Genomic DNA, 234,487 nt, shown 5'->3' with positions numbered 1-234,487 from the left:
CAAGATTCATTTTAAAAAAATAACCAATTAGCTAATTAATTATTGTTATCAATTATTTTGTTTGGTATCTCAAACAAGGGAAAGAATGTGTATTTGACTGAAGTGGTGGTATAAGCTGAATTAGTCCCCTTTATACATCGTCGTCTGAGTCTTAGTGAACACATGAAATAAAAGATGAGACTATAGAAACAATAGATAACTATACAATCTTCCATGTTCTTAGGCTTTCCACTACAGAGTAGTTTATGTTAGCTTGGGAAGGCTTGACCCATGAGTTCTAATTCAAGTCATTTTGGCCTTTTTTTTTTAAATTTTATGAATGCTTTTTTATTGTTAGTCTAGATCTATTACAAATTTAATTACATGACTGATCCAAACTAATTGATACAAGTAGGCTTAATATAAGCTTTTTTTTTTTTTTTTGTGTTTTTTTTTTTTAAGAAATCTGTTTTTTCTTGTTCTTGTTCCTTGTCTTCTATTTTGATGTGTGCTGAGAGTAGTCTGAGATCTGCTAGAGAACTGTTTCTTTACTGTGGTTGTTGAGGCATGGATGGTTGAGGTTTACAAGAGCTGTATTGAGCTGTTTTATACCGGTACCGCAAGTATCAGTAACAGAGTTTTTCAGGTCTTGCAGGAAGACAATGTTTGACATGCTTGTGTGGTTTATTAGCATGTAAAGTGCTAGTTCTTGTCGCTATGAAGTCCTATTTTGGAGAGACATTTTCGCGCGTTCTGCCTGTGCATAAGAAAGCCATTCTTTTTTTTTTTTTTTTTTTTTTTACATTTCTCTTGCTGAGATCATAGCTACTTTGCTTGCTGCCCTTGATTGTCTTGTTACCTCCTCTCTCCACATAGTACAGTCTAGAGCTTTGTCTTCCTAAGAATTTATTTCTATGTTCATCACATTAAGATAGGCCTACCTTGTAATTTATTCACATGGCAGAGGTGGGGGCAACAAGTTTTCCTCATATCAGTCACAAGTTGCCCATAAAGGATAACTTTTGCATAATAGTAACACAGATAAATGTTCCATTCTATCCTGAATTTAAATTTTGAAGAGTCATTGCTAGAAAAATCTATAATATTGCATTCAGTGACGTGTAGCTAGGGATTTGCCATCATTTGGGGGCCTGTGGGGGGGGGGGGGGGGGCTTGACCTCCTTTGAGGCCCTAGCATTTTGACATTCGACGTCATGACATGAGATAATGAGATAATTTAATGTAAAAAAAATTTGAACATTCATTTGGGGGATCGTGGTGATTTTCAAATTCTCCCCCATCCCCCCACCCTAGCTACGCCACTGATTGCAATACATGAAAATGTTGTGTGTGTGTGTTTTTTTGTGTGTTTTTGTCCGTTTTGGTAGGTTTGGATTTTAGTTGTCCTGATCCTGTTCTTCTTGTGGCAGCTTCATGCCTAAAATGTATAGCCTACATATTGACAACGGATGTTATTTATCTATGAATTTTTTAAAATGCTCCGCTTCAAAATAATGTTTCTAAATTAGAAAAAAAAGACACACTTTAACAAAGTAAAGTGTTGAGTTAAGATTAGCTAAATTATTATTAACGTGATGGGTCTGCATTGCAAATAGTATTCTACTTTTCAAAAAAAATAATTCTGATTCAAAGGATAAGATATACTGAAGGTGCTTCAGCATCATGGATTAACCTGAAGCTCTATGACCACACGTGTGTAGGCCTAATTAGCCTAATAGTCTTTAAAATATATAGATAAACTAATATAAAGTCATAAAGTGTCTAAAATAGACTTAAATTTATATAGATCATGGATCCATTTAATATTAGCATAATAATAGGCTAATAATAATAAATGCTCTAGTTGACCTTTTCATTTTTTTTTAAATTTTATTTATTTTTGTGTGTTCAAGTTCTCTTCGAAACCAGGGAAAACAACTAGAAATCTATAATATATCTAGATCAGTGATTCCCAAAGTGGTTTATATAGACCCCCAGGGGTCTACGAAGACTTCTACGGGTCTACGAAAGTAAAAAAATAAATTGGGGGTCTATGAGATGTCCTCCGGGGGTCTACGATAATAGATTTCATTTAAACAGGTCGTGGCTTAAAATAATTTTTAAAACCCATTAATGTAATTCTTTCATACACTAATATATGATTTGTACCTTAAATAATCCTTTAAATGTTTATCCTGCTATTCAAACAAAAAATTGTTGTATTAAATCTCTTATTCGAATCCTAAAGAAAAAATTTTTTCCTTAAATAATTTCTATAACTTAATATGTAGCTTTAAAAAACCTCATGTGTTTTTGCATTGCTAAAAGTAAAAGTATGAATAATGAAAGTGTGGAAAATTAATTGTTTTGTTAATTCGTATTTATTAATATTAAAAAACAATTAGGTAATTTCCGCTTTTAGCTGGCGTATTTAAGTCTCTAGGCAGCACCTGGCAACCACTGGCCAGATTTTTGCGATACTTAATTACGATAGGTACGATAATTAAATGTAAAAAATAAACCTGTGGGCTTTTTAGATGTTTACATAATTACATTAAATTATTACTTCATAAAAATACGCGACCTACGTTTTTAGTGATTTTTGTTTTAATTATAATTTGTCTCCTTTTTCATAAACACAGGAAGAGAAAAACAACGCGAAGTTAATTTAAACATAGTTGCCAATTTAGATACTTTATAGGCCAGGCATTCGGGCAAATGTTCTAGCCTGGTAATGCGTTTTGTGCGCTGGACTGTCGTTCGGACTTATCGATGGTCCCGGAATCAAACTCTGCCCTCTCCCATCCCCCGTCGTCTTGCCGGAGGTTTGGACTAGGAAGTAAATTATCTTCAACTCTGAAGGAACATCCGGAACATGTAAAACATTTTACAAACAAATGTCATCAACATCAAAAGCAGCACAATTCGCATTGGCTAATCAATGGATGGCTTCCTGGTTATAGATTTATAAATTATAGATATAGATAATATTTGCATCCCTGACTCTGGATTTTCGTGTTCCTGTCCGCCACGATCTGCGCTGTCCTGTGGGAAGTTAATGGGCTAGGATGTAGATCTCTATTGCTATGGCCTCCTTCAGTCACAAAGCGACTATAATATGGATCATCTCATAGAAATCCAATTACATGATTACCTTCAGCTATATGGTCCCCCCTCTCCACGCAGCTGATGTATCATAATTTAAGAAACGGCAAGTGTCAATAAAGTTTGGGATAAATAGGCCTAATAAATATGGCTTATCTGAAATGTAAAACAAAACAAATGACAGCAATAATTTAGATCTATATTTCCAGCAACATTGTTTGGCTAAAGGTATTCGCAGTATCATCAGATACTTGAATAGAATTAAGATGGCTTACCAATAGAAGAACCATAGAAGACAATAAATTAAATACCATTGGAAAGAACAGAAACACGCATTAAATTGGAACTTGAAGCAACTTTTTTTTTCTTATTACCCAAACTCAATTAACATTAAACTAATCTCCAACACCATGTCTATTAATATCACTCCATTTATATAATGGTAGATCGCTTTTTTTTTTTTTTTTTTTTTTTTTTTTTTTGTTCTGTTAGCAGAACAGAAAAAAAGTGATAGTAATGGAATAAATCTAATACACAGGTTTGACGGTGGTCTATTCAATTAGGGGTCTATTGGGCTGTTAACCTCCCCACCTTGCACTATGCCTCAGAGACATAGACGGTATACAGAAATGACATTGAAAAAAAAAAAGGAACAGGAAAAACTTCCACATGATCTGCCTCAGAAAAATTCTGAAAGTTTTATGGCAAGATAAAATGCCTGACAATGAAGTCCTCCAAAGAGCGGGTCTGCGGAGCATCCACACAATCCTGATGCAGTCTCACTAGCGTTGGGCAGGCCAGGTCTGCAGGATGAAAGACTCCCGTACCTATAAAGACCTTTTTGTGGTCAATTAAAAAAAAGAGTGAAGCAATTACAAGGTGTACAAGAAAATGCTTCAGCTCCACCCTCAAAGCATCTCTGAAAGCCTTCAGCACTGAATCTGCCACTTAGAAGACGGGAAGCACATGACGTAAACTTCAACTGCAATAACCTGCACAGTGTGCAGCCGAACATTCGGCTAAATGGGTCTCACCAGCCACACGAAGAGGCACAAAAACAGCCCCCCTGGATGGTCATGATCGAACCACGATGGACTAAATATTTAGAGAGTTAGCAACACTACAAGAAAATATCATTTCCGGAAGTTATGAATACATTTAGAATATCTAGACGTCTTAGTCTAGATCGTCTAGACTTCAATAATTTTTTACGAGTACTAGATTTAGATTAGATCTAGACTCTAGATCTATTCTAGTATAGCACTAGGTCCATGTTCTGAACTTCTATGTCTAGTTGTAGATTTGTGGTCTAGCTCTACTTAATAGTAGATCTACGCTCTCCGGTGGAGTCTGGAGTCTATACTCAACTTTGTTTGACAAGCCTGACAAGGAATAGGAATCATTCATTATTATTTATTCTTCTTGAAGTTGTCCAGTTGTTGACGTTTTAGATTTGTTAAGTAAGACTTGACTTCACCGTTCACGTCCACAACTTTAAGTATTCACAAGACTCAAGAGTGAGACTCTAGATCTAGGCCGACTAGGTCTAGTCTAGGTCATATCTTAACTTGATTCTTGATTTTATTAACTGACTAGGCTAGGTAGGTTGGAATAGCTTTAACTTAAATTGACTTAATAATTATGGCATTATGGTAGCTTCTTATAATATTAAATGAACACAGACTTTCGGGAGCTAGGTCAAATTTTTATTTGGTGAAGGTTTAATTACTTTAATTTACAAAAAAAAACTGAAAGCAGATTCTTATTTTGCAACTAAAGTAAAGGACAATAAAAATAGCTGTGTTCCTTTGTATTTAAGTTAACCACCCATAGTCAAGATTTTATTTTAAAATAAATTGGGTCACTTCATGCTCCTATTTTGAACGCAGTTTTTGGGCTTTCTCCTTTAGTTGAACAGTGAGCACCGTCATTGAACACCACTATTGGGCCAATTGGGCCACTATGTAATTGCTAATAAATTATGTCTGTGTTAATTAAAAATTATTTAGATTGTAGTAAAAGAAGTAGATTCACTTTTGCAATATATGTATTTATAGTCTATATCCTCATATATATATATATATATAGATATATATATAATAATATATATCGTATATAGTTTATTTATTTAAATACCTATATATAATCTATGTGTAGAAACAGAAATAAATTTATATAGATTATAGAGCTATAAATTAATTATTTTAATTTTATAAACATGATATTTTCAACTAGGCTACTTAATTGTATTTTCTCTCTGTCTTTCTTTTAATTCCCATCCAAGGACCCTCTTCTTGTTTTCATAATTAACATCCCCTCCCTCCCATAGATGCTTATAATTCTTTTCATGACTCTCTCCCCCTTCCCTCCACTGCCTGTTTGATAGTTTGTGACACTATACGCTTAGCATACCTCTCCTCACCGCCAGCTCATCTCGCGTGATCACCTGCAGTGGGCATGGTCTCTGGCTTCAAATTAGCAGCCCGCACTTTTTCTTTCATTCATAAATAATATATTCTAGATATCTCGATCTAGGTCATGTTTTATTCATTGAAAAAATCATTGATTTATTAATCCCAATATTTCTTATTACGATTTTGCTGTGTTCAAGGAAGGAGAATGAGCTGAATTCATTATTATTTGTTTGGACACCCCCTTTTTAAATTTTATTTAACAGCTAACGGTATAAATGTGAAAAGTAGAAAGTGCATTGTGTGATATGCAGAGAAGTTGATTAAAAGTTTATATTATGTGTATTGAAAAAAATAGATTATACATACATACACACATTCACTTGTGATACCTACATTACAGTGACAGCAATCCTAATATGTTCTTGTTAATCTGCTGGTGACATGGTGGCTTAGTGATTAAGCGCTTGGCTTCCAAACTTAGGGGTCTCAGGTTGAAATATCAGTAAAGATTTTGAATTTCATGATTTTTAGGATGCCTCTGAGTCCACCCCACACTGATGGGTACATTAGTTGGTTAGGGAAAGTAAAGGTGGTTGGTCACTGGCCATTGAAACTGATGACTTCTATGTTAGAGTTTGAAAATAAAATTCCTTTCTCCATTAAAAACTCCTTTTCATCAAAACAGTCAACCATGAGTTCTTCACCATGTCCGTGTCAGCCTAGTTAAGTCTTGTAGGAATGCTGGTAGTTTAGCAGCTCGACGTTTAATGTTTACAGAACCAACATCTATTTTCAGGTATATTCAGCCATGTCAGATAGTGAGGAAAGTAACTATTCGGGCAATGAGAGCGATGGAGGAGACGAAAAGAGCAATAAGGATGATGGGAGCGACCACGAGGAGAGTGACAAAGAAGGGAGTGACAAGCCCGCTGACAGTGACGATGAGCAAGATGTGTCTAAAGGAAAAGATGATGAAGCAGAAGAGAGTGAAGGTGATGGCGAGGAAAAAGATGGAGACGAGGAAGAACCCGAAGGAGAAGATCTAGATGAAGATGTAAGATTCATCATAGTCTTAATAAGATTATTTCTGCTATATATATTTCTATTTCATGTATATTCCTGTGTTCTATTTATGCAATAGTTGTTTTTTTTTAATGATATTAATCTTGTATGTGTAATAACTGAAGTTTTATAAAGCGGGTTTATTAGAGTCTACCCACTCCCTTTTTTTTTCTGTATCTTTAAGAACTAGTTCCTAGACTAAGGTGGACTTTGTATCCTCTTAGTTTTGACCTCTTTAAAAAATAAGATGTATCAGGGGATGTAATTAAATGTAATAAAAAAAAAAAAAAAATAAAGAAAAGATTTAATTACGTTAGAATTTAATTATTTTTGTTTGCTTTGAAGGAGTACGATGAAGAGGAAGATGAGGAAGAAGAGACTCGAGTGAGAAAAAAAAAGAGAAAGGGAGCTTTAGGCTTTATCATTGATGAGGCCGGTGAGTAATTTTATCTTCAGATCATCTTTGTCTGACCAAAATTCACGCTAAAGCAATTAAGCACTTTCCAGTAACATTGTAGCGTTATTATAGGACATTTTTCATTTCTTAAAAAAAGATTACTACAGAAAAATTTCTATATAATAATTGTACACAATTTTTGTTTCCTTGAAAGAGTGCTTTTATTTAACAACCTTCATTAAACAGAATAGTTGTAGTTTTGATTTTCCCTCACAGAGTGTTATTTCTTCCTTTTGTTCCAAGTTATATCAACAGATAGGTGATTGACATAAATTCTCTTATTCGGTCCTGTGTAAATGATACTGAAACTAGTCTTAGTAACAAGCACATCTTTTGATATGTGCATTGTGTTAGACTGCTTGCATGGTGAGAGAACCTAATTGACTTCTAATAATCATTTGGTGTCACATCTTGTGCTGGTTGTCTTCTTCTCAGATGTTGATGATGAGGATGATGAAGACGACGGTGAGTGGGAGGACGGCGCTGAGGAGATCATTGACCGTAAGTCAACATACGATGTTACAGAGCGTGAGATTGAAAGCCATCAAAGACTGAGACATATTTGGGAGTAAGTCTAGAAAACTTGACACTTTCGGCTAGGAAAATATTTGAATGGTGTTGTCAATAATTTTTAAATATATCTGTGGATCAAATGATTCAATTCAAGACATGATTTACAGGAGTCAACGAGAAGATGAAATTGAGAATTACTATCGACAAAAGTTTGGGAATGTGACAACTGCTGAACGTTATGGAGATGGAGAGGAAATGACAGATGAAATCACTCAGCAAGGACGGTTGCCTGGTGTCAAGTAAGAAACTTAATCTCAGTATTTGTGCAAACTGACTTGGATTGTAATGTATAGAAAAACATTGTAATTGTAACTCAATTACAGAACATAATGTATAGTGATTTTTTTTTCTTTAATAAACAGAGATCCTAATTTGTGGGTGGTCAAATGTAGAATGGGTGAAGAAAAGGCAACAGTCATTCATGTTTTGAGGAAGATGATTGCCTACCAGTTCACAGAAGAGGTTTGTTCTGACGAATTCCTTTTAATTCAATACTAGCAAGTATACAAATACAAAGTGTACAAAATATTATATGTTGGATCATTTAATTTGAATAACAAAAATAAATATTAAAAGAAATATGTTATACTGCTTATGAGTGAACATTTGAATTAGAAACACAAATTAAAAAATAACAACCCAACTTTCAGTTCCTTATGTGTGTGTTTTCTTCCTAGCCTCTTCAAATCAAGTCAGTTGTTGCTAAAGAAGGATTAAAAGGATACATTTACATAGAAGCTTTCAAACAAACTCACGTGAAACAAGCCATTGAAGGCATTGGAAATCTGAGGATGGGCTTTTACAAACAGCAGGTTTGGTTCTTATGTAGTTTACAGTGTTAGAGTATTGAATTGAATTGTCAATATTCCCATAACTAGTATGCACTATTTTTCACTTTTACCACTATTCACACACACATATAAATCTTATCTAGATGGTTCCCATTCGAGAGATGACAGATGTATTAAAAGTTGTGAAGGAAACAGCCAGCTTGAAACCTAAAGCCTGGGTCAGACTGAAGAGAGGCATATTCAAAGATGATTTGGCACAGGTATGTCTTGAATTACTTGATCTTTCGATAGTTATAAATGTTGATCTTTCGATAGTTATAAATGACAAATCTTTAAAAAAATATATATTCAGATCTAAATTTGAAGGCTAACAGCTTGAAGGTTAAGTAACTTTGAGGCTTGTCTTTCTCTTTTTTTTTTAAATAAGTCTATCTCTTAGTTATATGTTAATGATAATTTATTTCAAAACTTTAATTATTATGTTTTGTTTCCCTGTCATGTTTAGACAAAAACAATACCAACCGTGTTAGATATTGAACTTAAGTTTCTGAACAAGTTATTCTATGAGTTCAGATAGTTCTCTTCCATTAATCATGGCGAAGGTCATTATTCTGCTGGTGTTTATGTGCCTTCTGTCTAATTACAGGTTGATATTGTATATCCGTCTCAAAATGAAGTCGAACTGAAACTGATTCCTCGTATAGACTACTCAAGGGCTAGGGGCATTATGAGAAACTCTGCCAATCAGGATTCTAAGAAGAGGAAACGGCGGCCACCACAAAAACTGTTTGATGTTGATGCTATTAGGTAACATTGTCTTGAGCGATACAAGAGACCCTCTAGAGTCATAACATTGTTACTCAGAATAATGGTTGATTACCCAGTCCTATTCTTATTGTCCAATAAAAGAAGATAAAATCAAATTGAGTGCATCTAGCTGTAATAGTTTTATAATTATTTCTTTCTTTGCTCACTACAGGAGTATTGGTGGTGAGGTCACATCTGATGGTGATTTCCTCATGTTTGAAGGCAACAGATATAACCGTAAAGGTTTTCTCTTCAAAATTTTTGCCATGTCTGCAATTGTAAGTAGTTTGAATTTTTCAACATTAAAAAAAATATCAAAGCAACTCTCTAAGTATATCATGTTGGAATTTTTGGCTGAATACTTATGGTGTTTTAAACATGTGTTTTAGGTATGTGTATGTGTACATTTGAATTTCATTTGAAAAAAAAAAAGTGAATGTCCACAATTATGGAGTAACTTATTCATTTAAAATGAGATTCCTGTATCTTACTTATTCAGATCGCTGAAGGTGTTAAGCCAACATTAGCAGAGCTAGAAAAGTTTGAGGACCAGCCTGAGGGAATGCAAGTAGAGTGTATCCTTTGATTAACCTATCTGATTTCCTTGTGAGTTTGCTAGAGACTTTTATAATGTAAATGCTTATTATGACACTGTGACCTATAATGAAACGATTGTATGAATTTAAAAAATGGCATTATTTTCATTTAAATACAATTTTAATTAAAATTAGGTAACCAAATTTCTAGTTACATTTTTAAATAACTTTTTAATATTTTAAAGTAATAGTCTAGACTTAGGAATTCCAAACAACTTTGTGCTTTTGCACATGTAGATGAGGAAAAAAGCACATCAGAAAACTCTGTGAAACTCTGTAAGGAAGATGACATACCTTATAGGAAACATGTCTTTGGGAGATATTTTAAAAGTCTAACACCACTTTCTAGGCAGAGTTAATCCTCAAACAATGTGGTGGCCGCACCATTTTCTAGGCAGAGTTAATCCTCAAACAATGTGGTGTCTGCTGGTTCACTTGAAAATGTTTTGATATCATGAAGAAAACTCTTTTTCCTTAACTGTGCAATAGTGGTTCCAGAGAAGCAGGAGAGTGAAATTGCTCACACTATGGCGCCTGGGGATGTGGTGGTAGTGGCTGAAGGTGAGTTGCAGCACCTTCAGGGCAAGGTCATCAAAGTTGATGGGAACAAGATCACAATACTACCAAAGCATGAGGACCTCAAGGTGAGTCAAGAAATGTTGGTTAAATGTTATTTTACATACAGATTTTTACTAATAGAAGTATGTCTACCATTAGCTCATTGAGTTAACAGGTTGGCAGTCATTGTACTATTTACACAAGCATACTGTTAACACAATATTCAAGGTTTTTGTGCTGGAAGTATTATCAAAACTAATAGATGCTTTTTATGTAGGCCCAGAGTCTTAAGCTCTTAAGCAATGAATGGCACCTTAACACATTTAAAAATTGTTGCTGAAAATAGAAACTGCCAGGGTTTGTATCAGTCATGTGTGACTATAAGGTCATTTTGGGCAGGTTTCAATGTTTTGTTGACTAATATTTAGCATGGATATTGCGACCAGCAATGTGACCAAATTTCCTGCCTCTGTTGGTATCCAAACTCAGAGTCTTAGCTGCTTCACCATCATTTTCCTAGCATCTGAAATTCTTTCAATTGGTCACTATCTTTTATGTTATAAACTTCATTTCTTTATTTATTTCTCCTTTAAGTTGCAGAGTCTCTTGTCTTTTAACTTACAAGCTTCATTTATTGTTTCAATATCTTATTATTAGAATGCACGTATATCATTATATTTATCACAGTGAGATGATATTTGTATTTTCTCCTTGTTAGGATCCACTGGAGTTTCCCTACAATGAGCTGAAGAAGTATTTCAAGATGGGAGACCATGTCAAAGTAATAGCTGGACGTTACGAGGGAGATACAGGACTAATTGTCAGGGTGGAGGACAATGTGGTGGTTCTTTTCTCTGATCTCACCATGCATGAGGTAAGCCATTAGAACTGTAGGAGTCATAGGAGGTTGTCAGTTATAGAGTTGGTATAAAAAATGTATATAATATGATCTAGTGTTGGGATCCTGCATTCTTCTTGACTTCCACTTGAATATTTATTTTATTTGTTCTCTATTTCTCTTGTAGCTCAAAGTTCTGCCAAAAGACATTCAGTTATGTGCTGACATGGCAACTGGTGTGGACTCACTTGGACAGTATCAGTTTGGTGATCTAGTTATGTTAGAGTAAGTAACTTTTGTATCTGGGTTGACTATTGATTCCAGTAAAGACCTACCATATCTATCTCCTTGGGTTTTTTTAGCAGAATTTTTTTTTTTTAAATTGGAGAAGTTTATCCTTGTGAAATACATCTAAAATGTATTTCACAATATGATTGAAAAAAATTTAAAAACTGATAAAATGTTTTAAAAATCTCTTCTTCTCAAAATAGTGGAAAAGAATATTTCTTATTAAATAAAAGTATTCAAGATCTAGTAAGTACTCAGAAAGTCCCTACAATGCTATGATAATAAAGTGCATCAATTTTATTTTGTGCCATAGAAGGCATAAGTAATCTATCACAAGATTATCAGAGTTGAATTTTTACTAATTCTGGAAAAAATGAACAATGTATTCATTAGTAATGCTTTTTTGTTCACAAAAAAATTATGGTGCTTACCCAAAGAATGCACTCTAAATAGTCAGTATCATGTGTAAGAGATGGCAGTGGCAGGCAGGATTAACAAATAGATCTGTAACAAAAAAAAGTCAAAGATGAATACTATTGAAGATTGGGAAACTGTAACAAAGAATTCAACCAGATGTAACTGTGCCCTTGAATCCTAATGGTGGTGTATCTTTCAAGGACAGTGTTGGAAATTCTTTGAATGAAAGATAGATGGAACACTTTAAAACGTTAAATCATCCCAATACTGTTTTAATGGTTGAAACTAAATGGATTAAATTACCAGACCTGCCTACCGTTACGCAAAATGCGTATTCGTTACGCAAAATCTCCCAAAAATGACAGTCATCAGTATGCAAATACGCATTTAACCCGTCGCGTTACGCATTTTGTATCCTTTTTTTCCCCCTCTCTTGACAAGCTTACGAGCGGTCACGGAGGTCACGCTAAGCCATCCTGTTGGGGGGGGGGGGACAGAAAAGGGGGGGGGGACACATTGTGTCCAGATCTATACGTTGATTTGTTCTTAAAAGCAATTAATAGATTTAGTCAAGAAATGAAGAACGCGAGAGTGAGGGAGTGGATGGTTGGTACCGTCAGTTAGCTGATACACCAACGTGACTTTTATTTTGTAACTTCATTAGTAGAAATTAATTATGTTGAATCGCTGATTCCCGTATTCATTTGTATAGAAAAAAATATCGAAGTGCTATCGATTCAAAACACATTGAGTGACAGTGTAGATATCTAATCTAGATCTGGATTCTAGATCTAGAATCTAGATAAATTGTAATACAGGAATAGATCTAGCTAGTTATGTCATGATTCTCTACATTACTCTACAATCTAGAATCTAGATCCAATTTAGTTGTATGATTTAGATTGACTAGATCGATCTAGATCGATAACATCTACTACCATCTAGTCTAGATCTAGACTAGATTCGTAGTATAGAATAGATATAGGATGAAGGTAGGCCTACGAAAGTTTTGTAGCTGATCCACGGCATCAGTAACACTCTTGAGTCCTTGGGCCCAGATCTAGAGTAGATTATATTCATTATAATTTTTATATAGACATAGATCCAGATCTAGGCTAGATATCATCTCTATTGTCGTATTGATCTAGATTTAGATTGTAGATCTAATCATGACATCTAGATCTAATAGTGGATCGCGTAAGTGTTACGCATTCTGGTGCCAAAATACGCAATTTGACCATCAGCGTTACGCATTTGGACTTTTTTTGGTAGGCAGGTCTGAATTACTAATTTTTTATATTGTTCCAAACTTTGATCAAAATACAAAGCTGTTACAATTTCTTGTTTCCTTTCTCAGTGCCCAAACTGTTGGGGTTATCGTTCGCTTAGAGAAAGAAAATTTCCAAGTTCTCAGCATGCACAACAAGGTAAGTTTTTAAGAAAAACTCTCTTGAATTATCTCTATTAGTCCATAGGCTTTTTTCCAGCTCAAAATTGAATCAGTATTTAATTTAAAAATGGTTTACATGTGTTTGTTTGTCTTCTTGAAACTTTTGTAGGTAATCAATGTCAAGCCCCAGTCTATCACAAGAAAGAAAGATACAAGAAATGCAGTTTCTTTAGATTCAGAAAACAATAACGTTCAAGTTCGAGACATTGTTAATGTGATTGATGGACCACACTCGGTAACATTCTGTCACTTAATATCATTCCTGGAAAACATACTTAATGCATGATAGTTTGTTGTTGTTTTGGGGTTTTTGTTCAATTAAATTTTCACCCAACTGTAATTGTCTAGGGTCGAAGTGGTGAAATCAAGCATTTGTACAGAAACTTTGCGTTCTTAAACTCAAGGCTGATGACAGAAAATGGAGGCTATTTTGTGTGTAGGACTAGACACTTGACCCTTGCTGGAGGAGGAAAGGTTTGCCGTCCCTTTTTATTTTAAATCAAAGTTGACAATATTTTTTTTTATTTGGAAAAAAAAAATCTGATTTCACTATCACTTTCATTTGCCCTATATAGATGCAATAGTATTTTGTGGGGTTTTCTGAAAGAGGTACTTTGTGTTATCCGTTGAATGGATTTAGATAGACTTTTTAACTCCACAAATACTTTAATTGTTCTCCTAACAAAGTCTTAATAATAATGATCTTTATGATATTAGTTTATTCAATATCACTGTTGTAAATGTAGGTATTAGTTTTCTACCTAGGAGTTAGTGGAATACAAACTCTCTTTGTCACCTTGTTTAAAGAAGTATTCAGGCAGAATGATTTTAGTTTCCTAATTTAACAAATATTTTGGTGAAGCTATTTTACATATTTTTTGTCTCCAGCAAAATACCAGCCAAAACTTTAGTGGCTTTGCTCCCATGTCTCCTAGAATATCAAGTCCTGCGCATCCAAGTGGTGGAGGAGGAGGTGAGAGAGGAAGGGGTCGAGGTGGCGGAGCTGGTGCCGGCAGAGGTGGACTTTCCAAGAGAGATAGAGAAATCATTGGTCAGACAGTACGCATCATTCAGGGACCATTCAAGGGTAAATTGACTATTTAAAACTAAATTTAATTCAGACCATGTGTTTAGCTTCTGTTGATCTCCCTTGTTAGGTGCTTCCGCGCTGTCTTGTGCAGATAAGTAAAATGTAGGTAGCTTTCAAATAGCGAACTCAAATAACATAGGCAAAGCCCAACAATATATGTTAGTATACACTGATATTGAATATTGAACAAGACATTTAATAATAATGAAGGGAACCGTCGAATGCCGTTAAGCTAAATCTCTATGTTTATAAAAAAAAAAAAAAAAGCTCCTCTTTCTAAAGCCGTCCAAAGTAGTCTTTTTACATATGTTTATCTTTCGCTATTTTTTCTCAAAACATCCTCTAGTTTTTACTAGTTGCTCGTTGTCTTAAGATCTAAGTCAAAACTTCTTCTATTTACAAAACAACTAATTCGTAGTAACATCACTAAAGCTTCAAATCTTCCATCTTTTGCTACTTAACATTACCAAAGAGCGCCTTCTGTTTGCTTGCTAACTGTTTAACAATATCATTAGTTTTCTCTCCTTAGTATTGAACCCACTTTTAAATGTTAACATTATGCATTTATCAAATGGAATATTTTATCTGTAATCATTTCTAAATTATTTGTTTGTGAGTACTGTGAGTCTCGTCTCACCGTGGAACATATCCTCATTGATTGCCCCAGATATTAGGATATTAGGGGAAAATTTCTTAGAGCTCACAACTTAAAAACACTGTTCAATAGTGTCGACCCTGGAAGGTACTGGGCTTTGTCCAGGTGGTGAGGTTGTCTACGAAGATTTGATTTGTGAAATTGTGAACATATAATATTTACAAAAGATTTTTACTAAATTATTAAATTTTCACTATCTTTACTATTTTAACTGTGAATAGACCTTGTTTTTAATAACTTAACAAAATAAAATTTAGCTCTTGTGGTACGAAGGGAGAGCAACCTTTTAGGGATTACAGGCACGACATGGCCTAAAGTGTGCCGATGTGCCAAAAAACTCAAACTCTTCCTTAATTACACTAAATTATTACTAGAGTATTCATAGCTTTGAATGTTAGTTTTACATTTTCATTTCAGGATACATTGGTATTGTTAAGGATGCCACAGAGTCTACAGCTCGTATTGAGTTGCATTCCTCATGTAAAACTATCTCTGTGGACAGACTGCGTCTTTCAACTCTTACGTGAGTAGAGTTTATTTTATGACCAGTGAATCAGTAGTCTTGTAGAAGTGAAACACTTGTGTTGACATCTTATGGTCATTAGGAAAATATTATTCGGAGTTCTCTGTGTCTCATGAAATGTTTTTCATAACCTCCAACTAGGTGACAATCATTATAGCATCCGATAGTTTGGTTCAAAGTTATGTTGGTCTGATTTTGATTATAAGAAACAGAATTACAAAATGATCTGGTTTGAGTTCCTTATTCAATGTTTGAATGTAACAAACATGCATCCGAATTTATTATTAGTTGAAAAAAAAAATAATTATTATGCTTGGAGCTAAAAATAGCTAGTTTACTAATTTCTGTATTGTTCTGTAGGCTATAGCCACGTTTAGATACTGTTGATCACTACATATCTGGCTCTGAAACTGCCACTTAATTTTATAATAGTATCTTTTTTTGTCTAGTTTTTATGCAGCTATATAAGCCTTATCGTAAAAATTTTTGTTTAGCAATTATAAAAAAAAATAAATTTAAAATACTTGGACTGATGTCAACCTTAGGCTGCATTTGTTGTTTCTATTTTGACACAGTGGGGCCAAACCTTCAGGTGGTCAGACATCAACATATGGTGGCCGCACTCCAAGTTATGGAGGACAGACACCCATGTATGGATCACGAACGCCAATGTATGGGGCACAGACACCACTTCACGATGGATCTCGAACACCTCATTATGGTGGAGCGACCCCATCTCACGAGTCTGGTGGGCGTACACCCAGTGGTGGAGGAGGAAGTGCTTGGGATCCATCCAATGCCAACACTCCATCTCGGTATGTAGTCATTTTGCTTGAAAACACTTTATATATTTAAAACACTCTATACACTGGCTCTATTTATTTTTTGCAATTTCATTTTGATGGCAGCATGTTTTTTTTAGAAGATCTAATAAATATGTTTTCAACAAAATAGTGTTTTAGTGTCTAGTAGTTAATACCATAACTTTTGACACAATTGTTTAATTACATTGTGTTCTAAATCGGATATCCCCCCTGTCTAGATTCAAAGTTTCATACTATTTGTGTCATTTAGAGAAAGAATCCTTTATGGCAGTGACAAGGATTGTTTGTTTAGATCTCCTTGACAACCATGACCAAATACTTGACTTTCACCATATAGAATGATGGTGGATAAGCTGATTACCTAAACCTTAAGTGTCAGACATAATCTTTACTTTTTAAAATCATATTTTTCCCTCCAAATTGACTCTTATTAAAACAAATATTTTTTAGTTGTTTATTTCGTGTATTTAAATGTAAGTAATTTTCATGTTCTCCTCTTATCTATCAAGGAATAATGATTTTGATTTTGGTTATGATGATACATCGTCACCGGCAGACTTCGGTGCAACACCAAACCCAGCTACACCTGGTTACCATGCCGATTCCCCTGGTCCTATGGGGCCATATACCCCACAGACACCTGGAAGTGCTTACTCCCCCTACCCAGCCCCATCTCCTGGAGGATTTGAAGGTCAGAGTAAAGAGTATACTTTTTGTCCCTTGTAAGGACATTTTAACAGAATATAAGTGTTGTAATTTATTAAAACTTATTTTTTTGTTGAGTGTTTATTGGTAAATGGTTTGGTTACAGTTTACATTTTTCTCAGCTATTAATGTCGTTTTCAACTGAAAATTTGCCTTAGCTCCTAAAGTGTCAGATTGACAACTCCCATTTGGCAGACTAGTTCATATTTATTTAGTTGGCTTTCTACTGTTCTAAAGTCTGGATCATACTCTAGTTTTGAGATGTCTCTGAATAGTGGTCTGGATCCATTTAGCAATTTTCTTCTGCTAGTGAAATAACTCAATGAAGTTTGAAGAATAGTGAAATCTTCTCAATATTAGTCTTATCCTACGTCAGAAAACTGTATATTATTTGAAAATAGAAATATAGACTTTCATGCTTGCTAAGATTTGTTTAAAAAGATTTGTTTGAAATTCTTTCAATTCTATAAATGTACAACTTCTAGCAAGCTAAATTTCTTTTTTAATGACTTAAATAATACATTTCTTTTTTAAGCTGAATTATCTAGGTTTTAAGGATTCCCAAGATTTTGGATAAAAAAAAATGCATTCAAATAAAGAAGGTATTTATCTGTAATTGTCACATTGTCCATCTACAGCTCAGAGTCCAGGCTATGTTGGCACACCCAGTCAATCTAGCCCCAGTCCAGCAAGTTTTGCTGGTACCCCGTCACCTATGGGGTACAGCCCTATGACACCTGGAGCCCCATTCACACCTCAGACACCTGGTGGTGGTTAGTTTCTGTTTTATGTCTGTTTGTGTGGCTTTTCAAAATTGTATTTTTTTTTACATTTTGAAACATTTTTGGGTGATTAAATATATTGCTTGTATCTTTTAATATGGATTTTTTTAAAATTTTGTTATTAATGTTTTGGCTGATTTAATCCCAAAATCTAAAATTAAATTGATAAGTCATAAATATGATTAAATTATTCCTTGTACTTTAAGCAATAGGCAGAGCCCAAATAATCGTATGTTCAATAATCATCTGCACACTGAAAACAAATATTCCTTTTTATACAATTTCCTATTATAATATCTGCATGGCTGGTGCTAAACCAATGTATATGATTAATGCATAGAGCTGTACTTTTTGTACATCTGAAATCATTTCCTTACTGTTTCTATAACAGCTATGGAGCTAAGTTTGACAGACTGGCACACTACAGATATTGTGGTGAAGATCAAAGCATCACATGAGGACTCTAAGCTGATTTATCAAACTGGAGTGATCAAAAATATATCTGTAAGTAGAACTTGTAAGTGTTTGTCATTAGAAGTGTCAGTTTCACTATGCACTCAACATAGTATTTATGGAACATCACAATTTAACCACTATAGTAGACAGTTATGTTAAGATACTGGAAAAAAAATACTAAAGCCCTATTTTTTTTAAAGTTGGACTAAGTCTTGGTCTATCACAATCCAAACTTCACTAATCTGAGAAAGAATAAACATCTATAACTATTTGAATTAACAACATTCTGATGCTCTCTCTCAAGTTTCCACACTTAGATTATATTGTTATTGAAAATATTTTTTTTTCTTTTTGTTGATATACCACATTCTACTGCAGAGACTGTTTCCATAATGAAATGTGGGTGGATAATTTCTACTTTACCCTCCTTCAAATAAAGTCAAAGTTTTTAAAATGTTTTTTTTTCTTGCTTATTTGTAATGGCAGTAGTTTTTTAAAGAATTGGTTGATATTACTTTTAACCATTTGACTTCAGGGTGGAATGTGTACTGTGTACCTGACAGATGAAGAGAAGACTGTCAACATTACCTGTGATCACCTGGAGCCAGTTTTGCCTGAGAAAGGCGACAAGGTAAATTGTATTATTTTTTCTTAGGACAAGGTTGCCCTTTCTTGTTGATTTCTAACAAATTTTTGTTTGCCATGTACCTTGTTATCATCTAGTTCAAAACAAACTGTGAAAATTTGCTTCAAATTTCATGTCAATGTACCAGAATGTTTTCTTGACTGAAATACAACACTGGGCACTGAGCTATAATAGTATGTTTAAAGTAGGGTAGCCTCCTGTAAGTCTGGCTCAGAGGCAAATCATTGATTTAACTCTTTATCTCTGTAATTATTTTCTACATTCTGTCAGAAGTGTTCATTTTTCACATTGGTACATTCAACCCTGTTACGATTAAACTTCAATAACATTTTTGTTTGCAATCAGAAAGCATTACTTGTGGTATAGAATTTTATGAGAATGCATGCTCTTTTTATATAACACTACTAGAGTTTATAAAACTGAAAATTAATTTAATCAAGTGGGGTAAAATCAACGATAGTATCATTAATTAGGACAGAAAGAGTCAGACTGTGAAATTAAATTTAATCAACATGAGTGACTAGATTAACACATTAACAGGTTGTAATAATTTTCTTTAGTGAAGGACCATCTGTTCATGTAGAAAAAACAACAGTACTTAGTAATTAGAAAGTCCATCCATTCCTTTTTCCCTTGCTGGAACTTTGGACTAGGGTTTAATAAATGTCTAAATTTATAAAAAAAAAATCAGCCTTACAGCAATCGACTTTGTCCTGTTTATTACCTAGCATTATTTATCATTTTTAATTTTTTTTTTGTTACCAGGCCAAGATCATTGCTGGTGATGACAGAGAGGCCACTGGTTCACTCATGAGTGTGGATGGGGATGAAGGAGTTTTTAAATTTGACAGAGAAGAAAAATCCAAGATCCAGATGTTACCTATTCACTTTCTGTGTAAAATGCCAGATTGATCCTTGATTTTTTCCTTGACAAGACCTATCTAGCGCTAGACTAAGGCTTGAGACTGGACATTATACTGAACTTGACTTTACTTTGACAACCATTGACAAATTGAGATGTAGGACTTTCCCAGTTTTTAAATAAATTTCATGAATATACTTTTTTTTGCTTTTTTTTAAAAATGATTGTTCTAGACATTTGAATTATATCTTTGACATTGGTTAAATGAAAAAATAACTTAGAATGCTAAAAGTTATATTTCTCAACATTTGGATAGGTTGAATTTTCAATGTAAAATTATTGTTGTTTCGATAAAAACGTACAATAAAAGTCATTTTTAAAAAGCTTTTTTTTTTTTTTTAAAAATCTTTGAAGCTAACTTATTAACTTACAAACTTTCTTTTTTTTCATTAACTAAGAACTACACACACACTTAGACACAAAGCTTCTAACACTTATTTGTAGTTGCAGTAAGAGTCTCATCTTTTCCTTCGTCTCTAGCTGTGCTATCCTGTAACCAAATTCCTCCATTATTCCCAGTCAGCAGCTGTCCTTGGTAGGATATTAAGCGAGGCTGGTCCATTCTTTTACATTGTCCATCCAGCTTTTCTTCAACCCCTGTATCAGATACCAGGCAAGAGAAATGAGTTAGTTCTGTTACAAGTCAACACTCAGGCTGGCTAAAAGAAGGAACTCCTCAATACTGTAAAGAGACAAAAGCCAAGATGGTTTGGCCACATTGTTAAACATTACTCACTTTCAAAAGTAATCCTTCAATGTACAATGGAGAATCGAAACTCTTGACCAACAGAAGCTCCCCTCTGCTGGCATGTTTGAACAATTGTTGTCTAGAAACATTCCAATCAGATGTAAACATGTTAGTGTTAACATTGTGTTTATGTGTATGTGTTTGTTATTAGTATGCAGAGCTATTCCCCTTGGTAAGAAAGTTCATATCACAGTGTTGTGTGTAACCTCGTACTGTGAGGCTGTGTAAATAAATGGACTGTTGAATATGGCGTTATAGTGTTGGTGTCGTTTATAGTTATTATATAGTGTAGCGTCTCTAGATTAACAAGTGGTAGCAGAGCGTGTAAGTAAACGTATTTACTTAGTTGATCCTATTTAAAGTGATAATGGCTACAAGAATTGAGATTCCATCCTTTTTGAAAGATATGTCTTATGAATTATATAAGAAAGAACTGCTAGCGTGGAATGAAATCACGGAGCTAAAGAAAGAGAAAAGAGCGATAGCCGTAGCCCTTTCATTACCACAAGGCAGTGAGTCAAGGATTAGAGAGAAGGTATTTGAGCAATTAGAGCTGTCGGAGCTCAAGTGTCAGGAAGGTTTCGAGAATCTGTTGAAGTTTCTAGATACAAACTTGGCCAAAGACGACCTGGCAGACAGTATTGATAAATTTGATGATTTTGAAAACTTCAGGCAAAGGGAAAATCAATCCATACATGATTTTATTTCAGAGTTTGATACAAAGTATAAGAGATTAGAACAGAAACGAATGAAGATGTTACCTGAGATTCTGGCCTTCAAGCTGCTCAGAAAGGCAAGAATTACGCAAACTGAGAAGATGCTGGTTCTGACAGGTATGAACTTTGCTAATCGGGAGATGCTTTATGAAGAAGCAAAGGCATCTCTTAGAAAGTTCAAAGGAGAAGTTAATAAACGGAAACAGTTCGATGCCTGTATCAAACTTGAGCCGAGGTGTTTGTCTGAGAATGAGGAGGCTTTATTGGCGGCTGGCTATAAGAAACATGAATCGTTTAGTAGTTTGGGAAGACTAGGTGAACAACAGTTGAACCACAGCAGACGTGAAAACTTCAAGAGCTTTGAAAGACGAGATAAAGAGCAGTTGAAATCTACCAGCAAGCCGAAAGTGGAACATCATGGAAGTAGACTAAATGAAGGTAGAAGTCACTTTAGAGGTGAAGGTCAAGTCAGACACATTGCTCGAGATCAGTTCTCTCAACCAAGAAAGAAAGGTTTAAACCCATTAGGTCGTGATGGAAATGTTTTGAGATGCTTATCTTGTGGGTCATATAGACATCTTTTGTCTAAATGTCCAGACAGCTGGGAGAACCTGACAGAAACTCTCAAAGTTGTAGAGGACGAAAAGGGAACTTGTCCGTTTACTAGAGACCTCAGAGAGAAAGATTTTACAACGAGGTTATGAGGGTAGTGCACGCTCCAGTAGAGCGATGAATTTTTATGATTGACAGTGGTGGAGAAATTCAAGGCTGACCTGCTTCTTGAATGTGCACGAATTTTGAAGTTACACATGTGTAGTAGAGTTGCTAGTATAGTTTGGACAATACTCCAAGGTCACGCTCAACGAGTTATAATCATACTGTAGCTGACTGTGTGTGTGTGGAGACTACTTTCAGTTCCTGTGACTGAAAACAACAAAGTGAACACACCTGTGTCGAAATATTAGGCAGAATATTTTGACTTGGTGACCTTTGTTCTAGCGACCAGAAGAAAACATCTGTGTGTTAGTCGGAGACAATGTGAATCTATCTGCTCTAGTCACAAGTTTGGTGTGTATAGAGACATTTGTTTTCCTTAACAACTGGCATTACTTTCTCGTATCGCCTTTGAGTCACTCTTGATTCATACGATGTACATCAAGTTTGAAAACAGCAACAGAGCAGATTGTTAACAGTCCCCCCCCTACCAGTCTTGTTACCCCACTACATTTGATCAGACTGCAGAGCATTGTCAACATTTATATACCCCACTATATTTTATCTTCTTTGTGTGGGAAGAACGTTCTTTGAAACCTGGGTGTATGAGACTGTGTGTATTTCTGGTGAATGCCTACACCACCAACAGAGAGATGCTTTATCTACACTTGCCACTGTTAACACCAACGTTACCATCAGAGAATACAGAAGCAGTGAAGAAACAAGGTGACAGTACAAGTCTTTTGGTGGGGCAGCTTACCACCATAACATCATCAGAACAATTGACTCCATTCATGGCGTCTTTTAAGCCTTACATTCTTAGGCTGTATGGCTCCATACCTAGTGTTTCACCCCCCCTATCCTCAGGACATTTTATTCTATTACAAGTCTTATCAACTCTATGTCGACAACCCATTTGACTCCATTCTATGTGCACAGTTTGACAGTCTTCAACTTACAACCAATGTTTGACCAGATACGAAGGTACACCAATCGCCGTGATGAGTGACCAAGGCCCTGCATTACCAAACACCAAATAAGAATGCTGATCAGTTGAGACGGGCACATAAAGAAGACTTGCTGAAATCTGTCTGTTTCTTATTGACAATCATTTGTAAATTGTGCCACATTATGTACCGTATTATTTTGCTCTCATTGTTATTATACTAGTTCTTGGTTTTAGTTTCGCTTCACACTAGTACTTTGCTTACGTTTCTCTGATACTTGTTCTTTTGTTTTCATTATGTTCAAATTTTGATTAAATTTCTTTAATGAACACACACTGTCAGAAGACGTAATACAATTTAATTATTGCTCTCCAGAAAACTCCTCTTACCATTTGACATATACTACTCAAATCTATCCATTTACATGTGCAGGTCTAATATCATGTCATTTTATTGTATGTCATTGATGTTCGTAGCCTACACTATTACATTATGCATACATAAAATTTATTATTTTGATTAGTTAAAATTTTGCTGTACAAGTTTTATTGAATGTAGGCCTAATGCTAAGGCAACTCTGAACATACCAGACAGTGCTACATTCCTTTTTTTTAAGTTGCCATTTTTTTTTGTTTTTCTCTATTCTCACTCTACACATTCTCCTTGATGTTTGAGAAGATTGAATTGTATATAGTAGACTAGGATATTTGCATTGTATTCTTTTATAATTTGAGGTAGTCAGAGGTACTATCATCTATTTTTGTTTCGTTATGTAGCCTATATGCTCAGTTTTACTTAGACTTCAAAATGCAATAAAAAAGAGAAAGAGAGGAAGACTTGAATGAATGAAGTAAGGAATGAAAGAAAGAATGAAAGAAATAATGAAAGAAAGAAAAAAAAAGAAATTGTAATTAATGTTAACATTGTGTTTATGTGTATGTGTTTGTTATTAGTATGCAGAGCTATTCCCCTTGGTAAGAAAGTTCATATCACAGTGTTGTGTGTAACCTCGTACTGTGAGGCTGTGTAAATAAATGGACTGTTGAATATGGCGTTATAGTGTTGGTGTCGTTTATAGTTATTATATAGTGTAGCGTCTCTAGATTAACAGTTAGACATCTCTATTATAATGGCTTATAGTAGTCGAGGCGGGATGGAGGCAAGGCCAAGCACACTGGATAAACACCAATTTCCTTCTCTGTACCACAACAGCAGTGTGGGAGACTGCCATAAAATGGTCCCATGAGGAAAGGTGTGTGGAATTTGACATGACTTTTGGGGCTCTCTAATATCCTGGCAAGTACAGTTCTTAGGCACCCCAACAGTGTCTTGTTTTGTTTGAGGCTGATAAGCGTTGCCCAGGCTAAACACCCCATTATGACTGTTTCCTACATTTATGAATGCAGTTTTTATCCTGACTTAATATAATCAAGATATGGTGTCTACATATTGTGCAAAAAAAGTTTAAAAAAAAAAAACAGAAGGAAGGAATTGTTTATATTGCTGTCTTACAAAGAAAGTTTCTTATATTGAGGCTCAAAAAAAAAACTTTGAAGAAAAGATCAGTTCCAATAGAACTGAAATCAAAAGTTTTGCAAACATGTTACATGCAATTGATCTGTTGTTTTTTTATATGCTTACTAGCCCTAAGATCAAGATACACACATTCTATTAACTAAATCTGTTTTCAAAACAAAGCATGCAAACAAATATGTAGATCTTTTTTGTATTGAAACAAGTGAGAAAGTCAAGTTCCCTTTTCAGACCTTGCGATCTATTGGACAAATGATGTAAAGTTCAACTGTTTCTGTGGCCCACAGTTAATGAGGGTGTAATGTGGACAACGCAATGACCAACCCCCTTTACTTTTACTCACCTTATGTCAGTTACCCATTAGAGCTGTGTGGACTCTAGAGGCACCCAAATATCCTGAAATTAAAAAATCCCAGGATTTGAACCTGGGACCCCTGGTTTGGAAGCCAAGTGCTACACCACTCAGCCACCACGCCTCCAAGTGTGTTTGACTAAAAGGCATTTAAAACTAACAAACATAAATTTCTTGGATGCCTATCAATGGTAGTTGAGTTGTGCTTGATGAGAACTTAAAGGCAGCATGAAACCTACTCCTAAATACCCCCCATGGGTGCATAAAAGAGATTTGACCAGAGCAAGCCTGTGCATGCTTAAAGTACAAGGAAGTTGCATTATATGAAAGCAAGTTTTTTAAAAATTAGCTCAATTCTAAAGAATGAATGAAACAAAACTGAAGTAATTAAGACTACAAACAAGATGATTTTTAAGTTTTATTGATTGATATAGTATATAAAAAAAATAAATGTACATATAAGTTCATAAATACAATAAATGCTCATTTCTGTAACAATTTAACGGGAAGACAAAAAAAAAATAAATAAAAACAATGACTTTCACAATTCTTGAAAACATTAGTTTGTTAAATTGTTAAAATTTCATGCGCCATTTTCAGAATCTTTTAAAAACAAAACAAAAAATACTTTTCAATGTATTATACCAAGCTAGTTGTGATATCCATACAAGATAAACCTTGCATTTAAACACTTGAAAGAAAAATCTAAAGCAACAATCTGCTCAAAGATTTGTTAACTTCATCAAGATCAATGAAACTAAATTGTTGTAGTCAAAACTTTCAAGACCATACAATGATGTCAAGAAATTCAGAATTATAAAAAGACACAAAGAAATAACACATTTCTTATTATACATATTAAGGCTTACTAGAACTCTACATTTACTGTTGAGCATGGAACGACTTTCCTAACTAGTCGGGAAAACCAATTAATCACCAGAAATTTTTTTGCCAAAACACTTGAGTTTTACACTGGCAAACCATGTACAAAGATTAATAAATGAAACAATAAACAATTATATAATTTTTCTTTGATCACTAATTAATTTTAAATTTACATTTTTTCCTAAAATTTCTATGTAACTGATAGAAAGATTAAAATGCAGTTGATTATTTTTGTAATTAAGATAATAGTTCTGATTTTTGTTGTGACGGTGTATTTCCAAAACAAACCTCAGGGCAATAAAATATTATCATAGTAAAAACAGAAAGCCTTAAGCATCCCGATATTGTTTCTATTAGGGATGTTATGATGCAGAGAGGACTTAATCAGAGAACATAGAAAGTGCTGACAGCCATAATGAGCAAGCCAAATTCCTTATTAGAATCTATAAGAAAATTATGAAAATGTTTCTTTGTTTTAAAAAGAAGAAAACATTGATCTTCCAGAAGCTTGAGCATGCTGGGATATCATCTAAGCAAGACTAGTTGACTATTTATGTTTCTTACAAAAAAAACACAATTGTTTTTTTTACATTAAAAATGTTCAAAGCAACATTTAATTTGTTTAGGCTACATTTGTAACATTACTTTAGAGATTCAACAACAAAACATTTTGCTATTCCCAACATTTCTAATTCTCACATACACTTTTACAGTTTCATCAATATTTACACATTAACTCAAGCCATCAACGCTATTTATACAATAAAGATTGTACATACAAATGTTTGCAGCCCAACGGAAAGCTACCCTCAAAGAAAACAAACATGATAAAAGGATAAATTGGCCAACAGCATACAAACACTTTATCTGTAACAGATGTGGCTAAATATGCTTGCCTTATAGCTGGACTCACAGTCATGTAACATTATACACATCATTATAATTCAAGTCATAGTGTTGTAAAACTATTTACATAGTCACCTCAAGATAATGTAGAGATTCATAGATATTGTCTTGTTCACAAATGTCGCCAGTATCTAATGTTGTCTTAGTTCAGTGATATGTGGAGAATCCTCAACACGTACTTCCTTTCTCTCTTTCAACTTCCAAAACAACTCTCTGGGAATCTCCAATTCTTCTATATGTTCTGGCTTAACCAAAGAGCGAACTTTCTGGATGCATATATCTAGCAGCGACAGCACTAGAAAGGAATATTAAGAAAACATATTTTTAAAAAAATGTTTATAGTCTTAAAACACTATTCGAATAGCTGCTAGAGTTCTATATATAAAACCTAATACATTTTTATGTGTCTTCCAAATTTTTTGTGTGAAAATTTCTCTCTAGAGTATCCACCAGCCAGTTGCTAAGGCGGGTAGTTGATCAATGTGCCAGTTAAGCTAAACAACACCCATCAATAATTGTTGGCCACATAATGGGAAATTCAACTAGTTGCCAGCAGAAGTGAAAAAAATATATTTTAAAAATATATATTTTATTTCATACCTATTAGAGTAGAGATGACACACTCAGAAACTTAAGTGGTATGGTAAGAATCATTTCTCTGCATGCTAAAACACTTTACATTGAAAGTCAGTGTTTGAAAGTAAGCAATACATAAACATATGTGTGTACCATCCATCTCATTGTAAATCTTTTCTAATTGGCATGGTCCAATATTTGTATTTTTGGTATGTAACCTAGGCTTCTCAGGATTACAGTGATCTCTTTTAAAATGCTAGATTCAAGCAATTAGATAAAAAATGATGCTGCCTTACACCAGCTATAATCAGAGAAATGTCTTTTAAGAGAATATCTATGCAATTTTAAACAATATAAGTAGTCACAAATAACTGGGCAGAAAAAATTGTATGTATTAGAAACAAAACAAACTTAATTATTTTCATTCTATTTACTGATTTCACTATTTCTAAATATTCAGCTTACAGGGCAAATCAAGGTAGATAATTGTTCTGCGTTGCTCTCCCTGCCAAGGCTGAGGGTAAAAGACATAGCTTTTGTCAACATTGATACGGTTCTGTGTATCAGATGCCCAGGCAATCCATGGGTGTGTGACAAATGTATTCAGAGGCAGTCTTTCACCTGGCGGTAGTTTCTTATAATAGCGAACAAATTGTCCACGGTAGTCAACCCAAACCACATCAATGAAAATATTTGTTCTGTTTAAAAAACAACACAATTTTGTAAAAACTCAAAAACACACAAAAAAAAGTTCATTTTTATATCTTTAAACTAAAAATTTGACCCCTAAAGGTGATTTTATATATGTAACATATATGCATTCTTAACTAAATTAAAAGCATGAATATTTGATTACTGTAAAGTTCTCTTGTTTGACATTCCAACTTGAAATAATTATTGACATTTTAAATACAAAATATGCAGGCTGAAACTGGGTCTGCATAGTCATTTGAAATACAACACTCATCCTTAATTTTCTGTCTTGAAAACAATGCCTAATTTTTACGTCAAAAAATTTATTTCATTTTTCATTAAAAAGTAATTTGACCTTTCATAGAGGATGACATTTTTTTTTAGTGACATACATTTAAAACTGCTAATTAAAATTATACAAAGATTGATTCATGATTGATTCATTAGAGATCTGGTTAAACGTTATTGTCACTTTATAGAAACAGATGACCTCAACATCATCTACCCTATAGATCGCAAGGTCTGAAAAGGGAACTTTATAAAACCTTTCAATCAGCAAAATAACAACTTGTTCTACATTGTTCTAGAACAACCGGACAACAGAAGAAATAAAAAAGCTCAAAAAAGTCCAGGGGAAATAAGATAAGATAATTTTATTGATCCAATCTAATGGAAATTAATTTTGACTACAAGTGACAACCTCAGCGTAACTACTGTACAATAACAGTATAGATGAAAAATTCACACACGAAACACATACAAACTCATAACCAGCGCTTTATTAATTTGACTTCTGTGTACTTCTCGATGACGACAGATGATCTTGTAACACTCTGACCGAAAGTGGGATAAAGGAGTTTTAAAATCTTTCTGTTTTAGTCTTAATGGGTGCAGGTTGTCTTTAAGAATGGTGATAGAAACCATAATTAAACTATGGAAAGGAATGAAAGATCTTGGGGTCATCCAAACTAATTGCTTTTGTCAAAAATGTTTTTTTTTTTAAATTTACAATTTGGATGAGTCAAAATGACTAAAAAAAAAAAATCGCATTCATTACTATGCTGCTTAGCCTGGAAATTAGGATTGAAAATATCTTAAATACAACTGAATTCAAAATATTAAAAAAATTAAAGAAGAACTGGATTGGACACACTTAGCAAAAACCAAGTACCGATGTTGCAAGGCAGGCACTTGATTGGAATCTGCAAGGAAAGAGGACAATGGGCAGGCACAAGCAAACCTGGAAGAGGTCAGTCATCAGTGAAGCTGAGGATACTGTAATGACATGGGAGCAGATGAAGAAAGCTGCTTAGAACAGAGTTCTGTGGAGAGGCATGGTTGTGGCCCTTTACTCCCATGGGTGTAAACAGGAATAGGTCAAGTCAAAGTAATGACTTTCAGTACCCTAGTCTTATCTTTTCTACCATCATTTCTTTTTGAAAACGAAAAAAGTTACCTATTAACAAATGTGATGTATGCTGGTAAATCATGATGCAGTGACTTGAGTGGCTGAGGTTGTAATGACGGCATAGAGTGGTTCTCAAAGAGTTAGCATACCCTTATATTTATACTGTCACTAATGTCTGTAAATAGAGATTTAAAAAAAAGAATGAAACTAATGTTATGGTGATGGCCGAGTAGTAAAACAGTTGGCTTCTAAGCCAAGTTGGTACATGGGTCTCAAGCTAAAATTATAATATTAATTTAATTAAAAATTTGCATAATTTGAGACTTATTTAAGTTAACAGACTGTCAGTCAATTTAATTTTTTTACTGATAGCTGCAAGCTGCACTTTAATTTTGGACTTTCAAAATTGCAAAAAGGGTGAGCACTTTGCAAAAAGGGTGAGCACTTTTCCATGACAAAATTTTAGGAGATTTTTTAAGGATGAAATGTATGATGTACACCAGTGTGTAAATATATAAATAAATAAATAATTATATATATGTGTGTGTGTGTGTATAGATGCCTTCATGCCTTCTCTGTGGTGGAAATGTACATTTTTAGTTCCTATATGTATCTTATAGATACTAGAGTTATGATGTGCATTTGAGGTAATGTTTTATTCTTTTATTAACTGTGCTTAAATCCTCCTCATAAACAGAGCCTGTGATATCTTCACTGAATCTACCTAGACTCTAAGACTCTAACTCTAAGACACTAAAATTTGCGGGCTTTATCTTCACTAGATTCTAGTGATTTAGCATAATTCTAGAATCTATCGTATTTCTATAGTAATCTAGACATATCTATAAATTAAATTGACTAAAATTCACGGAATGAATTATCTTCATTAGATCTAACTTAGATTTAACTCTACATACTATTACTATTATATATCTAATATATATAGATGATTTAGAGACTTTCCATGCGAAGTCACTCTTACAACAAGAAGATTTTAGGTGAGGGAGGGCCCGGAGAGGTGTAGCCTAAACATTAGGCTGGTAATTGCTCTAATTATTGACAATAGTCAAAACAGACTAGATCTAGCGCGCCTTCAGCTTAAATCAGCTTAGATTTTAAAAATACATATGCCGGTATATAAATTATTTTAAAAAATATTTTAAATATCAATGTACATATACCAGTATATAAATTATTTTTTACATGTTCATTGCAGTGACATAGATCGTGTAAGTCTACACTGATGATCTAAGTATATATACACTTAAATGTAGTTCAAAACATAAATTAAGGCTACCATAAATTATACTCATACACAGAACTTAAATTTTTGTGAGTAAATGTTGAAAATGAAATATTTTGTCCCGATTCCTAAAAAAATCATAAGGTGAGTTTTTTATTTTTTTATTTTACATGTTTCAACTTTCCTTTAGATTTGAAAATGATTACATTCTAGCCAAACCTCCTGCAGGATGACAGTCCAGATCACATACATGACTACTTGGCCAAACTATAATATCTAAATATATTCTTCTTCTTCTAGCCAGCTTTATTGCTGCTGAGCTGAGAGCTCTTTTGCAGACTGTGCCAAGGAAAAAAAGTGTGCTGTTTTCTTCAGTTGTTCAGCACTGCCGTACATGTTGTTGGTTATGTTGGGCTGTAGTGGAAGTAGGGTCTGCCTAAGGTGGATTAGGGAGGGGCATTCAAAGAGGATATGGTTTACGGTTTCAAAGGGGTGGGCGCAGTGTCTGCAAAGGGGTAGTTGTGTGGAGTTTATTTTGTTCAGGTGGTAATTTAATAGTGGTGTGTGTCCTGTTCTTAGTTGGAAGATTGAAGATTGTTCTTTGCGGGGGAGGAAGTTAATACTGTGCAGTTTGTTAGGTGTAGTCATTTCTCTGTACATGGCTCTGCCTGTGTTTCTTGATGCCCATTGGTTGAGCCACTCCTCTTTGTGATTGTTGACTAACATTGACCTTAGGGTGAGGTAGTTAACAGGTCTATCTGGTTGTTCCATAGATGAACCTGCCTTTGATAGCTTATCTGCCTTTTCATTTCCCATGATGCCAATGTGTCCAGGGATCCACTGTAGTGTGATATTGATATTTAATTTTGATTTCATCTGATGGATTATCACAATGAGTGTTGTCAACTCTCTTGGGCTGTTTGAGGTGCTGCTGTTTTATGTCAGTATTGGAGAAAATTATCAAGACCGAAAACTCCCTTAAAATGCAGGGACTATATATTTATATATTTAAAAAAGCCTGAGGAAACACCCAGCCTACACTAAATATCTAAATATATATATAGAATCTGGAGATCTGCACCTTGATATTGGCCAGTCTGATAGCCGGAAATGGTATTTTCTCTGTTTTAATTTTTCTAAACTATGTATTTTGTGTTTGATAAAATGTTTATTATTTTAATGTTTTGTATAATTACTATAATTCATTAGACTATCTAATAAATTATTATAAAAATCATGCAAAACATCATGTACTAGATTCTAGAACTAGATTAGTTGACTATTATTATTATTATTAGATGATAGAGATCTATTACAAGTATTATCATCTATCAACTCAAATCTAGATTCTAGATCTAGATATCTAGATCTATAATATCATTTTAAAGATGACTGTGTTTAATGAAATATTATATTATAACAGATGATATCTTCAATGAACCCGGGCCCATGACCAATAGGGGCCTAGAAGAGAACTTTAAAAATTCAAAAACAAAAGGTGTAATTTTAAAAACTGTTTTACATTCGATGATAATTTTATCCTAGCCCAAACCTCCTGCAGGACGATGGGGAATGGCAGTAGGCGGTTTATGAGCCTGAGACATCGAGACCATCTGAACGACAGTCCAGTGCTCATACCACATGACCAGACAGCCCAGTTGACTAGAATAATTTTAATGTATCAAATTTTTAAATAGAATTTTACTTAGCACTCATTGTCTTATTATATTATTATATTTCTGACATGAATATAACAAAAATGTGAAATAAATCGATCTTAGATTCTATAGCATATTAGTATGATGCAACACCATTTCATTTGGCGGCCATGGTGTAGATGATCATTTAGCTGACAAGAATAATAAAGAAAATTTCTTAGCTTCAATGTATTTCATTTCCAAATATGATCTAGCTTTTGAAGACCTTCTTAAACAATAAAAATGTACAAAACTAATGTGGCCAGGAATGAGACTATTCTGTATATATATAGATTATTATAGATCTAGCTAGATCTATATTAAGTTAATTAAGTATATATTGTATTCAGATTCATGAGATCTCAGATTGGCTCTTCTGGATTTGGAGTGTGGAGTGGAGGCTAGAAATATTAGAATGTTACCTGCCAGAGATCTAGAAATAGATCTAATTGACTTAGATCTATGTATTACCGATTTATCTTATCTTATAAAATACAGACGTTACTTCAAAAAAGAAGATGATTACGTTCTACACCTGCTACTAGGTCAATCTAGTCATGAATGTTAACCAATGACTTAAATTCTGCCAAGTCATTGGTTTTCCTGGCTGGCTCAAGCAACCCATTCCATCCTCTAATAGCACTTGGCAGAAGAAGGAGCATGTGTACAAATTCCTTAATTTGTCCTAGCCTAGCATATCATGGAATGAGGAATGTGCCTTTATCTTTGTGTCTTTCTGAGTATTTTATTAGGTTTTGTTTTTTTGTATTTGAAGATTATGCCTATGGCTCAGTGTTTAAAGTAAAATTGGTACTTTACTTTTAAGTCTTCTTTCCTGAAGGCTTTCACTTTCTACATTGAGATCTACTAGTAATTTAGAATTTAGTGATTTTATTAGATCATCTAGACTCTAGACTAAGACTACTAAGAGGCTAAAGTTGGCTATAGACTATATAGGTATTATAGCAATATTTATATAGGCTAAAAGGCAGTAAAGGTATTTAAAATTAAAGCCAAAAAAGGCAGGTGTACTGGACCGTGTTACTGTTACTAGTGTTAGTACTTTTTCATGTTACTCTAATGCCACTATGAGACTATGACTAATTAATGGTCTCTAACACTGAGTAACAGTAACATTTTACTAACTTCTCTAACTGCTGAGTAACTCTATACACAGCCTTTACAGGCTGAGTATACTGTCTATACTTAGTTATACTACTACTAGTCTAGATCTAGTAGTAATCTAGTCTATAGTAGTATAGTATAGTAGTATAGTCTGTATAGTTAACTCTAACTCTAGTAAAATTCGTTTGTAACTTTGTTATGAATCTCACTGCTCCATTTTGTGTCCCAGTTTCTTCTTATCTTTTAAAATACAGACGTTACTTCAAAAAAGATCATTACACTGATCTAGACTCCTAGAGTCAACTGCCTCTCAACTCTCAGTCTATGTTTCTTCTCTATGTCTATGAAGTCTATGACTGTGTCTGACAGTCACAGTCTGTTTACCGTAGCGTAGTTCTGCTTGTTGACGTCATATAATAAATAATATTGACTCTAGATCTAGAGATGCTCTCTTTAGCTCTATATGATATCATATGATCTATATATAGATGGATCTATGTTATATAGGTCTGTGACAATTTAGAGTTCATAGTTTTTATCAAGCATATCAGATTAGTAAGAACCACAAAATCACTGTGACTGTCTTATAGTGTCTATGATCACTGCATTTATTGGAATACTTCAGGAATAATCTCCTTTTTTTCTCTATAAAAATAATTATTTAACACTAATTAATTAGATTAAGTAGACTCTAATTGATTAACTTAAATTTTTATTGATCCAGATAAATATTGCCATCGATATAAATAATTGTGCAAAATTTCAACAATCCTAGAATGGGAACTGGGAGAAAAAAATCGAGTAGGCCTACATGACGTAATAAGCGGAATAACTCCATATATACAGCCGTCTATGATACAGCCACATCTGCAATGAGCACGGGTAGTTATTGACTCCCCTTTTTTGATAGCAAACAATTAAAAAGTGTGCAAAGTTTCAACTTGGCCATGCAGTTCCAGCTTCGACCTAGACCTACATATCTTGCAACATCCAGCGCAGACTTAACTGTTGTCCTTCGTTAATTACACCATAAGCGTATATATCCAGGTTGTGATAATCTAGTACTGCATGTATGCCTATAATAAATAAGAGACTTAAACTCTGCCTATTTTATTTATTTTTTTTGGCTGATTCAGGCAACTCGTTCCATGCTCTATTAGCACTAGGGAAGAATTTAAAGCACTTGTAAACATATTAAGCTATAATCGAGAGACAGAGAGAATGGGAGAGAGAGAGAGAGAGACACACACACAGAGAGAATGGGAGAGAGAGAGAGAGAGTGAGCGGATGGGAGAAAGAGATCTATCTATGTTTAGGAAGATCTCAACTCTATAATCTAGATCTATTAATTAGGCCTACATGTAGTCTATAATTTAGTTTATAATTTAGGTTTTAAATCTAGATAGGCCTTATAGATAATTTTATAGAGTTGGAAACATATTTATTTATTAGAATTATTTAGAATCTATTGGCCTCACTAGAGCTACAATGTATAAATTAAACGTTTATTGTTTTATTTTATGGCTTATTAGGCCTACTTAATTATTACACAAATAGAACAACAGCTAGTTTTCAGTAATGGAAGCCTGGTCGAGTGTCTTTAAATTGGGTTTGAATCTGCTGCTTTAAAATGTGTACACTTTTTGTTTTTAAAACCAGAACGAAACTGGAGAGACGAAACCGTCAGATAATGGATTTTAAAAAAAAGTTGTATAAAACGCATTAAAACCTTGATACGCTTAAAAAAAAAAGTAGCCTATAGGCTACACGAAAAAGAATCAGACACTTATTGCACATTTCTCCACGGAGAAGATGGCAGAAGATTTGCTCCATCCTCCCCCTTTGACCGCCCGAAGGTTTAAAGAAATAGTGTTAATTATCACAGTAGGCATGTTTTTATTCTTTTACACACATTTGCAGAAAATTAATTAAAACATTAAACTATTATGTAAACCAACAAGTTACCCACAATCGATTTTGTTTTATTTGTATAGACCAGATATTCGATCTATTTCAAACTATACAGAATATGGGAACAAATACCAACTGCAAAAAGGAAATAATAAGATCTAGATCCATAGATATTTAGATTATGATCTATGATATGATAGATCTACGAGTATATAGATCTAGGCCCTAGTCCTTGAAGTTCAAATAAGACCTTGGGTTAGAACAACTTGTGTGCTATTTCTGTCCGTTACTCTACGGTACGTTGTAACTTTACTACGCAGAACAAAGTCTGGAAACGTCATGTGTCTGCGTTCTCCACGTGACTTTGTCAATAAATTGTACTTTAGAGGTGATGCACATTTGGGCGGAGACTTAGGCCTACGTGCAGTGGCGTAGCTAGGGTGGGGGAGGAGTCCTAATTCGAAAGTCCCCCATTAGAGGGGGAGGCCCAAATTATTATTATTTTTTTTACATTTAATATTAAATATTGTCATAAACTTAACTACCCCCCCCCCTTTTTTTTTTTTGGCATCAAGACAACATCTTAAGAGACTTACTTACTTAGACTTAGGTCCTCCCGCGCCGTTCGGCGCATTGGGAAGCAAGTTGTCTCCATAAAGATGTGTCATTGGCAATGTCTGAAGCCTCCTCCCACCTGTAGTCCACTGTTCTGAGGTCCTCCACGAAGGTGTGTCGCCATCTTAAGAGAACGCTCGGATATTAGGCCTACGTAACGGCTTAAGAGGGGGGGGGGATTGAGTATAGGCCTACAAATTTGTTACGATCTGTTCAAGTAGCAAGGGGGCTCTGAAGATTTGTTACGTAGCTAAAAAGAAATTCAAATGAAAACATTTTTTTAGATCATTTTGTAATTTTAACTCTCGTGTTTATGTTTGCTATGTTATCACGCGCTTTCAGACTACATTATGTTTGTTAATGTGTTTTATAGATTTGAAATATTATTATTAACATTCGTGGCTGGAAAATCAGAGTCCTCGCCCACCTCATCACACTGTCGTATGCCAGATGGGCTCCTAGGCACGTAACGTATCTTTGAGAGCATGCTTTTGGGGATTAGCGCTTTTTCACCTTTTACGATGATTCATTACTTATACTTAGCGTTTTGACAAAATCATAATAGGGCCTTAGAGCCACAGGGTGCGGCCCTCCGGAGAGCTTGTAGTGGTTTGTGGTCATTAAGAATTGTGACAGGTCTACCAAAAGTGTAATGATGGAACATCTCTTATCTTATAAAATACAGACGTTACTTCAAAAAAGAAGATTACGTCCTACGCGTTATGCATCTAGTCATGCATGTTAACCAATGACTTAAATTCAGCCAAGTCACTGGTTTTCCTGGCTGACTCAGGAAACCCATTGCATGCTCTAATAGCACTAGGGAAGAAGGAGCATTTGTACACATTTGTCCTAGCCTTTCGAGTCCGAAAATTACTGCCAATAGGCCTAGGTCTTTATCGATTTGAGCCCATCTCTTTTCCGTTGGAGTCAAGGTTCGTGATGCATACTCCAAAGGTCTCCCTTTCTGCATTAACACGGCACCAAGCCAATGTTGACAGCTGTCGACCTGAATTTCAAGGGATTTGGCCGCGTTATAGAAACATAGCACCGGTGTTGTTGCTATCATTTCCCTTAATATTCTAAAGGCGACTTCGCATTCATCATTCCAATCAAAATCCATTTCTTTCTTGGTGAGTTCCCGTAGAGGGTGTGATTTTCAAACTTAGTCGTGAATAAAGTGCTGCAGATTGATACTAAATAGAGCCATACGGGTTTCTTACTTTTCTTAGATGTTTGTTGTTCAATAACAATTTGAAAGACATCACACACCGGGTTTTAAAAAAACATTGAAGGAAAACTTTAACTTCACGGGTTATTCGGTGACCGCCCGATATATCACAGGGCGCAGGCAATCATGAGATACATATTTCGTAAGGAAGGAGCGTGGATTGTATTTGTTGGTAGTTAGTATCGTGGTTCATAGATTGATTTAACTTCCGATATTTGTGTTAAAAACATAGAAATTTGAGTTTTTATCTGCATTGCCATTGCTAATTACCGAACAGCTATTGTAAAATTCTGGTCACTAATAGATTCTATTGGGAGACTTCCGTTTTTCCGAGGTTTGTATGAAGCGGTAACCGGTATGGACTGTGTTAATAGACTGCTTATTGTTCGACTGCTACACTAGGCAGGGCCGGCACCTTTGATATGGGGTCATGGAGGTCACGACAGGGCACATATCCCGTATGAAGGACGACCGTATGCTAAAGACAATCTTTGTTGGTGACCTGAAAGGTAGTCGGCGTAACAGATGTGCCCCCTCCCCCCCGAAAACGCTTTAAATACCATAGAGATGTCCATTTATGGTTCGAGATGACAGCATCCCTTTTATGAACCATGTGACTCGGGAAAGGTTTTTACCCCGTGGCCAGGATGAGGAGTTTGCTCTTCACCGACCCCTCTGTCTGGAGTCCCCCTGCGACTAGATGATCATTTAATCACATCCGTCTGGTCGTAGGACATGGTCCCTTGAGCCGACGACACGGGTTCCCCCGTCCCGTGCGAGGGCGGAGGCCGAGCCCTAGGGGGTCCTCCATATGCCTATAATGTGCCATTGCACCCGTGGGAGGACCATCACCACCCGTATGGTCCCCGTTTGGGAACGTAGCGGTGGGTTTCGTACTGGTTAGCAAGCCTTTCTCACACCCCCACCACGTGCAAGTACACTCGCTAGAGCATACAGTGGTAGCTCACTGGGAGCCTTGTTTGCTCACGTACTTAGTCTTTCCACTTCCCACGGGCGGACGTTTCCACGGAGGTGCCACAATGAGGCGACGGGAGCATTTTCTCCGGCTTTAAATACCAGCTCAGGCGGCTGATTGCTTTAATTAACCATAGAAGCTCTATTTATAGATGTACGCTTTAACTGACCTCGAAGAAAGCGGCTGACAGCAGGAGTATTATTTTTTTTTTACAAAGATCGTCAGATACACGTTTGAGAAAAAAACTGCCGATGACACGTAGACGGCGAAAAGAGAACCTAAACAGACCACCGGCAGACAACGGTTAGGCCTATGTCTGCGCTGTCGCTGGATGTGGCTAAATATGTAGGCTATCTAGGACTGCGTAGCTAACTGGAATACTGCACTCCTCTTTTTCTAGCTAAGTTGCTAAAAAGGGGACACTGATGTTTCATTGTGTTTCAGGTTCAGACCTTTTTTTTTTCAAAAAATTATAAATAAAAACATTAAAATGAATATACAGCCTCTACAAGAAGGCCAAGACCGCTTCACAAATAGATTATATAAAATGATAGAAACATTATCACATCGGTAATCGTTCTCCACGATGATTACCTGTTAACCAGTGTTAAAACAACGCCAACTGAAACTCTCTGGCCATATCACAAAGATCTTTGAGCTTCGCAAAGACCTTCCTTCTTGGAACAGTGTCACTGCCAGTATATCTAGAAGAGGCAGATATAATATAGAAAGCGACGCGAAGACAATTTAACATAATTTAACATAAAAGAATGGACAGATATGCGTATTATAGACATATATCGGCGCAGCAGCCAGTCAATGTAATCGAACACCATAAGAGTTTTGCGGTATTTAATCTCATAATTTAATAATCGATTCTACGTTATGCGAAGTTCATTTGAGTCCACGCCAGGTTGTGTCATGTGATAGCGTTTATTTTGCCCATATAGTTTATCAGGCTAACTTTAGGTTCTCTTCACGTGACTTTGTCTCATAGCTTTTGCACATACTTCTAGGACTAGCAGAATACTAGAATCTTGATAATATTGATATAACAAACATACATATACTAGAGTCTATAGCCTAAAGATACACTACAGACAAATATACTAGATCAAATAAGTGCTCTCATTTTCAGGATGAAGGGGATAATTTTACTGTCTTTGCTTTTCTCTGTCAGTGTTCTGATAGATCTGTGCAATTCAACAGGACCAGCAAAGTTGAGAAGGTAAATAGATCTAAATTAACTGACTTATTGAGACAATTAGGAAAGTTAAGTTAAGTCAATAGAATTATAATTAAATAAATAATACTAGTAGTAACTAGATGATAGATCTAGATTTCTAGATCTAAATAACACAGGCTACTAAAATTAAGTAAAATACTAGATTCTAGATCTAAATTACTAAATAGATAGACTAGATTTGACTAGATCTAGATTTATAATTTTATTAGATCTAGAATCTAGAGTAGATCTAGATTCTAGAGTCTAATTTATTTTATAAGTTTTCTAATCTAAAAAAAAAAGAATAGATGTAGAATGTAGATCTAGATCTAGATTTAATACTCTACTAGCAATCTAATGAATCTAGTGTATTCTAATAGACTTAAATCTACATAATTTTAATTTAGATTATTATATTTTATATCAATCATCTAGATAGGTCTATCTAGAATCTATGGCTGCCTGGTCGTGCGGTTTGCGCGCTGGACTGTCATTCAGATTTATCGATGGTCCTGGGTTCAAACCCTGCCCGCTCCCATCCCCCGTCGTCCTGCGGGAGGTTTGGACTAGGAAGTAATTATCTTCAACTCTGAAGGAACATCCGAAACATGTAAAACATTTTACAAAACAAAACATTTTACAAACATCTAGATCTAATTATCCTAATCATAATAAATGATAATATTTAATACATTATATCTAGATTTTATAGCACATCTGGGGGTTCTCAACCTGTGGGTCGTGACACCTAAGCCCCTTGGACTTGGAAACTTTTTTTCGTTTCTAACGTTCTATAATAAGCATAGATGTATTTGTACCAAGTGATCTAAGTAATCTTAGTTCTAATTTTTTTAATTCTAATTTTCATACTCATCTTATCTTAGATTTCTATATATTACAGATATTACTTCAAAAAAGAAGATAAATATGTCTTACACATTTCATGTGTCAATCTAGTCATGCATGTTAATCAATGACTTAAACTCTGCTAAGTTGTTGGTTTTGCTGGCTGATTCAGGCAACCCATTCCATTCTCTAATGGCACTAGGGAAGAAGGAGCACTTGTATAAATTGGTTCTAACGTATGGAAAAAGATATGTGCCTCTATCTTTGTGTCTTTCTGAGTATTTCATTATGTTTTGTTTTTCTATTTGTAAATTATGGTTTGGTGTTATATGTATTATAGCTACTTTACTTTTTATTCTTCTGTCCAGAAGTTTAGTGATTTTACTAATGGTGTTACTCTAATCATAGTGAATGATAGTGTCATAGTCTATAGATATACCTTTTTGGAGTGGACAGAACATGTACAGTTAGATATCAAATTGATGCACTGCGCATCTGATTTCCACAATGCTTGAAAAAAGTAAAAGTATGCCTGCCATTAGACCTAGAAAGTAACATGAAACCTATGAATGCTCAAAATAAAAGTTTCAAGAACATGAATCTCCCATCTGGACCCAGACCAGATGTAGAGAACATCTAGTGTTGCAGTGAAACTGTCATATCATTCATCTCACAATATTATCTTTACACACACAATCACTCACATACACACAGACAAGTGTATAGAATTATTCAGTTTGTAGTTGTTTAATTTTTAATAAACTCTGGTATCATGATACTTTTAGAGTCAAGCTTCACAAGTTTAAAACTGCTCGACAGACTCTGAAAGAGCACCAGAATAATGTGGATTATTTGCTACAGAAGTACAAAGCTATGAACAGTGACAGACCCATTAAAGGACCTGGCTATGAACCACTGAGTAACTACTTGGATGTAGGTTCAGTATAGGGATTGGTAGTTAGTTGTTTTATTGTTTATCTGAAAGTTTTGGGTTTGATTCTTTGAGACCTTGGGATTTTGTTCTTGAGTATACACATCTGTGGCAGTAGTCAAAATTGGCCCTGGAATTACCATATGATTTGGCCCATAAATTTTTTTATGATGTTATATACGCTATGGCAGTCATCAGTTCATACCTATCGTCATAATTCAATTTGGGGTGACCCCACTGGCCCTTTTGGTTGGCAGAACACTATGTATTTGCCCACCTGGCCAGTCTGCCCCTAGCAATAATAATTTGTGCACATAATTTTACCTATAAAAGCTGTTGTGGCTTCCCTTGTCTTTTATAAAATAATTTTCTGAAATCAGGTATAATCCCTCACATTTAAAAATGTTTTTTTAATCTGGTTAGTAGGCTTAATATATGTTCATTGAGCTAGTGTTGTTGAAGTAATTAAACTTCAGGCATTCTTTGCATCTAGTGAATGATTCAGAAATGTAGACACTTTTACCATTAGTTGAAAATGCACGGAGGTTCTGCAGATAAAACAAAACTTGATTAAAAAAAACAACAAACAAACATGAAATGCTTTTCTTCAATCACAGCTTGCAAGGGAAAGAAATCTAACTTAAAAGGAGGATGTGTAACCTAATTATATTGATTCCTGTGTAGCATTGCATTGATGTTGTATGTGTTTATTTTATTTGTTGAGGCCAATGAACACTAGTGCCATTTTCAACTTCCTAAAAGTTTTGCAAAGCTTATTTGATTAAAAAAATAGAGGTTTAGCATAGAATTTCACCATGTAATACTATATTAAAAATATATCATACAACTCAGTTTTTCGTGTAAAATATTGATATAGCATAAATGTGACCTTAGAGGAATCCTGAGTTAAACATTAAAACATAAACTCGTTTGTTTCCACAGGCACAATATTATGGAGTCATAGGACTCGGCACTCCAGCACAATCTTTTAAAGTAGTTTTTGATACTGGCTCAGCTAATTTATGGGTACCTTCAAAGAAATGCAAATGGAGTGATATTGCTTGTTGTAAGTACCATAAAATATTGGTTTTATTAATTTAAGAACTGCTATTTTGGCTTGATCAATGCTAAGTAAGTATATTGGTCTAACTCGATGAGGGAGCCTGGTGGCAGATAAGTACATGGCTTCAGAATAATATGGTCTTCATCAAGCTCATTATTTTTGTTTTGGTAAAGTAAAAGCAGTTTGCTCTGTTGACAACAAAATAAATTCAAATCACAGAAACTTGTGAGCTTCAAACTACCTATCCCATAAACCTTTTCTGCATTGGATGTAGGCCTATTTGTTAATAGTATATCAAGAGGCCAAAACAAGACTCTAGCCCCAAAACCTTCCTATTGAACAAAAACTATACAGAGAATTGCCTGATCTGGAAACCACTGCACAGTTCATATCTGGAAACCACTGCACAGTTCATCTCAGATATAGGATTACTGATCTGAACCCTTTAGACATGTAAAATGAAATCGAAGAAGAAGAAGAATAGTATTCTGTTCACAGTTTATCATTCAGTGCTTCTCTGATTCAATAACTGTAGAATATATTTGTAATATATATATATTGAATATATTTGTAAAATAAATTTAAATTTTAGATTAAATTTGTATATTATATTGAAATTATTATCATTTAAATCTTGTTTCTTTTTTTTTTCCCATTGCCAGTGCTTCATAATAAGTATGATAGCACCAAATCCAGTACCTACCAGCCTAATGGAACTAGCTTTGCTATTCAGTATGGAACTGGAAGTCTTACTGGATTTCTAAGTACTGATGTTCTCTCTGTGAGTTTTGGCTGTTTCCTAATGTCACCGTTCTTTTATATGTTATGAATGTGGCCGTGGTTATCAATGTAGGCGTGGTGGTGACATTGGGTTCTTGTTACAAATCACTGAATAATGAAATGACGCTGGGTGTAGCAGACACAATAAGTTTAATATAACACCACATAGTGAATACACCATACAATTCGACCCAGGAATGGTCAGTATTAATCCAACAGTAATATACGAATATCACAACTTAGTACTTATTCTATAACCAACTACTTTAAACATCTAACTCTACTGCTTATATCTTAAGTGACTCAATACAAGTGCTTGCTACAAGATCTCTATGTGGACTGACTGCCTTTAACTCTCTGGTTCACCTAAGGTCAAAAGTGTTCACCTTAGTGCCACATGGGTTGTGAATAAGATTCACAATATGGAATTAACATACACAATGCAGAATTAGGGTTTCTACTCTATGGAACCAACTTTGAGGTGGTGACATTACCTATCACCCCCCTTTTGAAAAAAATTTTGAAGAAATTTTTTTCAACTTGACAACATAATTATCATAAGTAGGATCAATTGGAATTCTTGGGGTCTATGAAATGTACAATTGCAGAGTTCAAATAGAACTACAAACTTGCAATAAAATATATAATATGACAGTGTTACACAAAATATTTGCTGAATCCAAAAAAATTCATACAAGGGCAGCAAAATTCTCTAATTCATCATATTCTTGTAAGGCAATTCAAATAATTCTCTGAGTCAAATACTTAACATCCCAAATAATTCTTTACATGTAGTTCTAATATATACATCAATGTTCAAATGTGTTCAATATTTACAAGTCTTTTTCATAATAATATGTGCAAAGTGTGACAAAAATTTCAATGACAATCTCCTATGTCACAATGTGAAAAATCAATACAAATTTTTTTATTCACAATATCTATTTATAAAAAAATCTTTGACACTATAGCAATGTTAGAAGTCTGGTTTTTTTTTTTTTTTAACACCAATAGTACAATATGTACAAATCATGTAGAAAATGTTACAAGTAAGTCTCAATATGTAAGTGATAAGTATAGAAAAATTCAAAATATATGTGTCAAAATTCAAGATCAAATTGATTAATGATCATTGTTACAAATTCAATGTATCTGTTTACTTCAATATGAGGTTTGACATCTCCATAAAAAATTGTTGTGCATTAATATTACACAAGTAAATATGTATAATTCAAGTATCAAAATATTTGCTCAAAAGTATGAACATGAAATCAAAATAATAAGTATCCTTCATAGTGCTTGTTACATGCACCTTATGTTTCAATTAAGTATTTCTCCATATGACAGTTCAAATAATTTGTAGCTAGTAATGGCAAAAGTTTAATGTTACATTGTTTATCAAATAATTATTGAGTACAAAGTTCAAAAAAATCTTTAGTCAAAAAAGATTCAACTGAGAAAATGTGTCAGTTGTGATACAATCTTTGAGTTTACATTAATTTGTTCAAGCATATATATACAAGCATAACTTCCTACTAGTTCATTTTAATCTGTTGTGAAAAAATGTGTAAGTCCAATTTAAAAGAATAATATCAAGTGTCTCTTTCAGCACTTGAAATATCAAAAAGTTTGTACAACAATCTTCTTGTTTACATCAATGATTGTTACAAAACATATAGTCCATAAGAATAGTTTGACAAAAATGTTTTCAAAAAAATACAAGTGTATGTCAATATTTAATTACACTAATTGACATTGAATAAATAAGTTACATTATGAATCAATCTCCTTTTTCAATAGTATTGAAAAATGTGACTAAGTTATATAATTGTGATAAATGACATAGTAAAAAAAATTCAAATCTTGTTTACAATAGCTGTGGAAAAAAATTTTGTCCAAGTTGTTCTCAATACAATGAGAAAAAATAATGTTTACATTGCATGGAAAAAATTAAGCTAGGTACTGAATAAGTTTGGAAAAAATTCAATGTTTGTTTACATTGTTGAGTACAAAAATGTTATTCTTGTTGACAAAAGAATGTGAAAAAATGTAGGTTACAATGTAGTAATCAAATTTCAAAGTTTGTTTACAAATAGAGTTTTTTTTTTAAAAATGGTTTCTAGTTCAATGTTTACAAATAGTGCTCATTGTTTACAAGATAATGCTCAATGTTTACAGAATAATGCTCAATGTTTACAGAATAATGCTCATAGTTGGTTGTAAAAATAATTGTGTTTACTTTAAGGTGTGAATCTTAAATCTTTGAAATTTACAATGGTGACTTTAATTCTTTGACCTTGAATAGTTTTTTCATACATCTCATGCAAAATCTTCTTGTATTCCTCAAAATCTTTGTTATCTAACCACATAAAATAGCCATATTTTGGATGCTCTTCAATACTACTATAGGTACAATTACTAGATACATTTTCAACACTAGATAAGATATCATCCAATGAACAATTACCAGGCAATTTGTATAGACATAGATTAGTTCTAATTTGTGGCTTTTCCCAAGGTTTGACCAAATTTGGATATGCTCCAATAATTATTGAACAGATAGTGTTTTCTAGAACAACAACCTTAAATTTCCCATTTATCCATGGTGATGTAATATCTACCATAGCAGTTTTACAGTGTATGATTTTACTATTGGGCATAGTAACAATAGCTATGTCATTTAGATAATTCTCTTGCTTCACTAAATATTTATCTACAAAGGTTGTGGTAGATTCTTCATCTATTATGCACTTAACATCACGTTCATTAACTGATGCACTATAGAGTTCTAGTTGTTTACTATTTTTAAATGTTAAGGCCATTTTCTCATTAGTAGTTCTGTATTGAGGTCTGAATTCATCTCTATGAGCATTTGTATAGGAGCATACTTCCTCTGTTTGTATCTCACTAGTTACTTTTAGTGTTGTGCTAGAATCTGTTTGACATTCTACATCTACTTTATTTGTATCTGCAATTGACTGATTATGTTTAGTTGCTTCATGTATACTGACATTGTTGAAATCATGTGAACTAGTAGTTGATGCTAACTCAATGTTTTCTTGATTCACACTATTAGCCCATTTTACTAAGGCTTCTTCTGATAGTTCAACTATATTCTCTATGTTCCCTATAATTAGTTCTTCAGCTGGGTTGTTCATTACTATGGCTTTGTATTGACCAGTGAACCATGGTGATTCAATGAAAACTAATGCTGTTTCACATACTTCCCATAAGTCTTTATTCGCATAAGTCAGTGTGACCTTGTCTTCAAGTATCTGTTCAGGTTTTACTAGTGATTTCTTCACAATGATTGAGGTGCAGCCACTGTCACGTAATGCATATACCTTAATGCCATCCACATAGGCAGGATACACTTTTAATTTGGCTACCTTTGTCTGTATATATGCTACTGTTTCATATTCTATTGGTCTTTCAGTTGCTACAGCTGCCATGTTTTGTCTGGTATGATTGTTATTGTGGTAAGTATGTTGTCTATCTTGAAATTGATCTTTTCTAGACATTCTGTTGTTTTGCCATCTTCTGTTTGTTTGATGTGATCTACTGTTAGTTGGACTGTAGCTTTGCCATGTTCTTCTGTTATATTGTTGTTGATAGGATCTATTATAGTTGGGACTGAAGCTCTGGAAAGTTCTGTTATCTCTTCCATATTTATGGTTTCTATTTACATGTTGTTGTTTTTCTGATGCCATTCTCTTTCTGCACTCTGCTTTGGTGTGACCCAATATGCCACAGAAAAAACATTGTATGCTCTTGGCATATTTAAATTTATTTGTAGATCTTGGATGGTTTTCTGTCACTGTTGCAGCTACATTGTACAATTCCCTTTTGTCAATGGTGATGTTTGGGTGTGAGTCTTTGTATGTTGTTAAGTTTGATATCAATTCAGCTTCATTTTTTATTTTTCTCTCCTTCAGGAATGAGAATGCTGCATCTGTAACATTTATTAACACATTCTCAATGAGAAAGAAATCTAATATCTGTTTGGGGTCATCTAAGTTACAGTTTGCGAGTTGTAGCCACTTTGTCATGTTCTGGCGCATGTCATGTATTGTTCTTTTTAAATCTGCATTCTTGGCTAGTTTTATTTCCCTAAAAAGTTTTCGATAGTGCTCCTCCGTTTTGCCAAAATGTTCAATAAGTCTTTGTTTTACTGTGTTGTAGTCTTTTCTTTGCTCCATAGTTAGTGTGTCGATGATGTTTAGTGGTTCACCTCTTAAGTTAGCTAGCAGTTGTTGAGCCATTTGTGCACTATTCATATTTGCTGTTTGACAGATGTATTCAAATTGAATAATGAAATTTTCCAATGTGTCTTCTTTTGGGTCAAAGTTCCTAAATTTGCTGTGGTACTGATAATTGTAGGCAGATGAAGTTTGACTTGCTGAATTGTCTTTATTTTCTTTTGCTAGCTTGGCCATTTTTTCTTCATGTTCTTTTAATTTTATTTCATGCTGGCGTTCTTTTTCTTTCTCTAAGTTTTCTTGTTCTTTCTCTCTCAGTCTTCTTTCATGTAGCCTTTCTTCCCGTTGCTTGTCTTTTTCTAATCTAATTCTATCTATTTCAATTTTGATGAATGCCGCTCTATCATCTTCTTTTAACTTTAGTTTTTCCACTATCTCTATTAGTTTTTCATACTCAGCCATTTTCAAAGATTCAAATTAGTAATATAGTTTAGTAATAGATATGTGTACTAGATATTTGTAAATGAAATATTGTACAATAAATACTTATTATTGCTCAAATAGTAATTACAGGTAATAGTAGATATATATTTTGTGCGAAACAATTGAGGTTATGAGGTATCTTCAGTTATTCTTGGTACTTTGTCTAGTTCGTAATGTAATACTTTACTGATCAATTATGTGATTATGTATTTTTAGTATCTCCACTTGCAATGTAAAAATTTATTGCAACAAATAATTCACAATTATGTGAGCCTTATTAGTCTGATAAATAGTGATCAATGTATCAATAGTATCAAAACAGTTCAATGTGCTCAAAGTATATATTATATACAATCAATCTTGTCACAATTTCAAATAAAAGTATATCCCATAGTGTATCAAGTGTGTAGTGTAGTGTTGATAATAATAAAAAATAGGTTGAAATAAGAAGTAAAATAAATATCTATATTAATAAGTAATTAGACAAACATAAATACACTATAGATACTAAACAGTCTGCTTTAAAGAGACATTACAAGATAGTAGAAATAGTAGACAAAAGAATTACAATGAGAAATAACAATGACGCAAAAGAAAATTCAACAAATGTAAACAAGACAATATCAATACAAGAGTTTAACAATATGATAGATACTTGACGAAATACAAACTTGACTAATACAGCTATACGATCAAGTATTTACTTTATCTAAAGAGTCCCTACCAATACCTGGATGCTTACTTGAAAAAAAAATTTAAATGCTCAGACTCAATAGATAATTAAATTTAGTCCCTAAAGTCAAATGTATATATAAATACAAATGTAAACAATGAAAAAAATTGTGGTGTAGTTCAAAGAGAACTAATCAATACTGATAATACTAAGGGTAATTAAAGTTACTTCCCTTAAATATTCACTTGATGCTTGACTTGTACATAAAGTTCCGGTGATGCTCCACATAAAATATGTCCACAGTACAGTTCATAAGTAATCCACTTGCTAAATCCGCAGCACAACGGTACAGTTCATAAGTAATCCACTTGTTAAATCCACAGCACAATGGTACAGTTCATAAGTAATCCACTTGTTAAATCCACAGTACAATGTTAAATGATACGGTACTCAAGTTCTTGAACAATAGTAATCCAATAGATACTTCATATGTTTGACAGATAATCCATTAAACAATTCATATAGTTGACAAGTAATCCAATAAATAATTCATGTGCTTGATAGGTAATCCACTGTTTCGTACAGTTGCTGAAACAAATATAAATAACTAAAAATGACCTTAGGTAGTGACGACAAGAGAGGTCTAAGAGTGAGAGCGCTCTCTTATTAAATGTGCTGTTAGACAGCGACAATAGGAGTGTGTCATTAGAATTATGACGAGCACTCGATGTAGATGATTCTTGAATATGTCAGCTACTTCGACTGACCATATATCAGCTGTCTTCAAACGATGACTTGAATGACTTGTAGTACTAGATTTTCACCCACACCGGTTGTAGTATCACGGTTGTCTAGTTTCACCCACACAGGTTGTAAGATCAGGTTGTCTCAGCATATCATGTTTGATCTCTTTCGCTTAGGATGTTAAAGTAACTTTGAACAATGCTGTGCTCCTAAAGCTATCTCCACTGGTGTACAAAAAAAGTACAACCACATAAATCAGGCTTCCAGATAAATGACACTTAGGACAGTAGTCAACTGGAAAAGTTGAAAATACAGCTCAGACAGGAACAGTTCAAATTGTTCAGTTCATCACAGATGAAAAAATAGCTCGCTAACGGTAACTGTGTCATGGCAGGTCAACATGACATGTAGTAGTAGATCTAGATACCAAGTGTGTAGTCAAAAAAAATTAATACATTCTGGATTAGTTGCAATTCATGTAAAGTTCAATCTTGAAGTACAAGTTAAAATAGTAGGCACCGTTAACTTTCAATTTCAGCTCTGTTTTCTGTTAGTAGTGTTAGACTAGCTGAAGATAATAATAATGTCACTCTTGGATCACGTGAATCTCACTTGAAAAATTGTGTGCTGGTCTCAATAAATGTAGATCTAGGTCATCTCTATAATGTTGAATGTGTCGCTGAACGACCAAATGAGAAAAATAGTAGAGTCTATAATAATCAGGTTTTAGCTTTCTTGCTCGTTGAGTGGCGTCATGATTTGTGTAAACAAATATTTTTTAGAGTTACTTTTCCATGTGTTAACTAAATAGTTCACTTGCCAACTTCAAAAATATCCGTATAAATGTTACTGTAAGTAACTGTAGTATTAAAATACTTCTGACAGCAATAGAAAAAAATTCTTGACTTGTTCCTCTGGTGCTCATAAATCCTTTAAGTTAGCAGTTCTGACTTTTGACATCATAAAATATCGTTTGCTGACACTTCTGACACTATAAATGCTGTTTGCTGGCACTTCTGACACCATAAATGTCACCGTTCTTTTATATGTTATGAATGTGGCCGTGGTTATCAATGTAGGCGTGGTGGTGACATTGGGTTCTTGTTACAAATCACTGAATAATGAAATGACGCTGGGTGTAGCAGACACAATAAGTTTAATATAACACCACATAGTGAATACACCATACAATTCGACCCAGGAATGGTCAGTATTAATCCAACAGTAATATACGAATATCACAACTTAGTACTTATTCTATAACCAACTACTTTAAACATCTAACTCTACTGCTTATATCTTAAGTGACTCAATACAAGTGCTTGCTACAAGATCTCTATGTGGACTGACTGCCTTTAACTCTCTGGTTCACCTAAGGTCAAAAGTGTTCACCTTAGTGCCACATGGGTTGTGAATAAGATTCACAATATGGAATTAACATACACAATGCAGAATTAGGGTTTCTACTCTATGGAACCAACTTTGAGGTGGTGACACCTAAGTCATGTGCCTTCCCAATAGTTTGTAACAGTTATTTTTTTTTTAATACAAATTTTAATTTGGTCGAAAGCTTAAAAAATGCTTGAGTGGTTACATTTAACTGAGCCATACAACAAGTAGTAGAAAGGGAATAGTCTTTTAATAAAAAAAAATTTAAAAAAAAATGCAGTATTTCATGTGGATAGTAGAACCAGCTGTGACCTAAATATTTTGTTGTATCTGATGGAGATCTATTCGCTGTAGTTGTAAATAAATAGATATTTAGAAATGAGGTTTTAAAAAAAGTATTTTAAAGCTTATAAGCATAATTAGTTATAATGTTATTTTAAAATTTATTTTTTTTGGGCACATCAGCACACTTTAGACATTGTTGTGCCCTTGAACTTTTTAAAGACTATCTTTCTTTGCTCAGTGACTGCAGATGGGATGTTAAAAATTATATAATTTAAATTCAAGCTCTAAAATCAGCTATAAATGTCATTTAATTAAGGATATTGCATTTTTCTTAAAGCAATTTCAGTGCTTGAATTGGTGAAAACAATGAATTAAATAGATAAAAAAGTACAACAGCCATTATGCAAAATCTTCTACTTTTTAAAAAAAAAAAGTTTCTGAATAAAACATTTTAAAGTAATTTTGAAAAAAAAGTTTTTAAAAATAAATAGATGTTTAATTTAAATATATGAATGAAAACAATCTGGGGACACCCCCCAACTTTTTTTTTTCCTTTTTAGTTTCATTGTAAATGAAACTAGCTAGAAATTAGACTTGCCCACCTTAAATTAAAAGTATCTCATCATCAGACCTGCAGAACACAGAAATTAAACCAGATGCAGCTACAAGTCTTTGACAATAATCTAGACAATAAAAATTTAGAAATAATTATTTCGGGAAAACAGCATTTCAGTAATTAAGATTGAGTGTTGATAGCAGTAGAAAATTATTTTAATCAAGATAGGATTAAGATAAAACATGTGTATCATTTGTACTTTTTTTTTTGGTTAGATTGGCGACATTCAAGTTCAGAATCAAACTTTTGCTGAAGCAGTGACACAGCCCGGCATTACCTTTGTTGCTGCCAAGTTTGATGGTATTTTAGGCCTTGGATATGACACAATATCAGTGGACAGAGTTGTTCCTCCCTTTTATCGAATGGTTGAGCAGAAGTTGGTTGCTGATGCAGTTTTCTCATTCTTCTTGAACAGGTACATTGTAATAACTAGAAATTAGACTTGCAATTAAACGTGGGTCATCATCAGACCTGCAGAAGGCAGAAATTAAACCAGATGCAGCTACAAGTCTTTGACAGTAATCTAGAATAGTGTTTGTATTGTAATAGTCAGGCCCGAATAAGTCACTGGCCCCAAACCTCCCTATAGAAAAACTATATGGAGAGATGCCTATTCTGGAAATCGTTGCACAGTTCATTGCAGAAATAAGACTACTCATTTGAACCCTCCATCTTATAAATGATAACGAAGAAGTAATAGTTTTGAAAAAAAAATTGAAACTATGCAAATGTATTTAAGACTTTAGTACTACTCTCTCAAAAAAGTATTCATCAGCAAACATTTTCAGACATGGTATTTATGACTTATCAGTTTCCATACACTTGTTGTAGTCACAAGACATAAATAAAAGAGATCTTTATCAAATTTCTTCTGATATTTTTTGTTAGTTCAAGTTGAGTCTAAACTAAACCCACTTCTGCTCTTGTCTTGTTGAACTTTCTTTTCTTCCTTTTTTGTTTGACATGTTTTGGATGCTCCTTTAGATATACATCCTAGCCGAAACCTTGTGCAGGGTGTGAACCTAGGACCATTGATACAACTAAAACACAGTCCAGCAAATATAGGGAATGACCAGGAGATTATTATGACTACTTCCCCTTTTAATCTTCTGTTTGAAAATGGTCTTAACCTAGGTTTTTTTAAGTTGGAGGGAGTTGTAGTAATTCTCTACATTGTTTTGATTATAGAAATGCTTCTGCCAGTGAAGGTGGAGAAATAGTTTTTGGTGGCAGCGATCCAGCCTTTTATGAAGGAAACTTTACATATGTCCCTGTTACTCAAAAAGGTTACTGGGAGTTCAGAATGGATGGGTAAGAACAAAATTCCATTATTTGAAAACAGAAATAAAAATGGTTAAATATTGAATGGCTTTTAAATTTTATATGTAATGGTCATCGCTTCATTTTGATGTTTGATGTCTATCACATTAGTGAAATGATTACTAGATTTATATATAAATGTTTTAATGCTTTTTAGTTTTTAATTGAATTTATTATTATTTTTTTTTTTTTTTTCAAAGTTTGAGTGTGGCCTCAACAACTTACTGTAATGGTGGCTGCAAGGCCATTGCTGATACTGGCACTTCTTTGTTGGGTGGCCCCACTGCAGAGATAGCTAAATTGAATGCTCAGATTGGTGCGACCAAATTCATTGGTGGAGAGGTACGTTGTAATTTACATTAACTGAAAAAAAAAATCTTGCCTTTGGAATCATTTGAAACCTGCATTTTTTGCATCTACCATCTATAAAATATTAAGTGTATTAAAGCACTAATTAAATGTCTTGTAACATTTTATGAGAAAAATTAAATACATTTTTAGAGCAACACTCTCTAAAATAAAATTTTTAAAATCTTAGTACAAATTGTATTTCTTTATGAGACTTTTATTTATTTATGTCGAAAACCAAAAGCTGTCAAAATCTTTGGGACACTCAAAATGTCTTCTGTTCATTAAAATTAAATTTTGTTAATGTCATCTTTCTGCCAGTTTTAGCTTGTTGTAATATAGGTCATCATGTTGTTCTTGTATACGCAATAATCAGCTTTTTTTTTTGTTTGGAACTATTAATTTGGAACTATTAATTTTAAAGGGTCTGAAAAGTTGACAAAAGCTGCAGACATAGACCTTTCTGTTGTCTTGTATGAGAGCTTTGGTTTTACTTTATGGATCATACTATTCAAAAGCAATAGTGTAAATTGATAGGTATTGGTGGTTTATGGGTGTTTAAAGGAAGGGACATTTAGATAGGGGCAGATTAAGAAAGCAGATTAGTTTTGCATTTCTGTGCTAATATTCCCAGCAAGTTAATTGTTACTTTAACCTCATCTTATTTCAGTACTTGGTGAACTGTGCAAACATACCCAACATGCCAAATGTTACTATCACTCTTGGAGGCAAAGACTTTGTGCTGACACCTATTGAATATGTTTTGACTGTAAGTATTAATATTTTTAAAGCTCTTTGTTTTAACTTCCTTGAAAAAAAAACATAACAGAATCCAGGGTAAAATCAAATGTCTGACCTGTACTTTTTGCATGTGCTCTGACTTTTCGGTTATTCATGAAAAAAAAAATTGTTTTTTGTTTTGGTTAATAAAACTTCTGCACAAAAGTTATTCTAAATAATGTGGAAGTTTGTAGGTGGCAATTACAGCACTCAGACATAAAAAAAAAAAAAGAAAGACCACTAATGGCATTTGAACCTATTTCTAGCATGATGAAGACAATAGTGAAATTCAATGTTAATCTGTGTATATAGTTTTGGAGGAAATACTAAGCAAAACATAGACAATCTTTATCTTGTTTCAAAAATGGTTTATATTGTGCATAAGAAAAAATACAGTGGGCATGCTTTTAGGAGATGTAACTATAGATCCTTTTTTTTTTTTTTTTAAAGCGCTTTAAGCTTTTTGAGATGTAAAAACAATAGATTTTCCCGAGAAAAGAAAAGTATGTGATTGTATTAGTCTATATGGGCACCATTACAATATAGATATAATATGAACATGTTTATGGGGGGCCCCATTGAGGAAACTTAACAATCACATGGGCATTTCCAGTTTTCAAGAGCTTAGAGGAGCCTTGAGTTGCTGATCACTTATCTAGCTATAAGAAATTTTGCCAAGTAGCAGTTTCTTATCAAAGATTTATGAGCAGATTAGATTTTTGTTATTTGTACAGCAAGATTATATCTTGTTCTTGTAGGACAGCTTATTCTGTACATGAGAGTTAAGGTTATCACAAAAACATCTTATAAGACCTGCATTAAATCAACCAGAATTTTCTTTGTTTTTTAGGTTACAACCATGGGACAATCTGAATGCATTAGTGGATTTATCGGCCTGGATGTTCCTGCACCTATGGGACCTCTTTGGATCTTGGGTGATGTTTTTATTGGCCCTTATTACACAGAGTTTGATATGACCAATGGCAGAGTTGGTTTTGCCCCAACAAAGGATCCTACTCCTACCCAGAGATCTAACAGTTTGCATTTCAAAAGTTTTGCTAGCAAAGAATGGGATGAAGTGGAGGGTTACTAAGTGATTGATCTGAAAGTTGAATTTTTGTTATGAATGTTGTTGTACATCACCAATTGTTAGTTAGAAAATATGAAAGCGTTGTGTTATTTAGTTTTCAGGCTTTTTGAAAACATTACGTACCTTATTTAAAAAAACAGCAACCTAGACCTTTTTCAGTGCTTTTGTTGGTTTTTGGAAATAACAAAAATCATTTATGAAATTTTAATGTTCTGATCATTTTCATATCTATATTTGTGATAATAGTTTTAAATTATTCTTTGCTTTCGATATACACAGGAATGTAAAATTATAACTAATTTACAGAATGAAAGTGCAAAGCACCTCTGTATTTATGTTCAGTTTGCTTGCAAAAACAAATATAACTCTTTGATGCTTGTGAAAGTGTACGAATTCTTGCTCTCACAGGGACTGTACAAGCACTTATCTTCTTTATAGTTTAAGTATTGTACATTATCTTGGTGTAGATTTAGAAATATTTTATTAGCAATGTTCAAAAATACAAATTCCACACAAGGAAGGGTTAACAAATTTCACACTGGCCTGATATGTGCAACTAAAAAAATAATCTTTTGAGATTTTCATGAAAAACTAAACAATTTCAAGGACTCTAAATTGAACTTCACTGTTGCCAGCTAAATAAAAAAAGAATTAAGCAATAATCTTAACAATATCTCAATTTGTGAAGTCATATTAAATCCCCTTTATTATCACTTAACTCTTTCTCTCCTAACTGACGATACTAACGTTGATTCCACTAGAATGTGATAAATAATTATGGAGATAAAGAGTTAAATAGTTGCCTATTTGTTTTTGAATGGGCTCAACATGACCTAAATTGTGCTGATGTGCCAACAATTACAAATATAATCAAAATCTTGTTTTTTTTTTATACGAGTTTTAAGAGTGGAAGTCTACTGCTTCCTTTATATTCAAATTATTTTTGTGCTACCAACGGAAGAGCTTAGAACATTTTAGATTCGGCTGTGCTAAAAAGTGCACAAACTATAATGTACCTTAAAAAAAAACACAGCTTATTAACAGCTATTTCTAGTTTTTCCTCTGTTTAAGAAAATCTCAAAAAAAAACATTTCACTGTCCTCAAAAATCTGTTCGCCTGATTTGTATGGGGTTTGTATGTTATTTTAGCATTCCTTTATTGCTTCATGTTTTTGATTGCTTATGTTCACCTTTTTTTCTTGATTATGATTTCAAATAAAAATAGAAATAAAAAATGACTGTATTTTTTGTTTTGTTGAGCAACTAGGATATTCTGTATGCAGTTACAGTGAACTACTTTCTTATCTACACCATAGTCAAAAAGTTGGAAGATTAATTTACTTTCTATTTTTTTTTTCTATGCTATTAAAAAAACAAGCCTGCACTGCAGATTCGCAATTAAGGTTCCACTGTATAGCTTTTGTTCTATTTAGCACAATTAACACATCTAGATCAAAGACTAAAAGGAAAAATTAAACCGCACCATAATCACAAGCTGAACAGACTGTAGACTTATAAACTTCGTGCTGAAATGTGTATCCAGAGAAAATAATTTTTAGCAGAAGTTTTTTTTTATATTTCAATAGCTCAACTCCACACTATTGCTAACCCTAGTACCAACCTCTTAAAACCTGAGAATTTTTCTTTAAATGCCCAAATTATTTTGCTTCAGAAACATCCCAATAAAATTATAGGCAAACTTAGGGCCTGTGGGCGAAGTGAAATGTTCCATCCATGTTCTACAAGGGCTTGTTGAAATCTTTTAATCTGTGCAATGCTAGCATCTTTGAAACATTCGTAAGCAGCTTTTTTTTTTTTTTTTTTTTTTTTTTTTACAAAGATATGAACAAATAAGCTTACTCTTCAAGTAAAAACTTACTAGAAAAATAAAACTATTCAGAACAGAAGATTAAAAATGTTTCTTGTTCAAATGCTGGTAGAAACTCAAATGGTAATCCCTGCATGGTCAGCTTGGTATAAAGAAGGGAAAATGTCGGAAGGTTCCAGCCTTCCTCTCTTCCCACAAAGAAAAACAACTGACTTTTATTTAAAGCAATTCTAAATCCTATACTCTTAAAATCTTGTATGTTTGTATTTATATATTTAGGTTATATAAATTTTATTTCGAAAACGGTTCTAATGATTTTCTTCAAAATTTCAAGATATGTGTATATAAAGGAGAAAAAAAATTTATAACTGATTGTAAGAGTCTATGCATTATTAAAATACAAACTAAAAAGTTATGAATATTTATGAATTGCATTGTAATAATTAAATAACTTTTTTTTATAGTGCAACTTTCATGCTTATAGCATTAACAGAGAGCTACGGTCCAATCTCTATGGTGGGGGAAGGGGGTATCTGGAAGCAGGTTTCCTTGATGCCTTTATACAAGCCTTATCTTCGAGTCAGATGATTAATGAGGAGTGCAGTATTTTACGTGGCTACACTGCACCAGCATGTCTTAGATCCATATTGAAGGGTTGAGAGAACCACTTACATTGATTTTTGTAGGCAGGTGGCCAGACAGTTATCAACTTCCCTTAAAAATGATGCATTATTCGATACCATGATACCTAGATATGTGAAGTGGTCTACCATGTAAAGGGGATCTCCTTTTAAAAGGATCGTTGGGGCTTAGTAGATTTTTTTGGGTGAATTGTGGAACATGACTTCTCTTTTTTTTTCTCTAATGTTTATAGATAAAATGAAAGAAGCGGAAGCGTATGCGAATTCGTTGACTGCTTCGACTTTTTGTCCAAATATTGATTTGATGAATCCTTCTTTAGAATACTAACGCAATGTTTCCAAGTCTTTCTGCAGTTTTATTTTGTTAAAAGTAAAAAAAAAAGTCCATGTTTTAACCTAAAGATATTGCATCACTTAATGTTTTGTACTAAAGACTTAATGTATATACTAATTGCAATAGTAATGTCTAAACGTAACCAATTGAAACAAAAAAAGAAGAATTTTGAAGTAAAAGAACACAAAAGCAACTTTTCAAATTGGGAGTCTTTACCCAATGTAAATTACTAAATATATTTCTTCAACAAATTATTCAAACTTTCACCTGGTACTCTCAACTTGAATGACTAACACAGTGATATGCATTAGAATAATCCTCTAAAAATGTTCTTTAAGTTACTAAAAGAAAGTATCACAACACACAAAAATGGTTTGTTCACATTCAACAGTTTATTCATTTAAAAAAAATTGTCCTTCAACAATAACATCTTCAGTCACACACAGGAAACGCGACAATGTTAATGGCTATGTACAAATGAGAAACATGTGGCTTGGCTATTTTCTTATCATTGGTCTCATAGGACCCATCGGCATCATTCCCATTGGTGGTCCTCCCATTGGCGGGCCCATAGGTCGCATCCCTGAAAGATAAATCATGATTCAGTTGGCTACAATCTTAAGTTTTGAACTTAACAATTGTTATAAAACTCTGGAAGACAAAGTATACAAACTTAAAAACTTTGTGCTTGCTAAGATTTAGAAGAAACTAGTGATCAGTAACAGTTTAATTCATTGAAATTCTATATTTACTATCTAAAAAAGTGCATTAGAAGTTTAAAAAGAATGTAAACAATCTTAGACATTTTTTAAAATATGAATAGCTTTGCAAAATTGTATGCCACTACACAAGTAGAATATACATAGGTCATAAAGAACACATTTAGTATATTTATGCCTAAGACATATTTTAAAAAATATTTTTAAAAAAATGGGATATTAAATGATTTGAAAGCAGATTTGATTGATGAAACTTGTGGAGCAAGTTAAATTAATCAAAGAAGTGATTTCAGGCATTCTCGTTGACGCCATCAAGTAGATCTATTTTTAACTCTGAATCAGACACTGCCATTGCAACTGATGTTGTTTTCTCTATCAGATTTACAGTAGCTTTTAATTAAGACCATTCCTGCCTAACTCTTTCCTAATACCATGAACCAGTTAACATTGAAAGTAGGATGTTAAATTTTACAGGAAGATCTTTTCACCTACAGTAGGATGTCACAGATTAGCAAATATTTGTTACCCTACAGGCCTAAGAGGCATACATCATAACTCAGGCAATACAATGGAAAATTGAACTTGATTTTGCTTTGACAAAATATATAATATGATTAAGCTAGGATATAAAAAGTTTAAAGAAATGAGTAGGGCTGTACATGATTCTTCTTGCAATAAATACACCAAAAAGTACACTGAATATAGAGAAGCTACAGTACTTGTTTTGGATAGGGTATTCAACAACATTTTTGTTTGGTAAGAAAATGACAAAAGCTATCACATTTTGCATCCATGAAGGCCTTAAGTGCTGCTGAATGTGACATACATGCCTATACAACTGAGTCAAATAACAGAAACTTCATCAATCACATTCCAACCAGGCTAGATCTTTTAAGTTGGGGGGGGGGGGGGGGGGGGAGGGGGGAGAGGAGGAGGAGGAGAGGAATTTATAAACCACCAAAGTTTTCTCATTATTAAAGTAAACTCAGAAAAGTGACACTGCTTTAAATGTTACTGTACCTATTCTACCTAATTTTTGTCACTGAACTAAATATAAATGGAACCTTCATATATATCATACCTGGCATCATAGGCCCCATGGGACCTGGGCCCATCATAGGCATCATAGGACCACCAGGGGGGCCTGGCATTGGCCCTCTCATTGGTCCCATTTGTCCAGGCATACCAGGTCCACCCATCATAGGCTTTGGCATATTTGCTGAAAAATAAAAAGGAGTATTTGCATTGATGTCAGCTGTAATCATTATATGCATTGTCACAATTATCTGTTCTACAGACAAGAAGGTAAAAAGCAGGTTTTGCTATTTCCCTTTGTTGAAACAAAAACTGATTTCTAATACAATGGCTGAAAAGTATAAAACTCAATAGCCTGTCTAGGTTGAGTGATTTGAAATTGAGTTCGAAATTTGGAACCATTAAAGCCCAGGAAGTCAAACAATAGAATTACATATAAGCAGATCAGAAAAGTTTAGGCCAGTTCTCTGCTGCAAGCGTGGTTGAGAGGCCAAGTACGCTTGAACTTGGCTTGGCTATTATAAAGGGGGCTCGAGGTTCGACGCCTGACTCGGGCAGAGTTTACTGAGCGCCTAAAGGCAGCACGGAAAACCTTCTCCCAGATACTCCCTTCTCCCCACTGGTCCACAAATGAGATTGGACCATAGCACTCTGAGCATGCAATAAGCATGAAAGTAGCACTATATAAAAGCCATAATTTATTTCATTTATTTTAATAAATCTTTGCTGGAATCCTAACTTTCACACTTTAAAAAATAAGTCAAAGAACATGTTGACGGCTACTGACAACAAAAGGTTCTGGAAACCTACCCAAAAGTGTGAACTGAAGCTCCTTGGAAACAATAATTAATTTTAAATATTCATTACCTAAAAAGTAACTGATTTAAAGATAGTATAAAATGTAAATGCATAAGGGCAATATGGCGTAAATTTAAAAGGATACTGTATTTCTAATCATTAATCCATATTTCATGTGTGAATGACCAAAAAACACTTACGAGCACCAGGTGGTGGAATCATAACACCTCCGGGTCCAGGCATTCCTGGGCCAGTGAATGGATTGGCTGTTATTTTTCCTGCTTGATATGCAGCAGCTAAAGTAGAAGAGACAAAATATTATCCAATACTTTGGTAAAAATACTAAAATAGTTGACATCATGCTATTTATACTCTCAAAGAAACACACAAGTTAAGTATGTATACAACTGTCAAATAAGACTGTCACATAATGTAAAGGAGCTATTGCACTAGTTTATTTTTAGATTGAATATTTGCAGCGCAAGGTCATGGTTGTATGTTGTTGATAGTAATGGCAGGTTTATTTAAAATGATGATGGTTTTTCCGTAAGCTTTAAAAATAGTTAGGATGATGCTAGAAGTAGTATTTAAAGACTTGGATATTCAGTTTTGAGAGAGATCTGCTACTAGAGTAAATGAATTTAAACTGAATAGTTTTGAATAGATAGATCGGGTCTCAAACGAGTCAAACACTTAGTGAGGTTGTGCTCCATGTGCTCCGATAAAATGAACTACGCATTCCAAGAGTTGCGATGACAATGAGGCCAATACGAGGAAAGCGCAAACAGGGACGCCCTGAAATAACTTGGCGCCACACTTTCATGGAGGACCTCAGGACAGTGGACACCAGGTGGGAGGAGGATTCAGACATTGCTAGTGACAGACCTTTGTGGAGACACGTTGCTGCCCAATGCGCCGAACGGCGCGGGAACGCCCAAGTCTAAGTAAGTATTATACTTTTATGTGGTGTGTATATTATTAAAGTGATTCCAAGTTCCAGAATGTAAGCTTTGTATTTCAGTCTTGAGTTTATACTTTAAAGTAGTCTCTTCAGCATCATGATATTGTTGGAGAATTCAGAAATTGTCTAAAGGAGATATCTACACAAAATTATCTATACAAATCAGAAACACATTATCTGATTAACACAATCTCATCCTAACATCATGTAACACATCCTGACACTCAGCCTCAAAAGTATTGAGTCAACGACACATATATATACAATTATAGACACACAATAAATTCATGCATATAAATATGAAAATGTGATGATGTTCAGGTTAAAAAAAAAATTAAAGCTGCAGTAGGAAATAATCAAATTTAATATAGCAATAATGCGTTAATATTACTGGGAAGAGATGGGAACAAAGAAAGCAAAAAAATATTGGCACCACCTCTGGTAGAAAAGCATGCCAAACGAAAAATGACTGGTTCCTCTGCCACCAAAGCCAATGTCACCTTAACCTGTGTTATATGTGGACGAGAATGTCTCTCAAGAATATGGCTTTACAGTGACATCAAAAAGTCCTCTACGAGGTGAACTGAGGTCATCCTACAACTAAATGAGGCCATCAATGTGTAAACTAAGAACATATTTTATTAAATGAGAAAAGAATAATGTTAATGGTAGATCACTAAAAGTTATAAAGTTGTTCATGTAGTCCTACAAATTGCTTCAGAAAAAATGAATATAATTAGTAAGCCTTATTTAAAAGTAGAAGAGAGTGTATGGAAGTTGGGAGTGAGCTAGTAAAAAAAAAATATCAGCATCAAATATTGCTAGTGAGTACTGGTATTAAAAAAATGTCTAAGTATAATTCAGTAAAAAAAACTGTACAAGCCAGTAACGACATTTAAAAGGTGTATAGCTAAGTATTAGTGATCCTGGATTTTCAAATAAATTTAATAACTAAATAAAGAAACAGGTTACATTTGGCATGACACACAACGCTGTTAAATTACCATCTTATCAAAATAAATCCCACTCAACTCCCCCTTTGTAGACACTGCGCCCACCCTTATAAAACTGTAAACCATATCCTCTTTGAATGCCCATTCCTAATCCACCTTAGGCAGACACTACTACTACTACAGCCCAACATAACCAACCAGTACGGCAGTACTGAACAACTGAAGAGAACAGCACACTATATTTCCTTGGCACAGTCTGCAAAAGAGCTCACAGCTCAGCAGCAAAAAGCTGACTAGAAGAAGCCACTGGATTGGTGTATAACTAAATATATTTCAGAAGACCAACTGAAACAATGGAAACTTACTTGTGTCATCAACTAGTTTCTGTACTTGTTCTTCCAACCATTTCTGATAGTATAACCTCACATTCTCTTTGTGTTTGCGACCATTGCAGTGAGTTTTACGGACGGAAGGCTTTATAAAGAAAAAGTTGACAATTATAAGTGTAGTGTTACTTTTTAAACACATATTACATACATAAAAAATAATAAAAAAAAAATATGTTTGTCTAGTGTTAAATGTACTAATCTATACTTAATGACTTATAGTAGTGCGTGGAATTTACTTTTTAACTACTTACAGAGTCATGTGTTAAATAGGTATCGCAGTAATCACAGTAATATCTGAAATTTAAAAAAATCAAATTAATATATATATACTGAACCAAATATGATTGAAAGTTGTTGTTTTTTTTTCAAATTATTATTAAAAGTGGCCAATGGAAAAGTGTACTCTATCTAGTGGTAATGATTATCTTTTAATCAAGAATCTAGAGCTTTAGATTGATCTATTGTCTACTCATGACCATCATTAATGTCATCATTATCGTGATAATGATGCACTGATGGTATCTAATCATCATAATGATCTACTGATGTAGATCTAATGGCTTAGATGGTGTGCATCTTTATGAGTACATCATACAAATAACAATGATACATGTAACATAATACAACTACTTGGACTACTAGACCGGTCAATTGAATCCAGATCTAATACTAAATCTAAAGTAGATATCTAGATCTGTATATCTTGTCTAGTCCTAGACAATTTAGATATGCTTTGTATTCTGTTTCTAGATCTAGCTAGAAGAGTAGATTCTATCATAGATCTAGCATTAGCAAAATATTTAGACTAATTACTTTTCTATTTGTAATTAGATCTCTAGACTAATTACTTTTCCATTAGATTAGTATGCTTTACAATTGAAATTACAAATTACAACATTAAAGTTACAAGCCTTAATGTTTGAGTCTTTATATATATATATATATATATATATATATATATATATATATATATATATATATATATATATATATATATCAGTGATGGGAACAGACTTAAAAAAAAAATATTAGGAAATTTTGTAAACCCCCTCCCCCCCGGCGTTTTTTAACTGGCCTGTCACAACGACTTAAAAAGATGTTGCTGAATTTTATAAAATTATTCTCGAATCGTTTTATTTAATATTTTCTTTAAATAATGTCATATTACATAATAATTACACTGCATAAGCTTTACTGCACACATGCACACAAAATGCACGCAAGTCACTATTGTTTGTACATATAGATGAGAGGAGAAAGCTTTTTGCAGATGCTTTATATCAGGGTCCAGGCAGTCTGAGCATTCTATAATAGATAACTGCTTTACTGGTATTGTAACAACTTCTCTCTCAAACAACTTTAAAGAATAAATGTGTTTGAAAATCAAACATGCTTGAGTTTTAGAAAAGTATGAGCTACACTTCTGTTTGTTTCACTGATTATTACATTTTATACAGGAGAAACTGTTTATTAAACTTTGCACATGAAGTCCACCAAAAATGCTTTGAAAAGCAATTGAGAGAAAGCTGCTGAATCTCTGCTGAGTTCTTAAGCAAGACAAGCAAGAACAAACAGATGAGGAGCAATGCTTAGAGGAAGAGAATGTTAAGCAATAAATCTGTATATATATATATATATTGAGGCTTCCTAAATCCTTATGTGACTCTTTTTCATGCTGATACAAGTTGTTTACAAGAAGTGGATCTCTACCACACTGGGCTTTTAAAGCATTAGTAATGATTAGTTATTAGTTAGATATAGAAAAAACTCACTATATCTATAATCTAGATCTACTTAAATCTAATAATTTGGATCTACATCTCTAGTGACTCTAGATCCAATATAGATCTATTATTATTAGATTTATATTCTATCAGACTTATACTCAGTAACTCACTATACTTCACTATACAGTCATGTAAAGTAGCCATACATCTATAAAATCTATATAGATGGCCGGAAGTGGAAGGTCTATCTTACATTATAATAGTTCTAGATGTCTAAATCTAATCCCATTTGAACTCATGGAAGTCGTCAGGCAGGGTTCAAATTAGAAAAATCTAAGGACCACTGTATAAACAGAGTAAAAATTAATAGCGGCTGGGCAGGGGCATAAAACTCTTTTCTGAACTTTTCAAAAGCTGGCAAGCAGCCATTGAAGTTCTAGTAGTAAGTGTAGTACTCTTGACTCAAGACTGAGACTCTAGTTAACTACTCAGTAGACAGTACTAGAGTAGATCCACTCTCTAAAACTCTAGATTCTAGATACTCTACTGTCTAAGACTAAAGTCATACTCTAAAAAAAAAAAGTCTAAACTCTTAATTAGACTCTTACTCTTAGACTAAGTTAGACTGAGACTGTATTTTATAAGATGAGAGTTGAGAGATACGATTAAGATCATAGTTTAGAGTTAACTTAGAGATCCTAGACCTCTAGTAAATCTAAATATAGCTTCTAGAATACTAGATCTAGAGGAGGTTCTTATATTTTGAACACTCCATCGAATTCTCCTTTCTTGAACAGGTCACTTTTTTTGTTTGTAATTCATTTATTTTTATGTTTGGAGCTAAAAACGACGTTTCGGGACTGCGCATGTCCAATTTTAGATAAGTTACTGTAATTTTGTTATATATATATAATATATATATATATATATATATATAGAGAGAGAGAGAGAGAGGAAATAGACTATAAATACATATTGCAAAAGTGAATCTACTTCTTTTACTACAATCTAAATAATTTTTAAGTAACACAGATATAATTTATTAGCAATTACATAGTGGTGTTCAACAACGGTGCTCACTGTTCAACTGAAGGAGAAAGCCCAAAAACTGCGTTCAAAATAGGAGCATGAAGTGACTATTTATTTTAAAATAAAATCTTGACTATGAGTGGTAATTCAATGAAACACAGCTATTTTTATAGTCCTTTAGTTGAAGAATAAGAATCTGCTTTCAGTTTTTTTGTAAGTTAAACCTTCACCAAATAAAAAAATAAAATAACAAATTGACCTAGTTCCAGAAAGTCGGTGTTCAGTTATAAGAATCTACCATAGATCTATAGACTATAGTAGTACTATTTATATTTATATACTATATTGTTACGAATCTCACTATCCAGGCTCTCTGCAAACTGCACCATACACCACCAACTTAAAGAACTTGACAAGTCAGGGCTCCAAAATAACGTAAAGGTTTAATGTCCATAAATAACAGCCAATACTGTACAATTGGCAGCACGTAGAACAGTACAAATAGCTCTCCGTCGTATCAAGTCTTGCACTGGCCTCTCCGTCTCGTTCCGGGCTTGCACTGGGTTCAACAGTTCGGGACTGACTTCACACACTTGAGCTCGATGTGTCGGACTTGATCACAGACCAAGATCAAGACGCCGGTCGTCTCAACTGTACTTGACAGTACTCCGCACTGAACCGTCGTAATGCTCCGTACAGAACCACACCGTTGAACTGTGCTGTAGTCGACCGTGTTCTGAACTCCTGTCGTGAACCCGCTTCCTGAACCTTCTCTCGTGAACCGTCTTGACTGCGACACCTCCGCTCTTTATATAGGGTCCCTACTGGCCTTATAGAACCGGACAGAACGCCGCTCGACCTTTCTAGGTGGTCAGATGACTACAATTCTCGTGACGCTAATGAGCTCTGTTCACGACGGCGATTCTTCCCGAACCCTCTTGTTGACACTCGTCTCGGCCGATCGTCGTACTCGTCACGGTTGACCGCTCGTCTAGCGCTGGCCTGGGGCGATTTGCGTTGACTGACTACACTCACACCACTACCCCCATCTGTGCCACCACCAGGTTTATATATACTAATTACTATTATATAGATCTAGGCTCTGGCCTAGAGTGAATATTATTATTATTAGTTGAATAGATCTCACTGTCAGATTGATGATCTTAAATCTTAATTATTGAATGTCTAGTCACTAGTCTACTGACAGTCTACTGATATTCATATTGATAACTCATTATGATTATGTATATGAGTATATGATTCATTTTAGATCTAGATCTATATCATATGATTAACTGTGACTGTGTTTACTCAGTTACACTCAGTGTCTCAGTACTGATTTAAAATTCATTGTCTACACGTAACAGTAACACTAGTGTCTACTGTGTCAACAATGACTAGATCTACAATCTACAGTCTACACTTGTCTTATGACTTAATTTACACTAATTTACTCAGATTTACAGTGAATTAAATCAATTTACTCTCACTTCAAATAATCATTTTTTTATATAATTAATAATAACTTCAATCAATCATAATCAATGTCACTAATGATCACTAATGTCAGTATGTCTTCATCAACTCAGTGAGTCAGTCAGTTGACTGACTCAACTGACAACTGTCTTCAGTCTCAGACGAGTGAGTTAACAATCGTATACCGATTAGATCTAAATATCATTTGAACAAGTATACTTACTTAGGCATAGCTAAACGAATTTTAACAAACTACTAGATCTAATCACCTAGTTTAGTCTAGTTTAAATAATTCATTAATTGTTTCCAAACAAAGCAACACAGTCAAATTTAATAGACACTCGACAACATTTGTTCCTCACTTCCGGAAGCTAAATTTCATTTTGGTGTTGATCCGTAACATTAAATTGTCTATGGTGCGCTACATGTTGAAAAACATCTACTAGATCTAATAGTAGTTATAGTCTCGAGTTACATGTACAATTACATTTTTCACTCATTGTTGAACATTTTGAAACAATATATAGAAAACGACAAAAAAAATGTTAGACCTATATAGATCTATTTATAAAGTGCATAACAGCAAAAAAAAACAAACAAATAAAAAAAAACGCAGATGTTGATAAGAGAATCAGTTTATTTCTCCTTATTGCCGTAATAATAGCGGATGTTACTGATTTAGCTCTGTATTTCAATAGACCAGGAAGTTCAGTCACCTCCCCAGCCCAAGACATAAACAGAGAAAAAGTAAGGTCTAGGTCTAGATCTAGAATCTAGGTAGTGATATAGACTAGAAATTTAGATAATTTTATTAGGTCTAGATCTAGACATATATCAGACGACTATATAGATCTATATATTTTGGTATTTCTAGCTCTACAAGTAGATCTATAATCTATAGACTTAATAGACTAAAATAGTCTTTAATAAATGATATAATATTAGGTAGTTCGATAAAAAATTCAAACTCACAATATTCTAATAAAACCTATATGGTTGAATAGGGCTTGAAAAAATATTTCCAACCATACTAAATTTATAATTGTATGACAAGTGGAAGTGGAGATATTAATTTTTATTTGAGAGGGGGAAAGTCTTGATTTTTTAGATCCATGTCATTTCTGTTCACTACCGGAAGTTGAATCAAACTTTGAAATAGGTCAAGAGTATTTTTTTGTTTGTGCTGCCAATTTATCTAATTTTGTGACAAGAATGATCCTCAATTTTTTTCTAATTTTGTTTTGAGTTTCTCTTTATTGCATGTAACATTGAATCAATTTTGAATGTATTGATAGGATTAATAATTATTATTTAAAGAAATATAAGTGTACTCTTAATGAATATATAGTAAAACACTATTTGTAATTGAAAAGTACTTATGATTTATGTTTGATAAAAATTCATTTTGAAAGATTTAAATCTTGAAAGAGAATTTTTTTTTTATTTAAGTGTCTGGTATCTATTCTTTTAAAGTATGAATTAATTATTATGCTGAAAATATTATTTAAAAAATTGAAAAGTAGTGCTTTGATTTTAAGCAATTTTTGAAGAATGAAGTAAATAATTTTTCAATCTATATCAAATCTGCAACACAAGTTAATGAAGAACATAATTAATATTATGAAAAGAATAGATGCATTCTAAATATTAATACCTAATGCATGATTTTATATAAGAAAAATGTCTAGCTTTTCTATTTTATGGGTTGATTATTAATCAAAATAGATTTTTTTTATTGCAACAAATGTTTGTTGTTGTTTTTTTGGAAATAAAATAAGCATATTTACAATCATAACAGACATCAGCAAATCAATCAAATAAAATTAAAATACATTTAAGGAAATGTAAAATATTATCACAATTAAAGAATAATTATAATCTCAGCATCATCCATAATTTTTCTAATAGGCTATGGGTAATCTCACAGATTCTTAGATTATTTGCTGTTGTAAACAATATATTTTCTTTAAGAATAGGCACACCAACATCTTTCAAAGCAGCTTTTATTTCATTTGCCATTTCATTTCTTGCTCATCTGTCCACACTAAATTAATTAATCCATAATAATTTCCCCACATCTTTTTCTTGGTAAACAAAAAGAAAATTTATCTCTTGCTCATCTCTTTTTTAGTGCAATAATAATTTCCCCACATCTTTTTCTTGGTAAACAAAAAGAAAATTTATGTCTTGCTCATTTCTTTTTTAGTGCAAAGATAATGCAAGCGTTGTTGCCATTGACTTTTGTCTTACCATCTAAAAATAGCCATTTTAGCATTTGGTGCTTTTCATGATAATAAATTAAAAAACCTAAGATTCTTTCAGCCCAAGTATTGTGGTGAAGCACATTTTTTTATACATACTAATGGGCCTGATAAATCCCTTTGTAATGAGAAACTCATTAATATGCCCAGTGTAGACTGAGGTATAGTTTGATTTAAAAATTGAGTGGAGTTTACTAACAGTAGAGATATCATGATTTGATAATTAATTTAGAGGACAACTAAAAGCATTAATCTGAGAGTTAAATAGAAACTCTGGTGCATCTAGCAATTTTTAATGCAGTGTAAAGTGTCCTTGATGTTTCACCTAAATGTGAAAAACAAACCTTAGTATTGCCTTTAAAAATGTAATTCAATTTCTTATATTTTTGTATTTAACAATAATAGCTATATAATATTTTAATCAAAAAATCTTAAAATTAATAGTAATAAAATATAATAATAATAATAGTAAAAAAAAATTATAGTGAAATAATAATAACCTAACTAGAGTAGTTGATAATTATATGATGCAAACAAAGCTTAAATTCTATGAACATTACCAATGACTAGTGGTACAAACTTATTTAAAAGATGAATAAGAATTTTTTAAAATTGTATAGATTACATTAAATCATATATTGTATTGAATTGGAATAATTAGAAAATTATTTAACCTTATGTAAAAATAATTAATTTCATATTTAGATTAATCAATTGCTTTTAAAAAGAAATTATTCAAATCATAGATGGTTATAAATAGGGGGCCGATTGAGATGGATTTAAATACGTACTGACAGTGATGGATGTATATATGTTTTAGCAAAGCTCTTGTTTTCATGGATAATTTTGTTTCTGCCAACTTGTCCAAAAATATAGTGTTCAGTGCTGAAAAATGTCAACTATCGATAATTGGTCACATATTTGAGTGAATCGAGAGGACTTCACTCGAAGACGTTTTTCTAATTAAATCTGATTGAAAATATGCTTCTAAGTTATCAATTACGAATCTTTAAGTAATTACCCAGATGAGCCTCTTTTAAAAAGGATGAAACACGGATTATTTCAATTGACAAACATAAAAAAAAAATATGCAGTCATTTGATCTTCATTTTAATAAAAACAAGCCAACAATGGAATAATCGGGACATGCCATTTGAAAATATTAACATTCTAGAGCACATTGAGCACAAATTTTGTACAAAAAAAAATAAAAATGTAATTTTACTATGAAATTCAAAATACCAACGTTTATGGACCTATGCAGGTTTTATATGAAAAATGGAATACTACTTCCGGTGTTTATACGCGGATTTCGAACTCACTAAAATATAAATAAAAAAAAAAAAGATACACTACACTCAACACTGTGACTACACTGTCTACACAGATCTAAAAATAGTAAAATTAAGACTAAAACTTTAAATTAACTTAGATCTAGTAAAACTAAAGTTAAGTATTAAATAATAAAAAAGAAGATCCAAGATACTTAGTTGAGTATCATACTGATACTCATAACTCATCATAGTCATAGACTAAATTCTAAATGATAGACTGATCCTGATCACTGATAGACTCGATAGAGCCTAGAGTTCTGTTGACTGTTAGTGTTATAATGTTCACCACTTAATTTTGAGTGTTGTAGTTAATCTGTTACTGTTATAATTCCTAGAGTATATAATTAATATATTGTGTAGATCTATAATCTATTCTAAGATTATAAATATTGTTATAAACCTGGTGGTGGCACAGATGGAGGTAGTGGTGTGTGTGTAGTCAGCCGACGCAAATCGCCCCAGGCCAGCGCTAGACGAGCGGTCAACCATGACGAGCTACGACGGTCAGCCGAGACGAGTGTCAACATGACGGTTTGGGAAGGATCGCCGCTGTGAACAGAGCTCATGAGCGTCATGAGGAATGTTGTCATGTGGCGAAGCTAGAAACGTCCAGCGACATTCTGTCCGGTTCTAGAAGGCCAGTAGGGACCCTATATAAAGAGCGGAGGTGTCACAGTCAAGACGGTTCACGACAGGGGTTCAGAACACGGTCGACTACAGCACAGTTCAACGGTGTGGTTCTGTACGGAGCATTACGACGGTTCAGTGCGGAGTACTTTCAAGTACTGACTGGAGGAAAAGAAGAAGGCGGCGTTTGCGTAGTCCAACGTGCATTGTGATTCTACCAAGAAATAACTGCAGCCACATGAAGACCAACTGGCGGAGAAGAAGAAGAAGGCGACTTTTGCTGAGTGCAATATGGATGACCATGCGATCACGAGGTCGATACAACCAGATGAAGGCTAACTGGAGGAGAAGAAAACGTTTTCTGAGTTCCACGTGGATGGCGATGAAAGCACGACGGCGAGGCAACCAGGTCAAGGCAAACTGGAGGAGAAGAAGGAAGCGACCATTGCTGACTGCAACATGGATGGCCCCATTAAGCTCAAGACGCAAGCCAACTGCCACCGATCGACCCCCACCTACAGCGATGAAATTTCACAGCCAATGTCATGAGGTTGAATCTGCCCGGGACGGACAGATCTAAGGAGGGGGCAGTGTTATAAACCTGGTGGTGGCACAGATGGGGGTAGTGGTGTGAGTGTAGTCAGTCAACACAAATCGCCCCAGGCCAGCGCTAGACGAGCGGTCAACCGTGACGAGTACGACGATCGGCCGAGACGAGTGTCAACAAGAGGGTTCGGGAAGAATCGCCGTCGTGAACAGAGCTCATTAGCGTCACGAGAATTGTAGTCATCTGACCACCTAGAAAGGTCGAGCGTCGTTCTGTCCGGTTCTATAAGGCCAGTAGGGACCCTATATAAAGAGCGGAGGTGTCGCAGTCAAGACGGTTCACAAGAGAAGGTTCAGGAAGCGGGTTCACGACAGGAGTTCAGAACACGGTCGACTACAGCACAGTTCAACGGTGTGGTTCTGTACGGAGCATTACGACGGTTCAGTGCGGAGTACTGTCAAGTACAGTTGAGACGACCGGCGTCTTGATCTTGGTCTGTGATCGAGTCCGACACATCGAGCCCAAGTGTGTGAAGTCAGTCCTGAACTGTTGAACCCAGTGCAAGCCCAGAACGAGACGGAGAGGCCAGTGCAAGAGTTGATTCGGCAGTACGGTGTTATCGGAGAGATATTTGTAGTCTACGTTTTGCCCATTGTACAGTATTGGCGCAGATTTATTCAACTATTAAAGTGTTAAGTTATTTTGGAGCCCTGAGTTGTCAAGTTCTTTAAGTTGGTGGTGTAAGGTGCAGTTTGCAGAGAGCCTGAATAGTGAGATTCGTAACAATATTATATAATATACTACTAACTATAGTTATAGATCTAGAATCTAGATTATCATTATGTTATGATTATCTAGAGATTCTAGAATCTAGATTTAGAAAATAAATTTAGAACTAGGCTAGTAGTCTAGTACTAAGAAGTAGTAGATCAAGTAGTAGTAGTGTGTTTGTAGTCTCATACTCATACTGACTCACTCATACTATTGAGCAGCCTACTCATAGTTCATAGTCATACTCAAAGACATAGATGATCTTGAGACTCTTAGGTCACTCTAGTCTAGAGTCTAGATTTAGATTCTAGATCTAGATAGTAGATCTAGTAACTATTATTGTTCTAGATAATCTAGGCTCTAGGATTCTAGATCTAATCAATTCTAATCTATACATAGAATAATAGATTTTAGTTTAAGTCTAAGACTAAGTACCGTACTAGAATCTAGATCTACTAAGACTTATTCAAACTTATTGACAAATGACTAGATCTAATATGTCCAAGTCTAAGAGATCTAGACTAGAGTCTAGACTAGTACTAAGTAACTAATGATCTCATCATCTACTAATCAAGTAGATCTAGTGTCAGTGATAATAAATAATACTAGTCTAACCTTTTATATTATCTTATTATGTTTATGTCTTTTAAAATACAGACATTACTTCTAAAAAGAAGATGATTGTGTCCTACTAACTACTAATTGTATCCCTAGGTCTAATCTAGTCATGAATTTTAATCAAAAGCCTTAAATTCTGCAAGTCATTTGTTTTCCGGTTGATTCAGGAAACCCATTCCATGCTCTAACAGCACTAGGTGACATGTAACATGTCATGTTTCATTGTATGTGTGAACTTGGTTTAATCAGGCAACATAAAATAAGTTGAATTTTGTTTTCAGATCTGTTTAAAACATTGTTATGAACATGTGAATTAATTTGAGATCAGAACAGCGGAGGAAGTAACAAATTACAAAATGGAAATGACCGCTGGGACTAACAAATCATTGCCTTCTCAGCGGGTCAATACTGGCAAAAACCAACAAACAACACAGATGCACTATACACCTCACAATATGGCCACAGTGGCTGCAGATGCAGCAGCTTCGGTTCATGCCAGTGCCCATGCTGGGCCAATGAATGATGCCAAAGCCAAAACGGTTTTAAAAGAAGCAGTGGATGCTGTTGTAAACAGTTTCGCAAAGCATACGCATGGCCACGGCAGAGGTAAATATACTAGAATTAATTGAATGGTGTGATCTTTAGTCAAAAGCTGTTATCATATTGTCTCAAATCTAAGCCATGACTGAATGTAATGATAATGTACATTCACACCAGACTCACTCAAAATTTACATGTGAAAAGTTTATATCAGATTGTTTCTATTTAATGATTTGATTGCCAGGGGAACAAAAGAGTTTTTGTGTCTGTTTGTCTTTGCCATCTGTGTCTTGTATCTCTTTTGTGAAGGTAAAATCACAAAATCCTGACCCAAAGGCTGATTTGTTATTTCTAGAATCTTTTAGCCTTTTTATGGATGTTTGTCTATTCCAGCCCCTATTCCATCATGTATCACATATTTCTCTCCTTTTACCCCATTTCTAAGTTTTGCCAGTCAGTATGACTTAATGTTATTTTTTTTTATCATTAATACCTATGTTTCTGTGTTATTGGCCTTGGGGACCAGTAGTTGGAATCCATTTCAACCTACTGTCCACATAGAAATGATAGCATTGGATAAGAAAGTTTGTCAATACTAAAATATTTACTGGGTAAATAAAAGTTAGAAAAAAAAATGTATATTAAAAACCTTTTTTTTTTTCCTTTTTTTTACAAACTGCACAAAATTTATACCAGTATGTTTCATTTGAAAAAGTTAATTAGTACATTAAAAAAATTAATATAAATGAAGGAGCGGTTGCTTTGTACATATAGTACTTATAAATATAGTACTATTGCAATCAAATTAGGCCTATAACATTAAATGTATGTTCTCTTCCAGTCAATGTGGTGGAAGCATTGCAAGAGTTCTGGCAAATGAAACTTGAAAGAGGCGCAGACTTGACCAATGGTGCTCTAGTTGTCTATGAGTCCCAGCCTGCCACTACCCCACCCTTTGTATGTTATGTTAGCTTGCCTGGCGGCAGTTGTTTTGGAAGTTTCCAGGTAATATATGTCTAAATTATAATTTAATTTTTTAGCATGCTATTGTGGAATAATTGAGACATTCAAGTCTCTTTCATATCATCAGTACATTTTAAGTTGATGAAATTCACATCTTATTACATCATAACTTCATGGAACTGTGATATAATATAGGTCAAACTTAGACCTGTTCTTTCTCTTCCCTAATAATGTTCCTTCAGAAAAGTCTTTGTGAGCCCTTGGTGATCTCATTGTATAGCCCTTCTATCTTACCTTCACATGACAGTGGTCATAATGTTTTCATGGGGCCAATCATCTTTGTGATCCTGTTTCAGATTTCTGAGTTTGTAACAAGGTCTTTGTATGTGATCCGTAGGATCTTCTGTAACATCTTAATTCTATGGCTTGGATCTTCCTATTTAACTCTACATTTAGAATCCAAGATTTGCATGCATTGGAATGTTGTCATGACCAAGGAGTGTATCTTTCTGATTTTTTTGTGCTGAGGTCCATGCTTTTGTCTTTTCCAATTGTCTTGAGATTTCCAGGTGCTGCTGTCAACTGTTCAATTCTGGTCAGAAATTCAGGTCTGGTTTCTTCATCTGAGACAATAGCTCTGAAAATGCCATCAGTTTTTCACCTCCAATCCTGATGTCCATGGTAAAATGCTGTACACTGTCATTTTTTTTTCTTCATTTATTTGCATGCAATTAATGTTGTTAATTCTTTCTTTTTATTTAGATCTGTAACACTAAAGCTGAAGCCAGGCGGAGTGCAGCCAAGATAGCTTTGATGAATTCAGTTTTTAATGAGCATCCCTCCAGAAAAATTACAGATGAATTTATTGAGAAGGCCATTGCAGATGCTGTGACTTCATTTCAGGTGAGACCAAGATGAATGTGATTATTGTTCATGTTAAGCGTAAAATAATGTCTCATAAATATTCATTGACTAAATATATTTTGGCAATATTATTTTTTTTTTACAGATCATTTTTAAATTTTTTGAATCTTACATTAACCTCGGCCTGTTGAAATGCTTTCTTGCTTCAGCTTTTTTTTATCCATGTTTTCCTTAGTCTCTCTTACTTTCTTTTACCTTCTTTTTGAGAGAGAAGATTTACATTGTTCTTTTTTTTTTAGCTTTTTTGTTTGACTTTTTGTTGGGCTAGAAGATTCTAAATATTTATCACAGGCTCTTGTTTTGGAAATCTTCATGTGTATATCATTTATTCCAACTTTCAATCTCATCATTAAAAAAAAAAGTTTTCTTCAATGCTTTAAAATGTTTTTGATTATTTATTTTTTTATTTACACTTAGGGCACGACATCAGATGCAGAGAATCCAAGCACAGGAATAGGTGCCTTTAAGTTTATGCTGGAAGCCAATCGTGGGAGATCCATGCTAGAGTTCCAGGAACTCATGACAGTATTCCAACTTTTACACTGGAATGGGAGCCTGAAGGCCATGCGAGAAAGGAACTGTTCACGCCAGGAAGTGCTTGCCCATTATTCTCACAGGGCCCTTGATGATGACATGAGATCTCAGATGGCGTTAGACTGGATAGCCAGAGAACAGGAGTCCCCAGACATAATTGCTAATGAGCTGGAAGTGGCAGAAAAAGATCTGGAGGGTGCCAGGCTAGCTGGACGGGAGCTTCGCTTTTATAAAGAGAAAAGGGATATTCTGGTTCTAGCATTGAGTCAGATAAGTCCCAATGGTGAAACTATTGCCTAATAAGTTTGCCTCTAGTATTTGTTTCAAATCTGAAGAACTACATTTGTTATTGGTTGTGGCCAGTTGAAGCAGCTGTTTATTTATGCAAGTTTCTTGTTAAACTTGAGTTCATTTCATTATTCATACCTTTTTAAAATCATAAGGATGTTGTATTAATGGTTGTTCATCATGTGTTACATAAAAACTTAAAGGGAATCTCTTATTCACAATTACTGAAATTTTGTTATTTAAACTACATCACAGTAGATCATTATTGTAATGTAATATATGGAGATAAGTTCCAACAGAGAGGTCACACTTTAATTGTAAATTAAACCCTGATTAAAGGATGCTTTCAGCACACCCGACTCTTTAAAATAGCTACAATTAAATGACTGGGTAGAAAAATGTACAGCTGCATAAAAGTTGATCACTGACAATGTCAAAGACATTTCTGTCGTCTATATCAAAATTCTGATATAGACTCATTGTTGGGCCATTCAAAAAACAAACAAACGAAGAGATGGTAGACTCTAAAGTACATGTGAGGTTAACTTAAAGATGACCAGTTATCCAAAGTGTTAATGTTCTACTGTGGTTTAACCATTTATTTTCACCTGAGAGTATTCATATCCATAACAATGATAAATCAAACTCAAAGTTGTACACATGTGATCATTAATTTTGTTTTGTATATTTTCTATATGTTATGTAGACTAGATGCTTATATAATGGCAAATACTGAAAATCAATTGTGTGATATTATATCAAATATTAGCTCATAAATAATTACAGTTAGTGTTAAAAAAAACAACAACTTTCCCTAAGAACAATTATAAAAAATCAGTTTGTTCTTTAGAAAGTGTTAATTGTAGTTAAACAATAAATAGCACTATAATAATTCCTTTTTTGAATAAGAAGATTACAGGTTAATCTTTATATTAATTAGAACATTTTTTTAAAAATGTTTATGCAATTGTGTTTGCTATTTAATTGTATTAATTCTTATAAATTGTGTCCTGAACTGTATATAACAATATGGTATTATAATGACCTATGATTGCCTGTTTGAGATTCACTAAATGAATTATTTTAATCCTATATATTTTAAACAATAATTGTTACACCTACTAGCCTTTTAAAATACAATACAAATTTTTTTAAATGAACAGAAACAAATTTTTGAAACATTCATTTTGTACTTTTTAATCTCTTCACTACTTTCAGCACTCATGGATTTATGTTTAATTTTTTCATGTTGTTGAGAATGTATCTAATATTTTACAAAAAAAAATATTTTCTAAAGCACTAACTTCAAATAGTGGCAGAATCTTTTATGGCATGTTATTAATTTAACAGTTTAAAGAGAAATGCATTAAGGAAAAATAAATAAAACAACATTTTATAGTTTCAATTTGATAGATTTTGAGATATTCTGGTTGTGACCTAAATGTATTTATGTATTTCTGTTTAAAAGCAGATTTCAATGTTTTGTGTGTTTCAGAAACTTTTTCCCACCTGACAGTTTGTATCTTCTTTATCTACCAATAAATATATATATATATATTGGCTAGGCCATTCTTAAGTAGTGAAAACATTCTTTTCTACCATGGCTTTTACCTTCAATATTACCTCTCCCTTACCTCTATTGATGGGCTATTTTTTGTAACTGCTGATTTTTTTTTCACTATCTTAACATTCTTGTCTTAGGCTACATTCTGAGAAATATGAAGGATTGTTTTTATAATTGTCTCCTATTTACTTCCATTATGACTATTTTACAAGCAGAAGATTTTATATTGTTTAATATAAAAGCAAAGGATCAAAGCATACTTTCAGGTTGTGTTTTGAGTTTGAAATAGTTTTTTGTTTTTATTTTGTGCACAGTTAAATTAGAAAGTCTGTGCACTCTGAATCTGTTGTTGTATTGAACATGATTCTATGGGGCAGATGATGTTAAGGTCATCTGTTTCTACAAGCAGTGTGTCATATTGCCAGCACAACGACCAACCGCCTTTACTTTCCCCAACTAAAGTCAGGTACCCATTAGAGTTGGGTGAACTCAGGGGTGCCCTGAAAATCCCAAAATTCAAAATCCCAGTCTTCACCAAGATTTGAACCTAGGACCACAGGTTCGAAAGCCAAGTGCTTAACCACTCTGACACCACGCCCCCATTGAACATGAATGAAATAGTGAAACCATATGAAATTCTCTGTATCACTTGAATTATTTTGTTTATTATTTATTTTTAGAACAAAACTTGTTTTACCACACAAATACTTGTCAATATTATTGTTTTAAACATTTTATATGCCTTTTAATATTTTAAATATACAAAATCTTTAAAAATGAGAATTGTTTTTTTTTCTAAAGCTTGGTCATGTATTGACCAGGGTGTGCCAGACTAAAGTATGCTGAGAATGATAATGTTTTGACATATTTTGAAAATTATCACCAGAATTCAAGTTGATTCCATCAAGAACGTGATAGCCATAGTGGATGTGCCATATGATAATAGTTTTTGAACTATCTTCACATCCCTGTATCTGACACTGCTCACTGTTAACCCATGCAGTCTTGTAAGAGTTTTAGGCTAGGACATAATCGTTTTCATTTTAAATGTGTGATGTCTAAAACGTAAGGATTAAGCAACACTTTTTAATATCTATTTGATAAAGATATATGTATGTTGATAGCCATACTTAAAGCTATTAACCAAGATCAACAACACTCTTTGAAACAATGTTTTTAATGCAAGTGAGTTGAATTTAACAAGTTTTTAATGTAATGTCACATTTGAAATCTACTATTTCTTTGTCTTAATATATGTTGATATGTTATAATATAAGCTACATATATGTATTTTTTTTTCTTCTTTAGAATTTTGACATTTTTAATAAGGATTGTGACTATTTCAATTTATCTGCCTTACATTTTTTGTTCTTTTTATATGCACCTCAAGTGTTGTGACAAATGATTTTCTTTTAATAAATAAATACATTTTATATAAATATATTCTCTATATAATTTAAGATAAGTAAAAGAAATTGCTGACTTTCTGAGTTTTCTGTTTTTGTTATGATGTTTTAATGAGTGTGTTATCAACAGAAGACAATACCAATATTAGTCTAATTGGTATATCAGAGATGAACTGAATATATGCCTCCAGCATAACCATTGCCCCACACAGGTTTTTTATTTTTAAAGGATTCTATGCTTTTAAAAATAAAAATTCTTTGGTACTTCTAGACTTGTTACTTTTCAATGTGGAAAAAAAAAAATTTAGTATGAAATTAAATTTGAAGATGAATCCTGTGTAGTATTTGATTTGAATGACTGTTTATTATTTTTCATTAACACTGTTCCAATTGGAGTGGAAGTCAGTGGTTTAACAGCTACAGTCTGTTAATTCTTATAAAGATTTCATTCTTTATGGATCTGATGGCTCTTGACAAGAGTGCAGGTTTCTAGTCATTATTTTGACCATATGTCAATAATAAACCTTGACTTGAAAAGCAATACATCTTAGAACTCATACCTAAACTCAATAAGACTTTAATACTGAGGAGTAGGGGCTATGCATTTCAGCTTAACATATAAAAAGCATACAACTTCATTACATTAAAATAACAATGCTTAAACCTACAATTTTTAAAAAATTTAATGAATGAAATTCCTGACCAGGTAAATCGTTTGGAGATTGGAATGTTCTTGGGTTAGGACAGAGACAAATATATTAGAGGTACTTTAGCTATTAGACCATGGACATAGATAAGTCAATGTACTAGACATTGATCAAAACTTTGGTTATTTCCATTGTTCAACAAATTCATCGGCACATAAATTTATTGTCTAAAGGATTGCAAACGTAAACATAAATCTAGTCTCATTATTATTTATAGACAACTTTTGTTGAGTCAATGTGGATTATACAATATTTCAAACTTCGGGGGTTTAGATATTTTATGTATATAATCTACATTTAGATTAGTAAAAAGAAAAAAAAATCAAATTATACACAGCTTTTCCCTTGTTACGACAACAAATATGCTAATAAACAATATTGATAATAAATAGACCTTTTTAAATTAAAAAGATTGAAAATAAGAATGTCGAAATGGCCAAAAATTAAGATGGATATATGACTATTGGATTTTTAAGACTTGTAGTCTCCCTTTAGTTAGAAGCGGAAGTGCCACGTGTGTCGCTGTCATCAAACAAATACACAACAAAAATGGCGATCTCTTTACAGGAGAAGCAAATTAATGCTTTAAAGCGTATGCTAAATTTTAACCAGCCAATTACCAAGGCAACTAACGCAGAACCCCAGTGGAAAGTTCTTATTTATGATAGATTCGGTCAGGATATTATTTCGCCTTTATTGACTATCAAAGAACTTAGAGATATGGGTGTAACGTTGCATTTGAGTCTTCACTCAGATCGCGACCCTATTCCTGACGTTCCTGCCATTTATTTTGTGATGCCAACCGAAGATAATATCCAGCGTCTTTGTAGAGATTTCCAAAATCAACTCTACGAATCCTACTATCTTAATTTCATTTCTGCCATTTCTAGACAGAAATTAGAAGACATTGCACAGGCTGCTCTACAAGCCAATGCAGTACAACAAGTTTGCAAAGTTTTTGATCAGTATTTAAACTTTATATCACTTGAAAATGAATTGTTTACACTAAGGCACCAAGACAGAGACTCTATTTCATATTATGCCATAAACAAAGGTGATGTCAAAGACACTGAAATGGATGTAATAATGGAAAGCATTGTTGACAGTCTATTTTCTGTGTTTGTTACTATGGGAGTTGTTCCAATTATTCGTTGTCCCAAAGGGAATGCAGCAGAAATGGTTGCAGAAAAGCTAGATAAAAAACTTAGAGAGAATTTACGTGATACCAGGAATAGTTTATTTACTTCTGATGGTGTTCCAGGGCAGTTCAGTTTTCAAAGACCACTTCTAGTTATTTTAGATCGTAATCTAGATATGGCCACAATGCTTCATCATACATGGACTTATCAGGCTCTTGCTCATGATGTTTTAGACCTTAAGCTGAATCGTATTGAGATAGAGGAAATTATTGAAGATGGCTCCCATGCAAGCTCCCCTGCAAGAAAGCCCAGAACTAAAAAGAAAGTTTATGATTTATCAGCTAGGGATAAAATGTGGATGGCTCAAAAGGGCCACCCATTTCCAGAAGTTGCAGAGGCTGTTCAGGAAGAATTAAATAACTATAGGCAAGAAGAAGGTGAAGTTAAAAAGTTAAAGGCTGCTTTAGGATTAGAAGGTGAAGACGATACTGCAATAAGTATGCTTTCAGACAATACAGCAAGGCTTACATCAGCTGTTACATCTCTTCCAGAACTGTTGGAGAAAAAGCGTCTTATTGATATGCACATGAATATAGCCACTGCTCTACTGGAGCAAATAAAAGCCAGGAAGCTTGATACGTATTTTGAAACAGAAGAAAAAATGATGAGCAGAGCCTCTCTAAATAAGTCGCTTATGGATATCATTTCTGATCCTGAGGCTGGAAAACCTGAAGACAAAGTTCGTCTTTTCATCATCGCACTTATTTGTGGTCCACCAATGTCTGAAGCAGAAATAGACCAATACTGTGTCGCACTGCAGGGTGCCAATTGTGATATTTCTGCTGTTCAGTATGTTCGGCGTTGGAAATCTTATTCAAAATTGCAGGCTCCAGCTAGTCAATACACAGGAGGTGGCATCAGCTCAACTAGCATGTTTTCTGGACTGTTATCTAAAGGATCTCAATTTGTCATGGAAGGGGTTAAAAATCTTGTAGTTAAAGGCCACAATCTCCCAGCTACAAGAATTGTTGATGCCTTAATGGATTTGAAATCACTGCCAGACAGTGAAGACTTTCGTTATTTTGATCCAAAACTGTTAAGGGCAGATGCTACATCTGTGCCAAGAAACAAAACTCCATTTCAAGAAGCTTATGTTTTTATTGTTGGTGGTGGTAACTATATAGAGTTTCAAAATCTCATGGATTATGTGAAATCTAAATCAACACCTTCTATGCCGAAAAAGATTGTGTACGGTTGTAGTGACTTGGTTAATGCCTCACAATTCTTGAAGCAATTATCTCATCTTGGTCAGGAAATTTAATTATTAGGAAATTTATAATTTATAAAAAATTTAATTAGCTCTCTATTTCACCTTCTATATAAAATTGTAATGCTCTTTGATTTTAAAAAGCCATTCAGTTTTGATGATGTTAAAAATTAAAAAAAATTGTGGAGGATTAGCATGTGATATTAATATTTTATATAAATGATTTACTGTATTTGAAATATTTCTGTAAAAAGACAAATTTGACATTATAGTTGAATATAGATGGTACTTTAAGCAGATGATACTTAGCATTAAATTTTCTTTTTCATTCATTCTCAGCTAGTGCTCAGTTGTGAGAAAAGAACAAATGTGTGGGGCAATGGTATATTGTCTTTTTTTATTATATCATTAGTATACGTAACTCACAAGGGTCATGTACTGTCTACTTTGAGCATGTCTAAGATTTTATTTAAATTTCATTGGTAGAGTCCAAGTTGTGTTGCCTTCTGAAATGAAGGTGTCTGTATTATTAATTGTTGTTTATCATTCTTTGGTATGATGTTGAAGTCAAGCTACCGACCATTAATCTAAATGTTTCAGAAATTAAATCTGTGTGTGACTGGATTTTCTCACAGTGGATGATGCTTGGACATTTTAGGTAGTTTCACAAACAATTTTAAGCTTATTGTTAGATGTGCACCAAAAGAGATGGTCAAGGATATCAAGTTAATTGCCCCTTGTAGGCCCAGCTTTAAATCTAAGAGATATCTTATTTTATTTTAAGGGATATTAAAGGGTGCCATTGTTCTTGATCAGCAACCTCATTAATAATTGGTCACGGAAACAGCTAAACCAAACTGCCTTGTCCCAATAATTTCAAAGTCTTTATATATATATTAAGTCTGACAAGGTCAGTATAGTCTTACTTGATTAACTAATTTGTTAATTTACTAGCACTACCGGTACAATGTTAATGGTACTCGGTATCCTTCTTAGTACTGGGTACAATACACTTGAACTCGTATAGAAGAATATTGAGGTTTAAAGGCACCCTACAAAATATTGTTAAGGCTATGGTTGAATTTTCTTTTGTTACTTACTTTTATGCATATTTTCAGTTGTGATATATGTTGTGTTTTTTTCTTCTCTTTTATATACAGTTTGTTCTGATATTTGCCCGTCTAATGTATTGTACATTAAAAAAAAACATTTTGTGGCACTTTATAAAAAAAATAAATCTTAGTACAGCTCACTCGTCTTAATGATTGCAGATTAAATTAAATTAATTTTAGTAGGTACATTATGTTACTCCATGAAAGACTGTACTTGCTTTAGTATTTTGTTTGGACATTTTATCTCTATATTTCAGACATTAAAGATTTTCACTATGTGAAGGCTTGAATTTGACTCTGATAAAGAAAAAAATGAGTAAAAATAGTTAAAAAATTGTGTCCAGTTCAATGCAAGTAAACCTTTGAGATGATGCCCTACTTTATTAAGCACACTTTTCTAATTACCTACTTGAAACAAACAATTTATTGGCAGATATAGAATATACATTCATTGAGTCAATATGTTGTATTCCTTGAACAGCTTGGCGTCTGTTGAGTAAAATGTTGAAACTGTGAATGTTTCAGGATTAATCTTGGTAACAAAACTTAGCATTTTGTTATTTACTCTATGTTTATTACTAGTTCATAAATATTTGTATTTGTAATAGATATTTACAGGTACAGCATTTTATGTTTGTTTCAATTGAAGTTTGTATTTTTACTTAAAGCTTTATTGTAGAATATTTAACTTTTTATCTTTATCTTTGAAACTTTTGATATTCTGGTACACTGAGTGTGAAACTAGTGTTACAGAATCTTGAACCCCCTCCCCCATTCTGGTGTTATCTTGGTAACATTGAATGAAATTAAATTGGGTTCTTTGCTAAATGTCACTATCAGTTCTCTTAAGTTAAGTACACTGTAAATCATCTGTTCTTCCAAGTTTTGATAGATAATTTTGCTGTCAGAAAAACTGATCAGTCAGCGTGTTGACAGCCTTTCTTGTACTATCATCTATGTTAACTGTTAGATCTATTCTAGACCAGAATTTCTTACACTGAGTCCAATTGATAGGTTACATTATAAATACAGAATCAAATAAGTGATGCAAAAACTGAAAAAAGTAATAATTTTGAAAAAAAAAACAACAAAACTTTATTAGCATTAAACAACACACAAAATTGCAAAATGTAACTTTTTTCCCCTTTGAAATGTGGGTGTATAAAAGTTACTTGACATTTAAATTCAGTTTAAAAGTGCCAAACATTATTTTTTATCAAGAAAAATATCAAGAAGAGAAAACTAAAGGAATATGAAGGTATTCTGATGAAGAACAAAAAAAGCCTTTCCTTCATCAATCTCTAACAAGTACAAGACATGATGAAGAAAACTTCCACTGATTTCAAACATTACATGGACAGTTGTGAACTTCTGGACTTGGAAATTATCATTTTTTTTTTCTTAAATAATACAGTAATAAAAAAAAACTTCAATTGGCTAACAATCCCAGTTTTGCTTGGGAAGTGTTGTGGGCCAATGTAGCAGTGGAACTGTGGTTCAGTGGGAGGATCTTGGTAGTGTTGTTTTCACTCAATCAACCCAACTTTTTTTTTGGTCCTTGACCTTTCTCCTCCTGAATACTGTATTTAAATACAAGTATCCATGTGTTAATTCAATTGAACTCTCCTAAGTCATTTCTTTTCCTGGCTGATTCACGCAATCTCTTCTAATGGTACTAGCATAAGGTTGTATTGTCATTCCCCCTTTTTTTTTTCTTTTTTTTTTAAATCTTAATTATAAACCAAGAGCTGATACATTTCTTGTAATATTTTATCTAAAGCCCAGGATGTGATGTTAAAAACATTTTTATTTGCCCTGGAACATGGGGCTTGTAATTGTCAAACGGTAAACTAAAAAACTTTATTACTATTATGGAATTCTCTTTCATTAGCTTTAATTTATATCCACCAAGCTGATAAGTTTATTTCAAGTGTTAAAACCTAAAAATAATAATTATAATACAAAGGTAGATCTACAAAGTGGCCATACTTTAAAAAAAAAAAAAAGAAATAAACATTCTTATAAAGAAATAATTTTAAACAAAGTATTCTATTCTATTATAAACCATAGTGAACAAGTGAAAATAAAATCTAAAACAATCTCATGAATTAAATATAATACTGTGCGTAATGTGATGGAGAAGGAAAAAAATAATGAATTAATACTGTCAGTGAAGAGCAGAAAAACTGCTGCAAATGTTAGCAGTATCGATAGTGTCCCTTGCGTTTGGGATTTGGCGCCAAACGTATTTTCCTCTGGTTATCATTGTCAATTACGGGCACTGAAAGTAAATAATTATTTAAAATGTATCAAAGTAGTATAGTAGCCTATCATGTTTGTCTGACCCGAACTTTTGTTTTTTACAATAACAACCAATGAAATAAAAGCTAATTTAGGCCTGGAAACAAATGTAAACATGTCAAACTACTAAAAGTCAGTCTATAGTCTATATAAATAGGCCTACAAATACATTTTATTAGGTTTTACAACTTTAAGCGAAGACATATCATCTGAGCTTAGAAAAACTGACATTTTTAATTTCCTACCATACGCAGAAGTATGAAATTTTGAGAATTACAATTATAAAATATGATATACCAAAGCCTTTTGTTTTTAAAACAAGTGCTTGGAAATACAAAGAGAGATCATCTATGAAGCAAAATGTACGTTGTGAAGCAACAACTATGCATTTCCAAGGAAAGTCACAACTTTATTTACTTGGAGATTTTCATAAAATGGAGGTAAATCCATAAATAGCAAGCATTTTGATCACCCACTTGAATAGAATACCAAAGAATTGATAAACTATACATTTTTAAAGCCAGCTAGGTTTTTCCACTCTTGTTGCGCAATTAAATTAACAAAATGTAAAGAGAGACTTATTATACCGTGTGAAGTTCTAAAGTAGAATAAACTGAGGCTTGTTTATTGCCTATCATTTTAAACACAGTTTTTAGTGCATCACATAAGTCCCTTTTTTCCGATTGTGATAGTTATTACATGATTTTGCATCGATATAATATTGTCAATTGTAGTCAAACTGAATTTCTATTTGATTGGATCAATAAAATTATCATATCTTATAATTTTGATTAAATTTTTTATACTCAGTGTGGCCAACGAGCTAGTAATTCTTTTCCCAACGATACACATCAACTTTCAAATTACTAAGAAAATAGTTAGAGCCGTTTTCGAGAACTTGGGCGCCCGCAGGATTTTTTGCAGGGGGGTGCAAGCTGCCACACATGGCTCAAAGTCGTATTCTCAACTTTCTTGTTATAATATTAAAGAAAAGAACAGCCCCCCCCCACCCCATTCGGGCCCTCATACCTAATCGATATTAAATGAACAATACATTTTTTTTCATGAAATAAAAAAATACGAAACTAAACACGTGAACAAAGTATTCACTGTACAACAATGTTATCTTTATCCCTGAGGCCCATGCTTCGATCAAACAAAAAGCTGCAAATGTTGACTGTGGTTGCAGAAACTGTCAATAACTTTACCTATGAATTGCTTTCCGTCGTGATGGACAAGCTGGCGATGAACGCGTATCGCGCAGTTTTGATATTCTTCTTTGCATTGCAGCTTTTACATCGTTTTAGGTTGAAAACAAAAAAAAACAACAAGTTGAACTGACCATTAGTATTGCTCGAAAAGCGAGACGTAATGAAGAAACTTAAGAATTAAGATATGTGATGTAAAGCCGTGTTCTTTAATAACTCCCAACATCCAAACATGTGGTTGTTTCTCAGTGTGTCTGTCGACTGCGAATTCTCGGCAGCAGCGACTCAATATCCGGTATCACGTTTTTTTCTGCCAGCAGTCTCTCCTTCCTCAAGATGACACCTCTGACGTGTTCCTCGGGATGGTCAAGTTGGTTTTTGATTATGCCATTAATGTGACTGCTGATGTGCTGTTGAGCGGCCACTATGTTAAGTTGGAAAGACTGCAACACCATGGAAACTGGTTCAAGAACAGATGAATAATTGACGACAATGAAAAGATGCAACTTCTTGTGTGACTAAAGAGGCCAATCCTTTGTACTTTCACCCTTCTTTCTACTACTTTTAGTAGCCTATTGTGAATGGCACCCGCAACCCAGGACCTTCCTTTAATGCTCGCTCTTCATGTGGATCTATCCAGTGCCACTTTTCCCAGCTGTTAAGTTACACTTTATAATATTCTAATGATAGGCCATTAGATTTAGACTTAGAAGCAAAGTTTTCCTGAACATAAATTTATTAAACTCTTGAATCAATAAAGCATGGGCACCCGCAGGGGGGTACATGGTTGTGCACTTGCACCCCCCTGGATTCTGACTAAATCTCCATCTACGTAAAAAAATAAACAGATCTGGAAGATGTATTTCATTATAAAATTTAAAAAAAAAGGCTAAAATGTGGCTACTCAGAATTCAGAGGCGCGCACGTACATGGTTGGCCATCCATTCCATACTTATTTCTACTACTACAGTGGAAGCACTACTTGTTCCGTTGCTAGAAGTTAATGTACACTTTGGTTTCTTATAGTTATAATGTTTTTTGTTTGGTGTAATGCACAAATTGTAAGACACATTTCCATACGGACAATAAAGATTATTTTTATTATTATTATTGATTTGATGGTGCGAAAAAATGGCTACAATCCAGGGGGGTGCAATTTCAACCACCCAGAAAGTTTTGCCCATCCACCCATTCCGATATGTGACTTGAATAGAGGAATTATTAAAATCATTGCAAAACTGGCCCTAAACTGGAACCCACTGGGGAAGGGGAAGACCAGAAGACCAAAGCAGACATGGTGGAGATCAGCAGACCATGAAGCAAAGATGACAGGATGGACATAGACCAGTCACCAAGCTGAGGGGGATTACCCAGAGCAGAGTCTGATGGCGAAGTGCAGTGGCGGCCCTTTGCTCCCCTGGGAGCCACAATGATTAAGTCAAGTAAATTCTCTCTCGAGAGACAAAATGGTCCGTAATAACGACGAGCACGGTCTAACTTTAGCATGACATGTTGATGTTGAATGATGATGGTGATGTTGAAAGATGATGATGATGGATGTGATGAACAACGAGAAGGACACGTTCCCTTACATACTACACCTTGCTTGCTAGCGGCGTACTCTTGCTGGGTAGGCGCGTAAGGTGGCTGCAGTGCGCGCCTGGCGCTGAGTGGTGGGGTCACGTTGAAGTCTTCCTGGTCGTACAGGCTGACCAATCCTGGGAATGAAGAAATGACGTCACACTAAGTGGGAACTCGAAATATAACACTAAGAGGGTTGAGCCGAGACCAGTCGTCACTGTAGGCCTGGATATTGACCTGTGACGTGGCAACCTATGGTCAGGGGAGACCAATAGGTTGTTGGATGGCTCGTCTCGATGTTCCCGTGTTAGAAATATGTAAAACAATACGTTAATGACGTGTTTCGGACAGTGTGTTAGGCGTTTTAACGATGTGTTAGGCTATGTATAAGGAGTTTGTGCGTGTTTCCTAGGTGATTATGAAAGCAATCATTTATTGTTAGTTGTTAGGGAGAGCGAGAGAGAAAGATCATTAATTTAATGTTAGTCTCGTAGAATGATGCAAGATAAGCGTTGCTGTCGTAAGCCATACTACTCCAGGTTACCAGACTGTAAGGACGTGTTTTTATTGTGAGTTAGATTTGTTTAAAATATACGTTCATTTCGAGTTGAATTGGTCTCTATTGTAATAAAATGTAAATTTAGTTTTATTCACAAAAGAAGTCAATCAAGTTCTATAATTCAAAATATAAAAGCCTAAATATTTAGTTGTCTGTTAGCCATATGTTGCTATAAGTCGACGACGAAACAATAATTCTTTTGTGAAAAAAATCATACATTAAAACCTAATAACTAATTTCTGTGCTAAAGATAATAGAATCAAGAACCATAATACGAGAACGTAACCCACACATTGTTACCTATCTTGCCCATCACAAAATAGTAACTTATGAATCAAGCGAAAAAATATTCCTACATGCAAAGCAAATATATTAAAAAGAATCCTTTTGTAAGGGAAAGAACTCCTCACCTACAACTATATTTCTCAATAATTTACAAGTTATTTCCATTATTCAATATCAAACAAATAAATTAATTACCGATAATTAATTGACAAATTGGTTACTTTTTAAATTGATTCATGTATTGTCAGGTTAAATAAATAATAGTTTAAAGTTTCAACTTGATCCGAGAGTGGGTGTAGGAGAAAATAACATGTTCAACTATCTGATGGGACGAAACCCTAAATATTTCGCCGTATCTGTAAATACTGAATGATTAATTCCCCTTTGTTGGTTTCAAAGAAAATAATTAATTACCAGTGATTACTTTACTAACTGATTAATTTTGTTTATTGATTCACGTTTTGTCTATGCCATCGAATAATTGTGCAAAATTTCAACTTGGTCCGAGATTGGGTGTGGGAGATATAACGTGAACAAACTTTTTACCAGACAGACAGATAAAGTGAGTGGATATAAAATTTGTAAAAAAAAATTACATGAAGCTTTGTTTCACTAATGCCTAGACCTGCAAAATGTGTGTTTAACTGACTGTAAGTTAGTACATTCCCTTTTTACGTTTTATGAGCTTTAGATAACTTTAAATGTTCAGGTGATTGGTGACAGAATATACATTTACATAACTTTTGGAAAAATAGCAGCCTTAATGTACAAAACAATAAAGGTTGCACATTGTCGCATAATAACCAATTTCATAAATAATTTCATAATTTCACACTCATGCTCTTGAGTGTGGCGCTGAACTTTTGGCTTTGACAGCAACCAAACATATTCAGTTTCAATATAATTCCCAGTAAAAGCATGACCTATGAACAATTTCGGATATACATATTGCCAGAGTTCTGAAATCTCCTTTTTCTAGTGATAAACATTTAATTGATCTCGTTCTGACAATTAGTTTAGGCGCATATATTTGCGACGATGGCTTCATGAACTGTGGCAGGTATATTCCAATGAACAGCGCAAATGATCATGAACTAGACCAGTGGTTCCCAAACTTTTTTGTCTCGTAGACCCCTTGCCATGTTTTCCATTCTTCGGTAGACCCCCTGCATTTTTTGGAAAATTCTTCAACTTTATTTGTGTTTTTCTCACTGATTTCTAGGCCATTCATTGATGAAATTCAAATTAAAATGAAGCAAAATAAGATTTAATATGCATTATAGGAATTGACTGAAATGCCTATTGCAGTATTCCCTAAAGTTCGTTTATTATTTTCAACAATTATTCATTTTTTAAGGGGGGGGGGGAGGGGTACTTAGATTTACGAAAATTATTGAAGGGGTACGCATATTTGGTATATGTTGAAAGTTTGGGAAACACTGGCCTATTGGATAGCAAGTTTGTGTAACATTTCTACATTAGGGTTCAATTTAGTTAGATTTAATGTCTCATAACTTCTCGATTAGATGATGTTGGTTTTAAATTTGAAAATTAGGAAATTTCATCCAATCTATTGTATGCTTCATTATTTAATCCTCACAAGAAACTTTGAGATTATGCCTTCGTTTTGATCAAATTTAGGTAATCACCTTGTAGCGTAATTTATGAAATAAGTCGGTTAAAATTGGATTTTTAGCACCCAAGAACTCAAGAAATAAATATTGTCAAACATAAGCCTTTCGACAACTATCATTCTTCATTGTGAAGGATCGATTGATCAAAGTTTCAGGCAATGAGCAGTTCTTTATGGATTTCTTGATTCATAGCAAAAAGAAAGCATGATAATAATAACACTATATTATCAGGCAAGGTTAACTAGTCCAGCTTTTTTTTTTTAGAAGTATGTCTTTGGAAAGTAATTACATAAGAACCTATCAGTTTCTTAACTCCTCTTACCATTACACCTTTGAACTGTATTGTTGTTTAGAGAAATTTTTACTATGATATCAGATGTGTGTGGATTTTAATAGTGCAGTTTTCTTGAGTTTGATATAGGCCTAAGAAAAAATATTGTAAGACACTCACAAACCTCTTTTCTTTTAGGATCTTTAATCAAACATTTTGTTCTACTGTTCTGAACTAAAAGTGTTGAAAGTAGGCTATTTCAAATCTCAATCTATTTTATCATGTTGTCATTGTCTCAAATGATGTTCCAGGTTAGATAGTTTCATTGTAACTTAGCTTAAAACTTTGTTACAGAAAAAGCACATATGAAATGATTTGTTCGACAAGGACGAATACAACAAATGACTAGTAACCAACACTGTACTTTCTACAGTTCTTTTTAACAAGGCCATGTACAATGTTACTTTCATGTATTTGAAATAAGATGTTAAAATTTAAAAATAAAAAAAAACTCATTAGACTAAGAGAGTTACAATTGAAAGGATTAACTAAGGTAAAATCATTAATCGGAAATGAAATTTAAAGTCATTACATGCTTAAATGAGATCCACTATAGTAGACCCCCATTTACAGGTCATAGACCCCCAATTTATTTTTTCACTTCAGTAGACCCCTTGGAAGTCCTCGTAGACCCCTGGGGGTCTATATAGACCACTTTGGGAATCACTGAACTAGACTTATATATAATTTCTCGCTAACTTTGACAACTCTATGGCCAGAACGTGGATCCGTTAACATGTTTGTCTTGTGTGTAATCGAAAACATGATCTGAATGGAGTATCGATGTCAAAAAAATAATTAAAAAATCGCTTAGTTTAGTGAATATTCGTTGCATAAATTTAAAATAGGACTGAAAGAACAAAGAAAACAAAGAGAACAAGCAACAACATTGAAATTTGGCATTTACCATCAATGAAACAAAGTCTTGAACCAGTAAAGGCCTGTACCTCCTTGATATGTCGCCAAGTTCCGCCCATTGCACCTTCTCTTGCCCTGTGGAGTTAACGGAGTTATCTTATACTAACGGAGTAACGGTCTTATATATATATATTTATATAAAATTTAGCAATATGACGGGTTTGGTAAATGGAATTTAATAAGACTGCTACATTATTTCATTTAATGCTGACTTTTAAAACTATTGACTCAGTTTGAGAGGACTAATCAGTCATAACTTTTTAGATCTGAGTCTTGTTACGCTTACATTATGAACAACAATATTATTATTTTTACTATTATTATTATTGTTGTTGTTATTTTGATAGACAAGACGGCGATTTCAATCCCCCAGATTAACTGCTTATCAACAAAATAGAAAAATAAGCCTAGTGAACAAAAAAGGAACTTTTACTGAAGGTATTTAAAGCCTACCTGGGCAACCCTGGATTAGGGTATCGGTAAGCTATTTGAGATGCCAGTTCACTATAAGATCTTCTAAGCTCACCCTCTCGTTCCGTCTGCTCAAGAGTTCTGCCCTATAATAAAGAAACGGCATGACATTTTAAGATGTCAGTTTCATAAACATAGCAGACAGAACTACATAGGTCATGTTTCTAAACATATACACTATACCAGTGTTTCCCAAACTTTTTCCTTAGAGGAACACTTCGCACATTCTGAGTGATCAGCCAACTATTCAGGCCTTCCGGAACACTAGGGTCCCGAGGAACGCAGTTTGGAAAACGCTGAAATATACTATAACATCACATTATTTTTTTTTTGGTATGGTTAAGAAGACATTTGGTTGTTTTTGGCGGAGAACTGTAAATAGTAACCTTTTTTGTGTATCTGTACAGGGCCGGTCTTAGATAAATGGAGGCCCTAGAGGAAGTGAATTTTGTGACCCTAAATGAAACAGAAAAATTGAATATAAAAAAAAACAGCGGACAAAATAGAATGTACAATTTATTAAAAACCTAGTTTACTCCAATAATAACATTGAGGACAAGTTTCGCTATTTCTTCTATAAAAAGATCTTAATCAATCATTTACTAGGCCTACACCGATCGGAGGCCCCATGCGGCTGCCCAGGTTGCCTATGCCTAAGGCCGGCTCTGATCTGTTGTACACTTGTCTAGATTGTCACACATGAGTGCAAATCTATAAATGAAAAACTTTTTGATGCATCCAGTGCAGAGAGTGAATTGTTGATTAGTGACGTGTTTTGATAAACGTTGTCATATTTGTGTGTGTGTCATTTTCAGCACTGTAGAATTTCCTATACTCTTTCCCAACTAGCACAGTCATTTTTTTTATTTAGTTGGCAACAGTGATCATTCAATATGGTGCCTTTGTCAGGGGGAGGTATGGCAAGAATGAATGTTACTTTGATATCTTGGTATGATTGTTATATCCCTTTGTTGTGAATGTGAATAGTATTGCACTCGTTGTAAACTGAGTGATTAAGTCTTCTTTGAATGTGCGAGAGAGTGTGTTAGGTTAGTAAGGTCTTGCTCCCGGTCCAGGAAGGTTGGACGTTTACTTCCAGGACTGGTGTCTATGTATTTATGTATTTCAAAACGTTGATCTAATAGTGATTGTGAATTAATAATATTGTAGAGTTGATGTCATTTATTGAATATTAAAGGTATTCATTGTTATTATCAAGAGTTTATTCAGTAATAAGTAATTCTAAATGAGTGGGTATCTGGAGTCAAACTGTATCAAGTAATAATTGTTCGTATAAGTAAACCCCTAGTGAGCCACTCAACAACCCAAATCAAGAAACACAAGAACAAGCGTATTAATTGAACCCTGACAGCCTTGACATTGTTTGTTTTCTCTATTTCTGCTAATCTTGGTCTACCTATGTCCTTACGTATTTTTTTCTTTAGGTTCCATTATATCGACGTCACTTTAGTTCATATCACTTTTTTCTTCTTTTTCTCTATACACCTACACTTTAAAAGTTTTAAAATCAAAGAGGAAACAAAGAGCAGATTACTGTGATTATCTATGAATGTGAAAATCCCTATTGGGTAGTGTAGATTAGCTTTGCAATTCAAGAGGTATATAATAATTAGTGTATATTTTTTAACACCTAGGACTATGCAAGTTCTAAACCCTTCCACAAGAATAGTAATATAAAGAAGTTATTGGCGCAGAAAAAAATAAATGCATTTAAATTTTAAAACAACTATCTAGTGGTACCAAAAGTATTATAATACGAAAATCAACTGCAACTCTTGTACTATAGAGACAACAACAGTGATCTTACAAATTAGTGTCATTGACATTACTGATTTTATTTATTTATTTCAAAATACCTTCCACTCTTTCTGTTTTCATTTTCTCACGTTTTTCTTTAAGGTCTCATATCCCCCCCCCACCCCACTGCATATTTATCGCTTTATCTTCTTTTTCTACATTACAGTGTTTTATTGTTTAAAGTGACCGGAACGTACAAATTGAATAGTATTGTAAACAAAGAGTAGATGGCTGGGATTATCTGTGAAAATCCTCAGGACATAAACTTACAAAAATATTAATAAACGATTTAAATATTTGTAGACATGGCAACAGACCTTTTATCCTTCATTTAAAAAAAAAGGTAGAAACAAGAAATTTGACCTACTGAGGAGTCTCTATTATCTCCAAAACGAGAGAGCGTGTCTTGAATTGTCCACCTTGAGGCGACATCTTGTCCTATTTTTTTGGGCCAATCCAAGTTTCCATAACTATAGTTCCTGAAAAAGGAAAAGATTAAAGAGTCATAATATGGCTTTAATAAGATCTACAAGTCTCATATGAAATATTTTATTACAGACTATTACCTAATCCCGAATTTGTTGACTGTAGACGTTGTCTCTGATGTCATGTTTACAAAGAGAGAAAGATTGGCCAAGCGACTGCATTGTGTGATAGTGTATTGGTTTGTTTATGTCTGGCCAATAATCAGGGGCGGACTGGGTGTTAAAATCGTCCCGGGCATTTCTATATAATCCACAAATCGTATATCATATGATGGACATCCTTTTCTAGTTCTACTTGACCTCAAAATCATTCGTTAAGTTTGATAATGTATCGATAACTGAACGCATGCATACAATGAGCTCTGTATCGTTTTAAGAAATACAGTAGGCTTTATGTTGCTTTTTAATCGCTAAAAGTGTGGGTCCTAAAAGGTTGAAGTCTACTAGTAGATGTAGTAGCACTGTCAACAGATGAAAAATGTGTTGGATTAAATTAGAGTTTCACCGATGAGTCTGTAAAAGATAAAAAAAAAAAAACGAATCCCACAGGGATTACCACAGGATATAATAAAACCTTTAACATTTTAATACGTTCTATTCATGAGGCCCTTTAGGTGACCCTACCGGCCCATTTGGGTACCGACCCACGGGCATTTGCCTATTTGCCTGAACGCCCATATAGCCACTCCGCCCCTGCCAATAATGTTATTGTAGTGTTTTGATAAAGTCAGGGATCTACAGCTGTTTACATGTCTATTTGAATGAGCCAATGAAAGGTGCAAAGGTTACTTAACAGAATAATAGATATGGGAATATTGAAAGCCTTGTAAGCTTATTTATATGGGCTAATTAGAAGAATATTATAAAGTTAGCCTTTACACACACAAATCAACTCACAGAATATATAATAATAATACAGAATAATAATATATATATATATATATATATATATATATATATATATCATGGGCGTAGCCAGGGGGGGGGGTTCTTGGGGTTCAAACCCCCCCCCCCCCCAAATGAAATCCCCCCCCTTGGGGGGGGGGGAGTCGGAATTAAGTGACTGATTTTTTGCTTTGATATTGTTTATTTTAGGTGAGATTTTAATACTAAACCATCACTTGCCCTAGTACAACCAAAGGGGTTTTGAGTTTAAAACCCCCTACCAGGGGGGTTCGAGTTTAAAACCCCCTACCAGGGGGTTCGAGTTTAAAAACCCCTACCAGGGGGGTTCGAGTTTAAAACCCCTACCAGAGCGGTTCGAGTTTAAAAACCCCTACTAGGGGTTTTGAGTTTTAAACCCACTACCTGGGGTTTTTGCAGTTAACTCCCCCTCTTCTATAAAACAAAACAAAAAAAAATGCAAACTAAAATCCCCTAATTCCAAGAGCACAGTTAAGGGAGATTTTTATTTTAAAACCCCGTCTAAAATTTACGATAAACCCCCTCTTTAATATAAAAAGAGCTAATTACGCACTCAAAATGTTATGAGCGTAGCTAAATGGGTTTTGACTCAGTTTTGAGTTTAAACCCCACTTCAGTGGGGTTTGAAGGTAAAAAATACCTCTTTTTAATAATAAAAAAAAGCAAATTATACACTAATAATGTTATGAGTGTAGTCTATGGGGTTTTGAGTTTAAACTCCCCTCCAGTGGAGTTTGAAGCTAAAAAGTATCTCTTCAATATAAATAAAAGAAAATTACTCACTCTAAAATCTATGAGCGTAGTCAAAGGGGTTTTGAGTTTAAACCCCCCGCCATCTTCAGTGTAAGAAAAAAAGCAAATTACGCACTCAAAATGCTATGAGCGTTGCCTAAAGGGGTTTTGAGTTTAAACCCCCATTCAGAGGGGTTTGGTGCTAAAAATACATCTTCAATATAAAAAAAAAGCAAATTACACACTAAAATTATTTGAGCGTAGCCAAGCCAATCGGGGGTTTTGAGTTTCTTCTACAGATGGCTTTTTTTTTAAAGTTTAAAACCCCTCCAGATGCTTTTAAGTCTAAGATCCCCCTACAGAGCATTTTGAGGTGGAAAACCCCCAACAGAAGATTTTGACGATAAATCTTCTCTTTTCGATATAAAATCTAAAGCAAACTACAGTCACTTAATTCCAAGAGCGTATTCAAGAGAGGTTACACATTTTTACCAGTGGCAGGGCTCCATTAATAAACTGCAGTGAATAGTCATCTACCGAAATCGAAAAACATTAAATATAGCTCAACAAAGATGGCTAAGACAGATTTCAGGAGTCAGTTATAGAGATCGGATCTAAATCAAGGAAATCCTATGCCGAACTGGGAGTCGACACCTTAGTAAGATTACGACGCATGAGGTTTGCGGGACATGTTCTCCGACAAAATGAATTACGCATAAGAATAGTTGCAATGATATCCTAGTACAACTTGACGCCACTCATTCATGGAGGTCCTCATGGTAGGTGGAAAGAGGCTTCAGACATTACCAGTGACAGATTTTTATGGAAACAGCTTGACGTCAAATGCTCCGAACGGCGTGGAGGGTCTAAGTCAGTAAGAATAGCAAATTAGGTTTTTGAAATAAAACTTTTTAATAGCATTAAAATGGACTGTAGATACCTCAGAATATGCATTTTGTTGGCTTTCAATGCCAGAAATAGTGCTTGGCGGCGGGGCTTCGCCCCGCGATGGGGAGCTCCTGGCGCTCCCCCAGACCCCCTTGCTATTAATGGCGGGGAGTCCACAATTTTATGGAAACAGCTTGATGGCAAATGCGCCGAACGACGATGGAGGGTCTAAGTCAGTAAGAATAGCACATTAGGTTTTTGAAATAGAACTTTTTAATAGCAGGAAAATGCACTGTAGATACCTTAGAATATGCATTTTGTTGGTTTTCAATATCAGAAATAGTGCTTGGCGGCGGGGCTTCGCCCCGCGCTTGGGGAGCTCCTAGCGCTCCCCCAGACCCCCTTTACTAGTAATGTCGGGGAATCTACAATTTTTTCACTAACTCATGGAAGAACCTATTCTAGGGCACAATAAACGTCTTCCGAAAGAATGAAGGGTCAGAATGTAATAAAGATTATGTACACACACACACACACACATAAATAGGCCTACATATAATTTGTTTTTCGCGGGGGGGGGGGGTGTCGGGGGGGGGGATTCACCCCCCCAAAACCCTCCCCGAAAAAAAATCCTGGCTACGCCCATGATATATATATATATATATATATATATATATATATATATTAATCCCAGAACTGTCACAGAACTATATATATTTTATGTGGCATAGCAGTGAAAACGTTTTACAGGCCTTCTAACCTCCCTTCTTTATGCGTGCGAATCTTTGACTGGAGATGCATGACTAGAGAGGAAGACCAAGGCACGGCGTTGCAATGTACCGATAGATTCTAGGCAACACACACAAAGACCTCATGGAGGAAATCCAAAACAGATTCCTGTGGTGTTTGGGTCTCATTATGACCTTCTGACACCAAACAAAAAAAAATAATGCTAAAGATTTTTCTACAGTGAAATGAAGGAGAGACAGACAGAAGAAGTGATAAGAGGAAGACATCAAGGAATGGACGGTCCTGTTTTATGGAATGAGAGAAATGGAGAGAGACGGGTGTCAGATCATGTGTGTTGCCCCAATGGTCCAGCAGACTAAGGAATAGGGCAATGTGAAGGTGCAAAGATATTTTTTTCTATGTAAACTTTTTACAGGCAGGACACGAGTCAAAGCTTTCACATTAGCATTATAAATATGGGAACAAAATACTTAGTCGAAGCACAGTCTTTATTGGAGGGATTTAGTTATAGCTCAACACCTATGTGATGCAATGAGTCGCGAAGCAAGTACTGGCCAATCATCTCGACCACAAAAAAGATCTAGGAAACAATCAATAAATAGTCCTTATTTTTCTCGTGGCTTTTATGACAAATATTTTTAGTTGGATGATTCGACGTGACTGTTGTCAATGCGATTTTAGGTGTGAGTCTGTGTTAGACTTAAAAAGGGTTAATGTTAGCAATGTATTAACAGAGAGGTAACAGATGGGTCAAAGGGGAGAGAGAGAGATAAGAGAGAAGAGAGACAAAAGAAAGAGAGAAAAGAAAGAGAAGAGAGAGAAAAGAGAGAGTAAAGAAATAGAGAAGAGAGAGAAAAGAAAGAGAGAGAAAAGATAGAGAAAAGAAAGAGAGAGAAAAGAGAGAGAAAAGAGAGAGTAAAGAAATAGAGAAGAGAGACAAAAGAAAGACAGAAAAGAAAGAGAAGAGAGAGAAAAGAGAGAGAAAAGAGAGAGTAAAGAAATAGAGAAGAGAGAGAAAAGAAAGAGAGAGAGAAAAGAGAGAGAAAAGAAAGAGAGAGAAAAGAGAGAGTAAAGAACTAGAGAAGAGAGAGAAAAGTGAGAGTAAAGAAATAGAGAAGAGAGAGAAAAGAGAGAGTAAAGAAATAGAGAAAAGAGAGAAAAGAAAGAGAGAAAAGAAAGAGAGAAAAAAGAGAGAGAAAAGAGAGAGAAAAGAGAGAGTAAAGAAATAGAGAAGAGAGACAAAAGAAAGAGAGAAAAGAAAGAGAGAAAAGAAAGAGAGAGAAAAGAAAGAGAGAGAAAAGAAAGAGAGAGAAAAGAAAGAGAAAAGAAAGAGAAAAGAAAGAGAGAGAAAAGATAGAGAAAAGAAAGAGAGAGAAAAGAGAGAATAAAGAAATAGAGAAGAGAGAGAAAAGAGAGAGTAAAGAAATAGAGAAGAGAGAGAAAAGAAAGAGAGAAAAAAGAGAGAGAAAAGAAAGAGAGAGAGAAGAAAGAGAAAAGAGAGAGAGAGTAAAGAGAGAGAGAAAAGAGAGAAGAGAAAGAGACAGAGGCGAGATAGAAACATTACGTGACAAAATATGCAGGTCGCAACAAGCGTAGTGGTGGCTTACATAAAACAAATCAATTATTAAAACATTGATGTCAATGAGTTTTCATAGAAACAGAACATTTTCATTTCTTATTGTTTATTATATTGTTTTAATAACAGTCAAACTCGTTCCCTTTCAAAGAAATAACATGATTTAAACATTCAATAAGTACAGACCAGCGGGAAATAGTGCATCAATCGAGCAGCTACAATCACAACCAGCACATTACATTCTAAACATTATATTTGATTATAAACACATACATACAATAAAAACATTTATTTAACGTTCATAATACCGGTATCTATTTTTTAGTAAAACTATAAGATTCCATCTTTATGTTACAGGTTTGTGTACAGGCCTGGATAGTGATAAGTGAACTACAGGTCTGGATAGTGATAGGTAAGGTACATGTCTGGGTAGTGATAGGTGAGCTACAGGTCTGGATGGTGATAGGTAAGGTACATGTCTGGGTAGTGATAGGTAAGCTACAGGTCTGGATAGTGATAGGTAAGGTATAGGTCTGGATAGTGATAGGTGAGCTACAGGCCTGGATAGTGATAGGTGAGCTACAGGTCTGGATAGTGATAGGTAAGGTACATGTCTGGGTAGTGATAGGTAAGCTACAGGTCTGGATAGTGATAGGTAAGGTATAGGTCTGGATAGTGATAGGTGAGCTACAGGCCTGGATAGTGATAGGTAAGGTACAGGCCTGGATAGTGATAGGTAAGCTATAGGTCTGGATAGTGATAGGTGAGCTACAGGCCTGGATAGTGATAGGTAAGGTACAGGTCTGGGTAGTGATAGGTGAGCTACAGGCCTGGATAGTGATAGGTAAGGTACAGGTCTGGGTAGTGATAGGTAAGGTACAGGTCTGGGTAGTGATAGGTAAGCTACAGGCCTGGATAGTGATAGGTAAGCTACAGGTCTGGGTAGTGATAGGTAAGCTACAGGTCTGGGTAGTGATAGGTAAGGTACAGGTCTGGGTAGTGATAGGTAAGGTACAGGCCTGGGTAGTGATAGGTAAGGTACAGGTCTGGGTAGTGATAGTTGAGCTACAGGCCTGGGTAGTGATAGGTGAGCTACAGGTCTGGGTAGTGATAGGTGAGCTACAGGTCTGGGTAGTGATAGGTGAGCTACAGGTCTGGGTAGTGATAGGTGAGCTACAGGCCTGGATAGTGATAGGTGAGCTACAGGCCTGGATAGTGATAGGTGAGCTACAGGCCTGGATAGTGATAGGTGAGCTACAGGCCTGGATAGTGATAGGTGAGCTACAGGCCTGGATAGTGATAGGTAAGCTACAGGTCTGGATAGTGATAGGTAAGCTACATGTCTGGGTAGTGATAGGTAAGCTACAGGTCTAGATAGTGATAGGTAAGCTACAGGCCTGGATAGTGATAGGTAAGCTACAGGCCTGGATAGTGATAGGTGAGCTACAGGTCTGGATAGTGATAGGTAAGCTACAGGTCTGGGTAGTGATAGGTGAGCTACAGGTCTGGATATTGATAGGTAAGCTACAGGTCTGGGTAGTGATAGGTAAGCTACAGGTCTGGATAGTGATAGGTAAGCTACAGGTCTGGGTAGTGATAGGTAAGCTACAGGTCTAGATAGTGATAGGTAAGCTACAGGCCTGGATAGTGATAGGTAAGCTACAGGCCTGGATAGTGATAGGTGAGCTACAGGTCTGGATAGTGATAGGTAAGCTACAGGTCTGGGTAGTGATAGGTGAGCTACAGGTCTGGATAGTGATAGGTAAGCTACAGGTCTGGGTAGTGATAGGTAAGCTACAGGTCTGGGTAGTGATAGGTAAGCTACAGGTCTGGATAGTGATAGGTAAGCTACAGGTGTTGATAGTGATAGCCGAGACACGTTTCCTTACTTATGTCTGAGGCAGTATGCTGGAACATGTTTCTCACATATATATATACCGGTATACAACTCTCGTGGTCAGTGGTCTCGGTTAGTCAAATAAAAGAAGGACGATAAGCCAAACAGAACTGCTGATGAGAACTATTGCCCTTTTATAGTGTCCCCAAGAAACCGATAACTTTATGAGCGAATGATTTTTTAAAAAGTGGTAGATTTTTAATACGATTGAGTAGGCTCTAAGAAGACGTACTTTAGAAATATTATACATTATACAAGTGTGTGTGTATTAGATGAGGAAAAGGCTAGAAATTACAAGCAGGACCCCCCCCCACCAGTATTTACTGTTCTTATTTCACACATTCCCTTTGTCAAGGGATTAGTGGCGTGGCTTGGACTTTGCCATTATTTAAAGGCCGGAGGCTTGACCTCTTTAGGGGCTCCTGCATTTTGACATTCAACATCATGACATGAGATAATATCATTATATTTCATATTTAATGTAAAAATAATTTCGAAGACTTATTTGGCCCCCCCCCCTCAAGTGAAGCACGGAGGGATTTTCAAATTTCTCTCCCCCCCCCCCCATCCACATGTTAGATAAGTTAGTCTCCCATTTTACAAAGAGCATTGCATCATTCTTATGGCCCATGAATTGACATGTTCACATCATTTATGAGGCCCCCATGCATGTAACAACATAGTGATAGTGCTGAGTGCAAGATGAAAAGAAAGCCCAAAAAATTCAACTATGAAAACAAATTCTAAACAATAGCATTTTAAATCGATAATGAACACATTGTTTCTAATCATCTCAGCAGTACGATAATTAAAAAAAAATAAGGAGTCAAAAGTCACAAATATTTTCTTAAAAAAAAATTAAAAAATTTTAAAATGAGAAGAGAAATTGCGCAAGCATTTTGTTTTCAATCACAGTTTGCAAAATGAAGATTTACCTTCTACTGACCATAGTGAAGTCAGGGCAGTTGTAATCTTATTTATTTATTATGCTGCAGGGAACAGAGTTGTCTCTTATAAGCCCCACCGAGCCAAAGTAAGCCTTTTGCTTATTAGGCCTAGAAAAAGTAAACTTTTTATTGTTCTGAAGTGTCACTAAAGTTAAAACTAATCTACAATCTCGTCAAAAAGAAATACAGTTTCAAATGTTTTAAATTTAAAAGAACACAAAAAAAAAATTAAAAAAATCAATTAGCAATATGTTATTTGAAAGACAAAAGTGAGCCTTCTGTCTGTTGGAATATGTGCCACTTGGCCCCAAATGAAAACCTTTACTTATTCATGTATGTATGTGGGGTTGTAATGTTCTGAATAACAAAAAAACAACTCATAACAATGAAGACACCGAAGAGTTTGTATCACCTGACTTTGACAACATTATCAAGCGAGTTAGTTTACTTTCAAAGTTACTCACTTTTTTTAAAAAGAAGATTACCGAAGATTGCCCTTACCATAACTGCAAGATTGCTTTCGGGATTTGAACCCTTGATTCGTCGTCTTGACCATTGGGATTTCCTACGCTGCGTTCTGTAGTCATTCAAATATCTACACATATGGATCTAAATACGAAAATCTAATAAAATTCTATCAAGAATCGCCGTCACTATGCGGGGTAGTCTTTCAAATCATATAAAAGAGTCATGTTATTATTTTTTTTTTTGTGATTTGTAAACATTCAATTACATCTAATCAAAACTTCGCAACCATTTTATAAAAATAATTGGCTTCGTAAGTGTTTATTTTGATAGTATGAAAAAAACAATGCTTGAAATATTTCATTTCATTTGTTACCTTAAAAAAAAAAAAAATTAAAAAAATGATCACATAAAAATTTAAATTAAATTATGCCCTCGCTGACACAAAGCGTATAATAGTCTCCCTTGTTTGCACTGACATACAAAAACAATAGATTCACCGATTTTTTGTTTTATTTTTCTATAAATCTGCCGTTTAAGTTGAAATGTTGACACATACAGAACATAGACACAATATACATTTATTTATAAATAATAGACCTATTGTTTCCAAACAACAAAAAAAAAAGTTCACACACTCAAAAAATTACGGAACAAAATAAATAAAGCAATCTTAATGGTATGTTTCTAATCTCTCTCTGAGTCTCTCCTAGATCTATTCTTGATAAGTGGTCAACGTTAAAATAATTTTTTTTTAATTTACGTTTCGAATTTCGAGCTTCTAGTTATAAAAATGAGAATTTAATGCAGGTTCCCATTGTTCATATCAAAACAAACTTTTAATGTGTTTGTGTGTGAGTGTGAGTGTGTGTTGGGGAAATTACCTAGAAATATAGTGGGTGGGGCTCCAAGCCATCTTTGTTTCTGTAACTATGGACGCTAATCCAATAGCCGCACATCAGGTGCAATACAATAACGTCTTTTATTGGCTGTTAAAATATTCTGGGAAACATACATATAAAAACGTAATGTCTCGGTAAATAGATGAAACAAGAATAAGACTAATGACCTCAAGTTGAACAAGCTGTTATAATAGAGATGAAATAAACGAATAACTTTTCATATTAGTAAACTTGCAAACTCGATTTGAAGTTGGTGAAACGGCTAAAACTCAAGTCTAAACAAACTTGATGCTTGAATCTTGTGTTTCAACCGTAAACAAAGTCAAATATATATTGATAATGACCATGCTGCCTTTACACAAAGAAAAAATATTCAAAACAAAATAAAACATGCAAGCCAATGTTAACAATAATGAAAAACATATAAAATGTAGTGGTTGCGGCGAATTAGTTTTCTGTAACTATAAGTTCAATTAATCAAACAAATAAGTTTCCAAATTGACGACATGATTGAATGACTAGTGCAGATAAATGAACAAGCAATGTTTAAAAAAAAAAAAAAATTAACTAAAAAAAATTGACTTGGAAAATGCCGAAGCTCACGCTATGTAAATTGAACAAAAAAAAAAGTAACATTTTTTTAGCAATTGTGATATCAATTCATCCTAAAACAAGAGAGAAAAAAAAAAATTGAAACAATGCAATAACACTAGAACATACGGCAAACGAAGTTCTGGTTAGAAATATAAATATGGTTAGAGATGTTTTAATGTTTACAGGAGGCTCGAGTCTTAGACAATGCGGTATCGACTTACGTGCAATAAAACATTGGAATGGTTACTTTGTCGGGCTCAACGAATCTCTAGATCTACTTCCTTTGTTCACAATTGTGGGTGTTTTCTGATTTCGATTGGAACTGGCAAGATTTGTGTGTTTATGAAGTCAAGGCTGCATGGGTTGGTGCTGGATAAGACGCAAGTTTTCGGATCGCACGGCGCGCAGTTCTGTTTACGGGATATCTTGGCAGGATTGGGCTCAGTTTCCGGGTCCTTGCTGGCTGGCGCGGAGTAAGACATGTATCTCTTGTAGATAAAGGGCACCGTCCGCGGAGGAACATGCAGCCGGAACTTTTCTTTTCCTCCCACGCCTGCCACAACGCCCACTCGTTGTGGGAGCGGCCGGTTCAGTTCCAGACCTGTGAGAGAGTACATCGGAAAAGTAAACCCTGGCGTCTTCTCCCCTGCCGCAGGGCCTAGGCCTTTGTGTCGGTTACTGAAAGTATAAGACGTCCTGTGCTGCCTTCCCGGGACCTCTGGGTAGTAGATGGCGCCGTTAATACCTCTGTTGTAGCAGCAGTCCCCGTTGACCATTTCTCTTGGGTCGACGGCGAAAGCGTGGTCGGGGATAGGAGGATGGTCGGACATGTTCGTGGGCCGAAAAGACACCATCACTTTCAGAGGACCGGGAGAGAGTTTCTCCTTCTGAGGATAAATTGCCGGATACTTGGGCAATAAGTCTATGTACTGACCGTAAGTTTCGTTGCTTGTTTCTAGCAGTGAAGGACCGTAGTGACCGGGCAGGTCTTTTATATCTTGCGGAATTGCAGCTTTCTCTTTCTCCAATGTAGAGGTCTCCTTGGCACCGTTCTCCTGCTGTTGTCGTGTAGCCCATTGATTGTATCCTTCATCGTTTTCTGCAGTGAAGTACTCTGCAGGCTCAACTTGCGTAGAGCAAGGTTTTTTCTTTGGGTTCTCGGCCTCCGACCTCTTTCTTAGCAGTTCCATCATGCACTCTTTGCTTTTCGCCTCGCATAGGAATACATCCGTTTGACTCCAGTCCACAGCTCTGTTGAAGGGAATTTGATGATACAGGCGGTTCTCGTACGGGTAGGGCACTTCTTGATTGACACCCACTAACCTTCCCGCGCTGGTGAACGCTTTGGTGTAGTTTTCAGGAGTCATCTGGTAGTAGTAAGAAAAAGGAGGGTTTATGGTAGCGAAACCGGGCGATGCGAATTTACAGGATGGTGCGTTACTGCGCATGTTCACCTCGCCTGGAACAAGAATGGGAACCTGGCGCTGAACTGCAATGTTAGTAGCGATTGGTATGGGATGAGGCACTGACAACGGATTGCTATATTTGGCCATTTTGATTTCTTTCCCTCACAGCGATTTGCTTTTAAAAATAATGACAAATTTTTTTACGACAAAAAAAAAATTGTTTTCCAAGAGAAGAAACTCGTCCGGAACTCCAGCTACCGATTAAACTAAAAAGTTGTTTGAATATCTTTTTTTCTGGATCTCTATGACTTATTTTACAGTTGTAATTAGACTGGTAGACTCTTTTCTAAGTTCTAGACTCTTGGTACCAATATAGATCTAGTTAATATTAATTAGCCTAATCATGTACTGTTTCTATTAATCTATATATATTACAAATTACACTTCTTAATAAAGCCTCAAACTTTCTGGATCTAAGTCTACTTTGATTTCAGAGATCAAGATATAAAATATTGACATCGCTTTAGTTTTTTTTTTCTTAATTTGATTAAAGCAAAGAGAAACAATGAAACTGTTTCCTTGCGATGATCCCAGAGCCGAGTCTTAGTAGGCAGGTCTTTGTTTATAGAGATGCAGCCATTTTTGTTTCTGTGACGTCGAAACAGCGAATATCAATGACCTCATCAAAGAGTTCAACCACTTATTTCTCATGAAATTATAATTTCGACATTCTCTTTTTTTGTTTGTTTCAGAAAGTCTTTCATTCTCTATAAAACTACCGAGGCAAGAAGCCAAGCTGTAAAAATAAAGTTCCCCTTTCAGACCTAGCGATCTACAGGGCAGATGATGTCATCTGTTTCTGTGGCTACGGTTTACGAAGGTGTCATGTGGCCAGCGCAACGACCAACCGCCTTTACTTTTCCCCAACGTATGCCAGGTACCCCACATTAAAAATCCCAGTCTTTACCAGGATTCGAACCCGGGTCTCCGGTTCCGAAGCCAAACGTTTTACCGCTTAGCCACCGCGCCTGCCAAGCTGTAGGATATGGTAAGAATGTATAGCAATAACAATAAAAGGGTCTATCTAGGTTTGAACTCGGCATTATCGTGACGACAGCCCTTTGCCCGGCAACTATCCTAAGTGACATAGAAGAAAGCACCTCGTGTAACACCAGTAGTAAAATCACTAAACTTAGAGACACGTCAGGACATATGCTAGAACCAATTCGTACAAGTGCTCCTTTTTCCCTCGTGCCATTAAAGAATGGAATGGGTTGCCTGAATCAGCCAGGAAAACCAAGGACTTAAGCAGAGTTGAAGTCATTGATTAACATGCATGATTAGATTGACACATGAAATGCGTAGGACGTAATTATCTTCTTTTTTGAAGTAACGTCTGTAATATATAAGATACGATAAGATGCAGACGACTTCGGAACGAGACAGCTGGAGATCACTCCGCGGTAAACACAGCACTCATTTTTAATCTTTGGAATCGAAAACATTGACAAGAAAATTCTTAACAGAAGATAATTACAATCTACGTGCCACTGTAGTCGTGCATGTTAATTAAGTCTTTGGTTTGCTTGGCGGACTCAGGCAACCCGTCCCGTGCTATAATAGCATATAATAAAAAGAAAAACATAATGCTGCTAACAAACAAAGCTTATATTAAGTATAATTGTATCAAATAATATGGATCAATCATGTAATTAAATGGATGAGCGACTTCGACGTAATAAATCTGTGTTAAATGAATTTTTTTTTACAGAGCTCAACTCACTCTGTCTATCTGTCTGTCTGTCTGTCTTGTAAAAAATGTGTACACGTTATTTCTCCCACACCCGTTCTCGGATCAAGATGAAACTTCACACAATCATTTATTTTACCTGACAATACAGAAATCAATAAATTTTGTAACCAATTAGCTAATTAACTATTGGTAATTAATTGTTTTGTTTGGTATCTCGAACAAGGGAAGGAAATTGTACTTGACTGAAGTGGTGGTATAAGCTTGTATAAAGTTTGTTCCGCTACAGGTTCAGGTCACATGATCCATGTTTTATAAACGCAAACACAGAAAGTGTGACAAGGAAAAAAAAACTGTAAGAAAGAGAAAAAACAAGAGAGAGAAGAGAGAGAGAGAGAGAGCAGAGAGAGAGAGCAGAGAGAGACAGAGAGAGCAGAGAGAGAGAGCAGAGAGAGAGAGAAACAGAGAGATCAGAGAGAGAGAGAGAGACTGAGAGAGAGAGAGAGAGAGCAGAGAGACTAAGAGAGAGAGAGAGAGAGAGACTGAGAGAGAGAGACTGAGAGAGAGAGAGAGACTGAGAGAGAGAGAGAGAGAGAGAGCAGAGAGACTTAGAGAGAGAGAGAGAGACTGAGAGAGAGAGAGAGAGAGCAGAGAGAGAGAGAGAGAGAGTAATGACACTCTTGAAAGCTCTATAGTTTACATCTAAATCCATTGCTGATTAAGACAAGTACTATGCTGACGTACACCAGCGTTACACCAGGGACCTAAGCATGTCGCTATGTTGTTTTTCAGGACCCAAATGTTCTTAACGCTAACGCTGTGCAGAACTTTATAGCAGGGCAGTAGTCGTGGCGTTACTATGGTTACCAGCCTTAGAAAAAAAAAAGATTATCTGAGAAATACTTCGTTGTTTTTTTTTTTTTTGAAAACGTAATTCTTCCCGCTCTATATTTAAACTTAATTCTTCTTCCCGCTCTATTTTTAAATACTGAAAAAATTTAAATAAGAGTATGAACAATAAAAATATACCTATTTTCAACAAAATAAAACAACATAAACCAACAACAAACAAACAATAAAAAAAAAAACTTAAACAGAAATAAAGAAACGAATTCGTGAAGGCAATCTAAATCTCTAATCAAACAGGCACAACGCTAGGTGTATCACCATCAATTCCCAGCACATTTATTGAATCATAATAGCCAAATGTTACACCCGTGTTTTATTTGGTACTGCTGATTATAGCGTACAGAGAGAAGCAGCGGGTTTGTGATGTGTTTTAAGACATTAGATAGTAGTTCAAAGGTTCTCATTCAGTACGCTCACATTATATTTCGTGATATAAATAATTTATCAGTTCTCTATGTCATGAGAATCCTTGAGTCGATTCACATAATATGCAACTTGGGTTTATTTTGTTTTTTTATTTCATTTTATATTACTAGCCAAGAAATTACCAATAGTGAAAAACTCATTCTTACTTGCTAATTATTCACACAGTCGCAAACCAAGACGATTAAAAAAAAACTACCTTTATTAACAGTAGTCAAAGAAGAGTAAAGTGGAAGTCACTATGCAATAAAGGTGTAAATGAGATATCAAAGGCTTCCTGCAGTCTTCTATCCAAGTTAGGTTTCAAAAAGTGAATGAGATTTGAGGAAGAATTAGCAAAACGGATTGATTAGTTTGTGCTCTTAGTTCCAATTTCTTTCTTTCTTTCTTTCTAGAGAGAGAGAGAGAAAGAAAGAGGCGAGGAAGAGTGGTTATGATAAAATTGTGAAAGACTGATCTCGATTTTAGAAAACAAATTCAATATGGGCTGACTAACCCCCCTTCCTGGCCTGCACACACACACACACACACACGCAGGCCAGCAAGCACACGCACACACTGTTCAATGGAGATGTAGACCTATGTGATAAGAAACTCTGTGGGTCTCAGTTCATTTTAGAATGACAAAACAGAATCCTTTGGTGGATACATAAATATATTTAGCAGCTTATTCGTGTATTAGCTATATCCATGATTTAAACCAAGCTTGATGTTTTAGCTTATTCTTCCATAGGTTTTTTAAACCCAATGCTATACTACAAGCTTATCGTCTGCCTAACATAAGTTAGTATATCTTCCGTACACTCTCTACACAGTTATTGATGCCAGCTTTGTGCACCGGAGGTCTCATATTCTCGTAGTTGGCAGCAGGCTTGTTCTCAAAGTTGCAGTCCTGAAGCAGCAGAGGTGGCAGCAGCCTGTTGGGTTCAAATTAAAAAAAAACCTGAGAGTGATTCAAATTTCTAGAGCTACGCGTTAAGCTGAAGAAAGATTTAATTCATATGAAATGTATTTTAAACTGTTTGGTCGGCGAGTGGAGATGGTAGCTTCACTCTAGAATTTGCGTGTATAAGGTTCAGGGTTGCGAGTGTAAGGACATCCACAAGCCGCATTTACTTCCTCCAGTGATGTCAACAATCTGGTCAGCAACATCATAACATCGTGGATTAAAAAGACAACAGCCTTCCAACTAAAACGGGAATAGATTATAAGCGTGAATAAAAATGTATACAATCTTTCAGGTCTAAACCAGTGGCGTAGCAGGGTACCCATGGGTCCGTAAAGGAAAATACACTTACATAGCTTGCAATCTATGGGACAGATGATGTAAAGATCATTCATTTCTATGGCCCACGGTTAATGATGGTCTCATGTGGCCAGCACAACGACCAACCGACCTTTACATTACACATTAGTCTTTAACGAGATTTGAACCTGAAAGTTTTACCACTCAGCCACCATGGGCCTGGGTTCAAGAATTTTGTTGTCTCCCCCATAATAACCTGGAAGGTTCAGTGAGAAAAACAAATCCTGTATATCCTCTAAGTGCGCTATGGTCCATCTCTTTTGACGACATTCTTGGGGGGAGGGGGTGTCTGGGTAAAGGTTTCCGTCCTGCCTTTATGCCTTTCAGGCGCTCAGCAAACAACACGAGTCGGCACTCGAACTCAAGCTCTCTTGTTAGACAGTCAGCCAATGTTGACTCAAAACCACACAAAAAAAGAGACATCGACAAACATTCGTGGTAACATACGGAAACTGTACTCGGTATCATAGCGCTCTTACTTTCGCTTTCCAAGAGCCCTCGCTGCGGCATGCTCTTGCTCGCGTCTGACGTACTTCTGCGTCCAGATCTCTAGAGGGTCCAGGTGGCCGCTGGACTGATTAGTCTTGCACTCCTGGGTCAAGCGTTGGTGGCCGGCGGCGTTGAAATGCGGGAACGTGCCCGGGAGGTCCCTTTTTTGACCCAGTGTTAACTCCAGGTACCTCCTAGACATTCCAAGAACAGACTTAGAAGGTTAGAGAATGAAGTGACTAGAAATATTACATATTAGGTAGACATTCACATTGATGGCAATAAGAAACGGTTGAAGTCCTGGATAAGAAAAACAATTTTGTTTAGATTATTTTTTTAAAGCTTAAATTTAAGAAGTGTATAGAAAGTTTCACTGTGGGAATATGATGATAATTAAGATTTGACAACGGACATAGCATGATTATTAAAATTTGGCCACGGAAATAACATGATTATTAAAATTTGGCCAAAGTACTTCCATAATTATTAAAATTTGGCCAAAGTACTTTCATAATTATTAAAATTTGCCTACGGAAATAGCAAGATTATTCAAATTTAACCATGGAACTAACATGGTTGTTAAAATTTGACCAGGAACTAGGATGATTATTTAGGTTTGACTATGAAACTAGCATGATTAATTAAGTGTGACTACGGAACTAGCATGATTATTTAATTTTTGCCACGGAATTACCAAGATGATTGTAAAAGTTTGACTACGCAACTATAGATAAGTTTGACTCTGATAATTAATGAAGTTTGCCTACGTAACGAGTATGCTGCTAATGAGGTTGGACTACAGACAAGTATGATGATTAATCAAGTTTGCCTATGTAACGAGTATGCTGGACTACAGACTAGTATGATGATTAATCAAGTTTGACTATGGGATTCACTTGAGGATAAGAAACTTTGACTACAGAAATAGAATGACATAGGTCAATAAGTAGATCTTGAGTAGATAATGGACTTAGGGACCCACAAATAGAGCCCAATTGTTAGACGCAGTTTTATCGTTTCTAAGGTCGATCTCTGGTCTGACGGTCAACGTCTCAAAACATGGCGCTAACGGCTCAAAGAGGTTGGGTATCGATGACGCATGACAACATATAACGGGAGATAACACAAGTTTTACCTGGGGTCTATTGGTTCCCGGGAGTTGTCGTTCTCTGGCGTTGGGAGGTAAGAATAGTCCAGAAGTGACATCCCGGGGCTGATGTTGTTGATTTCGTTGACCTTGTAGAGGTCATCCCTGGGATACGGGTTCTGCACATCGTAAACCACGAGCCTGCCACGACAACATGACGGGAATTAATTGCATACAACTTTGAATACGCCCCTTTGTTATGATAATTATAATACATATCTGCGGGCTAGGCTCACACCATCTTCTAAAGTGATTTTTCGCCACAATGGCATAACTGATGTCAACTAAAAAAAAGGATTAGAATCTTTGGTTGCTTATCTCTCTGCTCAAATTAGTGCGCTCAGATCAGTCACTGAAGCTGATGATCAACTATTAAATGAATCTGATTAGAAAACTTGAGGAAAAAAGGACATACGACATTCCAACAACGAACACAGAACAGAATGATAAATACAAGAAAGTATGAGAGAAAAAAAAACTGGATGAATTTTTTTTTCTACCCATTACAATTTAAAACATAGAAATACACGTACTCTAAAATTCCAAATTTCGAAAAACAAATTTTTCCCTGTGAGTCTTTATGGTAGAGCTAAAACTTTGATTCGACCAAATAGTGATTGGGAAGTATATTGATCCACTGACACGAGACCCAGAGCTTTTACAATAAGATTTCCAGAGGGGAAAGTCACGAAATTGTGTGTCATGAAGAAAGACGAGAGAAAGCGGGAGATAGACGTCATTTGTGTATGAGCCCTAAAACATATGTTCATCCAGATTTAACTCTTGCTAAGTTTCATGTCAGAAAAAAATTGTTCAATTTTTTTTCTAGGTTCTCGTTGTTAAAATTCCAGTCGATTTTTTTTTCTTTCGTATTTGTAAAACACATGCTTCTCTATATGCGATAAATTATCACCTAAATTAATTTGATTTGAGCTATGTTTTTATTACCTAGGTGGCGCTGGGCCTGGGGTGAATCCCAGGCTCTCGTTTCCTGAACCAGCACAGCGATTAAGTACGAGATTATGGGCGTAATTGACCCCAAGGTGAAGGAATGGTCTCAGTTCTTCGTCAGGCCCGACGGGATGGAACCGGAAGTCATCATGCAATCCCATGTTCCGGTACTGAGGCGGCCATCTTTCGACCCTGAAAGAATTTACGTCTTGATGTTTCATTAACTACACAATGGTTATGTCGATAAGAACCAAAATATAAGATCAATATGGCTAGCTATTGCTTAAAAAAAAAGTTGATGTTTAGGACTTCCATTTGTTGTGATTGGTTCCGTTAGTGTGTGTATGAAATAAGTAAAATAAAGGCCAATGAGTAACTGGCTAAAACTACCGAATGTTGAGACGCACTTTAGGGCGCACTTTAGGTGACTGATAGTGAACGCAATTATGACGACACAAGCGAGACTGTAGCTTAGCTAGATAAAACTGACAGTTTAGGCTAGGCTTTCATAGAGGTATCATCGTTCTTGGTAGTGACTGAGACTAGACCTATTTGCTGAACAGTAAAAGTTAAACAGACCAGTTTAGACATTTACATCTCTACACGAGGCATCGCCATATAGATCTAGTTTAGTCTTTAGTAGATATACTAGTTACTGGCTGTACTTAGCTATCTCGAGCAGGAATGGGGACTAAGCGCGAATCTCACCATGCCTCCTTTATTTTTACAATTCTTCAAAAGCTCTGAAACTTAAGATTGAACAGTCCAAAACCCATCAATCGTACGTTGTTTAATGGTGTTACGGTTTAATGGTGTTACGGTTTAATGGCGTTACGGTTAAATGGTGTTACGGTGTTACGTACATCAATGCCCAGCGCTGTTCTTCAGGATAAATAATAAATTTTGCTACCCCAGCATGAAGGAAACACGCTTGAGGGCTTAAGTTTTTCCAGAACACAGATCGAAGGGCTTAATCAACATTCCCTTCGACCTCTAGCAATAAAGACGGGCACTAGAATTATTCCTTTTTTTGTAGAAGGCCACAGGTCTAGACCTGTTTACATCTCCACGCCAAGAAGATGGATCTTGTATTATAATTTTTCTCCAGTTGATTCATCTCTCATATAAATCCATCATCATTGAATCAACTCAGCCTCATTGAATCAAATAGAATCATTATCTCAGCCTCATTGAATCAACTCAGCCTCATTGAATCAACTCAGAATCATTGGATCAACACAGCCTCATTGAATCAACACAGGATCATTAACTCAGCCTCATTGAATCAACTCAGGATCATTGGATCAACCCAGCCTCATTGAATCAACTCAGCATCATTGGATCAACTCAGAATCATTGGATTCAGAATCCAGTTGATTCATCTCTCATATAAATCCATCATCATTGAATCAACTCAGCCTCATTGAATCAACTCGGAATCATTAGCTCAGCCTCATTGAATCAACTCAGCCTCATTGAATCAACTCAGTCTCATTGAATCAACTCAGCCTCATTGAATCAACTCAGCCTCATTGAATCAACTCAGTCTCATTGAATCAACTCGGAATCATTAGCTCAGCCTCATTGAATCAACTCAGTCTCATTGAATCAACTCAGCCTCATTGAATCAACTCAGCCTCATTGAATCAACTCAGTCTCATTGAATCAACTCGGAATCATTAGCTCAGCCTCATTGAATCAACTCAGCCTCATTGAATCAACTCAGCCTCATTGAATCAACTCAGCCTCATTGAATCAACTCAGCCTCATTGAATCGACTAGAATAATTGACTCAGCCTCATTGAATCGACTAGAATAATTGACTCAGCCTTATTGAATCAAATCTGCCTCATTGAATCAACTCAGCCTCATTGAATCAACTCAGCCTCATTGAATCGACTCAGCCTCATTGAATCGACTAGAATAGTTGACTCAGCCTCATTGAATCGACTTGAATAATTGACTCAGCCTCATTGAATCGACTAGAATAATTGACTCAGCCTCATTGAATCGACTAGAATAATTGACTCAGCCTTATTGAATCAAATCTGCCTCATTGAATGTGATGGTTGTCTATTCTTTGACAGCCCTTCAAAAGTTAACATCGTTGATATATCTCTTTTTTTATTACACGTAACCCTTGCAGAGCAGACCTGTGCTATTCACCATGTATGTGCTCTTTCAGACTAGCTATGGGGTAGGGACCGGTACATGATGTAAAGCTTATCTCTTTTTATGTCCAATGTTTAACGAGTGTGGCATGTGGCCAGCACAACGACCAACCGTCTGCAATTCCCCTACTTGTATTAGGAACACATCCAGTAAAGGAGATATTCAGGGGCAGGGCGTCCTAAAAATGCCGAAGTGCAAAATTCCAGTTTTTGAGACCCCCACGGTTCGGAAGCTTTACCACGCCCCTGTTAGTCTGATTATAAAAAGTAATATTTGTTTCTTTTATGTCTTTGTTTCTTTAGGCTTTAGTCATCTGTTTAAAATGTAGATAGATACTATAGATACTAAAAGGTAGATTATACTTAGTAGGTTTCTACTGTACTGTACTCGAGACCCGACCGACTTCTATCAGCCAAATGTAATTATCTCGACCTAACTCTTGTTAATCGTTACCTCGTGAACCAGGGTTCGAACCTCGACAACCTTTTGTTACGGTTGTATCTCCACATCCAGTTTGGGAACTGAGGGTTCTCACAGGTTGACTTCAACACACTGCACTCTTCCTCCTTCATGGTTGAAGCTTTGTATTGTCTGAGGACCACCACCTCCACACTAGACACACACACACACGCACATACACAGAGCAGCGAATGTTAGTAGCTTGTCAGTAATAGATCTACAAATAACAACGTTATAAACTACTAAACGGTTATATTGAACACAAGTATTTGTTCGCCAGGATTACTCCTCCGCATCCCCTCCCTAACTGATTCACCTGGGCCTACACGCAGGCTGGGATTAGAATGAGCCACCAAATTCACGGCGCGCAAATAATAAACATTAACTTAAAACAAAATTAAAGTATTGATGGGAATAACATTTCTTCACTATATCAGTGAACTAGAGGATAAAGAGATTCTATTTCTTTTTCAGAAGTTTCTTGAGAAATGAAGATGAATGATGTCCTTATCCAGACTTCCTCGTATAACCTGGCGCCACACTTCCATGGAGGACCTCAGAGCAGTGGACACCAGGTGGGAGGAGGCTTCATGCATTGCCAGTGACAGATCCTTGTGGAGAAAGCCATCTGCCCAATGCGCCGAACGGGAGGACCTAACTCTAAGTCTGTCTAAGTCTAAGTCTCTTGAAACGGACGAACAAAAAAACAACAACAAATTAAGTGTTGTTTTTTTTTTGTTGGCGGCTGAACAGACCTTATATATTGAAACTGTATACAGTTAACTGCATGTGCAATATCTGTCAATATTTCTTATCCTATAAATTAAAGACGTTTCTTCCAAAAAAATCATAACGTCCTTCGTGTATCCATGTGTAAATCTATTCCTTGGTTTACCTGGCTGCTTCAGGCAACCCGCTACATGCTCTAATAGCTCTAAGGAAGAAAGAGCATTTTAAAAATTAGTCCTAGAGTCTGAAATAAAAATATGCCATTTTTGTGTGCGTCTCTGAATATTTTAAAGGTTGTGCATTTGAAAAAGGCTGCTTGAATCAGCCACGAAAACTAACAAATTTGCAGAGTTTAGGTCTGTTATTAACATACACGAACAGATTAGCAACTGGATAACTGTTTTATGTATTATTTGTAGAGTCTACCTAAAGATAGATTTAGCAAGATGTAGATCTACATTTCAAACGTGTAAGTTAATTAAGAAAAGATGCTGACTCTTTGTTACAGTTAACTCTTTCTCTCCTAACTGACGATACCAGCGTTGATTCCACCAGAATGTGGTAAATAATTACGGAGAGAAAGAGTTAAAGAGCATTAGCGGCATCCTAGAATACATAGAGTCTAGATCTAATCTACATGCCCTACTGCCTAGTACTAGTATGTTGAACATAAATGAAAAGCAGCACCAGACGGTGTTGTCGTTTCCGGGGTCACTGGTTCGAGCCTCGGTCGGCGCAGTCCCTTTTTTTTCGTCGCATTTAATTCACTACTTTGTCTCATTTAAAAACTTGGACCCTGGTGCTGCTGTTCATTTATGTTCAATATGCATGCATCATTCATTTGTCTCAGTTCCTAGCTTCACATTTACACCTACTACTGGTACTAGAACTTTTTAGAATACTACTACTACTCAGAGATCTAGATCTAGACTTAGTTCTATCAATGTAGGGCCTATGTAAAAAAACAACAATATAAAACAGAAAATAAAATACCTTTCATATTATGAATGACAATCTAACCCACAGATTCAGTTTCATTTGTGGCCAGATGACAAATAAATTGAAATGTAACTGAAACATTTGGTTTGGTTTCAAACTCGGAAAGAAATGAAAGTAAGAAATATAATGTAAGTCACCGGAAGTTCGCCAAAAGCTTAAACATGTTTCATTGTGATGCCAAAGTGTACCGAGAGAAGTGCGCAATGTCTATTTATAGATAGTTCAGAAGATTAAGCTTCCGGAAACAACAACAACAAACAAAAAACTTGATCAACGAGAGCACTTGTATGTAGACATTGGATTTAATTTCTACTGACACTTCAAACCGTACAGAGATGTATAAATATACAAAAGGTGGTAAAAATGTATTACAGTCGAACGAACAAAGTATTTGTCCTATATATGGTTCATTTACATGTTTATATTACACTTTATAAAATGGTGTAGTAATATAGCTCATGATAAAAATAATAATAGGTCGCCATAACCAAGTTGAAACATTAATCCATCAACACCTGGCTTTGACACTTACTCGCAACAAGAGGTTCTCGAGTCAACCAATTACTTATTACACTGGGATAGGTCAATTTTGATTGAAAAAAAAGGTGGATTTTAATCGCCTTGATCTACAGAAGGATCCTATGTATCACGTTCAAAGACCGCGTCACAAACCAAGAGATTAGAGACAGGGTTACTGCAGCGATCGGACCCCATGATGACCTGCTAACTATAGTAAAAAAACGCAAGATTAAAATCTATGGCCATATTACAAGATCCTCAGGGCTCGCTAAGACCTTCCTTCAGGGAACAGTACCAGAAAAAAGATGGATAGGCAGACAGAGAAAGCGATGGGAAGACAACATAAAACAATGGACGGGCCTGCCATTGAAAGAGGTTCTAAACAAGGGAAAAGACAGGGAGGAATGGAGGAAGACGGTCGACGAGTCTTGCTTGGTGCCCCAATGGTCCAGACTAAGGAATAGGTAAAATAAAAAGATCTGCTGTTTATTGACAAAAAAGTAAAACAGCCACCACCATTGACATCGCCGTGTCACTATCCCAAAATATTAAGAAGACTGAAATAAAAATGGAAAAGAAAATATTGGAACCTCAAATGTCAAATTAGAGCTCAAGTGATTATGCAAGTTGTCTAAAATAGCTTTATACCCTGTTATATAAACCGTGGGTAACAACTGACACCTCAAAGCCCTTGACATCCCTAAGAAGATTCTCGTTGCCAGACGGCGTTAGTGCTTCAGACCTGCCACATCAACAATTTCTCAGTGAACACTGTTAAAGGGAGACTAATATAAATTTTATTTCTCTCTAACGAGGCTTGATCCTGGCAGTGCCAGAGAATGAATATTAGTTTGTTTTTAATAATAATAATAATAGAAAAGGCGAAGTTCTTCTAGAATGAACATCTTGACGAAACAAATAATAAGTGTGTGTGACTGTGTGGCATCATGGGAACTCCAGTTTGAATGTCGTTTTGTTTCGTCACCCTGTATGTGTGTGTATGTTGTATTCCACTGAAGACCACGCAAACATATCTACAAAAATATCTACAGTTCTCCATGTTTTATTATAAACGAAAGGGTATATTACCCTTGACTCTTCCAAAAGTATAAAAATACAGACGTCACTTCAAAAAGAGATGATGCTTACGTCCTACGTTCTAGTACAGTGACACTATTAAAACACCTTTGTAGTAAATAATAATTGAAATTGAAATTGAATCCTAATAGACAATTTAAAAAAAAAATGAATCATGAACGACTGTGGACTACTAAAATGTATTTCTCTCACACATGACAATTTTTTGTAAATATATTTCTGCATTTGTTGCCAGCAATTAGGGTCAGAGGTTGTCTTTCTTCTACACGGCATTTAGACCTAGATCTATGTCTGTCCAGTAAGCTTCTCTCGGCCAGCTGCATAATTTTCTATGGAGTAAGCACTGATGACGTCACGCTTCCAGATGCTATGTTGTCCAAAATGTAAGATCGATAACTCCATTACGTCATTGCCAAAAAAAAAATATAGAAAGCACGCGGTTTGAAACAGCTGATGTACATGAACGAAAGTGATGGCGGTTAATAGATTTCCCAAAGACTGGTTCTAAACTTGATACATCTGTGCCTCAGGGGGTGGGCCAGGCAGGTAGCGATACTTGTCCCAGACCATCAACGTGTCCACTCTCGAGTAGGCCATATCACCTTTGTCAGGACTCTGGAGAGAGCAACAAGAGAAGTTATCGTTAAGGACTCAGTGGAGATAGAGAGAGGGAGAGAGAGAGAGATTTAAAGAGATTTTAAGTGAATATCATTGTTTCTAAAATATAAAAAAGTCAATACCGGCACCACATCAGGAAACGATCGTTCCGGTCGTACTAATCGACTAGATTCGAGTGTAAAATAGGATTTATTTTGGTAACTTGGGAGGATTCGCTCAAAGTAAGCGGCAGTTCTGATTAATCAGACACGACTGTATAATTGTTGACAAACATTTTGTGTATAAATAACATTACGATTAAGGATATTTGTTTTGTTTGGTGAGAAATAATTTATAGCACATGATGTGGGGTGTAAAATTTGTAGCACATAATGTGGGGTGTAAAATTTATAGCACATGATGTGTTGTGTATGATTTGTTGTACATGATGTGTGGTGTATAATTTGTAGTACATTATGTGTTGTGCATGATATATAGTACATGATGTGTAGTGCATAACTTGTAGTACACGATGTGTAGTATTTGATTTGAAGGCCAGCATTTTTTTTTTCAAATAGACCTATTTACACATTCCTACAAAATATCTTCACGCAGCTACAAATTGTCGTCACAGCGACAAAATGTCTCGCCTTATTGGAGCTGGAGAGAAACTTTAAGAAACATTTCTTACTAAAGATTTTGTTGGCGATGTAGTCAACCCATCAAACATGGCGACTTGTGGAGGAGGTGGTCCCGGCGGAAATGTCACTGCTCCGTTACTGATAACAAAAACAAAACAAATTGTAATTAATAAGTAACACATTATAACTAACAAATAATAAGTAACAAATTCTAAGTAAGAAAATGAGACTAGCGGGGAATTCGACTACGAGGTATCTCTTCAGGTCCACAAGGTGGGGGAGGGGGGGTCAAGGAAGAGAGAAAACGGCGGTAGCGGTGGGTGGAGTCAAAAAGGGTCATATGACCGTATGCCTTATGGGTAGTAAACTGCAGAAGTGACGAACACTACTGATCAGAAGGATTCTTTTATTGGAAACCTTGATGGTCGAGTGGTCAATTCGCCTTGACCTAAGTGGAGGGTTCGTGCCCTGGTCAGGACTGTCCCTAATTTCGCTATATCTAATTCCCCATTATCTCTCATCAATAATTGTGTCCTTAGTGTTGTCACCATATAAGTAACAGGTATGCATCATTCATTGCTTCAGCAGTTAGGTTGACATCTGTATTACACTTTCTTAGTGTCGCTACTAACGAATCAGACTTTCTAGCCAACGAGAAGTGTGTTTAGTTCGAAATCATTTTTTTTTCTTTCTGTATCATTTACAGTGTACAATGTACAGTGGGTGTTGGCCTGTAGAATTGTTTCCCTTGCCCAAGTCACTCTTCTGTCGCCAGAAGTAATGGAAGACGTCAAATAGAGTTTAAAGGGAAACTCCGATGGTTTTGACAATTTTTGATATAATATATGTTTTGATTTACAGATAATGAATATATTCTTTTTTTTTTATTATTTGCAATATTAACGTAGTAATTGATGTTTTTCCAACGTAATTTTCCTGCGCATCCAAAACAGTCAAACTTTCACCGGGTTTCTATGTGACGTCACAAATACGCTTAATTTTATCAATTGTGTATAACGGGAGACCATGCAGCAAAGTTTACATTCTCGTAAAAGAAATATATCTTCGTCTATGCAGTTAGATCTAGGATGTTGTGTGCAAAGAAAAAAATGCGTATTGAAAGTAGATTTACATGCTTGACTAACCACGGCAGTGTGTATTTTCTCGCCAGACCACTCAATACGCACAAACACTATCGCTTGGTTGTCTTGTCATGACCGACTACATGTAGTCTCGACTAGCCTTACACTGACCAGCTTGTTCGAATCATTCAGACACACGATCTATTTACTTCTTGGGACAGAGAGAGGCTTAGATGAAAATGTTACTTTTTTTCTCGAGTCGGTTGTCCTAATGCTTTTAGATCTATTTATGCAAGTAAATATTTTATATATAAAACTATATCATAGCTCTGGACTAGGCTGTCACTAAGCCTAACAGCTACTGTAAGAATGAAGCGATACGATTGGTTAAATGTCTTTTCTCTTTCAGTATTGTTGAAGGAAGTGACGTTTGAAATATATGGCTCCTTTTGTCTCGAAAGGCAATGGATGCGCCCAAGTGAGTCACTGGTTTTGGCTTAATCTTGAGACGGGGCAGAATCTGGTGTGGCTAATCAAGCCAATTCTAGAACGGCAGACTTTGCCACAATTCGTACATTTGTATGCCTCTGATTTAGGGCTAGCAGACAGGGCAGCTTTCTTTTTTTCCCTCTTGATTAAAGCCGCTTCAATTCTTTTGTTCTCAGCAAAGGTTGTCCCAGCACGCACAGTCTGTCTCCATGCACTCCGGTCTTTGGCTATGTTTTCCCACATACTTTCACTGATGCCTGAGGCTCTCATGTCTCGCTTGCAGACATCTCTATATGTTAGTCTTGGGCGGCCCTTGGGTCTGACTCCTTCCACAAGCTCAGCATATAAGATATCTTTCGGGATTCTACCATCTGGCATGCGGGTGACATGTCCGAGCCAGCGTAATCTCCTTTGTGTCAGGAGAGCATACATGCTGTTCATATTGGCCAATCTCAAAACTTCCTGATTGGAGACATGGTCCCTCCAAGAGATGCCCATTATGCGTCTCAGGCAGCGCAAGTGGAAACTATTCAATCTGTGCTCTTGGTACATGTATGTTGACCAGCTTTCACTGCCATAAAGGAGAGTGCTCACAACACAGGCGTTGTAGACTAGGATTTTGGTCGCTGTGGTCAATTTACCATTTTCCCAGACGCGCTTGGAGAGTTTTGCCAATGCTGTGGTAGCTTTTCCTATCCTTTTTGTCAGCTCGATGTCTAAGTCTAGGTTACTGACAATTGTTGAACCCAAGTAGGTAAATTCCTGCACCACTGAAAGGGTGTGGTTCCCAATTTGTATTATAGGTATTTCTGCAACGTCTTGTGCCAGGATTTCGGTCTTGGAGAGACTTATAGTAAGGCTAAACTCTTGACAAGCAGCTGCTAAGGCGTTCACTAGCTTCTGTAGACCTCCTTGTGAGTGAGATACGAGTGCCGCGTCATCGGCAAACAGCAGCTCCCTTATCAAGATACGACGCCTTTTCGTTTTGGCTTTAAGACGTGCCAGGTTAAAGAGCCTTCCATCGGATCTGCTATGGATGTATATTCCGTCTTCCAGGGATTTAAAAGCACTGGATAGTACGACTGAGAAGAAGATGCCAAATAGTGTAGGGGCCAGTACACATCCTTGTTTTACACCGCTCTTAATGGAGAATGGCCTGGAGGAAGAACTTTCAAACTGAACGGTGCCCTGCATATTTTCGTGAAAAGCTGACACTAGTTTTCTTAACTTATTTGGACAGCCGATTCTCTCTAGTACAGCAAACAGACCGCTTCTGCTAACAAGGTCAAAGGCCTTGGTCAAATCAATAAAAGCTATGAAGAGGGGCTGCTTTTGTTCTCTGCTCTTCTCCTGTAGCTGCCGCAGAGAGAAAATCATATCTGTTGTAGATCTTCCTGCCCTAAAGCCACACTGCGACTCTGGATAAACACGATCTGCCAGGATCTGTAATCGCTTTAGTAATACTCTAGCAAAAGCCTTTCCGACTATGCTAAGCAGTGAGATGCCTCTGTAATTGTTACAATCAGAGCGGTCGCCTTTATTTTTATAAATTGTAACAATGTAACAAATCACTAAGCCTAACAGCTACTGTAAGAATGAAGCGATACGATTGGTTAAATGTCTTTTCTCTTTCAGTATTGTTGAAGGAAGTGACGTTTGAAATAGCTTAAAACAAAATCTCAAAGAATCCCGTTTTTTTTTTTGACATGTCAAGAATTTACTAACTAATTTATTAAATATAAATTTTTTCTAAGCATTTAAATACAAAATGGTAAAATGTTTACTATTACAACCTTTCACGCAGAATTTAAATATGTCAATAACTCAATTTTGAAAAACTTTCGGAATTTCCCTTAATATGTTTTGCTTATACTTAGGCTAAAGATGGACGCCACTCACCTCACATCCGGTCTTGTGCTCCCACGTGTCTCGTAGTGGTACGACCTAGCGTAGGTGTGGAAGTCGGTCTTGTTGGGGATGGGGTACATGCCGTAGTGCGCCCCCAGGAGGCGGTACATGGGCGGACCCTGGTCCTTGTACATAAAGCGGTCGTCCAGTTTGTCCAAACTGCGGTTGCGTTGGTACCTCCACGTCCACTGCGGCCCCTGGCAAAATAAAATGGAGGACGGCTCGGGCCCCGGTGGCCGCGTGGAGTTGATGGCCGGAAGTGTGTGAAGATTGACAGCGTCTAAGTACGCCATATTGTTGTCTCGTCTGCCCAATCAGGTCCACTGGGAGTTCAAAATATTGGCTTGGAAAAAGAAACAGTAAACCTAAATAATTTCTAGCTAAATGAGTTTCATTCCAGAATTTTAAAAATCCTTTTAATTATGATACCTCATAAAGCATGAAAGCAATAGTTCTGCAACGTCTGTAGAACACCGAAACCTAGCACACAGCTACACATCTTATCATCTAGTTTAGTGTTGTTTTTTCGTTCTGCATGTTGATAAATATTTTGATACTTGGTCGTTGGTTTGTAGCCCCAAACAGCTAGTGAAACCAATCCGATATAAGCGTATCAAATTCTTAGTGTGTTACTTGGAATAAACTTTAACAAGCTTCTTTTAAAACAAAATATAATTTTTATTCACAAATTTACACGTATTCAACTTGAAAGTAGATATATGTAGAAACGAAATTGGAATTATAATTTATGCAAGTTGACTTCCGAGCCTGAAGTCCTGGGTTCGAATCTCGGAATTTTAAATTTCAAGATTTTTAGGGCGCCACTGAGTCACACCAAACTCTAATGGATACCTGACTTAAGTTGTGGAAATTAAAGTGGTTGCTCGTTAACCGTATGTTGGCCCATAGAAACAGATGAACTTAACAGCATCTGCCCGATAGATCGAAAGGTCTGAAAGGGTTAACATTTGTTTTAAATAACTCTCTAAAAATACACGTCATTCCTGTTCAACGTCTCTTGCTTATCTCCCCTCTTCTTCAACATTTAAATCTGTATTCATTCCCTTGAACAACGCCAGACCCTTTCGTAGTTGCATCAGATTCTCTTCAGCCAACACAACCAAAAACATCCGCCCACCTTTACCCATGATTACACCAGAAACACGCACACACACCCCATAACGCTGCAGAACATTGAGGCTATCGATAAACTATGTTAAAAAAATAAACAACAACAAATGTGAACTTGATGTAATGCAAACTGTCAGAAACTGCCATCAAATTGCCATGCTTAATATTTCATTCTCGGCTAAAGAAAAATATAATTGGTTGCGACAGATAAGAGCTTACAAAAACAACAACAGCCTAGTAAATAGTCTATCATTAGAAATACGTTTTTATTTGGTCATCATCCACAGAAATGGAAGCTTAATTAGATAATTAGTTAATATAGCGTAAGTCAAAAATATTTCTTGTGTCTTCTCTTAATTAGTATATAGCAAATCAGAAGTCTACTTTACTATGACATGACAAATAATTCTACATACATGTAATATACACTATGAAAGAAAAGATACCACCAAATCAAAAAGACATTCTATACTTTCTGGGTTGTTTCGGATAATGGAGGCATGTTTTTACAGCGTATTTCCTATCTCTCACTTCTGGTAATGACCACAGACCTATATATTTATGTCTATAATGACAAATTGCGCACTGGCAGTGCACTGAAGTGCGAGGTGCGATTATAAACGCGAAAGCTTCCACTAGGATTGGTATTGTATGAAACATCTAGATCTAGGTCTAAAATCTACCGATAAAATAATTTTTTTTAAACAAATATATTCAAAATGTAATAGACATACATTTTCATAATATTTTAAAGAAACATCACTAACGATTTTTGCAATATATAGTTACAAAAAAGCAAGATAAAGCAGGCATATATTTAACATTATTGTTAGTAAATCATTGGTTAAAATATTTTCTAAATATTTATAACCTAGGCTATTATTCAATTATGGATTTATCTTCAGACTTAAACTATATCAAGTATTTTCCTTGTCAATTGTAGTGTTGTAATTTAACAATTATTCTCATAGCAAAATGTAGTCTTGTTATTCATCAACTATTTACCTTGTCAATTGTAGTCTTGTAATTTAACAATTATTTTCACAGCAAAGTGTAGTCTTGTTATTCATCAACTATTTACCTTGTCTAGTGTAGTCTTGTAATTTATCAAGTATTTTTCTTGTCTAGTGTAATCTTGTAATTTATCAAGTATTTTTCTTGTCTAGTGTAATCTTGTAATTTATCAAGTATTTTCCTTGTCTAGTGTAATCTTGTAATTTATCAAGTATTTTTCTTGTCAATAGTAGTCTTGTAATTTATCAAGTATTTTCCTTGTCTAGTGTAATCTTGTAATTTATCAAGTATTTTCCTTGTCGAGTGTAATCTTGTAATTTATCAAGTATTTTTCTTGTCAATCGTAGTCTTGTAATTTATCAAGTATTTTCCTTGTCTAGTGTAATCTTGTAATTTATCAAGTATTTTCCTTGTCGAGTGTAATCTTGTAATTTATCAAGTATTTTTCTTGTATAGTGTAATCTTGTAATTTATCAATTATTTTTCTTGTCAATCGTAGTCTTGTAATTTATCAAGTATTTTCCTTGTCTAGTGTAGTCTTGTAATTAATCAAGGCTTTTGAGTGAACACTTTGACGAACATTGATGTGCAGAAAAGTGTGAGTCTAGAGTCATCAAATCGAGAATGGATTGGAGATGTCCCAATCCCACACCACTGTTCTCAATAGAGAGGGCGCCAGGGAGCGATAGACCGAGAGATTTGCGCAGGTATTCGATCTAGATTTGATTTACTCGTTAACAAACTACAAAGCTCATGAGACTACATCAGTATTCACGAGACGAAGTTAAATCTCTTTTCAAGGTTATCAATTCGTTTAAAGGTCATCCATTAGTTTCATTGTTTTCCTAGTGACAACTGTGCATGTCTCCTTCCGAAGAGAGAGAGAGAGAAAGAGAGAGAGAAAGAGAGAGAGAAAGAGAGAAAGAGAGAGAGAAGGTTAACGTTGTCTGCGATTGGGGGGGGGGGGAAGATGGCTATTTCAGCTCATTAATTACATACATAAGTAGAATTGGTGACTTCATCTATTCCAGATTCGCCAGGTCTATTCGCAATCCTACCTTGTACGGTCTATGCACCCGAGACTTCCAACGTGACCAGCAGCCTTCGAGCTGGCCTTCAGGGACCGAGTATCAGTACGCTTACTGCAGTAACTACAGGGACTTACTTCCATCCGTTACTGACCAAAGCTTGGCCGAGAGGACGTCTGCTACGGGCCATGAATGGGCACCAGCTGTCCGACAGGACCATCCTCTATTTAGAGTAAGTTTGTAACATGCATGCAGGAAGGTTCTGACTTCATTAGTTCCATAGGACTACGTGAGAGTTTATAACAAGGCCTGGACTTTGCGATCGCATAGAGCTTCGAAGGAGAAAAAGCCTGAAGATTTGTGATGCGTAAAAAGAGCATGCATTCTCCCATAATTCGATACCAAATATAACATTTTCTGATAACAAACAAAAATTGTATTGAAGTTTTATCGTAACAGGAGAGTGAAATACAAATGAGCAAAATGTAATGTAAATGGAACGGGGAGAGAAAGAGCTAGCATACACCGGTGTTTAGTATTGATCTTGTGAAGATCTTTTGGTGACACATTCTCACTGTAAAGGCGAGATTCAATCGAAGTCTTCGCTCTTGAGATTACTGAGGCCTCTCTTTACCAGCATTCCAAAGTCCTGACCTGTTGTGACTTTGTGTTGTGATTGTCTTGGCGGAAGAATTCTACAGTCCAGGAGGTCCTCGGGTTACTTTAGTCCCTAGCTACATGTGTCTCGTGTTTACGACACAATCTCCCACATAAAGTTTTTGTTTCGACTCTTCAGTTGTTTTGAATTGTAAACGTCCTAAATTTCGTGTGCGTAAACTAGTTGGTGTGTGGGAACTAGTTAGTGTGAGGGAATTAGTTGGTGTGAGGGAACTACTTGGTGTGAGGGAACTAGTTAGTGTGAGGGAATTAGTTGGTGTGAGGGAACTACTTGGTGTGCGCGGAGAAAGATGCATATTTTCTCTCTTTTTATATATATTAACTCACTCCGTCTGTCTGGTACAAATTGTGTAAACATTATTCCTCCCACTTCCCGTTCTCGGATGGTTCTTACATTTTTGTTTACTGCACACCAAAATGTGATCTCAAGAAGTTCGAAACTATTCTAGTTGAATGTTTACATATCACCGTAGTGAAGAACCACGCCTTGACGAACACACAGAACCACGCCTTGACGAACACACAGAACCACGCCTTGACAAACACACAGAACCACGCCTTGACAAACACACAGAACCACGCCTTGACGAACACACAGAACCACGCCTTGACAAACACACAGAACCACGCCATGACAAACACACAGAACCACGCCTTGACAAACACACAGAACCACGCCTTGACGAACACACAGAACCACGCCTTGACGAACACACAGAACCACGCCTTGACAAACACACAGAACCACGCCTTGACGAACACACAGAACCACGCCTTGACAAACACACAGAACCACGCCTTGACAAACACACAGAACCACGCCTTGACAAACACACAGAACCACGCCTTGACAAACACACAGAACCACGCCTTGACGAACACACAGAACCACGCCTTGACAAACACACAGAACCACGCCTTGACGAACACACAGAACCACGCCTTGACGAACACACAGAACCACGCCTTGACAAACACACAGAACCACGCCTTGACGAACACACAGAACCACGCCTTGACAAACACACAGAACCACGCCTTGACAAACACACAGAACCACGCCTTGACAAACACACAGAACCACGCCTTTACGAACACACAGAACCACGCCTTGACAAACACACAGAACCACGCCTTGACGAACACACAGAACCACGCCTTGACAAACACACAGAACCACGCCTTGACAAACACAAAGAACCACGCCTTGACAAACACAAAGAACCACGCCTTGACAAACACAAAGAACCACGCCTTGACAAACACACAGAACCACGCCTTGACGAACACACAGAACCACGCCTTGACAAACACACAGAACCACGCCTTGACGAACACACAGAACCACGCCTTGACAAACACACAGAACCACGCCTTGACAAACACACAGAACCACGCCTTGACAAACACACAGAACCACGCCTTTACGAACACACAGAACCACGCCTTGACAAACACACAGAACCACGCCTTGACGAACACACAGAACCACGCCTTGACAAACACACAGAACCACGCCTTGACAAACACAAAGAACCACGCCTTGACAAACACAAAGAACCACGCCTTGACAAACACAAAGAACCACGCCTTGACAAACACAAAGAACCACGCCTTGACAAACACACAGAACCACACAAAGTTTCATTCAACCATTCTTTGATCTGTGAACTTTCAAGTGTTGCTTACGAAATGAAGATTATAATTAAAAATTCTAGCCCAAACCTCTTGCAGTCTGGCAGGGTAGGCGGCGGGCAGGATTTGAAATGCAGGACCAATAAGACGAAAGCCCGGAGAGTATACTACACTCCTGGGCAACTATTATGAGAATTATGTAACATAGACGTGAATAATTATTTTTTTAAAGCAGCTTATTTTTTTTATTGAGGTAATTATATCTCCTATACCTAAAATGTATAAACTACATTACAAATAGCCCAAATAAAATCTCAAATGTCGAAACATTTATTAGGGATAGTCGTAGAAGTCTAAAGTCAAGTTGGCAACTCAACGTCCAGTCGCCTTTTTTATTTTTTTCAAGCTGTCGTCAGGTACCACCTTTAAAGTAGCGTGGACTAAGAGGCGACCTGAAAAATTCCCAAAATTCAAAATCCCAGTCTTCACCGGGATTCAAACCCGAGACCCGCTTCGGAAGCGCTTTCCCACCGCGCCACCAAGGGAGGATAGTTGTAAACCAATATAAAATCGTGAAACTTTGATCCAATAAAATACTGGTTCCTAGTACAAGACACTGCGCTGCTAATTGTGTCTTTCTGTGTCCTCTTCTAGCTGTATGACACGACACCTCTTCCCTTGCTGGACAAGCATTACAAGGGCGCCACCTACTTGCCGGACGACCCTCTCGGAGTCCAGGTGCCCGAGGAGCTGACCCGATGCAGGGAGAGGATAGATGGTTCCTACGCCCTGATAAGCTTCGAAGAACACCTGAGGAACCCCTACACGCCCAACTACCGCTATAAGGATTGGATCACACGTCCACTGACCGAGGTTCGCTATTTCTCTTAAGTATGCTTTAAATTCCCTAATAAAAGACAGAAGAAAGGCAGCGGTGTCTACAAGCTGACTAGTCTGACTTAATAGTAGAGGAAAATAAAAAGCGTTTAGTGGTTAAAGAGTTAAAGTGTAAATAAGGTTTATAGATGTTTGCTTACACCGTTGATTCTACAGGGCTAACCATCGTTGTAAAACACATGCTATACGAGTTATGTAAGGTGTGTCATGATATTATTACTTGTAAACAGGGGCGGCGAAAGACCTAAATTTATGTGGGCGAAGTATATTTTGAGAGTCCCTCTTGTGGTGCAAAGTATGTAGGCTATATATATATATATATACACTATAAAATAATGGACACGAAACTGAAATTTAAATTTAAAAAAGCCGTTTGAGAAAAAAAAAATATATAAAAGAATTAAATAAACAGACATTTTCTTTTACTGAAAACCTATTTTATAGTAACTTCTTCTTATTCATGTTCAAGATTCTGATAAACGGATAGAAGTGTAGTTTTATCTTCAGGGAATTGTGCACCTTTTTTAAGTAATGGATAAACCTTTGAAGTGAGAGGCCACTCAAACGGAGAGGCTGCCGATGACATCCTCCCAAATCAAGGCATAGCCTCCCTCCTCTGCTTGTAAAAGGAAGTCTCTGTAAATGTACTGATACATAACGAATGAATAGATGTTTTAATATTTACAATGATATGTGAAAGTAAAAAATAAAAGAGCGAAATATTTAAAAGATGATTAGACGCTTTGGGGTTTTAAGAAAAGCCAAACAATACACGATTTAGAGCCAACTGATCTAGATATATTCGTATAAGTCTCCTGTTATTGTTTGTTTCTGCCCACAGATCACTCGCGAGCTGGACGCCAACTATGCCCTGTACTGCCACTTGCCCAGGGCCCCCACACAGTACTGGGACTTCTACAACGAGGTGCGAATGGGCCGACCGCCCAAACCTGGCGACGCCCATCAGGTGTACCGGCGGTGTCGTGTCATCCCCGTCCCGGCAAACAAAGAGATCCCCAACCTGCCAGGGACTGGAGAGGTCACCCACTTTGGCAAACTGACCAACTACAAATTGTCAGAGACGCCTTTTAGTTCCCCTACAGTTAGGGTATGAGCGACAGTCATATACGTACACTTAAATTGCACAATACAACTTTGTACATACTACTCTGTTTAGAACGTCTTTGAAAGGAAGTTTTAAAAATATGGAATACTTAAAAATATGGAATTTTTTTAAAACTATGGAATTTTTTTAAAATATGGAATTAAAAAAAAATATTCTTCAGTGAATGTCCCATCCATAAGTCAATTAACTGGTGCTCTAAAGAGACTATACAACCTTGAGTTCTATAATTCCACGATTCTAGTTTTTTTCCCCTATAGTCTATAGAATCCAAGAATTGAGAACCCTCAGTGGTATTGAATTCTTATGACGATTTTTACCAAAATTATTAATATAAAATAAATAAATGACTTGTGGATAAAAAAAATATCATATTATTATTATCATATCATATTAATTGATACGTTTGTAAAGTTCTATAGCTATATTTGCATATTAATTATTGCTTTATTTTGGTATTTTTGCATCTGGCAGTTTGTTAACTTCCATCAAGTAATTATCAACACATATCATCCTTTTCAACACCATCTTACATTTTAAAACACCAGACCATCAAATAATGCCATGTGCAGATAATTAAATAGAAATATAATTTCTTTAAAGCCATTTTCCATTACTTTGTGTTTATTCCTTATTGTCTACATTTCTCTGGCGGAAACGACCCTTGTGTTTAATGTGATGTTGATTCGATTGGAGATTTGAAGGAGTGAATGAAAAATTGCTTTAAGTAGTCACCCTTGTTTTCTTACTGTGAAATGTTCTGTTGGTCCGTGTTTTGGTATTATAACTTTTTGTGTATAGTATCTTTATCATGCTCTGGTCCGATAACTGTTGTGGTCATGTGGGCTTGGGGCGGACATGTATCTGCTAGAAATTTTCTTTATTGACATTGAGGGAACATAAAACGTAGCTCGAGTCCAGTCTGACTTGAGACATTCTTAGCGTCCACCGGGAGTTGAACTCAAGCCTTCTGGTTAGGTTTATATCACTAAGCCACCCATCCAAGACTGAATGCGAAAAAACTGAAAATATGAATACATAGAAATCTATTTTGTTTTCCTTTCGATCTTTTTATTTGTTTCCTCAAAAACAATATATATATATATGATCCATCCATCCATCCCAGTGGCTCTACAGCCAATGGAGGGCTCTGGCCTGCTTCAACACATCCTTCCATACAGATCTCTCCTGGGCCTTTCGTCTCCACGCCCTAACCCCAAGTTATTGCAGATCTGCTTCCACATCATCAATCCTATATATATATATATAGTTGCTTTTCGTTTGATTCGTTTCTTTTCCTAATAGTCACAGATGGCTAGGTCATTTTCATTTTGAAGTATTGATTATATACATTGTCTTTATACTCACAAGCAAATAGTGATAAACTACGTCTACGATGCGTATGTGTGTGTGTGTGTGTGAGTGTGTTTGTGAGCGAGGGAGGAAGACAGAGAGAGAGGCCGAGAAGAAGCGAGTGCTTAATTTGTGTGTGTAAGAGAGAGAAAACTAGAGAGAGAGAGAGAGAGAGAGAGAAAGAGAGAGAGAGGCAGAAAGGGAGACCTAGAAAAAGCAAGTGTTTGAGTGTGTGTTTAAGAGAAAGGGAGAGGGAGAGAGAGAGAAGGTGGAGAAATAAAGGCACAACCACTGCCTATAGTAACATTCTTACAAAACAATATACAGCAATTTATATTTTAATTAATATAATGGTTTTTCAAACTGATTACAAAAAGAGTTTGCTTAGAATCAATACTCGTAATAATTTCTCTCTCGTAATAATTTCTCTCTCATCTGGTTTAAGTACAGGTGTTTTTTTTTGTCTGACAGAATAGTTCGTTGATAAACAAGCACTTTGAAATATACACAAGTTGTAGATATTTATACACACAGGCAGTTCGAAGTGTTGAAGCTTATCTTAGTCTGCTTGTTCGCTTAGAAATGTTTCTACCAAGGACAGCATTTGAGTCCCGTGGTGGACCTAGATATCCACGTCAGGGATGATGGTAGCCCAAGACTTGTAAGCCAGGTCGCCCTTTTTGTTCCACGGGGCGCCGGGGTCCCCCACGATTCGCCTGTTGGTGTAGTTTGAAATGTAGTGGTAGCCACGGTAGTTTTTCCTGTCCAAGTACTGGGGGCTGGCGATGTCTCTCTCAGGGAAACGGACTTCCTCCATGGGCTCTAGTGGCCATGCGCGGCGGACCATTTGTCCAGGGGGCATGAAACGCTCAAAATGCACCCAGTCGCCTTCAACTTGAGGATCGAAGTACAAGGTATGGTAAGGCAGGGGCCACGATCCTTCAGCCCACCTTGGGTTCCCTGGGCCCTTGGCGTCCGTGCCGTCTCTCTTGTCTTTAAGGTCCAAAATGGCGGACTGTCTCCTCGGAGGCAGCGAGAATGGGCCAAAGTAACCGGGTACAAAAGGTGGCCACCCTTTCTGGGTCGCCATGAAGGATCCGCCGTTTCTTGCTATTGGCGGTCTTTCTTCTAGCATGGTGGGCGTCACCGTTGGTGGCAGCGTTTGACAAGACCTGAGCTGAGACATTCTTGGAAATTGATGGCGGAGACAAAGGAACTGGAAGTATAAATGAATGTCGCTTTTGCTTTGACAACAGTGAATTTTTTGTTCTGTTATTCGGTATTAATAGTACTAAGAGCGAATTCTTCAGTTCTAAGTCTGCAATCAATTTTTAGCTATTGACCTTGATAAAGTAGTTCTTAAACTGGTGATGGTAGAAGATGTTTTGGCTTCACGTCTGCACGCAGGATAGTTGAGCGGAAGCTGTCTGGCGACGTAATCACACTTCTCTTGGGCGACACACTGGTGCTGTGGTTCACTTCCGGTGTTATCTCCTCCTGTTGATTTTTTTGTAACAAGTTGAATATAGGCACAATAATGATGACGTCATAGGATAACATTTTTAATGATCAAAGCATGCATTGTGTTTGGTAGCAGGGCAGGTAGTATTAGCATAAATCTACTTAAGGCATTGCTTATTAACTTAGCGTAGATCTACTTCATGCAATTTTTATTGCTTACAAAGTCTATTGTACATTTTGTCTTCTAGCCTGTACAGTGAATTGAGTGAATGCATATTTATTATTGAGAAAATACTAAAATGGTAAAAATGATGAAATTTGTGTGTTAAATTGATTAAGAGGAACGATTCAAAGGAGTTAGAGGGACGATTCAAAGGAGTTAGAGGGACGATTCAAAGGAGTTAAAGAACCGATTCAAAGGAGTTAAAGAACCGGTTTAAAGGAGTTAAAGAACCGATTCAAAGGAGTTAAAGAATCGATTCAAAGGAGTTAAAGAACAGATTTAAAGGAGTTAAAGAACCGATTCAAAGGAGTTAAAGAACCGATTCAAAGCAGTTAAAGAACCGATTCAAAGGCGTTAAAGAACCGATTCAAAGGAGTTAAAGAACCAATTCAAAAGAGTTAAAGAACCGATTCAAAGGAGTTAAAGAAACGATTCAAAGGAGTTAAAGAACCGATTCAAAGCAGTTATAGAACCGATTCAAAGGAATTAAAGAACCGATTCAAAGCAGTTATAGAACCGATTCAAAGGAATTAAAGAACCGATTCAAAGGAATTAAAGAACCGATTCAAAGGAGTTAAAGAACCGATTCAAAGGAGTTAAAGAACCGATTAAAAGGAGTTAAAGAACCGATTCAAAGCAGTTATAGAACCGATTAAAAAGGAATTAAAAAACCGATTCAAAGGAGTTAAAGAACCGATTCAAAGGAGTTAAAGAACCGATTCAAAGGAGTTAAAGAACCGATTCCAAGCAGTTGTAGAAACGATTCAAAGGAGTTGCAATACGTAATGCGTGTTATCGAATATTTCAAAAGTAAACCAATCAAGGGTTTGTTTGACGATTAGCATGGATAATAACAACAATAAAAAATGCGAATGTTTTCTAGTGTGCAGATAAAGGAAGAAAGCAGTATTTCACGTGTTAACGCAGACACAGCTTTGAACTACATATTTGGTCTCAATAGGCAACCAGCCTCAATATAGGATCTATAAGTATCCCCAAAAGATGAATAACGCTCAATCAAGCTGCAGTTAAAAAAAAACTTTCAAAGAATAAAAAATTTGAACCAAACAGCACAGAAAACAAAATGTAATAATGTAAACATTACTTTCCTTACATTTTCTTCCCTCCTCACTTTACCCACACATTCCCTCCTCACATTCCCTCCTCACATTCCCTCCTCAGATTCCCTCCTCACTTTCCCTCCTCACATTTCCTCCTCACATTTCCTCCTCACTTTCACTCCTCACATTTCCTCCTCACGTTCCCTCCTCACATTCTCTCCTCACATTTTCTTCTCACATTCCCTCCTCACATTTTCTGTCATATTCCCCTCCCCCTTTCTCACTCTACCCCCAATGTTCCCCTCACGTCCCCTCCCACACTTTCCTTTACACTAAACAAGCGAATGTCGTGAAGTCCTTTGATTTAAGGAGCAGCATATTATATTACTTGGCTACGCAGTTCTACCTGCGACCTACATATTTTTGTCTTACCCAACGCAGACAAAGCCGTTGTCTAGTGGGAATCTATTCAAATTCTTTTATTTATAAATAATACACAGCTAATTTGTTTTAAGAGGTTCCGTGAATGATGAAATTCGATTTAAAAAATTTGACTAGATTCTTACTATATGTTGTGTTTGTGTGACCCTGTGTGACCCAGTTGTTTTGTGGTATCTCTGAAATTATAGAAAATAAAAGGGAAAGTGAAACCGCATTTTTTTTATTGGAACCACGAAATTACAAAAAGAATCTGTTTGTATGTGGCGTGTGCCCTTAATGGAGCATACTTTGAGTCTCATATTTACACTTCTTTATTTTTGTTCTAGAAAAGCTTTTGTTAGACAGCATAAATAAAACTTAGCATACTAAATGCTCATCTCTCTATATTTAGATATTTCAATTCTATTATACACATATTTCAAGTTCTTATAAGATGTTTACTAGCTACAAAGTAATGTGTACATACCCTCAATTAGGGAGAGACCAATCTCACTGCGAGACTTGTGTTGATGTTATTATTAAGTAAAACCCAATATGGCGATTGTTGACAGATTTAATGCTTAGTTACCGCCAAGTATAAGATCAGATTGATCCGATCGCTGAATCGATTTCAGGGGAGACTACTCAACATTTAACACCGACCTGGATCAACTCTGCTAGCATTATCTCCCCAAACCGAATAAACAAAAATATAAAAGTTGTTAATCCGTCATAATGGCCCGCACATAAAAACACACTTTATACGAAGACAACAAACGTTTGACATTATTGTTTGTAAATATTTATCATCTGTTTCTGGCACATAGAAATGCAGTGATCTCCTCGCCACTGCGTACTTCAGCTTTTTGTTTTTTAAATAATAAAAACTATAAAATAAGAAGAAAATAAAGGGAAAAAGTAAATCGCGAATCTTTAATTTTTCTCAAATTTTCATCGAAATGCTATCAATAGAAAATATATAAAAAAAATTTATAACTTTTACATGAAAAATCCCAAAATTAATAAAAATACATAAAAATGTATTACTAATATTAATTCTGTTATGAGAAGCTACGAGTTCGGATATGAGTCATAAAGAACACAAGGTTTGTTGGCTGTCTTACGTTGTAGCCCAACGCCTGATTGGTCTAGCACAGTGGCGCTCGCGGGAGAGAGAAAGATTGTTACTGTATTGTTTTATTATTACTGTATTTTGTATGTTGTATATGTATAGTAGAGTACATTGGTGCATGTAGGGTAAAAGCGAGGCGGGTATTAAACTTTAATATAGTGTATAGATAAATATCGTGGGTGGTTCTGGAATGCATCTTCAGTAATTAAGAAGGGATCACTGAATCACAAAACTATGTTCGTCTGTCTGTCTGGGTGAATTTTTTTTTTTACACCTTTTTTCCATCCATTTTAGGATCACATTGAAATTGTTCACATATATTAATTGTCGATGGTAACAAATGAATCAATAAAAAAAATTGAAATAACCAATTGGTTAATCAATTAGGTGTTATTAATTAATTTTGTTTTATATAGAAAAAGTGGAGATAAACTTGCAATATTAAGAGATATGGTAGCAGTTGTGGAGACGCCGCCTTTCTCTCAATATAAGATTTGTAATATATATTTTGTTTTCGGTCTGACTTCACCCACATAGAATGCGTACCCTGTGTTGTTGACATTTATTGAACAGTGCTGTGCTATCATCACACACGACAGGTGTATTAAGGCAGAGAGGGGCAGGGAGATAACCCTTAACACGACATTGTTTATTAACTCGATTATTTCCCTTATCTGTAAAAAGGCTATTAATGCTGTCGGAAAGAGGTCGATAGTTCAATTTGATGAATGCAGCGCCCTGAATAAGGACAGATCAATCGATAGCTGGTTTATGCAAAATAGATAAGCCTGGGACATTAATCGATGTCAAGTTTGGTGATCGATTTTTACGTAATAATAAAAATGGCCCAGCAACTTCATTTATGAAAGGGTTTTGAAACGCTAGAAGTTTATGTATATGTGCGTATGTAGGGTATATATAGTTCATAAAGATGTACAAATAATAAGGCTTGTCTTTGAGTCAGAAGAATAAGGAGCCATGCATTATTTCACGTGGCTACACAGAAATACACATACAAATAGAATAAGGAGCCATGCATTATTTCACGTGGCTACATACAGATACAGTTTAATCCAGTTAAACGGACCAGACGCTTATACGGATCGAATCCTGAAGTACCAAAAAAAAAAAAAACAACCTATTTTGGTTATAAAAAGAATCTGGTTAATAGGAACAGCCTTTTACTAGTACCACAAAGATAGAATCCCCGATGTTGTCCGATTAAACGGGCTCAACTGTATATGTGTAGGCCTACATGTGCGCGTGTGTGTGGGAGGGTAGGTTACAGTCATGTCGTGACCGTTCACTAGTTTCAGAGATAATCCACTCATAAAAAAAGATTAACTTGTGAAAAATGTAATACACCAGTCTTATTACCTAGCTAGTGGCTGGGGTAAGGGCAAGATTGACACGACTCCTGGTTTGTGATAATTGGTCTAGACTTGATGGCTGCCACTAAAGCTGCGGTAGACAAAGGCACAGTTATTATTGAAAAACATGCATCAATTGAAGTCACTCCTTCATGGAACCTTTGTGGACGCGAGACTCGAATACTGCTCTAACGATTTTCCTAGAAATTTAACAGTTGATGTATATCTCTGAGATAAGAATTACTAGCTCGTTGGCAACATTAGTTTGAAATTATAACTTTCCATCTTAAAAAAATAATTAAAATGTAAATTTGGCTAGAGACTAAATCTAGGTCTAGATTCTAGATGCAACATCGGTTTTGAAAGGACCACCGTGCTCTTGAAAGGACTATCGAGTTCGGGAATTTCCGAATGTAAGGCATTATTGATTCAAGAGTTTAAGAAATTAATGTTCTGGAACCTTTTGCGCATCGTCTTCTAAGTCAGGATCTAATACATTTAGACATTCTCTTAACAAGGAGTTTTTCTCTGAGGAGGGGGGTATGGGGCGGGATAAAATTATTTTTTTTAAATCTAACATTCGTAGTTATTAAGAGCAAACTAAACGCTCGTAAGATGCGTAAAGGAGGTATTACTTATATATTTATATAATGTTTTTGTTTATTTTATGTCTTTTTATTTTCATTTAGTCACGACCAATTGGAAATATTGTTACAAAGTTTTTTAAAGTAACAAACAGAGAAGACGCAATCAGAGGATTCTAGCAAAGTAACAAAATGGCCGCCTGGTTGCAAAGAATGCGCTAAGGGCTGTCGTCACCATGGTTACGAGCTCGAATTTTGCCCGCATTCACCCCAACTCCCCCCTCCCCCCGGGTCCTGCAGGATGTTTGAGCTTGGACGCAGTAATCTGTCGAAGGAAATAAAAAGTAACAAAAACATAAACCCGAAATGTGAACAAAACAAAATGAAGTGTGATTGTGAGGTAGAAGTGTTAGGATACAGATCATAGAAATAGATCATTGAAGCACATATCATTAATCTTGTTTACTAATGCCACCATACTGTTGCACGGTGCGATTGAGGGACAGTCAAAGAATACATATTTAAACAAAGTCTGAAATAGATTTGGTGATGAATACAAACATTTTTATTTGTTGTGACTCAGACATTCAATCTTGAATCCTACATAAATCTCTGTTGACATGATCTTCCCTATGTTAGACAACTTACACAATGTTTTAAAGCTGTATATCTCAACTAGACGTTAGCATAATGTATGCTTAGATCGTAGTCACAATTGTACATGCAAGATAACTAATACAATTTACATATGTCACATTACGATTTTAGATTTCAATTTATTATCTACAATTTCGCTAATGGATTGGGTTACACAAATTGCCACAAACAAATGGCGGGCAATGTTACAAAATATTGGTAACAAATATACTTTGATCATAACATATGTAAAAGAACTATCCTATATTTTTATTCTTTTAAGAAGACAACACACAAAACGTTACAAGATGTTTAGCCTGTGTCACAATTATGTGGATTCACAAGTTTCTATCGATAGACTATTGAGCTTTGTGATAGCCTACTGTAAAGACAAACGAGGCACCATTTATACCATAAAGATACATTATTAAACACGGTACAGAGAAAATAATTGTTAGAAATATCTCTTAAAGCATCAACGGGCTGGAAGATATGTTCAATGTGTCCCACGTGTACGCTTCGTCTGAGAAAGACCTGGGTGGAGCCAGGCCAGACTTGTACAGCAGGCCGCTGTCCTGCAGGGTGCTCTGCACCCCTGTTCCAGGCACCGCCATCTCTGGGAAGATGACCTCTTCGGGCCTGGGAGGCTGGACCCGCATGTAGTGGAGCTTGTGGTACGGCGTCTGGCGGCAGTAGAAGTCGCACGGCATTCTCCGGTCGTCCCAGTAATGTGTCGTGTAGGCCAGGGGCATGGAAGGCAGCCCAAATCGCCCGGGGCCAAAAGGAAGGGGCTGGTTGGTCGGAAAACGCGGGAAGGCGAAAGGCCCGTAGTAAGCCGCGGGGAAGAGGCTGCAGAGGTCGCCGTGGGTGTTGTTCTTGTCGGCGTATCCCAGCATCCGATACATGGGCGGACCCTCTTCAAGGCGGAGTAGCCTGGCGTGGAGAGGTGGGTAGCGTGGAACCCTTTGCATCATGTTTGTGATCTAGCTGGCTTAAGTGCAAACCAACAATACTCGACTGGGAAGAAAAATCACGTGATCATTTATTACAAGACATGCAATTTTTTTCTCTTATTTGTTTCTTTAAAAAATACAAGTAGCTCTTCATTTTACACTTGCCAGAATGCATTAATTATAATATGCTAAAAGACCAATTTGGTTCGTAAACTATACGTACATTGGAAAGACAGCAAAACCATTTGAACTTTGGTGACCCACCATTACCCTGATGTCCAGACCTTACGAATTTCAGGGCCCAATTTAATGGATGTTTGATAGGATTCTCTTCTAAATTTGCTGACAATAACAAATATAACTATTAATTAGATTATGTTATCAACATTTGTTGTATACTATGCATAGGAAGCAACTCAAACGCAATAGGCGCCAGTTGGATAATTAATCGTACAATACAGTAAATTTGTTAACTCTCTAAATCCTAAATCTTTAAAAGCTTGTGACAAGAGCATGACCGAGACCGATATACTTAAAGTAAATTGCGGGGCCCCTGTAATCAGTCAAATCAGCCTAAGGCCGGCCCTGATCTAGGATAGAGAATAGGCGTGATGAGAAAAAAATAAGCTTAGAAATATTTCTTCAAAATAAAAAAAAATGATTTCGTCCTAACCTAAACCTCCCGAAAACCACCCGGGGGGAGGGGGGGGGGCAGGCAGATTTTTAACCAAGAATTAGCGCAATGTCAGTCCAGAGACTCATACTACATGACCAGGCAGCCAGACATACTTTTATAGGGTCTCGCTCATAGCAACAGACCGTCTGCTACTTCTGTCCGCGACATCTCTTCACAAAAGCGGAAATGCAGGAAAAGTAAAGAAAAGCTGTTCTCGTGTTAGTCTCACGATACTCTCGTGTCAGTGCGTTCTCTTCCCCCCCCCCCCCCCATCCAGTGGATAAACTTTAGGTGTTCAAATTTGATAACGGATTGAATGAGCGATTTAAGACTTAAGAGTGTTACACAATCATTCCAACAGGAATATTGGTTGTGTTATTACATAATGTGCTCGAGTTCATTTTAATAAAAAAACAAACAAACAAGAAATATAACAAAAAACAACAAAGTTTATCTAAGGGAAACAACCGCCAATTAATGTAATTTATCTGAAGATGACAGTGTTAAGCTCCATTCATGTTATATAAAACACAATTAATTAATTAGTTCTAGCTGATTAACGAATGGGTTAATTTTTTGGATTGATTCGAGTAATTGTCATCGACTAAGAATAATTCTGCAAAATTTCAACTTGATTCGAGAATGGGAAGTGAGAAAACAAAATGTGTCAAAACGTAATATGGGGATTAATGCACCCATTAAGTAGCATTTATTTCCCTTATTTCAAGTATCATACCAAATAATTAATCACCAATAATTAATTAACAAATCGGTTATTTTTTTTTAATTGATTCATGTCTTGTAAGGTTGAATGAATAATTGTGCTAAGTTTTAAGTTGATCTGAAGTGGGAGAAAAAAACAACATGTTTAAACCACACTGTCAGAAAGACTGACTGACAGACAGACAGACTGAGTTGATATAAGCTTTGTAAAAATATTACGGATAATGTGAATGTCTAACACAAGTAGAAAGAAGGGTGAAAGTACAACAGCCCCCTGGTGATCACAGATGCCCAACCTGTGACCGCAGCTATCGAGGATTGGCTTTCGTCACGTGAGAAATTGCAAAGTTGTGGTATATAACTAAATTAAATGCGTACTTTTAAATTATTTGTTAGTACATATTTTTTTTAATTAAAAGTAAAATTATTATTTATGGCATTGATGAACTCTAAAGAGAGTGTTCAAGTCCAGAATCAATCCGTTTAATGGCACATACAAACACAAACACACAAACACACACACACATTTTGTTGATGTTTTACATGTTTCGGATGTTCTTTCAGAATTAGATTATTACTTCCGCAGAACGGAGGGAGGATGGCGGATGCATCAAAGTTTGAACCCAGGAGTATTTAGACGACAGTCCAGAGCGCACTCCACACAACAAGGCAGCCGTTATGGTGATTCGGCGCAGTAGCTTTGACAGGGACGAAGTGCAAAAATAGGTCATATATATGTAGTGGCGTCACTAGCGTGGGTGTCACGCGGTACGGACCGCACCCCCTTGTGACGCCACTGTATATAGAATAGAGACCACTCATGTCAGTGCATGTCAAGTGTGTAAAGAGTTTATGACATCGCCAATATAGCAGCACTTTGAAATGAAGCCCCCAAGAAATATCTTATCACAGATCTTAGCTTTAGGACTAACCACTCTGCTAGCGAAGAGTCTGTGAACATGGAAGATTGTAGAGTTATCTTTTGTTTCTATTTCACCTTCGTATTCACTAAGCCTCAGACGACAATCTATAAAAGGGGACTAATTCAGCTTATATCACCACTTCAATCTAGTACAATTTTCCTTGGTTGAGATATCTAACAAAATAATTTATTAACAATAGGTGATTAACTAATTAGTTAATTTTTTAAATTGATTCTTGTGTTGTAGGTAAAGGAAATAATTGTGCAAAATTTCAGCTTGATCCGAGATTGGGTGTCGGAGAAATAACGTGTACAAACTTTTGACAAGACAGACAGACAGAGTGAATTTATATAAACTTTGTAAAAAATCGGAACTCAATTCTTATAATTTAGTTGGCAACAGTGAAGCTCGTTATTTAGTTGATCGTAACGATCTTCAATTTTAGATTCAAATATAGTCTTATCTTATCTTATATAATACAGACGTTACTTCAAAAAAAGATGATTACGACCTACGTCATGCATTTAGTCATGCATATTAACCAATGACCTAAATTCTTCTAAGTCACTGGTTTTCCTGGCTAGCTCAGGCAACCCATTCCATGCTCTAATAGCACTAGGGAAGAAGGAGCATTTGTACAAATTTGTCCTAGCAAATGGGACGAGGAATGTGCCTTTATCTTTGTGTCTTTTTGAGTAACTTATTAGATTTTGTTTTTGTATTTGAAGATTATGGTTCAGTGTTTTATGTATAATTTCTACTTTACTTTAGAGTCTCTCCTGAAGGCTTTCTAAATTTAGTGATTTTACTAAAGGTGTTACTCTAGTCAAATGTGAATATTCGTTTGTTATGAATGTCACTGCTCTATATTGTGCCCTGTTTAGATCTAGATTAGAATTTTTTAGATACTATTTTTTAATTTTAGAAATAGGTACGAAGATTTTAGAAGATTGAAAAATTTTTTGTTTGTCCACTAAGACATTTGGTTTATTGAACAAAAAAAAAACGTCTAAGAATTGGACCCAGTTACCTTTTAAAGCGAACTATGATGTTCAATGAAGCAAGAGTTTTATGTTCTAATTTTTTTTTTTATTGATCTTGTGATAAGTTGTTTTTCTGTCTGCACACACAGGCATTGTGGGTATGCTTCCGGTCATGAAATGGTGCACACCATGGACCTAAAGATAGGACTTTGGTGTGTACATTCCGCACTTTACAACAAGTAAGCAATATAATTTTTTTTTTATTTTTCAAAATAAAAATCAAAGCTTATCTAAGGGAAAAAACAAACGCAAAATCATTACCATATATCTCCCTTTTTCTATTTAAAACAATTACATACAATACCTCTAATTGATTAACGAATTGGTATTTTTTTTAAATTGATTCATGCATTGTCATCGACTATGAACAAACGGGAAAAAATATAATAAAGGGAATAACTCCACATATACAGTCACATATGTCAGTACTGTTGGATTTATTTCCTCTATTTGATACCAAAACAAAATAATTAATTACCAATGATTTATTAACTAATTAGTTAATTTTTAAATTGATTCCTGTTTTGTCAGGTACAATAAATAGTTGTGTAAAATGTCAACTTGAGGTCAGGTGAGGGAGACAAAAAGACAGAATTGATATAAACTTTGTAAAAAAAAACATGAGTGGGCAGTTTAGACCAATAGCTCGTTGCCACGTCACAGGTCTGTAAGCCACAGGTCATTTGACTGATTTATTATCTGCAAAAATGTCCCCCCTCTCCAATGTGTAAACCGATTCGTTTTGATATTTTCCCTTAATGCATGTATTTAGTCTAGTCAGCTGCCATGATATCCGTATCAGAAGATTGTATGGTCCTGAATAGTGTCGAGAACTCATGGAATCCTGTGTGATAAAAAAAGACAGCAGATAGGATTCGAACCGGATACCAAGGTGACAGTAAAGCTGTACTGGTTAACCACTATCTCATAAAACACAAAGCAGAAAGTAAACAAACATGCAAACATACGTACAAACAAACAGGCGAAATATTAAAAATAATTACTTGAATAATTGGTTAATTTTGTTTTATTGATTCAAATATTGTTTATGCCAGATCCGAAAATGGGCGTGAGCAAAATTACCATACCATACATACAGACAGACGGATAGAGTAAGTTGATATAAGCATTGGTATATAAGGTTTTATAAGTAAATATCTAGAGTAAATAAGGTTTTATCAAGTAGATATGTAGAGTATTGGTGTATAAGGTAATGTATTTATAAGTAAATATGTAATGAATTGATATGTAAAGTGTTACAAGTAAGCATGAAGAGATTAGGTTTATTAGGTATTATAAGTAAATATGTGAATGGGTATATACGTATAACAAGTAAGTATAAAGTGTTTACGTGTATAAAGTATTATATAGTATTATAAATAAATATGTAGTAAATTGGTGTAAAAAGTATAATAAATACATTTGAAGTGTGTTGGTGTATTAGGTATTGTATTGATGTTGTAAATATGACGTGTTAAGCAGTTAACTGGTATGTTAGGGTGTGGTCACACTTCACTGCACACTTTGTACTCACCCCTCGGGGCGCTGACCGTGAACCCAGTTGACTGTCTTTGGTCTCATTGGATGAGCGGGAAACTGGATACTATCCCAGTCCAAGACTTGCTCCTGAAGTTTCATACTTGACGTCTGATCGAAGTATTCAATCTCAACAAGCCAATGTCACTGTGTTTTATGACTATACAGTAACACCTTGCTCCTGTTACGCAGGTTATACAGTTGTTGTTTTTTTATATAAAATAAGTTATTCAAATTTTGAATCCAACTATTCTGAATGAATAAACACACGTTTTATATTTTGTTCATGGTTTGATTCTTTAAATTGTTTTTTAATTTTTAGTTTCACTTTTTTGGAAACCAAGTTAGATTATCGACGAAATGTACCTATGTACCTAGATAAAAGCAAAGGCCTATTATTGTAGTACAGATACACTAAACAAGATCTCTTGCGGTGTCATAAAACTCTTTTATCTATCCAACTGAATAGAGCAGTAAAAAGTAAAGTTCCCCCTCTCAGACTTTGCGATTTATAGAACAGATGATATAAAAGCCATCTGTTTCTATGGCCAACGGTTAACGAGGGTGTTATCTGGCCAGCACAATGACCAACCGGCATTACTTTCTCCAACAAAATTCAGGTACTTATTAGAGATGGATGGACTCAGGGGCGTCCTAAAAATCCCGAAAAATTAAAAAAACTCAGTCATCACCAAGATTCGAACCAGGGACTTCTCGTTTCGGAAGCTTAGTGCTCTACCACTTAGCCACAACGCCTGAATACAAATTCACAAAACTCTATAATTAAAAATATTTTTATGTACATTGATTCTAATTTGAAATAACTAAACGAGAATAAACTTTAAAATGAGAGAGAGAGAAAGTCAAAGGAAATTATTGACAGTACCTAAAGAAGTAACAGCAAAGTAAGAACTGTAGGCCTGTACAATTATTACGAATACCACAAGCGATCAGCTTCTGCTTACGCCTTCTGTAAACTAGACAACTTTGATTGTTTATAATCTGCTACATGTGTGTGTGTGTGTTGTGTGGCAGTGTGCAGATCACTTCCAGTGTGACACACGCGTGTGTGTGTGTGTATTGGTACTTGTGGCAGTGTGCAGATCACTTCCAGTGTGACACCTGGTGATCGGAAACATACACAAAAAAAAAAAAAGCCGAACTGTTAATTATGTGTTCCCGTGGCAGAAGCGCTGCCAGCCTACGTCAGGGGTGAAAAGGCAGGGCAGGGCAGGGCAGGGCAGGGCGGGGCGGGGGGGGGAGGAGTGGCTGTGCAGTTGTAAGCCAACAATGCCGGTGTTGTTTGAACATAGACCTATGTCAGCCTAGCCCTGGCACAACTAGCTGAAGGTATTGACAGTACAACACAAATGACTGAAGCACGAAGTCTTGTTCTTTCTTATAAGTCTCAGACAACATAGTGATTACTTACCACGATTGTATATTGTTTGTACATTGTTTGTTTTATATGTTTAGACTTTTTTTGTTTGAAACAACTATTATTATTATGTCTTAGACACAGGGCCGGACTTAAGAGAGGGCAGATGGGGCTACAGCAGGGGGGGGGGGAATCTACAAGAAGGAGACCTCCAAAAAAGAAAAAAAATATATTGGATTTTCGGTGTCTCATATATCTTTAAGTATTTTTTTTCCTTCTGATTTTTAATGCTAACACTTTAAATCTTACGTCGGGTGGCAACAATGTCACGTGATTAAGAGGTGTCCGCCTGTAGTTTCTAAAGTTTCTAGCATGATCGGAATATGTAAATACTGGTACAGCTCCGGATTTACGACAGTGGGTCTACCAATGGCCTTAACCTCCACAAACTCAAACATATACACTTTCTTCAAACTAAAGTATGTAAATTAAATATTTTAAATCAAATGTATTCACAATTAACAATACCTTATCACTTTCTTCTGAGGTATAGCATGGTTTTGGATATAAGTATTTTTTAGTATTAAGTGGATCTTTCAAGCTTTCGAAAGACTTTTGATATGTGTATGTTCGTTAATACAGACATTCCTAATGTACTGTTCTTATAAAGGAGGTAATGGAGAAAATGTTTATTCGCTCGCAATTTCCTTAATTAAATCCCTTTTTTTTTACGCCAAGCATCTTTTTATTTATTTAATCTGAATCAAAGCCTAAATGCCACTTCCAGGAGATGACAGGGTGTCAAAATTGGCCGTGCGCCCTGGCACTACCGCCAATACCATACCATCAGGCCTATCAATGGAATGTGACGTGTTAATGAGTGGTGACCAATCGTAATGAAGAAATGTGGTAGCGATAGAATGGAAACTAAAGAAAAACGTCAGTAAATGAAAAGAGGAAAACGGGATAAGATTTTGAAACAAATAGACAAAATAAAAAAAGTCATAATGCTAAATCACTGTTAGAAATTAAATAATACTAATGACTTTGTTCTTCAAGCGAAAGAGCTTAGATTTTTATCGTAGCATATAACACAGGAAACAGTACAAAAAATTATTTGTTTTATTAATATACTTTGGTAATCAAAACTTATCTTATCTTATAAAATACAGACGTTGCTTCAAAAAAGATGACTACGTCCTACGCATCATGCATCTAGTCATGCATGATAACAAATTCTGCCAACTTATTGGTTTTCCTGGCTGGCTCAGGCAACCCATTCCATGCTCTAATAGCACCAGGGAAGAAGGAGTATTTGTACAAATTTGTCCTAGCATATGGGATGAGGAATGTGCCTTTATCTTTGTGTCTTTCAGAGTATTTTATTCAATTTAATTTTTGTATTCTATACACCGGATACAACAATAATCTTGCTATATACAGATTAGCTTCCATATATGAAAATCGCCTATTAAAAGAAAAGAGAACAAACAAATAAGAAACTATTATAATACAAATGACATGATTTCATGTTGGAAAAAAACAACAACCCAACAAGAACAAGAAAGAAAACACAAAGATATTTTTGAGGCTTTAATTGTTTTATTTCTTTCGCAAATCAACATTTTTAACTTCAGTGCTGTGTCATATAGTATCGTATCCTAGCAACGTATGTTGTTCCAATTTGTGGCATTTGATTAGCTGCCAGGCTGGGTGAATGTAGGTCAAACATGTCAGAACGAGTAGAAACACATTGGCCTTCAGATGGGGGAAGTAGAGATAAAACAACAACAAAAAAAATAAATAAATAATATATTAAAAAAGCTGATATAAAGTGTAATTGATAGTGGTATTAATGTGTTTGGATCAGTCATGTAATTAAATTTGTACTAGATCTAGACTAACAATAATAAATCTGTTTTTGTTTAGCGCCATTTCATGCTTTTAACTTTCTCCATGCGCTATGATCCTATCACTTGTCTGGACGTTAAGAAAAGAGGGGGAGAGGGCGGGGGGGGGGGGGGGAAGAAACGGGTATGTGGGTGAAGGTAACCGTGATAGCTTTTTAAAAGTATATTATGAAAACAAAATTTTTATGACCTTGAATTCAAGCCTCCTCAAGTAAATACACTAACCACTGTGCAAGCGAGGTGCTTATGAAAATAGAAGGTCTCATAGCTATCTATTTTCAGTTTCAAACGTTTAGGCAACGAACTTATTTTCTACATAAAGTATAAAGAGTAATTCAACTTTATACCGCCATATCTGTCAAGTACAATCATTTCTGTCCCTTGTTCGATACCAAGCAAAGTAATTAACTACCAGTACTAATTAACTTATAAATTAATTTTTTGATTGATTCTTGTCTTAAACTTTCAGCATGATCCGAGAATTGGTGTGGGAGAAATAACGTGTAAAAAAATTGTACCAGACGGACGGACAGACAGGCAGAGTGAGTTGATATAAGCTTTTGAAAACAATGCTGAAGTTCAACAAAGTGAAAGAATGTTCCTACCTGTATTTCCGGTCTGTATTCTGACCATTCAAATATTGCATGCTGGAACAACGATACTGAGCTACCAATCAGCGTCGTGATACCAATTATGCTGACAAGGTATTGACTTGGAAACCTTGACAGTAGACAAATAAACAACAACATTAAGTTTAACATAAACAGCATGACTTATAAAATTAAAAACATGACTTATACAATTAACAACATGACTTATACAATTAACAGCATGACTTATACAATTAACAGCATGACTTATACAATTAACAGCATGACTTATACAATTAACAGCATGACTTATACAATTAACAGCATGACTTATACAATTAACCTTGCAATTTGTTTTTTGCAGAGTACTTACATGTGAATAATGTAGGCGTGTACTTCAGTGTACTTACGTGTGTATAATGTAGGCGTGTACTTCAGTGTACTTACGTGTGTATAATGTAGGTGTTTACTTCAGTGTACTTACGTGTGTATAATGTAGGCGTGTACTTCAGTGTACTTACGTGTGTGTAATGTAGGTGTTTACCTCAGTGTACTTACGTGTGTATAATGTAGGCGTGTACTTCAGTGTACTTACGTGTGTATAATGTAGGCGTGTACTTCAGTGTACTTACGTGTGTATAATGTAGGCGTGTACTTCAGTGTACTTACGTGTGTATAATGTAGGCGTGTACTTCAGTGTACTTACGTGTGTATAATGTAGGCGTGTACTTCAGAGTACTTACGTGTGTATAATGTAGGTGTTTACTTCAGTGTACTTACGTGTGTATAATGTAGGCGTGTACTTCAGTGTACTTACGTGTGTATAATGTAGGTGTTTACTTCAGTGTACTTACGTGTGTATAATGTAGGCGTGTACTTCAGTGTACTTACGTGTGCATAATGTAGGTGTTTACTTCAGTGTACTTACGTGTGTATAATGTAGGCGTGTACTTCAGAGTACTTACATGTGTATAATGAAGGTATGTACTTCAGAGTACTTACATATGTTAAAAATAGGCATGTTCTTCAGAGTACTTACATGTGTATTATGTAGGCACAGCTGAAAGTGAAGAGGGAAGAGCGTAATAACAAGATGAAGATAAAAACAGCGTACAGGTTGGAAGGGTTCTCAAAGAGTACGAGAGTTGACATCACAGCGCCAAACGTAGTCGCCAATGCTAGGGGAATCACCAATGGCTTCATAGTTTGAGCGAACGACGATCTGCTACAATCTAAAGAGAATTTGGTAGCGACTCAGATTTAATAGTAAAATAAAAAAATAAAATAAAAGAGGAGAAAAAATAAATGAAACTTTGTCGGTGACAACACACGAACCAATACAATTTTTAAACTAATAAGTAAATTAATTAGTGTTCATTATAAATGATTGTTTTTATATTAAAAAGGGAGATGAATCTTGCAATTTTGAGAAAAAACTTGACTTATACAAAATGAATAATTTCTCGTTTAAAACGTTAAGTAAACACTTTCTTTAAAATGTTAGTAAGTAATATACATTTAGAAATACAATTTTTTTTTTAAAGACTATAACATTAAAAGAAAAGCAAGGCCCACGACACTAGCTCCAGCTGGAATAACCTGCCCAGTGTGCGGCCGAACATTCCGGGCTCACATAGGTCTCACCAGCCACATGAGGAGGCACAAAACCCCAGTGCAAAGCCCTCAGCCCCCCTGGATGACAAGGTGGTCATCATCGAACCACGATGGACGAACTATGTATAAAGAAGCGAAACCGTTTACATAAATTTTTTAATAACATAGTGTTGCTATTTGCGTTAGATTTTACACTAGTCTGCTATGTGATTTAGTATTAATAGTGAATAGTTGTATAAATGGTGTATTATTATTGAAAAAAACTGTTTTCATACTTAATTAAAACAGTTAAAAGGTTCACTTTCAGTAACAAAAAAAGATGGAGCTGTTGCACCAGAACTTTGGAGTCCGCTTAAGGTCGACACACAACAAATTGAAATAAAGGGATGTAAATGCTACTTACGTTTGAAGCAGACGACGTTTAATTCCAGGAAGGCCCCGGACAGCGGTGACGTCACAATGCCTCCCATCATGGTGTATAACAGAATGTTAGTGAACCTGCTGACTGATCACATGACTTATGAATTAAACTATCATCTTTGAACTTATTAGCACATGTCTTTTATATTGCTTTCTTCCCTTTAAAACGCCATCTAATCTTACTTAATATATATGTGGCTTTTCACTGTCAGAAACAAAAAACAAAATAATATATACTTTCCATTGTGTTACAGTACATGTAGTGGTGTGTTTTTTTTTTTAATCAAATCAATATAGTTTCAATATAAAGTTGTATTTGCAAATGAAGTGTTATATAAATGTTGAAGAACGTTTTAAAATGTTATTCTATAAAAAGTTATCTTTTTGTTTTCTTTTTAATCTATCCGAACAAGACAATCAGAAAGAAACAGTCGTTAGAAATGTAAAAAAAACCCTCTGTCAAAAATAAAATAAAATAAAAATAAAATGCCTTTGAGCAATTTATATGCATGAAAAGGAGATAATAACATTAGCGATGAGATTCACTTATCGAGTCAATGGTAAAATTCGGACAAGATATTTGACTCCTCGGGGCATAGTGGCCGAGTGTCAAAGAGATCGGTTTCCAAACCCAGGGTTCTCGGGTTCAAATCTCGGTAAAGATTTCGGGACATTCCTGACGCCCCTGAGTCCATTCAACTCAATGGGTTACCTGACATCAGTTTGGGAAAGACAATGTGTTTGGTCGTTGTGCTGGCCACATGACACCATAGTAAACTTTCGGCCATAGAAACAGCTGACCTTTACATCGCCTGTCCTATAGATATGTAAGAGGCATGTAACTTTCTCAGACTCTTCCTTTATTGTAATGTATATTTGTGTTATATAGTTACCGTTTATATCAGATTGAAGTTATCTGATAGGTCCAATTAATTTTGCTCAAAATGAAGAAGAAAACTAAAGAAGATGTACCCCCCCCCTTCCCACATCAGTATTGATTTTGAAGAGGTTAGAAGCATCTGTATCTAAATGTCCATGTTGTCTGTGTCTAGTCTTGAATATTACCTTCATCTTGTGAGACCAGCTGCCTCTGCAGAGTTCTGTTCATGGAGCCCAGGACTGCGCTGAACCTGAGATACAGAACTGACAACCAACACAAATGGAGGAGATAACTCGAGCTACAGAGGTGCCGAAATAGATGCCGGAAGCTTCCTTCTGGCTCTGCTGCTGACTGCTTCCTCCTGGGGTCTTCTGTAAAAATACAAGAAACCTTTTGTTTTTCGACAGAGACAATGTGTATTGTAGACAATGCGTATAGTAGACAATGCGTGTAGTAGACAATGCTTATAGTAGACAATGGTATAGTAGACAATATGTACCATAGACAATGGTATAATAGACCATTCGTACCATAGACAATGGTATAGTAGACAATACATACCATAGACAATGGTATAATGGACAATACATACCATAGACAATGGTATAATAGACAATATGTACCATAGACAATGGTATAATGGACAATACATACCATAGACAATGGTAAAGTAGACAATATGTACCATAGACAATGGTATAATGGACAATACATACCATAGACAATGCGTATAGTAGACAATATGTACCATAGACAATGGTATAATGGACAATACATACCATAGACAATGCGTATAGTAGACAATATGTACCATAGACAATGGTATAATGGACAATACATACCATAGACAATACATATAGTAGACAATACATATAGTAGACAAAGTAGGTTAAAAAAGATAAGATCTTACAATCTGAAGAGGTTTATGGAGTTACGAATAAGAAATCCTTTTCATTTCAGCTTTTTCAATTACTTCAGGAGATTTCGTTATTAAGATGGAGTTATTGATATCTACATTTTATAGTTTAAAGTCATCGTTTCGTTATGTACATTGTCAAACACACTAGAAACAAGGTTACAAAGACAGCCCCTGAAGTAGTCCACCCAGGCTGGTAAAAAGGCAGGTTTCAATATTTTCAGAAAAAAACATCAGAATGAAATTCTATCAAAGACAAATGACAGAGAAGAATGGAGAAAGAAGGTTGACGGATTTTTTGTGGTGCCCCAGCGGTCCACAGACCAAGGGATAGATGAAAGTGAATGTGAAGTCAGATGTGAACCTGGCCTAACTAATGTCTTATAATGAATGTATAATTGCTCTAATTGTTTTGTAAATGGACAATATCTTACTCCTCGAAAAATAACATTTCCGTAAAAAAAATTCTTTACTATAATGTATCTGTCACATGGTATGGCGCTGCAGTTCACGCGATAATATGAAATTATTTTTTTTTAAAATTATGTCCAACTTATTTGCATACTAAATAGATTTTTTCTCTTTAAAAAAGTAACCATTTTTTTTTTTGTAAATGTATTAGTTAGTATGACATAACTTACTTTAGCAATACAAATGTAAAAAAAAAAATTGACAAAAATTCTACAACCGTCTTGCATAAATGTGTTCAAAATTTGTATTTCCCCTACTGAGGAGTCTCTTGAGATTGTTACTACTAATAGTCAATAAATGTAAAAGTGGTGTATTTTTGTGAAAAAACTTCTTGCATAAGTGATTTAAAAAATTAGACTTTTCAATTTCAGAAAAGAAAAAAGTAGCCGTTGCATCAGAACTTTGAATGGTCTAAAATATTATGATGTGGGATTTTCACTATCTTTTCTAGTTTACGAGATCTAAACGGGACATACGGACAGACGGACGGACAGACATTCCACACAAAACTAATAGCGTCTTCTCCCCTTTCGGAGACCGCTAAAAACAGTAATTTCACGTTTTAAGAAATTGTTCAAATGATTTTGTTCTCTATTGTAGACACATGTACGAACACATGTATTATCCATGTGTTCACAACTCATGCAAACGAGGTCCTTGAAACTGGTAATCTTTTGAAAGTAATTGTCTTTCGTTTCTATGGAGACCTGGAAGCCCAAATAAAATTCCGAGAAACATAATGATAAAAGTTATTGTTGGTGCGTTTATTAGCATGAATTTCTATTGTAAATGTTTTTATTTAAAACAATATATAATTAAAAGTGGGCTAATCAACGCAAACAATGCTCCTGGACATCACTCAGTCATAATCACGTTGTGTATAAGTCGTGTGTCTTGCGCCATTGTTTACACGCTAAGAAGTCCAAAGTAACTATTACTATGATTGCTTTTTCCAAATTATTAGTACAGAAACTTCCATAAGGAGACAGACTGGAACAAGTTTCCATAGTAGACTTGTCATCAAGCCAATATTGAAGTCAGTACCGCAACACGGTGGAATAAGTAACATATATTTTGTGCTCATAAAGAAATGATTAATAGCAGTTTATTACTTAAGTGTACACAAGAAAACTTTATTGAGGTAACGACCTTACAGAATTTCTCTTTATGAAATGAAACAATTTAATTCTCTAATTAGAAACTATGAAAATATTAAACACTCGCTATTAACGCACAACTTAATTTTAATGTTAGATTCACAAAAGTAGACTTATATTTATATACCATCTCTAAAATTAGCTTCTCCAATGGAAAAGCAAGAACCAGAACCTTCTGTTGGAAAGATTCCTACTTATTTTAACTCCCTTGGCTCATTCTTTTTTTTTTTAGTTTAAGTTGTTGGTCGAAATGTGAGACAGTGTGGACTTACTGTGATCCCAGTCGAGAGGCTCGCTTGTCTGGTGTGGAGCATGAATGAAGTCTTTAGGCAGAAAGAAACACGTAGATACAAAGGTCAAGGTGTGAGTGCAGGCTAGGACCAGGAAGGAGGTTCTTCTTGATACACCACTCTCGTAGCCAAACTGAAGCAAAAGAAATATATTAACGACTTACTCTAACGGAGAATCAGCATCAGCATCAATTTACCAAAATTAACCAATCAATCTAGCAGTAGTGTTTCCCTATCTACCCTATTTATAGGGGCAGATGATGTTAAGATCATCTCCTTTTTTGGCCAAAAATTTAACGACCAGACTGTCATGTGCCCAGCACAACGACAAATCGCCTTTAATTTTTCCCAACTAAAGTCTGGCACCCATTAGAGTTGGGATGGGCGCCCTCAAAATCCCGAAATTCAAAATCCCAGTCTTTACCGAGATTCAAGCACAGAACCCAAGGTTCCGAAGACAAGACTCAGCCACAGAGCCCCATCAGTATATTATTTAGTTCGTTTTACAAAAGAAATAGAAGAAAAGTCATTAGATCATGACCTTGGAATTTGTGGGTAAATGTCATTCCTTTACTCACTTGAAGTGTATGGAGCTAACTGCAACAGACCAAACCTTAACATAGATTACTTACTTTTTTACCTTTACCTATCCCTTTGGACCGATGGGGCACCATTCAAGATTCGTCGACCGTCTTTCTCCATTCCTCTCTGTCTTTTGCCTTACTTAGAAGAACTTCTCTCAATGGTAGGCCCGTCCATTCTTTTATGTTGTCCTACCATCGCTTTCTCTGTCTGCCTCTTCTTTTTCCTGGTACTGTTCCCTGAAGGAAGGTCTTTGCGAGCCCCGAAGATCTAATATGTCCACAGATTTTTAGCTTGTGTTTTTTTTTTTTACGATAGTTAGCAGGTCGGCCTGGGGTCCAATTGCTGCAAGAAACCGTGTCTCTAATCTCTTGGTTTGTGATGCGGTCTCTGAATGTGATACTTAAGATCCTTCTGTGGCATCTCAATTCCATTGCTAGGATCCTCTTCTTCTTTCCCTGCTAGGACATCAATGTCATCTCTGCGAAGCGCAAGTTAGTCATTCTTCTTCCTCCAATGCTTACTGTACCTTCATAACCCTCGAGAACATCTTCCATTATCCTTTCAAGGGAGATATTGAAAAGTGTTTGTGAAAGTAGCCAGCATTGCCTTACTCCAACTGTGGTTTTGAACCAGTCCCCAATATTATTGTTGAAGTACACCGCACCGTGTAGAGGTTCTGGATAACTTTAATAATGTTTTTATCTATGTTGTACTTTTCCAAAGGCTACTATTTGAGGATAAAGTATTACTTGTTAAATGTACTATCAACATCTTTTCTTCCCATAGCAATAGTGACGTAATTATTAAACTGCAATTTTTAGCCTTTGGAAATTTCCACTCCAACCACTTGAGTTGTTTCATGTTTGCGCGATAACATAACCCAATCATGACTCGCCTAGTTAACATGTAAACACTAAGCAATAATAGGCTGGCACAACAAAAACAGACTATATAAAAAAGATCCTTACTTTAATCATCAGTTGTATGCCGTCTGAGGAATCGAAGGCTCCATTCAGTATACCAACCACTGCCCCTCTGCCCACGGTAAACAAGTTTGCGATCTGGTAGTTTGTGGTGAGAAAAGCAATGCCACCAAATGCAGCACAGGAGAGTCCAGGGAATATCAGCCAGGGTGTGTCTGAGTTACATTAGAAATTCACTAAGTGGAACAATTAAAAATAAAGCGGTGGGGATGACAGGATTCAGGGATATTTTATGTCTCTCTTGTTATACTATAAAGACTCTTTGTCACTTGAATCAGCCAGGTAAAACACAATTAGTATAGTTTAAGAAAGCCAATGACTTAGAGTTTAAGTCTCAAATCAAAATGCACTAAAAGAATTTTAACAGATCGCCAGCCGACAACGGCTTTGTCTAGAGATTATGTCTGATTGACAGCAAGACTGGAAGGCTGAGACCTGCTGGTAATGCCAGAGATGAACTCCGACTGATAGCAAGGCTTAGGCCTGGTATTAGTGTCAGAGATGAAGTCTGATTGAAAGCAAGGCCGGCTGGTAGGGCTAGAGAATGACTATGAGATCGAAATAGAACAAAATAGGATGTAGAAAAACAAAAGTTGAAGAAAATAGAAGCTTATATGTAAAATAAGTCTGAGTGGCACTTCTTCTCTTCAGAAGTACATACAAACACAAATGTATGGCATTCTATGTGCGACATTACACATACAAAAAAATTAGCTTACCATTGGTTACACCTGCAATCATGAACGCCCCAATCATAAACACCAAACTAAAAGCAACAAAAAAAAAAATAGAATTAATTAATTAATTATTTAATTGTTTTTTGGTACATAAAAAGGGAAATATTCTTGAAGTATTGAGAAAAAATTGAATCAATTAGAAAGAATTAACCAATTAGTCAATTAATTAATCTGTTTGATAGCAACAAGGGAAACTAATCATTTAGTATTAACAGATATGGCTAAATTTGTAGGGTTAAGTCCCCTTATATAATTGTTAACGCTATTTCTCCCTCACGCATTCTCCGATCAAGTTGACACTTTAAACAATTATTTAGTGTACCTAACAAAATATAATTGAATAAAAAAAAAAGTACAAATTATTCAATTAATCATTCGTAATTAAATATTTTGTTTGATATCGAATAAGGGAAATAATTTTTACATTACTGATAGATATAGTTGTAAGGAAGCTTTGTTTTTTAAAAAAGGATTTTTGGTATTTATCTTGTTTCGCCTTCTGTGGATGTATAGCCGTGGTTTACTAAGTTTTTTTGTTTTTTGTTGCTAAAGGGATACACAAATACAGCATCTTAAATTCTTTTTTTAGCTTATTCTTCCTAAAATGACCAGGGTTAAAACTGGTATATTATGACTGTTGGAGGCTGAGCAATTAAGCGCTTGACTCCCGAACCGGGGTCCCGTGTTCGAATCCTGGTGAAGATTGGGATTTTTACTTTTGGGATCTGTAGGGCGCCTCTGAGTCCACACAGCTCGTATGGGTACCTGTCATTAGTTGGGGAAAAGTAAAGGCGGTTGGTTGTTGTGCTGGTTCCATGGCACCGTGGTTAACTTTGGTCCTTAGAAACAGATAGCCTTTACATCATCTGCCCCATAGATCACAAGGTCTGAAAGGATAACTTGTTTATATCATGAGTGTTATTGGTCGTGATCTCCACAGAAGGTTTCACTGAGTCAGTTTGCGTGAAGAGTGAATGTTACAGACGAAATAGTTGAATTTTCACATTCCGCAGAAGAAACGTCTCAACGTCTCAACAGTTTGTCCGTCAAGGTCTCAGTACTTCATGGACGAAATCCCCTACAAACTTGGGATCATCTACGAGTTCAGCGTTCCAGACCGCCACCCTGGCGTTGTCAAACCGAAAGATAAAGATCAAAGATAATGATCAAACTTGTTCTGTACCTTCATGTGGTTTTCTAACTCTGAACCTAAAGCATTCCTTCCAGTATCATCACAGGAAAGATTCGATTATCTTAATGTTACCTATGTGCATTCTAAATAAATGTCTCTTAAACGAGATTAATCATACATGTAGTTCAAAGAAGAAATATGTGGGAATTTCCCCAGTGTGCTCGACCGTCGGCCTCGCCTGTAATCCAAGCGTCTTGGGATACGAGCCTTCGGTAATAGGGATGTAACACATTATTCTGCTTGGATCCTCCCAGACAGTAGTTTAGACAATCCAATAAAGGGGAGATTTCATGGGCCCAAAGTTCCGAGTTTCTTATCGTTCAATAAGACTCAGACGTTAAGTGAGTCAGACCACGACCTATAAAGGGGACTGATTCAATACAATCACTTCAGTCAAGTACAAATTCTTTCCCTTGTTCGAGATACTAAACAAACTAGTTAATTGCCAATAGCTAATTAACTGATTGGTTATTTTTTTAAATTGATTCTTGTGTTGCCAGGTAAAAGAAATAATTGTGCAACATTTCAGCTTATTTCGAAATTGGGTGTGGGAGAAAAAACGTGTGCAAACTTTTGACCAGACAGACAGACAGCGTGAGGTTATAAAAGCTTTATTAATATACAAAAAAAACAACACGTTAGCATGCAGGTTACTGAGCCTGAGGTCCCCGTGACATTAAAAGGAACTTACGAGGCTATTATCCTGGACGTTCTCGTGCCCCACTTGAGGTTGACCTGACCTAAGACGAAGCTCCCGACGCCCACACTGACGGAAGCGAACGTGTAGACGAGCTCCAGCTTCGAGGACCTGGCATGGCAATCTTTATTTGTTTCGTTCCTGCAAGAGCATGAAGTATATACAGATAACATTAAAATTAACTAATTATGATCTAATGTGCCAAAAAGTAATCTAGTCGTTGGCGTTGCCAGAATCCTAAATGCCTTAAAGAGAGAAGAAATTTAGTGTAGACTTTTATTGTGGCATGTTTACAGTACTCTCTAATAATCTTGAAGGGTAAAGTATTTTTTTTTAAAATCTATCATACGTTAGTTATTGAGAGCGAAATAATCGCTCGTACAAAAAGTCATCAGCTTCATAGAGGAAGAATAGATTAAAAAAAACAACAACAACTTTAAAAAAAAAGTTTACTTGTTTTAGGAGTTCTAGGACCTGTTCACAGTAACTCTTTAAGACAAACCCAGTAATACCAAAAAAAAAGTGCTTGTTTTTTTTTAAAACTAAACCTTCTTTATGACACTGATAATTTCTCATTCAATATATATATACATATATTATGCTTCATTACTGCAAGGAGTATTACCGTTGAAGCCGTGTGACTTCATTTAAAAAAAATGTTTTTCGCCATTTGGAACAATTCAGTTTATTTGATATCACGACCTGAGCCAAATTTAAATTCCAAAAAAATTATAACGTTCAAAGCAAGGTTTTCACTTTGTGGCAGACTAGCGAGTGATTTTTTTCCCCACGCTGTACACCACTGCGCATCCTTCATAAACTGTCAAATCTCTAGGAAAACCACAATAGCCGATTTTTAAAAATAAAAAATATTTCCTACCAGTGACAACACTTCGTATTGTTTTCACCCATAATATGAATATATGATGAATGTTGGAATTATTTTTAAAAAGAAATGATTTGGCTTCTTTTTTTTACTTTAATATGGTCTCTATCAAGATTCAAAAAGCAACTAATGGTAATGTCTTCGATTCCGAAGATAAAGGATGAGTGCACTATTTCACACCATTACGCAAAATCAGTTGCGACCTACATACTTTGGACCCAATCACGTGGACAAAGTCTATTTACGTTTTCCTATCGCCTAATGCGCCTGTCTTCGGCAGGGGCTTTTCTTTGGGACTCCAATGTTTGTCCCTCGGCTTTCAGTTCTCCGGCGTCTCTTTCAGAGGCTACATACTTCCAACTACGTTTCTCTAAGCCAGTGAGGACAAAATGGCGCCCGAGTTGCATGTACATATAGATAGAAATAAAACAACATGAATAATTGAAAAAAAAATAATTTTTTTTTGGAAACAAAGCTTATACTAATCGTAGTTGTATCAATTAGTTTGGTTCAGTGATCTAATGAAATTTGTAATAGATTCAGGCTAATAAAAATAAATCTGCGATTAGAAATTTGTTTTTACCAATTGTTGGTGTTTAGCACTATTTCATGCTTTTATCTTTCTCAACACGCTATGATCCTCTCACTTGTCTGAGCCAGTTGTAAAGGGGTAGGAGAGAAAGAAGGAGGTATCTGGGTGATCACTTTTTAAATGCATTAATATTTAAAAAAAAGGGTAACGACCTGAATTCGAACTCAGTACTTAAGCCTCCTTAAACTGACACTCCACCCACTGTGCTAGCGAAGTGCTTATGAAGTGGAAGATTTTATAGTTATGTTGTTAGCTTCAAACTTTAAAGCGTCGACCTGTAAAGGAACAAATTTAGCTTACGATTTCTTTCCCTTGTTGCAGATAACAAACATAATAATTTATTACTTAAAGTTAATTAACTTTTTTTTTTATTGTTTCTTATTTTGTCACGTAAAAGAAATAATTGTGCAAAATTTCAGATTGATCCAAGATTGGGTGTCGAAGAAATAACGTGAACAAACCTTTTACCAGACAGACAGAGTGAATTGATAAAAGCTTTGAAAAAATGGATGACCTTTGGGTTTATTTTCCCATAGCTCTAAGTTTTTTTTAAAAAAAGAGAAGAGATGTTTGTAAAGAGCTTGGGGAGCAGGATAGTTGTCTGATAACACACATGTATTGATTTGGCTGTCCCGGACAATGAGATTAGTGGATTAAAGTTGTTAATAGGTAATGTAGCGTTATGCATTGTACTGCACTTATTTTTATGTACTGGTGCATTGTTTGGTAAAAGATATGGGCACAACCCCCCCCCCCTCTCTGTGTTTCTGTTTCCCTGTGAGCAATGAACTATGACCTGACTGTTGCACCACACCAGAGTGTTAGTGTGTGTTTTGTCAGTGTTCGAGTCTAAGAATAGATTATGACCTGAAATGACAAAGTCGCGAGTTTAATAACCAAAAAATTTGCAAAAACATACACAAACACTAAACGTTACACAACGCACACACACGATATAAACTACATATCACACACTCTACACCACACATAACACCCCCGCACATTAAGAACAAGACGCACTACACATCGCAAACTACGCCCTGTACATTATATTCAATACACATAACACACTTCAAGTCACAATACAAACAACAAACTACACATCACACACTACACACCACACACTACACTACACACCACACACAACACATCACACTACACGCAACACATTACACACTACACTACACACTAAGCACTACACACTACACACCACACACTGCACATCACACTACACACGTTCATTATATTCAATCACACCGCACACTAAAAACCACACATCACACATCTTACATAAATGCCAATGATACAATACACACCACACTCTAGATCTACACTCTGTTCGTTACAATCACTATACACCACACACTGCACCATACATACCTCACAACCACACACTACACACCACATAAAAACACAATACACGTTTAAAAAAAAACAGCTTTCACTACACACCCCAAACTACACACCCACACTACACACTTAACATTGATTTTTTAAACGATTTACACTTATATTTCTTTTTTTTTTAGCAGTAATCTTAAAAATGAAATAAACATTATTTTGCATAAATCTTTATAATTTCAAACTTTTTGAATGCTATTTCAGTATATATTATACTATTAAAACAGCTCACCTGAACCCAGGATTTACATCAGTAAGATTCTCACACAAATCCAGGTAGAGGCCTTCATCCCTTAAGACGTACACTAGAGAACCCCAGCCGTAGACCAGACCTCCAAAGCCGACGTTTTCCAGAGCAGCCCAGACCACGTAGAGATGCCGTAGCCTGGGGTTCGCAGTGGTGATCATAATGTATGTCACCTGGCGCGTGTCAAACACATGAAAATGTTTGTCATCTGCACCAGTATTTACTTCACCTGTACCTGGGTGATTGATAGTATAGGTGACTATTTGAGAAAGGTGATACTTTTTTCTTTTTACTAATCTTTTCTATCGCACATACCTTCGTACTCTTTTGAGGACTCGAACTCGAGTCCCATTCTTAGGTGACCAAACTGTAGTCAAGCGGTTTGGGCCACTCTGCCACCTCTCCCGCATTAGTGCTACTAATTACAATTAGTAGAAAAAATTGTGAACAAGCAGATGAATTAACATAAGTCTGTTTCTCTGTTTCTCCCCCGTTCTCTGTTTCTCCCCTGTTCTCTGTCTCTCCCCTGTTCTCTGTTTCTCTGTCTCTCCCCCGTTCTCTGTTTCTCTGTCTTTCATACTTGCACTAAAGTATGGTCAGCTTCAGTTTCGAGGTAAATGCAAACTTTCATTTTGTAAAGTGCAAGCCCTCGAAGAGTATTCCTTCCTTATAAACCAGCCAATCCTTATTTATAGTGGTTGATACGTTTACATCCCCTTTATTATTGCCAAGATCTAGTCACGTGTTATCCACACAGTTTTCACACTGTGGGAGGTGACGTGGCTGAGCGGTAAAGAGTGTGGCTTCCGAACCGGTGTCCAGGGTTCAAACCCTGGTGAAGACTGGGATTTTAAATTTCGGAATCTTTGGGCGCCTCTGAGCCCACCCAGCTTTAATGGTTACCTGACATTAGTTGGGGAAAAGTAAAGGCGGTTGGTCGTTGTGCTGGCCACATGACACCCTTGTTAACCGTGGATCACAGAAACAGATGGCCTTTACATCATCTGGCCTATATATTGCAAGGTCTGAAAGATGAACTTTTAACTTTTTTTCACTGTGTGGCCAGATAGCTAGTAATTCTGTGGAATTTTACATTTCGAGATATCAAATCTTCCCTTTGCAACTTACTGTGTGACTAAAGAGGCCAATCCTTGATACACAGTTGCGGTCACAGGTCGGGCATATGTAATCACAGGCGCTGTTGTATTTCCACCCTTTTTTCTGTTTCTGTTGTGTATGGCATCTGCAATCCAAGAGCCTTCCTTTATGTTCGCTCTCCATGTGGATCTATTTCCAAGCTGCTAGTGTCGATTTTAAATGGTCATATGTCATGTTGACATACATCCGTATACCGTTAAAGTGGGCGACCAGCTAGTAATTATTCTCTAGTAAATAGTCAGAGCCCACTACCAAATACACACATTGTTTCCTGCCCACCACGAAGAGAATGCAAACGTATAGTCGGAACAGTAATCAAGGAGTAGAGAAAAAAGAATACTTTTTAAAAACAAAGCTCCAAATGGAAAATAACCACTAATTACTGCCATTTATCTGAAAATTACAGGGTTTAGCTCCCTTTCTGTTATATAAAACAAAACTAATTTATTAGTGCTATAAATGATTAACTAGCTGGGTAATTTTTTGGATTGATTCGTGTATTGTCATCAACTATAAATAATTTTGCAAAATCTCGCGGACCCGTGAATGGGAAGTGGGGGAAAAAGTGTCAAATGTAATAAGGGGATTAAATCCATATGCACACATGAATCCACATCCCTCATTAAGTAGAATTTATAATTAATTACCTAATTGTTTTTTTTGTTTTTTTTTTTAATTGATTCGTGTATTGTCATCAACTATAAATAATTGCGCTAAATCTCGACTTGATTCGAGAATGGAAGTGGGCAAAAAAACTGTTGAAACGTAATAAGGGGATTAAATCCATATATACATCCACATCTTAAACCTTTTACCTGACAGACAGACAGACATAACCTTTGTGAAAAATAGAGCGACAAGGTCTATCCCAATAGAACATTTCATCCTAGCTATTATGTAACGTCAAAAATGTAATTCAATGCCTGGGTATTCTCGTTTGTTACTCTTTTATTCAGTGCAGTGCAGTGTTGACAACACTGACCTCATGTGTTAATGTATGACATAAATGTCTGCGTGTAAATGTCATAAATATTTATATATATGTTAGGAAATAGAAATAATTTATTGAAAAAAAAAATGGACATCCGATGATTCACACTGTAGCCTACCAGTGTGAGACACGTGCCGTTGAAGTGATGATTAATCAGGTCAATTACGCAATGCAATTTAAATGTACAGAAACTTCCCCTTTTACAGACTTGGGACGACAGGTTTCAAGAAAGACTTAAAACAAGCAAAAATATTTTATAAATACTATTTTTAAAAAGAAATATCGAAGGTTATCTAAGGGGAAGAACTCCACAAATAAAAATATATATCTCAATATTCTGGAATTTATTTCCTATTTTTTTTACAAAGCTTATCATGGGATCATAGCGTATTGAGAAACGCTAAAAGCGTGAAAATGCACTAAACTAAAACAATTGGTGAAAACATATTTCTAAATCGCTCAGATTTTATTGATAGTCTAGATAAGTGGTCTCCAACCTTTTTTGCCCTACCGCCCCCCTTTTCATAACTTTTTCTTAAAAATTCCACCAGCGCTCCCCCCTCTCTCAAAGAAAAATACGAATTAAGAAAGGTGAGAAAGCAAATTTGAATAAAATGTCATTTATTTATTAATTTTCCTGCTGCCAACAGATCGTTCATTGTATGACTATTCTACAAAAAATATGTCCAATAACTTTCAGTGATTACCTACAAAAACTAATCTCAATGTCATGAATTTTTTTCCAGTCCTTCCAATAGACCTCTTTTAACTAATGAATATTAGGGCCTACTATTTTTAGGAGGCGCGTTCGCTGAGCGGTATAGCGCTTGGCTTCCGAACCGGGGACCGGGGTTCGAATCCTGGTGAAGACGGATTTTTAATTTGGGGATCTTTGGGCGCCTCTGAGTCCACCCAGCTCTAATGGGTACCTGACATTAGTTAGGGAAAAGTAAAGGCGGTTGGTCGTTGTGCTGGCCACATGACACCCTTGTTAACCGTAGGTCACAGAATCAGATGACCTTTACATCATCTGCCCTATAGACCACAAGGTCTGAAAGGGGAACTTTACTTTACTATTTTTAGGTTAAATTTTTATTTATTTTTTATATATTTTTATTTGCTCAATTGACAAGGGAACAAAATTAAGCTAATGGGAACATTTTGCCTCCTCCAATATTAGAAATGTCAAGCTTAAACTTGGTCAAAGTAAGGCGACTGTCTCCTCTAGTCGCTACGTCCAGTCCATTTCTTTGCTTACTTTGTAAGTTTGTAACACGTATTTTCCTGGGAAGGTACTGGGCTTTATCCGGGAAGTGGGGTTGTCTACGAAGATCTGATTTATGAACCTGTAAACATGTACTATTTACATTAGATTTTTACCAAATGATTAAATTTTTACTACCTTTACTATTTTAACCGTGAATAGACCTTGATTTTAATGATTTAACTGTATAGAATTTAGCCCCTGTTATGTAGAGAGAGAGAGTAGTCCTTAATATGATGCAGGCACGACATGGCCTAAAATTGTCCCGATGTGCCTAAACCACAACCAAACCAAACCAAACCAAAATGTTAAAAATGTTTCCATTTTCGACAAAAAGTTTTTGGAAGTTTACAGGAACATCGAAGTGCAGCCCTATCTCTGTTGTGCTTCCCTAGTTTAACGATTTTTTTTTCTGAAGACAAAAGTTTCTAATTCGATTTTTTTCCTCTGCAACTCATTATGAACATGAGTAACAGATGTTTAAACATTGTCATTAATTATTTAAATGTTTAAATGTATTACACCCTAGAAGCGAATCTTGAGTTCTTCATAAAGCATTGTTAGGGGAATTGCATAGACGTTGTATTGAGTAGAATAGCAGTAATTAATTACTCAACAAACAAGTCATGTGAGATTGTAAAACCCTTTAAAGTAGATTTCATATCTCAATAAAAAGAATTGATATAATCAATTAAAGTCAATTTCTTGCATTCGGAGGTCGGTTTCATTCATTGGCTTTAGATGCCTACCTTGTAAAACAAAATATTTTCCAGCCTTCTTTAAGTCATCGCCAACCGATGGATCGTCCTACTTCTGAAATTATTCCAAAATTGTATTAAAGAGTTTTAACAAAACGAGCAATTTAACTCCCTTTGAAAGCAGCATAAGATATAGAACACAAAGAGTTGAACATGTGGCTGATCATTTGTTTCACACAGACTGTTTGTTATTATCGGCGTGGCTTTGTATTCTATTCACTGTTTTTATAATTAGATTCTAATAGGAATACGAGTGTGTGCTAAAATTTTAACAAGATGTTGCCTTGTGCAACACAATTCGCAAAGTGAATAGTGGATAGATCTGGATTTTCTTTATTCTATATTTATTATGAAGCCATTGTAGCGTCCAACCACTGATGGTGCCCCATAAGTCGCTATAAGCTACACAAATACACAATTTTAAAATAATATTTCACCCCTTACCCCCCCCCCCCAAAAAGTGTTTTTTTGTGTCACAGATAAGTTTTTAACACTTTTTAACAATGTTCGTGTAGCTAACTTGGTTTCATAAACTTATTTGAAAATGCTGTCATTCAAAGTAGAATAGTGATGCCCAGCCTTATTCGGCCCACGGGCCATTTTAATTTCCAACTCTCGTGTCGCGGGCCACATCTTGCTACATAAATGAAACAACAATTTGGAGTATCCTTTGTGATGGTTGAAACTTCTTTCAACAGGTTCTATGCCAGTGGGGGTCTTATGCATGTTCATAAAAGCTACTGACTTCTCTAGGATTTCTAAGTTTCTGTTTGTGCCGCAAATAAATACCAAGAGTTTTGATCAGTAGCGGATATGTCGGTGGACTCGTTAGCGGCAATAGAATACATTTCGAAATCTGCTGCCCTGTGTCTCAGTTTTGAAAGGAGCTTTTAGACCAAATCCTTCACCCTCCTTGTCATGAGCTTCAACTGCATTCTTTCATTTCATGACCCACTGCAAGCAAGCACCTTTTTTTTTACGCGTTCAAAGTCTGAAGATGTCTTCGTTCTGCGCTGATTATATGAGCAGCTTTGTAGCTAGTCTTCCAGCAGACTTATTTACTTGTCTCTTTTTGGTAGATATTCTCATCTATCCGCCTTATTTTGTTTTTGTGTTATTATGTTGGGTGTTATGCTCTTTAAAAAGAGCTACATTATCGGTATTAAACAAATATGTTGGCTTTTTATCAGTGCCACAATCCATCAAAGAAATCGTGCGAGTCCTAAGGTAGGGATCGATTTTTTTAAACTTTTTTTTTTGTGGGGTGATTTTCTACACTTTGGGCCGATGTTTCTGCGGGCCGGAAGGAACCACGCCGAGAGCCGGATCTGGCCCGCGGGCCTTATTTTGGGCATCACTGAGTAGAATATTGCAATACTTTTAATCTGGTGACAATTGTTAGGGTTCAAATAGAAATGTGAACTTGTTTCAATAAAATGTAGGAAAGATTGATATCTCCATACTAGCGAGCAGGAAAGATTGATATCTCCATACTAGCGAGCAGGAAAGATTGATATCTCCATACTAGCGAGCAGGAAAGATTGATATCTCCATACTAGCGAGCAGGAAAGATTGATATCTCCATACTAGCGAGAAGGAAAGATTGATATCTCCATACTAGCGAGCAGGAAAGATTGATATCTCCATACTAGCGAGAAGGAAAGATTGATATCTCCATACTAGCGAGCAGGAAAGATTGATATCTCCATACTAGCGAGCAGGAAAGATTGATATCTCCATACTAGCGAGCAGGAAAGATTGATATCTCCATACTAGCGAGCAGGAAAGATTGATATCTCCATACTAGCGAGCAGGAAAGATTGATATCTCCATACTAGCGAGAAGGAAAGATTGATATCTCCATACTAGCGAGCAGGAAAGATTGATATCTCCATACTAGCGAGAAGGAAAGATTGATATCTCCATACTAGCGAGCAGGAAAGATTGATATCTCCATACTAGCGAGCAGGAAAGATTGATATCTCCATACTAGCGAGCAGGAAAGATTGATATCTCCATACTAGCGAGCAGGAAAGATTGATATCTCCATACTAGCGAGAAGGAAAGATTGATATCTCCATACTAGCGAGAAGGAAAGATTGATATCTCCATACTAGCGAGCAGGAAAGATTGATATCTCCATACTAGCGAGTAGGAAAGATTGATATCTCCATACTAGCGAGCAGGAAAGATTGATATCTCCATACTAGCGAGCAGGAAAGATTGATATCTCCATACTAGCGAGCAGGAAAGATTGATATCTCCATACTAGCGAGCAGGAAAGATTGATATCTCCATACTAGCGAGAAGGAAAGATTGATATCTCCATACTAGCGAGCAGGAAAGATTGATATCTCCATACTAGCGAGAAGGAAAGATTGATATCTCCATACTAGCGAGCAGGAAAGATTGATATCTCCATACTAGCGAGCAGGAAAGATTGATATCTCCATACTAGCGAGCAGGAAAGATTGATATCTCCATACTAGCGAGCAGGAAAGATTGATATCTCCATACTAGCGAGAAGGAAAGATTGATATCTCCATACTAGCGAGAAGGAAAGATTGATATCTCCATACTAGCGAGCAGGAAAGATTGATATCTCCATACTAGCGAGCTTTCGTCACGATCGATTTTTTCAATGTTTTCATTGTTTACAAAAAAAAGTTCAATTATTCTATGTCAATGTTATCTTGAGCGTTTATTTTTAAATGAACATTTACACATTAAAATATGAACATATGTAGATAAAATAAACTATGACCTAAAAAGCCTATTAAGTAGTTTATTTATCAAATCAGAAACGTTTACGCGCCCAAGTTCTAAGGACAATTGATAATGATACTACTGTGATACCCTTCGATTACAGCAATTGAGTAAACATTTAAACATAGAAAAAAATAGATTCCCGAACTCACAATCTAACGTGGTTTCTGTTCTTAAATTAGATGCAAGTCCCCTTTTATGACAAGCGCCCCCTACCGCCCCCTATTGTGACCATCGCTCCCTATCGTCCCATTGGCTCCAAGCTTCCCCCTTCCATTATATGAAATCGCCCTCCTGGGGGGCGCTAGCGACCCCTTGAAGACCACTGGTCTAGATCAATTACAAATTTAATTACATGACTGATCGGTACTACGACTGATTTGTGTAATAGTGTATTTCTAATATAATCTTTGCATTGTTAAGAAGTATTTTTTTTTCTTGTTCTTTAAATAGTTTGTGTCCTTCTGAATATAACCACAGGAAATAAATTTTACTGCTAACTTATTGCTTTATAGTTATGTCCCCTGCCACTAGCGTTATTACAGGGGTTCTCAACCTGTGGATCGCGAACCCTTGGGGGTCGATTGACGATTTGCCATGGGTCGCCAGAGACCATCGAAAAAATGAATAGTTTTGATTATTCTTCTCTTGCTGTGTGCCTGAGCGGGGGAGGGGGGGGGTGTCGCGGCAGAGTGTGGAATTGTAAAGAGGGGTCGCCGAGCTTAAAAGGTTGAGAACCGCTGCGTTATTAGAAACATGGTGCCAGTTCTTCCGAAAAGATAAGATAAGTAGCATAGAGCCTACTAATCAGAAAAGCACAACCATATACTTACATACAATATATAAGTCTGTGATCAGAACATATCAATCTTCAACGTTAGCACCACGAATGACAGTTATGTCGTTATCCAAGATGTCGTAAAGAGAAGTATGCAAAAATAAATCCAGATGACATTACTTAAAAGCTTATATATGGATTTTAAGAATTGTAATTACTTATATAATCCTTCGTTAAAACTGTCAAACTGAAATCTCCACTGCTTCTAAGCTTAAGTAGGTGTGCGGAGCTTCTAACAGCGAAATAAGAATAGCACTGTTATGTTTTCCACATAGCACTGTTATGTTTTCCACATAGCTCTGTTATGTTTTCCACATAGCACTGTTATGTTTTCAAAATAGCTCTGTTATGTTTTCCACATAGCTCTGTTATGTTTTCAAAAAAGCTTTGTTATGTTTTCCACATAGCACTGTTATGTTTTCAAAATAGCTCTGTTATGTTTTCCACATAGCACTGTTATGTTTTCAAAATAGCTCTGTTATGTTTTCCAAATAGCACTGTTATGTTTTCAAAATAGCTCTGTTATGTTTTCCACATAGCACTGTTATGTTTTCAAAATAGCTCTGTTATGTTTTCCATATAGCACTGTTATGTTTTCAAAATAGCTCTGTTATGTTTTCCACATAGCACTGTTATGTTTTTCACATAGCACTGTTATGTTTTCCACATAGCTCTGTTATGTTTTCAAAATAGCTCTGTTATGTTTTCCACATAGTTCTGTTATGTTTTCAAAATAGCTCTGTTATGTTTTCCACATAGCACTGTTATGTTTTCAAAATAGCTCTGTTATGTTTTCCACATAGCTCTGTTATGTTTTCAAAATAGCTCTGTTATGTTTTCCACATAGCTCTGTTATGTTTTCCACATAGCTCTGTTATTTTTTCCACATAGCACTGTTATGTTTTCCACATAGCTCTGTTATGTTTTCAAAATAGCTCTGTTATGTTTTCCACATAGCACTGTTATGTTTTCCACATAGCACTGTTATGTTTTCCACATAGCTCTGTTATGTTTTCAAAATAGCTCTGTTATGTTTTCCACATAGCACTGTTATGTTTTCAAAATAGCTCTGTTATGTTTTCCACATAGCACTGTTATGTTTTCAAAATAGCTCTGTTATGTTTTCCACATAGCACTGTTATGTTTTCAAAATAGCTCTGTTATGTTTTCCACATAGCACTGTTATGTTTTCCACATAGCACTGTTATGTTTTCAAAATAGCTCTGTTATGTTTTCCACATAGCACTGTTATGTTTTCAAAATAGCTCTGTTATGTTTTCCACATAGCTCTGTTATGTTTTCCACATAGCACTGTTATGTTTTCCACATAGCACTGTTATGTTTTCAAAATAGCTCTGTTATGTTTTCCACATAGCACTGTTATGTTTTCAAAATAGCTCTGTTATGTTTTCCACATAGCTCTGTTATGTTTTCCACATAGCACCACTAGGAAAACATGAATAATAGACCGAATGGACTTCCTAACACATTTATGTAGAGCATTAAATAGACTGCATTGATTTCCTAACACATTTATGTAGAGCATTAAATAGACTGCATTGATTTCCTAACACATCTATGTAGAGCATTAAATAGACTGCATTGATTTCCTAACACATCTATGTGGAGCATTAAATAGACTGCATTGACTTCCTAACACATCTATGTAAAGCATTAAATAGACTGCATTGATTTCCTAACACATCTATGTGGAGCATTAAATAGACTGCATTGACTTCCTAACACATCTATGTAAAGCATTAAATAGACTGCATTGATTTCCAAACACATCTATGTAGAGCATTAAATAGACTGCATAAATTTCGAAACACATCTATGTAGAGCATTAAATAGACTGCATTGACTTCCTAACACATCTATCTAGAGCATTAAATAGACTGCATTGATGTCCTAACACATCTATGTAGAGCATTAAATAGACTGCATTGATTTCCTAACACATCTATGTAGAGCATTAAATTGACTGCATTGATTTCCTGACACATCTTTTGAAGCATTAAATAGACTGCATTGATTTCCTAACACATCTATGTAGAGCATTAAATAGACTGTATTGACCTCCTAACACATCTATGTAGAGCATTAAATAGACTGCATTGATTTCCTAACACATCTATGTAGAGCATTAAATAGACTGCATTGACTTCCTAACACATCTATGTAGAGCATTAAATAGACTGCATTGATTTCCTAACACATCTATGTAGAGCATTAAATAGACTGCATTGACTTCCTAACACATCTATGTAGAGCATTAAATTGACTGCATTGATTTCCTAACACATCTATGTAGAGAATTAAATAGACTGCATTGATTTCCTAACACATCTATGTAGAGCATTAAATAGACTGCATTGATTTCCTAACACATCTATGTAGAGAATTAAATAGACTGCATTGATTTCCTAACACATCTATGTAGAGCATTAATTAGACTGCATTGATTTCCTAACACATCTATGTAGAGCATTAAATAGACTGCATTGATTTCCTAACACATCTATGTGGAGCATTAAATAGACTGCATTGACTTCCTAACACATCTATGTAAAGCATTAAATAGACTGCATTGATTTCCTAACACATCTATGTGGAGCATTAAATAGACTGCATTGACTTCCTAACACATCTATGTGGAGCATTAAATAGACTGCATTGACTTTCTAACACATCTATGGAGCATTAAATAGACTGCATTGATTTCCTAACACATCTATGTGGAGCATTAAATAGACTGCATTGACTTCCTAACACATCTATGTAGAGCATTAAATAGACTGCATTGACTTTCTAACACATCTATGTGGAGCATTAAATAGACTGCATTGACTTTCTAACACATCTATGTGGAGCATTAAATAGACTGCATTGATTTCCTAACACATCTATGTAGAGAATTAATTAGACTGCATTGATTTCCTAACACATCTATGTAGAGCATTAAATAGACTGCATTGATTTGCTAACACATCTATGTAGAGCATTAAATAGACTGCATTGATTTCCTAACACATCTATGTGGAGCATTAAATAGACTGCATTGATTTCCAAACACATCTATGTGGAGCATTAAATAGACTGCATTGATTTCCTAACACATCTATGTGGAGCATTAAATAGACTGCATTGACTTCCTAACACATCTATGTAGAGCATTAAATAGACTGCATTGACTTTCTAACACATCTATGTGGAGCATTAAATAGACTGCATTGATTTCCTAACACATCTATCTAGAGCATTAAATAGACTGCATTGACTTTCTAACACATCTATGTAGAGCATTAAATAGACTGCATTGACTTTCTAACACATCTATGTGGAGCATTAAATAGACTGCATTGATTTCCTAACACATCTATCTAGAGCATTAAATAGACTGCATTGACTTCCTAACACATCTATGTAGAGCATTAAATAGACTGCATTGACTTTCTAACACATCTATGTGGAGCATTAAATAGACTGCATTGACTTCCTAACACATCTATTTAGAGCATTAAATTAACTGCATTGATTTCCTAACACATCTATGTAGAGAATTAAATAGACTGCATTGATTTCCTAACACATCTATGTAGAGAATTAAATAGACTGCATTGATTTCCAAACACATCTATGTAGAGAATTAAATAGACTGCATTGATTTCCTAACACATCTATGTAGAGCATTAATTAGACTGCATTGATTTCCTAACACATCTATGTAGAGCATTAAATAGACTGCATTGATTTGCTAACACATCTATGTAGAGCATTAAATAGACTGCATTGATTTCCTAACACATCTATGTGGAGCATTAAATAGACTGCATTGACTTCCTAACACATCTATGTAAAGCATTAAATAGACTGCATTGATTTCCCAACACATCTATGTGGAGCATTAAATAGACTGCATTGATTTCCTAACACATCTATGTGGAGCATTAAATAGACTGCATTGATTTCCAAACACATCTATGTAGAGCATTAAATAGACTGCATTGATTTCCTAACACATCTATGTAGAGCATTAAATAGACTGCATTGATTTCCTAACACATCTATTTAGAGCATTAAATTGACTGCATTGATTTCCTAACACATCTATGTAGAGCATTAAATAGACTGCATTGATTTCCTAACACATCTATGTAGAGCATTAAATAGACTGCATTGATTTCCTAACATATCTATGTAGAGCATTGAATAGACTGCATTGATTTCGTAACACATCTATGTAGAGCATTAAATAAACTGCATTGATTTCCTAACACATCTATGTACAGCATTAAATAAGTATCACAACAGATTTCTATTTGTTACTCTCTCGTTCAGACATTCAAAAGAGTTCAGTCATAGTATTTATTGTATAAAGATAGAAGACTGCTACGACTGGAAGATTTTGTTTCAATTTGAATTCCATACCTACACGATTTGTCCCTCAGGTCAATGAAGTATGTACTACCAACAAGTTGTTTACACACTAAAGTCAAACCTACACTTCAATCACGTAACTCACAATGTGTTCAACTTCACAATTTTTCTAGTACTCACGTCACGTGTCACATGACCGCCGTGTCAGTGTTTCACGAGCACACTTGAATGTTTCTACGCTTCGTTTGCTGCAACAGCTTTGAGTTTTCTGCTCTGTTCATCCCGGAAGCTAATTGGCCTTCCTTTCTTTTAAGTGGCCTCCAAAAAGGGGAAAACCGCTATTCACCTTCAAGTTGGTCTGTGATCAAACATATATCTAAATCGGTGTTTACCAGGGCACTTGTGGGGCATTTAAAAAGCCAAGGTCAATGGGACAACTATGTCACGCACTAGGATTCCGAGCCACATGCTGAAGCTTCAGATATACTGAATGTGTTCGTCACAAGTCTAAAAACCTGCAGACTTCCCACGTAGCGCATTTGTCTTGACTGAATGTTTTACATAAACTTTATAGGGGACATATATGTGTGGATGAAGACGAAGAGACTTAGACTGTGTATGTAATCCTCAGAGCCGTTTTTGATATCAGTGTCCAGGTCCAGTTCCAATGACGTTTTGACTTACATAAAGAGATACTGTAAAAAAAAAGGGGAGAGAGCGTAAGACTTTTAGACTATGTACAAAAAGGCATATTGTTTTGGTTAAGAATATTTATAACGCTCTAGCTATCTGGCCTTGGACGAAGACCGAACATCATATGTCATTTTTTTTTTTTTAATTCCTAACCCTTGTTCTGCAACTGTTGTAAGGGAGGGAATCTATAAAATTTGGCAGTAAAACTAATTATATCAAGTTGTCTACCCTAGTTTTAAAAAAAAGTTACAACACACCAAAGAGTTGAGATTGAGACTTCAGATTTGATGGTCTATCCAGAGTATTCATTTCCTCTCTCATATCGAATTCTTGTTTTTGTTGTGCTAGCTGACATTTTTATTTAACAATTAGAGCGATGTGCGTTTTTCCAGCTTCAAATTGCTTATGATTTTGTAACAAAAAAAAAAAAAAAATCCGCGAGTTTGTGAAGCAGCAAGCGTAGAACTAAGAATGGGTGAGGAGTGTTTTACATGTTTCCGATACTCCTTCAAATTTGAAGATTATTATAACATCCTAGCACGAACGGGCTTCCTTAGGTTTCATTATTTGATTCCCACATTTCGTCATATCGTTTTGTCTTCTTTTTCTCTCTGACCGTGTTTTCTTGTTAAAAGAACGTGAACGGGATCTTTAAAAAAATGTAAACGAATAGCAGATAACTGAAATATACCCAATCAAAGATGTTCAAACATGGCGGAAACTCTAAAAATAGCAAGCGTTATTTTTGGTATATCCGGTGTGAAACATAAAGGGAGTTAATGTTGTTAAACTTTGTTTTTAAAGAAGTAAAATGATAGAATAACTTTTGGGCACATTTGAGCGCAGTAGAATCAAATAGTTGAAGCTCGTCTGTTTGAGGCTTTTTTTTTTTGGTTTTTAGTTGGTCATGTTTCGGGTGTTCCTTCAGAGTTGAAGATAATTACTTCCTAGTCCAAACCTCCCGCAGGACGACGGGGTTTGGGAGCGGGCAGGGTTTGAACCCGGGACCATCGATAAATCTAAACGTCAGTCCAGCGCGCAAACCGCACGACCAGGCAGCCATCCAGCTGGCAAATTAAAAAAAGTTCCATTAATTAAGTGTCCTTGACATTGATCTTTCTATCTTGAACATCTCCGATAGTCCAAAATAAATGTATTAACATAGCCTACTCTCGAAACACGAGTGTCTTCTGTAAGCACGAGTGACTAATGATTCTAGTCGTGTACTAACCTGCTTGCTTGTGCTTGTAGCCGCAGCAGGGCCGGTCCTAGCGATTGCGGGGCCCTATGCGAAACTGATTGCGCGGGGCCTAGTTTGTGTGGGAATAAGGATAATAAGAGAAAATTAAGATTTGGTATAAGAAAAAAATTCGACTTTGAATTTTATTCATTCTTTACGAAGTTAAAAATTTCGATCTGTACTTTACGAACCTTGTAACCAGTGACATATTTAAATGCCAGTGACTATAAAAGTAAATAAAGTATTGGAACTTCTGATGATGGTAAAATTTGCCCGATTATTACATTTTATTACATGAAAGCTGACAATGCTTTTTTTTCTTTTATCGCGCGTAGGATTGGCGTTTTCCGCAATGAATGACACCCACAAATGACAATTTTGTCTATTTTTCAGGAGATTTTAATAAATTCAGGAGATATCCATGAGTTTTTCGGATATTTTTTTGCAATTTAATAATTACACCTTGAATTAGCGCGGAGCCGATGAAAGCGCGGGGCCCACTGCGACCGCATAGGTTGCAGTGACCTAAGACCGGCCCTGTGCCGCAGGGCCGGATTTGAGAGAGCACAGGCTCGGCTACTGCCACGGGGCGTCCACAAGAGAAGGGCCAACACAAAAGAGAAAAAAAATTATTTCCAAATCTTGACGAAGCAACAATTTTGACATTGTTTTGATGTAAAAGTCATCTGTTTCTGTGGCCTACGGGTGACGAGGGTGTCATGTGGCCAGCACAATGACCAACCTCCTTTACTTTTCACCAACTAATGTCGGGTACAGAGGCGCCCAAAGATTCCGAAATTTAAAAAAAAGTGCCAGTCCTCACCAGGATTCGAACCCGGGACCTATGGTCCAGAAGACAAGCGCTCTACCGTTCAGCCACCTCGCCTACACGCTTGGAATGGACTTGGTTTTATTGGTCTCAAATTTCGTTAGAGAGCTGCACGTGCTCAGAACATGAACATGATTTAAGAAAATGTTTGAACAATGATAGGACGAATAGGGCTATCGAAGCTAAGTCCCACACTTAGCATTGAAAGTGATTTTCTCCGGGAGATAGAGGCTAACCCCCACACTTAGCAGTGAAAGTGATTTTCTCCGAGAGATAGAGGCTAACCCCCACACTTAGGATTGAAAGTGATTTTCTCCATGAGTTAGAAGCTAACCCCACACATATCATTGAAAGTGATTTTCTCCGAGAGATAGAAGCTAACCCCCACACTTAGCATTGAAAGACATTTTCTCCATGAGATAGAAGCTAACCCCCACACTTAGCATTGAAAGTGATTTTCTCCATGAGATAAAAGCTAACCCCCACACTTAGCATTGAAAGTGATTTTCTCATGGAGATAAAGGCTAACCCCCACACTGAGCATTGAAAGTGATTTTCTCCATGAGATAGAAGCTAACCCCCATACTTAGCATTGAAAGTGATTTTCTCATGGAGATAGAGGCTAACCCCCACACTTAGCATTGAAAGTGATTTTCTCCATGAGATAGAAGCTAACCCCCACACTTAGGATTGAAAGTGATTTTCTCCATGAGATAGAAGCTAACACCCACACTTAGGATTGAAAGTGATTTTCTACATGAGATAGAAGCTAACCCCCATACTTAGCATTGAGAGTGATTTTCTCATGGAGATAGAGGCTAACCCCTACACTTAGCATTGAAAATGATTTTCTCCATGAGATAGAAGCTAACCCCCACACTTAGCATTGAAAGTGATTTTCTCCATGAGATAGAAGCTACCCCCCACACTTAGCATTGAAAGTGATTTTCTCCGGGAGAAAGGTTTCTGCGAAATCATCTACGATTTTGTCCAAAAATGCTCGCAAACTTAAATCCGTTAACACCTAATTTAGTTTTTTAGGCCTAATACATTGTATTTGACAAATGACTACATTCTCTGTTATGACTACATTCTCCGTTATGACTACATTCTCTGTTATGACTACATTCTCTGTTATGACTACATTCTCCGTTATGATGATTTTATTTGTTGTAGAAAAACATAACGACGTTTTCTCTTATTCAGAAAATAATTAAGGCCCTCCACTGTTTCGTTGCCCCAGGGCCTCTAGACCTTCAAATCCGGCCCTGCGTTGCCTAAACACCTTTTGAAAACTCGTACATAACAGTAAGAGCTCTATATGTTAGATTTAATGCAATGAGTTCCAGATAGATGGCTATTGTATATTTACAGACAAACCAACGTTACGCAGACCATTAAGTCGCTCTGAAACAACTTAGGGCTTAATTAACTAAAATACTGGGCTGGTCTCATGTAGACTGATCCATCTTAAGCTTATCACAACAAGTCATTACCCCTGTCTGACTTCCTCTGGTCCCCCCCCCCACTTGCCACTTAACAATCTCCCTTTTATCATCATTTTCCGAAGACATTTCTTCTATCAGGCAGAGTCTGAATTATCACAAACAAGAGTTTGATCCTAAGAGAAATGAACTAATTAAAGAGAGAGAAGAGAGATACCTCGCTCTGAACGCCGTCTCGCGATACGTGTATCAGTAATTAGTTCTGCGCCACCCTCTCCTCTCCTATTCGTTGTCCCTTCCCCACGAACATTAATTACACCTGATTGGGGACAAAGCTAATCGCGTATACAGAACTAATTAAGGACCACACAAAAAAATAATTAGCAGCCTGTGAATTAGAAGATTATTATTAATTAGCTGGCAGCCAATCCATTCAGATTCATAAAGAATAAAAAGGTGTTGTCAAGGGTGGAGGAAAGCTGATTGAAGGTCCAATAACTCTGTACGTTAGTTCTTGCAAGGGAGATAAAAAGCAAACAACTTTGAACATTCTACTCAATTTGGAAAAGTTTAAATTAGATTTATCGGATTGCACAATAAACAAATGCATTAACCCTTAAAGTGCTGAGCTGTTTTACAATGTTTGCATACCAAATGGAATTACAATTCTGATGTTTAGAGGCTAATATACCACACGCATTTTAAGGGTTAAACAGGAATTCAATCACCCACCACTCGAACAGTTGTTTTAGGCCGTGGTTGGACATTGCTGCTATCTTCGGTTACACAGTACATACATTATGCTAAAAATTGTAAGCTAAGATTGTACGGCCATATTACATGGCCACGCAAAGATTGTCCACCTGAGGCGTTGCAATATGTGAAATATAAAAAGTTCCCCATTCAACCGTTGCGATCTATAGGGCAAATGATGTAAAGGTCATCTGTTTCTGTGGCCCACGGTTAACGAGGGCGTCATGTGGCCAGCACAACGACCAATCGCCTTTACATTTCACCAACTTATGTCAGTTACCCATCAGAGCTGGGTAGACCCAGTGGGGCCCAAATATCCCGAAGTTAAAAATCCCAGTCTTCGAGCCTGGGACCCCCAGTTCGGAAGTCAAGCGTTCTACCACTCAGCCACCACTCTGAGGCGATACAGTGTAAAAGAATGAATGAAGGAATGAACAGGCCTGTTAATGAAAGAGACTAATTCAGGCAATAGACGGAAAAGAATGGAGTGGAGTGGTCAACAGATCACGTGTTGTGCCCCAATGGTCGATCCAAAAGACTAAGGTACAGGTGAAAAACTAGGAACAAAGAGCTTATGACTATCTGGAGTTAGTTTAAACTCTCCCCAATCTCAACATAAAGAATAAATAAAGAACAATGCAAAGATCACAAAATTTAGCTAGCAGCCTCTGGTCAGGGCCAGCCTTAGACATAGGCAAACACGGCCTCAGATAGGTGGGAGCCTCGCACAGGACTCAAAATATTTCTTTTTGAGAAGAAATAGTGAAATAGTGAAACTTGTCTCCATTGGTACTGTTGGAGTACACTAGCACTAGGTATCAAATAAATTTCGTAATTTTAGTTTTCACTGTTTGATTTCTTATCTTTTTATTTTATTTGTCGTCCCAAAATTCATTTCGCCTAGGGCCTCCAGTTATCTAAAGCCGGCCCTGCCCTGGTTCTTATGTACCTTCTCTTTATTCCTGACTCTAATCAATAAAGTGAATTTTCGGCTCTTCTATAAGTTTGGAATTCAATTTCGTCTTTAGAGAATTGTTACCATAATTCATGAGTCACTATCCCAAATAAAAATCAACATCTAAACATAACAGATCAGATCATAAGGCCTGATACTGATGAATTGATTTCCCAAGAATGTTATTGTAAACTCGAATTTTCAAAGTCGGACTTTTCGCCAATATGCTCCAAAAATTCAATTGTGTTTCCGCACTTTATGGACTTGTATATAACATCGAAATCAACAATAAGCTTTTCATAATTGTGTGTTCTCATGGATCGTGTTATATTGCGGAAAAAAAAATAAGCTTTCTGTTTTAGGGGTTGGATTCCCAGCGATTTAACACTGCAAATGTGTAGCATTGTCTATGCCTTTGCCATGTAACAAATAAAAACATTTCCGTGTGCAGTGTTTTCTGGTTCTGTTCGCCAATCTAATGACCATTTTTTTTAAGGCTTACTTTCATTACTTAATTAACAAGAGCAAGATAATCGCTATATAAGATGCTTAAAGGAGGTATTGTTTATTTTTAAAAATATTATTCTGAATAAGATTCTAAAAGTGAAGAGCGCAAGTTTTCTTTTAAATGTAGAACAAAGTCACATAGTCTCCCTTGATTTAACCCTCTGACTATGCTAAAAAAAAAACGCACAGACCTATATATACTAAATCTAAATAGGAAACAATGTCCATTTTGTTGTAATATTTTAAGATTTGTAAACCTTCAATATGGAACAACAAAATGGACACCTACTTATTATTTCAACGTATTTCTGGTTATTCACTCCACGGAAATTAATTATGTTTATATTTTTTTGTAGTTTCCCAATAAAACTTATATCATATGTGGTTACTATGCATAATTAACTTATAATAAATCTTAGCCTGGTCTAGTCGAAGCATGAAGTCAGTACACACATAAATCTCTAGATCTTTATTTTTTAATTAGCTTGTTTGAATGTTATAGGTGTTTCTGAACTGAATTGAAGATCTTATCTTATCTTATATGATACAGACGTTACTTTAAAAAAAGAAGTTGATTACGTCCTAAGCGTCATGCATTTAGTAATGCATATTAACCAATGACCTAAATTCTGCCAAGTCACTGGTTTTCCTGGCTAGCTCAGGCAACCCATTCCATGCTCTAATAGCACTAGGGAAGAAGGAGCACTTGTACAAATTTGTCCTAGCATATGGGACGAGGAATGTGCCTTTATCTTTGTGTCTTTCTGGGTATTTTATTAAATTTTGTTTTTGTATTTGAAGATTATGTTTCAGTGTATGTATAATTGCTTTTTTTACTTTTAAGTCTTCTTTCCTGAAGTCTTTCTAAATTTATTGATTTTACGAAAGGTGTTACTCTAGTCAACTGCAAATATTCGTTTGTTATGAATCTCACGGGTCTATTTTGTGTCTGTTCCAGTTTCTTAATGTTTTCTTGAGTTGAGGGGTCCCAAACGGAGGATGCATATTCTATTATTGATTAGATCCTAGCACAAAACTCTCGCAGGACGGCGTCTCGAGGGGTTTAAACATTGGACCATTCAAACCACCAAGCATAAACTAACTTTACTATTGCTTTCTACTTCAAAAGTCGTTCAGATACATTTAAGTATGTACAGTAGGAGTGCCCAGTATGAGTGCCCAGTATGAGTGCCCAGTATGAGTGCCCAGTATGAGTGCCCAGTATGAGTGCCCAGTATGAGTGCCCAGTATAAGTGCCCAATCAAATCTTCTCTTCTTAAGATACATTTCTTTAGCAATGATACGAAATAGGAGAGTCTAGTATATATGCCATACACAACAGCAGCAGAAAGAAGGGTGAAAATGCAACGGCGCCTGGTGTTTACATATGCCCAACCTGTGACCGCAGCTGTGTATCAAGGATTGGCCTCTTTGGTCATACAAGAAGTTGCAAAGGGAAAAGATCTACACTCGAGACGTAAAATGCCACAGATTATATTATATATTATATATATTTCAGGGGTCAAATCTTAAACAAACATAAAGAAAACGACAGAAAATAAAAAGAAAACAATATTTTCCATAAGTCTAGTCTAAATTTTTTATTTCAATAACAAACACATTTTCAATAAATGACATGTAGGTAGTAACTAAATGTATCGAATATTCTTTCGTCTGAATTTTAAGATAGTAACGTATAGTTGGTTTTCTAAACGCGATCTAAATTTTCTGTTTTTTTTTTTTTTTTTTTCTGTTTCATTGTTTGATAATAAAAATAAGGCTTGCCCTTGAGTTCGAGGATTAATGAGGAATTCAGTATTTTCCGTGGCTACGTAGCCCAAGTTGCGACTTACATACTTTGCCCCATCTAGCGCAGGCATAATCATTGTCCTCCGGTATTCGATTTAGATGTTCTTTTCTTTTTGGTATTGAATGTGTATCACGTGACTTTTCATTTGGTCTTGAATGTGTATCACGTGACTTTTCTTTTAGTCTTGAGAGTGTGTATCACGTGACTTTTCTTTTGGTCTTGAATGTGTATCACGTGACTTTTCTTTTGGTCTTGAGTGTGTATCACGTGACTTTTCTTTTGGTCTTGAATGTGTATCACGTGACTTTCTCATGGTCTTGAATGTGTATCACGTGACTTTTGAACGTGTTCTCCAGGTGTCTCGTTGTGAAGTCGCCATCAGCCAACTGCTCAATTCTATAGCAGTAGTTGCGTTTTAATGCAGCTAGCTTTGAAAACAAAAAAGAAATCGAATTATTTATTTATTTAGAAAAAAGCATTTAGATTTTGTAACATTTTAGATATGTAACATTTTAGATTTCTAATATTTTAGATTTGTAATATTTTAGATTTGTAATATTTTAGATTTGTAACGTTTTAGATCTGTAACATTGTAAAAGTTTTAATTTTTGACATTTTAGATTTCTAATATTTTAGATATGTAACATTTTAGATTTGTAATATTTTAGATTTGTAATATTTTAGATTTGTAATATTTTAGATTTGTAACATTTTAGATTTGTAATATTTTGGATTTGTAATATTTTAGATTTGTAATATTTTAGATTTGTAATATTTTAGATTTGTAATATTTTAGATTTGTAACATTTTAGATTTGTAATATTTTAGATTTGTAATATTTTGGATTTGTAACATTTTAGAGTTGTAATATTTTAGATTTGTAACATTTTAGATTTGTAACATTTTAGATTTGTAACATTTTAGATTTGTAATATTTTAGATTTGTAATATTTTAGATTTGTAATATTTTAGATTTGTAATATTTTAGATTTGTAACATTTTAGATTTGTAATATTTTAGATTTGTAACATTTTAGATTTGTAACATTTTAGATTTGTAATATTTTAGATTTGTAACATTTTAGATTTGTAATATTTTGGATTTGTAATATTTTAGATTTGTAATATTTTAGATTTGTAACATTTTAGATTTGTAATATTTTAGATTTGTAATATTTTAGATTTGTAACATTTTAGATTTGTAATATTTTAGATTTGTAACATTTTAGATTTGTAATATTTTGGATTTGTAATATTTTAGATTTGTAACATTTTAGATTTGTAATATTTTTAGATTTGTAATATTTTAGATTTGTAATATTTTAGATTTGTAATATTTTAGAATTGTAATATTTTAGATTTGTAACATTTTAGATTTGTAACATTTTAGATTTGTAATATTTTAGATTTGTAATATTTTAGATTTGTAATATTTTGGATTTGTAACATTTTAGATTTGTAATATTTTAGATTTGTAATATTTTAGATTTGTAATATTTTAGATTTGTAATATTTTAGATTTGTAATATTTTAGATTTGTAACATTTTAGATTTGTAATATTTTGGATTTGTAATATTTTAGATTTGTAATATTTTAGATTTGTAATATTTTAGATTTGTAATATTTTAGATTTGTAACATTTTAGATTTGTAACATTTTAGATTTGTAATATTTTGGATTTGTAATATTTTAGATTTGTAACATTTTAGATTTGTAATATTTTAGATTTGTAATATTTTAGATTTGTAATATTTTAGATTTGTAATATTTTAGATTTGTAACATTTTAGATTTGTAACATTTTAGATTTGTAACATTTTAGATTTGTAATATTTTGGATTTGTAATATTTTAGATTTGTAACATTTTAGATTTGTAATATTTTGGATTTGTAATATTTTAGATTTGTAATATTTTAGATTTGTAATATTTTAGATTTGTAATATTTTAGATTTGTAATATTTTAGAATTGTAATATTTTAGATTTGTAACATTTTAGATTTGTAACATTTTAGATTTGTAATATTTTAGATTTGTAACATTTTAGATTTGTAATATTTTAGATTTGTAATATTTTGGATTTGTAACATTTTAGATTTGTAATATTTTAGATTTGTAATATTTTAGATTTGTAATATTTTAGATTTGTAATATTTTAGATTTGTAACATTTTAGATTTGTAATATTTTGGATTTGTAATATTTTAGATTTGTAATATTTTAGATTTGTAATATTTTAGATTTGTAACATTTTAGATTTGTAATATTTTAGATTTGTAATATTTTGGATTTGTAATATTTTAGATTTGTAATATTTTAGATTTGTAATATTTTAGATTTGTAACATTTTAGATTTGTAATATTTTAGATTTGTAACATTTTAGATTTGTAATATTTTAGATTTGTAATATTTTAGATTTGTAATATTTTAGTTTTAATATTTTAGATTTGTAATATTTTAGATTTGTAATATTTTAGATTTGTAACATTTTAGATTTGTAATATTTTAGATTTGTAATATTTTGGATTTGTTATATTTTAGATTTGTAATATTTTAGATTTGTAATATTTTAGATTTGTAACATTTTAGATTTGTAACATTTTAGATTTGTAACATTTTAGATTAGTAATATTTTAGATTTGAAACATTTTAGACTTCTTCTCGTAACATTATATTGGGGTGGGGGGGGGGGGGCTACTATTTGTTACATTGTAGACGACTTATTTCATTTAGCTTCGAACACCAACTTCACCCAACTACACCCAACTACACCCTGGTAGACGGATTCACTTGATGATTGAATTTAAATGAAAGCTTTAAATCCTTTTGAATGAACACAAGAAAAAAACCCAACTACTTTATTCTAACAAAACAAAAACCTAGATTGACGAGGTCAGTGTAGAACTAGGCCTAAGGTAAACAGAGACGTAGCGAGCATAATGACGCCCGGTGCTTGACACTTTATTAGTACCCCTCCTCCTCGTCCCCTGTTTCATGAGGCTGATCTCTACTTTAGGTGAAGAAATAGTGTAAAGACTTTCACTGTACAAGGATTACAGGCTCTCTGCAAACTGCACCACACGACACATCAAAATTAAGTACCAGCCCCGCTTTACAGAAGTGGAGGCCTTAGGTGAACTGAACATGGCGGCCCCCAAATAATTTCGAAAAAAAACAACAACTAAATAACATTGGCGAGGTGGCTGAGCGGTTAAGCGCTTGGCTACCGAACCGGGTCCGAATCCTGGTGAAGCCTCTGAGTCCACCCAGCTTTAATGGTTTCGCATTGGGCCCCATAACGGTTGAGTCCGTCCCTGCTTTTTAGTGACGGGTGAATACAGAGTAGATTACTTTTTTCGCCGCAATGTGAGGTAAAAATAAAAAAAACGGGTGAATACTACTTGTTTCCCCCACCCCCTCTTTTTTTTTCCTGGCGTAACTCTAGTTCGTCCGACTTGCATAAATAAAAGAGCGATCTTTCCTTTACTTCTTGCTTGCGTGTCCAAACTCTTTAGCCATGAAGAGAATTATATATATAGATACTTTATTGAAAAAGTCAATACCTTCTTTATTCATCTTATTGAGTGGTCATTTGCTTTTAACACTAATAATTAAATGAATGAGATAATCTCTCCCCCAATCCCCGAGAAAAAATCATGTATATGCGCATGTACTACACTTTATAATATTCCAATGACTGGCTATTAAATCCAGATTTAAAAGACGGTGCGAAAAATAATTCCAAACATTAATTTATTCAACTCTACACGCGGAAATGCCCGAAGACTTAGAGTTTGTTACACAAATATTTTCTAGTTCTCTAGCCAAATTAAATTAAATGGAAGCAACACCCCACAGACAGCAGCGGTTAAACTAAAGCTGCGTTTCGCGAGCAATAGAGATTTCCTCTATAGGGTACCGAGTAATGGATGGCTGCCTGGTCGTGCGGTTTGCGCGCTGGACTGTCGTTCGGATTTATCGACGGTCGAGGGTTCAAACCCTGCCCGCTCCAATCCCCCGTCGTCCTGCGGGAGGTTTGGACTAGGAAGTAAACTATCTTCAACTCTGAAGGAACATCCGAAACATGTCAAACATTTTACAAACAAACATAATGTGTATCGTTGCATTGACAACTTTTGTGTTGCAAAAAAAATTTGGGGGCAAGATGTTTTTGTTAATATGAAGATGATTTTACTCTGCAAAGCTTATAACAATTCACTCTGTCTTTCTGTCTGTCTGGCAAAAACATTTTGAACATGTTTTTCCCTCCATTTCCCAATCTCGGATCAAGTTAAAACTTTGCAAAATCGTTAATAAGCCTGACAATTCATGAACCTATTTCAGAAATTAAACAATTAGTCCATTGATTGTTGGCGATTCATTATTCGATTTCAAAATAGGGTGAATAAATGTTAATTAATGTGAAATGTATCCCACTTCCCATCCTCGGATCAAGTTGACATTTTGCATATTTATTCATAGTCGATAACAATACACCAATCAATCAAAAAAATTAAACCAATTAGAAAATAATTTATTACTAATTAATTAACTTTGTTTTATAGAGCAGAAAGTGACATAAACCCCGCAATTTTCAGATAATTGGCAGTAGTTAGCAGTTCCTTCCCTTAGATAACCTTTGTTTTTAAAAGGTATTAATTATTTTTTCTATATATTTTTTTAAAAAGTATTTTCAATATTTTTTCTTGCTACACAATATGTATAGTGTTTTCTCAATTTTGACGAACACTAATAATTTTGAATTATAAAACAAGATTTTTTTTTAATTACTTAAATCAGAGCTACGATTGAGTGTAATTCGGTTCAGTCATGCTCTATTTTGTGTCTGTTCCAGTTTCTTAATGTTTTCTTGAGTTGAGCTCTTCTAGCTCTCAGATCTTTATGCCTCTGTATTTGAAATGAAGCATAACAAAAATCAGCAGTCTGATTAAATCAAGTACAATATCTGATAGACTGTTAGAGTTAATGAACTATCATCAGGGTCAGACTATAAACATAATATACATCTATTTGCAGCTCAGATGTGCTGTTTTACTTAGTATTGAAAAAAAAAACCCCTGGTGACGACATTTGATGTTTCGTCTCTATAGCTTTGTGTTTGATGAAGTTAGAAACAGTTCCAGTGGGTAAACGCATAGGTCAAGGTGACTGTGACGAGATTGAAGCACTTTAAGTCTGTGTCAGTACTTAAACCCAGTTACCGTAAACAAGGCCTCCGCTACCTATGGTGCAATGTGTGTACTGCACGAAGGCGGGCGAATTGAAAGGGGGCCAAATCATTACTCCAACGTTCCTTTTTTTTGAAAATATATGTTTGCAAATAATAAACTGAAATATTTTATATAAATGCTAAATATTCGATTATCTTTTGAAAGCTTTAGGGGGAAAAAAACGATTTTCGTACATAAGAAATTATTTTATAAACTTTAGAACAAATCAAATAAAATAGAGAAGCGAGCGAGGGATTCCCACGTTTTTTTTTTCCCACAGGTGTCGACTTATTTCTGGCCTTCAACTTTGGCGGGTTGATTGTAATGTCTGTTTTGAGTCGCGTAGCCCGCCTTGTAAGTAGATCTAGTACTGGTAATTAAAAAAAAAATCAATTTTAAAGACATTTTTAGCGGCCCCCAAAAGGGGAAAAGACGCTATTAGTTTTGTGCGAAATGTCTGTCCGTCTGTCCGTCTGACCGTCTGTCCGTCCGCCCCGTTTAGGATCTCGTAAACTAGAAGAGATATTGAAAATCCGACTTCACAATATTTTAGACCATTCAAAGTTCTGATGCAACGGCTACTTTTTTTTTTCCTGAAAGCGAAAATTCTAATTTTTAAAATTAATTATGCAAGCAGTTTTTTTATAAGAAAAAGCTAATTAGTATGCATTGTTAGACCTAATTTAAGACGAATAGTAATCTTATAAACATCATTTTCGTGAACATTTTTTCTATATAGCGGAGATTTTTTTTTTTTTTTTTGAGTATTCGAATATGAGATTGAGCCTTTTCAAAACAATTTACTTATTTAGTTCGAACCGAGGGTCCCGGGTTCGAATCCTGGTGAAGACTGGAATTTTCAACTTCTGAGTCTACCCAGCTCTAATGGGTACCTGACATTAGTTGGGGAAAAGCAAAGGCGGTTGGTCGTTGTGCTGGCTACATGACACCCTCGTTAACCGTAGGCCACAAAAACAGATGAACTTTACATCATCTGCCCTATTGACCACAAACTAGTTAGGCCAGGTTCACATCTAACTTTACATTCACTTTCACGTATCCTTTGATCTGCGGGACGGTTGGGGCACTACACAAGATCTGTTAACCTTCTTTCTCCATTCTTATCTCTCATTTGTCTTTGATATAATTTCATTCGGATTTTCTTTCTGAAAATATTGAAGCCTACCTGGGTGGACCACTGGTCGTGCGGTTTGCGCGCTGGACTGTCATTTGGATTTATCGACGATCGAAGGTTCAAACCCTGCCTTCTCCCATCCCCCGTCGTCCTGCGGGAGGTTTGGACTAGGAAGTAAACTATCTTCAACTCTGAAGGATTATCCGACTTATGTAAAACATTTTACTTCGGGGGCCGATTTTGAGTTTGTGTTTCCACACAAACTGTCTTTTGTAACCTTGTCACTTTTATTTTACACAGCTGTTACATTAAGTTCTTTTGAGTAGTACTTAAAACTACATTTTAAGTATGTTCTTTTCGTAGTTATACTTGTTCAAATCAGTTAAAAACGAAATTTAAAAAAAAAAATTAATATTAGATATACTTAATATTTAATTATATATATATATAACGGTATAAAGATATCTTTTTAGCGTTTTATTATTTTTTTATGTTGCAGGTATTCCACAATGCATTATTATTAGTAATATTCTGTTTCGGATTACTGATCATCTGTATCTTTACTGCCGCGTTTCTCTATGGGGGGGGGGGCGAGGTCCTTTTATTAGGGGAGGGGGAGAGGCGCAACGTCCTGACAAAAAGGGGAGTTATGGAGTGTGTGTGTGTGTTTCATATGCAGCGGTAAGAAGAGGTACGTTACGCCGTAACGATGATGAAGTTAGCGTACCTAGTGCAAAGGTGAAACGGCGGGTAGATCTTGAGACATGAACTGGTAAAGACTGTTAGATCTATATCTCATCTCAAGTTAAATCTGTGAATAATAACAGTTATAATGAGTTATAATGAGTTATAATGAGTTATAATGAGTTATAATGAGTTATAATGAGTTATTGTTCATCAAAGAAGTTTTTTCAAGTTATTTGTAAGCCCAGGGCTCAAGAGTACTGAAGGGGGGACTAATTCAACTTTTACCACCACATCTGTCAAGTACAACTTCTTTTCTTGATTACGATACTAAACAAAACAATTAATTACCAATAATTAATTAATTAACTGGTTGTTGTTTTTTTTATATTGATTCAAGTGTTGTCAGGTAAAAGAAATAATTGTTCGAAATTTCAGCTTAATCCGAGATTGGGTGTGGGAGAAATAGCGTGTACTAACTTTTTACCAGACAGACATATTTTAAAAAGGATCTCCATAGCTGAAGTGGTTACCGTACACAAGCTAGAGGAGGTTGAGGAGCCCTTAACCCTCGAGCTCGCATTCAGGTCGCTCACTTTTTAAAAGAAATAGATTCAAAAAGCGATCACCCAGATACCCCCTTCGTTCTACCACCTACCCCTTTCCAACTGGCTTAGACAAGTGATATGATATTAGCGTATGGAGTATTGTTAGTCTAGATCTATTACAAATTTAATTACATGACTGATCCAAACTAAGTGATACAAACTACACTCAATAGAAAAAGTTTTTTTTTTTAAGTATTTTTTTTTTTAATATTTCGCTTGTTTTGACATATAAACATTCTAGCACTTTCCCCACTACGTGACTAAAATGTTTATGCCAAAATGTCTATTTTAAGAAATCACTGATCCGTAGCGCGAAATCCTTAACACTCAAGTTAGGTAGACTATATACTGCTGTGTGTGTGTGTGCGTTTATGCGTGAAATCCTTAACACTGAATATAAACTATTTAATATTAGTGTGTGTGTGTGCGTGTGTATGATTGAAATGCCGGAGCTTTTTAAGAAAACTGATACGGCTCAGTTCCTCTATTCCTTTTATTGATGTATAGACAGGTTCCTGCTCTAGTAGTCAAGTACTGTAGCAAGATTAAGAAATAAGGATCCCATTTTGTAAGCTACTTGAAAAACAAGTTTATTTGACGATCTTAAAGTACAGGTCATAGATCAGCGGTTCTCAACCCTTTAAGCTCGGCGACCCATTTTAGAATCCCCCACTGTGTCGCGACCTTCCCCCCCCCCCCATACAGCAATAGAAGAATAGACAAAAACAATTCTTATTTTCGATGGTCTTAGGCGACCCCTGGCAAATCGTCAATCGACCCTCAAAGGGGTCGCGAACCACAGGTTGAGAACCCCTGTCATAGATGAACATAAAATGGGATAGACTGTTTCATAATTTTGTTTTGGTGTGTGTGTGCTTGTGTGTGTGTGTGTGTGGGGGGTAACTTTGAACAAGGAAAATGTATATGGCCAACAGACAGGCGAGTTTTATTTTTTACGGAGGAGGAGGTCCTGGGTTCAAATCCTGATGTAGAGCACCTCTAAGTCCACCCAGCCCTAATGGGTACCTGACTTTAGCTGAGGAAAAGTAAAGGCGGTTGGCCACATGACACCCTCATTCACTTTTGGCCAAAGAAACAGATGAGCCATCATCTGCCTCATAGACCGCAAGGTCTGAAAAGGGAACTTTATTTTTTTCGTACACGTTCGAGTTGTAGAACTGTGTTTTCAACGACAGATCTCTCTATTCACCTTCTAACTTTGAAGAACTCTTTAAATATTCATCGATACTTCATCTTGTTGCAACGCGTTATTTTGTCAGTCTTAATGATAAATATTGTTGTAACTCTATGGCAAGCAACTAAACGAAGTTTTACAGTAAATAAATACGTGCGTTTTTTTCCCCAGGACAAACACATAACAACCTTCTGCATTCAAAGAGCCTTGTTACTAATTCTACTAGTCTTTTCTACACCAAATCTGAATACGGACCAACGACAGCCTTTCCTGCTTCGCTCCAGTTCCCCACTAAAGTCTTCAGGCAGCACAAAAGATGGCTCCTTAGTTCCCCACTAAAGTCTTCAGGTAGCACAAAAGATGGCTCCTTAATTCCCCGACACTTCAGACTCTCCACAATCACGTGATACACTGTTCTTTCCTTTATCCCAGCGCCTTCCTGTCCTTGATCAATAGTGCGCTCTAACGCACCACAAGCACTGGTGCAAGGCATGGTTACACAATATTTTAATGTCTATAGATGGTCTAACTTTTATTAAAAGTAGTACCAGGTGGCCTCGCCTCGCTCGGTTTAATAAATTCTTAAGGAAGGTTATATACCCGAAGTCATTTTGGGAATATTTTTGTAATTACGAAAATGAACGATCAGATAAAGACTACAAATCTGACGAGTTGCTTTAGTGTTCTGTTAGTTCTAAATGTAAATGTACATGGCGATTAAATATAAAGTCTCTTAAGTCCTCCTACAGTCTAGACAAACCACAGCTCACATCCGTCTTATAGTTTTACAATGCATCTTTTACTTCAAACTATTGTAGGCCTAGTATTATTGGGTTGGAATAAAGTCTTTGCAGTGTAACTTCTCAGATGGTTACGTTCAGACATTTAATTATGGAATTAGTATATTCATTATGTCTTTAGTACGAAACATCAAGTGACGCAAATCTCTACGTTATAGGGTAAAACAGGCACTTTGTGACAAAGTAAAATGGCGCATTTTTTTCTTAATAGACTAAAATCATTGCATTAGTTTTCTAAAGAAACGATTCCGTGGGGCACCTCTGTTACGCCGAACAATATGTTCACCCCCCATACGGGATACGTGCCCTGCCCAGCCTGACTGTCGGACTATACCGGCTTTTGCCATCCATCCATCCCATCAGTGCTATAGCCCGTGGGGGGGGGGGGGGAAAGGCCTACTTTTGCATATCCCTCCATTCAGATCTCTCCTGGGCCCTCCGTCTCCACGCCCTAACCCCAAGCTTTTTACCGAGGTTTAGAGTTAAATCAAAAGATACTGCAGCGTACGCAAACTCTTTGACCGCTAGATAGATATCATGTTCAGTGTGAGCAAGTAAGGCGTGGAGAAACTGTGTTATGACCATTTCCTTTGTTTTAGTACGGGACAGTAGACACCGAAGCATGAACACATGGTAATAATTCACCAGCAAAATAATAATAATAATAAGGCTTGTCTTCGAGTTCGAAGATTAATGAGGTATTTTCCGTGGCTACGCAGCTCCAGCTGTGACCTACATATTTTGCCACAGTCAGGGCAAGCATAACCATTGTCCGCGGTGCTCGATTAAGATTTTCTGTCCTCGGCAGCAGAATTTCTTTTGGTCTCAAATGTGTATCCGCGGCCTTTGTATAGAGGGAATTCTTTAAGTCCGACAGTTACGCTGAACAGAGCAGTATCCTGTATGGGAGACCAATCTCAGACGAACGTATGCCAAAAGCAGTCTTTTTTTTTTGGTGAGCTAAAAAGTGGTCGACGTAACACCGAATTTGGGTTACAGATGACCTTAACACTATCTGTATTATAGACAGCATGGGCTGAAAAGGAAGGGGGGGGGGAGCTTTCACTTTACTTAATTATTTCCCTATATTACTATAAGAGTTGAAATTAGATGTAGATCTATTCTTATTCTATATATTTAGATTTTTATTCCAGTCTACGACTCTACACTAGCTAGACACTTAAATAAAATTGTAAAGATAAATATCAGAAGGGTAGTTAGCAATGCGTGCGCGCAGGGCAAGGTACATTATTTGCGCCCCTCCCAATTTCCATGAAATATAGGCTATGTGTGGCGCTCCCCTGAAAGTGGCGCCCGGGGCAAAGTGCCCCCCGCTCACTACGTGTCACTTTAGAAGACTGGGCGAATTTTATTTTATTATACCCGGACGTCTTTTATCAAATCCTGCTACCCCTCCAACAGCTCAGTAATGAAACTGTTAGAGCTATGTGTGTTACTACGCCTCTGGGTGGTATCTACAGTTGACTACCTTGAGTCATTGTTCATGTTCAAGTGATCATCAGAAATGCAAAGACCCTGAAACATTTTCTTCTTGTTGTAGCCAGGTTTATTGCTGCTGAGCTGTGAGCTCTTTTTGCAAACTGTGCCAAGGAAAAATAGCGTGCTGTTCTCTTCAGTTGTTCAGCACTGCCGTACAGGGTGTTGGTTATGTTGGGCTGTAGTGGTAGTAGGGTCTGCCTAAGGTGGATTAGGAAGGGGCATTGCTGCTGAGCTGTGAGCTCTTTTGCAGACTGTGCCAAGGAAAAATAGCGTGCTGTTCTCTTCAGTTGTTCAGCACTGCCCTACAGGGTGTTGGTTATGTTGGGCTGTAGTGGTAGTAGGGTCTGCCTAAGGTGGATTAGGAAGGGGCATTGCTGCTGAGCTGTGAGCTCTTTTGCAGACTGTGCCAAGGAAAAAAAGTGTGCTGTTTTCTTCAGTTGTTCAGCACTGCCGTACAGGGTGTTGGTTATGTTGGGCTGTAGTGGTAGTAGGGTCTGCCTAAGGTGGATTAGGAAGGGGCATTGCTGCTGAGCTGTGAGCTCTTTTGCAGACTGTGCCAAGGAAAAAAAGTGTGCTGTTTTCTTCAGTTGTTCAGCACTGCCGTACATGGTGTTGGTTATGTTGGGCTGTAGTGGTAGTAGGGTCTGCCTAAGTTGGATTAGGAAATGGGCATTCAAAGAGGATTTGGTTTACGGTTTCATAAGGGAGGGCGCTGTGTCTACAAAGGGGTAGGTGTGTGAGATTTATTTTGTTGCGATGGTATTTCAACAGAGGTGTGTGTCCTGTTCTTTGTAGATCGCTGTTTGTGGGGGGAGGAAGTTAATACTGTCCAGTTTGTTTAGCATGGTCATTTCTTTGTACACGGCTATGCCTGTGTTTCCTGATGCCCATTGGTTGAGCCACTCCTCTTTGTGATTGTTGGCTAACATTGACCTTGAGGTGAGGTCGTTAACAGGTCTATCTAATCGTGCCACAGATGATCCCGCCTTAATTCGTTCTCTCCTAACAGACGATACCAACGTTGATTCCATCAGAATGTGGTAAATAATTACGGAGAGAAAGAGTTAAATAGCTTATCGGCCTTTTCATTTCCCATGATACCAATGTGTCCTAGCCCTAACTCTGAAACATTTTTAAAAAGACTCGAATGCTATTGGTTGAGCAACAGGTGGATGTTCTCTAGCTACTTCTGACGAGACATCAGCCAAATCCTTAGGGAGACTTTAAATTGTCATCCTCTAAGTCTTCACTGGAGTGTCATCCAGAAGCAGACGTTTTTTATATATCACACTCAGAAGTCTTCTCAGGCAATTGGGCTATTCAAGTGTAGCGGAGTGGATAAATTATACTGGTAGGCTAAACCTGACCTAACACCGCTCCACAAAACACAAGCTGACCTCTGCCTCGGAAAGACCGCCAAAAACGAACTGATTTAAAAGGAACAATCAAGGTGGACAATTCCTTCTCCTGCTGACATCCTTCGCTGAAGCTTGGTGTTCCACATCTACTCCAATGCCACATTGTCACGTGATTGTGCCTTTTTGTGTTTGTGTCTACAAGTTCATTGTTTCTGTGTAGGGCTGCAGGTAAATACATTTGTACTGCTTCTTGTATTAGATATTTTTATTTACTGTTTTCATATAGAATATTGCTACCCTTGTTTCACCTGAAGAACATGCCTATTTTATACATATGTAAGTACTCTGAAGAACATGCCTATTTTATACATATGTAAGTACTCTGGAGAACATGCCTATTTTATACATATGTAAGTACTCTGAAGAACATGCCTATTTTATACATATGTAAGTACTCTGAAGAACATGCCTATTTTATACATATGTAAGTACTCTGAAGAACATGCCTATTTTATACATATGTAAGTACTCTGAAATGCATGCCTATTTTATACATATGTAAGTACTCTGAAATGCGTGCCTATTTTATACATATGTAAGTACTCTGAAGAACATGCCTATTTTATACACATGTAAGTACTCTGAAATGCATACCTACATTATAAGTATTCTCTGAAAGCCTTCAGCATTGACCCAGCCACCTGGAAGACAGAAGCATATGACAGAGCATCATGTCGTCGCGCTGTGAAAACTGGCGCACAAATTGCTGAGGACAAGAGAACAGCGCTGGCAGAAGAAAAACGTCAAAAAAAAAAGCAAGGCCAATGACGCTAGCTCCAGCTGGAATAACCTACCCAGTGTGCGGCCGAACATTCCGGGCTCACATAGGTCTCAACAGCCTCATGAGGAGGCACCAACCCCCCAGTGCAAAGCCCTCAGCCCCATGGATGATAAAAGTGGTCATCATCGAACCACGATCGACGAACTATATATTTGTATTCTAATATTATTAAATACTTTTTTTATTTATAAGCCTTCTACTCCTATGTAACATTCATGGAAAATCTGGGGGGGGGGGGGGCGCACATTTTGCTCACTACGCCTTTGCAGGTGCCCACAGACTTGGGCGTCCTGTTGCTATATATTCGCATACGTTCGTAAACCATCCTTTGGCGGGAAAATTTTTGAATCTTTGGCAGGGACAGAAGGCAAAGGAAATGCATTATGGGAAACTACTTTCAGTATTCAAACAAAATATGTATAGGAAAAAGGTTCAAGTTACTTTTTTTAAATTTCAATTTTGTATTTCTCTCTCTCTCTCTCTCTCTCTCTCTCTCTCTCCCTCCCCCTCCCCCTATCCATTTTTTTCCCTCCTACTTATATCGTTAGTGTATTTAAATTAGTTTGAAAGCAGCCGACATTATTTGTGTTAGTACCAGGGGACCTAGCGTCGCTCGGTAGAATTTTTTGTTAGAGAGGTAAAAATTTTCCAGAACTCATTTTGAAATCCATTTTTTTTGTAATAGCAAAAAAAAAGAGCTATTGGGGAACGACTGCCTATCTGAAGTGTTGCCTTTATGTTCTATTCATTCTAAATGTAATTGTGCTTTGAGGTTTGAATAGAAAGTGTCTTACGCGCCCCTCCAGTCTTTTAAATCTGTTTCTTACATTGAGTCGTTTTACGTTGCAGGTATGGAATGAAATTTGTTTGGTCCAATATTGTTTTGTAAGAAAGTCTTTGCGGTGCAACTTTTGAAAAAGTTACGTTCAGACGTTTTACAGCTGGAGTTCTTGAATGAATGGTAGACTAGAAACATTCACGCCAAACTTTTGTCCAGCTCAGCGATCGTCACTGACCAAGTGCGCTACTTGCTTTCATGGACACCAGATGTTGCCGATTCTTTAGTTTGGTCGCACGGTAAAGCAAGTGCCGTAGTTTTCCCCCTAATCGACTTCCATACAATAGCCTTAGTGTTTCAAACATAAATAGACGCAGCAGTCAAGTTTCAACGTAAATGGGAACTTCATTTTAACTCATAATATAATCATTTCTTATCAGAATAAAATAGTATACTTTCATAATGAGCTTATATTATTACTAGCATTACCCACCGTGGACACCCCTTCTTTTTTTTTATTATACTTATAACAATATAATAAAGTAAAAACGCCCCCCCCCCGGGCCGCCAACGCAGTCACTTCTGGCCTGTTACTAGCCTTTGACTCTTCAGTCATGTAAAGGCATGGCCGGAATGTCGTCCCTATTAATTAAAGAGTTGAATAAATAAATAGAAGTTCCGATACATTTTCCACACCGTCTTCAAAGTCTGGGATCTATAGGCTTATCATTTGAATTGTAGATACTCTAGTCTGGGCGATGGGGGAGGGGAGGTGTTTTAAAAAATAAAGTTTCTTATTTTTAAAATCTAACATTTATCGTTATAAAGCTGTAAAAACGAGGAATAGACTTTTTTTTTTCTAAATGCATTTTTTTAAATGTTTTACTTTTTTTTTTTGATAGATGCTGCCATGAAGGAAATTTATTCAATTTAAAATTGTTTGTAACCTTCGACTCTGATTACGATCTTGTCCTGTCTGAAGCCTGTCTTATAAGTAATACCTTACACCAGTGATGCCCAAAATACGGCCCGCGGGCCAGATTCGGCCCGCGACGTGTTTCCGTCCGACCCATCGAAACGGTTTGACGCGTAAAAAAAAAATAAACTTCAAATATCCCATTAACTAAGTTAAGTACTAGATCCAAAGGTTACTAATAAAAATAGCTTCCGGTCAATTCGTTTATTTTTTTGTACCTTTTTGGTCATGTGGCCCGCGCCACGAGTGTCGGAAATAAAAATGGCCCGTAGGTCAAATTAGGTTGGGCATCACTGCCTTACACGATAGAGGACTAGAAAAGAATAAGAAATTATACGGAATATAGAAATCTAACTGACTAAAATTTGTTAATAATTGCCATTATCGGTGGATGGAGAATACTTTTTCACATTCTTTGCCATATATGTTATTCCTTTCCTGTTACAAATAGAAAGGTCTATATTGTCTACCGAGTAAATTTATGAAGGTTTTATCAGATAGATGCCGAAACACCGCACTGTTTAACTATAACTGGGGTAGGGAAAGATCTGAAGAATTAAAGGTAGACAACCAAGTATCCTGTACCTAAATTAAACACACTTACTGTAACTGTCCTTTTAAGATTGATCCATACAATGAATTGAGCACCTGCTAAGGCAGGGGTTCTCAACCTGTGGATCGTGACCCCCTTGGGGGGGGGGTCGATTGACGATTTGCCAGGGGTCGCCAAATACCATAGAAAAAATGGATTGTTATTGTCTATTCTTCTATTGCTGTGTGTGTGTGCGGGGGGGGGGGGGGTCGCGGCTAAGTGGGGGATTGTAAAAAGGGGTGGCCGAGCATAAAAGGTTGAGAACCGCTCTGCTAAGGGAACACCTCCTCCTCTAAAACTGTAAATAACCAGAGAATGAAACTTGATCGAGACATTTCTTTGAGACAGACAGTTCAATGCCAGGTTTTTCGTTATTCACAGAGAGCTGCACTTTCAAAGCTCATGACACTTCTGAATTCTAAATAGCAGTGTAGAGAGAGATGACTGAGCAGACGTCGCAAAATGTTTTAAATCAGCGTTTTCCAAACAGTGTTGGAGGAAACGTGTGTTTTTGCGTGGCCTGAAGAGGTGTCCGACAAACTACTGGAATAACTAACTAGTAGGCCTCCACGCAATTTAATCTCTCTAAAAAATAAACAAAGTGTTCCGCTAATTAATCAGAATGTGCAAAGTGTCCCGTTAAGGAACAAGTTTGGGAACCACTGTTGAAAATAAACATTTTGTATGGCGGGAGAGTGTAGCTGTTGGTAGATTGTAGTTTACAATTTCTCATATTCGTGCTAATAATACCGAAGCCAGTCTATCTACCTGCCTTACCTGAGATGAACTCCTATTGAAAAATCAGAGCAGGAAGGACTAAATCCTCCCGTAGTGCTCTGGCAAGAAACTGGACCGTCCGGCGTAATGCCTCGTAGCTACCATACAAGTCGAGTGACTGCACAGGCAAGTCCCCTCTTAGCTCGCGGAGCTGGGGACACTCGTACAAGACGTGCGACACTGTTTCGACGCTCTCTCCACAGTGAGGGCATCGGGAGTCGTAGTTCGGACGGAACCGGGCAAAGTATGCCCCAACAGGACAATGTTCCGTCCTACACTGTGCAATGATTGCTTATTCTGACCTCCTTAACCGCCACCACGGATCGTCGCGATCTGGGTGACGCATATGCTGCCAGACACTACGAGCTCTGTCGGATTCCTCCCAGGACTTTAACCACTTCTCATAAATGAGTGCTCGGATTTCTGCGGTTTCTTGTAAAAACATGCTTGGTGCTTCGAGTGTAGTGGCTGCCAAAGCTCCCTCTTTTGCAAGGGCATCTGCCGTTTCGTAGCTCCTCACGCTGCAATGTGAGGGCGCCCACTGCATGAAACGACAGCTCCAATGGCTCGGCGGATGTTATCTGCGGCGCCGACTGCCTCTTTTATTACGGGCGACCCTACCCCGCCGCCACCCATAGCTAGGAGACTGGAGCGAGAGTTGATTACCAGCACACCTGTAGTTGCGCTAGTTTTGTTTTGGGTCATTAGGGCTCTAATAGCCTTACCAAGCAGACATGTGCCGGAGTTTTCCCCCTAATTCTTTTCACTGCAAATGCATTTTCCTGACGTATACAGCTCATTATTCATCCTATTAAAAAAGGACCTTGTGAATACTGTTTGACTTGAAAAATATTCTAATATGAACTTATAGACCCTTACTACATTGCAAATTACAATCGATCTTTACCTTGAAAAGACAAGCTATCCGACAGATTTAAATTAGGGCTTTGAGGATCGCCGCCGAAAACAAAATTCTTCGAAAAATAATATTTAAAAAAATAGCTTATTTGTAAGTAATACATTTTGTCCAATAGGCATGTTTGTAACTTTGTTTTGTTACAGTTTGCAAGCTCTAAACAAAAAATGTCGAAAGTGGGAGGAGAAATTAAGTGGATAAATAAGATTCTACTCTACATATTTTTGCATTTTTAGCATTCAAGCATAAATTGTGAGTTATAGTCCCAAATTTATTTAACTAGAAAAATATCAGATTGAGTAAAGTTTTGAAATAGGCGACTAGGAAAAGAATATTTGGGGTCAGAACTCCTCTCAATTGTTACACTTATACTGAAAAATGTCGAATGAATTCTAAATTTTCCAAAACAAAGTCTTTCTTAAAATGATTATGATAAATTCATGTGCAATTACATAAACTCAGTCGCCATATTGGACTATTCTGTTTGAAAACGTCATGTCCTCGTCTGAAAAGTGGAGGGGGCGGTAGAGTGAAAACAATTAATCCTCGCTCCTTTTTATAATTCTTGCTAATGATTGCATTTGGTATTAAAGACTATGGAAGACTATGGAATGGGGCGACTCGATATAATAATTGAATTATAGCATATATAAAGTATATTAGTGACAGATTATTTTTTCATTTTGTAATTTCTTAACTAAAATAAAGAAAAAGTACTCGTTTGTCCGATGGGCGGAAGGCGATTGCATGTATTGCCCCTCCCACCTGGTACAACCTTTTTTCATTTTATATTGACTAATAATAAAATATGAGATTATACAAATTATACAATATACAAATTAGTTCAAATATCTCAATATGTAGCTTATATGATATAGATATTCAACTCATTTTGTTCACAAACTATGATTTCTAGAAAAAAATAGGACCGCCCCCCTCTAAGAGGGCTAGAATGGGAAGGGCAGTAGATACAATCACACCCCCCCCCCCCGGCTCACCGAATCGGCCAAGAAACAAGAAGATTAGCGACATAATATAAAAATGATATAGTAATTCAACTAATTTTGTTCACAAACTATGATTTCTCCATAAAAGTAGGACCGCCCCCCCCACACACACACGACATAATAGAACGATCGGTTAAAATACCAATAACACGTTTAAATCATATAGATATTTAATTGATTCTGTTAACAAGGTATGATTTCTACAAATAAATGACCCCCCCCACCCCCACGCAAAAGTATAGAGGGGGCGGGATTGATGCCATCGCACCCTCCCCACCCCACCAAATCGGCTAACATACTAGGGGGGGGGGGGCGAAATAGGTTGAAATATAAATAATTAGCATATATTATTTACGTTAGTAGTACATTCGTATGCAAATTGGGTGATTTCTAGACTAAAATTCGTCCGTTACCCCCCCCTCCCCTCTTCAGGGTGGGGGATGGGCCGAGTGGGAGTGGGGCAATTGGGCCCCTGATCCACCAGTGCTCTGAGTTTGAGTTAAAAAAACAAACTCTCTTTTGTACATTCTTGTCCACGAAACGGAGCCTGCTAGATCTTGTTTAAAAGATTAACAGATGTTTTGTATCAATTTAATATATCTTTTCATTATTAGTATATATTATTAACATAAGTAATAAATTCGTATACAAATTGTGTGAATTCTATACTAAAATTCGTCCGCGTGGGGGGGGGATCGCCCCTACTGCCCCCCCCCCCTTGGATCTGCCTGTGTGCTCAAGGCAGATGTTGTTTTATGTATGTCTGATGTCCTCGTGTAAATGAATATGTATATCGTTGAGTTGCCTCCCTCAAGTTATTACAATGTTTTAACATATGGTAGAGACTATTTTGTTTTGTTTCTTTCAACTAGCCTTTAACGATGGCAGTCAAAGTAGCACAGATTAATTCATAATATTTTATAAATATTTGAAAAAAAAATTTTTTTTTAGTTTCTTCTAAACACAATAAGAAATTTACAAATCAAGATAATAATGTTTCGACCAGCTGCATCTATTTATATAATAATTCAGTCAACTATATTGTTTGTACAGGAGGCGCGGGGGCTGAGCGGTAAAGCGCTTGGTTTCCAAACCGGGGTCCCAGGTTTGAAGCTTGGTGAAGACTGGGAATTTCGGGATCCTCTGGCGCCTCCGAGTCCACCCAGCTCTAATGGGTACCTAACATTAGTTGGAGAAAGTTCTGGCCACATGACACCCTCGTTGCCCACAGAAACAGGTAACCTTAACATCATCTGCCCTATAGATAGCAAAGTCTGAAATCAGGACTTCAAACAAATATTGTTTGTACGCTTTTTAAGAAAAAAAATTTCCACATTTAGCTTCATCTTTTCACGTCGACTGAATCTCTCGCCAGCATTAGAGTCTCTTTCATTGACAGTCCCATCCATACCTTGATGTTTTCTCCACTTCCATTCATCTGTCTGTCTCTTCTTCTTGTTCTTTACACATTGCAAAATATCTTGGAAAAAGATAAAATGAAGTGAGATCCACTTAGGGTTGCCAGACACCTGTAAACGCATATGAGGACCAGAAAACAAAAAAAAAAAGGGAGGATAAACCCTGCAATAGGAGTTATTAAAAAAAAGAAGTCAAAAGTAAACTCCTACAGCAGTCTGTGAAATAGGACTCAAACCTCTGAAGGTAAGGCGTAACAGGACAGCAATAGAGGCTATAGGAAGACCACCATCAAAAACAACTTACAAAAAGAAAATGGGAAAATCAAGAACTTCGCATTTCATATTTAACCTTCACCTTCAGTTGAATCTTTGGGGGGGGGGGGGGGGGCACTTTTGATTGCGCCCTTTCCCATTGCTTTATTTCGTTTGCTTTGGATAGAATTCCATTCAACCTCAGACCCGTCCATTCGTTTATATTGTCCTCCCATCGCTTTCTCTGTCTGCCTCTTCTTCTTTTTTTCCTGGTACTGTATCCTGAAGGAAGGTCTTTAAGAGAACCTGAAGACGTTGCTATGTGGCCATAGAGTTTAAGAGTTGCAATCGAAGCAATGATTTTTGCATATGAGACAGAAGAAATCATTTCCATAACGGAATACCAGCATCGTAATAAGCTAAAGTCTTCTTAGGTATTCTTTAAATATTTTCATACATGGCGGTAAAACTATAATTAGCAAATTTTCTGGTGTATCCGGTGTGCACAGTTGAATTGTTGATACGCAATGCTTTATTTTCTAAAGTTATATGAAATGTTTGACATGTTTCGCATGTTCCTTCAGAGTTGAAGATATTCTTCGTCCTAATCCAAATCTCCCGCAGGACGACGGGGAATGTCAGCGGGCAGGATATGAACCCGGGACCATCGAGAAAAGAACGGCAATCCAGCGAGCATACCGCACGACCAGGTACTAGAGAATTAAACTTTCTAAGCTTGCACGTTGGTAGCTTAAATTTAGTTCCAACATTGAAGTTGAAGTTAACGCCCTTGAAAATCTCCAACAGAGCTCACTTCTGTGTGTCTCGTGGAGTCGCCTAGTATGGGTGCAGATTTTATTTTCCTGGGCTTAGACGATTGTTAAGCAGCTGATGACGAAGATGGACCCCCGCCAGTTCTTGTTTGATTAAAGTTATTGAAATTATCATAAGATTTTTAGATCTACCTGGTTTGCAGCTACATGCAAGGCCTCCCGTGAAAGTAAAATCTAGACGTCGCAGCAAGCTGTTCATCAAGTTTTCTTCCAATACACTTTGAGAGCCACTAAATTAATAATAATAATAATAATAATAAGGCCCTAGTACCTTGAGCAGAGGGAGAAAGCTTTTTAAACATTGGAAATAGAAAACAGGTTGAATAGGCGGGAAGAAGAGGATTACGTCACAATACCCACGCGGGATACGATCCCACACAATATGGTCACAGCTTAATCGTGCAACACGACTTGCTGGTATTGAGCAGGGGCGGACTGGCAAATGCCCACTGGGCCGGCACCAAACGGGTCGGTCGGATCGCAACATTTTTAATTTGTAAAGCAATCTACTTAAAAAAAAATAATTTTTAAATAGGGGGGGGGGAAGTAGTTTAACACCCGAACCCAAATGGTTTTACTAATTTTTTTTTGTTTGGATTGTGTTTGAAATTCCACCAAAGTATCACAAACTTTACACTATACAGTGAACTTAATACCATCAGCAGACCTGAAGGCCGTGTCGTCTGATATATACCAGCGGCTTCGAGTTCACTGTTCCTTTGATGTCTTTGAGGTTGTTGTCAGGGGCTAATCATTATGCTGGTCGGCATGGACGTTTGACGGCACTACCATTGGTCTCTCCATTGATGTTTCGACACTAACCGACAGTGCTACCGAAAAGGAGGGGGGGGGGGAGAGGTTGAGTAAAAAAATATCGCATGCCACCCAACTTATAGACAGCTCAATAGAGTCTACATTCCGGAATTGTAATGAAAAAGTAAGCATTCTTTTTTTTATACATTCTTAATAACATAAACCATAAATAAACACTATATTTCAATTACATTGAAAACCAAATTTAATATCTTCTTTTTATCTTATATAATACAGACGTTACTTCAAAAAAGAAGATGATTACGTCCTACGCGCCATGCATTTAGTCATGCATATTAACCAATGACTTAAATTCTGCCAAGTCACTGGTTTTCCTGGCTAGCTCAGGCAACCCATTCCATGCTCTAATAGCACTAGGGAAGAAGGAGCATTTGTACAAATTTGTCCTAGCATATGGGATGAGGAAAGTGCCTATATTATAGATGCAAATCGCCTCCACCTAACAATGGAAATCTCAACTTGGGGAACATATGTATCATTTATTGTGGAAATTATCATAATAAAGATCTTGATACACATAGCTTTATTTTTTAAAAAAGGCTTTTTAAAATGCATTAATTTATTTACCCAGTAATTGATTGACCTTGATCTAGATCTAGAAAAAAAATATTTTCAATAATATTCACGACATATTCAAATCAAACTCATGTTCAAATCAAACTCATGTTCAAATCAAACTCATGTTCAAATCAAACTCATGTTCAAATCAAACTCATGTTCAAATCAAACTCATGTTCAAATCAAACTCATGTTCAAATCAAACTCATGTTCAAATCAAACTCATGTTCAAATCAAACTCATGTTCAAATCAAACTCATGTTTTTCCTCATAAATTACTTGGATGAAGCTGTAAGGGAAATGTGAGTTTGATGGTTAAAATGTGGCCCTTTCATTACTATCAAAATAGAAAGAAACCAGAAAAGAAGGGACTGTTCCGGCCATAATTATTAATACAAAGCTGGGAACAAATCAACGGGCGTAGCCGGTCTGTACTTTATGGCTGCCTGGTCGTGTGGTTTGCGCGCTGGACTGTCGTTCGGATTTATCGACGGTCGAGGGTTCAAACCCTGCCCGCTCCCATCCACCGTCGTCCTGCGGGAGGTTTGGACTAGGAAGTAAACTATCTTCAACTCTGAAGGAACATCCGAAACATGTAAAACATTTTACAAACATTTTACTTCCAGTCTACTATATATATATTTACCATATATCCCTCACTGGTTGATCACGAGATCCCTTAACTCTTTCTCACCTAATCAACGATATCATTTCAACTTATTAAATTTAATTAATTTTGGTCTTTTAAACCTTAATTTGTGTTCTATAAAAAGAGCATGCATTCTCCTACAATTCTATACCAAAAGTAACGTTTTCTGAATACAAATAAAAATTGTGTTGAAGTTTAATCATAACAGGATGTGGAAAAATAATTACGGAGATAAAGAGTTAAACTGTCGCACGTATCCGCATGAAATTTCGTACACAGGTTGCCCTTACCTCTTAGACGCTTGCTAAGAACCCGATTTGACATATTCGCAGCCTGACGACTGCTATTCGGGAAAAACTGCATTTTAGTTTCGGTATTTCCCCTAAAGGACACAGTCTATATATACATAAAGCTTTTTTTTTTATTTTAATACGTATTTTTTAAACCAATTCTTTTCCCCTAAGGGGTCGTTCGTAAATGACATCACTAAAAAAAATGACCTTTTTTTACCCCCTCCCCCCCCCCCCCTTGTCACAAAGTAACACAAATTCTCAGACCCCCCTCCCCTCCTCCCACGTCACAGCTGATCTTTCGATACATAAATTGAATTTAACTTTTTTTCTCCATTTGATGTTTTCAGGTTAGAGATTTGAATTGTCAAAAAACACGTTGACGTCGTTATTTTGCCGGAAATTTAAGATTTTAGTATTTTTGAGAAGAACAACGTGAAATTCTCAGTCGGCAGTGCCGTTTTCAGTTGAACTCCTCAAACAGGACTGAAATGTCTCTATATTTATCAATGCTTTTTTATTTGAGAATAAAACTACCTGAGAAGTTCATGGTGAAATGAGTACCTAAAAAATGTTATTATTTTTTTAGAAGATTTTTGAAGATTAAAATAAATATTTTATTTGTGTTTTTTTTTTCTGAATTTTAAATTTTGTGACGTCACAAAATCGCTAAACCCCCCCCCCCCCTTTTTTCCCTTCTTGTCACAAAGTGTCACATTTTCTCAACCCCCCTCTTTTTTTTTTTAGAGCGTGACGTCATTTAGGAACGACCCCTAAGTCTACTTATTTTTACTTTTAATTTGCCTTACGTCATTTCGACTTCCCTTTTGGACGCGGTCTTAGTAGAACTGAAAACCAATCCTAATAGCATTAATGAGATAGATCTAGTCTTTTTTCTTTTTTTTTTTTTCGAGAGGGAGAAAGAGAGAGAGAGAGAGAGAGAGAGAGAACAAATAATGTTACTTTGTATCACTATCAAAATAAAAACAAACAACTAATCCTGATAGCATTGAAAAGATCAGTCTAGATCAGGGGTTCTCAACCTGTGGGTCACGACCCCCTTAGGGGTCGATTGACGATTTGCCAGGGGGCGCCTAAGACCAATGATAAATGGATTGTTTTTGTTAATTCTTCTATTGCTGTGTAAATGTGAGTGGGTGGGGGTCGCGAAAGAGTGGGGATGGGTATAAAAAGGGGTCGCCGAGCTTAAAAGGTTGAGAACCGCTGGTCTAGATCAATTGCCATTTCGCTACATTCAAAAGTGGTCAGATAAACGATTACAATCAATAAACACCAAATTGATATTTCTTTTTTATTTAGAGAGAACGAAATACCGAGAGAAAGGAATAAATGGTAACAGGAATATGCACGAAAGACTGACTTTTTATGTTGGCGGGAGAGAGGGGAGATAAGTAAAAGTGCTACTAAAATCAAACGGCCAAAAATATTAGAGCGTGTATGTGTCTGGGGCGCATTATGAAGCGGGTCTTTCCAAATCAAGTCAAAAGTCTATATGGGAGAAATTTTTAAAAAAAAATTGTGGGTTGCAGATAGCGAAAGAGAGAGAGAGAAGAAGAAAAAAGAGAGATGGACATAAAATTTCATTGTAAGAGATACACTCATTCACGGGCTAAAAAAGTATGTTGATCGTTAAAACATGGCCGGTTTATTAAAATACACAAAAAAAAAGATACCCAACATAGAGCCTGGGTACAAACTAACGACCATAATAAAGAATATAAAGCCTGGGTACAAACTAACGACCATAATAAAGAATATAAAGCCTGGGTACAAACTAACGACCATAATAAAGAATATAAAGCCTGGGCAAGCGGACAAATTTACGGGCGTAGCCGGTGTGTACTGCTAGTCTAATATAGATGACATCTCGATTCTTGTATTGTATTTTATTAAAAAGGTTTTTCTTGCTTCTATGGTAATGCCATGAGAAGTTTTGAAAGCCTCTGATCTGGAGGAATGTTTCAATTAAAATGGAAATGGAAAGACGACTACGTGCATTGGTTTTGAGTTGTTTAAGAAGTTGATTGATGAGTTGATTGAGAAGTTGATTGAAGAGTTGATTGATGAGTTGATTGAGATGTTGATTGATGAGTTGATTGATGAATTGATTGAAAAGCTGATTGATGAGTTGATTGATGAATTGATTAAGAAGTTGATTGATGAGTTGATTAAGAAGTTGATTGATGAATTGATTGAGAAGCTGATTGATGAGTTGATTGATGAGTTGATTAAAAAGTTGATTGATGAGTTGATTAAGAAGTTGATTGAAGAGTTGATTGATGAGTTGATTGAGATGTTGATTGATAAGTTGATTGATGAATTGATTGAGAAGCTGATTGATGAGTTGATTGATGAGTTGATTAAGAAGTTGATTAAGAAGTTGATTGATGAATTGATTGAGAAGCTGATTGATGAGTTGATGAGTTGATTAAGAAGTTGATTGATGAGTTGATTGAGAAGTTGGTTGAAGAGTTGATTGAGAAGTTGATTGATGAGTTGATTGATGAGTTGATTAAGAAGTTGATTGATGAATTGATTAAGATGTCGATTGATGAGTTGATTAAGAGGTTGATTAAATAGTTTGATTGATGAGTTGATTGAAAAGCTGATTGATGAGTTGATTAAGAAGCTGATTGATGAGTTGATTGAGAAGTTGGTTGAAGAGTTGATTGAGAAGTTGATTGATGAGTTGATTGATGAGTTGATTAAGAAGTTGATTGATGAATTGATTGAGAAGCTGATTGATGAGTTGATTGAGAAGTTGATTGAGATGTTGATTGATGAGTTAATTAAGAGGTTGATTAAAGAGTTTGATTGATGAGTTGATTAAGAAGCTGATTGATGAGTTGATTGAGAAGTTGGTTGAAGAGTTGATTGAGAAGTTGATTGATGAGTTGATTGAGAAGTTGATTGATGAGTTGATTGATGAGTTGATTGAGAAGTTGATTGATGAGTTGATTGAGAAGCTGATTGATGAGTTGATTGAGAAGTTGATTGATGAGTTGATTGAGAAGTTGATTGAAGAGTTGATTGAGAAGCTGATTGATGAGTTGATTGAAAAGCTGATTGAGAAGTTGATTGATGAGTTGATTGAGAAGTTGATTGATGAGTTGATTAGAAGTTGATTGATGAGTTGATTGAAAAGCTGATTGATGAGTTGATTGAGAAGTTGATTGAAGGGTTGATTTAGAAGCTGATTGAGGAGTTGATTGATGGGTTGATTGAAAAGCTGATTAATGAGTTGATTGAGAAGTTGATTGATGAGTTGATTGAGAAGTTGATTGATGAGTTGATTGATGAGTTGATTGAGAAGTTGATTGATGAGTTGATTGAGAAGCTGATTGATGAGTTGATTGAGAAGCTGATTGATGAGTTGGTTGAGAAGTTGATTGAAGAGTTGATTGAGAAGTTGATTGAAGAGTTGATTGATGAGTTGATTTAAAGCTGATTGATGAGTTGATTGAAAAGTTGATTGAGAAGTTGATTGATGAGTTGATTGAGAAGCTGATTGATGAGTTGATTGAGAAGTACTGTGATGCTAAAGAGCTCAGAAAGTTGATTTTACAGTGCTAAAATGTGCACAAACATTATTATACGCTGTAAAATATACGCTATTTATCAACAACTGAGACACCAAAGTAGCGAGTTATTTATAGTTCTCAGCCATACATCTCCAATTACTTACCTAAATAAATTGCGCTTTACACCGATATAGGCCGCGTGTGATTGGATATCGTGAACTTTTTAAAAATGTTTATATTAGACTCCTTTACCTCCATTTTCGTGGTATAGAACAGATTGCATAAATGCATAAAAAGGCCAACATCTATCTATATCTATATCCATCTCTCTCTCTCTCTCTGTACTCTTCCAATCACTGCTATAACCATCACTGCTCTACTAACTAGTTCAATCCAAATCCATTTATTACAGTAGAAACAATTATAAAATGTATTTCATTACGCTGATTACATTCTTTCCGTCTTTCTGTCCAGACTTTCTGTCTTCCTCTCTATTTTATCTCTTTACACTTTGTCTATCTTCTTCTTCTTCTTCTTCTTCTTCTCTCTCTCTCTTTCTCTCTCTCTCTCTCTCTCTCTCTCTCTGTTGTGTCTCCCAATGTCACCGTCAACCAAACTCAAGTAAACAGCTCCGCGTCCTCCTATTATTGCCAACCCAGACACACCCACTCCCCCACCCCCCAGTTGTACCATGTGATATGCGCTTGAACCAATCAAAGTGCTCATTGCAACGCTCCAACGACACGCTCGCAATGGAAAGATTTTTGTTTCTACCAATTACTACTTTTGGTACCCTTCCAAACCAATCCCCCCCCCCACCCTTTTTTTTTTTTTCAATATTTTTTTTTTGTTTTTCTTGCCCGTACTTAGACAAGAAAATGGCTAACAGCTAAAAACAGTCAAAATGTTTAATTAAGAAAAGAAGCGAAACAAAACTTTGTGCTAACAAATATCCAATTGGAAAACAAACGAAAAAATGTTACGAAGTAAGTAAACATTTAGTTTTCAAGTTTCCTGAAGTAATTTTATTCAAAATGTGTTTGAGCTTTCTTAAATCAAATGTATTAACATCTGTACATGTAAACATGTTTATTTAGAATGTCGCGAGATTCATAGAAAAGAATATGGCATAATCTGTATATATAAGTGTATTTATTTTTTTTATTTAAATAAATTTAAAACTTCGATTTTTAGATTTTATCGAATGTTGGTCATGAATTAAAGTTTCGTTTCTAGAGTTTGATATACATTAATTATTAAAGCTTTGGTTTCTAGACTATATATTTTTTAAAAGTTGATTATTATTAGTTTCTGAACTTTATCAAAATTTTGACCAGTGGTCTTTACTTGATCATTTGTTGGACAATGTGACCTCGGCCTTTAAATTTTATTCAAATTTGGTCAGTAAAATCTCGGCTATAATACAAGGCAACCCCTTATGGCGTCGATGTATTCATTTAGTTTTTAGTATAAAATAATCCTTTGAGGTGATGTTGCGGCTAAAAAACCAACCGCCTATTATTTTTTTTAGTCTGAGGAGATCAGTTTTTTAATTTGGATTCCGTCAAAATTTAAAACACGAAATTTGTACAAAGATGTTAGAGTACTGTAAGAAGATTAAGATGTTAGAGTACTGTAAGAAGATTAAGATGTTAGAGTACTGTAAGAGGATTAAGATGTTAAAGAATTAGGTGACTCAAACGCGCTTGAAAGAATATAAATGTAAAATAATGCATTAAGATTCTTGTGCTACTTTCTCTTTTAATTAAAATATACGTTAAAACTCAATACTGGTGAAGATAGAACCACATTTGTGCCGATAGTAGTCCGTCGTATTAATTTTTGTTTTCGGTATATACATTTAAAAATGAATATCAATGTATGAGGGTTTTTTGTCGGCTATTCCCGAGCTCCAGAATTTGACTAACTGGTATCTAATGTAGAAGATGACAGCAATGCATTTTATTCAAATATTGTGTTATAGACTCGAGCTTATTAATTAATAAAACATTTAAATTCGCAAAAAAGGTCAAATGTTTTCAAAGGTATTTTGGAAAATTCTTTTTCTAACATGAGTCAAACAAGTGAGTCCGGGTGACATGTGTACTATTGTATAGACATCTGTTTCAGTGATACTACTAAAAGTTCCCCTTTCAGACCATGCGGTCTATAAGGCAGATGATGTTATGGTCATCTGATTCTTTGGCCAACTGTTAACAAGCAGGGTGTCATGTGGCCAGCGAAACGACCAACCGCCTTATACTTTCCCCCAAAACTAAAGTCAGGTGTATTCAGGAGCACCCTAACAATCCTGAAGTTCAATATACCGAGATTCAAACACAGGACAACAGGTTCGGAAGCCAAGCGCCACCGCGTCCCCAATGTTTATGTACTATTGGCTTACAATCTCTTCATTTAAGGGGCAGAGAGACGGTCACATTTTTGAAATGAAAAAAGAAGAAAAAAAAAGACATTTTATTTTGGGTTTAAAATTCGAACAATCCTAAGCGAGCCGATGTCAAGCTAAAATTTTTCATTTATAGAATATTTGTTTAGCTGAGTCTATTAGGACGTCGCATTAATAACGCAATTGTCATGTGATCAACATCACATATGCATTTATTTCTTGTTATAGTTCAATGAAAAAAAAAAGAGTATTTAATCTACCATATAGTTACGCATAAAGTAGGAAATGATTTTTTTTTTGTTGTAGATTATGACTTGTTCTTTGTAAATGACTCTTTAAGTGTCATTTTTTTGTTCAACTTGTACACATATTAACATGTACACAATTCTTCAGTAAGACTATATAATCATAGGATATAAAATATAAATAAAAATAATTTTTTTTTTAAATATATTTTCGTAGTTTTATAAATATGTTTTGGGGTCTTTTTTCTTTTCTAAATGAAAACATAGAAATTAAGTTTATTTATGTATTTTTTTTTTACTCTTTGTCTTTTATATTTTTGAATGAAATATCACTGACCTATACCTACGTCGCCTTTACTTTTAAAAAAATAAAATTACCTAGGCCTTTACTACAAATTTGTAAATGTTTTCTTTTATATAAAGGACAATTGTACAAAAAATTTCTCAAAGATATTAAAGAGCTTACCCTATCAGCGTCCTACTTTTCCAGTTTGTTTGTTGTATTACTATATAGTCACCAGCTACTTATCACGCTTGGTCACATTCCTCGTCCCATATGCTAGGACAAATTTGTACAAATACTCCTTCTTCCCTAGTGCTATTAGAGCATGGAATGGGTTGCCTGAGCTAGCCAGGAAAACCAGTGACTTGGCAGAATTTAAGTCATTGGTTAATATGCATGACTAAATGCATGACGCGTAGGACGTAATCATCTTCTTTTTTGAAGTAACGTCTGTATTATATAAGATAAGAAGATAAGTGACTTGGTCCACCATTCGTCCCAACATTATTCAAGCTGCTCCTCAGTCCCCGACGGAATGATGTGGATCCTTTTCCCAGTCTAGGCCTTCTTGCAGCTTGTCTCCTTGTGCCATTTTTTTCTAGTTAGATTCCTTCCAATGACATCATGTGGGATGTCTATAATCTGATCTAACATCAAATGATTAGTTGTGAACTTCTGAATCCATCAATGAATGTTAAACATTTGCTTTTTAATATCTATTATGTAATCAGGGCCGGATTTACACTTGATGAGACCCAAAGCTATTTCAGATATAAATCCAATATTGCTCTGTAATTTTCTTTATTTTTCTTTAAAAAAAAAAAAAAATGATTGAAAATATCCATGTAACCTTTCTGTGGTTCTATAAGTTATAGCGTATGTAAAGGTAAAGCCAGAACTCTATAGAATAGCATTAAACATCAGGGCCTATAACCTGTAAACGGATCCTACAATGATAAAAGTGAAGTTACAAAATCTATAACAGTACATATAATTCGACAAAACTCCATTTAAATTACGTAATTAAGGATTCTTCATGATAAATTTATTTTAATGCTCATAAAAAAAGACACAAAATGATGCAACATTTATATGTCTTACAATGGGAAAAAAACATTTTTACGCAAAGTTAACTCCCATGACTGTGAATCCCAACTAGTTAACAAGAGTACACTAGCACTAGTAACCAAATAGCTAATAGCTTAGAACAATGTGATATTCAATATGGGATATTATTATTTAGATATTCAATGTTATTCAATACCCCAAAGGAATACAATGCACATAGTATGTAATAAACATGTTTTTTTTTTTGTTACTCTCCTTGTTTTCTTTTGAAACTCAAACTTTATTAGGCGCAGTTACTAGGATCCACAGTCCTCTATTTTGTGTTTACTGTTCAGCGCGACATTTGTTTTGTTTTTTTGTGCGCATTGAGGAGGGGGAGATATATGGCCGGGGTGGGTCCTTCTTGCATTAGTCATGTGACATATGGCTGTCTCCTGTTACCACCCGAGAGGATATTTATGTCTCAGGGAATGGGTGGTTTTTTTTTTTTTTCTCTCACTCTCGGATTATTGTACCCAAAGCATGTTATGCTATAGTTTACGACCGCCACACGTTTGATTGTATGCTAGCACTTTAACTGAGCTTAGAGTGCAGGTATTAAATCGGGGAAATAAAAGAATTATTAAATTGAACGGAAGAACGTTTTCACGAAATAGCTTATAGCACTGGTGACCAACTTTTTTTTTTTTTTTTTTTAGCATGACGGCCTGTCCCGGGCTTGTGTATTTCCCACAAGCGGGTCGTATCATCACGTATCAGACAGTTGAATTCATTGGAAATTAATCTTAAGTGCAGATGGTCTCGAGGGGGGAGGATATGACCCGCAGACCTTAGTTTGGGCATCAATTGTATATAGTAAGAATACCCGACACTGGTACATACACACAACAGGGCCGGCCTTAGGCATAGGCAAACTAGGCAGCCGCCTAGTGCTTCCGATTGGTGGGGCCTGTCACAGTCTCGGTTGACATTGCCTGTTAAAAGTTCACCTCGGGTAAAAAGACACGCGAAACTCCTGATTTAGAAACAGGAAGTAAGGATGACTAAATGGACTTTTAGTTCAGTCAAGTAGTATCCTTTGGTCCAGGGCAGTAGGTAGTATCTTTTGGTCCGGTATGGACAGTAGTGACCTAGAGAGTCAAGTAGTAATTTTGAGTTAAGAAGTATCTATTGGGCAGTCGAAGCCAGTGGTCACTTGAGACATGTATTTCTAGTAGTTATTATTCTATACTATTACTATTAAAGTATTTGTTACCCGCTGTGATGCGGACGTTATTTGAAGTCTATTTTGGAGAATTTGATATGTTGGATATATTTGATACCGCTGCAATGCGGACGTTACTTGAAGTCTATTTTGGAGAATTTGATATGTTGAGTATATTTGATGCCGCCGTTATGCGGATGTGACCTTGTTTCTTAGTGGTTCATGTAACTTCCAAGAAGTGCGGTATTATTATTGTCATCAAATAAACTTTAATCCACGTGTCAAGTGTGACTCCAGGAAGCACGAACCCAGCATTCTACGACATTCGCGACACACTAATAGTAACAGGTCTCATGGGTAATATTATACTACTACGTCAACAGACACTAAACATTGACAGGACCTTGCACAGGACAAGAAATTTTTATACTTATAAAAAAACAACAACAACAACTGCGAAACATTGATCAAATCTCAAACATAGCAGAACTTTACGACTCTATCTACTAGCCTAGTTCTAGGTCTGTATTAGGATTTACGGTTTATCCCCGAAAGTATGAGATCTGCTTGTTAGACTACGTATGTTAGGAGGCCATTGTTTCTTCCCTTCTGGTGAAATGTCGAAACGTTATTTTTAGTCTGGTGATCATGGATCGTTTATAAAGTGCATTCGTGTTATTGGCGCTTGCACTGTGCTGAACTATCGCTTCACGACACCTGTATGACTAGGTTAAGGAAGCTTACGGAACGCTAATTGAACGCTACGTAAATTGCGCTATAAGAATTTAACTTTTTTTGTTTATTTAGATATAGATAAAGAAAGTTTATTTTTCAGTCTTAATTCCTTTTTTTTTGTGTGTGTTTTATGTGGGGCCTAGGACCTTGGATTGGGCAGCGCCGTGTGCCTTCTCACCTAAAGCTGTATTTATTATTAGAAAGAGATCAAATATGTCATAACGTTGGTATTTATAATTTACCTATATTATTGATTATTATTTAAAACAAAAATTAAAATCAAGGCTAGAAAAAAAATGTTCTGTGTTTACACTATAATTTATAGTTTAGAGTTTAGATAGTGTCGGAAGACAACAAAGCCATCCATGTCAATTAGATATATAGGATTATAAAAAAAAGATTATTTTTTAAAAAAATATCTCTTTGTTACCTCCCTTGTTTATGGTTTCACATTTCATTGAACTGAAACAAATACTTACGGATTTCCGGAATTAATTTTATGTTAGCCGTGACCGAAAAAAAAATATATACATTAAAGGAAGGGGGGGGGGGGCTGATAGGTTTAGGCGTACTTTTGACATGTAGATAAACAGTCATAGATAATAAAAAAAAAAAGAGATTTATGAAGTAGGAGGGAGGTGTATAAGTAGTAGTAGGGTAGGCCCATAGTGAAGTGTCTCGTGAGTAGGGCCCATAGTGAAGTGCCTCGTGAGGAGGGCCCATGATGAAGTGTCTCGTGAGGAATGGGGGGAGGGCCCATGATGAAGTGTCTCGTGAGGAATTGGGGGAGGGCCCATAGTGAAGTGTCTCGTGAGAAATAGGGGTGAGGGCCCATGATGAAGTGTCTCGTGAGGAATGGGGGGAGGGCCCATGATGAAGTGTCTCTTGAGGAATTGGGGGAGGGCCCATAGTGAAGTGTCTCGTGAGGAATTGGGGGAGGGCCCATAGTGAAGTGTCTCGTGAGGACGGCCCATAGTGAAGTGTCTCGTGAGGACGGTCCATAGTGAAGTGCCTCGTGAGGAGGGCCCATAGTGAAGTTTCTCGTGAGGAATGGGGGGAGGGCCCATGATGAAGAGTCTAGTGAGGAATGGGGGGAGGGCCCATGAAGAAGTGTCTAGTGAGGAATGAGAGGGAGGGCCCATGAGGAAGTGTCTCGTGAGGAATGGGGGGAGGGCCCATTAAGAAGTGTCTTGTGAGGAATGGGAGGAGGGCCCATCAAGAAGTGTCTCGTGAGGAATAGGGGTGAGGGCCAATGATGAAGTGTCTCGTGAGGATTGGGGGGAGGGCCCATGATGAAGTGTCTCGTGAGGAATTGGGGGAGGGCCCATGATGAAGTGTCTCTTGAGGAATTGGGGGAGGGCCCATAGTGAAGTGTCTCGTGAGGAATTGGGGGAGGGCCCATAGTGAAGTGTCTCGTGAGGACGGCCCATAGTGAAGTGTCTCGTGAGGACGGTCCATAGTGAAGTGCCTCGTGAGGAGGGCCCATAGTGAAGTTTCTCGTGAGGAATGGGGGGAGGGCCCATGATGAAGAGTCTAGTGAGGAATGGGGGGAGGGCCCATGAAGAAGTGTCTAGTGAGGAATGAGAGGGAGGGCCCATGAAGAAGTGTCTCGTGAGGAATGGGGGGAGGGCCCATTAAGAAGTGTCTTGTGAGGAATGGGAGGAGGGCCCATCAAGAAGTGTCTCGTGAGGAATGATGGGGAGGGCCCATGAAGAAGTGTCTCGTGAGGAATGGGGGGAGGGCCCATGAAGAAGTGTCTCGTGAGGTATAGGGTATAGGGTGTTGGGAAAGGGACACACAGTGAGGAAAACATTCTGCTAGAATTAAACAGCCTCTCTTCATCTATCTATCTATCTATCTATCTATCTATCTATCTATCTATCTATCTATCTATCTATCTATCTATCTACCTATCTATCTTATCTCTTTATCTATTCATTTAAGTATACATATTTTTATATACATATGCGCTTTCTGATTCTGGCTTTTTCTATTTACATGTATTCTGTATGAATTGAAGGAAAGGCAGTCAAATCTTTCTCTCTTTTTCATTTACACGCAATAGATACATTTAGGATGGAAGTGTTTGGCATAGTGACATATTTTTCTGGCAAGAATATGATCAAACTATAATGCTAGAAAGTCTATTTTCTTCTTCTGTCTAGGAGAGCGGCTGTTGGGACACCATTGCTAACTGTTTCACCACCTTTTTATTCACGATCTGTGGCTGATTTAAATATTACGGGGAAAGATTGAAACTCTTTCATGTCGTCCTCCCACCTTTTGTTTTGTCTGCCTGTGGCTGTTCGATGTAGGATTGCGTTTCTAAGGTCATTTGATCCTGTATTATGGATATACCATCTCTATGTTGACATACAATTGAATCACGTACACTCATATACATATTGTCGTTAGGCCAAACAGCTGCGTGGAGAAAAAAATCAACAAGTGATGTGTGCGCGACGTTCAGGTTTTATCCCATTCTTAGGCTTTTCATCTTTACTCTTTCTCTCCTAACTGACGATACCAACGTTGATTCCACCAGAATGTGGTAAATAATTACGGAGAGAAAGAGTTAATCAGGCTCTAGAAGATGAACCACTGTCGTTCTAAGACAATAAGCAAAGTATTTTTTTTTTTTTAAAAAAGCTTAACCAAAGGGGAAGAGCTCCGTCCTTAAAACTATATCTACCAATCATGTGGAAGTTATTTCCCTTATTTGATATGAAACCAGTTAGCAATTGACTAATTGAGTATTATTGTTTATTGGTTCATGTTTTTATTAGATACAATAAATAACTTTTTGAAGTATCAAAGTGATCGGAGAATGAGGAGGGAGAAATAGCTTTATCAATTATTGAAAGGGACTAAACCCAACAAATTTAGCCATATTTGTGCATACTAACGTATTACTTTCCCTTGTTGCTATTAAACAAAAGAATGAATTACCAGTTAATTAATTGTCAAATTGATTCCTTTTTGTTTATTTGATTCATGTTTTGTCTACATTATGAATAATTGTGCGAAGTTTCAGCTTGATCCGAAAATGGGTGTGGGAGAAATAACGTGTACACACTTTTTACCAGACAGACAGACAGAGTGAGTTGATATAAGCACTGTAAAAGGCCTATAACATATATCTGCAGCAAATCTGCTCTAAGAAAGGTTTAATTTGTTTTTTTCTGTAGCGGAACAGAGAAGAAAGAAGAAAAAAAAAATGTGAATGCTTATCAAATCAATCCAATAACGCGCTCGTAAAAAGGGGACATAACTCCAAGATTGTTTCCACGGAGTAACAACAGTTACGTTTCTTTAATCCAGTATAGCAAGAGGTTACGAAACATGCTAATTCATTCTTTCCCAGCCACATGTAACAAAGGGGAATTGATTTAATTTTCGTGGCGGAAACGATACGTCTAGGGTTAATCTTGTTTCAGACGTCTATGACGAAAACAATTTGAAAAATGTTACTTAGAAAATGTGACGCTGTTTCTTTTTTAAAACTAACTTTGTAATCATTGATTTTAATTCATATTTTACTCGGGTAACTTATATAACTTATGTAAGAAGGTGACTGAGGGAATGTAAGAAGATGACTGAGAGAAATTAGAAGATGACTGAGAGAATTTAAGTAGATGGCTGAGAGAATGTAAGAAGGTGACTGAGAGAATGTAAGAAGATGACTGAGAGAATGTAAGAAGATGACTTAGAGATTGTAAGAAGATGGCTGGGAGAATCTAAGAAGATGACTGAGAGAATGTAAGAAGATGACTGAGAGAATGTAAGAAGATGACTGAGAGAATGTAAGAAGATGACTTAGAGATTGTAAGAAGATGGCTGGGAGAATCTAAGAAGATGACTGAGAGAATGTAAGAAGATGACTGAGAGAATGTAAGAAGATGACTGAGAGAATGTAAGAAGATGACTTAGAGATTGTAAGAAGATGGCTGGGAGAATCTAAGAAGATGACTGAGAGAATGTAAGAAGATGACTGAGAGAATGTAAGAAGATGACTGAGAGAATGTAAGAAGATGACTGAGAGAATGTAAGAAGATGACTGAGAGAATGTAAGAAGATGACTGAGAGAACGAAATATAAATATCATGAGGTCTTATATGCCATTGCGCTGCGTATATATCAAAATCTCCTCCCGTCATGTAAACAACATCACTGGACAAGAATGATATTTGTGAAAGTCTTTGAATGAACTGAATGTAGTGAAATGTTCAGATCTACACATGACAAAACCAAACTTGTAACACGTAACATAGATTACGTGAGTCAAAGTCATAAAGTGTGAATATATATTTGAAGAATCACGATCGGGACCAGCCGCTTATTCCAACCGAATCCTAAAGTATCGAAACTAATCCTAATATAAATTGAATCCGGTTAATGGGAAAAGCTGGTTATAAGAACCAAATAAGTTGGACCTAATGTGGTCACATTCGACAACAATGCATCTACTAAACATAGCGAAGGGAATCTTTAGCCAGTAGGTCGAGCGGAAAGAGTTCAAACTACATGTTTAAGTTGTGCTGTTTCCCTATAGATGATGAAGGCCTCGTGACCGAAACCTTTTTATTTTGTGTCTACTTCTAATGTATTAATTTACAAAGCTAATATTAACTTACTCCAGCTGTTCGTCTGTCTCTCTGTCTGTCAGGTGGGATTTTTTACGCGTTTTTTTTTCTCCCATTTCCCATTCTTGGGAGTTGAAATAATGAGGAATGCAGTATTTCCCGTGGCTAATCAGCCCCAGCTCTGACCTACATATATTGCCACATTCAGGACAACCATAACCGTTGTCCGCAGGTGGTCGATTTAGATTTTCTTTTCGCCGTCTTCGTCTGTCCTCGGCAGCGGATTCTTTTTTTCAAATGTGTATCCCGCGGCCTCCAGCTGTCTCGTTCTGAGGCCGCATGCAACCAGGTGCTCTCTTCTATGTCTGTGTGTGTATGTGTGTGTGTGTGTTTGTGTGTTGCGTGTGTATTTCTGTTTATGGGTGTGTTTTTTGTGCTTCTTATACGGCTACGTTAATTGTTTGGGGCATTATAGTATTTAAACCTTAAGAAAGACGGGAGATCGACCTGAAAACAAAACAAAATAAACTCTGAAAGATTTAGTTGACAGCAATCTATCAGCGCTCGATCAAAATGTGTGTGTATGTTTATGCGGGATGTCTAATGCTAGTTTACGTTTGTCTGCCTTCAATAGTTGACGATCAGTTATACCAAGAGACACACATTTCTTCATTTAGTCAAAACTACGGGGGGGGGGGGGGGTAAACAGATAACTTTTTACGAACCCTCTTTCTCTTTCTCACTTTTTTCTTTCTCTTTCTCTGCCTCTCTTTCTCTGTCTCTTTCTTTCTCTCTCTCTTTCTGTTTCTTTCTCTCTTTCTCTTTCTGTTTTTCTGTCTCTCTCTCTTTCTCTCTCTCTTAAATTTCTCTCTCATCCTCTCTCTCTCTTTTTCTCTCTCTTTCTCTCTCGTCCACTCTCTCTCTTTTTCTCTCTCTCTTTCTCTCTTTCTCTCTCTCTCTTTTTCTCTCTCTTTCTCTCTCATCCACTCTCTCTCTTTTTCTCTCTCTTTCTCTCTCTCTCTTTCTCTCTCATCCACTCTCTCTCTTTTTCTCTCTCTATCTCTCTCTCTTTCTCTCTCTCTTTCTCTCTCATCCACTCTCTCTCTTTTTCTCTCTTTTTCTCTCTCTTTCTCTCTCTCTATTTCTCTCTCATCCTCTCTCACTTTCTCCCTCTCTATTTCTCTCTCATCCTCTCTCTCTCTCTCTCTCTCTCTCTCTCCCACCCTTTACACCAATGTCTCTCAAACATTTCCTATTGGCATCCCACAAACCCAAAATGTTACGTTTGCAGTCTTCTTTCGACCTTTAACAAGCCGCCAAGCGTTTTCCTGCATTTGAAGTTTCAGAAATACATTCTTCTGGCGTCTTCAGCGCACTGTTTCTCTTGGTCATCAGAGTTCATTTCAAATAAAGTTAAATTATGAAGAGGTTGCGTCGCCAGATACTGAAATGGGCAGTACAGTATGTTCGCGTGTAATCAAACCTCGACGACAATTCGTCGTAAGATCATCCTCAATTTCAAAAAGACGTCACGCAGTGGGCACGTTTTATTACGCCAAAGACGTCAACAGAACGATGAAACGTCAATCGGTAGATAGTCGACTAGTCGTTCTGAGTTCTGACGTACGTGAGACTGGTCGACTGCCGTGACCTCTTCAAATGAGCGTTTTGAATAGATCTTCATGCAGGCGCCTCTCAAGAAAACAATTCTGCAACTTTCCTACTTCGATAAAGAAACGACGCCCCCTTAAATTAAGAATTTATTTAGCGCTGGTAATAATGTAATGTGGTTTTTTACTTGATTGAGAGTCGAGTATATATGTTTGTCTCCCCTGTCTCCATGTGTTTTCTCCTCCCCTCCTGCCTGGGGGGGGGGGGATGTTCGCAGAGTTTGAGAGACTCTGCTTAACACAATTCTATCGTCTCGTGAAAAAAAACTGGTCCCTCATCACCCCCCCCCCCCAGCAAATAAAAATTAAATTATTGTCCAATAAATTCTGTTTACCTTGAGTTTCGGTCCCTACATGGCTTCTGTTTGCTGACAGTGTAGTGTAAATATCAGATAATTACACATTTTAAAAGCGCAACAATGACAAACGAATTTAAAAATCTGGAGTGTGTGTTGACATAGTCAGAATGACATTCGCACACATCTACCAGTTTATACCCTGTAACTCTCGAATTGTCGGGGCAACACTGTAAACTCTTTTACATTTTGACATAGCGGACCTATACAAATCTGAACAAAGAAAAGACGTGTACAGAAACATGTCAAATATAAAAAAAAATGCTTAAAAAAAAAAAAGACATCATAGAACTTTATAGAACGTATAGAGCAGAGGGGTAGCTAGGAATTTCCTATCGTTTGGGGGCCCTGGGGGCTTTACCTCTTTGGGTAATATTTAATTTTTTATGTAAAAAACACTCATTTAGGTGCCCCCCTCAATTGTCGGTCCGGGGGGATTTTCAAATTCTCCCCCCTCCTCCCCCACCCTACCTACGCCACTGTTATAGAGCGATTATTTTACTCTTAATAACTAATGAATGAACTACAAGGTAAGGAATATCCCCCCCCCCACACACACACACACTGCTGACTTCAAATCATTTCAAAGTGTTGAGAAAGTAAAGAAAAAAAAAACGAGCCTTAAGTAGGAGAGGTCATGATGAAATAATTTCAGAAAAAGCAGAAATGAATAAACAGTAGTCCCCATCCGTAGTAGAAAGTCATGCTGAGGTTGCTCCCTTAGAGGACGCGAAAGAAAGCGGGCAGTGAGTCTTAAGGTCGCCTTGTCCCAGTTCAAGGACAGACCCGTTACAGCACATGGACCAGGGGTCTCTCTCTCTCTCTCTCTCTCTCTCTCTCTCTCTCTCTCTCTCTCTCTCTCTCTCTCACATATCCTTGTCCCGATCACTTTTCATTTTCAGCGCGACATTCATAGAAAATGCGTTGCGTTGTTTCATCGTCCTCGACGCAGTGGCGGCACCGCGTGTCGCGATGTTCTCGAAACTGTCCGAAGGAGACACCAATTGGACAGTGTCCGACTCGGAACTGGGCTAGGACGGCCTGCTCCGCACGCTTAAGTTACCACCGCGCACCCTTTCGGTCTGGTGTACTCATCTGCCACCATAGCGCTCGCCCTTTATCCGAAGTGTCCCAGCTTCCCTACCAAAGTGAGAACAATCAGTTGTCGTAAATTCTCGTACACTCTCGTACACTCTCGTACACTCTCGTAAACTCTCGAACACTCTCGAACACTCTCGTACACTCTCGTAAACTCTCGTACACTCTCGTACACTCTCGTACACTCTCGTACACTCTCGAACACTCTCGTACACTCTCGTAAACTCTCGTACACTCTCGTACACTCTCGAACACTCTCGTACACTCTCGTAAACTCTCGTACACTCTCGTACACTCTCGAACACTCTCGTACACTCTCGTAAACTCTCGTACACTCTCGTACACTCTCGAACACTCTCGTACACTCTCGTACACTCTCGAACACTCTCGTACACTCTCGTAAACTCTCGTACACTCTCGTAAACTCTCGTACACTCTCGTAAACTCTCGAACACTCTCGTACACTCTCGTACACTCTCGTAAACTCTCGTACACTCTCGTAAAATCTCGTACGTGCACGTCGTCATCCCATCCGCCTCATTCTCCCATCGCGCTCACTTAAGACTTAGCAGCCATATATTACAATACGTGACCTACAATAGGATAAGTGACATACAAAAGGATAAGTGACTTACAAAATGATAAGTAACTTACAAAATGACAGGTGACACAATATGATAAGTGACCTACAATATGCTTAGTGACCTACAATATGATAAATGACCTACAATGTGATAAGTGACACAATATGATAAGTTACATACAATGTGATAAGTGGCACATTATGATAAGTGACCTACAAAATGATAAGTGACACAATATGATAAGTGACCTACCATATGATAAGTGACACAATATGATAAGTGACCTACAATATGATAAGTGACACAATATGATAAGTGACCTACAATAGGATAAGTAATATACAATATCATTAATGGATACAATATGATACGTGACTATTATATGGTTCGTGACTTAGGTATGATAAATGACAAAATTATGATAAGTTAAATACAATATCATTGACTTATACGCATGTATTTCTTCTTATTGAGCAATCATTGAGTTCTCATTTGTTTGTTTTGTAAAATGTTTTACATGTTTCGGATGTTCCTTCAGAGCTGAAGTTAGGTCGTGCGGTTAGCGCGCTGGACTGTCGTTCAGATTTATCGATGGTCCCGGGTTCAAACCTTGCCCGCTCCCATCCCCAGTCGTCCTGCGTGAGGTTTGGACTAGGAAGTAATTATCTTCAACTCTGAAGGAACATCCGAAACATGTCAAACAATAAATACAAATTTTTTCTTTCCGAAAATCTTTTCAATGAACTCGTTTGTTAATCGAATTTCTTATTTGTAGGTTTACAGAGAAACTGGTTCGCTCTTGCCATGGCCCTAGGGGTCATCATATTGCTGGGGCAACAGTTCTTCCTGTCCAGAAAGTCTATGTCCCCTCGGCGTAGTATTCAGCAGGTGTATGACTCCCAGGTAATAGAGGTCACGCCGACAGACAATAAAACCTTTGTACTGAGGTGAGGCTTGGAATGAAAGCTTGGTTGTAGTTTTGTTAATACAGATGCTAGCGATTGTATGATCATGTTTTGATGACTTTGATGTGTTAATATAACAAATATTAAGCTAAAGTTACATTATATAACTTATTCCCTTTTAAGTATAAGCTAAAGTTACATGATATATACTTGCTATCTTTTAAGTGCTGCAGAATCAAATTTTTTAAGTTCATCTGTTTGTAACTTTGATTTAGTTAGCAATTTTTAACTCAAATTTAGCGCCATTAGCATTGCTTAGTTCACTGTGAGAATCTCCAATAATTAGCAAAATCTTTTTTTTTTTAAAACAATACCTCTATTCATCTCGCACTTTCGTAGAAACGTCTGGACACGAATCTCGAAAACGGCTCTAACGATTTTCCTAGAACGTTAACAGTTGATGTATATCTGTGAAAAACTCTAGTTTGACGGTTATAATATTTTCGAAGTATAAGATGAAATAATAAATTACGCTAGAGGACTTAGAAAATATTGACCATGAACGGACTACACAACTTTGGATATTTCCACGTATAGGTGCTCTTCATTCAAAAGTTCAGGAGTCTTCTTAGTCTAGATTCAAAGGACTAACATTAGAATAGTATTAAGTGTTGTAGATTTATATATTCACCTAACCAGGAAATTTTTTCTCGAGGGGATGAGGTAGGGAAGTTGTGGGCGGGGTCTAACCAGTTTCAAATCTCTTCATTTGTTATGGGGTTTCTGTATGTGATACCTAGGATCCTTCTATTGTACAGTAACTCGATTCCATTGATAGGATTATTTTCTCTAGTTCAGCAGTTAGCGTCCGTGATTAGCAAGCATACAACAATGTGGCCATGACCTAGGAATTTCCAACTACAGCCGGTATTTCAATTCAGATACCAGCTACATATGCTCCAGTCAACGAGGAAAAAAAAATCAGGTGCACGAGGGTGTAATGATTAGATGCTAAAATATATAGAGTACGGATATGCCTACATAGTGGAAGGAGTCAGACCCAAGGGCCGCCCAAGACTAACATATAGAGATGTCTGCAAGCGAGACATGAGAGCCTCAGGCATCAGCGAAAGTATGTGGGAAAACATAGTCAAAGACCGGAGTGCATGGAGACAGACTGTGCGTGCTGGGACAACCCTTGCTGAGAACAAAAGTATTGAAGCGGTCTTAATCAAGAGGGAAAAAAAGAAAGCTGCCCTGTCCGCTAGCCCTAAATCAGAGGCATACACATGTACGAATTGTGGCAAAGTTTGCCGTTCTAGAATTGGCTTGATTAGCCACACCAGATTCTGCCCCGTCTCAAGATTAAGCCAAAACCAGTGACTCATTTGGGCGCACCCATTGCCTTTCGAGACAAAAGGAGCCATATATATATATATACATAATAAATTACTAATGTGAAAAAACATAGCTTTAATTTAGGTTGTCCACCTGACCAGTCGTCCCAATGGTCAGGAGAGTCTCAGAGGTCCAGGCTAGAGATACCAGGTGCTGCTAGTTATATGACATCCTTTTAAAATTTTTAATTTGTTTTTCATTCTTAGGGAATTTAAAAAGTGGATTGTGGTGGATGCGCTGACCACACCATGTCATGACGTTGCAGGCTTCATGCAAAATGACCAGTGGGCAGTGGTAGTAGTAACGGAATCTCCCGTTGATCTTCAAACTTGCAAGTAAGGCTCATGCCCTGAAGTTAACCTATAGGTCCTTGTTTACTCATTGCCTGTGTTTGTTATTACGTAGACACAAAGTCGATACCTTCTATTGTTAAACTGTTTAAACAACAACAATTTGCAATTAAAACTATTGACTCTTTGAGTCGAATTCAGTAAGAATCAATGCCGACACAGCAGCCCCCCCCCCCTTTTACCCGTGAAAGTGTTCATCTTTTCACATATATTAAAACAAAAAAAAAAAAGTATTATTCTTATCTCCAACTAAACACAGACTCTCCAACAGATTTTTTTTCCAAGTCTCCTTCAGGAAGACAAAAGGCAGACATTTGAACACATGGCTATTTCCTATCAGATCGCATTCAGTCCATATCCCGTTTTTTTTAACCAAGCTTCTATCAACTCACTCTGTCTGTCTAATACAAAGCTTCTATCAACTCCCTCCGTGTTTTGGTCAAAACATTCTACACGTTATTTCTCAAATTTCCTATTCTCGGATCAGGGAACATTTCTGCCAAGTTTGATCAAGATTGATGAAACGATTTTGATTTCTGTGAGGAACATACATACATACGCCTTACTTTCTGCTTTATATTATAGAAGATTAAAAAAAACATATGTAGCTTACTAGTTCAATGCAATAGTGATATACTTCATATTCTTATATAATCAAACATTTCCTTTTACCTTGTAGCTCACCTGGATGTATACAGTTGACCTGGGAGATGTGTAAGCGTGACCTGGGTCGTCTCGAAACTGTGCAGGCTTTAACTCAGCCGTCCATTTTGTGTGGGTACCTGCTGGCCATGGTAAACGGCGCCAAAGTGATTGCAGACGCATCGTGTGACGTACCCATCCGGGACATGGAGAATACGTTCGAAGTCTCCGAAGACAAGTCATCTGGTCTGTGGTATAACACGACCTCAGCCTTCAATCCTTTTGAGCACTGGGGACTCACCAACACGTACCCACACGAGTATCAGCTCTTAAACATGAGCGCGCCTTCCGTTAATTCACATGTTATGTATGTCAGTGATCTGTCTAGCATGACAATAAAACAAGGCGTGGCTATCTCCAAGAAAACTTGCGTTACAAATCTGTATAATCCTGAAAAAAGCTCCTTGATGCCAGTCAACTCACCAGTGGCTATCGGGGCTAACACTCTGGTGTCTCTCCAGACTGGGCCGACCATCTTCACCTACGCCTCGTTTCCGTCCATGCTTCTTCCGCGAAGTGAGACACGTGATCAGATGCTATTCCGAACACTGTTAATACACGTCTTGAAGAAAATGAAAGTAGTTAACTTCGCTTATTATAAAGTTGATCCGATGACGCCATCAAAATGTGATGTGCACGAAAGCGCTGGGGATAAAGATCAAAGTTTTGTACTGCAGTGTGTAAACTCGATAGAATGCGATGCCAATGTTTGGGACGAAACTTGTCTCAGAAATACAGTTTTGGGTGTTCTCGAGTGTCTAAACCTTGGAAGTGAAGCCTGGCTGTTAAACGCCTGGATGACGGACTTAGACTTCATCGGTTTCAAAGGAAGTTATGATAAAGCTGCTGAACCAACCCAGAATGTGTTTGGCATAAGCTACAATTTTAACAAGGAGTTTATGATGATGCAGAACAACTCAGAGTTGGCAAGAGTGGAGCAGCATATTACAAAGAACTTCTCAAGGATTTGCTCCTCACCACTGAAGCAGAGTATGTGGGAGCCGGTGATAACGGACATTTTGTTAGTGGTCATCATCAACTACGAGACCTTGTACAGCACCATCCCTTACATGGAGTACGTGCACCGGCGATACTTTAAATACATCATGTACTGCGGCCCGTCACTGGACTCGTTCGTCAAGTATTCAGACCAGGCCGACCTAGGTCACGTGACGTTCGTGTCCGGGATGACTCGCAGCTGGCTATTTATGTACGAATGCGTGACCCACGCCATGAAGCTTCGGCTTCCGGTTAAAGGCTACATGCAAATGGGTGAGGACGTCCTGGTGAACACTTGGCTACTGGCCTCGCTACCTAAAGACCAGATCTGGATACCAGGTGGATTTACCAAACGGGATATGTACAAAATTAACAAGCTAGAGAAATGGTACCATTGGAACTCGCCTGTGGGTCAGAGAGGCGTAATAAATGCCTTCGCCACACTTACCAATAGTTCTGTCTCAATACCAGACGACACATCTCGTGCGTTCGCTTTGAAATCTCACTACTTCGCTAAACGTTTCCTGTCCAACTACAAATCTAACCTTGGAGTAAACTATATTATTCATCGAGCCACAGACCTTTTTTATATACCGGATGTGCTTCGTGACGATTACATCATGGCGTCGGAGCTCTTCCGGCGGCACGAAACCATGATAGAGATCGCACTTCCGGTCATACACTACGGCCTTTCGAATAGGAAAAACGTCACATACCTGAAAGGCGCCAGCCTCTGGGCGCAGGATCGTCTGAGGCCCTGGACATACTACCATGACACTGGCATACATTTTGTACATCCGGTCAAGCTGAAGATGGTTACAAACAGTACTGAAGGGAAAGATTTTATATGCGAAACTTACTTATCTAAATATGTCAAAGAATCCGATGTCTTGAGACTGAAACTTTAGAGTCGTTTGTTCTACACAATGGTAGAAACTTTGAACTTTATTTCAATGAACATGAAATCATTGAAATCCGAGAAGCTGTAAACATGTCAACATGTGTCTTCTTTTATTATTGACTTCTTCTCGATTTATCCATAAAATGTTATACACAGTTATGGCAAAAGAGAAGACTTAAAAGTAAAGTAGCAATTATACATGAAACACTGAACCATAATCTTCAAATACAAAAACATAACCTAATAAAATACTCAGAAAGACACAAAAGATAAAAGCACATTGCTCGTCCCATATGCTAGGACGAATTTGTACAAATGCTTCTTCTTCCCTAGTGCTATTAGAGCATAGAATGGGTTGCTTGAGTCAGCAGAAAAAAAAACAGTGACTTGGCAGAATTTAAGTCATTAATTAACATATTATGACTCGATCGACTTAGGAACAAGCGTAGGATGCAATCCTCTTAAGTTTAAACGTCTCTATTTTATAAGATAAGATAAGAGAGCAAATATAACAATAGCAGGCATATTTTGGTACATTTGGTGTCTTGAAACGGAAGTATTGATAAGCGAAGTATTTTAAGACACATCGTGTAATAGTTGTTTTTTTTCTGCCCTTTTCAGCACTGTAAAATCACATTTCTAAATTCTTCTGTTTGTAGCATAAAGTTGTTTTTATGTTTTATTTGACACCTGTGATCTTTCAGTCCTTCGATGGCAACCTTGACCTTGTTTTATTGTGTCCATTTATTTCAGAAGCTCTTACAATACTCATCTTCATTCTTTTTCATACTCTTTGGTTTAAGCGCCATTATATCTCCACCGCATTGCGTCTTATCTTCTTTTTTTTTCTTCCACTGAATGTTTGTGTACAAATCTCCGATTAATTTTTACTTTCTATTAATATGAATTTTTTCAGGATATTTCTTGTTTATTTATACTTTTATATCAGCGCATAAGTTTTATTGTTCCTGAAATTTTTACATTGCCTTTTTGATTGCAGGTCTGTAAATACTGTACACCTGTATGGTCATAAGCCAGTTTTTGGTGTATACCTGGTGATTCTATATCTGTGTGGTTCTGTATATGTATGTATTGTTTGAATGTATTTGTATTATAAGCTAATTGTTACTATAGTGGGAAGGATGTAGTGGCCGAGTTGTAAAGCCTCTGGCTTACGAAAGGAGAGATCTCGAGTTTCAATCTCTAAGAAGGATAGAAAGACGCTCTAAAGTCCAACCAATTCAAATAGGTACCTGACCTACGCTAGGGAAGTAGATGCAAATAGTCGTTGTGCTGGCCACTCGACACTCTTGTTAACCGTCGGGCATGGAGATTGCATCATCTGCCCCAGAGCATTACATCATCTGCCCTCAAAACTTTATATCTGCCCCTCGTTAAACGCTTGGTCTGAAAGGGCACTTTTTTGTTTGTTTCTATGCTGTGAGTATGATTTCGAATGATCTGAAATGTCACTATAGTTCTTACAATTTTGTCATCATCAAAATGTTTTCAGATGTAAATCTATTTGTTGATTAAATTCTAAATGCTTTATTAATGTGTTTGACCAATAACATGTTACACCATCAATGTACCAGATTTAAAATGTGCTATATCAAGATCAAGCCACCACACCGTGGGTTATAAATGTATAAGAAAAAAAATTAGAACCTAGATGTTTGGGCATAATGTCTTAATAGGAACCTAGATACTTGGGTGTACTGTCTTGATAAGAACCTAGATACTTGGGTGTACTGTCTTGATAAGAACTTAGATGCTTGGGTGTACTGTCTTGATAAGAACCTAGATACTTGGGTCACCTTGGGTGTCCTGTCTTGATAAGAACTTAGATGCTTGGGTGTTCTGTCTTGATAAGAACCTAGATACTTGGGTGTACTGTCTTGATAAGAACTTAGATGCTTGGGTGTTCTGTCTTGATAAGAACCTAGATACTTGGGTGTACTGTCTTGATAAGAACCTAGATGCTTGGGTGTACTGTCTTTATAAGAACCTAGATGCTTGGGTGTACTGTCTTGATAAGAACCTAGATACTTGGGAGTACAGTCTTAATAAGAACCTAGATACTTGGGTGTACTGTCTTGATAAGAATATAGATGCTTTGGTTTACTGTCTTGATAAGAACCTAGATACTTGGGTGTACTGTCTTGATAAGAATATAGATGCTTTGGTTTACTGTCTTGATAAGAACCTAGATTCTAGATACTTGGGTGTTCTGTCTTGATAAGAACCTAGATACTTGGGTGTACTGTCTTGATAAGAACCTAGATACTTGGGTGTACTGTCTTGATAAGAACCTAGATGCTTGGGTGTTCTGTCTTGATAAGAACCTAGATACTTGGGTCACCTTGGGTGTCCTGTCTTGATAAGAACTTAGATGCTTGGGTGTTCTGTCTTGATAAGAACCTAGATACTTGTGTGTACAGTTTTGATAAGATACTTGGGTGTACGATTTTGTTTGCAGCGAAGCGTCCAGTGACTTCTATATCTGATATTCAAATGATCCCCCCCCCCCACTCTAAAAAGATTGGGGCATCTTTGACATAAAGGGGGTGTGGTGGCTGCAAGTTAACCGTTGGCCAAAGAAACCGATGACCTTAACATCATCTGCCCTATAGAATGCAAGGTCTGAAAGGGGGAACTTGATTTTAAACTTTACCATCGACATGAAGGTAATTGGGTTATTTATAATCCATAGTAGGCCCACAACTCTATGTCGTCGGAACACAAAGCGACATATTCAGAACCAATACTTTGAAAGGGAGGTAACTTCACGAATAAAACACAATACCTACCACACCTCGTTCCTAGAACTAAGAAGTGAAATAGAATATTGACATTTAATACGTTGAAATAGTAGTTATTAGATCTCGTAAATATTTGTGTAAAATGTATACTACCCTTTTTTTTCTCTTCCTTTTGTTTAAATAATAGTATGATATTTCTAGTCTGGTGATCATGGATCGTCCAAGATGCACATTCGGCGCAATCTGAATTTAACTCATTTGTTGATTAAGATGTAGATGCAGGACGGTTTATAATTCATTGCGTAATTTTGTCGGGCTTAATTTTTTGTTTTTCTATTTCATTTAGGGCCACCCAATTGGCTTTGCTAAGGGCCTCATCATTCACTTCGTCTAGGGCCTCTCCATTCACTTCGTCTAGGGCTTCCACATTCACTTCATCTAGGGCCTCTCCATTCACTTCGTCTAAGGCCTCTCCATTCACTTCGTCTAGGGCCTCCCCATTCACTTCGTCTAGGGCCTCTCCATTCCCTTCGTCTAGGGCCTCCACATTCACTTCGTCTAGGGCCTCCACATTCACTTCGTCTAGGGCCTCCACATTCACTTCGTCTAGGGCCTCCACATTCACTTCGTCTAGGGCCTCTCCATTCCCTTCGTCTAGGGCCTCCACATTCACTTCGTCTAGGGCCTCCACATTCACTTCGTCTAGGGCCTCTCCATTCCCTTCGTCTAGGGCCTCTCCATTCCCTTCGTCTAGGGCCTCCACATTCACTTCGTCTAGGGCCCCCCCATTCGCCTCGTCTAGGGCCTTCCCATTCGCCTCGTCTAGGGCCTCCCCATTCGCCTCGTATAGGGCCTCCACATTCACTTCGTCTAAGGCCTCTCCATTCACTTCGTCTAAGGCCTCCCCATTCGCCTCGTCTCGGGCCTCCACATTCACTTCGTCTAGGGCCTCTCCATTCACTTCGTCTAAGGCCTCTCCATTCACTTCGTCTAAAGCCTCCCCATTCGCCTCGTCTAGGGCCTCTCCATTCCCTTCGTCTAGGGCCTCCACATTCGCTTCATCTGGGGCCTCTCCATTCCCTTCGTCTAGGGCCTCCACATTCGCTTCATCTGGGGCCTCTCCATTCCCTTCGTCTAGGGCCTCCACATTCGCTTCATCTGGGGCCTCTCCATTCCCTTCGTCTAGGGCCTCCACATTCGCTTCATCTGGGGCCTCTCCATTCCCTTCGTCTAGGGCCTCCACATTCACTTCGTCTAGGGCCTCCACATTCACTTCGTCTAGGGCCTCCACATTCACTTCGTCTAAGGCCTCTCCATTCCCTTCGTCTAGGGCCTCTCCATTCCCTTCGTCTAGGGCCTCCACATTCACTTCGTCTAGGGCCCCCCCATTCGCCTCGTCTAGGGCCTTCCCATTCGCCTCGTCTAGGGCCTCCCCATTCGCCTCGTATAGGGCCTCCACATTCACTTCGTCTAAGGCCTCTCCATTCACTTCGTCTAAGGCCTCCCCATTCGCCTCGTCTCGGGCCTCCACATTCACTTCGTCTAGGGCCTCTCCATTCACTTCGTCTAAGGCCTCTCCATTCACTTCGTCTAAAGCCTCCCCATTCGCCTCGTCTAGGGCCTCTCCATTCCCTTCGTCTAGGGCCTCCACATTCGCTTCATCTGGGGCCTCTCCATTCCCTTCGTCTAGGGCCTCCACATTCGCTTCATCTGGGGCCTCTCCATTCCCTTCGTCTAGGGCCTCCACATTCGCTTCATCTGGGGCCTCCCCATTCACTTCGTCTAGGGCCTCTCCATTCCCTTCGTCTAGGGCCTCCACATTCACTTCGTCTAGGGCCTCCACATTCACTTCGTCTAGGGCCTCCACATTCACTTCGTCTAGGGCCTCCACATTCGCTTCATCTGGGACCTCTCCATTCCCTTCGTCTAGGGCCTCCACATTCGCTTCATCTGGGGCCTCTCCATTCCCTTCGTCTAGGGCCTCCACATTCGCTTCATCTGGGGCCTCTCCATTCCCTTCGTCTAGGGCCTCCACATTCACTTCGTCTAGGGCCTCCACATTCCCTTCGTCTAGGGCCTCCACATTCGCTTCATCTGGGGCCTCTCCATTCCCTTCGTCTAGGGCCTCCACATTCGCTTCATCTGGGGCCTCTCCATTCCCTTCGTCTAGGGCCTCCACATTCGCTTCATCTGGGGCCTCTCCATTCCCTTCGTCTAGGGCCTCCACATTCGCTTCATCTAGGGCCTCTCCATTCCCTTCGTCTAGGGCCTCCACATTCGCTTCATCTAGGGCCTCTCCATTCCCTTCGTCTAGGGCCTCTCCATTCGCTTCATGGTGGTACATACGTAGGGATATCTTTTGTGTGTGTAAATGTACTGGTAAATACAGGCAGACTTGATTTGTTTGTGACACACTTAATCTTCGACTTACAGAAGGGGAAGCATGGACATATTAGCTAACTTGAGCCCACGGGTGCACTGTTACTCCACTGATTCTGCTTTACCCCGCTCCCCGAGCCCAACATGTCAATGACTTACAATAAGATAAGAGTCTGAGGCCTATGTCAATATCCAGCATTCCAAATCCTCTTGGCCTGTGTGACACAGAGCTGAATTAGCCGCTTAGCCAAATATCATTGTTTGCTTTTGAAATTTTCCGGTGAAGAGGTTCAGATCTTAATCTTTAGACTTTTGGGCCAAACTTGGGATCATGT

At 36.3% G+C, this 234,487-nt stretch overlaps 13 protein-coding genes and 1 long non-coding RNA gene across 47 annotated transcripts; 6 read left to right on the top strand and 8 right to left on the bottom strand.

The window, feature by feature from the left end:
- Positions 1-4,232: 4,232 nt before the first annotated feature.
- Positions 4,233-20,262, top strand: LOC106066149 (transcription elongation factor SPT5-like). Of its 2 annotated transcripts, none has more exons than XM_056045285.1 (25): positions 4,233-4,680; positions 6,295-6,552; positions 6,906-6,996; positions 7,453-7,585; positions 7,698-7,829; positions 7,953-8,052; positions 8,268-8,402; positions 8,525-8,641; positions 9,028-9,188; positions 9,361-9,466; positions 9,688-9,763; positions 10,274-10,428; positions 11,061-11,216; positions 11,368-11,465; positions 13,243-13,312; positions 13,445-13,570; positions 13,684-13,809; positions 14,224-14,422; positions 15,498-15,603; positions 16,179-16,418; positions 16,937-17,118; positions 17,771-17,905; positions 18,306-18,418; positions 18,906-19,001; positions 19,782-20,262. In XM_056045285.1, the coding sequence occupies exons 2-25, from the start codon at positions 6,307-6,309 to the stop codon at positions 19,926-19,928; spliced, it is 3,246 nt and encodes a 1,081-aa protein (XP_055901260.1). In that variant the 5' UTR covers positions 4,233-4,680; positions 6,295-6,306; the 3' UTR covers positions 19,929-20,262. The 2 variants fall into 2 exon arrangements, with proteins under 2 accessions (XP_055901260.1, XP_055901259.1); XM_056045284.1 differs by having other exon boundaries at positions 4,233-4,685.
- Positions 20,263-25,353: 5,091 nt separating this feature from the next.
- LOC106066147 (protein Vhl-like) lies at positions 25,354-33,972 on the bottom strand. 3 transcript variants are annotated; one of them, XM_056045289.1, is made up of 4 exons: positions 33,866-33,972; positions 29,465-29,591; positions 27,781-28,013; positions 25,354-27,034 (listed from the first exon to the last, which is right to left on the bottom strand). In XM_056045289.1, exons 2-4 carry the CDS (start codon positions 29,536-29,538, stop codon positions 26,871-26,873), a joined length of 471 nt encoding a protein of 156 aa, XP_055901264.1. In that variant the 5' UTR covers positions 29,539-29,591; positions 33,866-33,972; the 3' UTR covers positions 25,354-26,870. The 3 variants fall into 3 exon arrangements, with proteins under 3 accessions (XP_055901264.1, XP_055901262.1, XP_055901263.1); XM_056045287.1 differs by having other exon boundaries at positions 33,761-33,910; XM_056045288.1 differs by lacking the exon at positions 33,866-33,972 and adding an exon at positions 33,691-33,835.
- A 5,147-nt stretch (positions 33,973-39,119) lies between these two features.
- On the top strand, positions 39,120-56,224 carry LOC106074633 (lysosomal aspartic protease-like). Its single transcript, XM_056045286.1, has 9 exons — positions 39,120-39,442; positions 41,071-41,218; positions 42,159-42,282; positions 42,942-43,060; positions 51,664-51,863; positions 52,637-52,759; positions 52,969-53,110; positions 53,787-53,885; positions 54,747-56,224. The coding sequence occupies exons 1-9, from the start codon at positions 39,354-39,356 to the stop codon at positions 54,987-54,989; spliced, it is 1,287 nt and encodes a 428-aa protein (XP_055901261.1). The 5' UTR covers positions 39,120-39,353; the 3' UTR covers positions 54,990-56,224.
- Positions 56,225-58,159: 1,935 nt separating this feature from the next.
- LOC106068170 (U1 small nuclear ribonucleoprotein C-like) lies at positions 58,160-67,262 on the bottom strand. The gene is made up of 6 exons (XM_056044168.1): positions 67,100-67,262; positions 62,896-62,938; positions 62,621-62,729; positions 60,542-60,637; positions 59,590-59,727; positions 58,160-58,372 (listed from the first exon to the last, which is right to left on the bottom strand). Exons 1-6 carry the CDS (start codon positions 67,105-67,107, stop codon positions 58,287-58,289), a joined length of 480 nt encoding a protein of 159 aa, XP_055900143.1. The 5' UTR covers positions 67,108-67,262; the 3' UTR covers positions 58,160-58,286.
- Positions 67,263-67,540: 278 nt separating this feature from the next.
- Positions 67,541-79,332, top strand: LOC106051054 (protein limb expression 1 homolog). Its single transcript, XM_056044167.1, has 5 exons — positions 67,541-67,623; positions 73,316-73,640; positions 74,416-74,579; positions 75,300-75,440; positions 75,879-79,332. The coding sequence occupies exons 2-5, from the start codon at positions 73,391-73,393 to the stop codon at positions 76,293-76,295; spliced, it is 972 nt and encodes a 323-aa protein (XP_055900142.1). The 5' UTR covers positions 67,541-67,623; positions 73,316-73,390; the 3' UTR covers positions 76,296-79,332.
- Positions 79,333-80,468: 1,136 nt separating this feature from the next.
- LOC106051062 (sec1 family domain-containing protein 1-like) lies at positions 80,469-84,027 on the top strand. Its single transcript, XM_013206190.2, has one exon. It carries the CDS (start codon positions 80,510-80,512, stop codon positions 82,418-82,420), a length of 1,911 nt encoding a protein of 636 aa, XP_013061644.1. The 5' UTR covers positions 80,469-80,509; the 3' UTR covers positions 82,421-84,027.
- Positions 84,028-84,561: 534 nt separating this feature from the next.
- On the bottom strand, positions 84,562-146,514 carry LOC106051058 (uncharacterized). 5 transcript variants are annotated; one of them, XM_056043045.1, is made up of 7 exons: positions 146,305-146,514; positions 145,417-145,792; positions 94,952-95,063; positions 92,749-92,852; positions 92,285-92,370; positions 88,589-88,705; positions 84,562-85,759 (listed from the first exon to the last, which is right to left on the bottom strand). In XM_056043045.1, the coding sequence occupies exons 2-7, from the start codon at positions 145,518-145,520 to the stop codon at positions 85,677-85,679; spliced, it is 606 nt and encodes a 201-aa protein (XP_055899020.1). In that variant the 5' UTR covers positions 145,521-145,792; positions 146,305-146,514; the 3' UTR covers positions 84,562-85,676. The 5 variants fall into 5 exon arrangements, 3 of the variants coding, with proteins under 3 accessions (XP_055899020.1, XP_055899018.1, XP_055899019.1); XM_056043043.1 differs by having other exon boundaries at positions 88,580-88,705; positions 146,305-146,508; XM_056043044.1 differs by having other exon boundaries at positions 88,580-88,705; positions 146,360-146,460.
- Positions 109,064-117,653, bottom strand: LOC106062213 (uncharacterized). Of its 2 annotated transcripts, none has more exons than XM_056043048.1 (6): positions 117,479-117,653; positions 115,751-115,973; positions 113,123-113,317; positions 112,163-112,315; positions 111,018-111,221; positions 109,064-110,149 (listed from the first exon to the last, which is right to left on the bottom strand). In XM_056043048.1, the coding sequence occupies exons 2-6, from the start codon at positions 115,867-115,869 to the stop codon at positions 110,017-110,019; spliced, it is 804 nt and encodes a 267-aa protein (XP_055899023.1). In that variant the 5' UTR covers positions 115,870-115,973; positions 117,479-117,653; the 3' UTR covers positions 109,064-110,016. The 2 variants fall into 2 exon arrangements, with proteins under 2 accessions (XP_055899023.1, XP_055899022.1); XM_056043047.1 differs by having other exon boundaries at positions 115,751-115,909; positions 117,479-117,652.
- On the bottom strand, positions 117,768-143,989 carry LOC106051060 (uncharacterized). 10 transcript variants are annotated; one of them, XM_056043057.1, is made up of 5 exons: positions 136,330-136,467; positions 125,366-125,500; positions 123,810-124,161; positions 120,390-120,477; positions 117,768-119,716 (listed from the first exon to the last, which is right to left on the bottom strand). In XM_056043057.1, exons 3-5 carry the CDS (start codon positions 124,109-124,111, stop codon positions 119,606-119,608), a joined length of 501 nt encoding a protein of 166 aa, XP_055899032.1. In that variant the 5' UTR covers positions 124,112-124,161; positions 125,366-125,500; positions 136,330-136,467; the 3' UTR covers positions 117,768-119,605. The 10 variants fall into 10 exon arrangements, with proteins under 10 accessions (XP_055899032.1, XP_055899033.1, XP_055899034.1 ...); XM_056043058.1 differs by having other exon boundaries at positions 125,396-125,500; XM_056043059.1 differs by having other exon boundaries at positions 125,422-125,500.
- Positions 125,588-131,985, top strand: LOC106051057 (uncharacterized). Of its 4 annotated transcripts, none has more exons than XM_056043051.1 (5): positions 125,588-125,619; positions 126,496-126,670; positions 126,995-127,223; positions 129,959-130,177; positions 131,043-131,984. In XM_056043051.1, the coding sequence occupies exons 2-5, from the start codon at positions 126,588-126,590 to the stop codon at positions 131,313-131,315; spliced, it is 804 nt and encodes a 267-aa protein (XP_055899026.1). In that variant the 5' UTR covers positions 125,588-125,619; positions 126,496-126,587; the 3' UTR covers positions 131,316-131,984. The 4 variants fall into 4 exon arrangements, with proteins under 4 accessions (XP_055899026.1, XP_055899024.1, XP_055899025.1 ...); XM_056043049.1 differs by having other exon boundaries at positions 125,601-125,777; XM_056043050.1 differs by having other exon boundaries at positions 125,602-125,670; positions 131,043-131,985.
- Positions 146,515-148,376: 1,862 nt separating the features above from the next.
- On the bottom strand, positions 148,377-175,163 carry LOC106051052 (equilibrative nucleobase transporter 1-like). 13 transcript variants are annotated; one of them, XM_056044344.1, is made up of 14 exons: positions 174,571-174,681; positions 170,135-170,170; positions 166,527-166,590; positions 165,772-165,859; positions 162,350-162,599; positions 159,233-159,379; positions 157,332-157,378; positions 156,598-156,767; positions 155,027-155,177; positions 152,396-152,581; positions 151,314-151,415; positions 150,336-150,528; positions 149,312-149,426; positions 148,377-148,554 (listed from the first exon to the last, which is right to left on the bottom strand). In XM_056044344.1, the coding sequence occupies exons 5-14, from the start codon at positions 162,523-162,525 to the stop codon at positions 148,441-148,443; spliced, it is 1,401 nt and encodes a 466-aa protein (XP_055900319.1). In that variant the 5' UTR covers positions 162,526-162,599; positions 165,772-165,859; positions 166,527-166,590; positions 170,135-170,170; positions 174,571-174,681; the 3' UTR covers positions 148,377-148,440. The 13 variants fall into 13 exon arrangements, with proteins under 13 accessions (XP_055900319.1, XP_055900323.1, XP_055900315.1 ...); XM_056044348.1 differs by lacking the exons at positions 170,135-170,170; positions 174,571-174,681 and adding an exon at positions 174,700-175,163; XM_056044340.1 differs by lacking the exon at positions 165,772-165,859 and having other exon boundaries at positions 174,571-174,686.
- A 7,360-nt stretch (positions 175,164-182,523) lies between these two features.
- On the bottom strand, positions 182,524-212,710 carry LOC129928720 (uncharacterized). Of its 2 annotated transcripts, XR_008780203.1 has the most exons (3): positions 212,642-212,710; positions 189,843-189,926; positions 182,524-183,179 (listed from the first exon to the last, which is right to left on the bottom strand). It is a non-coding gene; the product is annotated as an uncharacterized LOC129928720 (long non-coding RNA). The 2 variants fall into 2 exon arrangements; XR_008780202.1 differs by lacking the exon at positions 189,843-189,926.
- LOC106051055 (uncharacterized) lies at positions 210,389-230,562 on the top strand. Its single transcript, XM_056044338.1, has 4 exons — positions 210,389-210,509; positions 224,532-224,703; positions 226,266-226,394; positions 227,089-230,562. The coding sequence occupies exons 1-4, from the start codon at positions 210,500-210,502 to the stop codon at positions 229,016-229,018; spliced, it is 2,241 nt and encodes a 746-aa protein (XP_055900313.1). The 5' UTR covers positions 210,389-210,499; the 3' UTR covers positions 229,019-230,562.
- Positions 230,563-232,068: 1,506 nt separating this feature from the next.
- LOC129928573 (retinitis pigmentosa 1-like 1 protein) lies at positions 232,069-234,117 on the bottom strand. The gene has a single exon (XM_056043229.1). The coding sequence runs from the start codon at positions 234,115-234,117 to the stop codon at positions 232,069-232,071; it is 2,049 nt and encodes a 682-aa protein (XP_055899204.1).
- Positions 234,118-234,487: the final 370 nt, after the last annotated feature.

Source organism: Biomphalaria glabrata, chromosome 10 (assembly GCF_947242115.1).
Source record: "Biomphalaria glabrata chromosome 10, xgBioGlab47.1, whole genome shotgun sequence".
Taxonomy (NCBI): domain Eukaryota; kingdom Metazoa; phylum Mollusca; class Gastropoda; family Planorbidae; genus Biomphalaria; species Biomphalaria glabrata.
This window is presented reverse-complemented; position numbering and strand designations above follow the sequence as displayed.

Excerpts from the sequence above, each read along its gene's own strand:
- LOC106066149 (XM_056045285.1), top strand. The coding sequence starts at position 6,307 with ATGTCAGATAGTGAGGAAAGTAACTATTCGGGCAATGAGAGCGATGGA. Across the intron at positions 6,997-7,452 it reads CTTTATCATTGATGAGGCCG|ATGTTGATGATGAGGATGAT; the intron begins GTGAGTAATTTT and ends TCTTCTTCTCAG. Across the intron at positions 17,906-18,305 it reads ACCTCAGACACCTGGTGGTG|CTATGGAGCTAAGTTTGACA; the intron begins GTTAGTTTCTGT and ends TTTCTATAACAG.
- LOC106066147 (XM_056045289.1), bottom strand. The coding sequence starts at position 29,538 with ATGCCGTCATTACAACCTCAGCCACTCAAGTCACTGCATCATGATTTA. Across the intron at positions 28,014-29,464 it reads TACATCACATTTGTTAATAG|AACAAATATTTTCATTGATG; the intron begins GTAACTTTTTTC and ends TTTTTTAAACAG. Across the intron at positions 27,035-27,780 it reads TATCTACCTTGATTTGCCCT|TGCTGTCGCTGCTAGATATA; the intron begins GTAAGCTGAATA and ends ATTCCTTTCTAG.
- LOC106074633 (XM_056045286.1), top strand. The coding sequence starts at position 39,354 with ATGAAGGGGATAATTTTACTGTCTTTGCTTTTCTCTGTCAGTGTTCTG. Across the intron at positions 51,864-52,636 it reads TTCTCATTCTTCTTGAACAG|AAATGCTTCTGCCAGTGAAG; the intron begins GTACATTGTAAT and ends TTTTGATTATAG. Across the intron at positions 53,111-53,786 it reads CCAAATTCATTGGTGGAGAG|TACTTGGTGAACTGTGCAAA; the intron begins GTACGTTGTAAT and ends ATCTTATTTCAG.
- LOC106068170 (XM_056044168.1), bottom strand. Across the intron at positions 62,730-62,895 it reads CCTATTTAACACATGACTCT|CCTTCCGTCCGTAAAACTCA; the intron begins GTAAGTAGTTAA and ends TTCTTTATAAAG. Across the intron at positions 60,638-62,620 it reads GAAACTAGTTGATGACACAA|CTGCTGCATATCAAGCAGGA; the intron begins GTAAGTTTCCAT and ends CTTCTACTTTAG.
- LOC106051054 (XM_056044167.1), top strand. The coding sequence starts at position 73,391 with ATGGAAATGACCGCTGGGACTAACAAATCATTGCCTTCTCAGCGGGTC. Across the intron at positions 73,641-74,415 it reads TACGCATGGCCACGGCAGAG|TCAATGTGGTGGAAGCATTG; the intron begins GTAAATATACTA and ends GTTCTCTTCCAG. Across the intron at positions 74,580-75,299 it reads GTTGTTTTGGAAGTTTCCAG|ATCTGTAACACTAAAGCTGA; the intron begins GTAATATATGTC and ends CTTTTTATTTAG.
- LOC106051062 (XM_013206190.2), top strand. The coding sequence starts at position 80,510 with ATGGCGATCTCTTTACAGGAGAAGCAAATTAATGCTTTAAAGCGTATG.
- LOC106062213 (XM_056043048.1), bottom strand. The coding sequence starts at position 115,869 with ATGAAGGAGGAAGAGTGCAGTGTGTTGAAGTCAACCTGTGAGAACCCT. Across the intron at positions 113,318-115,750 it reads TTCGAACCCTGGTTCACGAG|GGTCGAAAGATGGCCGCCTC; the intron begins GTAACGATTAAC and ends AAATTCTTTCAG. Across the intron at positions 110,150-111,017 it reads AGGGCTCTTGGAAAGCGAAA|GCTGCTGCCACCTCTGCTGC; the intron begins GTAAGAGCGCTA and ends TGAACCCAACAG.
- LOC106051057 (XM_056043050.1), top strand. The coding sequence starts at position 126,588 with ATGGATTGGAGATGTCCCAATCCCACACCACTGTTCTCAATAGAGAGG. Across the intron at positions 127,224-129,958 it reads AGGACCATCCTCTATTTAGA|CTGTATGACACGACACCTCT; the intron begins GTAAGTTTGTAA and ends GTCCTCTTCTAG. Across the intron at positions 130,178-131,042 it reads TCACACGTCCACTGACCGAG|ATCACTCGCGAGCTGGACGC; the intron begins GTTCGCTATTTC and ends TTCTGCCCACAG.
- LOC106051060 (XM_013206183.2), bottom strand. The coding sequence starts at position 133,863 with ATGTCTCAGCTCAGGTCTTGTCAAACGCTGCCACCAACGGTGACGCCC.
- LOC106051058 (XM_056043043.1), bottom strand. The coding sequence starts at position 145,520 with ATGAAACTTCAGGAGCAAGTCTTGGACTGGGATAGTATCCAGTTTCCC. Across the intron at positions 95,064-145,416 it reads CACGGTCAGCGCCCCGAGGG|GAACTATAGTTATGGAAACT; the intron begins GTGAGTACAAAG and ends TTCCTTTTTCAG. Across the intron at positions 92,371-92,748 it reads CCTAATCCAGGGTTGCCCAG|GGCAAGAGAAGGTGCAATGG; the intron begins GTAGGCTTTAAA and ends TTAACTCCACAG.
- LOC106051052 (XM_056044348.1), bottom strand. The coding sequence starts at position 162,525 with ATGATCACCACTGCGAACCCCAGGCTACGGCATCTCTACGTGGTCTGG. Across the intron at positions 159,380-162,349 it reads GATGTAAATCCTGGGTTCAG|GAACGAAACAAATAAAGATT; the intron begins GTGAGCTGTTTT and ends ATGCTCTTGCAG. Across the intron at positions 148,555-149,311 it reads AATACAGACCGGAAATACAG|GCCAATGTGTTTCTACTCGT; the intron begins GTAGGAACATTC and ends CCCCATCTGAAG.
- LOC106051055 (XM_056044338.1), top strand. Across the intron at positions 224,704-226,265 it reads AATAAAACCTTTGTACTGAG|GGAATTTAAAAAGTGGATTG; the intron begins GTGAGGCTTGGA and ends TTTCATTCTTAG. Across the intron at positions 226,395-227,088 it reads GTTGATCTTCAAACTTGCAA|CTCACCTGGATGTATACAGT; the intron begins GTAAGGCTCATG and ends TTTACCTTGTAG.
- LOC129928573 (XM_056043229.1), bottom strand. The coding sequence starts at position 234,117 with ATGTACCACCATGAAGCGAATGGAGAGGCCCTAGACGAAGGGAATGGA.